Below are 227,847 nucleotides of genomic sequence, written 5' to 3' on the forward strand. Positions count from 1 at the left end.
TCCTTTTCATCCTCTCTCTCTTTCTTTTCATCACTTTTCTCTTCCTTTTAATCTTCTCTTTCTTCATTTTCATCACCTCTCTCTTTATTTTCATCATCTCTCTCTTCACTATTCATCAACTATATATATACTTCAACTCTCAAGTATCATTTTTCCACAACTAAATTTTCAAGTGTCATTTTTTACTCATTGTGTGCATGTAGCGCTATACCTTCACAATGGGTATAATAGAGTGTATTTCAAGTACTTGAAATGTTATTTTTTTGATAAATATAGCGCTACATGCACATAATGGGTGAAAAATGACACTTGAAAATTTAGTTGTGGAAAAATGATACTTGAGAGTTGGAGTATATATATAGTTGATGAATAGTGAAGAGAGAGATGATGAAAATAAAGAGAGAGGTGATGAAAAGGAAGAAATAGAATATTAAAAGGAAGAGAGATGTGATGAAAAGGAAGAGAGAGATGATAAAAAGGAAGAGAGAGAAAATAGAGAAAATGAATATAGAGTGTTGGAATTTATGGACCCACTCATCCAATTAAATTGTGCCATATAGGAGAGAGGAGAATAAAGAGAATGATTTTGAAGTGCTATATTATATTACTACTACTGTGGATGCTCTAACTCAATATCTTCTAAGTTAATATAGTTTCATTTAAAGCTTTTTGATGGAGGAAACCCCAATTTCAACTCGAAGTTACACAAATGCTGACCGTGAAACAATGTTATAAAATGAGCGGTCAAAGTGAAACATTTGGGACGTGGAGACCGAGTTGTAAGAGGGTCTATCTATGAGTGGTCAGAAAGTGCCTCTATTTCCTCAATTATATAGACTGCAATCATATGGACATGGGTTGTCAGAAAGTGCCATAATTGGGCACATTATAATGGCAAAACATTAAGGGCCTTAAGGCCCACAAACAATCCATTGCCGCAAGCCATATCCATGGGCCAGGCTAACTCATTGGCCCAAAATGCTAATCTAGAGTTCAAAAGTTAGGTTTAAACCACCACTCCAGTCCAGTCCAAGAGAAGTCTAGTTTTAAACCACCACTACCGTCAAACATTCAAACTCCTGGCATCTGCTAGATTTCACAATATTGTCCTATTATCTTCTTGAAAGGTGAGGGTCAATTTAGTCATTAAAAAAACCCAACTGGCTATCAAGAAACCCATTGCACCAATGGGAGGCCTTCCCTTCAAAGCAAGCAGGGGACCCAAGAAGAACAATCTACACTCCACACACTCAATTTACTTTAATGCCCTTCTCCCATGCAGCATTGATTCCATCATCAAATAAATCTCTTTAACATCGCAACTACCTCTTCATCTTCCATTGTTGATTGGTAGTCTGTCTCTCAAAAACCTTCGAAACCCCCAAAAAAATGGGTACTGGTAAGCTTATCATGATCTCATTCATGGTAATCTCACTCCTCTTCTCCTTCCTTTGCATTTTATTTTTCCCAGCAATACTTACCAAACCCATCTCCAGATTCAACCCAATCATCGAGTCCAATGCAGTTTTTCTCCCCAATGTTGATCAAAACCCATATCCAGTCACATTTGCATACCTGATTTCAGCATCTAAAGGTGATGTGGGGAAGCTGAAAAGGCTGCTTCTTGCTCTGTACCATCCTGGGAATTACTATCTGATACACTTGGACCAGGAGGCGCCCGCGGCGGAGCAGAGGGAGTTGGCTGCGTTTGTGGCGGAGGAAGATGTATTTGGGCTTGTGGGTAATGTTTGGATTGTTGGGAAACCCAATTTGGTTACCTATAGAGGCCCAACTATGCTTGCTACTACCCTCCATGGAATGGCTATCCTGTTGAGAAGCTTCAAGTATTGGGATTGGTTTATCAATCTCAGTGCCTCTGATTATCCTCTTATGACCCAAGATGGTATGGTGAGTTGCCAAATTTAGTTCTTTTTTTCATCAAAGGTTTGTTTCTTAGGATTTATACTCGATTGAATGATATTTATCATATTAAAAAAAAATGGCAGATCTGATTGATGGATTTTCTGGGTTGCCAAGAGGTCTCAATTTCATACAACATTCTAGTCACTTGGGTTGGAAACTGTAAGACCTGATTATTCTTCTAATTATTATTTTTCTTATTGTTATTTTGTTGTAATTAAAAATGGTGATTTTTGCAGGAATAACAGAGGGAAACCAATAATGATAGATCCAGCACTGTACAGTCTTAACAAATCAGAGATCTGGTGGGTTATCAAAAGGAGGAGTCTCCCCACTGCTTTCAAGCTCTATACAGGTTTCTTCAATCTCCAGTGTTGCTACATTATTGTTTAGGTTGGTTCAAATAATAGATGATTAGGACCCTACACCTCGTAAATCCTTTGGTTCCAACTACAAAAATCTGTTTTAAGTAATTATATTAAGAAACGAAAAATCGGAATGCTAATTAAAAGTTGGTGAATTGTATTGCATGATGGAAACAAGGTAGCATTGTCAATGTTGGTTTTCAGTTGTCTTGTTATTGTCATTCTATTCGATGGTTGCAAAGGTAGGTCATTGGGCAGTCCGGCTAAGATGAGGACGAGGGCCCTGCGTAGGAGTCTCACCGCGATTCAATCGCTGACATCTAGTTTATTTACCAAATTCATAAAACTATGTGGACAGCACATTGTTAAACAGACTAACATCTTTGATTAAAACTGGAATGACTTCTACTACCCCCTTAAGCCGCTAAGATGGGCATTGATGTCTTTATGTGCATTGAGACTACTATAGGTGGTGTTCATTGATCTAATAATTTTAAAATTTGAGAGAGAATATCTACAACATTCGAGGTTAAAAATACTTTATCATGTATAGTGTGTGTCGGTGGGAACATGCTCTCCTTCTTGTTCGGAGGGCCTTAATAGATTTGGCCTTAATGATTGCTGCACGTTAGATACCCTCTTCAACGATATACTGACCTTAATTAGTCAGCAATAGTTGGTCTTTTTCTGGCAAATCAGAATGGTTTTGTTAACTAGTTGATTTACTGATTTGATCATTACACTTGAAAACATTTTATTGACTGATGTCACGCTTGGTTAATTGGAATACGACTTTGTATTATCAGAAGGGTCCGCTAACTTCTTGATTAGTCGAGTCCAGTTCTCAGTTAAGTAATGATATCGGGCCTCTCATTTTGGTTAAAACGTCGTAATCAATTGAAGTTTACTGACAATCTTATCGTAATATTGATCTTGTGCCAATGAATCTTGACTTGATAAAGAGAGGAGATGGAGAGGGATCTTCCTTCAAAACTTACTGAACTCTGCATATTAAAGTGAGGGTAGCTGGGGTATATTAGTATTTTTTTTTTTGTGTACCTGATACAGCAGCTGTAGCTCGAGCATGGTAGTCTATCATAACGTACAGGAGTAGACTGTTTTCATGGTTGAGACCCGTAATGTTTTTGTTGTCTCTATTTTAATCCGACTTGAATCTTTTTGGTTGAATTTTGTTAGGGAAAGTTGCAGTTCTTTGATGGTTATTTAGAGCACAAAATTTAACTTCCTTGTGTATTTTGGTATTTAGCTACTCAACAAAACATTAAACTACTTTTACTGTCTTCCCCAAAAACAGGTTCAGCTTGGACAATACTGTCAAGATCTTTCGTCGAGTACTGCATACTCAGTTATGAGAACTTGCCAAGAAGTCTCCTTCTCTACTACACCAACTTTGTCTCCTCACCAGAAGGCTACTTCCAGACAGTCGTTTGCAACTCCGAGGACTACAAGAACACGACAGTCAACCACGACCTTCACTACTTATCTTGGGATAACCCTCCGAGACAGCATCCAAGATATCTAGGTCCCAAAGATTACCGAAGAATGATTCTAAGCAGCCGTCCATTTGCCAGGAAATTCAAGGAGAAAAACTCGGTTCTTGACTGGATTGATAAGCAGCTCCTTAAGAGACACTATGGAGGGTTCAATTATGGAGGCTGGTGTAGTGATTCTGAGAGTAGTATTGGGAAGAGCCAGAGAAGAGCATGCTCTGGCTTGAAAAGCGAGAATTACGGTGTTTTGAGGCCTGGACCCGGGTCGAGAAGATTGAAAAGTCTGCTGAAGAACACACTTTCTGCCAAGTTCAACAAACAACAGTGCAGATGAACAATTCTTTGTTTTCTTATATTCTTTTAAACATGAATGATGAGAAGCTACACATTGTACTATTTGGTTTTAAGAAATAATTGAAAATATAACACTTTTTAATTATTTAATAAAATAATACTTGAAGTTATCCGTATGACGTCAATGATACTTGAATTAATAATGACAATACTGGGAGTAACGTCATCTTTTCTTTTTTAAACGACCTAATGACACGACCTAATGACACTGTTAAGAGTAGCGTCATTAATTTGTTAGACTAATGTCGTTGTTACAAAGAGCGTCATTAGACTAACAAGTTAATGACGCTCTTTTGAAGAGCTTATACCAAATACTAAAATTGTCATAGATTTGATAATGTTGTATAGCTTTAAGTAGAACCTCCTGATTCCAATGTTTTAACTAGCTATATACAGAAATTCTCTAATACGAATTTAAAATGCAAACTAGAGTATATTTGTTGTTTTTGTAAATACGGGGGTACCACTTGTCATTTTATTTGTCAATACACTCAAAAAACTGTCTGTATTTTAAGTTCGCAAGAGAGAGATGGTATTGAAAACTAGTTCTAATTTTGTATGCTTTTGATGTTCAATTGACACTGAAATCTTAGACAACCCACTTTCTATTGTGGAGTAGACTCTCTTATCTCTTCCATTAGATTTGTCCTTTTAATTTTCTTCATTTTCATGGTTATTGGATATGTAATCACCCTCCCACCTTAACAGTGTCATCAAAAATCTGTCTGTCCAAAGCCCTACACATTTAACTAAATTAAAGATTGATGGACCATACCTTAGTTTAAATAACAATACCTTACATACATATAGATCTTATGGAACAAATTTATTGGATACGGTTATCATATAAAAAAAGGACTAGTAAATATATAGTCAAAATATTAATTATTACTTATTTATTTTGGAAGAAATTAAATAGGCTTCCCCTAATCATATAATAAATTCCAAAAGAAATTAATAGATGTGGAAGTGGACCTAAAAAAAATGATGACAAGTCTCCAACATAGGCTGTGATGTTGATAAAGATAAGTGGTAAAAGATATTTGATCTCTATTATTATATGTGTGAATGTGACTACAAGCCAAGTATACCAAAAAAATGGGGCATCTCCCTAGCCACACTTGACTAGCAAGAACCCTAAAATGCGATATATATATATATATATATATATATATATATATATATATATATTCTCATGTATGAGGTTTAAAATGAGGTCATGATTCTTAGGGCTTAAAATATTTGTTTAAACTTTAGAAAAAATAAATTTGTATTTTGATCGGTTTTATGAACTCAATGATATATTTTTTTGTTCGAAAAAAAATCAAATTCAAAATGAAAAGTGCATGATAATTTTAAATCGTTGGATATAAAATAAAAGATATTTCATATACATTTCAGATTGCATTTGATTTTAGTTTCGAACAAAAAAATATATTGTTAGGTTCATCAGACCGATCAAAATATAAATATATTTTTGTCAAATTTTCAAATAAATGTTTTGAATCCTAGAAGTTAGAACCTTATAAAAGAATTCTTATGTATAAATATACATATACATATACGTATATGTATATCTATATGTATATATAATGACAAATTGAAATGTCACACTCTTTGTGTTATGTCGACCGCCCAGACTGAAAGGTATTGTGCCACCATCTTTGGAAGGTCATACACTTCAATTATAGCTTCTCAAGATTCCATTTTTTGTCCTAATCAATTTTTATTTAACATAAGAACTTTGAAGAAATTCCTTATGACGTCATTAATAATTAATTAATTACACTTCTTAACAAAGAAGAGAAGTGAGTTGTTATATACATACATACATAATCATGTTGAGTTATTAATTACCTACCAATTATGGTGGCTGATATAGTCAATTTAATTGCACTTTGTAGACGGAAGTTTTAGGTAAGTTTGACAAAATTAGGGATATATAAAAAATTGACAATCACTTAGATGATATCCTCGTTGGTGAATCTCTCAAGGGTCAAACCGTATGGATTCGAGAGATTTTGAGTTCAATTCTCACTGGAAGCAATACTCATGTGATCACCCATTAGGCGTTGACCCATGTCATCAGGTGAAAAACTTCTGCGCGTGCTAGTCTGATGGCCTAAATTTAGACTCATATTCAATATCCAAAGGACAAATTTGTCGTTTTCGGTTATCCAAAAAAATATGTGAAAAATGAATTAATTATGACCTAAAATAATTTTGATGACATGCAATTTGGGGGTGAGCTAAAAAAGTGATATTATCATATCTTTGAAGATTAGTACGAGTGACCTTATCAATATCAAAAACTAGATTAAGCTCGTGAATGATTAAACAAATCTGCAACATTCCAAATGGCAGACAATAGTAACAATGACCTAATTCGAACCTATATACTGTGCTAGGGTGTATCTCGGGTGGAGTCCGGTGTTTTTTTGAGTGGTTCGGTGTTGTCCAGTCTTTATAAATTTTTACTTTTGTAACGTTAGATTAAACGTTTGTTATTATGGGATGAAATATTGGATTACTATTTTTTAAAAAAAAAATTATGCGAAGAACACAATATTCCACACTTTTGACATCATAGATACATGAATGTGATGAAAGTGGGTCCAATTGGTTTTATCATTGCAAAGAGGGTCTGCTTCATTCTGTCTTCCTTAGTTTATTAATAAATATAGTGATATATATTATTATATGTTTTTTTTAAAAAAATATTTTTAAATTGTATATATGAAAATGACCCAAGTGTTGGAAAATTACACCTCAGCATTTTTTTTTTAGAACTATCAACAAATCAAAGAGAAATTGAACCTGAGATAACACAATCAAACAAATATAATATTTATATGGAAAACTTCAAACTCGAGAAGAAAAAAAAGTACGGGTGTTATCAGAGACAACTAGATAAACTTTCACTATATAAAATTGTTACAATCATATTTTTAGTGACCTCTCTCTATCTACGAAAAGCCCAAGAACCCTAGAGATTTTTCACAAACCCCAATTCAGTTTATTCCCTCTAAGATTTTACATCTTGAACTTCCTACGGTCTTACACCCTTAAACTCATATTCGAACCCCCAAGAGATACATCAAGAGATAAACCATAAGGTTTTTCCCACCTTGCTCTCTCTCAGCCGCCTCTCTAAATTTAGAGAAACAAATAATAAGAATTAGGGTTAAGTAAACCTAAAAACAAGTTCATTATTTATATTAAAATAGATTATCTTTACTAGACAACCTTCTTCGATAAAAGATCTCCATTAAGCCTTCTCTGTCACTTCACGTATCCAATTATCCAGACGCCTAAACACCCGTCCAAACAATTACCTGAGAACAATGCTACATCGTAGCAGACTTCGACTCCACTGTTGATCCAGCTTGATACCAAATTTTTTATCAAACCTAACACCAAGCGGGTATAGAGTTGGGCAAAAAACAAAGAGAGTACAGCCGCCGACACAAAAAACATATATATATATATATATATTTATATGAAAATAGAAGTTGACTTTTTAGAAGGAAAAGTACCACTTTTTTGCAAAAAAAAATAAAAAAAAAAATTTAATTTCCATAGTTTCACAAGTCTCTCTCTATATAAAGCAACCACCTCAATAGCCCCATCATCCCCATCTTCACATATATTTCTTGTGTTTTGTTGGTGTGCTAACAAGATGAGAGCTCTTATTGGAGGAATACTATTTCACCTTCTCATCTCCCATGCCTTCACATCATCTGCTGCTGTGCCTACAACCAGTAAGTTTAATTAAATTTCTTTTTGGTTAATTTAATTTCGGTATTTATTATTAATCTTCTGGCCGGGTTAATTGTTTAATTTCACTTGTCTGAATCAAATTTTGTTTGGGGTTTTTAGGAAGTCTCAAGTCAATCAAGGAAAACCCATTTCCAATCCAAGATTTAGTGGCTCAGGTCCTCTCTCTCTCTCTCCCTCAATCTCTCTCACAAATTGTTATTATTATTAATTAATTGAATTGAATTAATTTATTTTAATTATTTCAATAATAACCCAATAATTATAATGTAATATAGAGTAATGGGTTTTTTCTTATATAATTAATTTGCAGGGTGCCATGGAATTGGGTGGTGATGATGAAGGAGTATTTGAGATTGGATCATCAGAAGAAGAGTTTATTGAAGGAAGGATGGATATGGAGACCACAGATTATCCAGGCACAGGAGCAAACAATCATCATGACCCGAATATCCCTGCAAGAGCTTAATAATTACGATGCCCAAACATCGTACTAGTCATACATAGAACTAGGTGTACACCCGCGCTACGCGCGCCTTATATGATAACCCAATGAATTATAAGATTTTACGCTCTAATATGTCCTTAAGGCAGCATTTTGTTCTACAAAGAAGCATACAACTTGATTCAAAAGATCCAATTCAACCATGGAAGTTATTAGAGATCTAAGTAACTCTATAGCAGCTTCAAACTGCCCCTTTAATCTCACAATTGATAAATTCACCCAATTTGTCAATACAACCATCTATAACACTACATCAGAGTCACTCAATCCAACGTATTTCCTTTAAGTTTCACTAAATCCAACACTGAACAAAAAATGCATTGCTTCCCTTATGCTTTATATGTCTTTTTATGCTTTTGGAAGACAAATAGATATTCTTGTTGAAAAAGAGAACTGTCGGTAGGCATTGCACATTATCACCCCCTAGTTCATACATATATATATTCATTCATACATATTAAAAAGAGAACTTTTTAATTCATACATATATATATTCATAACAGTATGTAAAAGCATGAGGAATAGGCAAACCATACATACATAGCATGAATTTCTCTAGCTAGCTTCTGGTATGTCGAGATTGAGAGATAGTTTTGTAGCACCAGTTGAAGATAGATACGTTTCACCTGCAATGGAAAAAAGAAACAAAAAAAACTTGTTTGCATTAGCATGATATATTTCATACCTTTTGCCAAGTGGACTACAACATGCCTGCCAATTGGCATGAGATGCATTGAGATGTTGAAGGAAAGTCGATCGTGGCATGCCTTTTTGCACTCACTTGATCAAGAATAGTAGAGTCTGCACATGTGATTCGAAGAAACACCCCAACTTTTATAGGATGCATGATGGATGAGACGTAAATCTTAATCCGTTTCACATTGCACATTAGTAAAGAGACCATGAACCAAAGCATCATTTATATTTTCAAATAATATTTTCCATGTGATAGGTAGACACAACATCTCTCTCCTACATGGCACAATAGAAATGTGGGAGAACTTTCTCTAAGCTTCAGCTCTATAATATTGTATGGATAGATGTTTGTCCATAAATGATGTGGCATGTTTATTAGGCAACATGACATGTGTAATTTTTTTTTTACATAAATACCTTTATTTATTCAAGTAAATGATCCGTTTTCGTCTCACATGACATTACATTTTTTTTTTCCTTTTATTAGATGAAACTTCAAAACATTTTATCTCCCAAAATACATATTAACTTTCAAAAGAAAATTATATATTCGGATTAACATGTAAAACTCTTTCCAACAAGAGTACAATACATATTGTCGATATGTTTTAATTGGTCGTTCTTAATTACAATGTTTTCATAAATAGTGTAATAATATCTGGAATAAATAAAACAATGTAATAAAAATCTAGAACACTAAAAACAATGTAATAACAACACATGTGTTTATTACGTTATTTCTGCCTCTTACTAAATTGTTTTAGCTTCTTATTACATTGTTTAAACATTTTGTTATCTTGTTTTAGCCCCTTATTACCTTTTTTATCAACACGAACCTTTGTTTTATTGTTTCAGTCTTTTATTACTTGACAATTGTGGGTTCACAGAACTTTTGCCATATTTTCTGTCTCATGCGAGTGAAAACAATAACCATGCAAGCAAGTATCCGATGAGAAAAATTGCCATCAAACATGTTTAATTCCTTAATCCATGCCAGAGTTTCCTTCGATACTAGACTTATCAAAACAGTAATTACTGGCTTATTGCTACCCCAACCACGATCTTGGTAACAGGTTTGAGCAACGAGTCATTGGGTTTTCCATCAATGTGAATCGCGGATTCATCTTTGTTGCCGATTATAGACATGCCATCCCTGAAGTGGAATATAATCGAGATGACGAACCGAGAGTGAAAGTGAATACAAACTTGAATACGTACTTTCGAGAATGCCTCGTACCTCTAGCTAGTCCTGATCACAACCTCATAATGTCGAGTTGAAGACGCCAATTGGACCACCGCCCTGTAGGTACAGGTGGATCTCCACATTTGGCTCTTTCGTCCTTGCGAACCTGGCGTGGAGTTCGGGTTTGATGGAGACCCTGGGAACACGGAGAGAGAATGGTCTTGCAAACAGGAAAAGAGAAAGAGAAAATGAAATTTTAAAAAAAAAAAAAAACTACAAGAGAGAGGGAGAGAGAATAATAGGGAGAGAAAAAGTAAAAGTGATTTAAAAATATATAATTTTTTTTAAAAAAGAATCTGCATGATGAGTTGTCATGTCACATGAATTATGTATACTTATGTAAAAAAATGTTATGTACGAATATCATTTTTATAACTCTATTTAGATTTAATTATCCTCACATATGTGTTAATGCTATATATTTATTACTATCAAAATGATATATGTGCATAATTTTCTCATTCATAAACTTACATAATCTAGGTGGCAAGCAAAAAAGGTATGCCACATAGATTAAAAAAAATAAACAAACTTTATTAAAAAAACCACATATGTATGTCATATGTTTATGGATATTTATTTTATGGATGTGTAATGCTTCCGTTATTACTGTAATAGTAATTACAACATTAGTTAAAATCCCAAAGAGAGCGGCAAGTTAAATCCCCCAATCAGTCAAGCGATTAATGCTATAAAAAGGTTATTTGTGTTGTGATTAGTAATGACAGCATTAGTTAATGCAAACCCAAGTATTCTAGTCCTTTTGTGGAATTTACCACAATGACAATGACTAAAATAACTTTGTGCCATAAAAAAAACTAAAAATAGTATTTTGTTGCTGGGTACTAATTAATTAATTATTATATACAAAAAGGGAATTATGAGATGGGATTTTTAAAGTGATATAAACTATGAAGTTGAGAGACTTGATTAATTAATAACATTTTGTTTGGTGGGTAAGAGTTGACACAAAGCAAAAGCACATAGTTTACATCTTTTTTTCAATTTAATTTTATTTAATTTTGCTAGTACTTGAACTATTCAATTGATTAGATCCACTTGCGATTAGCTTATGCCATAATAATTATGTCATTGAAATAAATTTTTTAAAATTAGAAAAGAATTCTCTAGGGTTGGAAGAAAAATACAAATTAATAAAAATGACTTAACACACTCTAGAAATAAATTATTGTTGCAACAGGAATATGAGACATAATAATACAAAGTGCGTAGTTTATTATTATTTATTTTTTGAATACAGAGGATTGGAATGTGAGAGACTCAAACTCGAGACATCTATGAGATGTCATACACATGGATGCAATTTGAGCTACTCTGATTGTCAGTGTATAGTTTAATTTTTACTTAAGGTAACACTACATTTATTACTTAATAGAAAAGTAAATAAAAAATTCAAATGCACATTGGCTTAAGTAGGGATGGCAATGGGGCGGGGCGGGGGCGGGTATGCCATCCCCATCCCCGCTCGTTTAATATTCGGGGATCCCCGTCCCCGACCCGAATCCGGACCCGACAACGATAATTCAAAAGAGTATGGAGATTATCAAAAGAGTATGTTTGAATATTTAATTTGTCATATATCATAGTATAAAGTATTTATATTATATAATGTATAGGGTTTAGTGGTTTACTTAGGGTTTATGACTCATAGGGTTTAGAATTTAGGGTTTACATATATGATTATAATGATCCAAATTATAAAAAAAAATATTTTGTTTTGTTATTTAGTTAGAGTTTAGGGTTTAGGAAGTAAGGAAGTAGGGTTTAGGGTTTATATATTAAAGTATTAAGGTTTAGGGTTTAGGGACCCCAAACCCTAAACCCTAAATATATTATATATATATATATATATGATATATGATATATGATATATGATATATCTATATAAATATATATTTATTTATTAAAGTATTAAGGTTTAGGGTATAGGGTTTAGGGACCTTAAACCCTAAATTTATCATATGATATATATGATATATCTATATAAACATATATATTTATTAAAGGGATATTTTCGGGTCGGGTTCGGGGCCGGGTATGGCATTACCATACCTTACCCGTCCCCACAACACCTCATTCGGGCGACACCCGAACCCGAAATTTCGGGTCCCCGACCCTAAATTTCGAGTCAGGTCCCCACGGGTCAAATTGCCATCCCTAGGCTTAAGTGGCATAATCGTGATTCTTATAAAATCTCGACAGATTTTCGTCTTCTTTGCATGTAAAATTCCCGGGTTTTTTTGAAAAATAACCCTCGCTTATAAACAATTTGTAAATCGAACCCTTCTTTTCAAAACACTTAAATATAACCCTTTTGACAAAGAAAAAGACATTCATATCCTTTCACATCTTTTCATGCACCACCTCTCTCTTAAACGCTAAAAATGGTTTTCCCTCCCAAAAACACTTCTCTCCCTCTGCGAAACCACTCTCTCTCTCCTTTAAACCCAGTAAAACCGCCCATGTATACCTCTTTCATTCAAAATTTGTCACAGATCTAGTGAAATCCATAAGCCAAAGTTCAAATCTTCAAGGTTGAAGTATCGGGACGTCTAAGCTCGGTAAGCTGCCATAGCGACGTCGTCGAAGACGCAAACGAGCCTAAAGTCGGCAGCGCAATCTCCGTATTCGTTCCCCTAGAACATATAAGTGCTCACCGTGGTCGCTACGTGTCCAACCCTTCGTCTCCTACTTCAGCGAGTCTGTATTTCACCATACAACATCTTGTGCTAAAACATCTTGTCATTTAAGTCGAGAAGGAAGATAGCACCAAACTAAGGTTAGTGTAGTGCATTTTATGAGTTAATATACTAGTACAAATATTTCGTTGATAAATGATTTTTCGTTGATGTGAGACAAATTTTTCGTTGGTTACTTCGTTAGTTTTCGTTTAACTCAGGCAATTTTTCGTTGATAAAACATTTATATGGTTGATAATATAACGATTTCAATAAAGTGGGTTTCTCACCCAACAACTTTAACCATGGCTAGATGTATAGTGCAGAAGATGTTCGACCAATCGTAAATGGCAGAAAGTTTACACTTACACTTCACCATTCTGTTAGTGTAATAAAAACTCCAGTAAATATATTTCGTTGCTAAACTTGTATATTTTCGTTGCTAAACGTGTATATTTTGGTTGCTAAACGTGTGTAATCTCGTTGCTAAATGACTGTATTCTCGTTGATGTCGACAGCTTTTTTAGTTGATAACTGTTTTACTTTTCTTATATCATACCAATTGCAGGTATTTCGTTGATAACTGTTTAACTTTTCGTTGATAACTGTTTAACTTTTCGTTGCTAAACGTGTATAATTTGTGCCTGTTTCATTGACAAATTGCATGTGTTTGGTTTTTAATAGTTCAGATGCAAGTTTTGGTTGATAACCCTGTTACTTTTCGTTGAATTTTTTGGTTGAATACTCACTTATTTTGTGATTCAGAAATGGAAGAGGTTAGCATATTGGTTCGTTATTGTGGGTTTTGGGAAAAGGTTGGTCTCAGTTATGCATATAAGGGTGGGAAGAGTAAGGGCATGATCATTCCAAATGACATTTCCTACAACCAATTATTGGATATGGTGTATGAATTGACCAATATCGATCGTCGGATACATAACAGCCAATTGAAGTATATTTTCAATGTCCATGGTCCAACTGAACCTGTTGAGATTGAAGGTGACAGGGATGTTCATTTTTTTATACGACGCAACAGCGATAAGAACATACCTGGGACATCTCTATGCATTTCAAACACTGATAGAGAGGTATATGATGATGATACTGAGGTAAATTTTGAGTTAAATGATGATCGATATGATATTGTAGATACATAATTGTTTGAAGAACCTGACATAGTTGGATTCAGCCGGAACATTGATGATTGTAACGAACCTCAGATAAATATATCAGAAGTTAACGCCAATGATCATACAACTGCCCAGGAAAATTTTTCTTCTGAGGGTAATGCTGGATTTGCCGGTTCTAATTCAATTGGTGCGTCACAAAGTTGTGGTAATATGATCTCACCTGTTGTACATGATGATTCATATGCTGTTTTGAAAGTCGGAGAAATATTTCCAGACAAAAAGAGCTTGTTTAAAAAGCTATGTATGCATGCGCTTCATTTGCACTTCGAATTCAAAGTGGCAAAATCGACAAAAAGTCTTTTTGTTGTTCGATGCAAAGTAAGTGAATGCAAGTGGTGGCTTCGAGTAACAAGAGTTGAGGACACTTGTTTTTTCGTCATAAAGGTATATCGTGACGAACATTTGTCTTCTTCTTGTTTTGAATTTCATGAAGCTCGTCAAGCAACAGGTTGGGTTGTGGGGGAATGCATTAAGTCTAAATATGAGGGGGTTAGTTGCATTTATAGACCAAATGACATTGTCAAGGATTTTCAGAGAGTGCATGGAGTTTCAATCACTTATGGGAAAACTTGGAGGGCTAGAGAAAGTGCCCTACATTCATTACATGGTACGCCAGAACAATCTTTTGCTGAACTTCCCTCTTTTTTTGCACAATTGGAATCAAACAATCCAGGAACGGTTACACATATTGAGTTGGATTCTATCAATCGATTCAAATACTGTTTCATGGCCATTGGACCATCATTAAGAGGTTTTCGTACTTGTATAAGACCTGTAATTTGTGTTGATGGAACTCATTTGAAAGGTAAGTATCTTGGAACATTATTTGTTGCCACATGTTTGGATGGAAACAACCAGGTTTATCCTTTGGCTTTTGGAGTAGGGGATTCAGAAAATGATGATGCGTGGACATGGTTCTTTGAAAAATTGAATGGAGCTATTGGAAGCATGGATTCACTTGTTTTTATATCGGACAGGAATGCAAGTATTGAAAAAAGTTTTCGGAGAGTTTTTCCAGAGGCCATACATGGTGTTTGCATGTATCACCTTGGTCAGAATTTGAAGTCCAAAAAGTTTAGTGATTCCGTCATCCCTGTATTCTACAAGGCAGCAAAGTCATACAATAAGGTAGAGTTTCACCATATCATGAATCAAATACTCAGATTCGATGCAGGTAATGTTTTCAAGTATTTAAGTGAAGCTGGTTTTGAGAAATGGTCTAGGGCTTATTTTCCTGGACAACGGTATAACATCATGACAACAAATATTGTTGAATGCTTAAATGGAATATTGAGGGATGCTCGAACCTTACCTATTACGAAGTTGATGGATCATCTGCAATCTTTATTACAACGATGGTTTCATGAGAGACGATCAATAACTCTTGAAATGAAAGGTGAACTTACTGACTATTACGATAAAGTTGCAGAAGAAAGAAGGAACAAGTATTTAAAGTAATTTAATTCTCGTTGATAACCTTGAGAAATTTCGTTGATGAATTGTTTATGTCGTTTAGAATTTAGTTATTTTGGTTGATAAAACTTTGAGAATTTTCGTTGATGATTTAAATATTTCGTTTAGAATTTTGTTGTTGTAGTGGATAAAATGTATCGTTGATAACTTTGATGATTTTGGTTGATGATTTATATATTTCGTTGAGAATTTTGTTATTTTCGTTGACTAAATGTTTCGTTGATAACTATTTTTTTCTCGTTGACTCCTACAATTTTATCGTTGATAATTAAAAATTTGAAATTTTTCAGGGCTAGGGTCATGACTGTGTAGCCTATTAGTATAAATATTTTTCTTGTTAAAGATGATGATGATGGAGGACAAGTGGATTTGGCCAGCAAGACTTGCTCCTGCAGAGTTTTTGATATTGACCATATACCTTGCTTCCACGCTTTTGCAGCATGTAGAGTTAGAAAATTACCAATAATTTCATTGTGTTCGCAATATTATCGTACTGACAGGCTGCTACTGGCATACGCAGAACCAATCAACCCTGTTTTGAACACAGACACTAATGTTCTGACCGAGGAAGTGAGGCTTGTCTTACCTCCAGAAACCAGGAGAAAAAGTGGACGGCCAAAGAAACGTCGAATTCCATCATCCGGTGAGCAAATACAAAAAAGAAAATGCAGTCGTTGCAAACAAGACGGTCACAACCGTCAAACTTGTAGTGAGCCCATTTGTGTACACCCTAGCACGTCAGCACAATGAGAGTTATGATTGAACTTGGTAATTGGTTTTTATTTGTTAGGCTATCTCATGTTTCGTTGATAACTATTATGCGTAACGTTGATAAGTCTTACTGTTTCCGTTGGTAGTTATGTTACGGTCCATAGTTTTTCGTTGATAACTATTATTCGTAACGTTGATAAGTCTTACTGTTTCCGTTGGTAGTTATGTTATGGTCCATAGTTTTTCGTTGATAACTATTACTTGTAACGTTGATTACTCAAACTGTCTTCGTTGGTAAATATAGAATATCATATATATAAATGAAATAATTACAGTTGTATATATTAAATAAACATAATATGTTAATGAAATAAAAATTACATTCTCATCATGCCCATTTTCCATGTCTCGACTGCAAATTTTTTCCTGATAAATCCCATGTCCTCAGGTTTCAAAATGGTCACGTCCTTATCGGCTGAGAGAATCTCTATGAATTTTATACAGAACATGCCGCAGTCCGAACTGAACGAAAAGCAAGCGAAATTAGGTCAATTATTTATTAGAAGAATATTTATTAAAGGAATATAAAACCTTACCCATTTTGTTGTTGAGGAACTTCAGGTTGACGCTCTATGGTCCATGGAGATTCATTGTCGATGACGTTGGCCCGCTTCAGCATCTTGGGGATCAATGTTGCAATGGATTTCATTTCATTAATAAATGTCTCCTGTCTGGTGTGCTTGATAAGTGAATCATAACAAATCATCCTTTTTTCTTGAAGGTCTATCATACCAGCAGCCCAATGATCAGCAGTTATATTAATTGGGAAATAAACCCTATCCAAATTGGACCAAGAGACCATATTTTCCTTAGATCCGTCAACAAAATACAGTAGAAGATCATCACGGTCCCAATGTGTAGGCTCATTGTTCTCTTCGTGCAATTTGTAACGGATGTTGAGATATGTCCGGAAAAAAAATTATATTGAATTGTCAACGAAAAAATATTTATGTTATCAACGAAAAAGTGTATCTTATAAACGAAAAGTGTAATATAAATGTCAACCTAAACATAGATAAAATCAACGAGAATTAAAATACTTACATGAAAAGGTATATCCATAATCGCACATTTTTGTCTGAAAATATCAGTATTCTCAAACATTCTTTTACGAATTAACTCGAATGCAACGTCAAGATGCTACAAAACATATTTATATCATTATAAGAAATAAAGTAAGTTTATCAACCATAAACACCAAAACAAATACAGTTATCAACCAAATCTATATGCATATATCAACCTATAATTCATTCACGAATAACGACAACCATTGGATATCAACCTAAATAGAAGCAGTAGTTAACGTAAAAGTAATTCAGTTATAAACATAATTTAAAAACTTTCATTAACATAATAACTAATGTATAAATTTCTATATCATTAACTGAAAACGTAATATACAAATTAAGAGTTATAAGTGCGTACCGTATCTAATAGCCACTTGCTTTGGTCGATGATTGTATCAAACCAATCCTTTTTTGCATCAATTATTTTTAGATCAATTGTCTTATCATGATTGATGAGATTCTTATAGAATTCATCCATTTCAACTTCCCATTCGTTAGGATACTCTAAAATAGGATTGAACTCTGGGAGGATCTTTCTCTTCTTCTTGGAAGGGTCAGTATATGGTGACACTTGGTACGGACCCCTCTTCTTCAATATTTTGCTCTGATACTGTTGATCTTCTGTTGCAAGCTTTGCCAACAAATGTAATTTATTCGCATCAGTATCATCCTCCTCATTAGCAATTGAACTACCCCCATCAACCATCTCTTCGACTGAGGCATCAACCAGTTCATCAGGTTGATCAACCTTAACTTCAGAGATACCAACCATAAATTCATTGGTATCAACCTTATCTGAAGTCGTTGCAACCGTGTTGTCAACCATAAACGTAAGGTTATCAACCTTAAGTTCACTGTTATCAACTTCAAACTGGTAATTATCAACTTTATCATCAACCTTGATATCAACACTGTGAGCCTTCTCAATTGCTACAGAAGGATTATCAAGATGACGATCATCATCATCAACAATCTCATCGACATGGGGGGCAACATAAAATCTATTTGCATCATCATCATCATCGGTTGTTTCAGTTGGCAACTGATCCACCTTTTCAATAATATCGTTAATAACTTTATCGAAAACTTCTTTGGATTCAGTTGCCAAGTGATCGTCCCCCTCGATGGATGTTATATCACCCTTCTCCAGGTGCCCAATTCCACCTGCTCAGCTCCAACTTCATCTTTATCAGCATTTAAAGAAGGCTTTTTCTTCATTGAAGCCTTCTTTCTCCTGAAAATCAGCTCTTCCAAACCCACTTTTTTCTTCTTCTCCAACTCTTGTAACTCTGATATTTCTTTGGCTGCCTTCAGCATTAAACGTGAGCTCCTTCTCAGAGTATTTTTCTTTACATGCTTCCCCTTTTTTATCGCCCTCATCTTCACAATCTTCCTCTTAATCCCCACCTTTTCTTCCTTTTCCTCAACTTTATCATGTGCAATTTTCTTTTCTTCTTCTTTTTTGCTCAACTTCTGAGCATATTTTAGGCCCACAATCTCGTGCTCAATAGAACTGAGTCTCACTGAGATATCATTTATCTTCCCATCCAGTTTATTTTCTAATGCAGCAAGAGTATCCTTGACCAATTCCCTGATCAACGAACTCACAAGCAATCTCATCTCAAATGTATCATCTGACTTTTTAACTGAACTGACATCAGAGTCAGCTCCAGGGTTCTGAATGGGTTGCTTGGCTTTCTTTGCATTCTTTAACAAGACACCTACATTTCCTTCACAATTAAATGTATAGTCTTGCTCACTTTCTGAGTGTGTGTTGACCATTTCAAAGACTGTAACCTGAAGATGAAACAATAATATAAATTAAAACATCTAAATTATATTATCAATGTAAATAAATAAAATACCAACGTAAATATATACAATACCAACGTAAATATATACAATACCAACGTAAAATTATACAATACCAACGTAAATAAACAAAATATCAACGTAAATAAATAAAATATCAACGTAAATATATACAATACCAACGTAAATATATACAATACCAACGTAAAATTATACAATACCAATGTAAATAAATAAAATATCAACGTAAATATATACAATACCAACGTAAAATTCTCAATAACAAATAAAACATCTAAATTGTAAATCATCAAACTAAACATTTTCATTATAAACCAGAAAAATATAATTACCTCATCCGCCTCCAATATATCGTTGACAGTCTTCGACTTTGGTGCCTTAATTGATTACCATTTCAACATTCTAGGCAACAAATTCAGATCAACACAGTCTGCAAAATTTACTGCAATACTGGGAATAACCTCATATACCCATAGTTGGAAAGCCCAAGGAAAGCCCAGTAGATTGTACCATTCATAATCATTCTGCTTGGCCTTAAATTTGTCAGACCTTCCAACAAAACAATTAGTCAGGGACTGTATTGTCTTCTTGTAGGACAAAGTCCCCCATGGGTACTTGTTGAACTCATCAACATAATCAACCAGATTCAAGAAATCAACATCAATCAACAGCTTCACGTCTCTACCTAAAAGTACATACTCAACAAAATATACAAGTGCCAACTTAAATACATCTTCTGGATCTTGGCACTGCATAAAAGTCCTTCGTAACTCTTGGCATGAAATATGATAGCTTCTATTGAAATACTTATTCTGCAAGCCCACTTATTCTGCAAGCTCACCCTAGATTCACCAGACTTCTCCATCTCTTTCAAATATAATGAGATGTTTGATAGGGAGTGACACCTCAGTCCAGTTATGAGGCTAAATTCCCTTATTGAAAAACTAGATTCTCTTCCACCAATCAAAAACACCAACTTCCTTTTCTTTTCATCCTCTTTTGATTGTACTTGCCGAAAGAGAAGTTGGTGTACAATCTGTGGAGCCCATTTAATGTTTTTCAGTTGTAAGAAAGTACCAAAATAGGTTCCCCTAAACAAAGTCAGCTGATCTTCGCTCAGCTTACTCTTGATATCGCTTATTGTTTCATATAACTTTGAAAAAGAAAGAACTTTGGCATCAAATCTCTCATTGATGAGAATCTTGTACGCCATTTTATATCAAATCTGCATGTATATGAAAGGTGTAAAATAAGTTTATCAAACATAAACACAAAACCAAAACAGTTATCAACTAAATATATATGTATTTATCAACGAAAAAGTAATACAGTTCTCAACGAAAAAGTAATACAGTTCCCAACGAAAAAGAAATAAAGTTATCAACCAAAAAGTAATACAGTTATCAACCAAAAAGTAATACAGTTATCAACCTAAAAGTACTAAAGTTATCAAGCTAAATAAAAGCAGTTATCAACGAAAAAGGTACAAACTTTCATGAATAGTACAACAACTTTTTACGTGTACTGCAAAACTGATAACAACCAACATGCACGCCTTTACCAACGAAACCCAACACCCTATAACATCTTCCAAAAATCTCATACATATGAACGAATATTCAAACACCGTAAATCCATGAAATGAAACTAACCTTAGAGTCGCGTTTTTTGTTGTTGTTGTTCGTTCGTAAAAAACTAGAAGAAATTCCAACAAATATTATTCTCGGAAGAACGAAGAAGTTGAAGGAAGAAGATACAGATGTGAGAGAATTTTTTATCTTGCTCGTGTGTGAATAAACGAAGAAGAAGATGAAAGGACGGATTTTACGCAATTCGAGACGGTTACTGTTGACTTTCAGCATTTTGAACCGTGCAATGGGGAATTTTGTATTTTCCTTTATCAAAAGGGTTCTATTTAAGTATTTTGAAAAGATGGGTTAGATTTAAAAAATGTTTATTACCAAGGGTTATTTTACAAAAAAAACCCAAAATTCCCTTATAAAAGGCCGGGACCTGAACACCGCCTTACCACAAATTACTGAGACTGGACAGAAATCCTAATTTCTTTCCTTGATTTCTACGAAACCCCACGAGGGATTCTTCTTGTTTGCGTTTCAATGGAGATTACAGAGTCTAGGGATTCAATGCCATTCTTGCTACCTGGTCTTCGCTTCCATCCAACTCGGCAGGAGCTCGCGCTCTATCTCGAACGTAAGATCGCCGGCCTTACCCTCCTCCCTCCGAATATGAACGGAATCTTCGACGATTGCAACGATGTTTACGGTGACGAGAACGGCAAAAACGAACCGTGGAATGTGTTCGGTGAAAGTACTGAGAGAGATTATTTCTTCGTCTTTACGTATTTGAAGAATGTCAGTCATAAGTCTAAGAGGATTAATAGGAAAGCCGGTATTGGGACTTGGCATGGCAGGACAGCACCTAGTAATGTGATTGATTGTGATGGGAAATTGATTGCGTTTAACAGGTATTTTACTTTTGATGTGAAGGGATCGGGAGGAGCCGCTGATGCCTCGGGAATCGAGCACGGTCACTGGACTATGCACGAGTTTTCTCTTCCTGATAGACAATCCCCGGGTGATTTGGTACTCTGCGTTATTGGGTGTAACAAGATGATATCGATCGCCGATGAACCTAATTCATCAATTAAGTTTGCCAAACACTTTTCTGTGGATGATCAATGCAATGCCAGTGCCAGTACTTCTTCTGGTCCATATTCCAACTTGGGTTTGTTGTCTAAGAAGAGGAGAATTCATGAACAAAATCAAGAAACTTCAAGAAAGCGAGCATGCAATTCCGGCTACAGCTCCTCTTCTATTCATTATACTGAGGGCGTTTATCAATATTCCACAACTGCAAACTGTTCCCAGAATCAGAATCTCTTACCGATGTCACACAATGGCGGTTTCATGGAGAGTTCACAGAGTGTTTTTGAACAACAACAACAACAACCAATGGTAATGCATCCATTCTTCTCTGGCTTTGAGGATGGTTATGGTGACTATTTTCTGGATCCGATTTTCCAGCAGATGTTACAAAGCAATGATGGTGTTCATGAGGGTTCACACGTACCGATAACGATGCAATCCCCTTCAGATTATTCACTACTCACAGAGCAAAACCCATTCTTCTCTGGCTTTGAGGATAATCCACAGGATTCTACTGAATTCTCCATCTCAGCAGAAGCAGCAGAAAAGGGAGAAGGGGAGGGGCATCAGCTACTGACTAAGGTGTTTGAATGATTTAATGGTTAAGAAATTTAAGTCTCAAACAAAATGTCGTATTTTTCTCACAATCTGAAGTTGGGATGAATTAGAGTATTTGTTGTTCTTTATTGGTTCTGCTCAACCTTACAGATCAAGGGTATTATATATCTCTAGGAATTTTTGAATTTTGATCATGATGTTAGGGATTTTATTTAATGAAGCAGATCAACAGTTTTGTCTTCCAGTCTCTTAATAATTACTTTAATGGATTTTTGTGCACATATGCTGTTTGTTTTTTCTGCAGTTGATCTATATGTTAAATTACAGTTACAGCTCTCAAGTATCCCCCAACATTCACTAGTATTATTATTATTATTATTTATAAATAAAATAAATTATTTAAATAAAACATGCCATTCAAGCCTTCAAAAATTAAAGGATTCAACCTTCAAAAATTGTTGTCTTGGATTGGTTTTAATAACACTCATAAGTAAGCAGAATTGGGCTTCGAAGAAAATTAAGCAGAATTGGGCTACATTCTCAGCTCAGGCCCATCTAATGGTGCTTGAGTTGGAATCACTATATCACAAAAGCTTGCTATATGCTATATAATCTTTGTCATGTATTCCTGGACTTGAGTGCAATCTTTAAAAGCAGCAGTTGACAAAGCTGAAAAAAAAATGCCAAATTTAAGTTATATGTCAGCCCGGCCCAAGACCCGATTCATCTTGGTCCAGGTCGAGCTTGGGTTGCTATTTTCGTGTCAAGTCCGACTTGAAATCCGAATAGTCATTCCGAATATGGGTCTTATATTTTCGGCCCGGCCAGATGGAGACCCCTATTCATTGACCCCATAAATCAAAAGGTGAAAAGGTGATTGCTTTCCATCTCAAAAGTTACAATAAAGAGAGAATGCTTCTCTTTTGGTGCCTTTACTTAGCGGCCTAGGCCATCTTAACAAACCAAAGTCACTATTTTGATTATTTTTCATAATAAGAAGATAACCACCAATCAATACAAACCAAAAAAATCTTATCACAACCCTCATTTTATCTTGGCCCAAAACACTAAATTGCATAGGGTTCTTGTTACAACTTTTGAAGAAAAATTAGCAATAAAAGTTAGAAAAAAAAAGGACCCTTTTTGGTGGGCCCAAACAAAACAAATTGTTTCTTTGCCTTTTGGTGTTTAGAGATGGGAGTTTTTTTAAACTAATAAAGAGGCCCCCTCCCCTCCTTTAGCCCAAAAAAGCAGACATAAAAAATTGAGAATGAGATTGCTCTCACAAATCTAAAACCAAGCTGTTGAGATCTTTCTCTTGCTTCCTCCAAGCTTTGTGGGTCCCCAATGACATCTACATAAGAAACATGTTGTTCTAAAACTTTAATGATGAACATTATTTGCACCTCGTTTTTTATTAAGTACATCCGATTTTAATGTGTTTTTAAATGGTTAATGGGATGTATTTAGTAAAAAACGAGATGCAAATAATGTTCATCAACTTTAATAACCCTATCCACACAATTATGTTGCAACCCATGTTTACTGGTTTTATATGGTTTTGCCTTTGCCTACCTACCTACACACTCTCTTATTTGTGCTTCACATTAAGGGAAAAAAAAAATAATTCTTATTTGTGCTTTTTTCACATGAGTATGGCCAATATTATGTTTCATTTTGGTTGTAAGGTCAAATTTCTTATAGAATTATTAGGGATTTGAACTTTAGGTTATTTTGGAGTTGATGTAATATATAAGTGTTATTTAATCAAAAATGTTAGGGATAATCTCAGTAATAAATCTTGTCCATTGATTGATGTAAGTGTAAGGGACCACAAAATATGATGATTTAACCAAAGAGTAACACATCCACTAATGGGACGATTGAGATGTCTATAACTTCTGTTATTTAATTCTCTTTGGCACAAACACTCTCACTTTCATTAATTTCTCATAATTTTTTTTCCTTCCCTCCCATAGGTAGCCTACCCCTCAAACCCTTTAATTGCTCATCACTTGTTGTTTCTAAATCTACAAAAAATTAAATGCGCAAGTCAACAAATAAATCAAGTTGTAATTAAAAAAAATATATATACATATACATATACAATATGGTCCCTTAGATCTACACAATTTATATAATGCAAGAACCTTATAAGTACGGGATGTTATTTAAATATTTTATTTATTAAGTATTTTTGAATTTATATGATAGTTTCGTTATTTAAATTTAAATGTTACAATAAGTTACTATTTTTTTTTATTCTACTAAACTTTCTTTTAGAGAAGAAAATTTAAATTAAACAGCAAAATATTACAAGGTCCTAAGTTTGTCCCTCCTAATCATGGAATCAATTTCCGACGGACAATTTGACAACCAAATAGACATATAATTACCATGTTTAGCCATTCTCGCAAATGAGATTGTATTTTGACATTAAAAATTACGGAAATTTGTAGGTCATATTTTGTTAATTAATTAATTTTTTTATTTGTTTTAAAAGTAATAGACAATAACATGGCTTCTTACCAAATTGAACATCAAGACATTTAGACATCAACTTGTTGATTGAAACATTGTTTTTTTATTTGGACAATATGTACACCTTGTCCAATCATACCACTTCACTTTTATAGATCTTCTTGTTAATTGCAATTAAATAAATACACGAATAATAATATATTTCAATATGGATTAGTCATATGTGTGACTAATATTCGATTTCAATCGGAAACATAATTCTCTACATGGTATTTCAAAATTTTGATTGAAGAGTAGTACTATTACTATATAATAAAAAATAAAAACAAATGGGCCTTTATTTCTGTTTGTTTGTAAAAAAAGGAGGTTTGGGTGGGCCCACTGAGGCCCAAAGAGAAAAACTGGCAAAGAACATTAAAGGCGGCGTAAAAAGCGAAGGGGGCACCCGCAGTTTATTGTTAATTTATTTTTGTCTATCTTTTTGGACAATTTTTGTGGGATTGGGACCCACAGTGGACCTTTTTGCTTTTTCCCCGCTGTATCCGTCTTTCTCACGTCAGCTTCATCCTTAGCCACTACATCTCTTGGTCATTAAATCACTTCTCTGCTGACTGGGATGCCAGCTGGCACCATACCTAAAAGGATTAAAAAAAAATACATTATTTGGAGATAAATAAAAAAATTTTGGATTAAAAATTAAGGATAAAACATATTAATGTCAAAAAAAAAAAAATCAAGAATCCTCCTCCGAAAACATTACAAGAAAATAAAATTGCTACACCAAGAATAAAAAAAAAAGACTCAATACAATAGTAACATCTGCAACAACTCACAAAGTAGATAGATGATTATTTCTTAGAATCAAGCAACGAGTTTGAAGCAACAAACTTTATACTGTGTTGAATTGTCGTGAAAACTCCCATAACAAGATTGGGAGAGTATATACATTGAAGTTTTGGGACATTTTTATTTACTTCTTGATCAAACATTTTTATCTGAATAAGGGATTGTTGAAAATAAATTTGATTTATTATTTATTTTAAGAGATTTTAGAAAAATGATAAAAATCTCTATAGTTGATATCCTTATCCAGTTGCTGAGTTCGATGGACAAATTCAATGATTTTGTGGACTTCACATGTCTCATATAATACACTTAAAATTAGTGCATACAACTCAATAGCTGGAATATTAAGTCCTCTAATCCCTATCAATTGAGAGACTTTTTGATTGGAGTTTCATGGAATAATATTTAAAAAGGAATAAAGCATGTGATTTAAATACGTTAAATAAATATATATTAAATGTGTAGTGTTATCTCATAGGACATGTCAACTTATTTTTTATATATATATATATATATTAAATTTTAAAAACAAAAGAAAAAGGAAAAAGGAAAAAGTGATTTGAATTTTTTAATAAATGACATAAAAAGGAGGACAAAAGGTTGTAAAAAAATCTGCTCTGTTTCTCTGGTCCTTCACGTTCTTTATGCTTTTAATCGGGATTTCCATGGTAGACTTGTTCGAGTGGTTCTTTTTTGTGGGTCTTTAGAAAGAGAGAGACTTTTATAAAGTCCTCGACTTGGGTCTTTCTCAAACGCTTCCTCTGTCGTTGTTTCATATATGGGTTTGTTCCTCTGTCAGTCTTCAACCTCTGCTACGAGTACTTTTTGATCGGTAGAATGAACGGTGGAAATATGTCTGAGTCCAAAGATACAGCTATTAAGCTCTTCGGAGCCAAGATTCAGGTCCCCGAAACCCAGATTCCGGTCATGTCCAAAGTCAAGGTACGCATACACACCTACTCTATTGACTCAAATCAGTATAGTTCATATCTTTTTCTTGTATTTTTGCTTATTTTTATGTTAAATGAAGTGGTGGTTCTTTTGCTACTATTTGGAATCCTATTTTGGATTTCTGGTTCATGGTTACTTTTCATTTTTGTGTTTAGACTTTAGAGTTGGCTTTCCTTTTTTTTTTAATGGACAAGATTGGTTTCAGGTGTATTTACGGTTGGACTTCAATGGAAATCTCTGAAATTAAGGGAATTTCTTTGTTTTCAATTCTTTATTTGGACTTTATTTGGTTAAAACTGACATAAATCGTGGAATAACGTTTTTCCATTAGTGTTCCGCTCCTGTAGACCCAAAGGGGGAACCTCTGTGAGTGAAGTTTCACTAACTTTTAGTTTCTACTATAGCTGGCAAAGGAAAAAACTTTCTATTAACACACTCTTGGTTTTGTAATGAATGAATGATAGGTGTGTAGTCTTCTTCAAATAATTTATTAGAGGTTCTTTGTTCTTCTTTTGTTTCTTCAGTATTTGATAATTTCTTTATTTTTTTTTTGTTTGATCATGGGCTGGTGTTGTATTTTTGTTCTACTTTGTTGATGTTTTCTTGCTTGAATAGGAATTGTAAGTGAATGCCATTGATGTCGGTTTTAATTTCAGGGCTTGAACAACGGCAGTGAAATAATAACTGTTGAATCTGCTGACACCAGAGAGCTAGATAAGTCTTCTGCTTTAGGGTGTGTGAAAGAAGAAAACAAAAGTCTGGTGCATGGAAACAAAACATTGCTTAATGGTAAGCCCGATGAAGATCAGGTAGAGACGAATAGTACAGATCAAGAGAAGGTTTTTAAGAAGCCAGACAAGATCTACCCATGTCCACGCTGTAATAGTTTAGAAACTAAGTTCTGTTACTTCAATAATTATAATGTCAATCAACCAAGGCATTTCTGCAAGAATTGCCAGAGATATTGGACAGCCGGTGGTACAATGAGAAATGTTCCTATTGGGGCCGGAAGGAGGAAGAATAAGCACTTGGCTACCCAATACCGTCAGGTACTAGTGTCTTCTGAAGGAGTACCAATTGCTAGAATAGATGGTGCAGACTCATCGAATTGCCAACTTTTGCTACCCAGTGAAACTGCTGCCACCTTCAGGCCTTCAACTGGAAATGGGATGGTTCTGAAATTTGGTCCTGATGCTCCTCTATGTGAATCCATGGAAACTGTGCTTAGTCTTAGAGACCAGAAGAGAGGTGTGGAGAGGGGTTCTGTTAGTTGTGGAGGAAGTGGGGAGGAGCCATCCTCATGTGGATCTTCCATGACATTTTCAAGTATCAGGGGAAATGGCATGCCGGAAAATGTCATACGTAAGGATCAAGTTGGTTTGCCAGAAGCTTGTAATAATGTCAGTACGCCAAATCTTCTACAATGTTACCATGCACCTCCATTGGTTTTCCCTTGGAGTCCAGATCTAAACAATGTGGCTCCCATGGCAGCACCACGATCCGCTGAACGTGCTGACTTACCAATAAGTAGCAATCGGAATCCAGTTCAGTGGTGCCCCACACCGATGCTGGCAGTTCCTGGCTTTTGTCCACCAGGCATTCCATTACAATTCATACCTGCTTCATATTGGGGTTGCACGCCTATGTGGCCTGCTGGAACAGGAAATGTGTCATTGGCTAGCTCCAATGGTTGCCTTTCTCCGTTGTCCTCTACTAGCACCAGTTGCTGTTCAGGCAATGGCTCACCAGCTTTGGGCAAGCATTCCAGAGATGCAATTATTTTCAACGAAGATAAAGCAGATAAATGTGTTTTGGTTCCGAAAACACTGAGAATTGATGACCCAGATGAAGCTTCAAGGAGTCCAATATGGGCTACATTGGGCATTAAGCCAAACCAAAAGGATTCCTCATCAAAAGCTGCTATCCCAAAAACATCTGAAAATGGATCAGGAGAGGAACATGCATCGGAAGCTACTCATATATTGGAAGCAAACCCAGCTGCTCTTTCTCGCTCTCACACGTTCCAAGAAAGCACCTAAGGGTTCTCTGCCAATAGTTTTGTTCAAAGTTTCAGGTGTACGATAGAAAACACTCATTTCCCATGGAGACAAGGGGCTAAAAATGCTGTTGCTGTGCCTTTGTGAATTCCCTTTGCTAATTGTTTGCCATCCCTACTCCAAATTATGAGTTGTGTGGAAAAATCTTCAGGAACCAGAAGCTGCCTTGCTTATCATAAGTATCCTCAACTCTTTCTCGACAGTCAAATGTTGTAAATAGTATAGATTAGTGATTTGATTGCTGTTTATGCTCTGCGGCCTAATTTAGGTTTCAGTTCATAGTTTTATATGCAACTATATTTGATTTGATTTAGAAAAATGAGAGAAAAAAGCTTTTCACTGTTGTATACATGAATTCAAACTTGTGTTCAATTTAAATGGTTCACAGAAGTGCTGCTCCCAAGCTCTTCATCTTCTTGATTACACAACTTGTTCTATAGCTTATGGCATAGTGTCAAGTAATAGTGTTACTGTTTTGTACTTGATAGTGTTACTGTTTTGTCTGTGGATAAGAACTTCTGCTATTGAGTAAATATTCAGGACCTCAAGTACTTTTTTGTTCCTTTTCTGTCAGCTGATGAAGATGCCAAGTTAACACTCAATGTTAAAGTTCTTAAAAAGCCTAACTTGAAGCCATGTTTAGTCCTCTCTCTCTCTCTGTGTCTCTCTCTCTCCCGTTCCTGGAAAAAGTGTCCCTTTTTTTTTCCTGAAGGCAGAAATGAGACTTTAGTACACTCCTAAAGGAATATATCCCGTCCTTTTTATGACTTTTCATCTTCAAAAGAACGGCTTCAAGAGACTCCAATAAAAACCCACTAAAGTACACCCCTTTTCCCATCATTAAAGAGAGAAAATTCTTGCTTTTAGGAAGTGATTAGGAAGCTTGTATGGTGACTTTTTTTAGATTACTCTATATGGAAATTGTTTTCAAAAGCTAAAGAAGGGGGGTCACTGGCCTTTTTATTATCCCAAATTATCACGACACAGACTTGAGCCTTCATTGAAGGGCTTTGGTTGTATTGTCTAAGAAACACTTTTCATCATTCACAAGAGTTCAAAGTCCAACTTCAGGGGGCATTATGGGTTCAATGGAGAAAAAGGAGGAGGAGAAGAAAAGAAAAGCTAGTGAGTTTTTTTTTTCTCTCGAAATAAGCGGAAAGGGGATGGGGAGAACTCGAGACTTCTATGAGATACCTTATATATAATACATGAGTGTTATCTGCGTTATTTGTGGTTTTTAAAAAGCTAGCAGATTGTTTAATCCAATTTTGAAACTCAAAATTGTGAGGGGCTGTAATAAACTAATAATTAGGTAGTTCTTATTTTGGGCTCTAGGCACATTGCCTCCTGCGGTCCAAAGCCTAAAAAAAAAGAGTCCAACCTTGGAAATGACACTTAGGCCTGGTCCAATGCAAGATGGGTTTGGGCAACATAAAAAAAAAAATTTATTATAGGGGAAGGGGATGAAGAAGCTCGATCTCGAAATTTTAATAAGATACTACACACATGAATGCTATATGAGCTATTCGTAGTTCTCTTGGGAAACATAAACTATACATGCTAAAAATGTGTGTGTATATATGTATGTATGTTTTCTTAAACGAATAACTCATCCAAGATACGGACATGATTTTTGGTTCATGGGGCGGTTTTAAAAAAATTCATTGGATATGCATAAATGTGTTTGTGTGTGTGCATATATGTATATAATTAATGACAAATAAAATCAGATTGCTTATACTCCCAAAGATTCATTTGAACAAATATGGCAAGTCCTCAGCCTACTATGTGCATGTGTTTCCTTCCATATGCACATCATAATAGGTATAGGTATTGAAGAAGACGAATAGGTAAATAAATAAACCCCGTGTGTATTGTATGGGCTAAAAACCGTTGACCCGAAATATTTAAACATATGTTGAAATGCCCAACGAAGGCCTTGGTTAGATTGGCCTAAATATACATCCGAAGGCTTATCTGGCCCAAGTCCTAGCGAAGCCCAAGGCCCACGTCTCGATTGGGTGCAAGAATAGGCACATGAAGGCTCAAGGCTTATGATGTTAAATAAGTCCCAAGTTGGGCTTCAGGCCCAACCATGGCCCAACGAAGAAGTCCATCGGTACGGTCAAACATGTGCTGATCATGTGACCTGAAACACTATAAATAGAGGATGATCCCTTCTCATTTACTCTCTCAACTACCTGATATATATATATCTCTCTCTAAAAGTCATTCACTTAAATATCTCCCACCGTTGACTGATTTGACAGTCAGAACTTATTCGGCCGACACCACACCGGTGTCCAAGCTTAACGGTCGACCTTCCTTTGATCTTACAGGGTTGTCATAGATCTCGATCGACGATAACAAATTGATTACATATTTTAGGATATATATATATATATATATATATATATTTCAACTCGTTAGGTTGTCTGATCTAATATATGCTACCTTTTTTTTCAGTAACAGAGAATCAATGGATGAAGTCACCATTTGAACAGTCCACAACTGAATATAGTCATTAATTTGATACAAAATTGGATATATATAGACATCTTTCTCCGTCAGTGGGTCAAAAACAATCATCGTGTTGACGTGTTGTTAGTTGTCTGTGTGTATATATACACACAGATAAGCCCTTGACCTTTGTAATTTGGGTAGTGCCTGGATGCGACCAGTATATATTACATGGGAAATGCTATAAGTGCCCTAAGAGAAATGGAGAAATGACATAAAACTATAAAAGTGTATTGGAGTTTGAATAAGTTTTATTAAAATCTGTATTTTAAGTTTTTAAAAAATAGGAGAGATGGTGTTCATCAAACATGATATGTTGTGAGGCGAATATTTAACCTCGTCCTTAGGGCACTCGTTAATTGATTGGGGTAGGTCCAATGTTGAAAAATACTGGACCCAATCGGTTGCACCAATTTTTTTAAAAAAATTTAGAAAAAATCATAAATGTGTAGTATTTCTCACGACGAATCCGATGGTATATTTTTTGTTCCAAACAAAATCAATTCCATCGCGATTGAATATTGAATGTTTTGAGTTTATATCAGACGATCTAGAATTTTCATGTCTTTTTATGTTGAATTTGATTTTTGTTTCAAACAAAAAAATATAACGTTAGATTGGCCATGCTAAAATACTACACATTTATGATTTTTTTTAGACATTTTAAAAAAATTTTGGTTCACCGGATGGGTCCCATTAACAAGACCCTTCATAAATATGTATAAACAAAAAAATAAATTAATAACATTAATTCAACCGGCCTCTAATTGGGTGCCCGGGACCTGCTGTAACAAAATTATAGCAGGTCCCGCTGTAATGCCCTTTATGGGTAGTAAAAAATTTTATTTTTATTTTTAAAAATCATAAATATATAGTATTTTTCATAACGAATCCAAAGGTATATTTTTTGTTTGAAACAAAAATCAAATTCATCGTGATCAAAACATCGAATATTTTGAGTTTATATCCGATGGTCTAGAATTGTTGTGTCTTTTTCATGTTGAATTTGATTTTTGTTTCCAACAAAAAATATATCATTGTGTTCGTTACGATGAACACTACATATTTATGATTTTTAAAAATAAAAATAAAAATTTTTAATGCCCAAAAAGGGCATTACGGTGGGGCCTGCTGTAATAAAATTACAGCAGGTCCCGGGCTTCCCCTCTAATTAAGCCAGTAGATTAATTAGCTTCTTCATTCCATTTGGCATTATGATGATATTGATGCATAACTTCTGGTGTATGTGTGTGTTTTTATATTTATATAAGCTCATGTATTAATTACAGCCAAACAATGAATATCTGAGGAACATACTTGCATAAACACAAGAGAATAAAACATAGGTGTATATATATATATCAAATTACTGTTCTTTAGCTCCTTGTAATTATTAGATCACAATTGCTGGCCCTTCCTTAAATAATTAATCAGACAAAAAATATTCTCTCCTTCCACCAACATTTGTCCAACAACAAAATTTCTTATGTTTGTTTGATTGAAGAACCAGTCTATCGATCACCGCCTCATAATTCTCCTTTGTTTTTTAGCCTCGTTTTATTCTACCATTACTTGCCTGCATGATCTATGCATTTGTCTGTATATATTTGTACAGTACACAAGAAGAAAAATACTTGCTTCCAAAAACCGCGTTTCTTTATATGCTTTGACTAATTTGTATATATAATATATATATCTATATATATATATATATACACACACTCCCCTATATATATGTAACCCAACATGTTCATTATTTGTATGTCCAAAATGGGAGTCATGAAGGTCTCGGTTTTGCTCTTCTTGTTTGTTCTTCTTCCTCATGTGTTTGCGGATTTAAGGTTTGGGTTTTACAGCTCTACTTGTCCGCGAGCGGAGTCAGTTGTCCGCGCGGTTGTGCAAAGGCGATTTGCCAGCGATAGATCGATCACCGCCGCCTTGCTTCGCATGCATTTTCATGATTGTTTCGTTAATGTAAGATCATCTTTTTCTCTGCTTTTCTATCTTGTTTTAATTATACAAGACTTTCTGAAACGTTTGCTTAACTTTTAGATTAACCGGTGTTCTACCAATGTGTGTATATATATAATGTTCTCCTAAGTTGTGATCGATGTATTGATACTTATAGCTGGTCATAACTCCAAAAAAGTCGAAGACAATTGTTTGTTTTATACACCTAATAGAAGTACCTAGACCAAACACAGTGAAAATATTGTGTCGGTTGTGGGCCACGGGCCTTTGTCATTGGTACTTAAGCCTAGAAAACACGTATTCAATATGAGAGGAGTTGGATTGTCCTTGTAAACAAACCACTCGGTTGGGTGATGTCATACCGACGTGAAATTCCAATTTTGACATATGTCAACTTAAACTTTTAAGATAAATGGTGTTTCACATACTGAATGTGTTATATGTTCTTCCAGGGTTGTGATGCGTCTATTCTAATAGATTCAACTCCAACAACACAATCAGAGAAAGAAGGAGGACCAAACCAAACTGTACGTGAGTATGAGCTCATCGACGAAATTAAGAAAGCCTTAGAGGCGGCATGTCCTTCAACTATCTCATGCGCTGATATAATCACCCTAGCCACCCGCGACGCGATATCTTTAGCCGGAGGACCCAATTACAAAGTACCAACCGGTAGACTCGACGGGCTAGTCTCAAACGCCGCGGATGTGAACTTGCCGGGACCAGGGTCTAGTGTCTCAGGCATAATACAAACATTTAGAGCTAAAGGACTAACCCTAAATGACATGGTCACACTCTTGGGTGCACACACAGTTGGTGTTGCTCATTGTAGGTTTTTCCAAGATAGGCTCAGTGGGCCGGATCCAACCATGGACCCCAATCTGGCTACCAAGCTCAATCAAATTTGTGGGTCACAGTCCAGTTCGGATTTCGGCCCATCAGCATTTTTGGACCAAAACACATCATTTGTGTTTGATAATGAGTATTACAACCAAATTCGTTTGAACAAAGGTATATTACAGATTGATCAAGCTCTTGCTTCGGATAGATCTACGGCTGGTATCGTTTCGAGTTTCGCATCCAATGGTGTGGCGTTCGGACAAAATTTTGCTAAGGCAATGGTGAAAATGGGAAATCTTGTCAATAATGTTGGAGAGATTAGAAAGAATTGCAGAGTTTTCAATCCTAAGCCGCAACAGCAGAAGGGGTCAAAGAAATTTTAATTATTTAATTAATTCCCTTTATAATACTATTAAAGGAAAAAAAAATCTATAAATGTCACATAATATATGTCTAGCACTATCATTATGTGATTTTATTTCTTGTTTTAAGATGTTATATATACGTTTTCTATTATTACCTTTTAGAAAAAGATTACCACTAGAGCTTTTTTATGGGTACATCCCGCCACGTATTTGGTCGTCCCTTATGTAAAGCGGTGTTCTCTAATCCAACTTAAGTTCATTTGTATTGGTTCTTAGCTCAATGAATTCTATCTAATTAGCATCTTTAAACCCGAAATGATGATCTCTTAGGAGAGTAAAAGGCTGCACTCCCTGCGAGATGCATTTCCAATTTGTTTTTGAATTTGAGTTAGATTTAAAACTCCAATTTATATTTGAGGAGTTTGTTTTAATTGTCTTGTTGCACCATTGTAATTTTACTTATAACAATGAAACTTATTACCTTAAAAGAAACCTACATAACACGACAGTATAAAGAACCTTTTCATTAATGTTTATTGTATATACTGAACCACAAAAGTGACCTCCATGAACTAGTTATTTGTCTATATTCGGACCTTGAATGTCGGATGGTTCATGGACTAACTCTCACAGGAATTTTATCAAACAGTTTCTGGGCAAACTGAATTGACCTTCCTATGACAACTACTTGTAAAATAGGTACCGCAGAGAGTGTTTAAAACACTAACGCACATCGTTGTGGCACCATTCGCCGCGTTCGGCAAAAAACAGTAGTAGCTCTGTGAGGTAAAACCGCGTTCACTTCAAACCGCGATACACACAGAAAAATAAAAAAACACAAAACGCGCGACTGGTAACCGAAAACGCGCTTCCAATTCAGGGGTTCACGCGACTGTAAGGTGAAAACAGAAGAAACAAATTAACCCTTTGTAATCTTCGAAGCTCGAAAGCAGTTTCCTGATCAGAAGCTGAAAACTGCGTGGAAATCCATGCTGCAACTTTACTGACAAGCACACAGACATTAACGCTTAGCCAATACGTAGTTTCTCAAACACGTTCTCTCTTCTATAAAAACCCAGTTTCAAGTGGTCTGTTTTATCACTGCTTCCTCTGCTCAGACCAAAACAAAGAGCCAAAAAACAAAACAGAGAAGAAGAAAACAAATGGCGATCATCAAGAAGTCTTTGAAGACAAATTCGGGTTCATCGACACTACGAAGAACTCTGGTACATTAATTCTTTACCTACATATAAACATATGTTTGTGTATGAAATTAATCATGGTTTAATTGTTTTTGTGATTGTATCAGAAGAATCGGAACATGAAGGCGAGGATTGCGAGATTGAAGAAGGAGACGAAGGAGATTGAAATGGAATAGAAAGACATAGCAAAGGGTCACAGAGAAATAGCTAAAAAGCTTGAGTTGATCAAAACCAGTCATGCCCAGATGAAGAAAGAAATTCAGGTATTAAACGAAGGGAGTGCACACTTGCGATGTAGAATCAATATCATGTTCAAAATCTTGAAAGCGAGAAAACTTGGCGATTCCATTGAAGAAGAGAAGCTTGTTCAGTCACTCCTCGCCATTACTCCTCGAAACTAAGGGGTTGGAGATGTTATTCACAAAAATAAGTGGAGTTAAGAGTGAATCAAATTAACATGTAAATACATCTATGCATGGAAGTTTTACTTATATGTAGTAGTAACCTTTGTTCAAAGTATACAGTGAATTTGATTTTTCTTAGTTTTCGGCTTCACAATGGCCGCAAAAGATGTTTAAGATCGCTGGGAAAAAAAATCGAACCAGAAATCACAGAAGATGTGAAATGTCCCGACCCAACAAGTTATAAAATATGGCCTCCGAAGCCAAAAAAAAATGGTTGCCACAAAAAAATGTAACCGCAAGTTTAATGATCAAGAACAAAATATTAAATCACTAATTGATTTCTTCAAAATAGTGAGAGATTTACAATACGTAGATTAATTAGCCGTATCAAAACCATAACAGATGGAGAGAATAAGAAAAGATACAACAACTGAAAAATTAGAAATTAATAAACTAATTTGGAGGCTAAACAAAAATGACTAATTATTAGTTTAATTAACCTAGTTAGAAGCTCAATTAGGAACCATATTAGCCATTGTTTTGCTGTATCAATGGCTGCAACTCCAACTCATGATCATGATCATCGACGAGACTCCGAACAAATTGGATTGGAACCAAGCACTTCTCCTCCAAGCACAACCTCTCTTGCATTGTTGGAGATGTTACAAGAATTTCAAGTTCCTTTGTGTCCATTGATTCCATTTCCTGGCATGACCCTATGAGCTCGAGGATTGAGACTTGAGCCCGCAAGAACTTGACGTAATTGAAAGCAGCTTGAAACATTTCTGCAATATTCATCTTGCTTCCTCCAGGAATCAACTTCCCAAGCTCTTGTGTCTTCTCTGTTATCTTCCTTCTCCTCTCCCTCGCAGCCATGCTTTGCACCGACAAGCTCCCACCATTCGCTTTCTTCTCACAATTGAAGGTCACTGGAGCTTGAATTTCAGGTAATATGAAATCCGGGACCGGATTAGGATACAAATTTGGTGTGAAATTGGAATCAAATTGGTTGATGTAGCTCTTTTGTCGTTTCGGGTAGTGACAATGCTCTGTTTCAAAGCAGGGGAGGTGACAGTACTCTGTTCCAAAGCAGGGGAGGATGTTTGTGTAGCTATTTGAGTAGAATAGCTCATCAGATTGTGAAATTGGATCCACCAAACAATCAGAAACTGAAAATTCATCAATGTCGAAACCGAAACCGAAGGTGTCTTCTGTTAGCTCTGTTGGTGCTAACTGTGAAGAATCCCAGTTGGAGCAAAAGCTCATAGCCATGGAGACCAAAAGCTGAACAAAAACATTAGAACCCATTTGGAGGAAGGGCAGTTAGTGAAGTCAAAGAAACACAGAAACTAAAAAGACAACATTAGTATTTGTAAAGAAGGCAAAGATTTTAAGTCAAAGTGGATAAAATGAAGAAAAGACATGAAGATCAAGAGAGATTACCTGAGAAGATTATCCCTAGACTTTAGTAACAAACCTTATCAACAAAACTAGCTTGAACAAGTAAAAAAAGGCTGCTGTTATAATAATGTACTTATATGTGTGAGAGAGGGAGAGATAGGGGAAGTTAGGGTTTTAAGGAGATGAAATAGGAGGTGATAGGGTTTAATTAGAAAGAGGGTAACCACCTCCTAATTATTGGGGAGTAATGGTGGTTAATACTATGGTTACCCTTGGCAGTTACAAAACCTTTCACTTGGCGGCTTTGCAATTACATTAATCTCTCTTTTTTTTTTTATTTATTTAAAAAAGCCCTGATTTTATTACTAAATAGATTTTTTGAAATATGGCACACGCGCAAAATAAATAAATTTATTTTCCCTTTGTTGCTAGATTGTAGACAAAATGTTCATGGTAAAGACAGGACAAATCTGCTGAGATGTTATTTCAAATCCTTGATATATATACTTCAATGGAAAAACAAAAAAGCAATTGGTGTGAGAATAATGCTAGAGAATCTAATGTGAAAGAGTTTATTTTTTTAATTATGAGAGAATGGGATGGGAAGGCGGGGAAGGTTCGAACTCGAGATTTCTATAAAATGTTACACATATAAGTGTCATCTGAATTACTCATGATTCTCGCATGTTAAGTAGATCTTATATATGTGTTTGTATTGAATGGTTATCTCACGTGCCATATAAATATAGAGATAAATGAGCAGTGGTAATGTAGTATTATGATAGAAGACAAAGGATGTATGAGGAGGGTGGGGTTGGACCAAAAAATGAAGAAGATAGGAATTATTTTTTTTTATAACAAAATATATTAATGTGTGTGATTTTATAATCTATAGTAGGAGAAAAGGGGAAACACAAGTAAGAAAAATCCTTATTCCCATAATTCCTCCACCACTAAAAACACTCTTTTTAGGGTTTTAGCACCACCACCGCCACCGTCGCATGCCCTACCACGACTAGAAAGGCCAATACAAATGGGTGGCGCCACCCGTATTCTTACACTCCTCTCACCCTCCCCTCTCCTCCTCCACCGCCATCGCTACCATTCCCTTATCCGGCTCCGCCGCCTTCACAACCACCAACGACTGCAGTCAATATCTTCTCTATCTCACTTGGCTCCACCACCGCTCTCGTCCTCACCCGACGCCTTAGTCAAAACCAAATCTTTTAAAGTCAGATGCTCCCAGCAGCACCAACTCCACACTCAGACAGTCTCGTCAGTCCATCCAGCTTCCTCTGCTCCTTCTTCAACTTCTCCTCCTTGGCCGGAGTGGTCGCAATTCCTTGACATCCTTTCTTACAACGGTTACTTCACCAGTCCCCGGGATTTTGATTTCACGATCGACCCCAATTTCCCAGAGGAGTTCTCGCGGGTGGCCTTGGCGTGCTTGGCATTCGCCCGGCATCGACCGAGTTTATTATGGTCTGTTTGAAGTTAAATTAGCAATTCAAAGTTGTGTTTTTTTGGTGCTTTAGTGCCTTGAAATGATGTTTTGTTTGACAGGATGCTTTCGAGAAAAGATATCCAGGTTGTAGTTGAAAACGTGATGCCACATTTGTTCAAAAATGGCGATGAATCTGTGAGGAGGATGAGGTTGTTCTTGGAGAGCAATGAAAACGATGTGAGTATTGTGAGGTTTTCCTTTTACTTCATGAAAAAATAACTTTTTCTATTGACATTTCATTGTATTAGTTTTGTAATGAACTCTTCAGTCGAATTCTGTACTCAATCTGTAGAACAGTTAATTGCTGTTTATTGGAGGATTTAATAGAATGATACTATTGTAGTGAAACTTGAAAATGAGTCAAATCCATCCAGCTTCATATTAGCTCAAGTAGAACATAACTGAAAATTGTTGATCGACTTATGACACATCCAACAAGGTTTTCCTAAATTGGGGAAATTGTACTACTCAGAAGCGGTAAAAGAAGGTGCTTCTTTAACTCGTGTGCCTTCGCATTTTGCTGAACCTAGAACTATGCTATTTGGTGATGAGTTATGACATGGGAAATGCATCTCTTTTATGTTTGAACATATGTTTTTTTGACTTCCACATTCCGAAATCTGTTTCATATGGCTCCGTTTTGAAGCGTGGTACAGTACCCTTTACTGTAAGACATATTGCTCATGTTACAGTTCTAGCTTAAACTTATTTTAGAGGATATATAGTTCTGTGTTATCCACTGCATAATTTAATTTTCGATTGATAATCTCCTGAAATTTCATTACTATTATTAGCACAATACCCCTATTTTTTTAAAGATTTCTTACTTTTGGACTCTGATTTTATAATTTATAGGGTTTGAGTGCTGATATAGCGCACACAGTTGATCTGATGAAGTTCTTATTGAGTTATGCAAGCAATTTTCTTGTTTCTTCTGAGAAGAACAATCTCCACGACAAGCAAGTTGAGTCATCTGTTAGGAATCTATTGGGTGAGTTTGCCAAATTGAGCTATTGTGCTCCACAGTCAAACCATTCAGGGCTGCAAAATCAGTTTCCAGAAAGATCTGAACCAACACCAAGGCGTTTCACACAAAATATTGAAATGAAAAGAGGTGATTGGATTTGCACAAGGTAGAGCATTGGATTTTCTGTTTTATATGTTAAACATCATTTTTTTCAGCCTAGCATGTTTAGCATACTTGTCATTTGTTCTCTTCTTTCGTCTTTCTTTCCTGTTTGTCAATTTTTAACTAAAGAAATGAGTTGTTCTTATGTTTTGTGCCACCTCTGTTAAGTCCATGTCGCCAGAACATGTATTGGACAGTGTGGTTATTTTGTCTCATCACCTCTCTTATACATCTGTGTTTTTTTCGCATTGGGCAGGTGTAGTTTCCTGAACTTTGCGAGAAATATGAAATGTTTGGAGTGTGAGGAGGCACGGCCAAAGGCAAAGTTGACTGGTGGAGAGTGGGAATGTCCTCAGTGAGTACCGTTTTTCTTATGTTTTCTTATCAACAATGCTTGATAGGCTTTCCCTTTTTTTTAATGATAAAATAAACTGGGTTGTAATTCTTTTTTCATTTTCAGGTGTGCTTTCTGTAATTTTGGAAGGAACATGGTATGTTTGAGGTGTGACTGCAAACGGCCTGGAGAGGTCTCATTTGGTAGTACCAATCCTAGGCCAACAGCAGGTCTTGGCAGTGAGAGCAATAATTATAACGTAGATCTCGATAGCAGGTTGGCTGTGAATGAAGAGAAGGCACAACGGTGGTTTAGCAAGGTGTCTCAGGTTGACAGCACTTCAGACATGAGCAGTGCCGTAACAGATGAAGATTTTCCTGAAATTATGCCATTGAGGAAAGGGGTGAACAGATTTGTTGTCAGCACTAGGAAAACGCCCTTGGAGCGGCGATTAGAAGATGCTCAATATCGAAGAAACTTGGGTAATGAGGGCATTCATGAAGGTGATGATCTCCAAACTGGGGGTACAAATAAGAACCTGGACCAAACATTTGGCCGAAGGTTGGATGATATTCTTGGTCGTGCATCTTCTGTTTCTGCATCTGATGATAAGCGCTTCAGTTCTAGACAAAATACTGGCCCAATCACTTCACGTAATTCAGATTCATCCAAGTATGGACAGTCAACAGGAAGCAATTCTGATTATGTTCCACCTGCGCCATCACCCGTGGATAGGTTTGTCGCGAGTCCTAAGAATTCTAAGATGGAGGAGGGATTAGAGGAAGAAACAAAACCTTCCAAATATGTGGCTTCACAGGTAGATGAGCAGACTGGTGCTGTTCCTTGGAGCACCGAGTATAATGAGTCTGAGAAGCCGATTAACCAGACTGAAAGCAATGACCAAGAAGCTGAAAAATCTGATAGATGGTTCAAGAAACTTGCAGAACTGCACAATGTTAAAGATATTCCCAGTGCCGTTTCAGATGAGGATTTTCCTGAGAAAATGCCGATGCGCAAAGGGGAAAACCGCTTTGTCCTAAGCAAGAACAAAGATCGTTCTTTGACTTCTCCAATGATCAAGAGACGCATGGCCATGGAGCAAGCAAACAACACCAATTATGTCCCTTTTGTCCCCTTCCCGCCTGGCTACTTTGATAAGAAGGATAATCAGCAGACCAACGGGCCTTCATCGGGTGAAACCACCGGGGCCTCTACAATTTCTGCAGCTCCAGAAATGCCCAAAGAGAGAGTTGATTATTCTAAACCACAGGTGCTTGATATAGATACTTCACGACAGACTGCAAGTCAACAGTCCAGCGCAGAAAGCTGGATTTCAAGACCTTCAGGTGGGAAGCCAAATGAGGTCAGGACAGGGGATCCTTATCAGAGAACTAGCTGGAATCCAACCCAGAATACTGTAAATCCTCAGAATACAGCAAGTGATAGTTCGAGTAGTGGATATCCTAGAAATGGGGATACCAGTAGGACAACTTTGACAGGGAATTCACCTCAATCATCGAATACTCAGAATGTCAGAGAGAGCTGGACTGGAAAGAGCTTGGAGGGCTCAGCAGTTAAAGAACCGGATCCCTTGGATATGTCAGAGGAGGCGAAGGCAGAGAGATGGTTCCGGCGTGTTGCCCAGATCAAGGACATTTCTGAGTTGAGCCAAATTCCTGATGAAGATTTCCCATCAATAATGCCAATGCGGAAAGGTGTTAATAGATTTGTTGTAAGCAAGAGGAAGACACCATTGGAGAGGCGATTGACCTCTACACAATACAGGAAAAATCTCCCAATCATTAGCTCTGATCCATTAAAGAAGGGAAGTGATGATAGCTCGTAGAATGCTTTATACTTGACCAAGCTTTTGTTCATCATCAACTACCAGACTTAAGAAGTTGGTATATGCTTTTTCTTATATTATTACATTGTGTATGGTGTCTATAAAGGATATTATATAATATTTTGTGTTCCTTTTTGAGATATTTGTTGTCACATTGTTATGACCTTGTAACCTTGATTCCTTAAGAATAACTAGACAATTTCTCAGGAGCCAAGAAGTTGGTCTTGATTGATGATTTTGTGGTTGCTCAATATATTGAATACATGATGCATGAAGATTGAAGCACGCACACCGGACGATTTGAGTTTAGGCTTATATCAGATTTCCAAGGACATGTTTCTATGGTGTTGTTACCACCAAACACTAAATAGCTGAACTTTTTTTTTTTCATGAATGAAAAACAGAGAGAAGACAGATGGTAAGGGACAAATAAAATAGACACAAAAATGAATTTCTTACACCCTGTTTCTGTCATAAGTTGTGGTGTATTTCTAAATACTAAAATACCTTCTCTTTTCTAAAGTATAAAAGGGAGATGTTATTCAAGTTAAGCTATACATACCCATCTCATCATCATATGTACAAAAAAAAAAAGAAGACGACATTATTAGCTATTTCATCAAGTTATGCAACATCATTTATGATACCAGAATAGTTTTTTATGGAAGAAAAACATCTATTTGTTTAATGTTAATAACAAAAGCATGGTCACTTATAAGAACTATCTGTGAAAACTCACTTGGGTTAACCCAATAAACATGATTTGTAAGAAAAAGTCTCGCTTGTTCTCCATCAACGAGGTCTTTTCCTTGAGCATAAATATCAAAGTGTGATGACCCATGAAGAACAAAGCAGTGCGGGTTAGATGTATCAACGGAAATCGATAAATCCAAAGTGGATAATATCGTTGATGTAGTGGGTTGAGATTTCTAACATGGTATCAGAGTAATGTCTCGGTCCAATTGGACGACATCTAACCTGTCCACTTGTTGGGTCTGACATAACCTAACCCACAAGAGCGAGGAAGTGTCAAGACTAAAATCCAACATTGGTATGGTATAACCCAACTGAGTAGTTTATAAGCAAAGCACAACTCTTCTCACATTGTATACACGTTTTCATAGGCTTCATCTATACAGGCCCGTGGTCCAGAGCTGACAATATTTTCAATGTGTTTGAGCTACGAATTTCAACATGGTGTTGAAACAGGACCCGACCTCGATGTCAGGTTCACTTACCTTCTTTATTTGGGCAACCCGTGAGTCTTTATGATGTCCTTATGGACGTACCACCCACAGATTAGAGTAGCTCAATCTTGTATGGATCACTGGTAAGGCTTTTTTGTTGTCCAATGGATTGACTCTCCACAAGTGAAAGCAGTGGCGTACTTGAGTTTACGGGGGGCCCTGGGCAATCTCTAAAAAGGGGGCCCCTTAACTTTGAATCCCATTATTATCATATAGTTCTTAAAAGTCTAATTCTAAAAAAATATTACTTAAATATGACTCTTCTAATATTTAGAGATGCAAAATCATGAATTACTTTAATATAATCAATTTTTTCAGTCAAATCACATTCAATAGACAACATTGCTAACTGATTTAACCTTTCTTGTGACATGGTGGACCGAATATATGATTTTATCAACTTTAACTTTGAAAAACTTCTCTCTACGGAAGCTATCGTTATTAGAATAGTTAACAATATTCTATATGCAATCTATGCATTTGGAAAACCATCATCCATTGTTTGCAAATGATTTAGTATTTTAATAGACTTTTTTATTTCTTTGGGTAAAATGTTACACAAAACTTTTAATTCTAAATCTAAATCTCTTCCATCAATATCATAAAAAGTGTCACACTTCAAAAAGTCTTTTGATTTTTGTAGAGGCTTTTGATTTTTTTTTTCTTAATTTCTTTATGGACGAGTCTAACTTCTAAGTGTCCAAAACCTAAAATGGTCTTTCTCACTTTGTAATTGGGTTGGGCCCCTCACTTTTATTAGTTTGTTTTAACTCTCAATTCCTTTTAGGCTTTATAAGTAATATTTATGACTTTAAAATGGGCTTGGGGTTGGTTTTAAAATAATCTATCCTATAACTAAAAAATTTCAAAATTGGGGGCCCTAGGCAAGGGCCCAGCTCGCCCAGGCCCAGGGCCGCCCCTGAGTGAAAGGACTCTAAACTATATTGCCCATTTATTGAGTTTCGCATAACCGAGTCCATAAATTCATGGGAGTGTTAAGATAAAAGTCCCACATGGGAAAATTGAGGGAAAACAAAGTACTTTAAAAGTTAAGGTTAAGATACAACACCTCTCAATTATAAATATTCCTTTTAAGAACAAAAATATGCGGATCTATGGCCCATAGTTAACAATATCTCAACAATTTGTTGGATTGAATTTTCTTACAATTAAATAATCAATTTTTATATTATTTATACACTATTTTGTCAATATTTTTGGGCATTGTTGAATCATGAATGTTGAGGGAATGAAATCTACCATATCAGGCGGAAAACCACGTGCGTGCGATGGAAAACCATGAGCTTTAGGTTGTTGGGTTGATAAACAAATTTATTTTAAAAATCAATTTGATTTGGAAAAACAATTGAATTGTTAGAAATTAATGGAGAATTCAATAATATTTATATATGGACATTTCCTCTTTGGAGGTAGGTTGGTGCAACAGATCCCTGGGCTCGTGCGCACTCCACCTCCAAAGCAGAGAGATAGTTCCTCTTCACCTACCAATCCCCGTCTCTTTATTCTTTCTTCAAACCCAAATCTCAATACAAAACAGGAGGGAGAATCAACCCCCATTGTTTTTTCCAACCCTTTTTGGATTCTGTTTCCTTTGTTGGTATTGGGGTTTCTAGAGCTGCTGTTTCTCTTTGATTTCTTCATTGAGTAATGGATTTGGAGTTCTTGCAAACAGTAGATACCCAGATTCTTGTGGGTGTAGCTGTGGCTATTGGGGCCATTGCTGTTGGTGCTGTCTTCCTGCTTTCGTCTAAGAAGTCCAAAGGTTTGACTATTGGATTCGTTATCTATTCAATCTTTGTTTCTGTTCTTTCCATTGTGGATGTTAAATACATCTTGTATTGAGTATACAACTCTAATAGCTCTCCCTTGGACATGTTTTGAAGTGGGTATTTGTCATTAAGTTTATATAATTGAAAAAGATGTGATCTTGATGAAATAATTCTCATTAGATGTTGCAGAAGAATATGAAGCTGCAGCTTGCAGTCAGGTTGACATTCTGCCACATCTCATGTGATGCCTTTTCTTCCTTGATTGAGTATTGAACAATTTTTCATTACGATATTTGTTGGAATTTCCTCTCTTGATACTGACTATTTGTAAACTTTCTAGTTGAGCGATTGATATCTAATTCAGATCATAACTTCTAGGTTTTTTTATTTTCCTTCTATTATGTTGTGAAATTGTGTACTTTCCATTCATTTATTCTTTTGACTGAATGGTGCATATCTGCAACATCTGAAGATAAATTTAGTTCCTGCAAATTGTAAGAACTTATTTGTATTCTACAAATACTCTAGGAGATGGTGGGTGGGAGAAATTTAGGTCTTTTTATCAAGCATTGCTATCTATAGATTTATCTATTTTTTCTTCTTTTGTAATTCTGTTTTTGATCAACTTGGCTTCTGCATAAAGTTTTTTTTTCACCATTTCCTTGTAATTATTTATTTCTAAAGATTGGCAAAAACCATCTGATGTTTCACAGGCTGCTTAGATCCTGAAAATTTCAAGGAGTTTAAACTTGTCAAGCGCACACAGCTGAGCCATAATGTGGCAAAATTCATGTTTGCACTTCCCACATCTACATCAGTTTTGGGCCTTCCCATTGGACAACACATAAGTTGCAGGTTCAGTTGACAATGTGTTTTTCCCCACTGTATGCTGTCTGAGCAAAACTATATAAGCTGCATCGTTCTTTTTTCGCAATCTGCTATTCTGAGTGGTGAATCCACCGAATGTTTAGGATGATTTTTTCATTAGAGTTTATATTGGCATTAAATTTACACATTTCTGGGTCATTGTTCAGTCTTTTAACTTGTTACTTATGCAACCAGGGGAAAGGACGGCCAGGGTGAAGAAGTTATTAAACCTTATACCCCAACTACCTTGGATTCTGATGTTGGACATTTTGAATTAGTTATTAAGGTAAAACTCTATGTCCAAGGGCTTGACTTAATCAGATTTTTTTTTTTTACTTTTATAATTATATTGTTATTGGTGGATAGATGTACCCTCAAGGAAGAATGTCACACCATTTCCGTGAGATGCGTGTTGGTGATTATCTTTCGGTGAAGGGACCCAAGGTACAGCTCTCTTTCACGAATGAATTCTCAAACTTCTTTTGGCCATGAGCTTGTTAATGTATGCCATTCCTAGTTTGTGATGCTGTTATCCACTCATTAAAAAAAGTTGGTGTTGTTTATTCATGGGATTCAGAAAAGTTTCTAATACACATCAGTTTGGATTCTTCTAATAGAGGAGCCCCCTTTACCATTCTGTACAAATGGGTTTTTTTTGGTGATGTGATCATTATGCTGTCCATAAATTGTTTCGGGCTTGACTTACTAGACCTGAATTTTAATCAATGGTTTGGTGTGGAGCCTCTTCTAATTGTCACTCCTTCTATGTCTTGTGGGTTTGGTTACTAATATACCTTCTTGTATCCATATACTTTTACTTCCTTATTTGATTGCGAATATAATAATGTATGCTCTGTGAAAGGATAAGGTTCTAATCTCTTTGTCGATTTGTGAAATGTTAATTGCACCAGGGTCGTTTCAGGTATCAGCCTGGGCAAGTTAGAGCATTCGGGATGCTTGCAGGAGGATCTGGGATTACTCCAATGTTCCAGGTATGTTTATTGAGAAGTTAATTTGTATTTTCTTGTCTTATAAAAAAAAAGAAGCATTCTATGTTACCTTGCACAAGTTCCCTGTGTTTCTTTGATTTGTTTGGCATGCCATGTTTTCTAGACTATTGCTTTTAGGAGGTTGAATGATCACATGTTATGTAGTGTCTTGCTTTTATGCTGTAGGTTGCCAGGGCCATATTGGAAAACCCAAAAGATAAGACAAATGTACACCTTATATATGCCAACGTTACCTACGAGGACATTCTTCTTAAGGCAAGTTGCAATTCTTATTCTCTGTTTTTGAACTATTTAGTGTCATGAAAATTAATAGGATTTGGCCTTTGTTTGCCAATGGAGGCCCCCAACTATATGGGTAGTTGCAGGCTGCTGGGAGAAAGGGAGGCTATATCAATTGCATCTTGCAAAACACATTTGTTTTAGTATACTAAAATAATAACCTGACAGTTTCGTGCCCTTTGCGGGAGCCTTGTGCACGGGAATTATTTACGTTTACTAGATTTTCTTGAGTGAATTTTGTTCCAATAAGATTATCTCAGTTCTAGTTTGTACATGGGGACTATCTATGCAACTAGATTAGGTAAACAACTCCCATTGCATGAGGCTTCCGCAATGGCGGGGTCGGGGAGACAAGATGTACACATCGTTCCTCCGCATAATTTATTCAGCTAGATTATATTAGAAATTAGAAATGAATTTTTTTATGAGTTTTCAGTTCAAGTGAGTAGTTAATTCATTGTACATACTTGCAGGAAGAATTGGATGGCCTTGCAGCCAAATACCCTGTTCGCTTTCGTGTGTACTATGTTCTGAATCAGGTTAAGTTCCCTTATGTATTTTTCCCCACATCTATTTTTTTTCTTTTTATTTTAAAATATCATGATGATTGGGTAAATATATTTAGAAAAATCTAAGTTGTTTTAATCACTTAATATCGCCCTCCTACTTCGTGTTGGAGTTTCATTGAGCTGAGTTGGGCTTAGTTTTGTTCCACTCCTGCTCAGTTTAAATCCTAAAGCATCAAGCTTGAGCTAAGCTTCTTGGATCTTCGAAAATTTTTGCTCTGACCTTTTTTCAACTTGATATGATCTTCATTTCCATGGTTTGTCAGCAAACCCAATCCTGCATCTTGCCTCTTATTTTGAGCTGCTTGAGAACTGTCAATGAATTTTTACTTTTGAATTTGTTACTAACAGGCTGGTGGTATGTATTTGTATATCAGTTCAGTCATGCATTATGCATTAGAAATTTAGAATGGCTGCCAAAATGCTTTTTCTTCCTTTCCATTTGCTTTATTCTGGATTTTTTTTCTTCGATTTGCACATATAAGTTTATGCTTACTGGGTTATGCACCTAGTTCTATGTTTTAACGTCTTACTGGCTGACGGATTTTCTTCTTAAAATTTTTTAACCTCATCAGCCTCCAGAAGTATGGGATGGTGGTGTTGGATTTGTGTCGAAAGAAATGATTCAAACACACTGCCCTGCACCGGCATCTGATATCCAGGTAGATTATTTACATTCATCTATTGTGTAATACCCTTGGATTCTTGCGTGCGCGTGTGTCTCTGTGTGTTCTTTGCTTCTCATATGTATGAATACATAGCGAAAAACTCAATCGAAGGGAGTGAATAAAAAGAACTGATCGCGGTCTTGAAATTCTGCAGATTTTGAGATGTGGCCCTCCTCCCATGAACAAGGCCATGGCTGCTCACCTAGAAGCTATTGGCTATGCAACTGAAATGCAGTTTCAGTTTTAACATTTCACCAACTCTGTCATCATCTGTATCGGCTATGAACTCTTGATTGCATGGTTGTAATAAGGAGATTTTGTTCTGTATTTTCGGATCAAAAGGATCTTAATAGGAAAGCTGAGCACTGGAACAAGTAAATTCTAATACTTTTTCTTTGCAAGTTATGGTAGTGTTTTGCTGCATGACAAGTAATCTACACAGCAATTTGTTTTTCTCAATATCTATTTGTACTCCTCACCCTTAAGACCATTATACAAATCAATTGATGGAAAGCGCAGGCCACCAATATGATATTGTAGGTCTTGGGTCATCGTAACCTAAGAATCACTTTAAAATGCTCCATGTTAATTAAGGAAGAACTCGTCTATATAAAACACTTAACAAAACCCGTATCAAACAATGTGGGACAAAAGGTTTGTTACATGAATTCACATCATCAATGGTGAGTGACGTTAAACAAATACCTAATGCCTTGAAATGTAGGGCTACTTCTTCTTTTTGCAAGTGAAGTGGGAGATCCAATAAGAGGACTAGGTTAAAACATGTAATGACTTCTACAAGTCTACAACTTCAAATCATATAATAAGCTTTCTTATGATTTTAAAATTGGAAGAAGAACTAGAGGGACTAGTGATTCTACCTCAAAATATAATATTTGAAATATGGGTGAATAGATATCTATTATGAATATTATGTGTATTCGAGGATTAAAATCATGAAATACTATCAAAATGCTACTCCAAACACAATATGTTACCAAAATGCTCCTTCAAAAATTGTGTTTTGTTAGCATATATACTACTTAGAATGTTCTAGCAAATGGAGCATTATTTCCATAAAAAAATAGTATCCAAAAATAATTAAATCCTCGATTAAATTTATTTTGGCTTGTATTGGTAATTAAATAAAGTCACAATAAAGAATTGTCCTTTTCAATTTAGTCTCATTTTTAAATTTTTTTTTATTATGGTTAACAGAACTAATAAAAAAAATTTAAAAAGGTTTATACTCTTTCACATTGTCTAGATTTGTAACACTCTTAAGAATTGAGTTTATCAAAATAGGAATTTTAGGAAATTTTTGGTTAGAAACAATATCTAATCATTTGTATTCATTTCTTATTTGTTTGATTGAAATAATATTATTCATATATGGAATAGAAGTCATATATATATGAATATATATAGAAAGTTCTTATTCATACATAGGATTATTGTTATTCAATATATATTTGAATTAAAACTAAAATAAATAATAATATTATAATTGAGACAAAAAATTAAGGCAGACAACCCGCAAAGAAGAAGTCTTGGTACACAGATTTCTACAGGCCTCCCCGCTTCAAAAGCTAGACCCGATTCCCACGCTGCCTCATCTTCTCGGCATTTGCTTTACACAAAAAGAAAGAGAGAGAAAGCTTAGAACTTGGAATGTAAAGAGGGAGAGAGAGGGGGAGTGACTTGCAACGACAACCCAACAAGAACTTCAAGGACAACAGCGACGGAAGCTACTGTCTTTGGTGTATATGTGGCTTTCCTTTACGGTACGAATTCAGAAACCCGCAATGATTTTGTCTTAAACAACAAAAAGGAAACTCATTTTCTTGTACTTTCATTGCTTTTCTTGCTGGGTTATTGAGCTTGGATTTTGATTTCATCTGGGTTTGTTGTTGGAATCTCTATTTCATTTGGGTGAGAGAAGTTGCTTTCGTTTATTGGGTAATGAAAATGTTAGCGCAATATTGGGGTTCTTAGTAAATGTTATTGGTAATGCCATCCTTGATTACCAATCTTGGGAAATTGGCCATGGCGACTACTACTAGTAGTTCTTCTATTGCTTATAAATGTGGAAATATCGTATTTGGATGATCTTATGTCTGTTAGAATTCATTGCTGAGTTTCTTGGATGGGCACTCCAATGGCAGAGAGGAATTCCTCTGCCTCCTCCCTAGTGGTCATTTCTCGGAAATCTTTCTTTTGTTTGTTTACTTTCACATCACTTCTGTTCATAATGTCTTGGTTTTTTGTTTTGAGATCTAGTGGTCGTCCTCAATTCATTGATCATAGGTTGTTACCCAGTTCCAAACAATTTTTTGTTACTGAAAATGACAACACCAAAACCCGGGTTCTTGACAATTCAGTAGGAAATCGATCAATTCTTAGAGACAATAAAGGAGAAGGAGGAGGAGAAGAAGAAGAGACGCCTGAGAAATTAGTGGATGTTAAGTGCAGTGCTGGCAATAAACAAGTCCTGAAGGTTTTCATGTATGATTTGCACCCTGAGTTTCATTTTGAACTCTTAGACTGGAAAGCCTTGGGAGAGAGTGTTTGGCCAGATATCCGAACCAAAATCCCGGATTACCCTGGTGGCTTGAACTTGCAACATAGTATAGAATATTGGCTTACACTGGATCTCCTTGCTTCAGAACTACCCGGTTCAACTAGTGCTCATAGTGCAATAAGAGTCAGCAATTCCAGTGACGCTGATGTTATATTTGTACCATTCTTTTCTTCATTGAGTTACAACCGGTTTTCCAAGGTGAATCCACATCAAAAGAAGAGCAGGAACAATTTGCTGCAAGAGAAGTTGGTGAAATTTTTGACAGCTCAACCAGAATGGAAGAGGTCAGGGGGACGTGACCATATAGTTTTGGCTCACCATCCAAATAGTATGTTAAAGGCGAGGATGAAGTTGTGGCCTGCAATGTTCATACTTTCAGACTTTGGAAGGTATCCTCCAAATATAGCAAACGTTGAGAAAGATGTCATAGCTCCTTACAAACATGTAATCAGAAGCTACCTTAACGACAAGTCTAATTTTGAGAGCAGACCTACTTTGCTTTACTTCCAAGGAGCCATATACAGAAAAGATGTAAGTGCTTTTCTTCTTTAATAGGTCTTGAGTTGTTTTCATTGCTTTGTTTTGGATCGAAATAATCTTTTGAGTATTCCTTATAATTTTGCTTTTGGATTATTCTGATCTGATTAAAGCTACAATGCATAGAGTAGCCATTATCTGTCATTCGTTCATTGCTTTCTAATTTCTATCATGTGCTTAAATATTTTCTTTTTCAGCTGTGTCAACATTTTTGAATACTCAAACAAGTTTTTCTGCTGATTAATATGGACCATCGATTCTCCGTACTGATTGATGCTTCCTACGAAAGGGCACAAAAGATTCTGAATAAAGTCCAGTTTTCCTATTCTCCAATTTTATTACTGGATTTTTACTGAATATATGCTTCCTGATATAGAATTGCACCCATTCTCTCATATAGTTTAAATATGGTGTCTGTTGTGTCCTGAGTGTAATGTATTTTCTCACAGCCATATACTCGACAATCACTTGTTATGGAAGGTTCTTCAAAACCACTCTGGCAGAAACTTCAGAAAGTTAATTTTTGTTTCAGTCACCATAAGAAGTGCTTTATGGTTTTTTCTTTTCCATCATCTACACCAAGCTGTTAGTGGTTGATATATTTTTGGTTAGTTTGTCCGTTCTTTGTCCTGTTCTTTTCTTCTTCTGTTCATTAATAATACTCCAAATGAATGGATCTTATTGGATGTTGGCAGGCCATCTGCCATGGAATTCACTAGCTTCTGTTGCCTCTCATATTCTCATGACTTTAGGTTGCTTTTTCACGTTGTCTACGCCTGATCTTTTGCTTTCTGGTTTTTATACTCAGGGTGGCTATGCTCGGCAAGAGTTGTTTTATCTTCTAAAAGATGAAAAAGATGTGCATTTTTCATTTGGGAGTGTTCAAAAAGGTGGAATCAACAGTGCTAGCCAGGGAATGCACTCTTCCAAGTTCTGCCTCAACATAGCAGGTGATACTCCATCTTCTAATCGCCTCTTCGATGCCATTGCTAGCCACTGTGTTCCTGTCATCATCAGCGACGATATCGAGCTCCCTTACGAGGACGTCCTTGATTACTCACAATTCTGCATATTTGTCCGCACATCAGACGCCATCAAGAAGAACTTCCTCATAAACCTCGTCAGGAGTATAGGGAAAGACGAATGGACCAGAATGTGGAAGAAGTTGCAAGAAGTCGAAAACTTGTTCGAGTTTCAATATCCATCCAAGGAAGGTGATGCTGTCCAAATGATATGGCAGGCGATAGCTCGTAAGGTTCCCTCCATTAAAATGAAGATCAACAAGTCTCGGCGATACTCTCCTTTTATTCCCCATAAAGATGGAGATAGAGGTTTAAGCTCAGTACCAACACCTAATAATTTTTGGTGAGTAGGAAAACTTTATACGTGATTCATTCCCAAGCACACGACGCATTTAGGTTCTGTTGCTTGAGCAGGTGAGTAGGTGACAGTTGCAGCATTGCAATTCTAACTGCAGATTTTGTGTCTTGAAAGGCATAATCTTCTCTAAGATGAGACAATGTTGATATTCAGTCATTCAGTTATCTCGCATTCTTTCATTTCGATATGATTCTTTGACTACTCCGCTCGACACGAGGGATTGCATAAAATTAGACATTTTCAAACTGATGTTTTCATTCTAAGCCTTCTTTACTGATTTCATTGTCCAATGTTATATTTCCGAGCTTTGGCGAGAGATACATTCGTACTGTTCTTTCCCCTTTTATGTATGAAGAGGTTCAAAATATGCAACAGAGATGGCCAGAAATGCTTAGATGATGAGCCTTAAGGGTAAAAAGTGGCCATCACATTGCATCGGCAGGTGACTGCTTCATTTAGTTTTGTTCAACAGGTTTATTTCCCAGGTTCAAAAGCTTTTTCTACCTTTTTTGTACGTACAATTTTGATATTATGACACCGAGCGTAATCCAAGTCACTGACTCATTGATATGATGAGGGGTGTTAAAAAATCGTATAAACTGAATCGATTGATTGGTCGGTTATTTTTAAATTTTATTTTATAAAGAACATATCGATAATTGAGCAAAATAACTGACAATAAATGATTGATTGTTAAATTAATTTCTTGTCAAAAAATAGAAAAAAAATCGACTGTAATCGACATATTACACCCCTTCATGAATTTTGTTGAGGGGATTTCAATTCTCGATTAGATGGACATGACTTGTTCTTTCATTTTTATCAAAGGGTGGCTTAGAATTCATTGGATTTGATGTGCTGATGATGCTCTCATTCATAGCTCAACCAATTCACAGCCCACCGGACTCTATCCCATTGGTAAATTCACGGGTCACATGCAATATCCGTAAACCATATAGGCCGGTTACGTCCAAGGTTGAAACTCAATGCGAAAATACTGTCAAATTGCACTAGAAATAGTATTAGAACTTGCGATTTTCTACGCACATGCGCTAAGAGATTCAAATAGCTAACTTAACCATATGAACCAATGATTTTTTTCGTTGCTCAACCAGTTCATGATCATGAAGAAAGAAAAGCATAATCAGGGTTCAAGCCTCTACAAGGAGTGTGGCATACCCAATTTTTTCCTTTATTATTTTACTTCTTGAGATGAATTTTTTTTTTTTGTACCATAATTGGAATGTTCCTTAGAATCACTGGTTCTGTATCTAGTGAAAGAACTCTCCATTACTTGTAAGATATTTAGGTAAGATAGTGATAGGACTAACGAAGTTAATGTTAAGACTCTGTCCTTTGCAAGAATTGTCATATTCACCATCACATTCTTATGTATATTGTTCCTTGTATACTGAAATGACTTATTTCAAACTCAACAAATATAGAAGTGAATTTGGACATAGAAAATGAAAGGCAAAGAGTATTGAGCCCTACTCCTTTGACTTAATGGGTATGTTCATTAATGGATGAATTAGTATGCCATAGGCCCATAGATCAAAAAACTTTTGGGGTTATGCAGGGGCGAAGTCAGGACTTTGTATGAGAGGGGTCGCATTGACGGACGAAAGATTTTATATTAGGGTAGATAAAGTTAAGCGGGGGTCGGGGATAGCACCCCCAGAACTTTTTTTGAATTATCTATTAATTATACATTCGAGAGTACAAAAATAACACTACAAATAAAAAATTTATAAAATATGATACATAATAATTGTCACATGTCTTCTTGTTTCAACCATGAGAATGATTTTTTATAACTGGGGGTCTAAATTAAAAATTCAGGGAGGTCTTTTATGTAAATTAGTATATAACTAGGGGTATTAAAAAAATTTAGGGGGATCGGTTGCCCCCCTTAGGTAAGGGTAGCTTCGCCCCTGGGGTTTTGTCCTTGCATAGCCAAAGGCTCATGTGAGGGTTTGTGTAGTTAACTCTCTTGTACAGATTTCGATCTAGCTCATTCTCCTCGCATGCACAAATTTAATTCATTCTGGTCTTGTCCGTCGTCAGTGTGGAACGGTCTGGATTGATGGTCTGAATTTAGTATTGATCCAACTATCCGGTGGACATATTGGGCTCTGGAATTCTTCGTAAAAGAAAAGAGAGTATACCATAGGAGTATAGGAAAGACATGGGAAAGATTCAAGATGCAATTTGCTATGGGCCTTCAAAAGGATTTCATTAGTAGGCCATTATGGGCCAACTAATTTGTTGGAGGTGGATGATCTTCTTTTTTTTTTTTTTTTTTTACTTTTTAATAAACCCCAAATATATTTTGCTCTCCATTAATTCAAAATTAATTGTATCTTTGTTTATGCTGCCAAGAAAAAATAAAACAAGGGTCAACACCACATATCAAGCACATGCTATGCATAATGCATTAAACCCTTGACCACTAAAATGATTAAAAAATAAATTATTTATCAAAAATTGCTGTCACATTTATTTCATATTTATCATAAATTTAATTCAATTAAATGCCACATTTTCCCACTTGATTATTCTGGCCACAGTGAATTACACTGGGAAATATTTCCCCCTTTATTTGGAAGTTAGAATTATTAATTGACAATGATATTAATTAGGGTTTTGTCAAATTCCTCATTGGTGGGCCCAAATATACTTAACCTAATTTGAAGGCCATAAAGAAGTACTAGTAAATGCATGTAGTGGAGTTGTAGTAGATGAACATTATTTGCACTCCATTTTTTATTAAATACGCCCCACTCTAATATATTTTTTAAGAGTTAATGGGGTGTATTTAGTAAAAAACGGGGTGTAAATAATGTTTATTGTTGTTAGTAAGCTAGTAAGCAAATTAAAGCAATCTATTAATTTCTCTTTCTCTCTCTCTACATTATATAGCTTGCATTAATGATGATGATTTTCACTATGTGAACAGAAATCTTCAAGGAAAAAAAAAATTAAAGAGAGTGCACTAATGATGTTTAAATATAGGGCAGAAACTTAAATTTTGCATTGAAAGCAGTGGGATCAGAGAGTAATTGGGCAATAACTGGGAGATATTATTGACTGACAGCATTTAAAAATCTTGCTTAAATTTTATATATTCACCAAATGAGGCCAAATGGGTGATTGAATAAGGGTTTTTTTTTTTGGGTGGCCTCTTGAATTAAAAATTGGGGGTATTGATGAGGATCATAAGTAACCATGGGAGTGGGAGGTGGCCTCTTATTTCACATGCCATGCCAACCATGCAATGTTAGGTGGAGATGATAGTAATGCTAGAAAGTGAGAGGAGGAGGAGGAGGATACATTAAAAAATTAAGGGTAGTTTTGTTTTGGTTTCTGTAATTAAAAAAATAGAAAATGTATATTTTTTTTTGGATTTTTTGTTTTCAAATGATTTTAGCTATTTACATAATATGTTTCTCGTATTTTTTTAAAATGGGTAATCAAATATATATGTTTTCTGAGTTGTGTTTTATGTTTTTTAAAAATGAAAATATAAAATATATAGAAAACAGGCATGCCAAACATATTTTAAAGTTCTTTGATTATATTATTTATAGGAAATTAAAATGTTGCATTCATGAATTAAAAGGGTATTAATTAATTCAGTCTTGCCTGCCAGAGTCCAGAGAGAACTGGCTCTCAAATTAATTAATTTACATCAAGATTAATTTAATGGGTAATCATCAAACTATATGTCAAAGAACTTTAATCACTTAATCATATATGTTTCAATGTTTGTGTTGTTTGTGTAGACATATATGGCAGACACATGTTATAACATATCATAACAAATACTAGACATGCATCATATATATATATATATATAAAATTACATGACCATATATCTCACATAGAAGGAGAAAATCAAAGGAGCCCAAAGTTTAATCTAATTAAAACTTGGACGGAAGCGCTACGTATCCCTAAGAAATTCAATCATAACATGTAATTAGATAACGTAATAACCAAATTCAATGTAACTAGATAACGTAATACTGTTATGACCGGTTATGGAACAAATTGCTAGGGATATATAGAGTTTTCGAAACCCGAATACCTAGAGAGCTTCAAGGTTTCTAAACATTAAAAATTGAAAGTACATCACACTCTATTAAATATGAAATACCACAATTTTTTCTCTAAGAACTATAACTGTGAGAAATCAAATTATTAGGAAATGTGAATCTCATGCCAAAATAAAAAAAAATTAAATTTATTGAATAAAATTAACTCCATCAAACGATCCAAAACTGCATTACAGGTCAAGGAAACCAGTGTATTATGCACCCGATTTAGCCTAATATAGTCGGGATTCCAGGCAATGCGCTGGAAAAGTCAATAAAAATACAAAATTTAAAAAATATTATATATATATATATATATATAAATATAAAATTTTTAATTTATGCGATATGTACATGTTATTGTAATAGCATATATTATAATCAAATTACTATTATCATATATATATGTCTAGAGTTGAAATATAATTACCATACAAATCACATAAAATTTTTGTTTTTAGTAAACAAATTTTTATTGGTTATCATCACCCCTTTTAAGTATTGTATATAGATACTCTTTTATTATATGTCTGCAAAAATAATTCTAATTGGCATTATTAATTTTTATTTTACCATCATTAATTTTTATTATATCCTTTTATTAAGTATCGTGTAGTATAATTATATATATATATAGTAAAATAACTCTAATGGAATTATAATTGATTTTTCTTTTTAAATATTCTTTGGTCCTAAGTGCTAAAGTATAGTTAAAGTAATAAAGTTAAAAAAATTATTTTTTTAAATTTTTCCTAGAATAATCTAGTTCCCAAGAATTACTATTGATGTTTCCTTCTTGTTATTATATTTAATATAATAGAATTGTAAACTGTATATGAAGGCACAAAGCTTTTGGTTTTTCGATTTACATGAAAGTAATTGTAAAATTGGGTACAAATTTTGGCAGAACCAGTGAACGCAATTATTTTTATCGAGAATGACACCATACAAATTTACATTTAGACATCCAGAATCAAAATCATGAGTTGTTTCATGGTGATTCATAAATTTAGGAGAGACATCATCAATTATTTTACAAAAATAAATGGTACCTTCAATGGCAATTAAATCAAGAGTCTATAGTAATAAGTGCTTGACCCTATCTAATGAATTGCATTTAGTTTCTAACTTACCAAGTTGCCTCACTATTGAAACTGAAAATATGTGATCACATATATCCCCACATAGTTTAATGTGAGACTATATATCACTGGAAATCTAACTAGATTTTTTGTTGATATATGCCACATTTCATTTTCATTTTTATTTTAAAAATCCATATCATTTTTATATTCCACACTGCAATTTAATTTGTATTTTATTTTATATTTCGATAAATTTGTGGTAGGTTAGCCATTTACGGCATGAAATTGATTGATTGGGCCGGAGTGACCCAATTACTGAAATTCATAACATTCAGTGATCAAATTTGAATTTTTTTTTTCTTCCAACGATCTGTTTGTCAATGACCCGATTTTTCAGTGACCTATTTGAACTTATGGGCCCATAATAGTAGTAATCATCAATTGTCATATTGTGAGCCTTAATTAATTCAGCAAAATATACAATGTTTTATTGGGATCTTACTTTAATAATTATCCACATATTTATTGAAAAACTGAAATTCTTAAAGTATAAGATCAATTATTTTATTTTGGTCACCTCTAAATGGTGCAAATAGATAGATATAATGACATTAGTACTGTTGCATTCATTTCAATCAGAAAACATAAAGCTATAGCTTGTCAGATTATCATGTGAAAGATCTTTCATACAAAGTTCAACAATTGACAACCCATCTAGGCTTTCTTTAGTTTTTTTTCTCTCTCAATGAAATAAATTCTTGAGTTTTGTTATTAATTAACTGTATGTTTCACTCTTTAGGTAAAAAAGTTTATGAGGGGACCATATATATATATATATATATATGTATATGTATGTATGTATATGTATATATATGTATGTACATGTGTAAGCAACACATATCATGAGAAGCTAAATAAAACAGGGATCCCAATCATCTCAGTGACTGACATGTCACCCCCCTGGTTCAATTATCAAGTTTTGTGGACCTCTACACTTACATCAATCAAATGAAAATATCAATTACTCGAATGACCGAGATCCAATTTATTGGGATTGCTAACATTTCTATAAATAAAAACCCATAATTAACTTCTCTCTATATCTTGTGAAAGATTATTTGCATGAAATCACCATAACTACTAGCTAATACTAGTTTTGCTTCTCCCACCGAAAGGAACCTTAAATTCACATGTTTTCTACCTAAAAAAGAGGGCACTAAGAAGCTACTCTTTCCCCCTCTTTTGGCATGCAAGACTTTCGTGACACCCATCACATTTTTTTTTTACTTATATGGTTATTATTCTTCTTGCAATGTATATTTGCTTCTTCTTTGTTTGCTAAAATAAGGCTCATATATATATATATACACACTTTAATTCCAAGTCATTACCAAACATTGCATACAAGAAAAGGATGTGTGTTTATATTAATTATACCACCAACATTATTATAACTTTAGTCAAAACTAGAATGCAAGTTAATGATTCATGTATCTTGTTTTTGACTTGATTAAAAATTCAATAAATGTAAATTAATGGTCCTCAATATGAAATGTCTCTACACATGAACATTACTTGTTAATGCTAATGCTTAATTCACCTATCTAAAAATAAATAAATAGAGTGCACAAAAGCATGCATTTTAAGTAATCCTAGGGCTTCAAGAATATTGCTTAACAACATATTTTTCAGCATTCATAATTTTCTTGGATTTTCGGCTTCATAGATTAGAACACGTAAAATTAGAGATGATGAATTACTAGCTAATTGGTTTATCGGATATCGAAAAAGCAAACTTGTACGATATTATTCTCGGTTACAAAAAGAAGAAGCTAATTGGCTTATCGTTCTAGCCGGGATAGTACTAAATATTCATACCATAACAAGAAGATGAAGAAAGAGATCACATATAGTGATAAGCGTAACAATATTAATGCATTGAAAGATAATGATGTTAATTAGTATTTGAAGAAGAGATCCCAACTTCTTAGAACCTCACAAATTAATAAAAAGATTAAAACCCTAGAGTGATACAATCAGCACTTCTTCTTCTTCTTCTTTTTTTCTTTCTCTTAGGTCTTTTATGCATCCATTTATAACTCAAACTTAACAGTAACATTAATTCTCAAAACATTGGTGATAGCTCCATCATATCTTCAACTTGAGCACCACTTTCATCCAAAAGCCACTTCTCAAGAAATGATAATGGAGGAGGAGGAGGAGGAGGAGGAAGAGGAGTGTTAATGCTTTGGCTTTCACTTTGCTGCATATCCATCACAATCTTATGATCCTTCACAAAATCATCATCTAGACACCCTTTTGTCTCACAATCACAGCTAGACTTCTCCCATCCTGAATTATTATTAGCAGTCAAGTTCCCAAACGATAACATCGATTCAAAATCGTCGCTCGATATCATATGATGATCATCTCCACATTCTTGCTCAGCTTTGGGTTTATAGCAATGAAGATGGGTGGCAGTAGAAGTACTAGTCATGGCTTGTGATGATAAGGTGGCATTGTTTTGATGCTCTATAGACTTATTTGGTGATGATCTCATCCAACCTTCAAGGAGTCTTGAGATGTTTTCAGTGCTTGAAGCATATGTGGAGAATTGGTTAGGCCTTGGAGGAGGAGGAGAGAGTGATGATGATGATCCATGGTTGCTAGTGAGATGATGATAATCAAAGCTTTCTCTTTCAAGAAAACTACTCTTTGATGCTAAGAATTGTGGTGTTGTTGTTGGCTCCAATGCTGATTGAAGCTTCTTTAGCTTCTTCTTCAAGTGGGTGTTCCAATAGTTCTTTATGTCATTGTCTGTTCTTTGTGGAAGATAAGAAGCTATTGCTGCCCATCTGTCATACCAAATTAAATGTTGAATCAATGAACATATCATTAGAGATCATCTCAATTAACAAAAACTAACCCAAAAGAGAAATCAAGATTGAAAGAAGAGATGTTTGGAGATTAGATTATTACTTGTTACCCAATAGAGCTTGCAAGTGAATTATCATTCCTTCTTCATGAGGAGTGAAATTCCCTCTCTTGATTCCTGGTCTTAAGTAATTTGTCCATCTAAGCCTGCAACTCTTGCTACACCTTAACAAACCTTTGTAATCATCAACAACAGGAGATTATTGATCTATTAATAATACTATATAACCCTAAACATAAACAATTCAAGAACAAATATTTACCACAAAAAATAGAAAATCATGACAAAATGATTGAAACCCATTAAAGAAAAGCAATGATTTAGGGATATGGTAAGCAAAAAATAGAAAATCATGACAAAATGATTGAAACCCATTAAAGAAAAAGCAATGATTTAGGGATATAGAGTTACCAGTGCTGGTGGGCACTGATCTCCAATTTCCAGGACCATGTTCTTGAATATAAGAGACTAAGATGATGTCCTCTTCAGGAGTCCATGGACCTTTCTTGATGCCAACTTTTTCACAGCAAGGAGGTCTCCCCATGACTCTCTCTCTCTCTCTCTCTCTCTCTCTCTCTCTCTAATCGTCTGTCTAGGCTTATATGGGCAAATAGTTCTAATGGTATAGGAGTGCTTATATATATGTGGGGTGAGTTAAGAGGAGAGAAGAAAAGAAACTCTTTTTTTTCCCTTAAAAAACCCCATAACCCATTTGACTTTGATACCTAGCTGAGTCATCGTAGCCTTTTTTTTTACTAGTTTTTGTATTAAATGTTGGTTAATCTAACTAAAAACCAAAGTCTTAAGAAGTTCAATATCCCGTGCCATGCCAGATCATCAGCCATAGTAGGTATGAGAAATACACACCCTCATATTGATATATCAACAATATTGACTGTTTTCAGCTTTGGGTTATTTGATTCCCACGAATATATTGAATCCGCACAGCTTTGTAGCTATTATAAATCGAAATTCAGCTCATTGAGCAAATCCAGCTACTTTTGATCAAACCCTAACTCACTAGCTAGGCTAGAAAAAAAGGTGAACTTTGTCTATATATATACCACTCGGTTGGGTAAGTCTCAATTGATGTAGGACTTTTTATGTTCATAATAGTAGGAAAGGTGTAGGAAACTTCATTGTCTTTTCTGCTCGGCTTATTTATTAAATAAGTTTATGATTATGGGAGATAAATCCTTCAAGTTAGGAGCAATGTTGAATTCATTATGCTAACACATTTGAGATTCAACCAAGATAGTTGGGTAGGATGAAGAAATTCATCAAATATCCAAGACTTCCGATTGAGAGCAATGCTCTAGATCTCCAATCTATGACTTACATTGTATCCCTATTCCATGTAGGGTTCCCTTAACATTCAACAATTTCAAGATAAATATAGGATTATAAATTGGGGTTCTCGAGTATTTTTCTTATTGAAGTGATTGTTCATAAACTAGGTTGCGTTTTATCAAATCCAATCAAGTGTGTTCATGAGCATGTATATTACTTGCATCAAAGCTTATTCACATATCCTTGTCAAAGTAGCGATTTCTTAAAATTCTTTTGATGAACAATTAATATATAAGCTTATCACATGCCTTAAATGGAGAAATGCTCCCATTTTTATACATGAAAAATGATACAAAACCAATATGCCACTCTAGAAATTAAAGAAATTTATATCGTAGAAGAATAGCCAAAAATCAATATAATGAAGAAAAATGAACATACTTGATGACATAAAAAGAAAGAAAGAAAAAACTACAAAATATCTAGTCATATTTATTTTTCCTAAAATGTACTCTCTTAGGCATCAAAAAGCAACCAAAAGAATTTGACAATATATATATATATATAGTGTATATATATACGGATATCTTGAGATCACAAAAGCCACACGTAGCACCATTAGGAATTTAGGATCTTGGCAGCACACACAATCTTTAAATTGGTGGGTAGAAACCCAAAAAGTCAAAGATTTATTGTGTAGTGAAGACACCTTAGACTAAAAAGGTAAAGCTTACTGTTAAGTTGTAAGGATAGATCCGTATCGAAAACAAGGATTCTATGGATCTAACTTGTATGTTGAGCAAATTTTTTTGGAGTTACCTCATGAGCCGAAAATTTGTAATTACTTGGTGTGTGTGGGACGAGAGTACACTCACATACTTGAAATTTATCATATAAGATTGAGTCCAACGTGACGGTGTCTAAGTAATGTATAAGAGACAAAACTCAAACACAAAACCTCATGATCACCATGTTTAAGGACTTTCTGGAGGGCGAAGGGAGTAGTTAGGAGGTCACCAACCCAACAACTAAAGCGTCCTAATACATACACACATACGTACATGAGTCCTTGTAGCTCACAAAATTAAGTGCTATCTACCAAGCCTCTCTTCATCTTTCAAAAATGCCATATTTGAACACGTTTTTGAAAGAGGGTTATTTAGGGTTAGGTTAAGATTTTAGAATGTCAATGATCGGATCTGAAGAATTATGTCAAGAATTAACATCTTGCCATCAGGTTTAAGTTTGTTTTTTCGGAGTATGATATTTTCGAAGTTGCCAGTTAGAGGCTACTCATCATTGAAATAATCATTTATATTTTAGTATTTAACACTGTACCGACGAATTCCTAAATAGGAGTATGAATCCGTATTAAGACAATCAAAAAGAATTTAAAGTCGAAACGATTGAGTATATATAAATGAATAAGTCAATTCCTTCTATTTAACCAGACAAGAAAAATTGATAGAAGAAACAAGCAAAGCAAGCAATGGTTTCTGGGTAAAAGGAATTGAATTTACCTGTGAAAAAGAAAAACCCTGAGGGAACACTACACAATTAGCTAGCTTGTTTAATTAGTGATATGTATTAATTGGTTCAAATAATTAGAAGAGTGAAGTGAAAGGTGTAAAGTGTAATGATCCAGCAGAGGTAGCTCATATCTGGTTGGAAAACCACTGTCAATTGTCAATATCCCAATCACATTTGCATAATAAGCCAATTGGACCACAGAGAACAGTTGAGTCACTCTCCATGATCACTCAAATAAATTGTATATGACAATTGAATTCATATACCTTACAGTACAAGGACATTACACACTACAAACCCTACAAACTGAGATCATATTGGAACCAGATTCCGCTCCACTTGAGGAAGGAAACCATAAATTGTGTTCTGAACACAAGTTGACACAAGCACAGCATATATATATATATATTCTTTCCGGTCCTGATGACCGAATTTGTCAGACCCGGATTAAATCAAGTTTGGACATAAGTTATATGTTTGAAATCCGGGTCTTAACACAAAATTTTCTTTCAGTTTAAAATCGAGTTCGAGTCCAAATACGTAAATATTGTTCGATTTTTACTTGGCTGGATCCCGATCCGGATTATGTTATTGTTCGATTTACTTGTCTAGATTTAAACCAAACCAAGTTTGATCAATTAAGTACGTTTGAAATCCAATTCGGATTAAAGTCCGTACATGTAAATATCTCATAAAATCATGTTGTTGTTCTACCCGAAACCGACCCGAAACCGATTTTGCCAGCCCTATATATATACATATATGTATGTATATGTAGAAGTATATATATATATATATATATATATATATGCATTGTTTGTTATCAAAATGGGCTTTTGTCTTTTGATATGGCCCATTTACAAGCAATTGAAAGATCTCATATGTAAGTTTATTTGCTAAACCATTCATGAAAATTACCTAAAGTCCCATAATGACCTGAAAATTTTCCTTTATTTTTATTTTGTGCTTCTGTAAAGAATAATCTTATTGTGCATTCAAAATTTCAAATATATACAGGACCTAAATTATCAACAGGCTTTCAAAGTACATTGAAAATTCGTCCTAGAGTCGCTCTGCTGGCTGGAACACTTGGAGTGTAATGTACATATATGCCCTGATAAAGAGTCGGAAACTGGGATAAAGAGTCGGAAACTGGGCCATCTTTTTCAAGCCCAACTTCTGTATGGGCCTCCAGCCTTCTTACTAACTGGACTCTTCTAAATGGGCTTGTCTTGATAGCGCCTGATATTGTTCGTCACCTGTCAAATGTTCTTGCGAGCAAGACCAAGACCAACACCAAGACCATGATTATGGCGTATTTGGCAGCATTTTCAGTTCCACTCCACATCCTTCTTTCGTAGCTTTTGGCTGTCAAATGTAAGCTTGGAGTCTGCGGGCGATGACATTAACAATCTTTGCATATTGGGTTCCAAATGTAGGTCAGCAATGTTTGTTACTCGCGGAGGTAAGCAGGGTTCAACCAGTGCTCTTTGATAATTTTCCCATTTCTCTGTTTCTTGGAAAATCAGTTCAATTTAATCTTTGTTTGATAGGTGTTGCTAATGGGCCCGATCGCAGGGCATAGTGGCATATGTTAGCATCGCCTCCTACTACCTATTTGGGATTCCAGCCGGAGTTGTTATTGGTTATGTGATGTAAATCCAAGCCGAAACCCAGCAACAAGCGACCCTAACTAGTGACTAGAAAACCGATTATCCAATGTTAGGTTTGGCTCACTTATATACTGAAACTTGTAACCATAGACCACCGAGTGTGTGGAAACTGAAACTTGGAACCATAGACCATCGGAGTTGTAAATCCAAGACCAACACCAAGACCATGATTATGGCGTATTTGGCAGCACTTTCAGTTCCACTCCACATCCTTCTTTCGTAGCTTTCGACTGTCAAATGTAAGCTTGGAGTCTGCGGGCGATGACATTAACAATCTTTGCATATTGGGTTCCAAATGTAGGTCAGCAATGTTTGTTACTTGCGGAGGTAAACAGGGTTCAACCGGTGCTCTCTGGTAATTTTCCCATTTCTCTGTTTCTTGGAAAATCAGTTCAATTTAATCTTTGTTTGATGGGTGTTGCTAATGGGCCCGATGGCAGGGCATAGTAGCATATGTTAGCATCGCCTCCTACTACCTATTTGGGATTCCTGCCGGAGTTGTTCTTGGTTATGTTATCGATCTATTTTCTTACACCATTTCAATTGCATTTGTGGTCAAATTAGGTGAAACTTTTACTATTTTTCCGATTATCAAATCGATCGAAAGCATATTTTAGAACATTAGCTTAGTTTATGTTTTTGGAAAAAAATGGAGTTTAAAGAACTTTCCTTTCCATATCAGATCCATAGAGGCAGCTGGTTTCTAACCCTCTAAATAGGAGAATTGGCTTTATAACTGTTCTCCCCTTTTATTTTGTAGGGTGTTTGGATTGGGATGTTAATTGGGTTCAAACTGTTGTCCTCATTGTGAATCACTTACTGAACTGACTGGGATAAACAGGTATCTTCTTTGTCTTTTAAACTCTCCTTACCCGAAAAAAGTGATTCTTTCTTCTACAAGAACAAAATATTCACTTACTTAGATTTGGTTATTTGCAGGTTATTATAGCTTGTATTTGTGTAAATAAATGACTTGTACCAGAGTCCGAAGAGCACAACAATAACCCACAAAGATGTTCGACTTCAGGTTTCATTTTTTTCCCCTTTGCATTCAGATTCCTTCTGATTCCTCATATGGATTCATATAGCTAGTCCCAAACTGTTTGGGACAAAGGCTTTGATAGTGATGATGCGTTTGAAAAAAAAAGAAGCATCCACTGTAAACCTTATTTTCTGTATAAAAAAGCAATAATTGCGGGGAACGAATAACCGTAAACCTTATTTTCTACATTGACTATGTAGAGGTTTGAATGCTTAAACTTATTCAACTGAATTTAGCTGCCATATATGCTACATAGAGAACCCAAATTATGCAAATATTGGTGTATTGCTTAACTTGATGTCTTTTCATGCCAAAAGTGGCAGTCAAGCAGCTTGTCAGTCTCATATGGATGGTTTTGGGAATACAACTAGTGTGATAATTCATAGTATCCTTTGTGCGTAGGAAACCAAATGCCCCAACTTCTATATCATCTTATTCTTGAAGATCCGATTCAAGCTACTCTAATTCTACAGAATCAATTCTTTGAATTTCTTCTTGACTTTGTTCAAGCTTCAGAAGTATGACTCTGACTGTTAATAGCTTCTTCTGAGGGTTTTAGTAGCCACCGGTTAAGACGCTCTGATGTGTTGGTCACCTGGGAGGAAAGCAATGTTTGTTGTCATTAAACAGCAAGTTTCACTCATCCTTCAATCATGTGGTTAGTTGACTCCTTTAGGTGCAGACCAATGTTTTTGAGGTAGTTTTGAAACTAGAAGTTTAAAGTTGTTACCTGTTCTTCCCAATCTGTTTTCCATGTCATGTAGAGAAGCACAAATGTTTGTGTTGCCACTCCAAATATCATTCCAACCCAAATTCCCTATTAAACCAAAGAATGAAAATTTAGTGTAATTTCTTATGCAAATTTTCATTCTCTTCCTTGTTCTGCTTATATGACATCAAATACCAGACCCAATATGTCAGACAAAACTCTCTCTAATCAATATCAACAGAGTTTGATTCTTACCATAACCTGCATATGAGCCACATAACCAAGCAAAGCTCCGACTGGAATTCCAATCACATAATAGCTACCGATATTGATAAATGCAACCACACTTTGCCATCCAGCACCAACTGCTACTCCTGCGGACAAAACAATATATACTAAATCAAGGAATATTTCCTCACGGTCTCTAGCTATGCAAGACAGGCACTTACAGAGTGATGTTTTTGCATTAAAACATTACTTACCTGAAAGGACAGGTTGAACTCCGTTAAGAAAGACAGAGATAGCAAGTAGGGTTCTTAGGCTTGACACTGATTTCGCGATTGCTTCACTCGTTGAGAATATGTATGAGATCTGAGAACTGAAGATAAAACATAGTACCGAAAAGAGTAGTCCGACGCATATTGATGTACTTAAGATGACCTTAACTGCAAATTTTGCAGCTTTAGTATTTCCTGCCCCAAGTTCATTCGAAACACGTACACTGAGTGCGTAAAACAGCAGAATGAGAAACGCTAATCAACAAAATATATGTTAATTATTAGAGGAGTGAATGTAGAATGAAGAATTGTGCTCAGAGTCTAAGACACACCTTGCTGTGACTAGGAAGCCGAGGCCGATCATCATTTCACACGTGATGACATTAAGGCTGAAGGTTCCTTTCAGTTAGGAGTTATTGGTTTGGGAAATGATGACAAATAAATGAATGTAAAATCTGTTTTAAGATTTTACCAGATAGAGAAAGTTGATATTGCTATCGTTGCATTTTTCATGTATCCTGCCAACAAGACAAGGACAGAGCTGTACCATAATTCCAAGCTATCAAAAGAAAAGCATGTGTTTGTAAGTACAAAACATCAACAATTGATGATTACAAGCCTGACTTACTGAAAGCTGAAATGTCCGAACTTACCAAATCATCAGACCAGAAGATACCGATAACTTTAAGACAGGAAAAATATCATAAAATGCAGCTTTAGTGAATCCCCTCCATGTCTCAGGACACCAACCTAATACATACACAAATTCCCCCAACACCAATACCAAATTGGACAAGCTCAATGCACCCATTGCACCCGAAACCCCGTAGTCAAACACATCAACAAAAAGCCATGACAGTAATATTTGAAGCAAAAATGCTGTAAGGGTTATAAAAATGAGAATGAAGTTCTTGAGCTGTGCTTGTAAGTACATTTGGATAGTTGTACTGAAAATGAGAGAGTAGAGCTGAGGAATGCACCACAAAGCAAGCGTGTTTGCTTGACTTGCAATGTCTTCATCCTCACCGAGTAATCGAAGAATCGGTGTCGCAAAGAAGAAGAGAGGTAATAAGATTGTTGTAATAACAATATTAATAATCCATGATCTTTGCAGGTAGATACCCATCATATGGTATTGCTTTGCACCAAATGCTTGTCCACATAGCGTTTCGGTCGCACTTGACATGCCTAGCTGTAAATTCATCCAAATAATTGGATTTTAGTTTAGGGTTTAGGGAAAGGTCAGACTGCTATTGATAACTTGATCTTACCGTTATGCCAATAGCGAATCGTTGTAGAACTGCTTGTACCATTGCATAGGCTGCAAACTGAACCTCACCAATATGTCCAATAAATGCTTGTGTGACCATCCAAGTTCCAAGTAGAGCCACTCTTGATAATATTGCAGGGACTGCAATTCTCCATATCTTCTTTGATTCTGTACAAATCCTCTCTCTCATGTTGCTGCTATCTTCTGCTTCTCCTCCAAGCAGTCTCTCTTGGGATCCAATATCCATTTTTCCTGTAAAATGCACACACAATCATCACTCCCAAGCTTCTAGTCTCGTCGCATTGATTTATGCATACCATGGTGCAAATCGTATAGTTAGCACTATCAGTACGAAACTTCTAGTCTCGTCGCATTGATTTATGCATACCATGGTGCAAATTGTATAGTTAGCACTATCAGTACGGGAAGTATGGTATGTGTTGCTTAGGCTACTGGATGAATAAACGCACAATAAGAAACGACAGAGACAGAGAAGAAAACCAACTTACCCCTAGCTTGACTTGTTCACAGAATCAATGGCTTGTTCACCAAATGTGAGTTTTTCAACTTCTGTGCATTTTATGAGAATATATCATTAACCTTAATTTTCCAAATTGTGTTTCAAACAAGTGACTAGTTGGTTTTTAAGAGAGACGTAAGGGAGGGCAAAATTCCACAAAATAATAGTATCTTAAGGAATTTTTTCAAAAAGTAAAGTGGGGCAATTATCCAACATGTACATCCGCCCCTGGTTACAATCAATCATTTTCTAGCATGAAGTTGTATGTACCAAAATATCAAAGCAAATAGATTCGATCGACCTACAACTAGTGCTGACATGAAAGTAGATAGATCAGTCTTTGGTCCTTGCATATCGTAAGAGTATATAGATTAGTCTTTGGTCCTTGCATATCGTAATTGTGGCAAAAAAAATTTCATCTAGAAGGATAGATGCAATTAGGTTTATGCGTTTCCGAGAAACTGTTTTCATAGTGTAAATTTGTGACTTCAAGGTCGTAATCAAGCTACTGGCATGACAACATTGAAAATTTGCTAGTAAAGTTAAGAATCATTGTGTTTTGGTTTGTTTCTTTCCTATATCTATATGTACATAGCTACCAGTCTGCTTCCATTGAAGGTTAGTTTAGCTTTCTTTGATAAGTAGGAAAAAGCTATGTCTTTGTCATCTCTAGTCTTGAAAAGATCAACTAAAACATACTCCAGCTCATGTTTGGATCCAATTTTTTTGTCTTCTTCAAGAGGAGGTAGTTCTGCATTTTTTATGTAAGGAAACTCTCTGTAATTAAATTCAACATTATTTTTAAAAAAAGGTACATGATAATTATCTCTAATTCTACTCATTTCTCTTGGTAAGTATGCATGAAAGTGATGTAAAAGTAGTAAGTGATACCAACTAAAAGCCACTTTAAAGGGAGAAAAAAAAAACATTTTCAGTCTCAAGTATGTTAAAGTGAAAAGTATTGTTTTGATATTTTCTTTCTTATTCTCTTTGATTTTTGGTAATGTACTTGTCTTACTAAATCTGCCATTACTCTGCTGATCAATAGCCTCTCATAAAGCTCTCGATATCCTCTGGTGTCATTGTTTGGTACTTACATGCTTCATTTTAACCATCTTTTACATATTTGCTGATCTATTGTATCCATTAGGTATATATTATTGTTATTGAAGCCGTTTTTGGATAATGTATTAGAGAGTTTGGAATTAGAAGCTAATTAATTCATTAATCTTTTTCTGCTGTGGCATGAACATCTATGTGTTAGTTTCTATGGTTTGGCTTGGCTTTTAAAAATAAATAAATAAAGAGGCTGACAAGGATTTACAAAGCTTCAGAAGCAGCCATGGAAGTGAGACAAATATTTCTTCCACCTTTTTCAATCACTTCAATGTGCGAATGGAGGATAAATCTTTTGCAACCAAAAGGAAAAATATTACAAGAAGCCAACAGAGACAAACCCAAAGAAAATTATTAAACTTCCCATTCAACTTCCATTATTTAAGTGTCCTAATGAGTCATGCTATTTTATTTCACTTGATTGATTTCATCATGACTAATTTTATGTTTAATATATTTTTATCTTTATTTTTTTGGAAGCCTATATGATTAACTGTTTGCTATCATACAAACACATAATGCCAGATCAAGAACTTCCTGGAGAGGAAGAGGCGTCCACAGATGATGTTGGATGCATCTTTCTATGGTTCATTCTAATTCTGTACTTTCTTGCTATCTCTGTGACCATCCAAAATATCTGCAATTTCAGCTCAAGAACTTGATTGTTGGGTGGCTCTCTGCTGCCTCATTTGTCATACATGTGTTTCTGTCATGGAATTTCTTGAGAAACTGGATCTGGGGATTCCCGGTGGGATGACTGCAATGACTATATTGAATCAACTTGGTTGGTTGTAATTCGAGAGTTTGTGTTTATATTTGGTGGCTGGTGCCCCAAGACTTGAGAGACTTGAGAGGTTCACTTTTGCTGCCTTCTCTGATGTAGCTCCCGATTTAAAACTCTCAATATCATCAGGTATCATGGTTTGGTAAGTCCCTATAATATTACTGTCTCATTCTTTCATGTATAAATCACAAAACTGTAACAATCACTTCAATTTACTTTGTTTTGACAGAATAGAAGCATGGGATGACGCTGTTCTTGTCCTGCTAGCGGGCAGGATACCTAAAAAATGCCACAACTGCCATTTCCGCTTTCTCTATTTGGTAACCTCATGTCAAAATCTCGATTACAAACGTAAATATTGGTTTGTATCTACCAGAACAAATAATTCTTGATGCAAAATGTCTTTGATTGGAGCCTTAATATCATAATCTGGGAATTCATGGTATGCATCAGTTTCTTGACTCCTTCAAGTATGAGAAATATGACTTGAGTTTCTACTATATCTGCATTTTCCATATCCATTCACGCTATCTGCATGCGGGTCTCGAATGAATTGGGGAAAGGAGATGCTAAAGCTACAAAGATTTTCCATTAAAGTAGCCCAGGAGAGTTTCTTGCATTAATCCAAGATGCAATGGTTCCTTGCATGGGTGGCTGCAGGTGCTGGGAAAAGTTTCAGTCTAATCCCAGTCAGTACTTGTCAGTGCAATCCTTGATACTTGTCAATCCACTCTTTGATAAAATAAGTAGTTTGTAGCATGTTACATAATACATGAGATTCATATAACCGAACCCAAACTTTTAAAATAAAAACTCATACGATAACGATAATGAACAAGGTCTATGGATGGGAATGATACTAGGAGTTAACTTGCAATTGCTTGAACTTGGTTAGGAAAGAGCAGGTAAAAGATACAAGGGAGAAATCTAAATCATGTTAATCAGACTGAAACCGCATCTGATTACAATACTAGCGTCTTCCCCCACCCCCCCCCCCCCCCCCCACCACGCGTTATCTTTTGACAGATTAATAAAGCATCAGAACGTCTCAATGGTTGAAACCGTCAGAGGAGTCTCATGAAAGTTCAGCTCAAGAAAGAGTAAACAAATGAACAATACCATTGTTTCCCTTTCCTGATTCAGTTCTCCAGTTTTCTGTGAGAGATTTCATTTGAATCGTCTCATGCTCCCCAAATGCATACAGTGACTTTGCTTAGAAGAACAAGCTCATACAGTGTCAGTGATGTAGTATGATAAACCTGTAGCATTCAACATAGGGATGTACAAATAATGGCAAGTAATAAAAAGGAAACAAGACGCAAAAACAACCGGTAGCAGCCAATAAGTATATGATGAGAATGAAGAACATATATTCATGCAGCTTGATTTATATATGCTATAATTTTTATTTTTACGATTTAATTTTGCATCATTTCATTTCTTGTACCTTCATATCGTCTAACAAAAAATGATGCAAAACCATAGCACCAGATTATCATCTCAAAAAATTGTATGCTGGTAAATCTGTCACATTGGAGACGTCTTCTAGTGCAAGTTCACGTTCTAGCTGCGTTCTTGTAGACTTCAAAACATCCTGGAAATTATGTAAATTAATCAAAGCCAAGAAGAGTGAAGAACTGAAGTCTCATAAATGAAATCAGGGGCACGGAGGAAAAACATACGTTGAATTCCATGTATGAGGCTCGCTTAGCAAGCCATTGCGCATCCATCATTTGAAAGGCCACGCAGAAAAGGTTGTCAAATGCCTTTTCATCCTCCTTGAGTAACTCTAAAAATCGAATTCCTGCTTCGGTAGATGGCTTTCCTGCAAAAGACAGCAAATTAGTATTTTCTTCCTGATGGAGCATAAAGATCAAGACCTCACTGAAAGTAAACTAGGTTTGGCTATTCTAATGCAGGACTGTGCCTGATGAAACATATTTTTTTTAAAATCAACGTGATAGTGGCTCATTTCATATGGTTCATCTTCTCCTGCAATATATACAAAAAGAAATCATGTTATTACCTGATTGAAGATCCAACATCTGTACCAACATGAAGGAAATGTTAATGCCAGCTACAGCAAAGGGATATTCCCACTCAGCTCTTGTGCCATTTCTTTTGTGCAACAATGCCTGGAATGGCACCTGTCCAATGAAATCCATATTATCATACTTCGTTTCCAGGCTATAGGAGTTAATCACCAAATATTTTCTTTACTACAGCATGCTACTACTTTTACAGAATGGATAGAGCAACTAGATTAAGATCACTTGGAAAGAATGGAAAAAGCCCTAAGCAAAGCCAAAGTCTACAAACTCAGACTAATTGGCATGTACGCTAAAAACTTCAATATAAAGCTGTGAAAATATATTGAAACATAAAAACAAGATAATTATAAACTACTTTATCAAAGGTTCACAGCAAAGACTAATTCGCCTACAGATCAACACAGAGTAAAGGAAAATCTCAACGACACTTTGTCTATAGCACTCCGTCTCCAATATGGCCATCCTTCAAGTAAAACCCCATTCGATAATCTCATGATCCTCATCACCTACCTATACATACTCCTCCATGTTTCTCCAAAGGAATTAGGTCCATGCACCAGAAACTATAAAAGGGCAAACAAGCACCTGAAGCAAGCTTTGAAAGCACTTTCCATTTATGCAATGGGATGCATGCATAAAAGCAAAACAAAACAAAGTGAACAAGTCAATGACCTTCAATTGCCAGTAAAAATCAGCAACATGAAGCAATAATTGACAATTTATTTCCCTAAATTCAACTTAAGTTACATAAAAAACCTAGATATAATAATTGGTGATCAAATATTCTTGCCAAACCAGGAAATGGCTTCCATAGTGACAATTACTCTAACTCTCATGCACCATAGATTGTTATTAAATGAGCTTACGGTGTCCTCTCCATAAGAAATAACTTGGAAGGAGGGATTTGGAATAATGGGGTTACAAGAAGAATAATTGAATCATTTATGTGCCTTAAATAATTATAAGTCAGAGCCGAGGATTTACTACAAGATTTGGGAATCAATATCTATGCAGACACACATATGAGTTGAATAAAAATAATATCATTGCTCTGGCTAGAATGACTGAGTGGGACCCACATTCCCAACAAGTTAACACACGTTACTCATAACTCCTCAACTACTCCAAATAGTTTAATAAATAACGGAATAGTTCACGTCACTTAAAAGCAAGGAACAAACCGGATATTGCTTGGCGAAAAAGATAAGATTCTCCAGCGATATAAATCCTCCACCCCTTCAAGTGTAAAAGAAATTAACGTCAATATACATTTATGGAGAAAATCTAGTAAAGAATCAATGTAGCACAACAAAAACCGGTTCTCCAGTAGAAATTTCAACATGCCTGAAATCTGTTGAAGGGTCTGCACCTTGCCAACCCATGTCCTTCCAAAGCTCTGATTTAAGGGAGGGGAGCTCCCTATCAGGATAAGCCAGCCTCCATAATTGCTTAAGTGCATCCTGCAGCATAAATTAAAATTTATCGCAACGAATAGAGAAAGGGGATGAGGGTAATAGTAGGAAATGTTGATTTTATGCAAATAAGGTTTTATTGTCAGCAAAAAGAATTATGACCTTAAGAAGTCAATGAACATAAAACAAGGACATTGCTGCAAATGCTAGCAACCTAAATGGCTGTAAAAATTGTGAAAATGGAAGATGACCTACTTGATGCTCCACGCGTGAACCATCAAAGGGAACTTCCACTCTTTGCCGTAGACTTCCTAGCCTTTCTTCCTAAAAAGGTACCAACTCACACCATCAAAGACGTACTGGAAACAAGTGATCGCAGAGTAATAACATAAGTTCAAAAACACTGTTTGAGAAGAAAAACCAATCAAAAAAAAAGTTTCATATTTAGAACCAAGGGACTAAAAAATGCCTGAAACTAGCCAATAAGAACATTTCTTCAAGCAATCACAATAGAGAAAAAAAAAATCAGATGTCATGCTTATACAGAAATTGAGTCAATAGACAAACCTGTAGAGGACTAAGAGGTGGTAGAAGAAGCTTCCTGCCTAATCCATATTGAGTTGCAAATGGAAAAGGCAAAAACCGACCAATAAGTGATCCAGATCCAATAACAATACTTGCTGCAAAAACAAAGATCAAAGTGTCTAATAAGAGCAGTAAAATTTACCACACATTCTATCTAATCCAGAAACGAAACAATGTAAGTTCTAAGATGCCATGCAGCATGACTCTGGAGAAATATCCAGAGAACAGAATAACCAGTTGAACAAGAAATGGCTAGAACGAATATATAAAAGCTCTTTAACAGACTTAAGATTCATAATACTAACAACAAACTGAACAAAGACCCGTTGCTTAAACAGCTCTTTCTTAATATATAAGGCTTTCAAAAGTATTCTAATAGACCATTACTAGTTAAGGAGATTCTGAGGATTAAAGTTCTTATCAAAGCAACAGAACTGCTTTTAATGGGAAAATTTCACTTGAATTATTCTAATCAATGCAAGAGGCCATAATAGGATGCCTCCCAGGGATAAGTACCTATTCTGCACCTTCGAACAGCAGGATCACTATAGAATAATCCAAACACACTTATAGGATAGAGAATCGCAATATTTCCATGCCTCATTATTGGTTCCAGTTATGACACAAGCAAGAAGTAAATGCAGCCAAATGATTTAACAATTTTATCCAATTGCATATGGACCACAAATGCATTGCCATTAACTCCAAATCTAAACCAACAACAAATAGCATACCTAACCATTGCGCCCACTGTGCTATCAACTGTGAGAAGAGAAAGGTCCAGCGGAGATGCTCCTTTCTCCTTTCCTCATCCCAAATATCTTCTAGTGTGCGTCCCTGTAAAATTTAGAAGAAATTAAAATCCAAAACTAGTTTCTGCATTCAAAGTGTTACACCGAAAAATATAAAAATTGGAAATCAAAGAAAAGTATAAAAGATAAAAAGATAAAATAAAGTTAAACCTCGGAGGGCATATCACTGTAGTCATCATCTCTAGCAAGTAGAGGTTCATTCAAACTATCAAACCCAGATTCATCTAAATGCTCGTTCTGCCTCCCATCAACATCCCCATGATGCAGCCTCCTTCTTAGTGTTCTCGACGTCATATTTTAAATCTTAGAAGTCTTTTAGAAAGACAAAAAGACCTATGAAATCAGCCAAAACCGTAAATTCTAAAATGATCACCAACAAAAGTTAAATACAAAATAAATGAAACAAATCAATTCACGCAGAACAAGAAAACATTAGCAGGGCAAATACCCGCTAGAAAAAAGTAGAAATTTTGTTAATTCACAAACTCTTCAGTAACAAATCATAGAATCAAGAACGACCGAGTAACAACAGAGTTGTAGTTTACGAAAAACAATTTCTTCCCGTGAATAATCAGAACCCATTACAATCCCAACAAAACAGCCCACACAAGATTTCATCTTTGAGGACCTCCAAGTACCGAACCATATTATAAATCCATGTTTGCACACTCACACATACATAATAAACATACCGATGTATCCTAGATTTGAAATTGGCAGCTCGATCTGAGAGATGAGGATCCGCGACGACCTTTCTGTATGTCAACAACGACACCTCCACACACCAATGTCAGGGAAGCTTGAAGAAACCTCCAAGCTAATGAAGCTGAAAGAAAGAAGAAAAAACGCGACTTTTTTATCATCAATAACTATAAATTTCGGTAGCTTAGGTGTTCTGATTCTTCTGAATGTGCAAATTTAAAGGAGGGGGTTTCGAATCTGGCGTCTGTCTCTCCGTGATTTCTCTCTCCATAAAGGGAGAGAAAGAAACACAGAGATTCCGAATTGGAAAAGAAAAAAGAAAAAGGGAAAAAACTGTTTTTTAATTAATAAAATTGTGAAAATTACATGCAAAAATTTATAGGGTTTGGTTTAGGGAAGATAAAAAAAACCCGATCCGAACACTATTCATAGGATACCCAATCCATTTAAAATCTGAAAATCGATTTTATAGGTTTTGGAAATGGTTTTGGTTTTGATTTTCAAATCCGTTAAGGTGTAGGATCGAGTTTGGTTTTTAATGTCGAGTTTAGGGTATCCGAACCATTTAATTAGAAAAGTAAATTATAGTAATAATATTATAAATGTATATTATTAGGATGTTAAATTTTAACATAATCAAGCATATTAAATAAAATAATATAATAGAATTATAGATTATAGATTATATATTCAAACTATAACAACATAATAAGTCATATTATTTATTAAAAAATTGAATTATAGATTTATAGAAAAATAAAAAAAATAAAAGTTAAATGGTTATCAGGTACCCGATGGTAAACGGTTATGTAACAATTTTAGTTTTGAAAATTTAAATGGTTTTTTAAATGGTTTTAGCATTGAGTAGAGTGTCTGACCTGTTGTCATCCCTAATTGGGTTGAGGGTGGGTTGCTATGAAAGGGCTCTTGTTATTGTGGATTTAGGGTTTCCTTTGATTTTATATTTGTTATTTTTGCACTAAAGAGAAGCAAAGTGAGAACCAAACGATGGCATTTGCAACAAAAGACCTCTACTTTGTACACAAATGGAAACGTCCAGGTAAGGGGGTGCGGCAAAAAGCATATCAAATAATGACATCATAAAACCCAAGTCATTAGTTCGAGTGTAAAGATAGTGTGTATCATCTTGATGACCAAGGTTCAAATCCTCCCCTCCCGTTTAAAAAAATAATAATAAAATCATGCGTTGAATTTTGACTCAACTTACATTATCATAACATGAGAAACTTTTATGTACGCGACCGGCTTGATGACCCAAGTTTAGACACGTATCAATATCCAAAGAACAAACTCGTATGATGTCAATGGCATCGTACAAAACATCATTGTTATCCTCCCTCCCACCCATAGATATTAGGAGACATGCTCACGTCAATCTTCCAGTACCATTTTCTAGCAATCAAGTTCCAAAGATTTGTTCCTCCAAACTTAAACCTACACACAAATGCTTGATCAGGGTAGACATATCCTAGAGTTCAGGTTGTTCAAACAAGAAGCCATCAAGCAAGAAGCTATTTAAACAGGCCCTCCTGAAAACGACCTACACAAAGGGTAAACGTCAGTAACCATCGTTGCAAGCCTCGCTGTTGTTCACAGCAGTCACGAGCATTCATAGGATTAGATATATAGCGCTATCAAATAAAATTCTCACAAGTGAGAACCTCTCATCCCATCAAATGAGCAGACTTCAAATGAAGTCTAAAGGATAACCTACTTAATTTCTATTACTTTACAGTTTACATAGTATAACACATGTTAACAGAGGAACCCTCCGGCCTAAGATATTCGAAGGGGTTTACTGCAGGAACTGGCTATGTTACAGAAAGTTGTCCATAGGTCACCAAATCACAGTTCATGGTCTCTTAGAAGCCCATTCGTCCAAACAGAGCAACTCACTGCCTAGGTACCGGTGGTGTTGTAGGTTGATGGCTTTGCCCGTAGAATCCAATACCTGGTGGTCGATAATATCCCCCACTCGCCGGGGACTGCTGTTCCTGGGACTGCTGTGGCTGAGGCTGCAGCTGCTGTGGAGGCTGTGGAGCAGGCCTTGCTAAACCCATTGTGATATGTGGAGGTAGTGGGGGTGGAGGTGGCAATGCATTAGCCCCGTATCCATAAGGCATCACCCCAACCATCATGCCAGCAGACTGGACGAATTGATTTGCCGACGGATTTGCTGGAGATAAAGGTGGGCGAGGTGGTAAAGGTGGAGGTGCAGCATATGAAGAGTGGACCTGACTGGGCTGGGAGATGGATTGCACGCTGGTAGGTGGTACATTATTCCCAGGTTGCTGCTGTAGAGGGGCAAAATAAGGCATGCCACCCGCATCAGAGTAGCTACCATCAGAAACAGCCATTGGTTTTTCTACTTTTTGCCGTTTTTCTGGAGAGAAAATGGACAAGCCTGATGTGAATCCAGAAGATTTTAGGTTACCATTCATGGAGGCAGCTTCTTCAGCAACAAGGGATGAAAGAACAGAGGTCAGCATCTGTGCAGAAGATGTTGAGGCAGCAAGCTTTGCTGCAACAGCAGCTGCCGCTGCTTTCTTGCTCTCTTCATCTGTTGCTCTCAGAGGTGCATAAGAAACAACAGGTTGTGTAAGAGGAGGTCGGGGTAGGGTGCTGATTGGCTCAACCGAAGGCACATTTTGTTCCACGACTTTCATAGCTTCTGTTGGAGGAATGATGTTGGGGGTTGAAGGCCCAGCAGGAATTGATGATGTCACCCTTTTTCTGATACTGCTTGCTTGCTCAAACTGACCTCGGGCAACCTGCATAGCCATAATCAGTCATTGTCTGCCTAGCAAAGTAATTTCTGTCTCAGATAAAAATGTGAAGTAAAAACCTAATACAGCATGGGTAAATAAGTAACACAGTTAAAGAACATGGATACTCCACAAGATTAACCATATTGCAAAGCATTAGAAGTGTACATCAGAAAAATATCTAGCTAAAAAGGAGAGGGAAGGCACATAGGTTTGTTTTATGGGTCAGAATGATATTACATCAAATCTTTATAAGCATACATCATCGTACTGAAAAGCAATCACATAGCCTTTTATCAAGGATCAGAATAACCTCACAAGCGCATGGACAACTAAGCTCAACAATTTCAGCATATAAGGAAAGGTGAAGACCGGACAATAGTAGAATTTGAGAGTAACTACCAACCAAAAAGCCCATCACCGACGAGCATTTGTTTGTGTTCCTTGAAACCGGGCACGTAAAAAGAATCAACACAGCACAAGATTGGCTCCTTTGTACAGTTAATATATCTGCTCTGGAGTATAGATATAGGCAAATTTTCATCCCAATAGGTCTACATCAAGAATTTACATTTAAGATAAAGTCCTTGGTGTGCAAGAACAAATCAAGCAGAAAGATTGGCAAGCGTGGAAGGAAAGGAATCGTAGAAACCTTTAATGTCCAAGAACCTTCTCTCAATAATTTCATGGTTTGTTGGCTTAGCTGTGTTAAGTTTTGGATGTCAGATACGTGTATTAATTTTCATGAGCGCATTAGCCCCTCAGTCCCTGTAATAGTTTCACTGTGGAATGTACCAACTTGGTGCTTCCTTTCAATAATATTTCTTTTGCATTCAGGGAAAAAAAGAGAGGATAAAGTCCTTGGTGCTGGCTGTTTACAGATGTCAAAGTCCTAGGTTGAAGTTTGAACTTTGAAACATGGAGAAAGGCACAAATCAAAAGGATATAAAATAACTATAACCAAATAGCATGAAGGGTAAGTTCAGACTAGGCATAACAAAAGATGATGAGCTGGCTAAAATAAAGAGGAAAGAAGTATGAAAAGATTATTTTTAAAATATCTTGGGTCAATAAGAATAACAGACAGATTAGGGACCACATATTTAATAAGTTTAAGCTGGGCAGTTCAAATGACAAAAAAAAAATTGTTTTATGGAAGTGAAGGATGCCCCTGAAGTTAAAGGATAAAATTCCACACCTAAACAATCAAAATAGCCTTACAGCCCCGTAGCTAATGATTCTAAAATCCATTTTAAATGATGATGCCATAGGTGCAAACCATGATACAGTGGTAATGACACTTTATCGTGGCTAAGGCATCACAGGTGCAAACAACCAAAATAGCCCCTGTAACTAATGCTACTATTACATTTACTTGCCATAGAAACTGTATACCGTGACAAATTAACAAAATTATATCATTATTATGTGTTCAATAAAAAAAATAAAAAATTACTCAATAATATTATACCAAGATGGAATATTTAAGTTTATGAATAAACTAATAAAACTAGGTGGCGGGGTAGACCTAAAAAGATATGACTTGAAGTAATAAAAAATTATATGAATTTAATAGGAGTGAATGAGTGTATGATCCATGATACAAATGAAAATACATGTGATGGATTCCCGGTGATGTTCCCATAGACTCATGTAGCCGACCCCGAACTTTTGGGAAAAAGGCTTGGTTGATGATGATGATGAAGAAGAATAAACTAATAAAACTAATAATAAAAGTAACATTATAGTAAACTGTAAAAGCAACATTATTCTCAAAAAAAAAAAAGAAGGTACAAATATAATTATACCAACAATAATAGTAAATAACACCCCTCCTCTTCTTTGATCTGTCTCCCCTTAGGAGGGCAGGGTTCAGTATATCAACCTTGTATCAGAATGTAATGACATTAGTGCCTTGGTCTTGGTTGTTCTGGCTTCTTCGGAGTAATCGTACTCAAATTTACCATCATAGGGTATATGGTAGTAAAGAAGAGAAATTGCAGTGCAATCACACTTATCAGAACCCTCCAATGGACAGGTTAGCACAATGAGGAAGTTCTACCGGCTGGAAATGATGACCTTAGCTTTTGGTACGGGTAGAGAAAAAAGTGAAATGTCATTATCCTTCAAGTACATAAATGGGTTACTGGGCCAACAATTTTCCCAGTAAATCACTTGCCACCGGCCTCCAGAAATGGAGAAATATTGGCCCAAAATGGAAGGATGTCAACTGGGATTAAACGCAAAATGGAACAAGGCAAAGACAGAACCAGCCATCAACAGCAGAAAAGCACAGCTCTAATGCAACAGCACCCATGTTTATCTTGAGAATATTGTGTTGGATATGTAGCAACTCAACGAATTATAGGATAAAAACAAGTGTATTAGGTCTATGGAAGGAGTAGCACCAATTGAAGATAAAATAAAACAAAATTGAATAAGATGATGTAGAGATGGTAGCCAGTAGTGATAAGAATTGAAAAGGTTAAAGCAGGAAACAATATCAAAGAGAAGAGGACAACAAGAAAGACGTGCTCTACATTGGAATGAATGGCAAAAGAGTTCTCTTATGGGTTCCTATAGCCAACTGTAAAGTCTTTGAGACAAAGGTTGGGTGAAGATGATGTTTGTTTGTTTACCTATTATATGTGAATGCAAATGATAGGAAGTGACCTGGCATGACATAGACACCCCCGACAACGTCGGGCTGACATTAGTCGTTCTTTCATCCTTTCTTATGTGGCACCTCATATGCAGATGAAATAACAACTAATTCTCATCCTCTTAGCATTTTTTTATGGGCAGGTATGGGGAGGGGATTAAAACCCCTTCTTGGGGGCCATCTCTACTGGGGCCTCAACCCCCACACCCTTAACATTTAAATCAAGGTATGTCACCCATTTTTCAACCATGTCAAAAATACCTACTCACACCTGACGTATTCCCAGTAATTGCTGTCATGTTTAGCCATAATTGAACACTTCAATAGTAAAAGTATAGCCTTGTATTAAGCTCCCCAAGCAACAAGAACTTTCAAGGTGGCTACAGAGAAAGGATAGTAATTCTTACCTGCAACTGAGAGCGAATAACCTCCAGCTTCGATTCCTGAAAATGTTCAAGACCATTGAGATCAACTGGCCAGAAAATGTCAAAAGGAAATTGCAAAAGCAAAAGGCAAAAATAGTTATAAAGAAATGTACGTGTTCTTGAAGTGCTTCTCTAAGCTGAGAAACCAATTCAGCCCTGGCTGTTTCAGCATTTTCAAGTTGCTCAACACATTGGTATAGGACATTTTCTTGCTCTCGTAGATCATCCACCAATGTAGAACTAAGTTGATTCCCTAACATCGCAGGATAGAAAAGCAGATAATAAAAGACCAACATCCAGTATATGTGTCTACAAGAAAGCTGAGATGGATTCAGAAACTCGCAAGTCCGTCGAAATTCACAAACAGCCTCTCCTTCAGACATGGAGTACGGAAAGTACAAGATGAAGTAATAGAACAGATTTGTCATATTCCATTTCTACCAATTTTAAACCATAGGATATGGAGGGTGGAGGTTCTTTTACATTGCTTCTGACATTAGCATAAAGGGAAAAATGACAAAACTACAAAAGCATGCATGTACCGCGTGTGTGTGCAAACACAAAGTGGCACCAAGTTCTTCATGGGATCTAGTCATTCCTTCAATGTCACAATGATTCAGTTTACCAAAAGACTGCAGCTATCGAAAGACATTCAATTTTCTTCTGTTTTCACCAAGCAAAATTAATTAACTTAAGCTGTAACAACATTGCAAGCCCCAAAAGGGTGATAAATAATATAGCACCCAAAAGTTAAACCAAAAATTTAGAATTCGAGAATCTGTCAGTCTAGTTACGTGACAAGTCTTTAAACCAACAATACACCTATACCTTGACTTGAAGCATTTTCAATGTCTTCAACAATTTTGCTCACATGAGATACAGCAGTGTGACACTTGCTTAAAGCAGATTCTTCGTTGACATTTTCATCAAGAACAGATTGAAAAGCAGTCAGTATTTTTTCTGGCAGACCACCAACAGCCAATTTCTGAAGTTAAGAAGAGCAAGAAGAGACAAAACAATAATCAAAACCAATAAATTACAACAAAAGTGCCAGATACTATCACATAAGAAACTAAATGCTTACAATTCTAACTGAATGAGCATCTCGTTTGACAATTTTGATAGGATTTGAGCTCTTTCCATTGCTCAGCAACGCGGAAGAAGGATTCTGACTCAGCATTACATCTTTAAGACTCTGACCCCGAGAACCAAACACTTTTCTTTCCTCCCATATGCCAACCTAAAAACAGCGCCAACGATGAAAATGATAAATAATGGACCCAAAAAATGCTAGCAAAAATTTTCTTCAAAAGATAGGACAGTGTCAGAAGTAAAAATACAGTCGAAAAGAAAGACGAAAAAGAAGTAACAGATTTCTCAAATGCAGTAGGCCATCAAATTTCATCAAATCTCTAGGGGATCAGCCGATCAGGCAGAAGCACTAAGATTGAACTATTGAAGTATCAGTCACTGCGATTCGCACAAAGGCGCAACTAGATCACCAACAAGCAGAAATGTAGGGTCAGGGTCAGGGTCAGGGTCAGGGTCCTCCATCATTATTATTACCTTTGAATGGAAAGAATACTATTATTAGTGACAGGGCACCAAAAAGGTGCCGGGAAACATATTAAAGTTTCTGAACTTCAAAATCATGCAGCATCCTCATTATGCAGATGTATCCCAAAACGTATTTATCTTTCAAGGACTCCCAAATCGCATCAAAAGATCAAAACTCAAATTCATTTAGCCCATTAGAGAAATTTAGTTACTCAAAATGGCATGGAATTCACACCATGTGAGATTCATCTTCATGGATATTACAAGGACTAAAGAATTAAAATCTCTAATTGGTTCAAGTTTTGTAAATGCAAGATATAGATGCAGGCGAGCATATGGGCCAAAAGCCAGTGGTAGAGTTGCAATGGTGCAATCTAGAGGTACAAATTCAATTCTGGAAATAGCTTCTCCACTATGTTAAGATCTACGTACATCCTACTTGTCCCCGACCCGCCCACGCTAGGAGCATTATGCACGAGAATTGTTTACCTTTTTTACCAAGATATTCACACCATGTGAGATTCATCTTCATGGATATTACAAGGACTAAAGAATTAAAATCTCTAATTGGTTCAAGTTTTGTAAATGCAAGATATAGATGCAGGCGAGCATATGGGCCAAAAGCCAGTGGTAGAGTTGCAATGGTGCAATCTAGAGGTACAAATTCAATTCTGGAAATAGCTTCTCCACTATGTTAAGATCTACGTACATCCTACTTGTCCCCGACCCGCCCACGCTAGGAGCATTATGCACGAGAATTGTTTACCTTTTTTACCAAGATATTGGCAAAAATCTTCTTATTACCATGGCAAACACCACCAGAGCTACTCAACTAAAAATAAGACTTTCTTGCACAAAATTGGGAAAAAAAAGTGGTTCATGACAATTCCTTTCACTTGTTTATTTGCTATCACAAGAAGACCATAATATTTCTTCTCTATCTGTTCAATGAACGAAACGAATCTACGGGAAAGTAGAAACTTACTGACCCAAAAAGATAAGCAACATTAGTCAAACCAATATGGTAACTAGGAGTGAAGCTAATCTTCCAAAGATGAACTCAAAAGCCTAAGAACAATCATTGATATTTAAGAATTCATAACCAATTTTAAGAAATTCAAACAGAAGAAGATAATCTGCTCAGAGCCTATCAACCAGGAAAGGTGGTGCAGCCTAACTGAGGAATCGAACACTATGAAACTAGTTTAATCTTGAAGCAAAAAGGCACTTATCACCATTTTATCTTTCAACTTATGTTTGCCTAGAACCGCAGCTAGTAATACCCTTTCTTTCAAAATTTTAAATTTAGAAGGCATATCTTCCTTTGAATTTCTTCTCTAACTGTCTCTTGAATGATACAAAGCAACGACCAAGTTGAAACTTGCCCACCCCAAAGATGAGCTCAAAAAAAAGAAAGGTGATGAAACTAAACTGCAAAAGATGAGCTCAAAATCCCTACAACAGTTTGTCGATGCCTAAAGAATTCAAAACAGTCCTTAATTTTACAAAACTCAACAAGAACACGATAATATACTCAAAGTATGTTGATCATGAAAGATATCAAAGCCCAATAGCGGAAATGATATCTATGAAATCAATAAGAAACTGGCCAAATACTCTTGAAAGAAAAAGGCATCTATCACCATAAATGCATCACAATTCTAAGTTTCTAACTTGGTGCATGCGTGCACCAGATAGAAAAAGATGATAATACAAAACACAAAAAAGGGAAAGAGTAAAACGTGTAACTGAATCAACTAAAGAAGTTTCACAAAATAAAATCTAGTCATTAAACAATGAAAGAGGAAAATAGACTAAGCCAAGCACTTCATATTACTTAGCTTAGCAACATGTCAACATAATTACATGGTATGATGTAGAACGAATTTGAAAAATCTGACCTAGAAGTGTTTTCGGTGAAATAGGGTTATAAAATTAGGGATTGATGTAAATTTCGGTTTCAGGAGTAGAAAATAGGGCTGGCAGCTGGTAAAATATGGTTTTTATCAGATTACAGTGTGACAAGGCTTCAAAACTGTATGAAGAAGAGAGGAAAGGCAGTTGTGCAATGAAAAGTACCTGAGAATACTGTACCAAGGGACAAAGAAGAGAGAGAGAGGAGGGGGAGAGAGGAATACCAAAGCTGCAGCCCTCAATGCAAACCAAATTCTGAATATTATCAAATTCATCTGTCTAAATTAAGAGAGTACACATAGATATTTACGAATGCTAAAATTTCCTAAACCTAAAATAAGACCATAACACTAGATTCTATTTTGGCCATGATTTCACAGAGGAAACATTAACAAGGACAAGACTCAACTAAAACCTAAATTGCTAAATTAAAGATTAAAGCTGCAAAATATGAAATTGCAGATCTGTCCCTGATATAAACAGTAGAGGCAAATCCCAAAACTACGAAGATCGAAGTTATGGTCAAATTCAAGCTGCTCAATTTGCATCATGGTAGCTGGGGGTAATCAATACGTATGTCATGAAGCATGCAACTCAATCACATAATAGAAGACAATCGGTAAAAGAAAGAGAAACTTACAAGTCTTGTTACTGCTTTCTTCCCAAGTTCATCCCCATTTTCATAAACAAGTCTCAGAGATGCAGGAAGAACCTTCCAGAATTCATTCACAAACTCACTACCCTTCCGCCGACTATTTTGCAAAATATCATTTGCCAAATATAAAAAACTAACACGCTGCTCTCTTTGAGAAGAGTTGAACAGTCTATCCCATGTTTCAACAATCTGTCTTGCTTTCTTCCGATGGGATATACACCAACGCGAGAGAGCTGAAGCAATATTAAAAAAAAGTATCAAGTCAAGCATACAAGTGCAAAACACAAACTCAAGACATAAATGATGCAACTGAAAGTGTTGATAAATACAACATTTTCAATCAAGTTTTAAGAAGAAAAGGAGCATATATTCAACATCTGCAAGAACAATTGTAAGAAAAGTATCTTGCAACTCTAGAACATATTCAGTCGTCGACAAAAATTTTGAGTCCAATCGTTTCGTAGACAGCAAATGTACCTACTTTTTGGCCAAAACAAAAACCGCAGGTGATCACCACATTGAGTGAACAAACAACAAAGCAGTGTCGTTACTGTCGTATAACCTTGTTTTTTGATAAGTCCATCATATAACCTTGTTTCATCAAAAGATTCAAAAGTGTTAACTGAAAGAGAGAGAAAATTATAATCAACACGGAATCTCTCTCTCTTTTAGTCTCACATCACCATTGCTTTTTGTAATCTCATATCAAATTGAACAAAGAGGAAAATACCCCAGCAATGTGAATAATGTTTAGAACCTTCCTAATTCTAGCAGAACAAGCATTTGTTGTTCAGAACTTCAGATTTTATGAAGCAAGTTCCTCTTAAACCTTTTGCTTTCACAATTATTCTATACCTCTTTGTAATGTTTTCACTTTATATTACTTTACAGTTTGTTTCAAAAAGTACAAAAGAAAACACATTGATGTCAGTCAACTAGATCTAGTGCATCTCCATGAACTCTTGATATCATTAACATATATGTAATAACATAAACTAAAAAGAATTAGCACAAAAGGGGGAAAAAAAGGATGCAAATATTCTTTAAAATGGTAATATGCTAATTAAGTTGCAATGGACCAAGCTTTCATACACATACAAGTTTACAACTTTAGATGCACACAGGAAAAGCATCACATGAGAGATTCAGAAAGTACAAGCAACAAGAATAAAAGTTGAAATGCCAGTTGTGTCATAGAAACACTATAAGTCCATAAAAAATAAAATTTATGGAAATTGGTTAATAAAAGTCGTTATAAGTGACAGTAATGAATCTTCATTAATTGGAGACATTATTCTGGCACATGCATGAAACATAGATTCTTTTTTCATAAATTCTACACCTTGGCATTGCGAATTATGGCTCCAATGAGGATGCACTTATATTACACAATTTAATTACAAGTTGCCAATTACTCGATAGTAACCAGTTTTCTCCAAAAGAAAATATTCTGGTACTTTTATCGAAAAAAGAAAAACATAATTAAACAAGATCTACAAAGACTGATTTATGGTCTATTTAGAAATTAAATAATACAACTTTAGCAAAGTCACACAAAAAATAATCCCGGCAGATATTTGTTAACTTTTACGAGTGTCATGAGTAGCAACACAGAACACCAAATAAAACCAAAGAAACAGCAAAATATTTCTGACAAAAAATACATTCCTAACACTATTACCATAACAGTACTTATGCCATCCACATGAACCAAGAAACATCCAAAATCATAGTTATCACCAAAAATGGTCAGTAAGTATAAAGCTCACGAAGTCGGAGCATACATTCAATGCTTTGTTGCGAGTTGTTGAGTTTTGACAACTTCTCAGCTAGTATCTGCCCGTCAAACGCGTCGTTGTTCATCCTGCTTTAACAACTGCTCACATATCCTGTGCCAATTACAATATTTAGATGAAACTTTCAAATGCGTAAAAATTAGACGAAGAAAAAGAAACAACAAAAACAAGAAGGGAACAAGAACAAGAAATAAGCTGAAGTCCCAGGTAATGATGGTTGCCTATATATTTTATATTTTAAAAACCAAATATGACCCTATCAAGATATGGAACACCAGAATTGGCACTTCTGTGCCACTAAACAGTAAACATACTTAATAATGTTTGATGGGGCTGTTGTCTTTGACAGAAAAACTATACTTTGACAGCAGCTAGGCCAAAATTTTGGATTTTAGTGAACTCCAATTGTTAATTGTGATGATCTTCCCAGTGTAAGTCTTTAATTTCCCAAAAGTCTCAAGTCGAGTTCAATATTTGTGCAAGGATAGATATCACACATAGCTACTAAACTGACATACAAGTAAAGAACTTGCTTTTAATAACAGTATATAAGCATGTCTACTGGTAATTCATGTAAAATTACAAGTGATGAAAGTTGGATAAAAGAGAGGAGAAACAAGAGAGACACGGAAAAATCAATGAAAAGAGAAAGCAACATACAGAGAAACACTATCTGTGCGTTCTATCAGTTCCAGGCAGAGCATAATCAACAAGGAAAAGACAAAAAGTAACAGAAAATCAAAGAAAAGAGAATCTTGCGAAGGAGAGTATTGTAGCCACAAAGAGGGAAAATGGAGGAAATAAACAGAAATTCACAGTGAAATATTGAAGAAAAGTTACTTGATTTTTCGTCGTCCTTCGTCCTCCTCTTCCCTTCTCGCGCGATGTAGGGTTTCTTTCTTTCTGTCCTGCGGTCGGCAGCCCGATTTCGTCGTGCGACGCCTATGGCTCCAGAAATCGATCTGATCTTTCTTTTCTTTTTTTGTCAATTTTTTTACTTAAATGGGCTGCATGGCCCAGCTCCACTTATACCTTATAAAGCCCAAAATCGCTCTCGTTTCGAGGCCCAACTAAAGGTAAAAAGGAAGGCCCACAAGAAATATACTAGGCCCACGAGACACTTGGGCTTACAATTGCCCGAGCCGTCTCCGCGTTCAGTCTCTCCTCAATCTCTCATTTAGTATTCTGTTAGAAAATTCTCAAACACCATGGATTAATATTGTTTCAAAAAACGCGGTGGTTTCATCTTGGGCCAAAGATCCGTACGACTTTATTTTTTTTGGGTCATCGTCATTTATTCTTAGTCTTATAAAACGAGTTAGTTGTGTAAAAGAGACTTAACAACATTTGCTTATATGTCACTCCGACTCAGTTGACTTATGTCAAATCCCATATGGGATATTCATCCTCACCCTCTCTCTCTGTTATTAGTTTTTCAGTTTCCCATATGGTACATTGTTTTGGAGATTGAAGTGCAGTTCTTGTATACGGAAACATTATACATCCATAATATAAATATTCATAAACTTACATAAACATATGGCATGTCACGTATACTTTCCAATATGACAATTTCAAATTTAAAAGAAAAAAAAATAGAAACCCTTTCAAACCCATTCTCTCTTTTTATTCCTCCTCTCATATCTCTCTCATCTCACGATTCTCTCTTTATTCCTCCTCTCATCTCACCATTCTCTCTCCACACCTTCACATGCAACTTCTCCTGCTCTTGCTACAGCGTCAAAGGATGCCAGCGTAGGTAGTGATTCTGGTTCTTCTTCATTCGTCGACGTCCTCTAATGTTTCGATCTCTGTTCTTCAACTTTGTTGATGGCACGCGACTCTGGTTCTTATGAAACATGTAGCAGTGACTTGTTAAACTTGATCGGTTCTTATTACACTGTCAAATAATTAGTTACACTGTCAATGTAATAAGTCACTAGTGAGTAAAACTTGATAGTGTTGGCTTATTTAGTGTTTTTTTTTTTTGAAAGGCACATAGGTCACACACATGCTAAGTCATGCCCGAGGAACACGAAGGCCACCCTAGCGGATGGAAACTACCCAAATCCCAACCCCTGGTGAGAATGGAACCCTGAACCTCAAGATTTTGGGCATGCAACCTGACCAACTAGGCTACCTCCCATTCTCGTTGGCTTATTTAGTTTGACAGAGGCTTATTACACTTTATATGTAAATATTACTCTGTCAATGTAATAAGACACTTGTGAGCATGGCAGGGCCTTATTACACTTTGAATGTAATTAATTATACTGTTACGTGTAATAAGCAAGTCTAAAAAAACATCGTGCTTCACGAGTTCACCCAAAAGATTTAGATATGATAGTCGTATAAGATCGCATTTGGTCATGATCCCCACAACACCTTGAAGATGTAGATATGATAAGTCCTTACGCTAATCATGTAGATTTGTTCATGATTCCCATGGCTTTACTCTCACTCGATTTATTCTTCTCACCATCAACCTCTCCTTCGAGAGTTTCTTGTCTGCTATGAGTTCTTTTTGAGGAAGCGCAACTCGACTATATGAATGAAGTTGATTTTGTTGTTGCAACGATGAAAACATTAGATTTTGTGTGGTTTCAAGTAGGAAGAAAGAGATGGAGTGAAGGAGAGGGAATGTCGGAGAGAGAAGAAAAGGAGAGATGAAGTTTCAGAGGAGAGAGAAATGGGAAGAATGAAAGATAGATGATGGAGAGAAGAAATATAGATGAAAAATACTATAGGAGAGAGAAATGTATTTGCTATGGGTTCTCTAATAAAGTTTTTTTTTATTAATCTATGTGACATTTATGTGACTTGTCACATAGATTATATAAATTTATAGATGTGAAAATTATGAGCATATATCATTTTGGTCTTGTATAATATATTTGTCAAAGTGTTTATTGAATAAAAAGTAATCACACTTCAAGAAAGCAAACCAAAACTCCTTGAAATCAGTCAATCAATCAAGAAGTAAGCTAAAAGCACATATCTAACCGCACGGTCCACACCAGTAAACCAGGAAAAAAGAAAAGAAAAAGAAAAACCCATTGCCATGGAAGAAACAGAGAGGGGAAAACACTCCTTTGATATTCATCTTCAATCAGAATCACTTGAGCTTAAACTAGAACTTGCCTTTTCAGGTTCATCCTTCTCATCTCTTATATCTGGTATACTCAAACTAGAGGTTCCACAAGTTCCATCAAGTTCATGTTTTGTTTCACTAGAAGCAAGCACATTAATTTCTTGAACATCAGATTCTATGCCTGTTGATTCAATCTGCTGGTAATGACCCAGCTCATTTCCTTCTTCTGCGGATCCCTCCTTTGAACTTAACAGTTTTGGCATTCCTTCTATATTACTTTCAGAGACATGCTTAATAGCGGCATCAATATCTTCCACAGATATAGCCTAAAAAAATGGTAAACCTGAATTCATTGTACATGATGTTCAGATCCGTCAACAACAACCTGATCGGCTGATCCTCAACCAAACTGGGAAGAATGACTTCTTTAACATATGTTCCTTCATGCAGTACCTTGAAAGCTAGGTCGATGTCCTCAGTTAATCTAAGTTCATGAACTGGAAGCTCTTGGCAGGCATATCTCGGGTCTGAGACTTCGGAAAACAAATCATATTCGTGACTGCCAAGACTACTTTCTTGGTATTTGCTCATCATGGATTGACTCACCAACTTCCTCAACTCTAAAGTCCCCGACTCTGTCCAATTCTGACAAAAATCCTTCATCAATGTCCCTCAAATCATCTGCTTCCCCAGCGATGTTTTGCTCCTTAGGATGCCCAAATTCTTTCATTGAATAATGAAGGTCTTCTGAGACATGACCACCATCCTCATATACAATGTTGTCCATGATCTTGTCTTCCAAATCCACTACACCAGCGGATGGTTGGTCACTGGAACTCCCAGATGGGACTGAGGTGGAATTTGAGATCATCGAAGTGGCATTTTTTGAAACTTCATCCACGGGATCATGAAGTTCCCGAACATTTTCATTGTTAATGGCATCTCCTTCCCTTGGAGAGTCCAGTGGGACTTTATATTGTTCCTACATAATGTGGGAGATGACGTGATGAGTCTCAGTAAATGGACTATTTTAACAGAGGTTTTATGACCGTCCAACATTAACATGGAAAATGCAACTCAAAGTTTTCAAATAAATCAACCCAGAAAAGCTATTTTACTGATGACAAACAATAGCAAGTCAAATGACAAAATAAAGTGTCAGTTCCAGTGTGTGAGCATTGTGCAGCTTCGACTTTTCCCAACCTTACAATAAAATCTAAAACCTTTCTGCTTCAAGTTCACAAAGTACTATAGAAATTATTCACACATTAACATGTTTAAAAGGACCACCACAAGATTGCGGGAAAATTTCTCATATCACAAAGAAGATTAAAGAGCTTAAAGTTACCTGGACTACTGGGAGTTGGTCATGAACATCAATCAATGGATCAACCACAGATTTATCTGACCAGGGCTGTTTCTCCAATTCACCCACAGGGTTTTCGCCAGGAAGCATATTTAGATGATTCGAGTATGACGGAAGTATCAGATCTGTATCTTCATCGAGACCAGAATGGATTTTTGCATCAGAGTTTGAGGAGGGAAGATGTTCTTGTACTGCAGACATCACATGCTCTGATTCCTCCGATGCAGACAAATTTAGCTTATCAGAAGGCATTTGCATGTAACTAGAAGCCAAGACATCCACTTTCTGCCCTGCATCTTGATGGCCCTCAACATGGATTTGAGAATCATAACTTGGTGACAGATATTTATCCAGATGAGGCTGAACATTTTCATCCTTATGCATCGTGGCTTCATCAATCACTTCATTATCCGATGAACATGATGAGCGGACTTGTTCCCCCTCACGATGAAGGGTTTCTTTCGCTTCCGCATGTTCTTCAGCAGCTGCTGCCTCACAAGATGGTACATTGAGATCCACCGAAACACGCTCAACCATCAGTGACGGCAGTTGCTCATGTGGTGAAAACATGGTTAAATCAACTGAAGTCAAATGATTACTAGAAGTCGTGGAATACAAATTTTCACCTACACCTGGGTTTACCCCAATGAGAATTCCCTCCTGAAGACTTGATGAGTTCACTTGATCCTGTTCATAAGAATAGTTATTCTCTTTGGCATTTATAAACTCATCTTCTGACCCATCAGAAGATGACCCTGAATCAACTATAACATGGTCAACCCCAGATTCAGGCACCATAGTTTCCTCCCCATTATCACAATTAGTATTGACTCCTGATGACTCATCCTTTTTGACATCGTGCTCATGAACCTCTGAAACTTCTGATGATCGTGATTCATTTGCTTCCATTAGATGCACTTGTGCGGAGGTTACGAGCACCTCTTCATGACCACTAGTACCTGTCTGAGTGCTCTCAACGTGCAATTTATTGTGTCCCTCAGCAGATTCAACCAAGACTGGAGGTGAACCCATTTCAGATATCTCTGCTTGCATATCAGAGGATATTGAGGAAAATGAGTGGAATTTATCGACTGCTGGTGGACTTGAATCATAAACAGGCTCCCTATAATGATTTTCATCCATTACGCCACTTATAAAGTGAAACTTCGGCTCCTCAAGTGAAAGTTGTCTTGAAATGCCAGATTCCCCAGTATGATTGCATGCTTGATTCAAACCTGTTGATCCTTCTTCTCTAACATCAGATATTCTTTCATCTACTTCTGACAACGATGATAGGCTCGATCTACTACGGCACTCCTCCTCAATTGGCTCTGTCTTCAAATGACTTTCACTAGTGTCAACATCCATAGGAATAGCTGGCGCTCCTGCTTCTGGTATACTCAAGTCAACTACATGGCGACTTAACAATTCTCCTATGGAAGTATCCAGCCTTTCTGCTTCAGACAAGATAGACCCCAGCTCATGATGACCTTCCACATCGCCCAATGTAATTTCCTCAACATCATGGAGAACATCTAATCCCTCAATTTGATCAATATCCACAGAATCAACTTCAGATGATTCACTTCCATGTTCAACCTGGACAGAAGCATGGTCTATGTTGGAGATTGCAACAATTTCTTGGGGAAAATAGTTTTCATTGTTCTTCTTTCCCTCATCCTCCATGGCTGACGACACTGATTCGGTATCAGGAACAGAACTTATCTTAGATTCACTAATTTCACTTAATTGCCGTTGGAATGAAGGATAGCCTACTCCATCTGTCGCAAATCGTTCTGGTACAAAATAAGGTCTCCATTTGAAATCTTGCCGCTCTTGTCTGGTATCGCATAAAACTGATGGCCCCACACTAAAACTTTCATGCCTTCTAAAAATTGCTTCCCGTGGTTGCATTGATGTGAACTCTTGTTGAAAACTGTCCTCCTTGAGATCAGGCTTTTCCTCGCCTGAGTCATAAGGAAGATCAAAAGGGTTTCGTCTTGGCAACAATATTGATGGAGCAGATCCAGGAACGTTGTCATAGGAGTCGTACGGGATATCAAAGGGGTTGCGCCTTGTTGTCGCAATGGGTGGAATACTAAGAGGAAGATCATCACTGTCCAAATCTATGAGATTCTTCTCAGCCATCACCCTCAAATTTTTACGAGCTCTTCTCCTAGCAATGAGTTTCTCCAAACGTTGGTTCCTTTCAAGCTCTGAAGTCCCCAAGTCCGTCAGGTTCTTTTGGTCATCCTCTGTCCATTTGATTGCATATTTGCTTCCATCCTCCTTACTTTCCTGTGCTGCTTCTTCCTCTTCTTCTTCACCGTCATCTTCTTCTGCCTGATTTTCCATATCTTCTGACTTTTCACCGCTTTCATCACTTTTATGAGATCTCTCTGAAGCAGCATCCGATCCATCATGAGACAAATGAGCACGAGCTGCAGCTTCCTCATCTAAGAGTGGATGGAGCTCATCAAGCAATGAAATGATGTCTGCCATTGAAGCATCTGGGGAGGAACTCTCTGCTCCATCAGACCCAGACTCATCATCATCATCATCCTCTTCATCGTCATAGTTGGTATCCTCTTCATTGTCATTTTTTGTCGGTTTCAGTGATGAATCCCACTGATATTCCATGCAAGCAGCGGAAGACTCTCCGATAAATCTATCATCATCAATACGAATATTCTCATCTTTGATGTTTGCAGTTAAAGAATAATGATGCTCAAGATCCTCCCTGTCAGTCAGCATGCTTACAACCATCTGTGCTTCAAGTTGAGTTCCCCTATTGTTCAGCAAATCACTGAATTCTCCCTCCACCTCTTTAGTTGCCGGCATCTCTAACTGAATTTCTCTTGAACCCTTGTTAATTAGCAGATTATAATCAACTGAACCATCCTCTTCCTCAACCTTATCAAGTCTATTATCCAATGGACTAGTTTCTTCATCAGATTTCTCTATTATATCACCTTGCTCCCCACTAAATCTCTCTACAACAAGACTCTCATCTCTACTAACAAGACTATCCTCTCCTATAACTCCGGCTTTTAAAGATGCAATATCATGGGAAACTTTCTCGTCGTCTTCTTCTTCTTCAATTTCAGGTATGTTTGATTGCCCAAAACTCAAAAGAGTCCCAAGCAAAACAGCAGTGCACACTACAACAGGGGTGGCAGAGACCAAAAGGGAAAACAAAAATGGAAATGATCTGTACAGGAATAACAAAAAACACACCACACCCGCGAGAAATGGATGATTGCAAACTGATTTATAACTTCTTCTCATTGAAATGACCAGAAACCTCCTCATCCGAACCCCAATTTCCATAAGAACACCCATTTCTCCTTATATCTCTTCAACAATCTCAATCTATTTCAAAAAAAATCAACGTAGACCAAGATAGCCAGATTAGATCCGCTAGACCAAATTCCAAAAGGGGAAAAAAAAATCCTAAACAAGAAAAAAGAAGAAGAAATGGAGCAATAATATGATAGGGTAAGCTGAAACCCACCTCAAAATTCGATCTAATGAAATACAGAACGGTCAGATTACGATCAATCCAATACCTGAAAGCAATAAAAAAATTATGGGTTTTGATCAGAATTCAAGGTTCTCCAATGAGAGCAAAAGATCAGAAAAAGTGAATTCAATTGAATGAGGAAAGAAAACCAATCATATGATGATCAACTATTTACCTGGAAGGCTGGAACTCAGAGGTGAAGCAAACTAAAATAAAGGTTCCGGTTAAATCATGCAATTTAAATACAAGAGAAAATGAGAGAAGAAAGACAGATAGAGAATTTTCCAGTATGAAACAGAGATCAAAGGGCAGACATTAAAGATATGAAGAAAAAGAAAAAGCGGTTTTAGTTGCTGATTCTTCTCTTTTCTTTTTTCTTTGTCAAGCTCAGCCACAGTTATGGAGTGCTGGGTCGTGTATTGCTGTATTTTTGACACAGAAGGCATGGAGTGTGCAAAAAGCACTGAAAAGTGAAGAGTGAGGATGGAGAAAGGAAGCTGCTTCTTCTTTTTTTCCTAATTTATTATTTTCGTTTATTCTCATTGTTTTAAAAAATAATAGTTTTTTTTAATTCTTTTTTCATATAAAACAAAATATGAAAAATCATTATTTTTTTCTCTAATGATTTACCCTTTTTTTTTTAAATCTCTAATGTATTTTTTTGAATATATTTAAATTTTGATAATCCTAATTTAAAATGAATACCTCACTTTTAACCACTAACAATGTTATAAACTTAGAAAAATTATCCTTCATTTTAATCGACAGTCCATGTAGTACGGTAAGATACATTGATAATGAACATGGATATAGAGTTCCTTAAACAACAAACACTTTAGATAAACGAGAAGATTTAAAATGAGGGTAAGAGAATGGAGGACGAAACATTTTTCTTTAATCACTTATTACATTCATGTTTCAAAAACTAAAAACATTATCTTCCCTTATTGACGACCATTTTATACAAAATTCCAATGGATTAGATGATTATGATTTCATGCAAAAGCTCCTTGATTTGCTATTAGTGAGATCATTAGGAAAATTGTGTCCTAAATGGTCATTTCAAATGATTACATAGATGGAAAGTGGCTTCAATGATGGCTATGAACAGATTAACATTTAATTAAGATGGTTAGAAATTTAATATTAGGGACTGGTCCATGTATGTGTGTGGGATTATCATTGTTTTCTTGGATAAAGTTGGGGTCTTGGTTTCTTTCCAAGTAGGCAGCTAGAATAGTGTGATGAAGGCCACAAATCTTTCTCATGTTGTATGCTATTATTTTGTTTAATAATTTTGGACATAATTAATCAAATTGATTTGGTAGTTTAGATTCACTTTTGCATTAACTATTTTTTTTGAATGGAGAGAGAGAGATTCGAACCCTGATCATTAACACTCTAACTAGTGACTCGAGTGTTTGCATTAACTGTTTAGGTATGGATTTGGTCTATTTTGGTTATTTAGTTCCATTTGAACCTTTCAACTAATCAAATCTGATAATTCTTGATTTTATTGCATGTAAAAATAAAGTTTTGATGCCCTTTTTCTATGAATGTAATTTGCTTCTCCTTTGTAGTAAAAGATTAGACAAAGACTTCCAAAGAAGAATTGTCATAAGAAATTAATTTGTAGTTTCAAGATAGATGAAGTAGTAGGGTATCCAAATTATTACTTCAAATGAAATAAACAAGCAAATGAATACAAGATTTGGTCATCAGTTATGTACTATTATGCTCAACATAAACCCTGACGATACCAAAATAACATCCACTAAGATCATGACACGCGATGATTACGAAAGATCAGAGTAACATAGCCTATCGATCATCCGCCTTGGTCGCCGACCAAGGCAGAACCATTTTAATTGAATTACATACATACATACAGGCATAAACTTTGTTCACACTTAATAGAGGGCTTTCAGAATGAGCATGCCTTTCACCAATTCAATGAAACATTTAGAAGTATAATACTAATAATAAGGATTCAATTAGAACAGCAGCTGACTGCATATACATTATCCGATCTATACAATTATCTTCCCCTCCTGATGCCACTTTCTATTTAATTGAACATTCACATCATTCCATACATCAGGCTCTACCACCAAACCAATCAAACCATCTTTTCCCCCCACCTCCCACTGTCAACACCTCCAGGAGAAACCAGATAAAGAAAAATGGGGAAGGACAAAAGAGTGGCAACAAAAATGAAAAATATAGCCTAGAACTAAAATGTCAAAATCATGTACACTTTGTACATTTGAGATCGGCTTGGAATCAGACATTCAGCTTCCCTAAGAAATTGTCTAGATTGTACTCTTCAGTGTACTGAGATTGGTCCCAAAGGTCCTCTAGTCCACCAAGGATGGCTTTTAACCCTTTTCCAGTACCCATTAATTTTGGATCTCCATCTAATTCTCTGTCGGAACGTTTTGAAACCGTGCCTCCCTGTGAAGCAAACATGTTTATAGAAACACCAATTACAGAGAACTTATAAAGCAAAAAAAGAGTTTCAATATTTTTAATACATTGAACAGAGGAAGGAATATGTCAACGAGAAAAGGTTTTAGACTTTTAATTATGTAGACCCGCTGGAGGAAATAAAAAATAGATTGTCAAAGAAGGGCGATTTGGCATGTGTCTATGTGAGTCCTCTAAAACTCTTCAACGAGACTAATTCGAGCATTGAAAAAATTGTAACAAGAAAAGCTTCATGGAACTTCTAAACATCCATTAAATCTGATAATCCAGAAAGAATGCAGACAAGGCATGTTAGGTAAGCCTCAACAAGAGCATCTAAACAATCATGAAAAACACATGCGCAAGTAACAGCACTTAAAAAAAGTGAACATACCATTCTCGAAGTTTCTGCTGATGCAAATAGATCAAGCAACTGGTCCGTATTCATAGTTTTCAAACTAGCATTCTCTGCATTAATGACAGCATTGGCAACAGACACTTTGAACTTTTGAAGGCCCATAACCTTCTCTTCTAAGGTGCCACGCATGATGAGACGATGAACATTCACAACTTTCCGTTGACCTAATCTATGTGCTCTGTCCATTGCCTGCAAGTGGAGCAATAAACAATAAAAAGTGATACAAGATGACAAAATTTAACCCTTGCCTGTTTGGAAGTAGTTTTTTAATACAGATTTTTTTTTAGAACAATAACAAGTATTTGTTACAGATGTCTTCAAATTTTTTGAATGAAAACAGAGACATCATTTTGTTCTTGAGAACAAAAACTCAGGAAACGCATTTAAGATGTTCTCATTATTTTTATTTCAAGTAACACCGAGGAAAAAGTAGCCAAAACAACTTTTGCCAAACATAATTTATTAATATCTTTTCCTCAAAACTATTCCTAAATACTAATCTTGAAAACTAATTCAATAAACTCAGCCAAACAGGCCCTAATGTCCATTTGATCAAAAATTTATTGAGACAAATTAGATGATAAATGAATAAAAATAGCTTGGATGTTAAGATCAGGCCCTTGCCAATTCCAATAAAATATATCCATATTGACTGTAACAAAGTGGCACTAACTTAGCAAAAGGAGGGCATTGGGTGTATGAATAGGCCTAAATTGGCAAATGGCACATGTTCATCCAACAACGGCCACAATCAAGCAACTCAAATCAGTAAAAGCCTACAGCCACTCATCATACTGTGCAAGGCTTTACAGTGAATACAATTCTTAGCCCCAAGCGACACGTCGATCAATGAAAAAAATATATCTACAGAAAACACAGAAAGACATACCTGAAGATCTCGCATAGGATTCCAGTCATGCTCCATGAAAACAAGGGTGTCAGCAGAGGTCAGATTCAGACCAAGGCCACCAACTGCAAGTAAAACCAAATTGAGCGAAGGTTGTAAACCAAATAGTTATTTATATACAAAAATAATCCTACCGTGTGTGGTAAGCAATAATGCATCAATTGTCGGGTCTGAATTAAAAGTCTTCACTATTTCAAATCGTTTCTCGGGTTCAACCGATCCATCCAGCCTCAAGTAGGTGATACTGCTTCAAAACAAAGATAAATTTCATAAAGCCCGAATGTATGTTGCTAGTGTTTTGAGAAAGAATAACAGATCATTACACAAGAATAGCGAGCACCATGTACAGAAAGAAAAGGAATTCAATCTCCATAAAGCACTGGTTAGCAGGTCACACTTCCTCCTTAGTTGCCTGACATGCATCCAATATAAGTTTGGCTCTTTGTGCACATGATTCCAAATAGTACTGTGTATCTAACCACTCCAAATCCCATAGGAAAAGGAAGGTAAGCAGCTGTTATGGCCATAACCCAATACAAATCTTTAGCCATGCAAGATTTCCAGTGCCCCAAAAGGTTAAACTAATTGCTCACCTCAATTTAAGTGACTAGCAACCCTAGCTCAACCCAATAATATAGTCCACTGAAGCTCCAAGTACGATGCTGAACACACAAGTGCTCTTATTCTTGGGAGTGTAAAGGGAGTCCATATATGTTATGAACACATATGCTAAACAGATTTCATCATCATAAAGATGTTTAGACTTTAGTTATATAGAGCCAATGATGTAGGACGAGTTTAGTAGTCTTATAAAAGATTATAAAACTACTAAACTTGTCCTACATCAGTCAAGCTGGAGCTTCTTCAAAATCTCAGAGCTTTTAAGTTGAACTCGTAATAAAAATTGAGTGAGCCAAGCTCAAACAGAACATTCCCCTCGCCTAAAATCCCCAACCCCCAATCCATTTGTGATGTAAACATCGAAGGTGAATCCCACATCGGTGGATTCAGGGCCTGAGTTGCAATACATAAGTTGGGCAAACCAAACATTAGTTAACCGGTTTTCTAGTGGCTAGTTAAGCCTGCTTGTTGCTGGGCTTGGGCCTTAATCTACATCAATTTGCATCTATTAGCAAGACAGCACAAGTAGCATATATGCTTTGTCCCCAAGAAAAAATTGAGGTCATATAAAATGCACAAAAATTCAGGTTAAGAAACTTTTCATTCTCAGGCTCTAGAAAGTAGAAACTCACAATCTATATTGGATATCACTGGAAGGTTGAGATACATAAGAAAGGCAGAATACTTGGGAGCAATGAGTAAAATTCACAAAATAAACAGTTATGCCAACATAAACCTCCTCACAGGCAGCCAAAGATGGGCGTCAACAACTTAGTTAACGAAGTTGATGTTGAAGTGCAAAGAACACTAATAAATAGGAACGGAGTCCGGGAGTGGCATATGATCACGACCCCAAGAAAATTCACAAACAACATATCATTTACAGAGTTGAGACACAAAAGAGGAAGCACTCCAATACCAAGAGAAAATTATCCTCCAGAAAGATAACAAACGGTTATGAAGTTATTTTCTTTGGAGTCAGATAACCAAAGAGCATGTTCTAACTTCTAAAAGAACAAACACAAATATAATATGATTGACTTGTATAAAACAATGAAAGTAGAATCACACAGCTGAAAGTAGGGTGACCATGACTCACTTTTTCATATGGCTGTGAAACAAGTCTCTTTCTATGATATCCAGGAAGGCCTACAAAAGAGGTACCATAATTAAGGCCCACAAATAAAGAGGGAAACAAGATATCACAAATACAAGTAGAACATAGATATTTTACTTTGTGTTGAGCAAATATCAAAACTCTGTGCTGCCCAACACTGACAGCACCTTCTGAACTCGAAGCATCAACACCTATTCCACACTCTTGCAGAATCTCTTGAAGGGCAACTAGTTTGGGAGAGTGGTGCAGTTTATGAAGTTCAGAAATGATGTCAGAAACTGAAGGGAAGAGTTCCGATATTTGGGATGCAAGTGACTCGCGTGTCTTCTCACCAAAAACAAGCAACGGATGACTACACAGTTTTAGTAAGTACTTGAGTGCCTGAAACACAGAAACACATATGATCATATTACTTACTGCAATACTTTATATCACAATGACAATACATATCTTGCAAATCTGATTAAACTGTGAATACACATTAAAAGCTAAGAAGATGACCTGGAAAACATGCGAAGATGCTTTGGGTGAAGAATTATTTCCTTCTGCCCCTGCTGATTCATCTACTTTCACCATACTTGAGATTTCTTGTCTCATGTGTGAACCAGAAAACTTCTCATAAAGTTCTAACTGGACTGGGCTCAGATCACAGTATCTATCCTGAATGATTTTCTCTGGCAGGTCAGACAATACTTCGTCTTTTGTTCGACGGAGGAGAAAAGGCATGACCTATCAATATTGCATACAAAAACTTCAACAAGATCCAGAACTACCTTTTTCCAGCACAATATCAAGAAGAGAAAAGGTGGGGAAAGCATACCTGCTTGTGCAATGCTTCCATAGCAAGGGCTCCGGCTTCAGCATCCTTAGCAGAACATTTAGGATCCCTAGCAGCGAGTAAAGGTTTCCCATATGTAGCATGGAACTGAAAAGATGATGAAACCAACAGTTACATCTGGGCTCATGAACCCGAAGAGACTAACATTTCACAGAATCCAACAGTTATAAATGGTCAGTCTAGATGTAGTTATATTATGTAATTTCTTCCTAGTTTTGTTCCATTTTCTGTCAACCCCTTTCTAGAATTATGCTTCTGGGCCATGTGATATGAAATTAACATAAACTATAAATATATTGATCATTATGCTTGGGGGAAAGGGCTGGACAGGAAGAGAATCAGAAGCTGCATGACATACTTGTCTCTCTGTTCCAAGAAACCCTGGCATTAGGAAGTCAAATAGAGACCATAAATCCATGACGTTGTTCTGTGGAGCAAAGTTGCCAATTAGTCAGACAAAACCAATACAAAAGGGGAAGAACCAGAATTTCAAGGCAACTTTTTTCTGATTGTACTTAACCTGGATTGGCGTCCCACTCAGTATTAGGCGGTTCACGGATTTCAACTGTTTTACTGCAACTGTAATTTTGGATTTCGCATTTTTTATAACATGTCCTTCATCTAAAATGCAATAATTCCAAAGGATTTTTCCAAGGTAATCAATATCTTTGCGGATCACGTCGTATGAAGTTATGATCACGTTGTATTTATCAAAATGCTCCCGCAGAGAGATACGCTCTAGAGCAGAACCAACATATTGGAGAGTGCTTACTAGCGAAGTATCAATATACTTCTCGATCTCAAACACCCAGTGTCCAACAAGTGTTGATGGGCAGACAATTAAAGATGATTGCATATCCTCACTATTATTCACGGCATGATGCTCCGCGATGTCTGAAGCCACAATTGCAGAAGCTTGAAGCGTCTTACCAAGTCCCATGTCATCACATAAAATTCCATGAAGCTTGAAGCGTTTTAAAAAGCCCAACCAATTTATACCCTCTTGTTGATACCTAAAAGCACCAAAGATATTAGTATAACTTGTAAGTAAACAAACAGTACAGAAGATGAAACCAAATACAAAAACACAAGCTCTCAAACTGATGACCCAAAAATTTCAAAATCATTTCCAAACCATTGACCAGCAGCAGCATGTATTCAGAGGCAAACACAGTACCACTTTGAAGTTTTGCCTACTTATAAATTAATTGACAACCTTATTTTGATTAAAAAGAAAAATGATCTATTGACCAGCATCATATATCCATAGTCTCTGCGGCACCATTTTAAAGTTGCTGCCAGCTTGGGCATGGATGAGAGACATCTCCTGATTATTAGAGAGATTAAAAATGAATATATTGAAGATATTTACTGCTCACTTCTCTAACCAAAGTTTCAATCTAACGAACCTTCTCCATTGCAAATGCCTAAATGCGGTCGGCTATTGAGATTCCCCTAACAGAAGTTCATCTATCCATGGTCACCTAATCTCCAGATTATAGAAAAGAACACAAAAAGCATACAAATAGATGACTCTATAATAAAGTTAAGTTCAATTAACCTTCTCCATTGGAATATGAGCATTTAGTATTAAAATGCTCAAAATTAGTCTAGCTAAAGTTCCAATCCAGTATACAGCATATCTCATCCATTGGTATGAGCATTCAGGCTTGAAATGCTTAGATGCGGTCAGTTGGATAAGTTTTCTTCAAATAACTACTACATATTTTTTTTAAAAGTCACCTAATCTCTTGGTTATTAGAAAGAAAACCCAAAATGAATACAACAAACATATGAACTGATGCTTTCTAAAATAAAGATTCAATCCTATAAACCATCCTCAACGGAATATGAGCATTCAAGCTTGAAATGCTTAAATGTAGTCAGCTAAATGCCGAAAAATTTTGAGAATCCCCTAACAGAACAACTTCACATTTCAAAAATTGTTGCCTAATCCCTTCTCACTAGCAGTGTAAGTGCCCAGAGCACGAAGAACATGGTTCCAGAAATTGTACTTACTACTTACAAATCCATTTACACATCTATATTAGGAACTCGTACACCAAAATATTCATCAATGAGTTAAAAGCAGCCATACGAACCTCCTCAAAGTCACTCTTAACTCAGTACAGAGCTTGTAATCATCAATGTGGGAATTATCAAGCAATTGTTCCAAAAATTTTGCATCTTCAGCATTTCGGGACAAATCTTCACTCAGTCCACTAGGAAGTGGAAGACCTCGTGCTAATGGAAGAAGAGGAACAAGAGCAGCAAAACTATGAGTCACACTCTGTCTGACAGAATGATCAGAATCACTCATACACTTCAAGAGTGGAACAACTAGTAAAGGAGCATAAGGGACCAGCTCCGCACCCAAGCCATGAACAAGCAAGCTAATGAGCATTCCAGCACCTTGTCTGACCTGAACAGAGGTCATGTCCCCTAACATAGGAATTGCATTTTCAATGACAGCACTCATCACGTTTGTTGTCATTGACTTTGCCATCGAAGTAGTACACCTGGAAGCAGCTAATCTAACGGCAACATGGTTATGGCGAACACATTTAAAGATGCACGGCAGCAATGTTAGCAGCTTCGGTTGCAGTGACTCATCCAGCAATGGAGCAATAGAGCGTACAACCTGCTAATCAGAAACCAGTAAAAATTAACAAATAATAAAAGAGAAGAACAAGACCATTGTTCTTAGAGTACTCAAATTCTTAGCTCCTAATCAAAAATTTGTACGCCGAGAAGCTTTAATTCTATCAAATCTCAAGAAGTCCACAACAATGAATCAGATAAGAGATGCAAACAGGCTTCGCACGGCTTCTACAAAGACAATATTAGTAAAAGGCTGATCTAGAAACAAAAGCAGCATCTACTTGCTATGTAACTACATGATATCCAGAAGGACAAGAGGAAGCAGAACAACCGCATATCAAGAAGCTATGGTGTAAACCAATGATTTCAATTCTGGACAGCATTACCAGGAAAGAACCTATGGTGTAAAGTAAACCATGAAAAAGCAGCAGACAACCATCTCTAGACCAAGATTTTTCACCCCCTACAAGCACACTCTTCGCATCCTAAAAATTTGGTATCTTTAACTAAATGGAGCTCCTAGTTGAAGTGATAGCTTTTAAATGTTGATATGATTTGCAGATCAGACTACATAAAGTGGCACCATTTTTTACCGGAACTCTTCAACACTACATTCCACCTATTCCAAATCATTGGTCTAACCATTAAGCTGCCGACAACAAAATATTCACTGTTTTCACTTCATATTTTATCATGTGGTAGAGTTGCAGGAATGCAACATAGAGGTCACAGGTAGGTTCAGTTCCTGTAAACAACATCTTCACATATTATGTGGGGGTAAGGTTTGCCTACATCCTACTTATCCCCGAACCCGCCCACTGTGGGATTCTTATGCACGGGAGTTCTATACCTTTTTATTTATGTTTTGCCTACAATTTTTGGCACACTTTATCTAAAGTGCCATACTTCAAAAGGAAAATATGAAAAATTTGGAGAAATTAAAGAACTTATTTTATGTATATGTATTATTCTGTATTTACTGAATAAGACACCTAATCAGAAAATTCTCAAATTATCAAAATGCTAAGCATACTATCGAATTTAAAAAACCAGTAGAAGTGTTGATGCAATTAAAAAACTGGAAAATAATAACCTGGATATTATTTATAAGAATTTGAGGATCCTTCACTGATTCAATAGCTAGCGTGATTTGTTTCTCGTCAGCAGGAATAGGCTTTAATATCTCAGTGAGGCAATCCCACAATTTGGGAAGCTTATCGAAAAGTAAAGGGCCAACATTCTTGCAGAGATGCTTCAATGCAAGTTCAGATCCCCGCCTGCTAATAAAACCCTCAAGTTTTGACCTGTCTTCACCACCAGCGAGCATATTAACCCTTGACTTCTGCTTTCCAGAACTACTTCCAAATGAGAGGAAATCCTGATCATCAATATTCTCCATGGAACTTATCACAGCGGCTAATGGCGTCTCACATGGATCAAGGCATGTTAAACTACAAATGTTCTTGATTAATTTATCATTCGGGCCAGGCTTACGAGTAGTACAATGAAAAATAAGCTCAGCAAGTGCCTCAGCAGCCTTCTGTTGTAAAACTTGCTCCTTCAAAAAGGGAAAGAATATAGGTTAAAAATATCTGAATATTTTTCCAGTTTGTGTTCAGAATTGTACCAAAACTGAAAAGCCTACCTGCTCTCTTTTTATTGAAGCCATCAAAGGTAATATTATAGGATTCAGTCGTGTAGGAAGCTCTGACATCCATACAACTGCAGCAGCAACCAATGCAGTCACAGTAACATGTAAATTGCTCTGCAGATTGTTCCAGAAAAAAAATTACAAAAGAGAATAGAAAAAGAAAATAAGGATTAACATAATCAAAATCTCACAGTTGGCAATAAAACAAAAGGAACCTGGAACTTTTCCGTACATTACACAAGTGCAAGGCAAAAGAAGATATGTGAGTTGTGTGGATCAGAAAGGAAAAAACAATTGCAATTACAGTCATACAAAATCTCCAGCCAGCAAAATTTAGATCATACCTAAACATAAAGCATGACATTAAAGTTAGAAAACTGCACATCATAGATGAAATATCACAGAGAGTATACCTGAACACATTTTAAATAGCCTGACGTTGCCAAAAGCCGTTGTTTCAAAGATTCTATTTCATCGGTAATGTGCATTTCCAATGATTCCTTCCCAATAGTATCACTACATATTGGCAGTAATTTTGACGCAAAATCGATAGCATCATCTGCAGTCCAGCTCTCCAAATCGGATTTAATAGTTGATAATATTTTCTCAAACAAACCAGAGGACTCAACAACATGCAACAACTGACTAGCCTCATTGCGCATTTTGGCATATGTTCTCGAGAGCTCAGCGTAAGGGAGGAGTGACTCTTTTGTCGGGAATGCAGGGTCTGAACATGCTAACAGATCCAACAGCACCACCTTGATGTGATTTGGAAAAGAATGCATTAAGTTATGCAGTCCCACAGTTTTAAACTCTTTGAACCATGAAATAAGTACCATGGCTGCCACCTGATAAAACAGAAATTAACCAGGGAAAGAGAAAGACTTGCAGCATGAAGAGTAAATGGCATCAGTAATTAATTTAAGGATTTAGAAAACTACCTGTCGCTGGACCCCAGATAAAGAGGTAAGAGCATTCTGAAGCGGCTCAATTACATATTGCATAGACTCTTCACGCAATTTAGAGGCGAAAATACCCAATGCAGATGCAGTGACAACTCGGGTATTAGTTACAGATATGTCAGCATCAGCGCCAACAATTATCTTAACAGAATTGGCAGAAGTATCCCCAAATCTCTCTGGGGGAATAGTAATTTTCACAGACTCTAAGCCAACATCTCTACCATCATTTTCAAGCATCACAGCCCTCATTTTAGCAGCTGCTCTAAAGTGACTCTTCCGAGGAGGAGCAACAGGCCAAAACATTTTTGAAGCATCCAGTGGTGAACCAAATGGAGTACTTGTAAGTTCTATCCAAGACGACAAATATGACCTCGCAGCAGCTTCCAAGTCCTCTACTTCACACTGATATTTGTCAAAAACCACCTCAGTGAGTTCCCCGCGCCAAAGGAAAAGATGAAAGAAGTTTGAAGGACAGAATATAGAGAAGTTCAATTTATTTATTTTTTAAAAAAAGAGCTTCAGTTAGAAATAGGCAATTGATCAAATACAACAAATTTCGAGTGTCCCACTCGACTTCAAAAAATATAGAAGACATCATAAATATGGAATCAATCAGCAACTTCAACAGAGAAGTCGCAAAGTTGACTGCACAAACCCTAAATACGGAAGATAATTGAACCACTCAAAAATACCATTCTGCAAAATCGGAGCATTTATTTGTACCAAAAGAACATGCTTCAATCGAGAAAAATTTGAAAATCTCAATTAGAAACCAATTTCTTGCTCAAGTGCATTCCAATTAAAAGCAAATTAAAAGGATATCATATACTTTATAATTACATCCAACTGCCAGTGCATCCATACACATATTGCATTTTTGTGCTGATACACTCCAGCGTGCATCATTCTCCCATTGGAAGGATTAAAACTACAGGCATTTTGCCAAAACCACATTTTCCAGGATCAAAAAATTGCCAAACAAATTGAAAAGATAGAACTAAACCACCAATAATGACGTAAGATTTGGGGGAAAGTTCTATAACAGGCAAAGAACTAGCAAATTGATGTGGAAGCTACAATAACAATCATAAGTGCATGCAGCTTATAACAAACTGCAAAATCTAAATATCAACAGGTGAGATGAAAATTCTATCATAATAGACAAGAAAAAAAAATTAAAAAAAAAACAATTTAAGGAAAATAATTTCAATGGTTGCAAACCTAGAATCAACCTCGATGCGTAGTTCCCAAACATAAACACACCAAAAGGAAAGAAATAATAAATATAAGGAGTGGTGACATCATCAGAGTGCTCTCTCTAAATTTGATATTCAATAATTCAATGGCAGCATTCAACAACACACCTCAATTTAAAGGAGGGCGAGAAGAAGGTCAGGGACTGATAAGAGCTCATTCACAGACACGATCAATAAAACTTTAAGACACTAAATGTGCTACTAGTAGTGACTTGATTTATGGAGTACATACTATCTTAATGTGTAATTTTGAACTCAATTTGAGGAAATTTTCACTTATAAAAACATAGTAAGATGAGCGACCACCAACAAAATGTCACTTTACTCATCCATCATTGTATTTGTATCACACTTTTGGATACCATGGAAATGATGCTGTGCTTTCTCTTCCAGACCACATTGAACTCTCTAAATATACACAGTAAATAAGGAAAAAAAGAAATGCCAAAAGGGGAAATGTTGAGTATTTCATGCATCCTCAATAAACAAACAACCTGAACAAGGAGCCGCCAAACTGTCTCTGAACAGTGCAAAATTTCCTCATTTGATTCCAGCAACAAATTCTGGAAAACAATCCGTAGGGTGTCACCCAAAATAAAAGAAGGCCAAAAAGAACTGCCCTGTATCTCAGAAATGTTCCTTTTGTGACCAGCTTCAAGCAGTCGCTCCTGTGAAATGAAACTTCAGTAAATTAGACCTAGAGCATAGTTGTTTTCATGACGTAGGAAGCACGGACACTTACACAAGGTAAATTCTATCCCAAAAAGAAAGAAAAACGCTTAAGGGAATACTCAGATAAAAACAATAGTAAAAATCCAAAAAAAAAAAAAACGAAAGAGCTTACCAAAGTTCTTATAGCTGAATAACGAACTGATGTGATACTATGCCTCATAAATGGCCATAATCGTGGTGCCAGCGTTGACAGCATGTAAGGATTTTCCTGTGAATCCCTTTCTTCTCCGACATCATCAACGTTAACTACCTCATTTAGATCAAACTCTTGTTTATCTCCTGAAGCTGATGCCTCTGACCTCTTTGGAATCATATCTTCTTGGGAATAGATTTCGGCCAATAGATTCATCACACTGCAAACAAGAAACAGGGTTTTAAGAAATAAGAGACAGTATTGGAACTTAACTTACAACATGGCATTAATGTGAATGGCCCAACTCATCATGATCCCCCTGCCTCATATTCTTTGTAATCTTTTGAAGATGAATGATGAATAAGACAATAATGCCTCTTTTTTAAAGTAATCTTGGTAAATATAGTCAGCTGGGCTTCAGTCAGGACTCAGAATTGATACTAGTTTTCAAATAACAATATGGAGTCATGTTAATTCAGAATTAAGGGTAAATTTCATAGCAAGACTCAAAAAAGCAGCACGAAAATAAGGACCTTCTCTAACCCTTAAAATTCCTATTCTTTGTGAATAATGCATTAATGAGATCTTTCATATCATATTAAACAGGGAAGTGCAGACTATCTACATTATTCCAAACATAACTTCAGAAAATTGCATGCCAAGTGTTGAAATTCTATGTAGATTATGGTTAACAAAAGCTTAAGATGCATTCTCGGATTCCAGGGCAAGCAGACAAATGAATAACAAAATCAAGTAAGCTACACAGTTTCTTCTTCTTTGACAAAAACAGTCCGTAAAACAGTTGAAATGCCTGCATGCACTCGTGCAACATACATCGGAGTTTATCAAAAGATTACATAAAATACAAGACAGTACACCTGTAGAATGATTTTAAAAATGACTGCAAAGCAGAAATACAAACAAACCTGCTTGTAGACGGACTTAGATCGTCCAAATCTAATAAAATGTCCCAGAGGAGCATAACAATTGAATGCAATGTTTGACCCCTTAGAGCAACAATAGCACCCGCAGTAGGAACCAAGGCGTCTGCAGCAACTGCCCGGACATCATCATCTGGGTCCTCCAAACCAGCTTTGCACGCAGGGAGAACGCAACCAAGCAAATCGGGCAGCATCTCCTAGAGTTAAATAAAAAAAAGAGCTTCAATGAAATAATTTTTTTCCAATAATACATAAACAATGTTGAGGAAAGGTAACATTACAAGGGTCATGGGGTCAATGATACAAAATATTGCTAGGGTGAAGCCTTGGGTTCAAATCCCAGAAACGGCCCCTCTGCATTACGGATTCTGCATACATCATGCCCTTCCCTAACCCCACCTCCATTTCAGGAGTGATGCAAGCCAGAGTTGCTTATCTTCTTTACCAAGGAAAGGTGCAAATAGCATGCCCTTACACAGAGGAGAACAATATATTCCACCAAATATGGTAATATGTTTTGAGCCATCACAATAGGCTGGTCCCACTAACAACTTTTTTTTTTTTTCATTCAGAAAAATTCTTTCATAACATAAATGCCCCACCACACCAAAAGAAAAGAGTTGATAACCACCTATTCCTAACAACCCATGAAGGTATTCTCCCTGACAACTCTTCCATCTCTCTCTCCAAATAGTCCGCCAAATCATTAAAAGGATATCATCTGCAATTCCTCTACGATTCTTTGAAGTGTTATTAAAATATAACCAAAAAAAGTGCTATTAAAATTCCACAAGTTAACATCCACATCAATCTGGCCATCACCCAATAAATTCCCATAATAATAGGCTAATAGCTGCCATTGTACAAATGCTTCTAGTCCCTCAAAACCAATAAGGAATATGATCAACTGGTTCTCCCCAATTTTGCAAAGAAGTCACCAACTTAATAAGTATGTGACCTCTTTGAAATGGTATGCTAACACGAACATATAATACAAATAGATATATAACACACGGAAGCTTGACAATTAAAGCAAAGGTCTATTAGCAATGTATGGCAAGAAAATTCATATAAGAGAGGATCTAAAAACATCATATTCATCATTAATTGTACAAGTTATCTATTTCTTGAAAGCCCAAATTTTGTAGTAAAGGTACATTTCAGGTGAAGGTGAATTTTATAATGAATAAGACCTACATTTATCTATTTCTCGAATAAGTAGGACATTTCAAGCTTGACAAATCATATGACGTGCATGAGCTATAATATTGTCTACCTCTGTAACTCTCATGGAATGAGTCTTACATCATTATCTATTTCGTAAAATGTTGACCTATGACCCGCACTAACAATATGATTGATAACTTCCATACAACATCTTCAATTATGCAGAAAGACTTAATTTTACTCTTTTTTTTCGAAGGTATAAAAAAATTTTACTAAGGAAGAATAGCTCTCTCTCTCTCTTACACACACACACACACACACACATATTAGGTATACATTAGTTGGGGGAACCAAGGAGGAGACATTTTCACACTACCCAGGGGGAAAAAAGGAGAAATGGGGATGGCGTCTAGAGGATAAAAGATACCTTTTACTTTCAGGAGTAATTTTCAATAATCAAGATGCATCTCAGGAAAATATCTCAAAGTTTTCTTAAAAAGGGTTTCAACCACAACCCAACCCAACCAATCTCATCTAACCCAGTTGCTCATCCCCGGCCCAAATAATATCTCAAACAATACAATGAGCCAACAATTCAGCAGCTTTATAGTAACCTATATAGAGAAATCTGTTGCAGGCCTAGTCTTACCTGTCTTACAGCAACCAAATACTTGATACCCAAAAGACTTCCATGACGGATTTCCCATTCTGGCCTACGCTGAACAAAGAAGAATGAGGGGGAAAATAAAAATTCCCAAATAAGAGCACTGTTACAAGAAGTCAGTTGTTTACATCATGATGGAGGAAAAAAGGCATATTTCTTGAGTAATTTTTACCTGCATTTTAAGCAAGATATTCAGTGTTTCATGGACTAAAGAAGGGTGCATATACTTAAAAACAGCACCTAATGCTTGTGCACAAGTTTCCCGAACTGGAGCAATCACTTGATCAGATACATAATCTCCAAAACTGGCCAAGAAAAATGAAAACATTACACATTCGAGAGAAAATTATATATGGAAATAAAATGAGAAAGATCCAAAACATCACACCTGGGAAATATGGAATAAATTTCAATACATGTGAAATTAAAAGCAGTAGCATCATAAATTATCCCAAAGGTTAAAAAGTTTGCTTCAACAATAACAATATATTGAAAACGGTACGCAGCATCCAATTCACAATCAAATCATAATGGATGGAGGGAACAAATGCTTACCGATCTAGACATAACACACATAAGAAACGAATAGCACAATCTTGAAGAAATTCACTATTTTTGGTCCAAGAATGTCTAGCTAGTTTAGCCAAGTTCATCAGCTCACAAGGAAGAGTTCTGAGTATCTCGGAATTTCCAGAGGAGCCCTTTGACTCCACGAAGTCTATAGCCTCTTTAGACTGACAAGACACACCATCAAGGTAAGCTTCAGGGTCCACTTTTACAGAACTAACATCAGGGTGACCATTAACATGTCCTGTAGAGAGAGTACATTCAATATCTTCAATCTTTACACAAACGTTGATGTTAGCAGAGTTACTGCTTGAGACCATCATATTCATCGGTGGACATGATAGATCTTGAAACTTTGGTCGCTTCAGATTTGGCTCAGACACATCCCCTGGAACTTGCATATTCAAATCAATTTCTCTGTTCCTTTTCGTTGTAGCTGAATAATCTTTATCCTTCGACTCAAAATATAGGGAAAACTCTGAGCTTAAATCAGGCATGAATACTCCAGCAGAAGCACCTTGATAGGTTAAGATTTCTCTCAAGGCCATGACACTGCCATGACGAACCTCCCATACTGCCAATGGATATTCATGGAAGCCATCATCTAACTAGAAAAACCATGAAAACACTTCTAAACAAGTGAGAAGAAGGTTGAGCTCACCGGGATCAAACATATCAAGGATGAGTTGTTCAACAAAGCTATGAAATGGCCACTGCCCATCTCCATCATGCGCATAGCTGTCTTCATCAAAATCTACCTGCACAAGAACACAGTATAAATTTACATATGACACAGAACATTATCAAGTAGAAACAAGAAAAGGCAGATAAGCTGTACAGCCAAGCAGCCAAAATCATGTATTGTAGAGCTTAACAATATCCCAAGTTTTCCACAGAAGGATTTGATTGATAAGCCGGTCAACATCATTTGGTCAAAATCATTTATTTTCTCTGGAATAAGGAAAAAGACAAATATAAGAAATTTACTTCTACTAGACAATTGGAAGAGATGAAGGAAGCATTACACAATTCAAACTTTCAGGTTCTCCGCCATGTATAGAACATTTATTCCAACACCTAACAAGCCTGGACAGTTCCGAGTTCCGACCCATTACACAGCCTAACAAGGTAGATGTCGTTATGGACTCTCTTTCGCTTTTATTAAACCTGCCTTTTGAGGATATCTTTGAACTTGCGTAGATGGGTTCGAAAAAGGTCGAAGAGCTATTACCTTTTTTCTTGGATCAATCCATGTCTTAACATGTATGGTATTTTATAAAAATTATTAAATTTATACATACTTCCGAGAAAACAACATTATTAATGGCTTGTCATGGGAACGGGATATACGAATGCTGTCAATCTGTACTTTGATAGCTTATCGTTTCACACTCGTTTTTCTGCTTCAGAGGGAAGAAAGTGAAACAGATTGTAATGTGAAATGATTTTGGTCTGGAGTTAACATTAATCTACTCCCTAGCACCTTCTTGGTACCTCTCAATAATACTATGCTTTCCAAGTCAAAAACTGTAAAAGATTAAAATGGAAATAGCAGAAAAATTCAAGTAAAAACTATAAAATATTAAGTCTAGGCTCCAAAGAAAACGAGAACCAACTTCTGAAAATTTTATATACGAACAGAAGAAAAACAAAGCAGCGACAGACCTAAAAGGGCCTATGAGTAAGCTCATTTTGTAGCCATAATAAAATAAATCAGAGGCACGCAATGTCATCAAAGGTTCATGCTAGTTGTACAAATTCTTGGAAAACATAACTACTAAGCATAGACTGAAATATAGTAGGGAAACTAAAGGAAGCATGGATTTTTTTAACACCGAAGAAAATTGGCAACAGTCCATGCTACAGCAACGGAAACTATTAACTCCTATGCATCTGCATCACTACATTTCCTCAACAAAAACTAATCCAATTGAGTTGGAAAAGTGTAAATCTGTCGAAAAGTACCACAAAACAAGGAAAAAAAACAAAAAACACAACCCACAGCCTCCTAACTTCTGAAGAATTACACCATATCATGTACATCCTCATATCGTTTCTAAAGATGGTCTACTAGGAACTTTTCATACTTTAGAAGAATCATCTATGGGATGACAAGAATGATCTCCATCAGTGCTTCCAACTTGAGGGAGAGAAAACACCAAACTTTGGTGTAAGGTAATATGAACCAATCCAAGATATAATGGTTCCGTCTAAATCAAAGGAAATGATTACAAATAAATCCCATGGTGATGATATTCAATAATCTTCAGGGAATCATAAAAAGAAGTATATGTATCTAGGAAGGCACATAACTTATGCATCAGATAGCAGACAACCAGTAGATAACAAAACCAGACAAATACCTTGATAGAGCTTAATGAATCTGGACCAGAACCCTTTGGAGTTGTCACGTTGTGTGCATTTGATACCTCTGTACCCCCATCCTCTGACCAACCTTTTGTTTGATCTTTAGAATTTATTTTAGCTTTTCGCTTTAAGAGATTTAATTCCCTTGCACTTGGTCTTCTCGATACGACACTAGGAACCATTCTGGCAACAAATTGATTAATATGATGAGCAGAAGGGGGCATGTAAAATCTATTCTCCATCCCGTTTCCTTCAGAGTGGAATTTCTGCAGAATAAGATCTTCATCTTTAATCATATCATTGACATCCATGAACTGCTCACATACATCCAAGCCTGTGCAGCAAATTCATACTTAGCATGAGAACTCCTTATTCCTTGCAACCAAAGAAACAACTAAAACAACTATACAATAGGTCACACGGTAAAAACACATGCAAGAGACAACTAAGGAACAGAAATCTCTTACATACAAATAAAGTTTATGGCGCCTTGGGTAAAAAGCAAAAGTTACACAGATGAGCAAAGACCTCAAAACCACAAATAAACAGAAACTTAATAACTAAAACATATGGATAACACATTTCAACTGTTCCAACTCATTATAGCACTAAGCTGCATAACTAATTTAATTACTCTCCTAGTTATAGAAGGATTAGGGGTTGCAAGCCTATATATAAAGGCACAGGTAGTCATGTCACACAGAAGTCTCCACATGATTATAAAAGCACAAGAAGCACTTTAAGGAATCAAGATCCCCATCCATGCTACACACTCACACAAACAGAGTGTGATGCGAGATCAACAAATTCAGAGAATAATAATATTACAAAACAGACAAGAAAACCAAGGCTGAGGTCCCTGACATTCATCATTCAATGTTCAAAGCAAAAGGAAAAAAAGAAGAAGAAGAAGAAGAAGATCTTACATAACATTAAAATTAATCTACTACAATTTTCTATAACATGAACTTGGAAAACCCAACCTCTCATTTCTCCCATGACATGCCGGGCAACATTATTTCTAGAGAGTACTTCTCTCCTGTTTCTTTGCTTTTTTTCCTCCTAGATTGTACAGCTGATTCAATTATTTTCACAAAAGAACCCTAATACTGGAGCTGGTGTGGCCCATGCTGTTGGATTTTATAAATGATCCAATTACAGTAACTGATTATTTTGGGAACTTAATTGAGCCCAGAATTGCCAGTTCATTTTCCAATGATTTGGTTAGCTAAAAATATATCGAAAACACCAAAAATGCAAGGGGTTAGTCCCTCAAGGCCTTGTACCTCACTCAAGGCACTGGCCAAGGAAGTATGACTCACCAAGAGGCTAACAAGCGCTGATTGCCTTTGACAAAACTTATAGTACTATTAATCAACATATTTGAGAACAAGACAACATGTCACACAGGCGACAATAGTGAGGTCTTGGGTTCGAAACTCTGTGGTGCATCAGCAGCTTGGGTTGAAATGATACTACTAAGTTTGCAGGCACCTGCTAGCATCCACAGTCCACGCAACAGGTGTAAGTCCAATGTGCCCCCACTTCAAGGAGATTCCGCATTTTAAGATAAGTTCATAATTGCAACAAAAAGTTAGTGATGGTGGTGGTTCCTTGAAACATATCATGATTGCCTCCCCATGCTAACCCAAATGAGGACACCAACTAACACAGTTCCCCAACAGACAGACTGTATTTGAAAAAAAAAATTCTCTTTCCAATCGGATACTTTCTTTTCATTTGTAAGTGCCTTGGGCATCTTAACGTCATTTGATTCTCTTTCTAGCTTCTCAAAACAAGAAAACAAAAGAAAAAGAAAAGAGCAGGGAAAAACTTTGTTATCAACCAACAGCACACATTATTTTTCAGAATTGGATTTTCTTGTCTTTTCTTTTTTGTAAAGGGGAAAAACATCCAATTGAACATGACCCACAGCACTGTCTGGTATGAACTATGAACCAATGAACATAAACAAGATATGATATCCAATAAATAAAATCATCAATCAGTAAATAGCTAAAGAAGCTCCCAAATACAAACCCAAACGGCGTCGGAGATTTTGTTTCTGGCGAGCCAATCGCTCCCTAGGGTTCTTGGAATTTTCAGTCACGATATCGTACTCCTGGATCAGAACTGTCATCAGAATTTTAATTTACAAATGAAATTATATAAAACTGAAATAAGTGTCTCAAAAACTTACACCATAAATTGTGAAATACATTGTAATAATGAAATACAGACTTAATAAAATAAATAAAACAACAATATAGCCATTTCAAAACAAATAACATGCCAAAGGTTGAAACACAAAAGGTATATGCATAAGTGCATATGCATAAGAAAATGAGATGAGTACAAATGTACAATAACATTGCACATGGGGCTTGACCTTGTTTTATAGCACTTAATTCCAAGAAGAAAACTACAGAAACAAGAGTCAATGATGCAATAATCCATCTCATGTAAGCCATAAACCTTAAAGCAGAATTTTACCTGTCCTCCAGAAGCCAACAAAGCACCAAATTCCAACACTTTGTTGACGTCAAAACTGTCACATTGAACAGTATTAAAAATAATCAGATAAAGCATATAGAATCTGAAAGTATAGCATTTTTCGGCTAAGACAATCATGTCACAGAATATAAAATTACTACATTTAGCAATTATGCATACAAACTCATTCTAAAGGAGAAAAATATTTAAAAGAGAGCACAGAAATAACAGACAACCTTCTAAATGTAAGGTTTGACACAGTTTTAGTATGAGAATCTGGCCAAGCCACCACATCTTCAACGGATCCAGATACCCCAACTTCAGAAATCTGAGATTCAATAGAGGCAAATATTTCACTCAGAGATGTGTGCTTAACGTTCTGAGCAACAGCCCCAATAGCATGAGCAGCAGCAACCCTTGTATCCCAGTTTTTACTACGAAGATATTGAGAAACCTAAATTTAGGATAAAATAAAATATGGTCAGGAGAACAATCGAATATAAACCTTCTGATGTAGATTAACTGACAATGCATCAATGAATTCAAGACTTTAACAACAATTCATACACAACACATTTCTGTGGAACCAGAACCCAAGAAACAAATACTGATTTGGTGAACTAGAAATGTGACAAACTAAAAATAGGCATCACGGCTTAAAGTGACAGCTGAAAGTTACCAGAGTCTAGGAAACACCAATGACATAACATAAGATAAATCTGTTGACATATTGCTGCCTGTGGCTCATCGGAGTAGCCAATAGTTAAGGCTCGAAGTAATGCATATAATCTTGGAGCAATTCAAAATTTAAAGCAATATAATAATAGCCCATATATGAAATACTACAAAGTCCACTCCACTAGAAATCAAGAATCAAACACCAAGTTTACAAAGTAACAAAGAAAAACTTATGGAATCAACTATGCATCACACCACAGCGATGTCGATAAGATCACTTAATAACAGTGAATCAATGATTGATATCCTCAATATGAATTTAATACATTCTAGTGTATACTAAAGAAAAAAAAAATTGATGAGTACAAGTCACATCACAAAAGAGTTCCAACTTACAATCTTCCTACTGTGTACAAACTTAGCATCTCACAAACCATTTATATAGCCAATTCAATTTGCCCCTTATGTACCACACTCGGTGCTCTCCTACCCAATATAGATTGAGCCATTTTCATTCCTAATTACTATTCATATTTGGAATTACTTTTTATAAACGTAAGACATGACATTGTAAATCTCAAAAGAACATATGACTATTGTGACAGTGACACCAACATTCAACTTTGAAAGCTCTAAATCCAGACACTCAACAGGAATCAGATTTGAGTTCCCGACAATACCTTCTTCAAAATTGAGTTCAAGTCTTGCGGGTGTGATTTTGCAATATCCCCAATCTGCCGCGCTGCAGTGAACCGCGTTGCTTGCGTTGAACCAGCTTAGAAAACATAGTTAAAGAAAAGAACGGACAAATGCAATGCAAATCCACCGAAGTAAAATTCAAATCAGATCCAAAAACCGCACAATTATCCAAAATACTTTTAAACAAACACAAAATTCAAAAGGATGCTGTCTAATAGAGTGAGCAAGCGATTAAGGCGCGACGATTGCTGCTGAGCCATGGCAAAAGGGACGAAGCTTTAGATTCACAAACAACACGGCATGCCGTACCATCCAACAGTTTCCTCGACTAAAAACAGTTATACCCTCCAACTCGCAATGAAGATGCTGTGATCACTACAAAAGAAAAAATCGCCTCTACTGAATTGGAACGCTTGCTTTCACGAAATCAAATCAAAACCGACCGCTGATGCTCCCAAATTTTGCAGAAACGCACTCTTATAATTTCGGTGAAGAAAAAAAAAAGAATAAATGGCGAGGAGATTAGGGTTTACCAGGCGGACCTAAAACGGCAATGACGGTTGCGGAGAAGGCAGAGGATGACGATAGCATACGATGAAAACACAAAATAACAATATTTATACAAGTAAAAAACACGGATTTTACTAGAAAAACCAAATTTTCCGGTTAATATTGTATTGTTATTATTTTTTAATGAAGAGTAACGTGGTCAAGTAAACGGATATTTGGATCTTTCCACACTCTTCAAACATAAAATTAATTTTTTTTTTTACAGGAAAGGAGATTCCAACCCGGATCATTACAGTGTTTGTTAAATAAGAAGAATTTATATTATTAAAAATTAGTGGACAAATAATTTGTCTATAAAAGTTTAACTCAGACAAAAAAAAATTCGGTTCATATTTCATAAACACCGGTTAAACAATTGAGAACAAACTTTGTAATACAACGAATAACATTATTAGAAATCGTAGGGAAATAACTAATAAGTCTTATATTCATCCTCAATTGGTTTATTGTTATTTTTTTCATGGGTATTTTTGTAGATAATAGTCTTTATTTTTTATTCATATGGAACTACACTATAATATTTATTTCTATAATATAGATATAATAAAAACTAATATTTTGAAAATTCTCATATTTATTAAATTATTGAGATGTTTACTTTAGATTCTTGAGTGGAATAAGTCATGGTCATCACGTTGGGCCTCACAAATGGGCCCCCGTCAAAGGCCTTTCTCGACCAAAACAGAGTAATGGTTGGTTAAAGAGCATCAGATTCAGATCAAAGGACCACGAGAGGATTGCTTCTATGGGTCGCCACTCGCCAGATGCTGATCCCTCGCCCGCCCGACCCGCCAGTCAAAATCCCCATGCTTCAATGCAAGATCTGCTGGCTATAGATATGCGCGCACACACATGTGATGGATACTTCTTCAACCACCATCATTAACAAGCTTTGCTGTTGGAAATCTACAATGTAGTTGATTGTTGGGGCGAAATACGGTCGACATGTGGATGCCACGACGATCAATGTATAGATCGGTGCCCAACGTTAAGCTGTTTGGGTACTCACTTCTCCACCCACACGAGGTTATGAGTTCTAATGGGAGAGGCGGGAACATTTCATGTAATAAATACACAATACCTTAACGTTGTGCACTAGTTTATATGGCATGATATGTGGGTGCCACGACGGTCAACGTATAGATCAGTGCCCAACGTTAAGCTGTTTGGATACTCACTTCTCCACCAACACGAGGTTACGAGTTCTAATGGGGGAGGCAGGAACATTTCATGTAATAAATACACAATACCTTAACGTTGTGCACTAGTTTATATGGCATGATATGTGGGTGCCACGACGGTCAACGTATAGATCAGTGCCCAATGTTAAGCTGTTTGGATACTCACTTCTCCACCAACACGAGGTTATGAGTTCTAATGGGGGAGGTGAGAACATTTCATATAATAAATACACAATACCTTAACGTTGTGCACTAGTTTATATGGCATAATATGTGGGGGTGCCACGACGGTCAACGTATAGATCGGTGCCTAACGTTAAGCTGTTTGGATACTCACTTCTCCACCAACACGAGGTTATGAGTTCTAATGGGGGAGACGGGAACATTTCATGTAATAAATACACAATACCTTAACATTGGGCACTGGTTTATATGGCATGATATGCTTGCCTAGCCGTAGCTGCATATCGGATGCGCTTAATATGCGGTAATTCTGCTAGATCAGATCTTTTGCTTTGACGGAAGCTTTTGGACCTAGCAAAAATGGAAGCTTTCGCACAAGCAAGCCCGCGAGAGAATGAAGCAATGTAGAAGCTTTACCAGAAGCAAAATGGGGAAGCAGAGCAGTCGTATAAGCGCGGTAGCTTCCCCCGACTGACCAAAAGGCGTCTTTTTTGTAGTTGAGCTTCAACATAGCCAACCACTGATCACTTGAATCACACTCTATTGCGTGCTCAACGATTAATACATCAAATATGCATCAGAGTGAACCAGTTTAAGCAATTTAACCAGTCTACTCCTGAGTCAACCATATGCATGCATGTAATAATCACTTCAACAACCTCCCCATTGCTAAACCATTGAAAACAAGCCTAGCATTTGAACCTCCCGGCCCCATGAACAGAGGAGGAATGAGAGCAACCCTACTCAAACCTCCTCTGCCATCACGGGTGCCTCCTCTGCTACTGTGTTGGATAAGCATGGCTGCTTTGGCTCTAAAACTACCAAAGTAGAGGAAGACGACACAAACAAATGTGTAACCGTAGTCAATCACATCCTCAATGTATGAAAAACTATTAACCAGTGGTTCAAGGACCTGCCAATTCTTCTAACACTAATATAGGCATACATAGAACCACACACATAAACCAATCCACTCCACCTCCCATACACAAAGACATATCTGTACATCCAAAGCCAAGACTGAGGTAAGACAGTTCCTATCATTAAGAGTTGCCATGAAACTCAAATTTGTTCTAATCTCTAAGGTCACACTTGATAAACATAACATTTATGGGCGTATTGAACACAAGCGCCTTCTTTTCTCTTAATTTTTATGTATTATATATCAAGCAAATGTGAGAATGCTAAACGAAATTACACAATGCTAATCCAGGCTAGTAATGTACAAAAGCCACATAGTCTGATCCTTAGAGCAGAATTGTCAGGCATAGGTAATCTCATGGTGCATAAAAAAACCTCAGCTTCGACGTATCATAAAAGGGCATACACTTTCATAATTTAACTGGCATAATAACTCTAGCGCAGAATGATAAAATTGCATTGATGCCCAAACCAAATGAACAGAAGCCAGATACATCCACTGCATAAACTAATAGCTTATATCTGGTAATAGGACTTCAGCAACAAAATTCATCAATGTTGCCACTTACTGCATAAGATGCTGAGAGGCAAGAATGAATCCAGAGCAAGTGATCATTTATCAGCTCCGAAATCAACGAATGGTTATGAAATCAACACCAAAGTAAGGAAAAGGGAATGGATGCATAAGAAAGAACTCAAAAACATCATGCATTAAAGGTGCCAACATTTCTGCTGGTTATGACAATGACAAGGAAACTGCCAGTGTAAGTATCAAAAGAGTCCCACATTATTGGCATAGTGGAAGAAAATACAGATATGCAGAAATCAACCTGCAGCATGATTCTTGGGAAAAACCCATAAACCCTATTGATTAAGAACAAGATATAAAAAGGCCCGCGCATTGTATGCATACTCAGATCTCAACTCAAAACTTCACCATTTGTATCCTCCACATTGTCATCAGCCACCTCTCCAGTCTCCTTACATTTCTTCTCGTGCACAATTTCCAGGAAAAAATCAGTCAAAACCGACTCAAAAGATGGCATCTTTGCATACCCCGGAAAATAGTTTATATCAATGACAAGGTACCTATCCTCCTCTCTAGAATCCCTGATCACATCAAAATTAAAAAGATTTAGCCCCAAAGCCTCCCTCATTGCCCTCGCTATCTCCACAACAAAACCCAGTGGAGGCATTTCTACCTTTTCAACATTGGCCTCATCACAACCAGCATTAGAAGTAGCTAAATTTGATATCTGCGAAAACGAAATAGAACCATTCAACGTTTTCAACTTCTCCTCGGATATATCAGGCAAGGACTTCCTCTTCACACAAGTCGCATTCTCTCCAACCACATAAACCTTGAATATAGACCCACCATGATTCACAAACTCTTGCAACACAACAGGTGTATCTACCTTCTCCAACCCTTCGTTGTCAAAGACTAGTAACATTTTGTGTGAGTCCGGACTCCCATTTGCCATCAAGTGCTTTGCCAACACCGGGAATTTCAATCCCCTAACCGAATCAACAAAACCCTCCTTATCAAAAACCACAACCTGCTTCGGTATCCCAATATCTTTGAATCCTTTAGAAATCTGCAACTTCGTCACAACCTCGAGCATCGAAATCCGGTTATGGAGCTGCTCGATTGAATCGGGGGAGTCGATGATTGGTACATTAGGGTTTTTGGCAGAGAAATTTCGCAACTGAATCTTCCAGTCCGGGTCATATAGCTTGTGAATCACACAATCGAACGGTCCCTGCTCGCTCAAGGGTTTCTCTGGATCGATACGGATCAAGTCGACGCCGCGTTCGCTCGCGTAGTCCAGGAGAGAGGGGCTGATGAAACTCTGCATCTTCTTTGGCTCCAGAGCGTAACCAATACGGTGTCGTTGACCTGCTTTTGGCATCTTCTCCGATCGGAAAACAAGAGAACGAACAAAAATTCAGTGGCAGAGCCTCGGACTTCACGGTTCATATGCTCTTTGCGTTTTTTTGCGATAATGGGTTCTCTGTTTGTGTAAAGCCCAACCAAAACATGTCTGCTTCTCGATATCCATTACGAAATTGGACCCGGCCCAAAACAAATTTTAAGGAATGGGCCGGGCGTGGCCCGCAAAATCCCTGGACTTCCCATTATTAATAATGGTTTTTCACTCTACAAATAACTTTTTCATTCCATCGCATGCATTTCTTTTGCCAATAAAATTTATTTCTTAGTGATGATGAATTGATCAGACTCAAAAAATTTATTTGAAGTCGGCTTTGTTGAGTAGAAAATATGACATCAAGTTTTTTTTTTTCCTCATTAGTGGTGTGTATTACACCAACAACATGTCGTTGGTTGAGATGGTGAACTTAATCACAGTAACTCTTAGTGCAGGCGGGAGATCGTTATTTCAAATTCCATGAGTGTTTTCTATTATCGCAATCTACAAGATAGACTCTTGCTTAACTCAGCATGTGTGAATGTTACCTTGACACCTTGCGTTATCTTCTTATACTGGGTCTCGTCCCAGGTCTCAACTAGTCCACGGGAGTTGCGGGATTTTTCATGTGGCCCAGAATTTATCAATTAGTTGTGTGATGAGCAACTAAGGGGGTTCCATGTTTACCAAAAAAAGAGTATGTATCACACATATTTGAGGTATCTCCAAAAAAATTAATTTAAATTTCCATAATTAAATTTACTTTAAAGACATAATGATTGTTTTCGTTGTTATTGTCCACTTGTCACATCTTTGCATCTTATTTTCTTGGTGTTACTAATTCTCCTATGATTTAGAATTCTATTTTGAAGATCATGTGAAAAGCCAAAACAACATAAACAAAGCATAAACGGAAAAACTATTCGTGCCAGCAACTATGATCTCAGTTGATGAGGTGTATGAACCAAATTTGGAGAACAAAGCATAAACGGAAAAACTATTCGTGTCAGCAACTATGATCTCAGTTGATGAGGTGTATGAACCAAATTTAGAGAGCATATGATGGCTCCACATTTGATCCCAATTACTGAGACGAGTAGCGTAATTGATCCATAAATAATGAATTGCATGTACTTGTAATGTGATTTATGACTATGGAAATATCAAATTGCTTGAAATTCATTATTAATTTAAAAAAAATTTAAAAATTTAAAAAGAAAAACGTTAACCAAATATAGTAATATACATAAATTTCCTAACCTACTAAATTAAGCTGCTTCAAAAGCCTCTTTTTTTTCTTGTACGGTGGCGCATGCCTGAATCAACCTCCTCCTCGGACACCTCCTCAGGTTGAGGCTCCAAGACAGACGAAGCAGAGGAAGAAGGATCGGTACGAATTCTCTTCTTTGAATTCCCAATATCAGAGTGTTTGATAACAATCTGGGTATTGCAAGCAACAACACAAACAACTAAATCATCAATGCAACGACCGTTCGAATCAACGAGACAGTATTCGTGCATAGTCCAGTGACCATGACCATTCCTTCTTTGCTTCTTGTTCTTGTTCTCCCCTGTTGAGAAAACATAGTACCGATCGACGCCAATGACGTTCCCTTCGCCGTCTTTCACATCGTTTACTGTCCGGCTAGACCAAACCCCAGAACCGGCGCTTCGAATTTTCCTCCCGTTCGGTTTCGGCCTGCCGTTTTTTGCAGAGAGTTTCTTTAAGTCGGTGAAGACGAAAAAGCAACACTCTCGTGACCCATCGGTGACTCCGAATAGAGTCCACGGGTCGTATTTTCCGTACAGGACAACGTCCCTTACGATACGGGATCCGCCAGGGACGGCCTCGTTGTTCCGGCGAGGGAGAAGGTATGACATTAGAAGCTCCTCTGCAGTTGGGTTAAAGCGATACCCAGGAGGCAAATTCATCGAAGCCATTAAAAGAAAATCTTGGGTTTGTCCGAAACAATTCAAAGATCAAGACGGATAGGTTGATTGATTGATCAAACAAGAGAAAGAAAAACCAGTCGGAATTGTAAATTGTGTGTCCCCAGCAAAGCTGAATTTATAAGACAGAGAGTCCTACTTCCTCGTTTTGTTGGTTGTCCTAATCCGACTTTAATTTGGAGAATTGTCCTAAAACAATTTGAATTATAAGGCAGTGTGTTCTAAACCTTATTAATTACTGTTTTTCTTCCATGTATTCCGCTATAGAGGTTGAGGCGGGATATTTTTCCGGAATAAATTCGTGAGAAGAGGGTAAGAAAGTCATAGAGGTACCCAAAAGGAACACCACATTGGATGCAAAGATCGCATCCAAAGTGTCTTAGAAAACAAAACCACTATAATCTTTACATTGAAAAAAAAGAAACTATGTCTGAAGCCATGATTTGCAGCAAATCGAGTTCTGAACTGGATATTTTTGCTTCTGTCGTCATATAGCTAGTAATTTTGGGTGTTTGAACAAACTCACAAAACATTATACAGAAACAGAAAGAGCAGAAATAGAAGAACTGATCCTAGTCCAAGTCCATCATCGTAACCCGAACCCGAACTAAAGCTTTGTTGAATTGAAGGACAGAAAGGCAGGGTTAGGGAAGGGAAAAAGGAAGACAGCAACTGGACAAGCAATAGAATGAGAAAAAGAACCAGTACCAGGATCAAGGGACTTCCTTCTTCACTTGCTTCAAACAAGGGCAGCACATATTCCATCAAAGTGAGCAAGGTAGGACCAAGTATAACCAATCCTAATGCACCCACCATTAGCGACGGCACTAAAGGCGACGGTCCTCTGCTCACCATTGCTCCTCTGCACTGTCTTTGTGGAAAGAGAGGAGTCCTAATAATAGGAGGTGGGTTTAACAGATAAGACTGAAACTCTCCTACTAATTCTTTTCTTTGGATTTGTATGGTTAGCTAAACCATGACATCTTCCTTGGATTGTTTAATCACACATAACCCCATTGTAGTTTTTTATGGTAGAGGGAAGTTCTAGGACCAAACACAACTAACTCCAACTACTAAAATTGAAAGAAGCGATTATATCAATCTCTATGGGTTATATTTCTATGCAGGATGCAAACTTCAACATCACCAACAAAATAAAAATAAAAAAATAAAATGAAAAGGGAATCTCTCATCTTCAATGAGCTCAAAATGTTGGTTATGTCATAGAATTAAAATACCAATGGAGATGGGTTCAAGGGTTGGAACATGTCTGATAGAGTCCCACATCGGTTAGGAGAGGGGAGGAAGTGTTCTATATAGGTGAGAGGTATTCCCTCTCCTTAGTAACCAAGCTTTTCCCATAGAAGGGCTTGGCCACAACCGCCTTGGGCCTTGGACTGCATGGTATGGGCCAGGCCCAATGGCCTGTGGATGGGTTGGGGCTTGGTTATTGAGTGATGGTCCTCTTATTCTATCATTGGTATCGGAGCCCTCGTTTCTGCCCTGTGGGGAGCTCTGGTATTCATGGGCCTTGTGCCCCTGGCCCTTGGGGCTGCATCCGCGGAGTGGCCGGCCTTGGTGTTCTGTTATATGGGGCCGAAAGGATAGGGATAGGGAAGGGTCCCGAGTCCTGAGTCTGAGTACCCTGCCATGGCAGGGCAAGGTGCTCGACCAACGTGGAAGTTATCCGTGGAGTGGCCAGTCTGAGTACCCTGCCATGGCAGGCCAAGGTGCTCGACCAACGTGGACGTTATCCGCGGAGTGGCCGGCCTTGGTGTTCTGTTATATGGGGCCGAAAGGATAGGGATAGGGAAGGGTCCCGAGTCCTGAGTCTGAGTACCCTGCCATGGCAGGCCAAGGTGCTCGACCAACGTGGACGTTGGTCTTGAAGGGGTGGGTATTGATAGAGTCTCACATCGGTTGGCCGGCCTTGGTGTTCTGTTATATGGGGCCGAAAGGATAGGGATAGGGAAGGGTCCCGAGTCCTGAGTCTGAGTACCCTGCCATGGCAGGCCAAGGTGCTCGACCAACGTGGACGTTATCCGCGGAGTGGCCAGTCTGAGTACCCTGCCATGGCAGGCCAAGGTGCTCGACCAACGTGGACGTTATCCGCGGAGTGGCCGGCCTTGGTGTTCTGTTATATGGGGCCGAAAGGATAGGGATAGGGAAGGGTCCCGAGTCCTGAGTCTGAGTACCCTGCCAGGGGCGGCATCCGCGGAGTGGCCGGCCTTGGTGTTCTGTTATATGGGGCCGAAAGGATAGGGATAGGGAAGGGTCCCGAGTCCTGAGTCTGAGTACCCTGCCATGGCAGGGCAAGGTGCTCGACCAACGTGGAAGTTATCCGTGGAGTGGCCAGTCTGAGTACCCTGCCATGGCAGGCCAAGGTGCTCGACCAACGTGGACGTTATCCGCGGAGTGGCCGGCCTTGGTGTTCTGTTATATGGGGCCGAAAGGATAGGGATAGGGAAGGGTTCCGAGTCCTGAGTCTGAGTACCCTGCCATGGCAGGCCAAGGTGCTCGACCAACGTGGACGTTGGTCTTGAAGGGGTGGGTATTGATAGAGTCTCACATCGGTTGGCCGGCCTTGGTGTTCTGTTATATGGGGCCGAAAGGATAGGGATAGGGAAGGGTCCCGAGTCCTGAGTCTGAGTACCCTGCCATGGCAGGCCAAGGTGCTCGACCAACGTGGACGTTATCCGCGGAGTGGCCAGTCTGAGTACCCTGCCATGGCAGGCCAAGGTGCTCGACCAACGTGGACGTTATCCGCGGAGTGGCCGGCCTTGGTGTTCTATTATATGGGGCCGAAAGGATAGGGATAGGGAAGGGTCCCGAGTCCTGAGTCTGAGTACCCTACCATGGCAGGCCAAGGTGCTCGACCAACGTGGACGTTGGTCTTGAAGGGGTGGGTATTGATAGAGTCTCACATCGGTTAGGAGAGGGGAGGAAGTGCTGTATATAGGTGAGAGGTATTCCCTCTCCTTAGTAACCAAGCTTAGGAGAGGGGAGGAAGTGCTGTATATAGGTGAGAGGTATTCCCTCTCCTTAGTAACCAAGCTTTTCCCATAGAAGGGCTTGGCCACAACCCCCCTTGGGCCTTGGACTGCATGGTATGGGCCAGGCCCAATGGCCTGTGGATGGGTTGGGGCTTGGTTATTGAGTGATGGTCCTCTTGTTCTATCATTGGTATCGGAACCCTTGTTCCTGCCCTGTGGGGAGCTCTGGTATCCATGGGCCTTGTGCCCCTGGCCCTTGGGGCCACGTCCCCGGAGTGGCCGGCCTTGGTGTTCTGTTATATGGGGCCGAAAGGATAGGGATAGGGAAGGGTCCCGAGTCTTGAGTCTGAGTACCCTGCCATGGCAGGTCAAGGTGCTCGACCAACGTGGACGTTGGTCTTGAAGGGGTGGGTATTGATAGAGTCCCACATCAGTTAGGAGAGGGGAGGAAGTGTTGTATATAGGTGAGAGGTATTCCCTCTCCTTAGTAACCAAGCTTTTCCCATAGAAGGGCTTGGCCACAACCCCCCTTGAGCCTTGGACTGCATGGTATGGGCCAGGCCCAATGGCCTGTGGATGGGTTGGGGCTTGGTTATTGAGTGATGGTCCTCTTGTTCTATCAATGTCCAACATATCAACATCAAGAAATACAAAATTCACAGAATTCTCCAGAATTATTGAAGGGTATCCCTAGTTTTGGAATCTAAGGGTTCCACAGCAAAATTCATTACAACACTGGCCTCGATGTTGAAGTCGCTGCGTGTGTGTGCATAAGAGAGAGAGAGATCATAATGCAGACAGAGATAACAGAGAGAGTGAAGATGGAGAGTTCAAACTAAAATTTTTTTGCTTTGAAAGTCTAGTCATCTCTGTGTAGTAATCAATTCCATTGTACAAAAAGCTAAGATGGCGGGGATTGTACGACAAACTATATCAAAAGGTTTCACATGTGTGAACTAAGGTGCTAAGGCGCTCATTATCCTGCTCTAACTCTCTTAGAACTACAAAATGACAGCTCTGTGTACATAAAAAAACGCGAGACAGTGCAGATGCAGCTAGACTGAAAAGGTTCCTCCACCAAGTCATGATGCAGGATTGTACCTGAGATGCTGCTCGTAGAAGTTGATCAACTGACATGAAAGGAGAAAAGAAATTAGTAAAGTAATAAGAATCAAAGAAAGAGAGAAAATGACTATGCAATAAGATTAATTAAATTACCAGAAGTGGATTGCTAGCCTTGAGAAATTGGTTATCTACCATTACTTCTTTCCCGTCAGACCTATTGAGCAGGCACAACAGAAATATCGAATGATTTGAAAATGTAAGAGATTCAAGAGAGAATAAAATCAAGAATTACAAGATCCCAGTCCATGTTTGTTGAAGATAGAATTCACATAGAGCACATTAAGCTTATTTTTTTAAGCAAAAATTGATTCTTGGTAATGGCTACGTAAGATGCATGAATATACATTAGACTGCAACACTCTACCCAGCTTCCTAGTCTTGAATAACTGGTTTTCATTTCATCAACTATTACAAGAAAGCTATAGATCCGATTGTTCTTGTGGAATTCACTTAGACCTAACGTCTCACATGGTTAGGTTCCTATTCCAACTCCATAATCGCTCAGTTTGGCTAGACATTATAACTGGCTTGGCTCAAGTAACGGAAAGGTTTTCTATTTGCAATTACAAGAAAAGGTCAAGTGGCCCAGACTTCCCTTAGGGAAGCAAATATAACCCAGATTAAAGCCAATGAGTAAAGGGTGCTTATGCGGAACCTCTTTTTTATCATTAGCTGATCTTTGTCTTCTTCTAGTGAACCACACATTACAAGTATATGAAATTCTAATAAGCGTGGAGTCATAGTCAGAAGAACAAAAGGGGTATATAAGAAGCAGATTTCCAATCAGTAAGATGTTCAATAGCTTAGGAAAACCTGTGAAGCAAGGAAAAGCAGAGAAAAACAAATTGCAGCAAAGAATGGTTTCCTAAAAGATCGAAGAAAACTCATGTAAAATTGCAACAATTAGAACTTGACTCCTGGAGCGCAATTTGCCCGTGGATTTATAAGTACATCCACTAGAATCACTAAAGCATTCATTTGCAAGAACCAAAGCATGTATCAAAAAGATACTTTAATAGAATTTTCCCTTGTTTGGAAAGGCTGCTAGCAAATCGTTTAAGGTCCTGAAGTATGACAGATGTGGGAGGCTGTGTTAATATTAGTTTCTTTGTCATTCAACCCAATAAGCAAACTACTTGGGTCAGGGTGTTTCACATCATTTATACATATTCTAACACTCCCCTCACGCGTGGGTTGGACAATCTGACAGTACAACACGTGCACAATAAACGAGACCCATCACTAGGATTACTTTCACACAAGGCCCTCACTTGGGGCAACAACAAACACACACAAAGACCCACACTTAGCAGCAACAACAAATGAGAGTTTCAATTGCAGAATTAAAGTTTGAACATAAGACCTCCTGCTTCGATACCATATTAATATTAGTTACTTTTCCACTCAACCCAATAAGTTAACTTATTGGGTTGGGGCATTTCACATTATTTATACATATTCTAACCATTTTTATATGGTTCCTAAAGACAATGTGAATACATGAAAAGTACATGCTATCTTAATATGCATTTTATTCTCATTGTACTCGGTAAAAAATCTGGTTAAGTTGACCCTATAGCTTTAGTTCAATAGATAAAAGCAATATACTCAGTACCACAAAGTGCTAGAAGTAGGAGCTCAATGACAAACCTCAATGCCAAAAAGGTTACCAATACGTCCTGAACATTGTCCGACACAGAAGTTGAATAGCCTATGGGCTTAATGATCTTGGTAATGGACGATGCAACAAAAGAACCATCAAACATGGGCATTAGACCTGAAGTATCTCCAATCAAGTCAGGATTTTCAATCCCTACCGGGGGAAGTAGGCCATTACAACCATTTGATGCAGAATACTGGCCAAAAGCAGGTTCAAAACAGGCAGAATCTGGCCTAAATCTCTTGACAGAACCAGATTTCCTCTTCCTAGCTCCAGTCCGGTGATTGCTCTGAACAGCTTCCATGTGATTAATCTTTGGAAGATCATTTGCTGGACCATCATTTTCAGGGGCCTTGCCTTCATGGAAATGTACTGCAAGCTTATCAGTGCTGACCTCATTAGTAGATAATGTACCTTTAAGCTCACTAAGCTTCGGATCATGTTCATTATCGTCTTTCCTTCCATGGATTCTAGCAAACCAATTCTCATCACCTTGCATAAGTGTTCTGACATTGTGGGTATTCCCATTATTCTCTACTTCAAGACCTGAACCTGTAAAATCTGTCAGAGCAGGAGAATTAGTAAGGTCTGAGTGGTTGGGAGTAGAAAAGTTTCAAGGCTTATCAATACCGACAATTTCAGCACCTGCTACATTGTACACAGCAACCAAGGAGTGTGGCTGTTTCTTCTTGGGCTGACTATGAGAACCCCCATAATTGCGCTTTCGTTTTCGAGAAGATTTACCAGATTGCAGGCTTCAATACCAGGGAGAAGAAAAAATAAATTAGTATTTATCTGTATTTTACATGACAAATATACAGCAGGAAAACACAGGATAATTTAAGTTTGAAATCCAACATCTATTTTTCCTTATGCTTATGTGAGTATCCGACATCACGTCGTCAAATATAGTTACAAATAAAGAGACAAGATGATCAGTTATACCAAAATCAAATGAATACACAAATGACCGGGGCTTTTGGGGGGGGGGGGGTGTGTGAATCTTACCTCTCTTCGAAAGCATCAACAACATCAGGAATTGACTGCAAATTCTCTAATGGCTCCCAGGTGTTGGCAGTTTCCGGCCAGCCCCGCCTTGAAACAAACACAAATGTAATAGTTAAAGATCAACCCATACTCCACAACTTGACCAAATTTGAACAGAAAATCAGTATAGTTAACAATATCATCCTCCTGTATAAGTTCTTAAAGGACGTAAAGTAACAGTTTACTCACCATTTGATCAGATACTGGAGTTCACCCTGTTATTGCATATCATCATTCATCACCATCATTAAACAGTCGGAAAAATTCAGGGAAAAAACAATTAACAAGCAAGAAAATCCATCAGTTCAATCAGACAAAAAATAACATATTAATCTGGGCAAGCACTATAAAACATTCGAAATTCTTCCTTTCTCTCTAAATACTGATTGTTAAGTTTCGGAAAACCGATAAATAGAACAATGTATTAGACATAGACAGAAAGGTGTGACCTTTCGAACCCGCCTGCGACGAATAGCTTCGATTTCGTAAAACCCATCAGCGAGCTTTGGACGTTCTTCCTCCTCCTCCTCTCCTTCTCTCTCTTCCCCATCAACACCTCCTTCCCCTTCTTCTCCTTCTTCCTCTTCTTCTTCTGCTTCTCCTCCTTCACGTTGCTGTTCTGGCAGCTTCAACTGCGTATCGAATTCGCCAGTGTTACTGGCTTCAGCCTCAACAATGAAGCCGATGTAGTTTGGATTCGGAGTAGCCTTCTTCTTCCCCTTCATTGTGTATATTACTCCTCCTAAATGCGCCTAAACTTGGATTTTGTGGTTTTATGGACTATTAGTACTCGCTTTCGTCCCTCTTTTAGGTAGTGAGTGGAGTGGGTGTTTGCCTCTGACAGGAAGGAAAATTGGGATTTTCCTTGATTTTCTCTTCTCGTCTTTACTTCTCCGTCGAGAGGGAAAAGTAAAGACGACAAGATTGTTGACGATCTCAGTTACTGCTGGCTTAAAACCATTTTTTCAAAGAAAACATTGCTATAAATAATTTATGATTTGTGAAAAATATGAAAATAAAAAAATAAAAATAAATGAAAGATGATTTTAATTGCATATAATGAATCAATATAATTACTTTTAACCGATGAGGATTGACAATTGATTGAAATTAGGCATATGTGTGTCAAACTCTTTAAAGTCCAATGAGAAATATATTTCTGAATGATATTTAAAAAGTGTCATCTCTTTAATATTTATAGGGAGAAAATGGAGGAAAAATGAAGAAAAATATTTCTAAAATGCTTTGTATGTTCTTTTCTTAGCTGGTGTTAAAATTGAAAATAAATGAAAAATTTCCTTTGTTTTCTGTTCTTTTCAAGGTAAAGATTTGTCAAATTTACAGGTCTTTGATGCAACACAACATAAGAGATGTTGTACAAATACTACAAACATGAAACAAAATGGAAAAGGAATAAATGTATTAGAGTTTTCTTGCCCAAAATGTATTAGAGTTTTATTGGTTTTGATTTTCATTAAATTACCTACGTGTCACAGTATATTTTTTTAAAAATATATAATAAATATCTAAAATACCAACTTGTGAGGCCACTTAGGAAGGGCACAAAACCAAAACAAGAGAGAGCTGGGGTAAAAGATGGCACGGTTTTAGCTTTCTCGTTTTGATCTAGTGGCAGTTGCGGGATACTAATAACTAGCATGTGATTCTTCTTTCTTCTTCTCTAACGGTTGTTGGTCTGCGTGGTATTGAATAGTGGTTCTTCGGTTGCCTTCAATTGTATTTAAAAAAAAAAATTGTCAGGACACATTATAGATTAGTTGAATTTTGACTTTTGTCAGTAAGCATCACCAATTTAATTGTTTGAAATGTCAAAAGTATGCCCGTATGAGTACTTTTGAATAATTTTAATTTTTGGATACCTAAGTTAGAGGTTTGGAAATTTCGCTTTCATCAAAATTATATTTTCTACAAAAATTAATATATTCATAACGATTTATCCTACATTTGCTTATAAAAAAAGTAAAAAAATTGAAGTTACCGTTAAAAGGGGGGCAAAAACTAGTGGAAGAGCAAAAAGAGGTATATATTTTAAATAACCAAAACTAAGGTGGCAAAAGTAGCAAAATAGCATGGTATTTACATTAATTACATGATACTCGCCGTCACATTAGGGTCAGGGTTTCCCTACTATGCCTTTTACTCGCCCAGATTTTCTTGGAGACAAACAGAGAGAGACAGAGAGAGAGAGAGAGAGAGAGAGAGGCGGGAAGAGCGAGAGAGGGAGAAAATGTCTTTTGCGACTTCTAGGGTTTTCAAAGCATGCAGGGCATTATTGGCTCCGGCGAGATCGTCGGCGGCGGCAGCCACTGCTTCGAAAGCGTCATCCACGGCTTCGAAAGCTTCATCCACTGTTACTGGGAAAATAAAGGCGAAGCCGAAGCCGAAGTTGACAACACCGACCTCGTCTAAGCCCACCGGCATCCTGAAGGTGACACCAGTCTCGCCAGCTCTCGGTGATTTCCTGGGGTCCCCGGAGTCCTCCCGTACCGAAGCCGTCAAGAAGATCTGGGCGCACATCAAGCTTCACAATCTCCAGGTCTTCGTTTACTCTCGCTGTCTTGCTGTGTCTTCATGTTTGTTAAACGCTAGTGTTGATCTGCTGCTTTGTATGTGTAGCCTATTCCTAATAATTTGTTTTGATGTGATTTCGCCATTATTGCAATGTTCGTTTAAGGTTCTTGATCTTCGTAGACTATGGATTTTGTTCTTGAGACCTTACTTTCGTGTTTCTTGTTATGGTTTTTTTTTTTTTTTTGGGTTTTTGTTCTTATTTCTCTCCCTTATGATATGCGTGTTAAACCCTAGATTTTTTTAGGGTTTAGTGTTCTTATATATTGTTTAGAAAAGGCAGACCTAGTGCCAAGATTACTTCATGCAATGTAGAGCTCATGAGTACAATTCCTAAAACTATCAGTGCTAAGCCAGACCACATCATACCCATTCCCTATCCCTCTGCACTGTGTGCCCCGGAGTTGTTTACCTTTCCTTATATGTGGTTTTTTAATATTTGAAATGTTTGCTTATACATGGTTTATATAAGGTTTGTTCATGGTTCATTTTAATTTTCTAAAAGTTGATGTTGTGATTATTATTGATGCTTTAGTATTGGCTTGTTGGGTTCTCTGTGTTTGTGTTTGGCTTAAATGCTTTGGTAAATGGATTTGAATTTCACCATGGTTTTTCCTCTGTTCCCTTGTAATTTGGTTTCCTAATGGACCAAAATTGCAACTTCCTGTCATCTTTTTGGTTGCTTACAAAGCAGAGAGAAATGATAGGAGAGCACTAGAGCAGAGAAGTTAAGTTTCTTGAATTATTTGTTGTGGTTATGTCTATTAAACTATGTAAAAGGATCTCTTCCACTTTTTGATGTGTAGGTAGCAGGCTAAAGTTAGGTCAGCTCTTTATCTTCTTAGGTCTAAAATTCAAAATTTGAAAATGTAATATTGTAGCCTAAAGGCATAATATGCTGTTGTGATGGAAAATTATTCATGTATATAATTCCTTGAAATCGATTTTTGTTCTCGAAAGGCAATGCCTTGGTAATGGGTGCTAAATTTTCTTCTGATTGATGCATAAAAAAGTGCTTAAGATTGTATAGATAACCATTTAGAGAAAAGGAAAGATAAAACATTTATATCACTGTTGCATAATGTAAAACATTTTGTTTTACTTTCCGAACTTACTCTTATTGGCGGGACGTGGTTTATGTCAGTTTAAGAATGATTGAGTCAAAGACTGAATTATCATATTTAAGCTTCTTTCACTATGATTTGACTAGAACAATCTGATGCAGCACTGAATAATTTGAAATGCATACCTTCAAAGTTGCTGCTGATCAATCTTTACCCATTTTAAGCTCGTCTTCTTTTTTAGGAAGAGATGATTGACAATTATATAGAGGACACAAGATGGCTACAGAGTCTTTTGTAAGACTGCACGTAATGTCCATTTTGTCTTAATTTAATGTGCAAATAATGTATGGGTGGGCTGAATTTTTTTTTTGAATTGTAGAATGTACCCTATATAGAAGGGTACCAAGAGGAGTGCCTGAAGATGGTTGTGTTGATTTTAGTGTATCTTGATTTCATGTTCAAACATTAATCGCTATACCCTAGTTTGTCCTCTCTTTAGGTCTTGATTAGTACCATTCTTTTTTTGAATATATGTGATGCTTACTGTTCTTTGAAACCAAAAGGATTGAGGAACTTTATGGTCTATCAAAGTATCATTGGTTAACAGATGTGGATTATTTTGGCTGCAGAACCCAGCAAATAAGAGGGAAATATTTTGTGATCAGAAGCTGAAGAACCTATTTGATGGGAAAGACAAAGTTGGATTCTTGGAGATTGGAAAATTGCTGTCCCGCCATTTTGTGAAGACTGATTAACTTCTGATTAGGATATGTATTCGGTGTTTTAGCTTTGTAGTGGCTTCCCCAACCCTCGGAAGAGCGAGCTCTTATGAACTAAATTTGCGTCCTTTTGCTTGTTATGTCACTTTCAGGGCTGGGTTTATGTATTATAACCAGTTTTCAGTGGGACGTATTGTGAAATTAATTTGGCAAGTGGTATACATTGTTTTTAACTCCACTTCTTGTTTTTCTTTTCCTTATTGCTGCCCTTTTCATTGCTTATGAATTTAATCATATATTGCCTGCCCTAATGGTAGGTATACCAGTAGCTGATATTCTAGTTATCTCAGCTTTTTGTTGGCCGTTGTGGAGTTGCATGATTTTGATTTCACTTCGTCCAACGGGATAACTGGGATACCATATCTCAGCTTTTTGTTGGCCGTTGTGGAGTTGCATGATTTTGATTTCACTTCGTCTAACGGGATAACTGGGATACCAAAGTGATGCGATGAGATCTTATCATTTTTGATTTCTTTTCGTTATATATTTCCACTTTTTTAAATCCCAATATTAATCTAAATTTATTTATTTGTTTTATGCTGAGGGGCCTGAGGCCCAAAGAAAAATAGAACATGAAGAACAACAGTTAAAAGGCCCAAACTATGCAAAACAAGCCCAAGGCGGAAAACATGATTGCGCAAACTGCCGGGTGCCAACTGATTCACGGGTTCCAGCACACTCCTCCTCTGATCCTCTCTCTCTCTCTACACATTTCTTTGATGCCAATACTCTCGTCCTCTACAAACCCAATCAAAAATCTCTGCATCTTCTCATCCAATCTTTGGTCGCAAGCCAGCTTGTGCAGTTCGTTACGATCCAAACCTGTCGATTCATTCCTTCACTGTCTCTCTCTGACTCGGAGATCGTCTGACATTCCAATGGCGATCCCTCCTAAGCCGACGTCCATGGCTGCAACTACTTCCGGAGGTAGTGTGGATGGCGAGGAGGGCATCGCGAGGAGGTTCTGGATCAAATTCCGCCGCGAGTCGATCTTTGCCATGTACACTCCATTCGTGCTCTGCCTTGCCGCGGGCAATCTCAAGATTGAGAGCTTCAGGCATTACATCGCTCAGGATGTTCACTTCCTCAAGGCATTTGCTCATGCGTAAGTTGATTTCTTTGTGATTTTGAATTTTTTTTTTCTGTTCTTTTATTTGCTTGGTTGCTTTCAAAGGGCTCATAGAATAAAGTAGAGCTGTTAGAATATGATATTTTCTTGTTATTTGCGCAAATATGTTTTGTTTAGGTGGCCGAGAAAGTGTGATGCTCAAATGGAACATTGTTTGAACTTGGAAGGGGTTCTTATCTGCGGATATTGATTATTTTGGAAATATCTTATGGATTGCTAATTCAATTTTATTTGATATGGAGAGGATAGGAAAACATTATTGTTTTAAACAGCTATTATTTAGTTTCTTGATGAATCATTGTTTGTTTTGTCATCAGTCATCAAATTGCCGGTCGTTTGCCATCATTTCACCTGCCTATGTCCCTTTTTTGGTCATTTCTCAACCGTTTTGCTGTGCTAATGAGGTTTTTGGTTACATAAAGTTCATGGAAACAAATTATATGCCAACTCATAATTAATCTAGGGTTAATTATAAATTTTGAGCGGTGTTCCTGAGAATGCGCAATGATTTTTTTTATATTGTTAAAAATGGTTTAATCTAGGTCACCAAGTGGGTGCTGACCCATAGCAGCATTAGAACTTAGAAATTAGAATCAAGCTTGGGTAATGGTTGATTTTGGATTTTAAGTTGTTGGAATTAGCCATTCTCTATGTTAAGGTTGGGAAGGGAAGAAGAATATTATGTTTTGTGTTTATTTGTGTTTGGGACCTGACAAAGTTGTAGGCGTAGCTTCCAGTTATGAGTTTCATTCAATTGACTGGTATTTTGCTATGTTTTATTTTATATATTTGGGAATTCAAAGGGAACTTGAGTCATGTACTCAGGTTGTTGGAGGATGATCAGATTGTTGTTATATGCATATAGCCTTTGCAGACATCACAGGATCAAAAAATGTTTTGGTTATCTGTTAACTAGAAATAATGCTCTTTGTTTATGGGCATGCAATGGTCGTTCTGCCCCCAAAAAATTTATTGCTCTTTGTTGGATGTACAGGTATGAGTTGGCTGAAGAGTGTGCTGATGATGACGATGCAAAAGTAGCAATCTCTGAGTTGAGGAAAGGTGTTTTAGACGAACTAAATTTGCATGATTCATTTGTACGGGTACGACAAGAGCTTTTCTCTGCTCATTAGCTTTGTTTAACTGTTGAGAACTTTATAGAAAAGAATAATGAAGCTAAAATTATTGTTACATTCCTGAAAAGGTTTTTGATTTGACATTTTGTACTTCACATAGTGCTTGCTTTAGATCATAGGACCTAAAAATATACTTGGCATGCTATAGAATTCAAGCCTTGGTGGAACTTGTTCATGGACACAAGCCCAGAACACCATTCTCATGTTGAACGAGGAGCTGGTGTTATATTTAAGGACGTGAAATACTGGTTGTGTAGCGTAGGTGATCACTTTAAATATCAAACATTGCCAAGAAAGAAGCTAGTTGATTTATTAAACATATGTTAAATATCTTATCTTGAAGAGAAGCAGTTGCGGACCTAATCTTCCACTACTTAGCTTAAGTCATGGTTATGAATGAATTCTCATTTAAGTTCCTCTAATGCTTACCCTAGGATTCTTGGTTTTTGCGTCCAAATCTAATCTTATAAGCAAAAAGAGAAACAATATAGCCCCTAAATACTCTTAGCCAGTAAGTTACACATCAATTTTACTTGGCATATGCACTCCTTTTCTTGCTCTGCGAGGTGTTTCTACTTTTTAATATTTTGACTTCTTGAATTATGAAGGAATGGGGTTCAGACCTTGCTAAAGAGGTAACCGTAAACTCTGCAACAGTTAAATACACAGACTTTCTTGTGGCAACAGCCTCTGGGAAAGTTGATGGAGTAAAAGGCGCTGGTAAAATTGCAACTCCTTTTGAAAGAACAAAATTTGCAGCCTACACACTTGGAGCCATGACACCTTGCATGAGGCTATATGCCTTCATGGGAAAGAAGTTCCAGACTCACGTAGATCCTGCCGAAGGCAATCATCCTTCCAGGAAGTGGATTGAGAATTATTCATCAGAAAGTTTTCAGGTATATCATATTGTACAGCAGGTGATTTTTTAAGTTTATTTAAATGATCTATCTAATTGTACTTTGCTGACTACAGTCTTGGAGGAAAATACTTTACATAAATGACCTTTTTTGCTCAACTATTATATCATTTGATTTAGGCATCAGCTCTGCAAACCGAAGACTTACTGGATAAACTTAGCGTCTCATTTACAGGAGAAGAGCTTGACATCCTTGAGAAGCTGTATTACCAGGCCATGAAGCTGGAAATAGAATTTTTCTGCGCGCAGCCGCTACATCAGCCTACTGTGATCCCTCTAGTAAAAGAACATAATCCTGCAGAAGATCGTCTTCTGATATTTTCTGATTTTGATTTAACTTGCACTGTTGTTGATTCATCTGCTATTTTGGCGGAGATAGCAATAGTAACTGCACCAAAATCCGATCAGGCTCGACCTGAAAGTCAACTTACTCGGATGTCATCCACTGAGCTGAGGAACACATGGGGTCTTCTTTCAGGACAATACACAGAAGAGTATGAACAATGCATAGAAAGCATTATGCCCTCGGAGAAAGGTCTAACAAATTATTCAACCTTTTGTATGATACTGCAAGATAACCATTGTTTGGAAGCAAGGGTTGGAGTTAAAACATTTAAATAAGATTACTAGGTCCAGTAAATTTTTCCTTATGGTTTTCCTTTTCTTTGGGTTTGTAGTTGAGTTCAACTATGAGTCCCTACGTGGAGCATTGGAGCAACTCTCAGAATTTGAGAAAAGGGCTAATTCTAGGGTGATTGAGTCAGGGGTATTGAAGGGTCTGAATCTTGAAGATATAAAACGCGCTGGTGAACGGCTGGTTCTTCAAGATGGTTGCACTGGTTTTTTCCGGAAAATTGTCAATAGTGAAAGTCTGAATGCAAATGTGCACATTCTTTCTTATTGTTGGTGTGGGGATCTCATTAGGTCAGCTTTTTCTGCAGGTATGTTTTCCAGATTTGCATGCTGCAGGCTCATTATTAATTGTTTTCTGTAAAGGGGTCAGTAGTCACAAGTTCCACATGCTAGCATAACCTTTCTCACTCTGTGTATAAGATCTCTTTATCTTTATGGGCTTTACGTTGTATTATTCCTTTGATACTGATTTTTACGAAAAAACTTGACTTATTCTGAGAGTTTTATTTTGACGAGTTTGGATGTTGAGTAAGCATATAATGTCTTTTGTTTGATGCTGTTGCCAGCTTCTATCATAATTCTTCTTCATAAAGTAATTGCTTGTTTTCGGATGAGTCTTCGCTTTAGATTTTAGTTCTCAGAAGCAGAGATTACTTTAAAACCTCGCTAAATCCATTAGGTTGATCAATTATATTTTTTTGAAATTGAATTTTGTTGAATTATATTACCATAGTCTCAGCTTTCCCTGATTTCAAAGTTTAACAAATATGATTTGAGATGGAGGAATTTGGAAATATTTAAGGGAGGCTAATGTTAAATATCGTTGTACTGCAGAAATTTTCACCAAGAATGAGAGAACAATAGAAGTGATAGGGTTTTAGCTGGTGCGTTTGGTGTATTTAATGTGTAAGTAACGTTCTGGGAGATATATTCTTTGGGATGCACCATAATTAATATCTTTGGCAATCAAAATAAATGTTCGAAGAGATGTATGACCTATGGGCACTGAGCAGATATGAGATTTAAGTTAATCAAGTCATTGTTTCAAAGAGAAAAAGGAATATAATGATCAATAACATGATAATCAGGTGGACTTAGAAATGTGAGCTTTTGGTTTAAAAGAAATAAATATTCATCTTAAAGTCCTTAGAAGTTAAGGATTGGATTCTTTGGGCCTGTGATGTTTAGATGAATAAACAAACTGAGACAGGTCTGATAATTGCTAGATTCATGCATTGACTTGGGTAGTTTAGTTAGTTGTTAATTGCAAGTGCAACTTTGCTCTCATCACGCTCCATCTAATATGATTGGTATAGCTGGGTGGGGTCACATGATTATGAAGGCATTCAAACTTTGCCTCCTGCGTGCGTGCGTTCATGAAGAAAGGTGACTTGTAGGCTTCTCTTGTTGGTGGGATGACAACATTCTACAACATGGTTGATCTCGATGCTTATCCACATGCATGCTCTCATTGCCCAAGTTACTCAGATGACCTCATTATTTTTAGAGCAGCTTCATAAATTTTTTAACCTCAATAGTGTTATTGTCCTGGTCATGTTCTAACTTTTAACCTAATTTTGATGTGTTTGTTCATCATACTTCTTGCTATTCCTTTGTTCAAAAGGATGAATGTTTACATTCCCTTATAAAATCAGAATCAGCAGTTATTTACTTGTATATCCTTTTTGGACAGGGAGCGTAAATGCTTTAAATGTACATGCGAATGAGTTCACTTTCGCAGAATCCATCTCCACAGGTGAAATTACTACGAAGGTGGAATCTCCCATCGACAAACTGCAAGCTTTTGATACTATCCTGAAGGACTATGGTGAGGACAGGAAGAACTTGATGGTTTATATAGGAGATTCAGTTGGTGACTTGCTTTGTTTGCTCAAGGCAGACATTGGCATTGTTATTGGGTCTAGCTCAAGCCTAAGAAGAGTGGGGAGTCAGTTTGGTGTATCATTTATTCCATTATTTGATGGTTTGGTTAAGAAACAGAAGGAATATGTTGAAGGAAGCTCTTCTAATTGGAAGGGACTGTCTGGCAATCTTTACACGGTCTCTAGTTGGGCAGAAATACATGCCTTTATTTTGGGGTGGTAGAGTCATATCTTTTGCTCTCACTCATCAGCGTTAGCTAGGACAGAATGAAGGAATCAAGTTCATGTACAATTGAACACAAGGATCCAAGTTGGTGGCTAATTTTATTAGGGGCCACTTATATGCCGCTGTATTTCCCTTTTGTTCCCCCAATAGGGTCATCCATTCAGAGATGTAATATCACACCATCGGCGGGATAATTATGTGATCAGGTATACAAAATTCTCTCTCTCTCTCTCTCTCTCTCTCCCCCACCTTTTTTGTCTTCTCCTCCTTGCCTTAATAGTTTTTATTACTATTATTAATTCTAGTCACTTGACTTTGTTCTGTTGTCTTTCTCCAGGCTTGAAGTGATTCAGCAGCATGATCATTATTGGAAAGGAGTTGGTGTTAGACATACCATTTTCTTTTGGTGATATAATTATACTTTGAAATCTAAGTGCTGCTAGATGATTTTTCATATATTGTTGCTGTTCAATATTTTGGCAGGGATGGCAATTTGGAGAAGAAATATATATATGTATGTATGTATATTTTCAGTTACGTTGGTACTTAAACATGCTTAGCAACTGTTGCGATTCTCGTCGACCACAAAGTGAATGCGTTGGTTCAATCTGTATTCATTCTTGTTTTCTGTGTTTTACTTCATTTCTCTGATTGGTTATAATTTGTTTATATATCTTCTAGTCTTAGCGTCAGGCTGCTGTATGGAAGTATAATTGTATGGAAGTTTAGCATTTTCGATAATTTTAACTCTAGGCAAGTCTGTTTCTTGGCTTTCACTCTCCCATATTAGTCTTCAATTTATGTTTGGTTGCTGAGAAAATGAAAGAAAATTCTGTTGAAACTAGTGGTGAATTTCAAGGTGAAGAACAGAGAGTATCAACATCAAAAATTCCTGAAAGAACGTTACATCAAAACCTATTGAAAGGCAGGAAAAAAAAAAAAAACATTCTATTCTTGCGAAAATGATGCACAATATTTTACAGTTACAAATCTATTGTAAGCTCATTATATGTTAACAAACCTTACAAATTAAACACAAAAATGCACGAGTCTGGTCTTCATCACTTTCCGACACCTATCAGCACAAGAAACACATGCTTCTGGGTCGTGTTGTGTCTCGATCTTCAAGGCCTCTTGAGAATGATCGCAGTGCAAGGTGCTCTGCAGCATATGTCATGAACGATGCCAAAACTAGACCTCCGGCGACCATAAACCCTAACCTGTTTGACAAAAAAGCGTCTATGTTTATAAATCCAATTGTACTTTTCTGCGGATGCTATACAGCAAACCATGAACAAAATATGAAAGAGATTAACAAGAATCTCCACCCCAACAAGTCATATATATACTCTGGTAAAAAGAATAATTACCTAGGAAACAGAGCAGTTATCCCAAAAAGAAAAGGTAAAGATGGGGCAGCAACAGCCAAAAATGCCATCCCCAACCCATAGTACCATGTCGCAATATCACAAGACGACGCTTGCCGCTGATGACCTGCAACACATCAAAGCATCGTCCGGTGATTTAAATCTAAGACTAAATAATGCAAGGCAGATTACTGTAGATAAGATGAAAATAGAAATAGTAAGCAAACCTTTTCCAGAATCATAATCCAAGGATTCAGGATCAGAGGAATACAACCCTACTGGAACAGCCACTGTCTTTCCCCATCTGTAGGTGAAGTGTAGAAAAGCTCCAAATAAAGCAAAGAAAATTGTGAACGTCCACTCGTACATTAAGAGCAAACCAGTCCATGGCATCACTTGCCGAGGCACAATTGCAAGAGCAAATCCAATGGACACTGCAGCAGCTATGAAACACACAACTACAGAAATCCCTCCCAAATAGACAGGCACCTTTGACTGCATAGCAGTGGAGAACTGTTGACATCACAACACCGAATTGTAACTTGCATACATGATTGTATTTATAATTAATCATAAAGACCATAAAAGGTATCCGGTACTGGTGAATTGAACATTCCAATAGGACAGCACAATACTTCATTCAAGAACTGGATCATAAAAACAATACAAGGAAATGTTCTCATCAAATCTAGGAGAAGCGTAAAGGAACAAACCTGATGGTTGGAATTAATTGAAGATGATGAAGAAACCCCATTATAAGCAAGTGTTCCATTGGATCTAACTGTATAGCTAAGGTGTCTAATATGGTCGCAAAATGAGCTTCTACAAAATGAACCAAAGTGATCCCGGATCTGCATTGAATATAGTTTTTCTTTGAGATCCAAATAACAATAATCTGCTAGTCTAAAATTCTTAGAAATTAAAATTATTTAGAAAATGCTAACCTGAAGAGACGAGCGATAACAACAGAAAAGTACAGTGAAAAGTGGCATAAAGAAAAGGAATTTCACAACAAGCTCATCATTTGGATTTCTGCCGCCTCTAGTACCAGGAAGGGTATCCGCAAGCTGTTCCCTAACATTCTGTAGCACAAGAAATGAAACATATTACATGTCATATAGCTGGAAGTTCACATATCAAACCCCTTTAACCAGGTAGCCAGCAGAAAATAATTCCATAATGAATCTCTAGAACATTACATGAAAGTAGCACAAACTTTCCTCCTCCCCTACCCACACCACAGAAAAGTGCACAATATCACACCGAAAAAGAAAGATGGAATAAAGAATGAAAGAAAGGAAAACAACCCAGCATCAGGGGCAGAAGCTAAGAGATCAGAAAAACCAATTAATAATCAGGCAAAGAAATAGAAGCAAGTACCTGCCAAACATCAACAGGTTTAAGAAGCCATGATGTCCACCAGTCCCAAGGTTTAAGGGGGCCAAGTGTATAATGAATGACACAGAGTTCATTCTCATCTACCATCCACTGCATGGAGAACATACAACAAATAAGACAACAACTTATCAAGACAAAGGCAAAGAATGGAAAGAAGAATAATATACCAAAGAATGGAAAGAAAGTTACTAGAGGATGGGTAAGCCATCCTCCACTAAGTGAATTCAGCTCAAATTAAAAGTAAACATATTGCATGTAGGATAAGAAGCAGCATACCAACATAACTAATAAGTTTGTAGAACTAACTCATCATAATATGGTGTACACAGGTAATATTTATACCTTGTTAGCAAGCATGTACAGACCAACATCCGCATTATACAGAGTGGAAAGTCGCTGCATTTCTGGGACGGGCTTAGATTTTACCACCTCCAGGGGTATATTTGGCTCGAAAACATGTGCATTAGGAAAGTCAGAGTAATACGAGTTCAGAAAACCCTGATCTCCTGTGATTATAGCAGAGAATCAGAATAAAATTGAAACAAAGGCAAAAACCAATAAGACTGTAGTCCTCCAGCCAAATGTATGAAAACGCAACTAAAAAAACAAATATGTTATAATGTACACACACCAGAAAGACCAAAGTTCCAAAGTAGTCACGGTAAACCATGACATCAGAACGCCATGTACAGTACTTATGTAATTTAAAGATGAGAAAATTGGTTTTTAGGGCAAAATAAGTAAATACTACGATTTGCAAAATACAGAAAAGTAATCTTGTTCAGACATAAGTAGAGGCACTGATGCTGATAACAAGTACATAGCTGCTTGAACCTTCCATAAGAGGAATTCCTTACCATTACTTCTACTAGCCTTAGAAACCATAACAAGAACAAGCAGGTTTTTTCTTCTAGAAAATCTCATCAAATTACATTACGGAGAGTATCAAACTCATATAAAAGATATGAACACATGATGGCAGCCATAAATAACACAAACAAATGCTTACCTCCGGTATAAGAAGGCAAAGTGGTCACTTTGCTCATCATGTCATTGAAAACTTTTTCAGATGGTTCAACCACCATGACTCCTGAATTCAGCCTCTCTGAATGCTTCAAGTTAGCACAGAATTTCCCACATTTAAATAAATCCTCTACACTTTTTACCACAATTGTATCCGCATCAAGATACACGACTGCAAAAACAAATATCAAGGAATGTGATCACACAATACAATCTCCTGAACAACATTACATATACCATAAAGGAAATACACATTAAAACCTCATATTGATAGAGGTGAGTAATTCCAAGTTTATTTGAAAGAAAAGGATGTAATATCCAAGCATCAAAACCCAGAGTATACATAATATGCATGTACAAAATAAGAAAAGTGACTTCCAGATGAGTTCAGTGTAACTCATAGATGCTCCAGAAAAAAGATTGTTTTATATTTTGGGAAACCACAACATAACACACAACATCTCACTAGCCTCCAATGATAAGAAGAATGAAAAGATTTGATATTTTTAGTCTCCAGATGGAATAGTATCCTAATGCAATCTGAAGACATAAAATTTAAGCCATTACAAGTGATAAGAGAAGCTGGAATTGTACCTTTCTTGTAGTTGGTCATGTTGAAAATTTTTAGTTTGGTGTAAACACCCCAAAACCTCTTCGGACGCACTTGATTGGGGTTCACCAACAGACTAATCTTCTCCACTAACCACCCATCAGCCTGGAGGACCATTGTACAAATTAGAAACCAAGACAACATCAATGGAGATTCAAAAAAATAAAAAATACAAAGTGGTGTTAATCGAACTAGAGTACTCACTCCACTCAATCAAATTTGATCAAAATGGATTGGTTACAGTATTATAAAACTTTATATAAAGTTTCTTCAGCAATCCGAGATGGGTGGTGTGAAGGGACAATTTCAACTAAATTTCCTAATTTGGAAATTCTGCATTAATTGATCTTATAGAAACCTAAAATAACAAAATAACAAACGAATGATTGTTTCCGCACCTTGAGAAGCTTCTTGGCGTAATCAGAGACGCCATCGGAGACAAGAACCACCATGTCCTTCTTCGATCCGGTGTCGCGTATTGATCTCCCCAGAACCCTGACTCCCAACAGGAACTCATCTCCGTAGAGAAGCGTCACATACGCCTCGTCCGTCGACTTCGACAATCCAAGCGAAGCTGCGGTAGAAATTCCAATCGAGACCAGCAAAATTACCAGTAGCAAGAACCAAGACTTCCATATTTTCATAATTATCCAAACGGATATGCTGGTTTTCCGATGCCGATTTCCTCGAGAAAATATGTGTGATTTTCTCGAGAAAATGAGGAATTCCGGATCTTTTACGCGCTAGTCGTTTTTAAGATTCGTCGTCTCTAACTTTTCACTTTGCTGGTCGTTCCAGGTTTGAAATGTCAGCGATGATCCGCTGCAACGAAGTGTGCATATTACCCATATATATATTTGGGAAAAATAAATTAATTACTGGTTATATATATAAAATAAATTAACTTATATTAATTACAAATTTACAATAAATGAATAAAGATGGTATAAGTTTCAATTTAATTGGGTATGGGATGGAGCTTATAAGCTAGTATAAGTTAGTTTATAAATTGAGCATTACGAGTAGTTCACATGACACTAATGTGTATGCTATCGAGTTCGAGCTCTTCCCCTATATTCAAAATAGTTGAAGTCTCTCGATAGTTTCCAATTTAAGATACAAGAAAATAAATAAATCCGAAGAAAAAGAGAAATTAAACAAAAATTCAAACAGGAAAGCGGATTCGAACCCTGATTACCAAGGTGATCCACACAATAGAAAATTTGAAAAATTAGTCAAATAATTCTTCTAAATACACACAAATGTTTTAGGGTGTTTGATGTTCTCATACTACTAATTCAAAGAAAACCCTTCTGTTTACAGCATCCAATAGCTCCATCAAGCATTTCATATGGACCATACTTGAATTTAAATCCACTATCCAATAGCTTCTTTGATGAGAGGCTAGGCTTATTCTTATCTTCAATCTCCTTAATCAGACTGCAATTAAAACAAAACAAAATAACTATGAGTAATAATAAAGAATCAATTAGTCAATTGAAACACCAACAAGAGGTGGCTTAGTTGAGAATCGGCTGGGTTAGACATATGTATGCCCAAAGTTCGATTTCAACTGCAAGCATATTGAAGCTGGATTAATATACAAAATATTCAAGGAAGGAAAAACTCACTCAATTGGCAGTTCAAATTCTGGGTAATTTGTAGAGATATAGTCATACATTTTATGCACTGTTAATTCTGCTGATGAACATATATACCTCCCTTTTGCATTGCTCGACTCAAATAGGAAGATTTGTGCATTTGCTACATCATCAATGTGCACCATGTGATAAAGATAGAAACAAAGATGCTTGTATTCATCCATTTTCCCTGCACATACATTAAAATTCAAATTCAAAAAAAATATTGCGAATCACGGATATTCTCCTAAAAACTGGAACTTAACGCCCTTTGTGGGTCGGGTTTCGAACCAAAGAGAGGCCATCAGGCACGCACGTATAGAAGTTTCCCACTTGATAATATGATAAGTTGGGTCAAAGCCCAGCGCGTGGCCACAAAGGTATTACTCGTAGTGTGAATCGTACTCATCACCTCCCGAGTCCATATAGTTTAACCCCATAAAGATTCACCAATTAGACTATCGCCCAACTAGTTATTTGTGTATGTTTATCCTAAAAAGTAAAAAGAAATCAAGAAGAAGAAGAAGGAATTGAGACTTACCAAGAATCATAGCAAGCGTGACATAAACAGAACTAGGCAGCTTAGGACAGATGAAAGGTCCAACAACCAAAGGAAGAACAACAGACACAACATCCAAACCATTTTTCTCTCCAAAATCCAGTGCTGCCTTCTCTGTTAGAGTCTTGGAAACTGTGTAAGAAGAGCTTGTGTACTTGAATCTCCTACAAAACTCAATATCACTCCATGTCTCCTCATCCATTATATCAAGACCTCCATCATTGATCATGACTGCAGCTGCACTTGCAGTGTAAACAAACTTCTTCACAGTCTTGGAATCCATTGATGCTTTCAAGATTGCTTGCAATGCTTCCAATGAACGTTTGGTCACTGTTCCTTCTGGTTCTTTGCCTTCAATGTCCATTGGGTGTGCAAGATGGAAGACACCAATTGATCCTTCAATGGCTTCTCTGAAACTCTCTGGTTTGTCCATGTCTGCTTTGAAGATTTTGAGCCTTTCTGATGCTCCTGGAAGGCTTGTGAGGAAGCTCAGTGTGTTTTTGTTCTTGGGTTCTGATTAAATTAAACCAAGTAGCTAAGTAATAATGGCACAATGTTGCGAATTGAGTCAATTTCAATTTTAATTTGTCTGCGACCTGTTTTATAGCTTTAATTTGAGCCGCGGATCCTACTCTCGAGACGGAAATAAGGGCTCAAATTTTCAAAACTTTGTAAATTAATCAAGAGGAACAAATAATTTAGTTAAGAATATAAGTATCTATATATATATATATATATATATATATATATATAACACATTACCTAGGTTTGATGATGATGATGATCTAACAGTGGCTCTAACAGAGTAGCCATGTTGAAGAAGCCTCATAATCAACCATGAAGCTACATGTCCAGTTCCTCCTGTTACACAAACTGAACCTTTGTCTTCCTCCATTGACATCTTTCTCTCTTGTGTCTCTGTGTATTCAGTTGAGAAACTTGACTTTTGAGTTCTTAAAAACAAACCATACAGTGATATATACATATAGTTGTATATAATTGATATGTGTGACACCAAATTCATCAGTTTTCTAATATTCCTTCACAATCATCTTATATAATAAAGAATTTATTTAACTAATAGTGGTTAATGGAACCATTAATCTATGCACATATCTTTTTCTAGCTGTTAGCATATCACTCTCTAATGGAGGTTCTTATGTTAGGGTTTCACTAACTGCTAAATATACGACATATTGTTTATGAAGCTCTCTTTTTCTCATATTGGGTTGGATATGTATATGTATATATATATATAGAAGAATTCTCCTATGTGGACCAAAAAGTGTGGACCAAGTTTGTGGACCAAAATCCAATGGTTGTAATCAATCACAACATAAGTGGGGGCCACACATTTATTATGGGACCCACCACATCTATGGTTGAAAAACAAGTCCACAAACTTGGTCCGCACTTTTGGTCCACATAGGAGAATTTCTATATATATATATATATATATATATATATATATATATATGTAAATATTTAATATATGAGTAGAGGACCACAATAGAATGCTTTAGTTAATGTGAATCTATGTCATGATGTAATATTGATGATAAAATAAGTAATAAAGAAATTTAATGTTTAGGAATAATTAGTCGTATGTATACCTGCGTTCAACGCGTCTTTTATTTTATAGTTAGTTTGAACAACTCTGAAATTCGAAGTCTGAAATGTGGTTGCTTCTTTGAGTTTTGCTTTGCAATGTCAATATGATTTTAATGAACAGAAGCATGCATCAATGTGCTCCGTAGGATAACAAAAATTAAGAACATATAAACATTTATATGATGATTATTGTAGATTCTAAAATAAAATTAATAGATACGAAATTTAGACATATATCTACATAGTTTTTGAATAATCAAGCTCTCGTTGGTTATTCTCCGTTATTCTAACGATTTGTTGTATTATGATAGGCTAATAATGAGTGACATGTTAGATGTTGTATATATAGTTTTTTTTTTTTTGTGTGTGCAATAAATAAATGAAGATACATTTTAACAATGCAAGTACATGACTACATTTTTCTATATATTATGCATCTACATGTATAATGCATATATAGAAAGAATATATTTATTTTTCAAAACAAAATCCATTAATTGTAATAATTATGCATAGAAAAAACAAAATTTATGCATTATGCATGTGTATATGTATAATGTATATAAAGAATATATTCATTTTCAAATGCATATTTCATTAATTGTATTAAGATATTCATTTTCATTAAAAAATATCATATATGATGCATGTGTTTTAAGACAAATGTATGCAATAAATATGCATCTATTTAAAGGGAAATATCCACTACAAAAATGCTATTAACCACGACAATCGTGGCTGACACTTTTTAAAAAGCGCCGACGCTCGATAATCATAACGGCGCTTTTAACAAAACCGTCATAAAATTGACAATTTACCGGTGCTTTTCCAAAATGGACAGCAACGTTGTCCTTATCGGTGGAAACTTGAATTGATTCGACAACAAATCCAACCTAAGTCTAAACTCGTTGGATCTCCTCTGGATTCCTTTATAATTAACAAAAATGAAATCACGAATCTCATATCTACGTAATGTCCAACACAAACGAAAAGGCATATGAAAATAGGGATGATAATAATTAAAAAGAAAATTATGGTAATCACCACATGAAGAGACCTTGTCGAGAGGGAGAGAATGATCAATTTGTAATAATATTGATTTATAAAGAAGTTTTTATTGTCAATATAGAAGTGGAAAGACATGTTCAAATGTTGTTGCCATATATTCATTTGGAAATAATCAATTTGACTAGAGGCTTTAAAAGGTAATTAATTACCACATTAAATTCACAAAAATTAAATACAATTAAACCTCCTTTAGAAGGTAAATAAACCATCACATTGTAAACACAACTAAAGAGTCTTTAAAAAAATAAAATTAAAAATATTTCAACTTCACCAAATTAAAATGTGTACACGCGTAATATGCTGATGTGGCGCCATAGAATTCCACTAAATTTTCTCCGCGCTTCAGTATTACATTTATGTAATGTAATGGAATTTTCATCCCCCAACACATACAGACCTTGATGAAACAACAATGCTAATTGCTAACAATACAATTGACAATGTAAATCAGGAGAATGCTTCTGGGAATACACAAGCCATCATATGATAAGTAGCTTCAAGCCTTCAATCCATGGAGATTTTTCATTTTTCCTTGACCAGGCAGCTCTAGTTTCCGAAGCTAAGACTCATTCATGTTGGGGGGGGGGGGTGTTCATTTCACTCTCCATCTTTACTGATTATGAATGTGTAATCTCTTGAAGGAAATCAACTAATCTGCAGAAGAATCCGAATCTCCTTGCATAAGCTGATGAACCCAAGAAGAATTTGTCACATAACAACCATAGAAGAAAAGAGCAATGGTTTCCTATGACTGCTGACAAAGCAGAAACTGCAGAAACCATAGGTAGATATGCAAGGAAGCATGGAAGATTGGAGTTTTATCCAGGGAAAAGTCAACAAATCTCATCTCCCAACCAATTGTCCTTCTCCTTTGGTCCGGTAGGCCCTTCTTCGCCATAAAGCGCGGTGGGAAACAGGTCAAAGAGAATCTCAACTGAAAAACGGGCGAAAAATGGAAGAAGATGAATGATCTTTTCTATTTCTGAACGTGAATCATACACTATGGTTGGTCCCCATTCTCTCATATATTGCAGCCAGCATGGTTCTGCAACAACTCCATCTCCAAGATACTCTGCTGCTATTATCTGATACTTGGTGCTTGAATCTACAAAGAAATTGCTTCGAGCACAATCATTTCTCGCTCCAATTCCAAGCTTTGAAGACCCTTGAAGGTGGATTCCAGGGTGGGGAAAACTAGCATGACCGTGTTTTGATGAATAAACTATTGGCTTGTTTCCTTGAATGAAATCCAAGTTCGAAGCATCCACCCATTCACCTCCACTATGCTGTGAGAAGAAAACTTGCCATAGCTCTCCCGTGAAGTTACTCACACGGAGTGTGAAGTGCTCCCAATCACCTACATGTTGTCCTAGTCTGTTCATTGCTATACTCATTAGCTTGATTTTGATGGTAGATGGTCCATTGAAAGGACAAAAAACCCACATCACAATATCAGTAAATGTCCCTCCTAGAGCTGGTTTGACATGAACATAGAGCTCAGAACTTTCCAAGTTTCCGCTTTTGACATCATTTCTTGCATCATCATCAGTTGGCAGATCAATCCAGTACGCCCCATCATTTTCTCCTCCCGGGGGCAAGTTCGACCCCCTGTAATCAATTGGTTGACCCTTATTTTTTCCATCTTCATAAACAACTGCCCCATTTTTGAAAAACCATGGCACCGATGAGGGCAAACAATCCTCATCAGGATGGAAAAATACTGTAGGGCCATAGTTCTTGATGAGTTCGTGAATCTGGTTCACATTAGGCATCGCAAGTAGGGAAGAATCAAGATTTTTCAAGCATGCAACATCTAGCAGATTGTCTTCAGAGCTCAAGTCGGTGCCACAAATGAATGTCCCTACAGAAACCCCTCTACCCAACACCCCCCTCATACAAGGTCTTGTGTTCCACACCTGAAATGGGTAGTTATTAGATTGTGAATCTGTTGAAAGCATAAGATCAAATGTCTCACAGGTCTCTGTAAGATCCTTGCGGACACATCTGACTTCTTCGGGTTTAGGCTCTTCTGGGTTGTCAGTGACCACAACTCCCATGGCTTTATAACCCTCCGGAGGATTTGGCAACCAAAAATAACCCGACCCATAATTCTGGAATTTTTCACTCCAAATCAGTGAGTAACTGAGTGGTTTTCTCAGAGCTGGAGACTCTAATATTGAGTCACAGTCACAACCGACTTCTGGTTTGGAAGCTTTGATGTCACGAGCCACAAGAACATAACCTCTCAGGGGCTGGTCATTGCGCTGACAATAGTAGCCGAGGCAGTAAAAGCCATCTGGAATACCCACAGGCTTGTAGAATGTAGCACCTTTGGATTTGCCACGCAATAGATTGGACCTCCAAACACTTTCAAACTTGGTGATTTTGATAACTTCTATTTCCCCAAGGTTTATGCTTCCAGTACCGAAGCCTTGGCCTGAAAAGATGATAACATAATACGTCTAAGACCAGCTGATACAGCAATGATATTTGAAAATGAGCATAGTAGGGATATAAATAAGATAAAACAACCACTCTTAAAGTACTTTAGGGTCAACAATTCAAAAACTTTAACTAAAACAACTAATGAGTCCACCAAGTAGATACTAGATAGGCTAAATAAGCCCAAGTGAGTTAGAAGAATCAGACAAGAAGCAAAAGCCTAACCACCTCCTCCTTTAAAGCAAAAAAGAATGCTTATATTCCAAACACATGAGGCTCATATACCGTAGCAGAAAACTTTTGACCTAAGTCCATATTTTGCAAAGGAGTACCCAACATTGACCTAGTAATCTTGCACAAGCCCCAATCTTTGACCAAGTCCAAGACACAAAAGCTTCATGCTGTGCATCCATTTTTTAAATATAAGGACAAAACTAAAGCAGTTTTTTGCTTTTCTTTCTTTCTGAAACACAAAATCCTCCCTGCTTCACAATCTAAAGGATTTTGGATATAAAAATAATGGTGCATACATAAAGATCAACCCAAGATTTTCTTAATGAAAATGTTCTATCCAACAAGCAAATCTGGATGGGAAAGATTGAGTTCAAGTAAATGAATTAAAGCATAATTAATCAACAATTCCATATTTCTTTTCTGACTGGGATCAACAAGATCCATCAGCCATAATCTAAAAGGACCACCAAAGAACAATAAAAAGAGATTATCGTTAGCATATGCTAAGAATCTTTCTCTTTGAATATAAAGGCAGTTTGGCAAACAAATTGATTGAACTCCAACATAATCCACAAATTAGTTTCAAGAGGGGGGGGGGGGGGAGAGAGAGTTGGTCTGGTACAAATTTTTGTGCAAAATCATACCTTGAGGCCATTCCGGTAGAGGTGAAGGCAAAGAGAAAGGCTTGGGCTCTGAGTACTGTGGCTCTGGCCAACATAAGTCAGAGACTTGGTTCCAATAGAAACACCCACATCCAAACATCCTTAGCTCAGCCGATTCTCACAGAATCAAAGACCCACCAAAACCCACGAATTATATGCAATCATACACGATCATCAACCTCCCTAATCTCCACACAGAGAGAGAGAGAGAGAGACTGTGCAAAGAAGGCACCTTTACCTCAATAAATCTTCACCAAAAACTTCTATCTAACAAAAAAGACACAGTAGAGAAGTTATGATGTGGAGATGAAAGGCTGATGATGAGAAAATTGGTTGCTTTTGCTTTGGTTTTGGCTTACTTCCCACTTTGGATTTGGAGTTTCAGTTGAATTGAACCTTTCTCTAAAGTCAGGAAGGAGCCATTTGAGCTGTTCTTTCCTGCCTCCTACCTTGCTTTAGTAATGATTTTTTCCTTTGCAATTCAATAAAAAGCTATTGTACTACTCCCACTCTCTCATCTACTCTCCTCACCCAAAAATCAAAAAATAAAATAAAAGATAATATAAAAACATTATGTAGTTGTGGTAATTATATTCCAATATTCTGATACCCGAGTCATAGTTAAAATGATAAGAATGATGTGTATCATCTTGATGATCAGAGTTCGAATTTTCCTCCCCTTTTCAAAAATAAAAAAATATTATATTCCAATATTGTGGATACTGCATGCAATTTCGACATTTAATTGGAATTACATTTTAAGAGAAATATGGGTATGTGTATTTCACGCGCACGCCTGAGGCGTGGATATATCCGACGTCCTTTAAAAATGTGCCGTTTAGAAACGATCCTCTGCTGCATATTTACAGTAATCATGCTCCAACCCTTTTTTTTTTTTTTCAATTTCATTTTAGTGGATGGCATTGGTCCCTATCTAATCGTCCACCAATAATTCTTTAATCACGTTGACGATTATTCGATATTGAAAGGTTGGTATGTGATTATGTCATAAGGTCCACCAATGAAGAAGAAAATCAATTGGTCAATTGTCATATCAAAAGCAAAACCCTAGATATAATTTTTTTTTTTAAGATTTAATTGTATTCATTCATCCAATAACTTATGCAAGAGTATTTGACGCTCGTGAGCACTCAAAGCAACCATAAAAAATGATTACATATGAGAATTTCAAACAGAAACCCGACTACATTGATAAAACATTGGATTACCAACGACAACGGGATATACGTTATTGAAATTCATAACATGCTAATAGATCTCTGATCATATACGTTCTTGAAATCAAACTCTCTCTCAAACATAAATCCATGGGATCGAGAATTCCTTCATATGTCCATATCATGAAACAAATAATAATAAAAAACATTAAAAACTTTATTGGGGAGAGGAGGAGTTTAGTGGAAGAGAGCATTGACTCCTCTCCAAACTTGAAAAAGGATGCGACGGGTGGTTTTAGATAGAAGACGGAGAGAAAAATTGATCCTTTTTTTTTTAATAGAGAGAAAATAGTGGTTCTTCAATGAAACATTGTGAATATACCCTAGACGTAATACTAAAGAAATGTTAATGATGTAATGATTAAAAAGGATTTAGCTAATGAAATAAGCGTATTAGTGTGCGTCTTATTACTGGTTTCATTGTTAACACTTTAATGTGATTATTGATTAAATTAGTGAAATGATTAGGTTCCTCACCCAATTGTATTAAAAGATTTGTCTAATTTATTTATTTATTTTTGTGAAAGATCAAAGATGTTGATTTTTCTTGGATAATATTCAGAAAGAAAAATAAAAAAATATATATAGTAAAGCTCATTTGGGTGGTTGTAATCAAACAATCAATAATCTCTCCAATTCTCTGCTAACTAAGATGCTCATAAAAAATAGCATATTCTTGCAACTTGCAAATCTATTAAATAAATTATCTATTAAATAATTTTTTTTTCCATATAAAAATTCATCTAAAAACTTGAATTACTTATTCAGGATGACCGAGTTATTTGGGGATGAATTATTCTCTAATTTTAATACTTAAGTTTGATGTGTTATATTCATATCATATTCCCGTGATTTAATAAATAAACATACATGCAAGCTTGTCTTTATATACAATGATCAACAGTTTTATAGATCCCAATATTCGTTTCCATGTTAGAGCACTCACATTAGTATTTCTTAAGCGATTCTCTATATTACCTCCTCAAACACCATTTTTTGATAATTTACCGCTTCTCTATTTAACAATCACTGTATCAGTATCTCTATTATAATCTCTACTTCATTAAAATCTTATTTTTTTTCTTTCTTTATTGATTTTATATTATTTAAGAGAGGGGTGGGATGCAGGAGAGAGGAGAGAAGATATAAAAATAATATTATTTTAATAGTTCAAAATGCTTGTCCCCGACTGAGGTCATGAGTTCTAGTCTCACCTCCTCCGAATATTTACAAGGAGATGTGTGGGCTTGATTTGTGCCTCCTGCGTGGGGCCTGTTGACACATGTACTTTCATAGGCTTGATCTGGTGGTGTGTCGTATATTGTCTTTGTACTTGTACTAAAAAAAAAAAAAATGCAGTAGTGATTATTTACTTGTAGATAATCAATACTGAAGTTATCTATTATACATAACTCTAACACATTCTGATACAATTGGTTTTTTGCCCAAATCTGAATTTTCTATTATCTAAAATTCCTACTTGCATCAATTTAGAGCTCTTATATAAATGTAATAGATCTGAAGGACTTTTGTGGATCTTAGGATTGGTCTTGCAAGTGAACCGATGTTTCAACTTTGAAGGCCAAATAAGAGTTTTGGGCTTAAAGTTGCATAAAAATTATTGAACAGTGAGGCCCACTCTCATGGGCCTAATTAGGGTCATGCTTTAGTTGCAAGCCCAACTATCTTGTGTTTTCCAAATTTTCTTTTCTTTTTTTATTTTTTATCTCAAATTCTTTTATTACATTGTAAATTCTTAACTTCTTACAATGTGAACAAGAAAGAAATACAATCCCTCTACAATGCTAAGCAAAAGCAAATAAAAAGAGAATTATATATACCCAACCTGCTTGGCCATGTATATGCTCAAAATTACACATTCATGGCAACCAAAAACAAATTGTAATATCAATCATTTTTCATGATACAATCTTTCAAGGAAATTAACCTAAAAAAAATCTAAACAAGAAATTTTTCATCCTCAAATGAAGGATTGACTGTAATTTTCATCCACAGAACTAAGGTGACAAACTTTGCCATCCTCATTGACCCTCCTCTTACTATTCCCTCCACAAGTGATCGATATTTCACACCCAAAAACGTTACCAAAACACGAAAACAACCCTGAATCTGATCTCCGCTCTCGCCTCTGCCTGCTCTTTGACAACATCCTCTGAGTGTCGTGGTCGTATACAGGAGGCAGCTCTGTCCTCCACCGCTCCAGCTTCATTTTAAGACCCTCTTCACTCTCTTGCTCTGTCCAATTCTTCAATATTGTGTTCTCCTTGCCATGCTGCGACTGAGGAGTCCTGTACAACCCTTTCGCTATTGCTGCAGCCACCACTGAAGCTGACGGCCCCACGTCAGAGTTACAAAGTGAGCCGTTGACCATGCTTCCATCTTTTTCTTTCTGCTTGCGGATGGTAATAATCTCTGATATGCTCATAGCAGAACTGTTGCAAATGGAACCATTTCCTCCATAACAGATTGAGCCACCATTACCACGTTTTTTTGGATGTTCATCCGTTGTGCGATCTGTGACATCGCTTTGTACACGGCGTAGACTAATAACCTGATTGTAATGATCATGATAGTTAAACCAACAAGCTTGAACAAAATGTTGAGGATACTCAATGATGAAAATTATTTATGCAGATTTATCTAGAATTAATAGATAAGCTAAGTCGCAAAATATTAAAGAGGCTGGGATAGGAATGACATATTATGAGATTCCAATAAGGTCTTTGAAATTCAACAATTCTGAGTCATATGTGCTTTGGAGGAGAAAAAAAAAACAATCTGAATTCTTTACTGACATATGACAATACTTAATTCACAAGATACAGATTTGAATTTCTTGAGAACCAATGGCGCAGTTACAAGAAATCTTTATCCGTTAGGATGAAGTGATGAACCTCCCTCAGCAACCAAAAAAAATGTATTATCATTATCATAATCATCATCTTCTAAGCATTGACATCAAAAAATCCAGACGAGTAAAGAAATAAGTTTTAGTGCACTAATTGAAATCCTTTCTTGGTTGTTGTTTTACCTCTAATTATACTAGCAAGCAAGAGCAATATACCTGCTTGTGATTGTCCTGATCGTTGACATTGTGAGTTTTCGCATCCATCGAGTCATTGAATCCCACAGCAGAGGAGCTTAGCTCGTTGAATAAAGGCATGCTACGCATGGTGCTGTTGAGGAGGGCAACACCCATGTTGATGATCCCTTGGGGTCTCCCAGAGGGACGTCTAACCTGGAGGGCAGTAAAACGCATGTTGGAACCAAGGTCAGAATCAAAGAGGTTACTAATAAGGACGCGGACGGAGCCAATCAGAACATCACGGAGCCATGCCACAGCATAGATCTCAACCATGATAGAGGATTCCTTGTCATCAAGGAAGACATTGTCGACTCTGAACACAAACTTTTCATTCCATGTGGGATTGAAGTAGCCGCTCTGGTCGACCCTGGTTGTGAGCTTCCGCTCCGGATGCACCCACACCACTGCATACGTTCGCATGGACTTGGAAACCGGTGCCAGGTCCTGGGCAGAGATGAGGTTAATTTCTAAGAGTTGGAATGGACGATGAGACATGGTAATTGACTAATTAAGGCAGGATATTATCAATAATGTGGTGGTGGAGGGGAGTTGTGGGAAGACCAACGTGCTGGTTGCTCCCCACCCGTGCGGCCGTTGCCCACAAAGGGTTTGAAGCTGCCTTTGTGAAACCCTTTGTGGGATGCAATTACATAGGAATGGAGGGAAAGAAGAGGGAAATGATTATTAGGAGGTGAGGCTTATGGAGCGAAATGCAAGCAGATGCGTGCAGTCTATATTTGTAACTTTGTATTATTAGGAGTGGCAAATTTGGGGCATGTAATGACTGAATGGTGATTATCTTTAGCGTCTTTGACTCCCCTCCAACAGATTCAGATGGGACAACATGGGCTTACACCATTGGAAGACTTTCAGAAGAATAAATTATAGGTAGGCTGCGATAAGCTTGGAACTTTTCTTTTTAAACCCACCACAGTTGGATATAGGTAGGCTGGAAAATAAACCCCAAATATCTCAACTTACTCAACCACCATATCCAAAAGGACCAAAACGCTTTTACTCTATGCTTTTTCATCAGCACTTAACAAAAACCTAAGAAGTTGAATATAAAGATTAAGAAACTAGAGTACCAAAACTTACCAGTTAAAAGGAAACAGCTTTGATCGGCTTCAACTTCCACATGGATTCAATCTTGAAACAACTTACCCTCCAATCTGAGACACTCTTTCTCATATTATGCTATACACTCTTTGTTTCAACTGTAATTAAAACCCATTTGGATTTTAACACATTAGTGTACAGAAACTGCACAACCCATATGCTCACGGGCATATCAACAAACACTAAACCTTCACAGACACTGTCTTCTCTTTTCCAATATCTCCTTTCTCAATCGTCCCACTCCAAGTTTACAAAACCACCGTCACCGGCATCACAGGTCTCTTCCATAGCTGCGTCAACACCCTCCCTGACATTATGTCGAACACTTTGTGTGCCTCCGCTAGGGTCCAACTCAAAGGACGCTACTTCCTCTACGCGCCGGAAGACGCCAGCCATAACGACCAAGACCAAAATGCTTTGTTTCACAAAGCTTGTAGCAAAGAAAAGGCGGCGACTGATGAGTTTCTGGGGGCAAAAGATTCGGCTTTTGCAGAAACGGAAAGTGGAGTGGTGGATAGCGGAAATGGGTTTCTCACAGCCAGGTACGAATCGGTGGAGTTGATTGTTTGCGCAGTATGAAGGGGACTTGGGTCCTTGTTGCAGTTCAGATTGCAACAGGAGAGCGCGGAACCTCCCTTTCAGGCGGCCATGGAGTCTTGGACAAATGTCATTTATTTACTATCATTAATCCCCAGTGAGTGGAGTAGTGGACCACCCGAATCTTGGCGGGCCCACATAATTATCGTTATATATAGGTCCCACATATCGTTTAGTCAATCGGTCAATCCACAGTCAGAAATATTATATATGTTAATCTGTATTTTGACCAAAATATTCTCCTTATTATTTTTTGCTTTTTCTTCAATATTTTATTTCATACTTAAAGAGTATTCCCGACCGTCTCCCTATTTCTATCCCTATTCCGCGGTGCTACAGGATCATTCTTCTCGATCATGATCTTTTGAATATAAGGATAAGAAATATAATAAGGAGACGTTGAAAATGCTCTTAAAGCATGTCCAATCCTGTACTCCATTTTACATACATAATTTCTCTTATTTTAATTTTTAAGTAACAAGCTATTTTTAAGTCATGCGTTGGACATGCTTATGTCATTTTAAGTATATATATTTTCGAAACAATAATTTTTATTTTCAAATAATCGCTTCTGTTTAGCAAAAAAAATAAAATAGAAAGTCTTTAAATATTATTTTTGAAAGGAAAATTTTTAATTAATTAAAAAAATAGAATGTTCTTTAATTATTTGCTAAAAAGAAATAATCAGGTTTAGTTTAATTAATTTTTAATTTAGTTTAGCAGTCACGTAGCCGTCTTGTTTTCATAGAAATATGTGAATGTCCTTTAATTAATTTTTTTTCTTTAATCCTCGAACCCAGACAATAAATACACTCTCAACTCTCAAGCCAGACGACGTTACAAGCAAGAAACTTTGACTGATAGAGAGAGACTTTTCTTCTTCTCTTTGTCGCTGTCGACTCCTCATTGTCTCAAAGTGATTTTGAGGGCTTTTTGCTGCATCAGGATTTCGATTTCAAGCGTGTTTGAACAGTGTATGTACATATCTGTATTCTCTGTTTGTTAAGTTTTGGTTTTTTTTTAAATATAATTGTTAATTCGCAAGCTTTTAGGGAGAGGATGAATTGAAACCATGACTTCACGGTGATGGGGGGAGTGGGTGTTCTATTACTAGACCAAGTGGTGAAACCCAAATTTTGGGGTTTGTTTTGGTTTTGGGTTTTCTGCATTTTGTTTTCTAGGTTTTCTTTTGTCAGTTGCTTGGTGACTAAGTAATGTACGTTCGAGAAGAGGTGGAGAGGAGTTTTTGCTGGCTGTGGTTTTGGGATTATGCGTCTGTGATGAATTCTTGGTGTGTTTTAAGGTTGTCACTGTTTGTAGTTGTGATATTTGGGCTGTATAAATTGAATCTGCTGTTGTTATGAGATTTAAGTTTTAGCTTCTCAAGTGAAATCGTAATTTGGTGTTATCAGTGCAATTGCTTGTCCCTGATCTTCCAATAAAACCCAGTTTTTTTTTTTTTTCCTTATAAGTTATCTCTCTCTAAAACAAACAGCTAGCTCATATTTATACCACTTGTCTCTGAGATTGCAATCTGGGATCTTTTTTTCTCTTCTTTTCTTTTTTGGGGTTATTTCTGTTAAATGTCACCTAGAAAATTTTATGAATAGTGGGCAAAGAGATGGATAGTTTTATAGTAATGACTTCATAACATAACTTACAACTTCTGTTTTCTCCCCCCATCCCTCCTTTTCTCATGCATTTTCTGTGGACATAATCAATATGCTATATTCTGCTGTAGTTTTTGTTTTTATAGTCATATTAAAGCCTTTTGTCTAGATCACTGTTATTGTGATTCAACTTCGAGTATTTGTTTCTCATTATGTTTCCAAGTTTTGTCCAAATTTTTGTTGCTTTCATTTTGTTTGTTTGATGATAAATTCTGAAAGGATATACAAGACACATGAAAGACAACTCCCGTGCACAAGGCTACCGAAGTGGGTAGGGTCAGGGACAAGCATGATGTACGCAGATGTTACCTTCATATAATATTAATATGTGAATAGACTGTTTCTAGAAATTGAACTTGTGACCTCTAGGTTGCACTTCTGCAACTCTACCATTAGGCTGATACCATGAAATTCGAGTATTTGAACTGTGTCCCTTTTTTGTTTTCACTAAGTGCGGCTAGTTTTCTAAACTTTTCCTTTTGATTTCATTTAAAGCTAATTATACATGGAATTATGGATGTGTTTGGAAAGCGACAAACCATATTTAAAGGATTTTTTTACATCTTTCTTGATATACCATGTTGCTTTGAATTAGGCACTCAACCGTTTTTTTAACGAGTTTTGGGAAAGAATCCTCTCCAACATGGAAATGATCTCCATAGTCCATACCTATGTAAGGGAAGTACAATCTTACTTTACTCAACCATTTACTTGATATGCCATCTAATACAGGTCAGCTTTCAACGTATAGAAGCAACTAAATAGAAGGGTGCATGTTTCTCTCGTAGTTACTTTAAATAGACAGCAGCAGTTATGGATATCAACGAGAGGGTTAGTAATGCCTTATGTGCAACTCGGGCTCTGGATATTCCTGATGAAGAAGTCAAACCAATACTAAAACAGCTACTGAAACTTTATGAAAAGAACTGGGAACTTATGGAAGCAGAAGGCTATCGCGCTCTTATAGATGCATATTTTGAACTCAAAGCGAAAAAGGTAATGATGAATTCTAATGTATCTATGGATCTTACTAAGCATTTTTTTTCTTCTTCATGCATTGGCATTTGCTAGTTCTTTAAGGTGGTTGAAAGATGGATTCTGCATTAAACTAGGTGCGTAAGAGCCTGTAATTTCAGGGCTGGCGGGGACCTTAGGCACCTAAGGCAATTGCCTGAGGCTGCACAAAGTTAGGAAGGTTCCCTCATTTTTTTTTCTTTTATATATATATATATACTACATAATTATTTTGTTGTTATTTTTTACGTTAATAAAATACAAATTCCTAGAACATAGTTCCCTTTTTCTATAACCCTCTCTCAGCGCATGTCCTTTCCTCTTCGCCCTCACAATGTCATATCACTCTTTCACTCTCTCTCTATTCCATCTAAAATGCTCTCTAAAAGCACATTTACTTGAAGCTTAGCTTAATCACACACAAGATGTCATCACATATTCACTTTGAATGAATGACAAGTGCTTTCTTGGTACAAGCATTGACTACTAGGTTTTTTAGTATTCTAACTCATGCTTTTTAGTAAGTGTTACTATTGATATTTACTTTTATATATTGATTGATTTTGATATACTAAACTAGAGGGGTTTTTTCTCTCTCTTTTTTGTGTATAGTTAAAAGCATGTCTAATCGAAAATATGAATATGGATACGAACAATCAAAATGAAAATGAAGAATTTGCAAATCTAACTCAATATCAACATGGAGCTCTTGATAAATTTTTCATTAATAATAAAAAAATTCCATCAAGTTCAATAGAAACATGAATAATAGAACAATCATTAGTTGAGGAATATTCATCTTAGTTAGGCATTGTACAAAATTCTTGTTTTAGACCCTGATTCACATGATCAGGTCCTGTGTAATTTGTGGGTAGAGTTCTGTTTAAAATTGTCAAATACGTTCCCTTCTCCTGCACTCCCCTTCTTTTTCACTTCGATTAATGTGATCCTGTCACCTTTCTTGATTAGGGGGTGAAAGATGTGGAAAAAGCCATTTTGGAGCATGATGCCTCTGAAAAACCATCCATGAAATTACATTCTGGTGTGCAGGAAGATCAGGTCTCACCAACAATGGATAAGTCAAGAAAATTTTTAGCTCCCAAAGAGGGCAAAAGATTGAAAAGTATGAGCGGACAAGGAGCTATGGATTCATCTCAACCAGACTTGCAGGAAGAAAGAAACGAATCTGGTATCCTACTTCCTCATGCTCAGTTTATGGGCAGGTGGAAGGAAGTAATCCCATCTTGCGGGACCAAAATAGATCGAAATTTGGCTTCAAAGGGGACATCATGCTCATCATATCCTGAAAAAAGCATTGAAGAACGTGAACCATCTCATATCTTGAGGAAAAATGTGTATCGTAAACATCTCAGTAAACAGTTCATGCCGTCTAAAAGTGAGCAGATTATCAATGACCAAAAACAAATTTACAAACCTATTTCTGTTGTTGATCAAGGTATTAGCTTTAACATTTTTGGTAACTTCATCATTAAAACAATACCTCTTTCAGTGTTCATAATTTTATTATTTGAGGTTTTAATCCTACCTCATCCTAATAATGACTAAAACAATAAAACATATTATTCGTCAAAAAATTTTATTATTTAATCATTGATTTGATTATGGGGAAATTTTGTTTGCTTTTCATTAAATGTGTCGTCATCGTCGTTTCATGGGGCTGACAATTTTGTCACCCTTTTCAATTTGCATTTCAGAGCTTTTTACACTAGCTTTCTGGTTAATTTATGATTTCTTACCTTCATTCATTTACTTCTTACAGGCGTCCTGGAAACTCCTTCAAGTGGTAAAAGTATTGTGAAATCAGCATCAGAGAAGAAGTTGATGCGCAGTGAAGAGAGTGCTTCGGGATGCAATGACAACACAAACCATATGGAGTCGAACGTGAAGGATATGAGCAAACATAGGTCTTCAGGATCTTCTAATTTGGCAAATGCTCATTCTCAGTCAGCTAATAATGATGAGAGGAGGTGCTTCTCTTACATCAGTGACATTACAAAGGGTGCAGAAAATGCAAAAATTTCCTTAATTAATGAAATTGCTAATGAGGATCTACCCAAATTTTCTTACATACCACACAATATAATCTATCAGAGTGCTTATGTACATATCTCACTGGCTCGGATTGCTGATGACGATTGCTGTTCAGGCTGTTCTGGAGACTGCCTTTCATCATCAATTCCATGTGCTTGTGCACGTGAAACTGGTGGGGAGTTTGCTTATACTCAACACGGGCTACTTAAAGAAGAATTTCTAAGTGCTTGTATTTCTATGAATCTGAACCCTGAAAAACACCCTTCAGTTTTTTGTCAAGACTGCCCGTTAGCAAGGTCTAAGGATGACTGCTCACCAGAGCCATGCAAGGGTCATTTGGTCAGAAAGTTTATAAAAGAATGCTGGAGGAAATGTGGATGTGACATGTGTTGTGGAAATCGTGTAGTGCAGCGAGGTATTACGTGCAAATTGCAGGTAAGATTACCTTTTTTATGAACAAATATTGATTTTAATTATTAGCTATTTTTTAGCATGTGGTAGGATTCGAACCTTCAATCTGTTCGAAATCCTAAGAAGTGGCTACAACTAGGCCAAGATGTCCTTGTTTTTGCAGGTAAGATTACCTTGGGAATATGTAGAGTGTGCCTTCTATGAACTAGCATTCCCTTTTACTGATTTATATTTCCATTTAGTTGCTGTAATTTTGCCAACAATTACATTTGGGTGCAAGAATGGGTTTGAACTTTGAAGCAACTGATACTGGGTGATCCTCATCTACCTTCGTTTCGTTTGCTTCCTGCATGCATATTATACTTAATCTTTGAGAAAGTCATTTTAGCAGAGGTGTTCTTTATGGTATATATTCTTATGCTTCAGGTGTTCTGGACTCGTCAAGGTAAAGGCTGGGGCGTTAGAACACTGGAAAAATTGTCTAAAGGAACTTTTGTCTGTGAATATGTTGGAGAGATATTAACCAACACGGAGTTGTATGATCGGAATATGAAATGCACTGGCAATGAGAGACATACATATCCAGTTACACTTGACGCAGACTGGGGTTCGGAAAAAGTTTTAAGAGATGAAGAGGCACTCTGTTTAGATGCAACATTTACAGGGAACGTTGCAAGGTTTATTAATCATAGGTAAAGTTTTCTTTTTGACTTGTATGTATGCTAATTTTTTGGCTCTGTTATTGGTACTTTTATCCATTGGCATCAAGACAAATTTGTTAATTATTTTCTTGTACAAACCTTGGAATGGATACATATTTTTTATTTATATATTGGCCAGGAAAAGAAGATGGGGAAGTTGAAGGTGCTTGTTCTGGGGTTGAGGGGTTCTGTGTCACACAATTTAACAAATATGATTTAGGTGTACAAATCTACAGTTTTTGTCTCTTGACTTTGAAAATTTTAAGCATAATTTTGGTATTAATGTTTTTTATTTTGAAATTTGTGTGATCTTTCTGATATAGTTTATAAAAAAAGAAATAAGCTCTATTGATGCCAGTCGTTTTCTCTCACAGACAAATTAATATAATGGTTTGCGTTTTGCACTGCATTTGAGGAATGGATTATCAGGCTTGATGGGCCACTAATTTCGCGTAGTTTATCTTCTTTTATTTGCAGATGTTTTGATGGAAACTTGATTGACATTCCAGTTGAGGTGGAGACTCCAGATCGCCACTATTATCATGTATGGATTTTACTAGCTTCATTTGCTTATGTTTCTTTCTGCATAACTTGCAGTTTGTTTCGAATGGAGGTAGAGAGGGATTGTTGGTCATAACCCTTGTCAAAAAAACTACTTTGAAACTCTTGTTTTTCTCCTTTTATGCAGCTTGCCTTTTTCACCAAAAGAGAAGTGAGTGCTTTGGAAGAGCTAACATGGGTAAGTTGGCTTAATCTTTTCCATAATCAAACTCATTTGGAATCTTGTTTTTATATTCTTTAATTGTAGTCCTCAGCAAAGCATGAAACACTGCTTTATTTTAGTATCAATTTCCTGAAGTGAATATGCCATTAGAAAGTGTACCTACTTTTACTAGGGTAAATCGTTTGTCGTACCGTATTGATATCTGAGGTCTACAAAACAAGGAAGAATAAATTTATCCATGGGCTGGCAGGATGACTTCCAATACACAAAATTACAGGGAAGCCCTCATAAATGTGAGCTACAATCACATTAATAGGAATCTGATACTTCGTACGAATACGCTTGTGGTTCTTTTTCGATGGTCCAAAAACTGGATTGCTTGTTAGGACTAGTTTTCTCCATCCCCATCTGCCCTCCTTGGTGATTTCAATTAGGAAATTAAAGAGTTTGCCTAATCTCTCATTGAGCATCATTCAGAACGAAGTTTTGAGAATTTTTTAACAGTTAATCATTGATCATTAGTCTTTACAGGAAGTTGATATAGCATTACCTCACGGTATATCGTTTTTTGCTTATGGTGATAAACATTGAAGTCGATTTTTTTTCTTTCACTAATTATTGCAATGACGCTTCCATGCCTGATCAAAACTGTTTTTGAAGGGGAAATATGAGATATCTGAGCTTGCTGATTGTTAACTTGATGAAAATGTAATGAATTGCAGGACTATGGGATGGACTTTAGTGATCATGAGCATCCCATAAAAGCATTTAACTGTTGTTGTGGCAGTCAACATTGCCGAGATGTAAAACCAATTGGTTAGTCCTTTTTATCTGTGTAGTATATTGATAGATGTACAATTAACATTTTAGTTTATCTATTCTTCTTTGGTACAATTACCAATTGCTTTAAGGCGATTACAGTAGGGTAGATTTTATAATGGGGCCACTTTGTGGGACAATTAGATTTTTCTAAACCTGCTTTGAATCCCACAAAAGCTTCAGATTGCATGATCCCAGAATATATGTTGTTGATCCTACTGCTCAGGCAAGTGATTACACTTTCATTTCAATGTGTCATGATGATGCAAATGGTGCTTCCCTACTTTTCTCCTCTTTTTAGCAAGACTAGGGCAAAAATGTATACTGCAACACGAAAAATATATGATAAGAAAAGAAAAGATAATTGATTGAAGGTAGAGCCATTACAATTGAAGATTAAATGAGAGAACCATTTAAGATTGCATAGGTATATAATTATGTATTACTTTAGAGATGTTAGTGTTTCAGAGCGGATTGTTTCCATGATTCAAGTAGAATGATTCTGATTATGGTTTCCTTCCGAAAAAGATGAACTCTTATGTTTACTTTGTATCTACATTGATCCCAATTGGACTCTTCGAACAATGCATTTCTTTTTCCATTGATAGTTCCTTGATCTGTGCACATGTTTTTCCTATAGCTACTATCCTTAACTAATGTATATATTTTCTTTTTCCTTGCCGCAAGATAAGAGGAACAGAAAACAAACACAACAAAAGGAAGACGCAAAATGCAAAAGACTCAAGATAGCAACTAAAAGGACCGGGGCAGCCATCCTTTGACAGGGATATAGGTCAGAGAGCATTCCGTGGAGGCACATCCTCATCATTTGCTTGAACTGTAACCCAATTAGCTGCTTCATTTCTTACTTTCCAGAAACCTGTGATATCAAACCCTTAACAGGAGCATCATTCAAGGAATGCACTCCCATTAGTTAAAACTTTTTTAACATGTTGGAGCCTCTCTGGATATCTGCTTCACGTATTGGTCTTTTCAATTCCTATTGTGATATAGCTTTACTGTCTGTTTTACAGAAACTGCATCCACATCCACTACTTATGCTGCATTGTTTCAAATATTGCAGCTTGGTTTGTGTACAGTTGTGTTTTGTTTGATGTGTCTCCATTTAGCTTGCTTTACCAGGAATGCGACCTCTCTCGTGTCTGCAAAAGATTTTGTCCAAGTTTCAGTTTTGATGGATTTATTTAGTCATAGAAAACTAGATTTTTCTGTTTTGATAAGAGTCAATGACTTGGAACAGCAAGATTATCCCTTGAACTTCCACTTGGGAAATGATATGGTTGTGGCTGGATTAATTGCGCTAGGCATGCTCTGGTTTGAACCCACTAATGGAGAGCCATATATTTAGGTAACAACATCAAAGGGAACAAGATCCACCTTCACCTTTACTACTTTATCAGAGAACTCAGAAGCACAGGGACAAGCAAAAAAAACTGACTTGCATAAAGTTTTGATCAGTTGCACAGATGCAAATTCAAGCTGCTTCTCAAGTCTAAGGGTGGTTGTGCAGTTTCAGTGGTCCTTCGGACTATGAAATCCCCTCTTGACCCATGAAGCTCCTGGGCATGCTTGGTTCCTCAATCAATACGGTCGCTATAAAATGGAATCATTTCTCCTCTTATATAATGAGCAACAAGCGACAAACAGTTATATGGAAACAAACCCCTGCAGCAAACCAAAAGACCTGCAATTACCTTCAGCAGTACATTGGCTACGATCATGGAAGGACCTGGATTCAATGACACTAAATCATTGGGCTGAACACCCCATTGTAGCACCAAGATTGATGCCAAAAGAAGAAGAAAAAGAGCTTACTCCGTAACTGTGCTTGGTTGCGTTCAAAGGAGATAACTGTCCACACAACATAGAAGCACCTTCAGTACCCCATGAATTAACTAGATCCATATCCTGATGTCAAAATGAACTACAGAATCATCAATTGATTAAAAGGAGCAACATTAGATCCAATTTCTATCGAAAGGAGCAACATTAGATCCAATTTCTATCATTTTTCCATATTGGAACATCATAGAGTTAAAAATGCCAGTCAAGAAGTCCACAAGCACATTGTAAACCTCAAGCCTTTGAAACCAATAGATACTATATTTTCTCACGTATTATTCTTATGCCTAATATACGCATTAAATAATCCACAAAAACTCTCTCTTGAGATGTAGCAACTAGCAAGTAGCTCTCCGCCATACATGAGGGCTGAAATTAAATAGGTTAGCGAAACAAGCTAAGAGAGGATCATCCCACCTCGTGTCTTTTCCTATAGCGGAAGTATAATAGTCGAAGTTGAACCACTCACCCTAAAGATATTGACCCACAATGATCTAAGATCCAAATCTCACTTAACTTGCAAGTTCACATGGCAGCCTTAGGTGTGTAATAAGGTGCAAAATTATGTACACCTGGGACAAAAAACATGTACACCTGGGACAAAAAACAAAGAAAAAGTATAACTAGAAAAAGGTTACGAGGCTCAAGTTTCATGGCATGTTGATTCCATACCTAACCTACTACAAACACACACACAGAGAGCGGCAGCTGATTCAAAGGAGTCGTCAACATAATATTAACTAGTTGTCTAGTTAGTATTTTAACCTAACCCACTAGGAGAACATTGGCTAGTTCAGACTCACAACCACTAAGAGATACTGGAATTTTACAGTAAACAACAAGGTACTCTAAAAGGCAGATGCATCATGAAAACAGAAGGAAGATTAGTTAATTTAGAGAAATTCAGCTACAAGTATGTATTGGCTGTTTCATACTAAAATTCAGCTACAAGAATATTCACTAGTTAAAGAAATTCAGCTACAAGAATATTCACTAGTTAAAAAACAAATTTAGCTTCAATTTTGGAGAGACTGAAACAGGCAAACAGCACGCACAAGGCTCTTGCAATGGCCGGGGTCAGGTATAGGTAATATGAACACATACCTTGCACACATAATATGTAGCGAGACTATTCCAGGAATTGAATTTGTGACATCTAAGTTGCACCCCATGAGACTTTGAAACAGAAAAACAAAAATTGAATAAATAAATACTACAAGGTACATCAAACCTTGAACAATTTCCATAATATCCATCAGACCAAAATCCACGAAGACGAAACTTGCACTTTAAAGTATCAAATAAAATTCAACGGAAACCAAAAGATTGGCATCAATAGTGTATAAAGATATATAGCATAACACAGATAACCAAGAAATGAATATTAATACCTATCCATTACAAGACAGGGCAAGCAATCATCAGTAACCATCACCATGGTGTCCACAAGGAAATCAATAACCAAGAAGACTTGGATCCCCAATATACTCTGCAATTTGTTCGAGGTGCACATTTAGCAAATCATGGGTATCTGCATCGCGAACCACACCAGTTTCCTGGTCCAAATCCCTCTCCACCAAACTTCCATAAACACCCTTGTGCTTCCCAGATAAAACAAGGACATGACCTCCGCGCCTTGGCAGGGCAGTCTCAAGAAACTCCTGGTCCACACCTTGAACCAACTCCTTGCTCTCATCCATGGTTATATCACACATATATGGCCCAACTACATCTACCACCTCACCTTTCTTCAAATACAATCTTCCCCCATTCAAGTCCTTGCTTATAATCCTAACTCTAATGTGGCTGGTAAGCCATGAACCTCCTCGCTCTCTACGCTCAATTTTCACTTCTTCTCCTCCTCTCTTTTGGTTTCCATGTTCCCTGCTACGTTTACTGGCTCGTTTCTCACTTCCTCTATGTTTTGATGATTCTCTATTGCTGTTTTCAATCTTCTCTTCCTTCAATTTCCTCAAGCATCTCTCTTCCTCCTTAGAACCCAAATCAGCTATGTCATTAACACGAACTCTTACTTCCTCTTCACTCCTCGAAAGCCTCAGAACCACCAAATCAGCACTCAATTTCTCCAAAATCCTTCCCTTAGAGCCCACATCTCTACCTGCAATCACCCTCACATCCTTACCCACATTAAACCCACCTTTATCTTTGTCTTTCTTCTTCGTATCTCTCTCTGTCTCCTTCTCTTTGTCATGCGAAGGTGCAACAAAGCCAACCCCTTCCTTACTAGTTCGTTTACTGATCTGCTTCACCTTGACGTCTTCTTTGGTGTTCTTGCCAATCCCTCTCCCTTCACGCCAGCCATATCCAGCAAGCAACGCGGCACCGAAACCCTCCACCGGCATGTCTGTAAACTCCTCTAACCCTAGATGTTCTGGCAACCTCTCCAAGTCATCCTTCAATTTATCCAGCAAAATATTATCCACCGTCCGTGGCCGTCCGCCATCATTACCACCAGATTCGTGCGTTTTGCTAGCTTCATCCGCCGACGCATCGGTTTTCGTTGATTGCCGGAGATTCAAACCATATGATACCTTGCCATCGCCGAGATCCACGGAGAGCGATTCAGTCTCGAATTGGAGCTCCCTAGAACCGTCGGATTGGATGACGGGTAAATTGCGGAGATTCTTCATGCGCTTGAAAGGTTTCCATTCGTTCTCCTTGGGAGGAATGACATGGTGTGGCTTAGAATCAATTAGGGATTTAGACGGGTCGAATTCTGTGACGAATTGTTTGGTAGAATTGTCTTCTTGTCGGTCTTCATCGTTGAAGGTCTGCGAAGGTTTCGGGGTAGATTTCGAGGAGGGCTTAGAGGGCAGAGAGAAGGAGAGTTTCATGTCGTCGATGCAGAGAAAGACGAGGAAACCTCGATTTCAGTAGGCTTTTGCAGGTAAAAGTGTAAAACCAGGTAGTAATGGGCTTGGGCCTCAAAAGAATCACACCTGGGCCTTTTTGACCCATCGAAATGTTGGATGGATCTGGGTCCTCAAACTCAAGAGAAAGGTCTAAATTACTCTAAGAACATTTTGGGCTTCTTAAATCTCTCAATCATGGGCCGAACAGGAAAAGACCATGTTTGCCTTTTATTTTTGTTTTAAAGTGCTTCTATCTACTTAAATAGGCATTGAAATGTGTGTGTCTTCAAAGTGTTGTTTTTCATTGAAAAACGAAAACAAAAAATACATGAAAAACAAAGCTAAACAAGCCTAACAATTAACAAACCCTTAGAATTACCAAGGAGAGTTGACTTGGTTGACAACCCTCGAGTTAAGCATATGTGTGTCTAATGTTAGATTCCAATGCGAAACACATTTCCCAAAGGTAAATAGTGTAAGTAAAAGAGCAGTGCAAAAAAAACTATCATAGAGATACTGTTCACATATTCCAAACCAAAGCTTCAAGTGACCAAAAGGAAGGGAGTTTCAACATATGCTACATCTGTTCTCAAAGTACTTAATACCACATTATGATAGTACCATCATAAGAGATAATCCCAAGCACAGCACAGTTGTAAATGGAGAATGAAGGCCCAGACAGAAAACATATAACACATAACCAGACCTATAAAGTCTAGCCAAACCAAACACACTGCCGAGAAGTCATGACAATTGGGGGGGTCATTTAGCTTTCAGAGCTGTATGAGGACTCGCCTGAGGATAAATTCTCTCGGTGAAGACGCTTCATTTCGTCATATGCCCATTCAAGACCAGGACAGTAATGGAGTGGTGGATTAAATCTGGTGTCATTGATGTCATCTGGCAAAAATGCCCCATTCTCTACCAGAAATTTCACTGCTTCCTTCTTTCTTTCTTTGGCTGCAGTATGAAGAGGTGTCCCTGATTCGAAAAAAAATACAAGCCATAACCATGTGCATGGCAAAATAAGTGTACTGATAACAGCAAAAAGGAATAATTCTTCGACTGTTTTTAGAAAAACTGAATGAAGGGCTGAAAAACAGTTTCTTTTATGAGGTAAAGTTACTCACATCCACAAGCACCCCACGTTCTAGCATCGATGTTCGCACCACGCTCAAGTAATACATCCATAACCTCAAGGTGACCACCCTCAGCAGCAAGGTGGAGAGGGGTTAACCCATTTGATTTAGGGCCCCATGCAGCCACATTCACATCCATTCCTTTGTCAAGAAGTCGCTTCACCTGTTCAAGACCACTTTTTATCAGCCAACTCTAGAATAGAGTAATTGATAGCACACCGTTACCAGAGAGAGACACGATAGAAAAGGGGAAAACCAAAGCACAAACTTAAAACTTTATCGCACTAGAGCAAGAGCCTTATGAATTTTGTCTGTAGAAAAACAAAACAGTCCTTAGTACCTTCTTTCTATTAAAGAAAACATATTGAAATGGCCACCCTTACCAGAGCTCAATTCCACTGCAACAACATTCCTTTATTTTCATTTATAAGGCTCAATAATATTCGTTTAAATTTGTCAATTCACAAGCAATTAAATCATACTAGTTATAGTCACTAACCTATTTCACGCATTAATACAACCAAGAAGTTCTACTGACATTCAGTTCTTAGTTGAACCAATTCCTTCATCCTACACATGTGATACAATCAATCTTGCAATGAAATTAATTTACTCCATGTAGCAACTAAACCCACAAATCTCATCAATTCAGAAATTGATTTTCTTTTAAAAAAGGCTATAGAACAAGATAGAAAGCTAACCTTTTTGATATCACCTTTTCGAGCGCCAATATGAAGCATAGTCCAGCCTCGATCATCCTTCTCAGCGCCACACCTCCAGGAACGACGCCTTGACAAGCTCCTCCTCAACAGAACCGAACCTGACTGGTCTTGGAGCATCCTTTCCTTATTTGACCCGATTACCACAAAACCCAATTCAAACAGACAAACAAATATCCGGATTTTCACTGAAACCACAATCACTGACCCTCAAATTCGAATTTTGTTGTATGATCGAACAAGAAAAATAAAACGTACTAAACTTTTACATGCTTTTTGATGGGAAATCCTGCAGAAACCTGATTCAATCTTTTGTTGTTTGATCAAGAACGATAAAGGGGCAAATTTTACATGCTATTGAAGGGAAAGTAAGCAATAAACTTAGCGAGAAGCAACGGAGTGATTAGCAATGCAATAGGGGCTGAAAGGATTCAAACCGGGACCGAAAACGCGAAGATTTTCATCAATAATGATTGAGACAACAAACGGTGCGGAAGAGATTATAAACATAATTGGAATCGAAGAAACCCCAAATCTTATACAAAAAAGGACTGAAAAAAATTGCAAGATCTGATAGAAATTGAAGGAATTTAAAGGAATCCTGAAGTTATTCGGAGAGAATACGGAGGAAACATGAAATTGTAGGCTGCAGTAACCAAACCCTAGACACAGAGAAGAGGACGATGAGAGTTTCGTGAAGGCTTGAAATTTAGAAACTCGTCGGCTTGTGCTGTGTGCCGCTTTTATTACTCCATTCTTATGAAAAACAGTTGGTTTTTTTAATCATGCCACCAAAAATATATTTTTTTGCCGTAAAAAATAAAAAAAATATTTTTTTTTGTCACAGAAAAATATAAAAATCTTTTTTGTCATAAAAATAAAAAATCTTTTTCTGTCACAAAAATAAAAATCTGTCATATGTGATGCTTATTGAATTTTTATTTATAAAAAAACAATAATACGCAACTACTAAGAAATTTGCGAGTGAGAAAAAAAAATCTTAACCACCCCTCTATCTCTCAATCAAAGTTTCTCTCGTAGTATAAATCTAAAGAAGAAACCCCCATCTCCTTTTAGTTTTGCTGATTTGTTTATGTTCTATGGAGATGAAATTTGGTACTTCTCATCCAACCGTCGTGGATTGTTCACAACATTGGTTTGTGTTTCAATACATTAATTAACCAGAAAATCTAAGTCCAAAACTCTGAGCCCAAGAAGGACTTCTTCAAGATCCAAATAGCATTGGCCTTTCAACAGAAGTTAAACCCAACGGGATTATTGGACTTCTTTCAAGAAACTCAAAAATGGAAAGCAAGTCCTCTGATGGACAGAGGATTTCCAAATCAAAGAAACATAACATCGGAATCCGAATAATAGCTATAGCTTTGATTAGCTTCTGCAGAGGAAGAGATTTCTGGAGCAGCAATGTCAAAGGAACTGGTTTGTAGTTAAGCAGTATCCATTACTGGTTCTTTCACTTGGTATTGCAGAGAGGGTGGATTAGCATTAGTGTCAGAGGAGCTGTCAGGTAACTTCTCATCATCCTTGGCTAGTTCTTCAAGAAAGTCGCCAATCGAAAGCGAGTCCTCCCATGTTGGATTTGTTCCTTGTTCAACATTCCCTTCTGTTACTGGCACCGATGAAGCAGCATTGTCAGAGGAGCTGTGTTAGGTAATTAATCAAAATCCATGGTGGCTCGTTCGTCAATGAGTTCTTTAAACTCAAGCATTTCCTACTCATTACAGAAGAAGGAAAAAAAAGCTAAGAACCATAAAAATGGCAAAAACTAGTGACTAAACAGAATACACAAAGACAAATACAAGGCAATGAATCTTCTCTTCTAGATCAGGAAGAATACACACTTGTATACTAATCTCAATGGTGATGAAAAGAAGAGGCAAGAAATTGACATCTACTAAACACCTAAAAAAAAAGATAGAGAACCTTTCTGCATCTGAATGCTTTCGTGAAATTGTTGGAAAAAACAAGGAGGGGTGAAGTCAAACCGAAAACTGATGCACCTCCAACAAAAGTCAGGATTCATCAATAATGGAGTGCAACTGCTTTCGAAATGTAGGAACTGTTTCTGCCTCAACAGCCATGACTAATCCCATTGACTGATAATTCCTTAGCTGCACAATTAATACAAACATATGATCTCAAAATTCTGTTATAAAGGCCATCAACTGCATGAATGCAAAGTACGATATAGAAAATATAATGCAACTATCAACTTCACTAGGGCTAACTCTTTAGAACACAAATGAGAGGCCATCCATTGGAATCATTTGACTTTTCTCCACAAAATGGGTGCCTACTCGAGAAAAATGTCCAAGTGAACTGATTGCTAAAGAAACATCTATAGGCATAACTGATTGCTAAAGAAACATCTATAGGCATCATAAACTCATTTCCAATACGCTATAGGAATATACGAGGAAGGAAAAATAACGTAACAATCAGATAAAAAAATCCATTATCCAAGTTGATTTTAACCCCAAACCTCAACACCCGGCAAAAAAAATGGAAAAAGGGATATTTTGTCACATGAAAACCTAGAAGGATTAAAAAGTTTTTGAAAACAGGAAAAAATTGAGAGAAAAAATAAGCCCGGAAGAAAGCTATCTAGGAAACAGAAATACAACATCCCAAGCAACTGCCAAATAGTAACTTCAGTAAATTGATAATAGACATGTCATAACAATGGCATCATCAATAAAAGATATCTAGGCAAACAGAAAATTCACTTGCCTCTGGTGCTGCAACTTGCTGAGTCCGCAGAGGAAACATGAAGGACCACGAGCAGAGCTGAAATATTTCGTTAAAGCAATCATTAAGTAGAGGGGACACTAGAGTCATGAATATGAAAAATGAGAAGCAAATGCATACAACAAATTATATAAAAACAATTAGTACCTTGTGGAAAATTTCATCTTCTGGCTTAGTGTATATTATTGCCTCATCACTGTGGCTGTTTTGCCACTTTTTCTGGTCTGCATTCTTGTGCTGTAGCACATTGAGATGAAGACAAAGCAAGCGAGAGAGAGAGAGAGAGAGAGAGGAAATTAGTCATAAATCACAAACAGAAACTTATAGAACAAGGGTAGGTGGAGGTATACCTTGTAAATTTTACTGGCAATTAGGTAGCTCTTAAAGCAGAAGGAGTCCCTGAGCTCTTCTGTTGGCTTCAAAATGTAAAACAAGAAATTGTAAGTTATTTGGCGAAGGTCATCACCAGCAGAAAAAAAGATAAATTTATTAAGCTCACCCATCATGATATTCTCATCTAACCTCATCCTCTGTCGCCCATGTTATTTCATCAAAGAGGGACATCATAAAGTGGTGGCAAAAGCTGGGGAGGAAGATTCACCACTCGCTGAGATACCAAGAAGCCCACATTCTGTGCTTGCAGTTCCAAAAGTGAACTTAAGCTTTGTATTGCATCTTTCTGCTTACATGATTTGAGGAGGAACTCCTTGAGCTCTTTAATGCATTTATGATACTGATAAGATCAAAGCCGATCTTTTGTTAGCCGCAGGACATCTCAGAACAACAATTATTAAGATTGGGAGCATCAATAAATGACTGGCCAGGATCGGCCATTGGCAAATACCCACATTCCCAATGCCAAAAATTATTTGAAAAGCCACTGACTTCTATCTTTACAATATTTTGCAACACGCTGCAACCCCCCGCATGCAGTGCAATGTCATTGATGGCAGGCTTTCCACAGGAACCATAGTAATATTGATATGAAATACATGAAATAAAGATCGCAATAAGTTTAAGTTGCATGCCTTGTATCTTCCCAGGTTCAGAGCAGTGATAATAGAGAAAAGTCCGTTATCTTCATTATCCTCAATTTTTACAACAGTTCCTACAGTTGTCTGTTCCAAAATCAAGTCTACAAAACCACTTAAATCCCATTGCTTATCATCCAGGTATGTCTGCAATAAAATCTTCACTCCATGAAAATCATTAGGTTTTGGGTCAAAGAAGGCAAAATCTGCTTGGACAATCCCCTTCATGAAGACACAGACTAGAGTGAATAACATGAAACAAGTAGCAAAAGATATTTGTCATATTTATTTATAGTTAATACCACTACCATAAAAGTGCTTACCTCAAAATCCAGTTCCTTAGAAGACTCAGATACTTCATTCTTCTCTTTCATACCATGCTCAGCCAATCTATTACCTGAATGGGTTTAAAAGCATTCATGCAAAATAGATAACCAATATAACTCAGATATGAGAACAGAAGAGACAAGTTTGAATCCCGAGCTTTTACCTTTAGGATCAGGACTAGATGTATGGAAACGTTTGGACACATGAATTTGGTCCTTAACCGAACAAATAGAAGCAATGTGAGCAACTGAGCGAGAAAATCGGGAGAAAGTAAAAGGCTGGGTTCCCATCAACTGGCAGTGCTTTCTAGGCCTTCGGGTCATTTTGTTTATATGCATGGCTAAAACCTAAAACCTTAAGCAAATTGTTACAATAATGGAGATTCAAAAGACGGCTTCATGTGCAAAAAAAGAAGTTTGCAACTTGCATTCCTGAGAAAGCATGGCACATATGCAATGGCATTTTTGAATCACTCTTCAATGTACAAATCTTAACACAAAACAGACAGACAGAGATGTTTAAGCTTTTAGGGATAGTAAGTAACAAAGAGAAAGGCTTTAACTTTTAATAAGGGTTTGAGTGTAACTGTTTGGTATAAACGACAGTAATCAATCACAACTGCCAAACAACTTTTCAAAGTCCCAACTGGGACATTGGAGTTCCCTAAAACCCTCTCCCTATTTGATATAAATAGCAGTGATCACTTTCAGATAAGAGCAAATCGTACTGACCGGTACTACGAATCGACAATCATGGTTTAACGAACACAAAAATAAAAATACATAAGGAATTTAGAATTTCAACTTACTTGGTGTCAGAGTCCCACATCGGTTAAGTGGGGGAGGTTGTGCACTATATAAGATTGGGCAAACCTATCACTAATAAGCCGGTTTTCTAGTGCATAGTTAGGCCCATGACAAATGGTATCGGAGCCAAACCCCACTTACACCGGCCCTTTGGGCCAGGCCCAGGGACCCTGGAAAGGCCATGGAAAGGGCTACCTGTGGATCTGGTACGGGTGAGGCCCTAGCCCAGTGAAAGCCCCCACAGAGTGCAGCATAGTTAGGCCCATGACACTTGGTATCAGTTACCGAGCCTCCCTGGTACAAGCTTCTAGGGTTGCAGCAGACAATACTGGTTATTAAATCTCTGTTTTTTCTTTTTTTTCCATGGGCACATAACAAGACGAGAAAAGGAAGGCTAAGGCCAAGATTTCAGCCCAGTGGGCCGAAGCCCAAACACAAGATACTCATATATATGATATTTCATAGAAGGGTAGCTTTAGTCATACCTCGATTTTTTCTCTAAGTTGACCATTCCTTATAAAAATCAGTTGACAGAGTGTCTTTGAAAAAAACCGGAGTGTGACTAGAGCTATTCCTCATAGAAATATAAGTTCAAGCCTCTCAAGTCCCATCCCTTTTCAAGCTTCCCCATCCTTTTCCCTTAAATGTGAGTTCGATGCATAGAAAGCATTACAAGTGTTCATAATGAATTGAGGGTTAAAATGGAAAACAAGATTGCCACTTAGAAAATAGGGAGATTTGCCAAACCTTGTGCCAGTTGCTAATCAAAACACCCTCTATCCAATTCTCTTCAACTCATAAGTATCAAACATAACTTTCTAACATTTTTTGAGACTCAGAGATCTGAATGTTGCAACTCTACATGCCATCAAACGTAAAATGGTAACGAAAGATGGGAGTGCAGAACATGAGACCGAGCTAAAGCAAATCAATCTCAAATAGAGCTCAATTCCATCAAAACCACAATTTACCACAGGTTCAACACCCACGTATCTCAAAACTATTACCAACATTTTAAAGCTGGCATAAAGGATAAAGTTCAATTAAGTAAACAAAAGCAGAACCCAATTGCAAACAGCGAGCCCTTTTGCTCTTCTACTTGTTCTTATCCTCCTTCTCAGCTTCAGCAGCCTTCTTCAACCGAGCACCAAAATGCCGTACGTTCGTGCGCTCCACTCGAAGTTTGTTGTATGCCTTGAAGGACTTCATCTCCTCAGTGACCTTCACAAGCTCCACAGATGGCTTTTCACGTACAATGGGCATATAAGGGCCTTGTACTTGTGTAGCCGTTGCCAGTTCCTCCGGAGCAGAATCACCAGCCTAGGTAAGAGTTAAACAAACGTTTTTTTATCAAATAATGGATAACAATGTAGGACAAAAGGAACATGAAACGTGAATTGTTTTGAATATACCTTGGACTTCCTAGCACGTCTTGGGAAGACCACCAACTTGGCCTTGTATGTTTTCAGCCTTTGAACATTGGCTTGAAGACCCTCAAGGGATCGGTTCTTACGGCGATGATCAACTGATATTCCTACAGTTGGGGCAAGCTTCTTTGGAATTCCAGCAGCCTAAAGGGGACAAGGAGAAAAGGGTTTAAAACTTCCAATGCAACAATCAGTAGACAACAACAGACAAAACAAATTGAAAATGGTAAAACCGATATATAGAGTGAAAACATTCTCCAACATCAAATTACTATGACCAGACATGAGTGAACACAATTATAAATGAGAAATATGACCTTTCACCTCACTGGTGAAAATGAAAAACTGTCCAATAAGGGATTTGTACATGGTTCTTTCAAAGTCATAGCAAGAAACAAGAAGAAATTCATTCAAAGAACACTCAGGCAATCAAAGCATGTTAAAGAAAACAATGACAATTAGCATATCCATTGCTTTATGATCCTTGACATGAGAAAACCAGTGTACCTTGAGCTCCTCGAGAGAAAAACCTTTTCCAGCCCTCAGTTTCATATTATATTTCAATGTCTGACCATGAACTATGGGTCGAAGAGGTCCAGCTGTAGGCCTTGGAAAAATTTTCACAGCCTTCTTCTGCCGAGCTGCAATAATATCACAAGGAAAATAAATCAGGAGAAATAAGTATTAAAAGTTTCTACTCCAGAATGTGGAAGTCCATGCCTATGAAGCTTTGAAGCGTCGTTATTCACATATAGGGCACAAAAATCGAACAACATGGCTGGAGTCGAAAGCAAAGCATGCACAAAACAAAACGTTAAGAGATGGAAGACATCTCACCAGCGCGTCTTCTGGTTTTCCGAGCAGGTTGGTTGAACCATGTCTTCACATAGTTTTGCCAGTGCTTCTTGAAATGCCCATTAGGCACAACATTGTTATGCTTAACCATGACTCACCTGTAGCACTACAACAACAATGAAACATTCAATTATCTCAGTGCTTTTTAAGGTGCAAGATGATTTGTACTTCACAACTTTAACGGAGCACATAAAAAGATAACTGTATGTACACAGTCCATTATGGATCGCAATCCCATATTATTTTTTCAAGTGGCATTTACTACACAAAACATTGTATCATGTGGAAAAGACATTAAAAGAAGAGTTGAAAGACACTCCATCCACATTCACAATCAGGTTAACAAAGAACATAGATGGAAATCAACATTCAGCTAGAAGATGAATCCTATGTGGATCCCAATAGTCAGACTTTCTATAGCCCATAAAGAAAAGTTGACCCCAGCATACCATCAATACTAATCGATTCAATCTTTGGTTATCACAGCATTTGGAGTGGGGAACAAAAATCACAGTAAAAAAAATTACTAAAGCCTGAATCTTCATAAATAAATAGGAGAGAATATAAAGATAAGGTAATAGCTGGAGATTAAAGCAATGGTATACAACACTGTACACATCTCCTATACCAATCAACACAGTCTGGATTTATGTACACGTATTAAGCACAATTTTTCTTCTTCACCTGCTTTATACAAAATTTCTCATCAACCAAACAAAGCACATCCAACAGAGAGGCAGCAGTCAAACATGTATAAGCAACATTTCAATATTACAATGCAGGAAGACAGAGAAAATAAAGACAATCCCATTAATTTCTTCTCATCTCCTTCATTTTCACAGCAACCAAACTCAGAGAAGAAAGAAAGTAACAAAAGCTTACAGAGTCTGTCTCCCTCTCCCTAGCTCGCTCTGTCGCGGCTGTGCAGATAAACGAGGAAGGAGGCAAAAGTAAGCATGAAACCCTAGATTTATTTAACTCATCAGAATGGCACGGGCCGCACGGCTGACCAAATTAATTGAACGCGTGCAGCCCTTCGTCCGGCCCATTTAGTTGCTGGATAATTGGGCCCATGGAGTGATTTTGTTAAAGTTATGGGGTAGAGTCCGTAGACAAATGGTTTTATTTCTTACATGCAAGCAATGATCCGGATTTTAAAAAAATAATCATAGTCTGTATAGTATGTATGTGTGAATATCAATGTACATATACAGAAATTCTCCCATGTGGACTAAAAGTGTGGATCAACTTTGTGAATTTGTTTTTCAACCATAGATGTGGTGGGTCATATAGTAAATGTGTGACCCCCACTTATGTTGTGCTTTATTACAACCATTAAATTTTGATCCACAAAGTTGGTCCACACCTTTTGATCTACATAAGATGAATTCTTCTCTCTCTATATATCTACACTTTTTTTTCACTGTTATTCTAATAACATTGTGCGTTAACCATATACAATTTTTGTTCGCCTCATCATAATTAAACTCCTATTGTTAATTAATTAATCTCGAGTTTATCTTGTATGTTCAATTAGCATAACAAAAATGTAATTCATGGTAGCAAGTGTCCTTTCATATTTGAGCCAAAAACACTTTTTTTTGATAATCCAATTCCAGAACGATAACATACAATTTTCCACTTTGGACATCCGATGACCGAAATGATTTTAAACTCAAGTCGTTAGCCCCACTCAGACTTCAATGGCAGGATGAAGTTTCTCTTGGCTGCTGCATTAGATATCCGGGTTGCTAATAGAATGCCTTAAATTTGCCCACTTGGTGAACAGTTTTTCAATGTTTGTTTCTTTTCCGCTTACATGAAGCATCAGAGCCTTTCCGGTAATTTTAACTTTGATGTTGCTATTGTAGGTAAGCATGCAGATTCAGCAGACTTGTTTCTGCTAATGTGGTTGGTTTTGCCTTTTTCATTTGTTGTGGAATGGCATCATAAATTGTGTGTAGGAAAAGGCGACATCCAGAAGATGGACGACCATGCCCCTTTTTTGAAGAGTTGCATGCAGTTTTCACACACACAGAAAAAAATTGAAGGGAATGAGTAGAGATAGAATCTGGCTTGAATTTTCAGAAGACGCAGATGAGGATGAAGATGGCAGTGAAGAAACATATCTCATAAGTCTACAAAAGCAACCGGTAAATCAAAGGTAAGCAAGAATACCAATGGAAGTGTTGAAGGAATTTCTACTTCAGCAACAGAAGATGGAAGCATGGAGGGAGATGATGGAGAGGCGTGCCTTTGAGCGACGGTTATTTGAGCAAGAATGGCAATAGTCAATGGAGAATGAGAGGCTAATGGCTGAGCAGGCTTGGAAAGAGAGGGAAGAACAGAGGAGGATAAGAGAATAAGGCCGAGCAAAGCGGAGGTAGGCCCTCTTGACTACCCTCTTGAACAAACTACTCCATGAAAATAATCTATGCCAAGGGGGTCTGCTACCAGATATGAGAACACACAATCCTTCAAGGTAAGAGAAAAGACAACACTAAGGACGATCAAACATGCCACATAAGAAAAAGGAATATAAAACACAGACAAGCCAATTTCCTCGGCTCAGATAATACGAGAGTCAATGTACATCACAGTCAACATAAAGAGTTTCCAAAACACAGATGGACAGCTTTTCTTCTGAACTTCTTATTTTCGTATTTTACAGCTGGCAAAATAATTTAACCTGATTCAGATTCAGACGGAGCCTTCTCTTTTGGATGTTTAGAGGAATAGTGATCAACGAGTTGATTCTGATTTGCTAGTTGCGCCTGCAAGAACAAGTGAACTCCAAGTAATTCTAATTTAAAACATGAAGCAAGAGCTTATAGCAAATTTCCTAAGTATATTAACCAGGTAAAGGACCATCGGAACAATAATTGACACTATAGCCAGCAGCTCTAAGCAACAGCATAAGATTCAAGAATAGATAAATCTTTTTTTTTTTGATAAGCAAGAATAGATAAATCATAAAAGATTACTATAGCTAATATATCAATATTACTATGAATTGCAACTTTAACTTTAACAAAAGAGTTATCTAGTGGTAGTCTACTCCTTAAGGATTTGAACCAGGGTAACGTCTCACATTGGAATCCCCTCTCACGCGGTTAATAATAAAAATAAAAAAAAGAATATAACTTATAAAAAATAAGGTGTTGCAGCTTCTCAAGCGAAAAGAGGGGGGGGGGAATTGACTTCTATAAGCACAGGCTGAACATGATGGCAGGCAACTCGAGAGCTTATCATCCTCCTCTATTCAGAGAATTTAGTGTGTGTGTGGGCCCGGTGGGTTGGGAGAGGGCAGCTGCTCTAAATAAGGCTTTGAATTAAGAAACTGATCTCATCTAGTCTGCTGCCAATGAAAAAACATGAAGAAAAAGTTTTGAAGATCATGTTCTGCCTGCATTTTGAACACGAGTCATGTGATAACAATTACAAACCCTATGTTACCACCCCCCACCCCACCAAAAAATCACCAATACTTTAAGTTACTGCCAACACTGACACCATCAGAACCATCAATTCTATAAACATTCAATCGCCATTTTCATGCCAATCATTAACACCAACATCAAGGTATCAGCATCACAATGACATCAGAGAGCCATCGATGCAACTACAATGATACTAACACAGCAAGATCCGAATTAGTAGCATGCCAATAGCCTTGGATGCCACCCTACCATATCATCACATCCACTGATTAACAATTTACCATCGTCCAGAAGTAAACTAATATGGATAGAATGGAAATCCCTCTGCAGAGAACCAAAACTATCCATTCATTAAAAATGGATCAGAAACACTATTCTGCGATGACCTAGCACTCGCCAATTAAAACCCTTCACAAAAGATTCAAAATTTAGCAGCATAACCACACTGAAAGCAAAATCCTACCAAACCCATTAGGTATAAATCATATAATAACTCAAATACGAATTCAATGCATGCCATGATAATCTAACGTATGCTCTTCATTAATTGACAGATAACATTCAAACACATAAATTTCCCATAACAATAATAAAAACCCAATAATAATTAAAAGAGTATTCATGATTCAAGCCAGATCTGCAAGCAGATAGAGAATTACCTTGCAGATGGGACAGATGACTTTGAGACCAACGGCTCTTGCTTCGAGCTGAGAGCCCTTCCCCTTCTGATTCTTCTCTGCGTTCCGCTTCTGCGCTTCTATCTTCTGCTTTCCTCGTGTCATCTCTCTCTCAATCGATCGCTCGACGGGGTCTTTTTTCTTGGGTAAGCAATCGCTCGACGGGTTTGTGGAGTTGAAGGCTAGACTCGCAATGTCAATGTGGGACCTTACTTGTAATTTCGTTTTTCAGTTTTCTTATATTTATTTTAAAATAGCTTATTATGATGGGCATCAAAAATAAATTAATAAACCTATGGGCAATTTTTTTTGCCATAAATTAAATAAATAACTTCATGAATTTCGAGTGTTCTAAATTTGGGTTAAACCCTAAATAGTCATCCAATTTATACTTTTATTTATATGAGAAATTTCTCAATCATTATCTATTTAAAAAAATTTATTGAATATATGATAAATTTCTTAATCATTATTTATTAAATTTTAAGATATCATGTATTAAGCTTTCATATTTGTACATGGAACTCGTTTACAATGCAAAAATAGAGAGACAATCCCAGATTATCTAGATGAAAATAAACCATCATTACCACTCTAACTAGTAGCTTAAGTCTCTAATAAAATATTAACATAGGAATTAGTGGTAACCTAATTGTATTTTTTTTAAGGGAAATGGTAGGCAAGGGCGACCAATATAACAACTCCCTAACCTTTAGCGTAACTGTGAGAGTACATATCACTACAGAATGTTCGGCTTGAGCCATAACTACTGTCTTTAGGGCGAATCCGTCAACGTAGTCCCAACAAAACATACCGTTGGAGAAGACACTTAATAGAGCGATATCTAATTTAAGGAGTTGAGCTATTCCCTGGTAAGCAGTCTAACGGTAGGTTACTCTAACCAAAGATCATGTTAGAATGGTTGAATGTCTATTACACAAAAGAAAATCTCTATTAACTATAAAATAGTACAATTATTATCAAAACTAAAAAATGACACCATTTCTAAAACAACTATGAAGCAAAGAGTAGATTTTTGGCTCCTAGGAAATGCCATTATCATGCCATAGTTTTTTCTTTTTTTTCTGAAACGGGAGAGGGGGATTCAAACCCTGATTATCAAGATGATAGACAATATTTTTACCACTCCAACTAGTGGCTCATGTGTCATGCCATAGTCTTGTTTATTTGTTGTATTTGACTCAAGTATTGCATATTATAACCACCTTTCTAATTGTAACAATCTCAACCTGAACTGAACTAAAGGCAATTAATTTAGTCAAGAAAACGTCTTAAGAATCCTTAATTGCCATTAACGCACACCTTAATGAAGCAGCATTCACAACCATAAAGCCATTCAGTTCCTGCTCTTTAATTTCAACCTCGAATCTTCTTCCTTGTGTGCTTTCATGGAGTTATGGTTCTCACTGGTTGCCTTTCTTTTACTATGTTCTTCTCTTCATGCACTCATTAAACTCTTCAGAACCACCAAAAAGCTTCCACCAGGCCCTCCTACTATACCAGTTATCGGCAACTTCCTATGGCTTCTCAAAACCTCCAAGAGCTTCTCCAATGTCGAGCCTGTTCTTCGACAACTACGTGCCAAATACGGCCCTATTGTCACTCTCTATCTCGGCTCTCAACCCTCCATTTTCATCACCAACCGTGACACCGCCCATCGAGCATTAGTTCAAGGTGGATCCGCCTTTGCTAGCCGCCCCTTGGCAGTCCAAGCCACACAGGTTATTTTTCTTACTGATCTTCTTTGCCTGTAGAAGTAGACATTGTTGATTTTGTCTGTTTCATTCATTTCTCTGTTTATTAGCAAGACTAATCTTAACTATCCACAGGTCATCTTCAGCAACCACCGCACCATTGCAATGATTCCTTACGGAAACCAATGGCGAATTCTTCGTCAGAATCTCATGTCCTCCATCCATCCTACAAGATTGAACTCCTATTCTCCATGTCGAAGATGGGCATTGGAGGTTTTGAAGAATAGACTCGCAAGGGAAGCTAAATTGGGGAGACCTGTTCGCGTTGTGGATCACATCCAACATGCTATGTTTTGCTTACTGATTTACATGTTGTTCGGTGAGAAATTTGAAGAGAAAACCATCAGAGAGATTTCAGAAGCAACAAAGGCTGCTTTGTCGAACTTCACTAGATTCAATGTTTTGAATTTCATGCCAATTGGAATTGGGAAGATTGTGTTTAGGAAGCTCTGGAAGGAGCTGTTACAGATCCGCCATAACCAGCTTGAAGTCTTTCTTCCTCTTATTAGAGCAAGGCGCGAGAAAAGGAAGAATGAGGAGAAAATGGGTAACACCCATGAAAGCTTTCTCGGTTACCTTGACACCCTTTTGGAGTTGAAGCTTCCTGAGGGAGCAAAAAAAGAGTTTTCTGATGAGGATTTAGTGAGCTTGTGTTCAGAGTTCTTGAATGGCGGAACTGATACCACCACCACCGCACTTCAATGGGCAATGGCGAATCTGGTGAAGCACCAAGACATACAAGAAAAGCTGCTCAGTGACATCAACAGGGTTGTAAAAGCAGGGGATGAGATCAAAGATGATGACTTGAAGAGAATGCCGTACTTGAATGCGGTGGTGTTAGAGACTCTCCGGCGACACCCACCTGGACATTTCATAATTCCCCGAGCAGTCGTGGAAGACACCAAATTCGACGGCTACGACATACCCAGAAACGCAATGGTGAATTTTACAGTCGCAGATATGGGTTGGGATCCGAAAGTGTGGGAGGAACCAATGGAGTTCAAACCAGAGAGGTTTCTGAGTGATGGAGAAAATGCACACCAGGTGTTCGATATAAAGGGTGTGAGAGAGATCAAGATGATGCCTTTTGGTGCAGGGAGAAGAATATGTCCTGCCATTTCTTTGGCAATTCTGCATCAACAATACTTTGTAGCCAATTTAATTAGAGATTTCAAATGGACGGCTGAGAATGGATGTGATGTCGATTTGTCAGAGAAACAAGACTTCACTATTGTCATGAAAAGCCCACTTATGGCATTCATATCTCCTAGAATAAATTGATGTGTATTTTCGTGATTCAAAACTCAATTTCGTTCGGATGATGAAATTTTTCTAATCCACATTAAATCAAGTTTAGACATATATTATATGCGTCAGTTCAAACACAAATTTTTTTGTATGGTTTAAAACCAAGTCCGGATCCAAACACATACATTGATTTACTTGTCGGGACTCTAATCCAAATTAAATTATTATTTGATTTATTTTTTCAGATTTAAATTTATTCGGGATTGATTGGTTAAGTATGTCTGAAAATCCAATATAAATTTGAAATCTTGATATGTAAATATTTCGTAAACATATCACCCTAACATGTACTGTTGATGACAGTCTTTTGCACATGCTCTTACGATAGATTCGCGGTTCTAGAAGTACTGAAGTAGAACGGCAGGGACAGAGTCGGTTGGCACGTGTGGGAGCTCTCTCTCCTACGTGCGAGGCTATTGTTCTCATTGGCTTGGTTGATGCCCCTTCTATAATTCTACGACTCCAATTCCACTCACACTCTCAGTCTCTCTTTAACAATCACCCAAAAAATCCCACAAATTCTTTTCTTACATTCTGCTTCATTATTTCATTATTTTTGTTGTTTTTTGATTATCAGCTTTACAGCGCAGTATCTGCATTTCTGCTTCACAGATCGAATCTGAAGAGGGTATGCCGATTTCCCTTCGATTTTGTTTTCCCGTAACTTCTTGCAAAATCTGGTGTCTTGGGGGTTTTGATGCTTTGATTTGGGATAGTTGGAGCTCCCATTGCTTAGTTTTGCTTTGAAGTTTGTGAATTTTTTCATTGCTGTTTGAGCTTTCTGTAGTAGCTAGTGATTTGAGCTGCGCATAGATGTAAATAGTAACAATCGAGAGGGCAATTGGGTTATCTCCAACTTTTGGTACTGTAATTGGATTGGTATAGGAAATTATATTTGACGTTTTTCCTTGTAATGGATTCACTATTATGATTTTAAGCATGCATTATGTTCTTTTCCTTTTGGGTGTATTTTGGCACTCTAGTAGCTAAGCTGAGTGGGTAAGTGAGCGTTTCTTTTGTGTTCTTGTACACGACTTCGTTAATTGGAATTTGGAGGGCTGGATTGGTTTGTTCAGCTTATGAGAATAAGATTTTGGCTTGCCAGAAAATTTTAATTTTTGCATTAGTTTTGAGCGTCTAGTGCATATTGATGTAGCTTTTAGACTTGTAATCTGTAATTCTTTTTTTCGAGTTGTAAATTTAATTGATTGGTCTTTCAAGGTTATTTTGTTGGATTCTGCTTGGAGACTTTCAAATCGACAATAAAAGGCAGTGCAATTCAGTGTTCAAGGTGTTAGTTACTGCCTGATTGTGTATTGTGGCTTTGTTGCTATTGAAATTTTTGAGAATGGAAAATGCCAATATGTATGCATTTGCATCTATAAGGAGACTCATGCCTTACTTTTAGGGTTGAAGTTTATCGGGCAATGTATTAATGGTCCGTTCTACGATGTTATTTCATATGAAGCTGTTAAAGGATAGCAAAAGATGAAGTCTAGCAACTTTGGTCTGGCCTTTTCAACTTTTAGTTGCAGATGGTTTGTTTCTTTGTGGGAGGAACAGATGAAGTCTAGCAACTTTATTCTGCCCTTTCAGTTTTGAAGTTTGTAACTGATATCATGAGACATCAGTCCTTTTCTTGTATGTGTTCTTTGGAGCAAACCTTGTGGGTTTGCTTTCCGATGGATTTTGTTTCATTCGTTGATATCTAGTACCCTGTGCTCCGAGATCTAAAGTGTTAAGTTATGCATTTTCTATGTTCGGAAAAACAGTAATTGCTATTTATATTGTTACGTTTTGAAGCTTATGAAGCTCATGTCACTCGTAGGTAGCAACATGAAATAATTTGAATTTTTCTCCATTTGTCACCTTAAACCTTTTTTTTAAAAAAAAATGGGATCACAAGGATTTTTTAGTTGTTTTACATTAGGTATTCCCTGGCTATAATTTGATGATGTGAATTTGTTTTCCATTGTATGTAATAATGTAATACATGCTCTCATAAAAACCAAATGTGGTGCATACATTGTTGGTAGTTTTAAACAGGCATGTGTAGGAAAGTTGGGGACTGGGTCTTGGAAAATGTGGTCATTGATTCTATTGATAAATGTGGTTGCTTTGATTATGATATTGGTGAACTTCATTTATTTGTTTATCTTCGGAGTAATGTTGAATAACTACATGTATGATGCAATTATTAGGATGGAGAAGCTCAATTTAATTGAATATTTTGTTATGGCACATCATGCTTGCAAAATGTAATTGGCAGCGAAACGTAATTTTGCAATTGAACAAGCTCTTTAATTTTGTTTTAATTTAGGGTTTGATGATGATGATGATTTTCTTTACTCAACAATAGCTAATAACTCTTATCTTTCCTTCCAGGAAATCATTTTCTTTGTTGGTTTGGAGGCCATAATGGTGTCACCAACCTGATAGCCATATGGTGCAAGGGAACATTTTGGAGCTTGTTCTATCAAATGATTGGTAGAAAGTATATTATGAATGACCAGTGCCACTATGGGCATCTGTCTGTTGAAATGTGAAGGGCCTTGGCTTCTCTACATTTTATTGAATTTTCTCCTAATAAACAAGGGCACAGCTCTCAGTGCTGATGGTATGGTGATAACTCTGGTTAATTGTTGTTGTTTTTCACTTAGGTTTCATTTGTTTTCTCCTTTTTCTAATGAAAAAAGAGATAAGGAAAGAAAAGCAAAGCGCACTGCGTAAGGTCTTTGTACATGTTGGTTGTCCCCTACTCTGCCCATTGCGGGAGCCTTGTGCACGAGTATTTTTTATCAACAAAAGAAAGACTTGGACTAAAGAACACGAAGACCATGCCTCCCAAATACAGCCCTAAGGAAATTGTTTAATATGAAACTGAAAGGATGTCTATTGAATTCTATTTGTTCGTGAAACTTATCCAATGTTTATTGTCTATTAATGTGAGGTAATCCATTGGTGGTTGTTTGCTTGCTAAATTCATGTCTTTGCCAAATGTATTAAGTTTCTTTTGTCACATTACCCCCATGTTTTGTGCAAGAAGTATTGGCTTTCTCATAATCTGTACATTGCTTGGCTATGAAATCCCTTTTCTACTTTGTAGGTGAGGCACTTGTAAGCTTCAGGACTTCTATTCTCAGTTCAGATGGCATTCTGCCTTTATGGAGACCTGAGGATCTTGACCCATGTAAATGGAAGGGGGTGACATGCGATCAAAAGACAAAGAGAGTTATACAATTGTGAGTTCTTCGAATGATGTCTACGTGGAAGGGTTTGTTTTTTAAGCAGACTTGCTGTTTGCTTGCTATAATTTCTTTGAAGTTGTCTTGGTTATATATTATAAGGATGTCAATTTAAGATATGTCTAAAAATAGTTCAGTGGGATATCATTATCCCCTGTCAAACTAAACCAAATTAAAAGCGCATCAAGAAGAATATAAATTGGAAAGCTAGACTTTCTATAGTTTTCCTCATGATGATTGGGCAACTGTTTCCATAACAGGAAAAAAAATGATGAGCGGGAAAAAGTTCCGTTTTGATTTAACATTAAAAATCTTTTAGCATGTCTTGTTGGAAATCACCAGATTCGAAGGCACATCTTATATGCTTGATCTTGAGTAGCATCTTCAGAATGATGAACTTTCCTAGATGTATGTTTATGATTGTCACATATCCTACATCTCTCAATTGGTTCAAGCATTAGAGCGCTAGCCTGTATTCATGCATAAACCTTAACGAAGTTTACCTTTCATAGACATCAAACCTTATTTTCAAACAATTTGGGGTAGGTTATGTTACATGTATTGGTAAGAAAAATTAGTTGAAATTCACCACATGCTTCCCTCAGATGTAATATTTTTGTGAATATAAGGTGAGGATTCATCGAGGTGCTTTCAACTAGCAGAAAGATTTCTTACCCCTTTTATATTCTTCGTATGTTGTGCCTGAACCCTGTATCTCTTAAATAGTCAGTCGGAAGCCAAATAGAGGAGAAATGCTTTAAATTTACTTCCAGCATAAACTTTCATCTTATGAGCGTTAATGCCAAGAAACAAAATTTGTACAAAATTAATGAATCTGTGACATTGTTTAATGAAACAAGAAAAGCATAGGATAACTGGATAAGAAATCAATATGTTTTTGTTAGTACAGATTATGCTAAATGTGGATAAGGTAAGCAAAGTTCACTTAAAATGGTTGCAAAATATAATTTTGTAATCAGTACTTAGGTTGTATGGTTTAATAACCGTGAGATGCATGAAGAGGGAAAAGTGAGATACAAAAATTGTTTTGGATTGAAATAATTAAGAACAATTTGATCTTGAAGGATCTGTTTTGATAGTGGTGAACTGTAGTTGACCTTTTCTATTGTTTTAACACGAAGCTCTCTTTTGCTATCTCTAACACTGGAAGCACATCCTGTTATACATGATGCTTATATGATATATTGCACTTAGAAAGTGAGCATATGATGGCACAATGGACAATTATGTTTTTTTCTTTCCCCTCTTACTTTTCATTCCTTAATTATGTTATTTTCTTTTGAATTACTGCTTTTTCAGGAACCTGAGAAATCATAAATTGAGTGGATACTTATCACCTGACCTTGGAAAGCTTGAGCACTTGAAAATTTTGTAAGTGTTTCAGAAGATTCACTTTAAAATTTCACTGTATTTGATTTATTTTTCTCTTTGATGATGTTTAATGTCATGTTTTCTAGAGCACTTCATGACAACAATTTCTATGGGACAATTCCTTCAGAATTGGGAAATTGCACGCAGCTGGAGGGCATGTGAGTATATCAATCATCAAATTGTTTGTCATTTTGAAATTGAAACGATAGTGATTGTTTCTGTTGATTGTTCTTGAACTTTTACTATGAAGTGATTTAACAAATCCCCCTTTTTTAGTTTTAATTTATTTTGAGAAAAATTATCGCTGTCAGTCCCGTATGTTTCCCCCTTTTTAGTTTTCCTTTATTTTTTGGGAAAAACTAATAAATGTGAATATTACTATTGAAGACTATGAGGTATTAAGATCTTCCTCGGCAAGTCTCAGCTGACTTGGTAGTAAATTGTAAAACCATGTTGAATATTGTGGCCCCAAAAATTGTTTGTTTAGTTGATAGTTGGTATATCACTTTTAAATTCAGCTATGGCCTATGGGGCCTTTCCAAGATGAAGGGTGGCTGGTGAAAGAATGAACGAAACGTCTGCTGTTAAATGATTCTTAGTGATGCAGTGTTTTTATTTTCTTGATTTATGCATTTTGAGTTGACTTTCTGGAAACAATGTCTCCACATATAATGTGATGGTAAGGTCCCTTACCTCGCCCACTGCGGGAGCCTTTGCACGGGTGTTGATGTTTTTAACTTCGAATTGACTTTCTGCCTTGTCTGTTTAGCCTTTTCCAGATAATACCCAGCTTATGAGTGGTTGGGGCAGAGAGAGAGAGAGAAAGCCTAAGCTAGCTACCCAAGTGCCGAAGAAGAATGACCTTCTCTTCATCCCTTATCGGATGGGGAGGCAGAGATCTAGGCATTTATAGTAGAACACCCATCTTCAAACATGCGAGGGCCCTTTTCGGGCAAAACCGTGCAGTGTTAGGCCCAAAGTGGACAATACCTCATGGGTTTGGGTTGGGGCGTGACAGATAGATTCTTAAAAATCTGATCCTTCAAATATAAGCTGTCAAATTTGACATTTGAGTGAATAACTCTCCATAGATTATTTATTGTTGCAAACACGGCTCGATGTAATTTTTGCTGCTGCTGCTGCATTTAGATTATGGTGTTCCTCATTATCTATTGCATTCATGCCTAGCCACTCCCAACCATTGCATACATAAAAGGCCAGTGCCAATTTCTTGTACTTTCTAAATTTGGGAAAGGGTAAAACATGGTTTGATTTAGTTGTTTACACAAGTAATTGAGGCCTACCAATAGAATTTCCTAGTTAATCCTTGCCAGCTTGCACATAATTCGTTGTTTTCACCAGTCCATTTTGAAGGACTTTTGGAGCTGTCATTAACCTATGCATGGTGACTTTGTTTGAACTACTGCCTTTAATTTATCTCAACGATGGTGCCGAAGAGCTCATCCTCAGTAGGTGTCTCACCATTTTGTTTGCATGTTTTCCTTGTGATGAACTGAAGGCAATCTTTAATATTTATTTTCCTCAGATACTTGCAGGGCAACTACTTAAGTGGATTAATTCCAAGTGAACTCGGGAACCTATCTGAGCTTCAATTTCTGTGAGTTAGATTTCTTGTGCGGTTCATCATTGTTCATTGTCGTCTTAATCAAACTTGAAAAACACCCATTATTGGAAGATTATGGAGATTCGACTTCTTGCTTTGAACATGCAAAAGGCATGCCGATATTATGCATATCTGTCCCTCTGAATTGTGGTATAAACAAAGAGCTTTAAAGAAGTTGTTTGTTTTCATATAATGTTTACAGATGTAAAAGTTGGCCTTCATTTGCCATGTTCTGCCTTGCAATCCCAAATGCACAGGTGGCTATAAATGATTATTTGAAATAAGTGATATGTTCCATCAAAATAATGCTCGGAAAATATCCAAGACTGTATTTTTCTTGTGATCTTCTTTCTTTTTTACTTTATCTTTTTGGTGGTTTTTTTTTTTTTTTTTGCTAATATGGCTTCCTTCTTTGTTCATCATTGAATTTGAAGTGCCTGTTTTGAGCATCATAATTTCTATGTATAATGTGATCCATATTGATGGTGGTGTCATTGCACTCAAAACACATAGCATCATTTCTTTGTGCTTAGGTGCTGAAAAATCCATTTTGATTCTACCCTTAAGTTGAGTTACAGATGAACATGTTACAGGGGGTGCAACGTAGAGGTCACAAGTTCAATTCTTGGAAACAGCCTCTGCACATATTATGTGGGGATAAGGTCCTTGAACATCTTACATATCCCCGACCCCGCCCACTGCGGGCGGGAGCTTTGTGCATGAGTGTTACCTTTTCTACCTTCAATCTGAGCTACATCAGTTAGAGCTGTCACATTATTCTTCATTGGCATGTCTTGAATGTTTGAGGCCACATTAGCCCTTTGTGACTTTGAATAGATTACGCTATTGCATTACTTTGATGGTTCATTGTCTGTTTATGGTGGGATAAGACATACTCTTTAAAACAATTTTCTTTTTGTTTGACGGAAATATGACTGGTATTCTACATCTATCTTTTTACTTTATTAGAAATGCTATATTTTTAGTTCATTTTGTTCGTAAGCATTTGAAAACTCCATGGACTTGTCTGTCATGATGCTATAGGGACATCTCAGGCAACTCTCTCAGTGGTTATATCCCTGCATCACTTGGGAAGTTAGATAAACTCATTGCTTTGTAAGTACCTTTTTCCTTAAATTCAATGATGGCTGATTTATTAAATGAAATTCACAATATTAAGTTGAATCTAAAGTTAAATTTGTTGTTCAATGTTCAATTTTGAAGTAATGTGTCGAACAATTTTCTTCTCGGGCCGATACCATCTGAGGGTGTTCTCACCAACTTTGCTGAAAGCTCGTAAGTATAACATGTACTATTTCATTTTGTTGAACCATTTTTGAGAGTTTTAGATTTCTTGTGGTAGCTCAATATGTATAAGTGGCACCCTCTTTGTGTACTTTTAATAAATTTCTTCTTTTGCTTCCCTGAAAAAGCGAAGTCTACTCCTATGGTAATATTGACTGCAAAGCCAAAGGAAATATCTGTGTCTATTTAAAAATTAATCATTATTTTTCAGCTTCTCTGGGAATCGTGATTTGTGCGGGAAGCAGATCCGTAAGGCATGCAAAGCTGATGGTGAAGGAAGTGATCCAAGCTCAAACTCTTCATCAGGTTAGCTAAACTCATGAGGAATTAACTGTCTTATTTCTTTGTTTATACTTATTTTGCACTGGCCTCTGGCTTTCTAGTCCTCTGTTGTTATGGGATATTGAATCATATAGTTCTCATGGTTATCACTTTTGAGTTGAAGTTTGATTTTTTTTATTACAGTTTAGATGCTGCTCTTATGCTTTATGTCACCGACTTTTTAATTAGCATTTTCTCTACTAGACCAAACCCAAGGAGGAAAAAAGAAATACTCCGGCCGTTTGCTTATTAGTGCTTCAGCAACTGTGGGAGTGCTTCTTTTGGTGGCACTAATGTGTTTCTGGGGATGCTTTCTTTATAAGAAATTTGGCAAAAATGATGGCAACAGTCTTGCAATGGATGTCAGTGGAGGTACTGTTTATTTTCTAGACAATCTTGTGGAAAATCTTTTGAACTACCGTCGACTTTTGTCAATTGTTTGATTGGCTCTTAGAATCAGACATCTAAATAGGTGTAGTTATGTTGTTTCAGGTGCTTCAATTGTGATGTTTCATGGAGACTTACCTTATTCTTCAAAAGACATTATCAAAAAATTGGAGACTTTGAATGAGGAACACATAATTGGCTGTGGGGGTTTTGGAACAGTATACAAGCTTGCAATGGATGATGGCAATATATTTGCCCTGAAAAGAATTATGAAGCTGAATGAGGGCTTTGATCGATTTTTTGAGAGGGAGCTTGAAATTCTTGGAAGCATCAAACATCGGTACTTGGTGAACTTGAGAGGATATTGCAATTCTCCTTCTTCAAAATTATTAATTTATGATTTTCTATCTGGTGGTAGCCTTGACGAGGCTCTTCATGGTAAGATTTTTCTCTCTTTTAAGTTATCATCTAATTTCACATGTCAAATTACTGTGACCTAAATCGATAGCCGGTGACTATGATGAAGTTTTCGGCATGCTATAGTATTGTAAATTGATGTTCCATTAATCTGATTTCTTTCTGATGTCGCACCTCACACGGTTAATTTTGAATTCACTCATTCCATGACTTCTTCATTTATGAACATTTTCACATGTCAAATTACTGTGACCTAAATTGATAGCCGGTGACTATGATGAAGTTTTCGGCATGCTATAGTATTGTAAATTGATGTTCCATTAATCTGAGTTCTTTCTGAAGTCACACAGTTGATTTTGAATTCACTCATTCCATGACTGCTTCATTTATGAACATTTAGTGATAATGATAATGTATTCTGTTGCTTGCACAGAAAGATCAGAGCCATTGGACTGGGATGCTCGCCTAAATATTATTATGGGAGCAGCAAAAGGGCTGGCTTACTTGCACCATGATTGTTCCCCTAGAATCATACACCGTGACATAAAATCAAGCAATATTTTGCTTGATGGCAATTTGGAGGCTCGAGTTTCAGACTTTGGACTAGCAAAACTGTTAGAAGATGAAGAATCTCACATCACAACCATTGTTGTTGGGACATTCGGTTATCTGGCTCCAGGTAAGCTAGATTTATTTTCGACTCTGTTAAATTTGGCAGCCACTTTCATATATGGCTTTGATGGTTGCATTACACATCAAGACTTTAGAGGGTTTCTTTTCGAAAAGGATAGAATAGTGAACAAACCATCACTACTCTGCTCCTTAACCTGTAATCACAGCTTGTGGCTCTCATGTGGTTGTTAATTAATTCTTTTTATCTTCAGTCATGATACGAATAATGTCTTAGATCTTAGGGAAGGAAGAATAAAACATAGATTGGAGCGGCTGTGCAAGAGATAAAAATTTAAGTTGAAGACACTAATTTTACTGTCTTTTCCCCCCATTCTTCTAATGGACTTCCTTAATGTATGGGGTTGTGTTGAGTTTCTTCATATCCCTGTACCTTAATTCTTATATTCTTACACCCATATTCATATTTAGCTTATGTAGGTACCAATGTGTTTTCAATTCACTGTTCTATCTTTATTTGTGCTAAGTCTGAGTCTGTCGACAGAGTACATGCAAAGTGGTCGAGCAACTGAAAAGACTGATGTTTATAGTTTTGGGGTACTGGTGCTTGAAGTTTTGAGTGGAAAGCGACCTACTGATGCATCATTTATTGAGAAGGGCCTCAACATTGTTGGCTGGGTATGTCTCTTCTATAGGCATATTTTGAAATTTTTTTGTTGTGCTTGTGACCTGGTAATGCCTTCTAGTTCCATTTGTGACCTTTGTTCTCTTAATTCTTCTTCTCCATAAACGTAGTCTCGGTTTGAGTCGTTCCTTGTCTTTCGTTGAATAGTACTCATATTCTACAATATGATTTTTCTATCTTGCAGTTAAATTTTCTAATTACAGAGAATAGGCAGCGGGAGATCGTTGATCCAAACTGTGAAGGTGTGCAGGTCGAAAGCCTTGATGCGCTGCTCTCTGTTGCTATTCAATGTGTTTCTTCAAGCCCAGATGATCGACCTACAATGCACAGGGTGGTCCAGTTACTTGAATCTGAGGTCATGACTCCCTGCCCAAGCGACTTCTACGATTCTAACTCAGATTGAGCGCGGAAAGATGGAAACGGAGGACTTGTTTGTGCTAACATTTATATATCACTGCAGCACAAAGCAGAAAAAGTAATGGAAGCAGTGAGAAGAGGTTAAAATCTGCAGCAGTTTGACGTCCTCATTCCATTCGTTCTGCAGATTCAATGAAAATAAGATTATGCAACATTTCATCACTTAGCATCTGACCTCAATATGAGCAGTCGAGTTATCGGTCACATCACGGTTCTGGGTTGCATTTCTTTACCAGTTTTGAGCTTCTTTTTTATTTTGAATAGGGTGTTGGGCCAAATTGCATGGGTGTCACGGACTCTCATTCACACGAAGGAATTTCAAATTATGTGTACATGAATTTGTGTAAGTTGAGAATACTTTGTCCATGCAAGTATTCTTGTTTTGTGCCCTTTTTGTAAAATATGATTCAATTGCACAATAATGGAGAAGTTTATCATTTGTAGAAAGTATTTCACTGTTTCTGTTGCTGATCAATGTTGGATTTGATTCCTTGAATAATGCATATCATGTAGAGTTCACAAAATCCCTTTTCTAAAACACAACTGGTTCTCATGATTTTGTTTGTTTTGGCCATGAACAAGTCTTGTATTCATGAGTGATTTACTCACAATTGACTGTTCAAAAAGAAAATGCTGGTTTATTGCACAAACTGATTGTGTATATAAAGCAAAATTGAAATTTACAGGTGATGAAGGCATAGCAATTGGTATGCAGCGAGGAACTACATATACAGTAGGCAATATGATTTTTGTACAACTATCCATTAGGTCATCAAGCGGGATTTTCTGTTGACACGGTTGAGCTTTCATCCACGAGCTTGCTCGCTGGCGCTATATCCTGCCTCACTACATAAGCAGAGGGAAACCATCCAGCTTTGCCCTTAAGTTCTCCTTCAGACCATCCAGTAGGAGCCACCTTATGATATTTAGCAACAGAAGTTTAGAACTAGAGTAGAAGGAGAGCAAGAGACGAGCACCAATCCGATAAGAAAATAATCCCCCAAATAGAATACCAGAGACATCAATATGCATCACATGGATTTAGAATTCACAAGCAGCAGCAGAAGGGTAGAAGGTCCAAAACGAGGTATATGCATGGTCTCCAAGCAGAAACATGACGGCCAAAGTACACAACATTTTAACATGTACAACCACCGCGCTACAATCTTATCTGTAAATTTTGAACGAAAGCATAGATGTTCATAAAAGGACAGGTTTATTATCAGGAGACGGTCATTATTTAGGTAATGCATATGCATTAGTAGTAGAAGAATCACCTGTCGAACCACAACATAATCATCCACTGATAGACTTAACTCCCCTTCTGTCTGAGCATCGAATGCGTGTACAACCTGCAAGGCCAAGAGTTACAGCCACAATAAGCACAACTTCTATGCAGTTTTTGGTGACAATTAAAAATATGTCAATCATGCCCACAAATGTTTCACTGGTAAGCAAATTCCATTATTCCAACGATCGCAATCAATGGTTACCAATATCCAATGATAAGTAAGACCAGCTTATGTGCAGCAAAAGATCTTAAAATAATGAACTTACTTTCGCAATAAAATAAGCATTAGTTTGATTAATATGAGTTGGATCATCAGGTCCATTTGAATTTGCATCCTGATGTGCCGTTGGGATATTCACATCTTTTCGTGTAGACGCTAACATTGATGAGGACTGCATTCTTTGCTCTTCCAGGCTCATCTAGCCCCAGCAATATACATAAATACATAAATAAATATGCAAATTAACATAAAAACTTTTCCCGCAAATATGGACCTACTATGCACATTACATACCTCATCATATAGCTTATCTAATAAAGCCAGAACATGTTGATGATAAGATCTCTCGGCATCTACCTGCAAAGTGGTCTCGTTAGGTGCATGTGCCAAAAAAGACCCACCTAAGCTCAACAAGAAGCATAGGTTTACAGATCACAAACAACACAGAGTAAAATGGTACCCAAACTCATGAAATTCATCTTCATAATTTTTGGTAATACGATGAAATCTCCATTTCACCCTCTACCCATCCAAGTGTTTAAAAATTTGAGGTCCTACTGTCCTATAGATCTACCATCAATGGAAAAAGTCACTTTATCATAAAGGTACATCAAAATTAGTGCAAAGTCCAAATTTCTGGTGCTTAAAAAAAAAAAAAAACCTAATGACATGCATACATGCAAGTATAGATAGATCACAATACCATAGAAAAAAGGTGCTGAAAAGTTGCCTGCTGCTGCTGATCTTCAACAGACAACATGGCATCAGTTGCTTCTCTTCCAAGTGCTTTCATAGTAGATATAAGCTCATTCAAACTTTCCTCTGCACTTCGAAGCTTCAGGCAACTCTCTGGAGTTACATCTGATTCTTTGGTCTTTGACCGACGCCTCAACACTTCAGCTGCCTGATGAGAAAATGCACACTAAGAATCCATTCTGTTTCTAAAAATACCATGAAAACCTAGGTAAACATCAGAGATTACCTGTGCTTCAACCTCTTGCTGGAGTCTATCATAACGACGGACTAAGTGCCGAGCATCCTCAAGAGGAGCTCCTGTTATTAACGTGCGTAGTGGCTCAGAAACCTAAATGTCAAAAACCTGTGATGTCATTAGACTTACAAAAGGGCAAAAAGACAAACCTTTCAAATATAGTACGAAAAAAAAAGGCTCAAAATACCAATTGTTGTTTCTTGATGATATATATATATTCTCTCTTACTAAATGAAGGGTGAAAGAAAATCATGCATGGGATCAACTGAATCTCATTAACAATTTCTTCTACTTTTGTTCACTCAACTTTACTCATTCTACAGACAAAAGAGACAACGCGCGCACACAAAAATATAAACATTAACAAACGTGACCCATAAAGCATGCTATAACCAATCTCACAAATGAATCTCAGAGAGAAATCTACCTGATCTCTTAGGATTCCAAGTAAAGTTTTCCTCTCTGTTTCGATCAAATCATATGACGTACCAAAGTCAAGTGTAGTTCTTGCAATGCGGTTATCATTATTTTGGTTCTCAGCTCCATATTTGCAACAATCTTCAGCCAACTTCCTTGCTATAATTGTTTAGGAGAAATCCCATGTATCAGCCTTTAAATAATCTTTTGGAAAACAATCCAAGATGGCCAGATCACATAAAAACAAGTTAGGTTAAGGACCCTTGACCTGAGGCTACTTTCCATTTATTTTTTGATCAGACCGCTTTCCATTTATTTAGAACGGGTTTGAGCGGCCCTTACAGGACAACTGTATCATTGTTTGATTGGACAGCTTCAGATTAAGCTGGTTTTCAATTGGTTGGAAAGAGATGCAACCATAGCCATTTACTGTGGGCGGGTTGCGAGGTACTATTGGATCTTTCCAAATCTAAAACAAATTCATCTTAGGAGAGAGACACACCTATCTCCATTTGCTTTGCACTTATAGAAATATAGCCTTCAATACCACGAACAATATTCCTCTGAAAATGCTGCGCAACATACACACTTCAAGATTTTGCCCAACTTAAAGCACAATCAAAGTATTAGTTGACATCACATAAATTTAAATTTGTCGTATTAAATGTGCCACTATAGTATGCAAGGAAATTAGTTGACAATGGCTTGATTGATGTACCTTAGCTGCTCTTGTGGAATGGTATAGATTTCGAAGTTTTTGGTGGCACTGAAGTTCAGCTTCTTCAACTGCAGAGGCGTCACTACTAAAATGTCCAATATGTTTCAGTAGTGCCTGTAAAACGTTTGATAGGATTAGTCATTCAATATGAAAAAAATGTCTTGCCCCCTCCGGTTCTTGAGAGAGGCTATCAGCTGTTTGGTTTTGCTGATTTCAGCTCTCAAGTGTTGAGTCATTCACATTCAAGATGGTGCAAAAGGGGAGAATCTCTTCTGTGAAAACGAAACCCCACATTGTTTGGGTGCTAGCTGCTGGGCTAATATATTAGATGAGGAGTCCGGTGTCCCCCTCCCTTGTAAGTGAGTTTGCAAGGGAAACATTGGGGCCCACATTTCTTTACATGGTATCGGAGTGGCCCAAGATCTTGATGGGGAACACTAGCCTCTACCCTATCCACGTGTTAGGCCTGGCATAGCCCAACCCGCACGTGCGGGGAGTGTTAAAAGTTAAAACGATATCCCACATTGCTTGGGTACTAGCTGTTGAGTTACTATATTAGAGTATTAAAGCGAAATCCCACAACGCTTGGGGTACTAGCTGTTGGGCTAGTATATTAGATGGGGTGTCTCCCTCCCTAGTAAGCCACTAAGGCCCCTTTGCAAGGGAAACATTGGGGCCCATATTTCTTTACATCTCCGGTGTATGTTTCTATTTCTGATCTTGTATATCATGTTGTAGGATTACTTTGTACTAGACCAAAACCAGTGGTTTGATATTCTTGCCAATCTGTCTCAAACAGAGCTCCAATTATTTGGAACCCTAAAGTAAACTCACCAATTTACCCGCTAAACCCCTGAAATTGAATTCAGAAGCTTCCTTGAGCCCCTCGGCCCAAAATATCCATACACAGAATCATCCAACCGTCTAATCATTACCACACCCCAGATATTGGCAACCACCAAGCTTCCTTGAGCCCCTCAGCCCAAAATATCCATACACAGAATCATCCAACCGTCTAATCATTACCACACCCCAGATATTGGCAACTACCAATGTCTGAAAATTAATTTCATAGAACTTCAAAAACCTCAATAAGAACCTAAAACATCAAACCCACGAAACAGAGAAAAAAAAACAACATAAAATACTTAACAGCTTACTTGCTGTTGCTTGGCAACCTGTTCTCTAAACCTGCTTGCTTGCTTCCTTATAGCCTCCATATATAGTCAAGTGCAGTACCCCGTTAAATCCCTGCTTTTTCTCTACAGCTTCCGTCTTTAGTACACTCGAAATCAGTGACCAACGGATGAAGGGGACGCGTATTACGCCTGCAAAACCCAAAAAAGCTAGATCTTTGGAGAAAGAGAATCTTTTGGTTACAGGTAGAGACACCCAAATAGGAGTTTGTGTGTGGGTCTTGGGAGAGAAAGTAACTGTAGAGGTAAAGGGAAAACCTCTGTATGTTACAGAACGAAAGGAACATTTTCGAAGAAGAAAAAGCCGTTTTCGCTAGTTGGATTTGACACGCACATGAACCTTCCCGTTGACGGTCCCACCTATATTTCCTAGTCAAATATTACAGCTGTGACGCCGCCTCGTTATATTTTCATGGAAAAGTAAAGAACTTAAGAGCATCCACAATGGTGTTATATTTAACATTGTTAGCAATACTTTTTGGATAAATATAGTGTTATACTCTCACAATGGATATAATGGAGTGTATTTCAAGTACTTGAAATGTTACTTTTTTGATAAATATAGCGCTACATGCACACAATGGGTGAAAAATGACACTTGAAAATTTAGTTGTGGAAAAATGATACTTGAGAGTTGGAGTATATATATAGTTGATGAATAGTGAAGAGAGAGATGATGAAAATGAGGAGAAATGTGATAAAAAGAAGAGAGAGGTGATGAAAAGAAAGAGAGAGAAGATGAAAAGAAAGAGAGAGAAGATGAAAAGGAAGAGAGAGATGATGAAAAGGAAGAGAGAGAAAATAGAGAAAATGAATATAGAGTGTTGGAATTTATGGAGTGTTGATGAATAGTATTATTATGGGACCCACTCATCCAATTAAATTGTGCCACATAGGAAAGAGGAGAAGAGAGAGAATAATTTTGAAGTGCTGTATTATATTATACTACTGTGGATGCTCTAATTGCAGCAATGTAGCCTCAGGAACTTGTGCAGGAATCGCACAAAGGAAAGGAACTCCAGCATTTGAAGGGTGAAGGATTCATAATTTTTTTTAAATGTTGTTAAAAAATATATTTTTCATCATAATAGATTATTGGTACACATATAAATAACCCAATTAATTGTCGATCGAACCACCCTGTTGACAACATTTATGTATTTTCTCAGTCAGCAAAACAATTGGAGGAAACAACTATGATCCTTCATAGCAGGTATTCTACCAGAATTTATATAAGCAAAAACCTTTATGTAAACTAGAATTGTGAAGAAACATTTACTGTATATTGTGATGGTAACACTACACTCTCCTTGTGATCTCATCATCACTTAGCTCATCTTCAATGTCATGGAAACTCATCCTTGCTGATGCCTGCTTTGCCCATTTGACGATTTTCTCTGATTCACGGCTGATCTTCTGCTGTTCCTTCATTGCCATCTTGAGAATCTTTTGCTGCTCCTTCACTGAAAATGTAGTCAGATCGGATAGCAAGTCATCATTTTTCCCCCAGTCAAGATCCATGTCCAATGCCTTACTTTCTCTGCTCTTTTGCCTGGAAACTTTCTTCGGAGAACACCAGAAACAGCCGGTTTTCCGAGGTGGAGATGGTGAATCCCTCCACGAATTTGGAGAGCCCGCAGGAGAAGACAAAGAACCAGACTTTAATTTCGGTTTAGTTTTCTTTTTCTCATGCGGGGTTTGCTTGGATGGCGAGAAAATCGCATTTTCAGTTAAATCATTTGAAGATGAATCCGAAGAAGACGAAATGGACCGGGGTTTGGATAATTTCTTCTGCAAACCCTTCTTCCCATTTGGGTTTTTCTTCTCACCCGACAATTTCTCATCCCCTATTTCAGAATTCGAAGGGGATGATCCTCTCTCCGAACCCAAATTCCAATCTGGTTTTTTCTTGGAACCCGAGAAACGCCCACTTTGCTCACCAAACACAGCACCATCGCCATCTGCTTCACCTTTCACTTCGCTCTTACTCAAATCGCTCTTCGAGCCATACAGAGCCTTGTCGCAACGACTGTTCCCAGTAGATCCGTAGCCGGATTTGGTGAGAGGGAACGATTTGAGTTTACGAAATCGATTCTCCAACTCACTGGGAAGGTCGGAATCATTGAAACCAGAGCAGTTAATTGCAGATACTTGCTCCAGAACACATAGCTCTTGTGCCTGAGAGATAAGTTCCTCCACTGCCGACTCGTCTATATCAGAAAGAAACCCAGAATCGGCCATTACTTCTGCTTCTGGAAGTGGGACAGAGGCGGTCAGGCAGAGCGATCCTAGGTACCCAATATTGGTGATGGCGTTATTCACGGCTACTTCTCAAGCAAATGAACAAACACCTTGTGGGTGTATCTACACCTTAGAAAAGCGTGAAGCTTTTTTCACACCTTGGACATCGTTGTCTTTCTCCGGTGATTTTCAAATGCTGTGGCCCCAAATTACACTCTCTCACTAGGATTACTTGATTCTCCTACTCTGTTTTCCAAATTCACTAGTCATGACATTCACTACCCACTACCCAGTATCACATTCTAATAATCTATGATTTAGAGAGGGAAAGCTCCATAGTTACATCAACATTAGTGTGTCAATGATGGATGGAGCATACAAAGATCAACTCTTTATTAATCTAATTGATGATTATATAGCACCAGACTCGCGTGTCTATCGTTTCAACTTTCAACATCAAAGTGTCTTTTTTTTTTCCTAAAATTTATCATATTCTAAGATTATGAACTTTAAAATACTTAAAAAAATATATTTTAATTCATAATTTTAACAATAAATTGGAGTCACTATCCCAATTGGGTGTCATAAACAAACTCTGGTGCTGGAGTCTTGATCCGGTGCGCAATCTCGCATGACAATAATGTGGACCTTCGTTATAATCCAGGCCTGATTTTGTAAAGGTCCAATTTTGTGTCTTTTTTTCACTGCTGGGTAGTAGAGAAGGGGAAACCTAAACCCACCAGAGTCTCAGAGACATCGGAATAGTTGAACAGCACTGGCGCACTCTCTCCTAATGTTAAAGGCTTCTCCTTTGCTCTCGTGGGTTCCTATTCCCTCCTTCAGGTACCCCTCTCTCTCTCTGTCAAGGATAACTACTTATATGCTTACTGAATGGTGCTTTGTTTGATGTGTTTTTGTATTTGTGAAAGCAAAATTACAAGAGTCTTCAACTGAATTTGCAGTTTTGTTTCAAAAGATGGAATCTTTTGAATAATTTTGTGATTTTTTGGGACAAGATATGGGAGCTTTAGAAACAAATTTCAAAAATTCCAGTATCAGATATTGTTTGGGCAAAGCAAGGTTGCTTATTCTTTTATTGGTTCTTTGAACAGTATTAATATGCAATACAGAAGGTGATATTAGCGACCAAGAAGAAAATGAGAGAGAGAGAGAGAGAGAGAGAGAGAGAGAGAGTAGATAGATTGTCAATGACTAGGCACTTTTGTTTCAAATTGATATGGGCGAGCGGTATAAGCTAGATTATCCAGATTATGTTCAAAATTTATTGGCATAACATTGCTTCTTTTTTTTTTTTGCTTGGCTTTCGATTTTGATCCTAGGCTTAATTAGATATATGCGACATTCTTTAACTTACGAACATCCTACGGCCTCTCCCCGACCCCGCCCACTGCGGGAGCATTGTGCATAGGAGTTGTTTACCTTTTTTATGAACTTTGAGATACAATCTTAATGTCTATGATGACCTCAAATTGTGTAATAAGTATAAGACACTAAATGATTGTTAGGCCTACTATACCCCCAGTATTTGTAACTCGTTTGCTCATTCATAAATATAAATAAATCAAGACCCTCTTCTTCTTTTTCTTCGTCATCCTCTTCCTTACACAAATATAACATGTTAGGAAACATATTTTTACTGTTGATTAAGACTTGAATGAACATTATGAACTTGATTATCTTCAAATGGTAAAAGAGCTTTACCATATCGGAAGAGATTTTCTAATCCTTTGGATGTTAACAGTGCCATGAAAGTCAGCTTTTGCAAGCTAAGTAACCGAGTTATGGGAAATTTAATGACAAAATTAGTGGCCGATCAATTTGAAATGCTAGCATCTTGGAAGCTGATTTCACTAAATGGAAAATTACTTCGAGAGATACACCTCTGAGTGAGCATAAAATCATTCCCCAGATTGGGCTTTAAGGCTGTATGTGATAGGCCTAGTCAATAACACTTCATGGCCGATCACAGCTATATCCTTTTAACCATTCGCATGAGGTGGTAATATGGGATAAGGCCTACTACATTCTTCCTCACCAAAAAGGGAATCATTCAAGAAGATGACACGTCATATGGACGGGGGCTATAAATCTGAAAACATGCGAGACACAGACAGAAAACCCTAGCCTCTAATTATTATTGATTTCTTGAAGCCTTGAGGGATCAGTCGAGAGGGAAACCACTGACTTTCAGTTCTTCCAAGTGTGTCCGGTACAGTTCTTACCCTTAATGCAAATCTGTAGAAATAGAAGTTGATTTTGTCAAAGATAATGGCTATTCATAATTATGAGGATTGAGGATTCGTAGGGTTAAGGTATATGAAAATACCCACAAATTTTTTTAAATGTTGAAGATAGAAGTTTAACAATGCAAATGGAGTATCAAGTATATGATAGATATACCCCAACTATAGTTTTGGCCTGTGACCTTTTAGTTTACCTTTATTGTTTGTTTCTAGTTCCTTTACGTTTGTTGCGTTTCTTGTTTGCTTGGGTTGTGACATGCTCATCCTGTTCTTTGCCAATGCCTGGATGGTGTTTAGTTTGTTACCTGTTTCCTTCAATGAAATATTATTTAGAAAAAAAAAGAGGGAAGGATTTAAAGAATCTAATGAAAAACAACAATACAATTATGTGCCTTTTTTTTATAAAAAAATAGTATAATTATGTGGTTGGTACTGTTTTATATGTGCTCAGTTACTCGTACCGAAAATGAATTGTGTAGAAAGTCAACTACTTCCCAAACCTAATAGCATAACCTCCTTTTCAGCCCCTCACATCCTTATTATTTCAAACTGTATGTAAACACTAGTGTCTGAGCACAACCTCCTTTCATCTCCACAGAGTCTTACAAACACACACCTTCTGTTCACGCATAAAACTCCTTTCACAGTCCACTTGTCACTTACATTTTATCTCATAATGTTAAAGGCTCTTCCTTTGCTACCCCGGCTTCCTATTCCCTCCTTCATCAGGTACCATTCTTCCTCTATGAATGTTAAAAGGGGTTTACTTGAAGGCTAAATACAGAAATGCTTTATGAATGATGCGTTGTTGGATGCATATTTGCACCTGAATTTTGCATTTATGTTTTAGAAAATGGAATATTTTCAGTAATTTTATATTTTCTGGGATGATAGGGCGATCATAAGATTTAATTTTGCCTCATATTGCCAAGATTGGCTAAAGATGTATCTGATGTATAAGCATACTCCGAAAATCCACTATCAGATATTGTTTGGGATAAACGAGATTTTTTTATTCTCTTATTGCTCTCTGAACAGCAATAATCTACAATGCTGGGCTGATATTCTACTGCCACTGGTCGTTTATTTAAGTTTCTAATTGTTGCAGTGTCTGTATGAGAAAAATGTCAACAGCCCCATCACCAATTTGCCCAAAATTCGTTTCTGTTGAAGGTGGCGATATCTACTCGAGAAATAAATCTGATGGTATGTTTATGATCTTCAGCTTTGTTGGTTTTATTGGTACATAACTACATATATATATATGTATATGTATATGCAATTAACTTGGATGTGTACCTTCACTCCATGATTTATTAGAAATTTCTTCATTTAATTTTCTTCTACAGCTTCATAGTTTAAAAGATATTGTATATTGTTAAACATAAATTTTAGACTTATGCAGTAGAAAAGCATGGGTCACCCAAGTTTTTTCCCAAAAGCTTTTCCTTTCTGATTAGGGAAACCTGGATGGATCGATTACTCTAATTTTTGGAAAGCTTCAAAACATGAAGAACAAGCTTAAGGCTAGCATTTCATCTTATGTGAACCTTGTTACTACGTAATTGACTTGTCCGATCGGCACTGGGTTTCATGCCAAGTTGTTTTTAAACATCCTTACCCATTTTTGCCTAAGCAAGGTGTTTGGTTGCTTGCTTAACATGACGACCTAGTTGTGTGGTGCTCTTTCTCCAACAATACCCAAGTGGCTGGCGTTGCCTTTTATGTGGTAGTGAATTGTATCTCACAATTCATCCTTGACATTTCAAATGTAATTTGCAGGCATAAGATTCCGTTTTGTGTCTTACAACATTTTGGCTCAGGTACGGAAATTTCGTCTCCAAAATTAGTGATTGGGGATGATGAACTAGTTTTGCTTTATTTCTGCCATGCATATATTTAATGTTTGAATTCAAATATATTTGCTACAAGGATGTTTATTGCTTTGAATCCTGATGATCAATAAAAGTTTTCATCTCATACTTTAATTTTTTATTCCGTTTTATATAGTTATTTTCTAACATTTGAATTTCTCTTTCAAATTTAGGCTTACGTGAAGAGTTCATTTTTTCCACATTCTCCATCACCTTGCCTCAAGTAAAGTCCTTACATTCTATTGATCTTTCTGCAAACATAAGTTGCTTTTATATTTCTTCTTCTATTGATATGAAAGATTTCAAGGCCGCTTGGATTAGAATAGTTCAGATAGTGTCATGTAATCTATATTTTCTTGGCCTTGAAAAAAAAAAAGGCTGGAAGCCTAGCATTGGAATCTATCAAGGCTAAGGGGGAAAAAAGAATAAGATTCTTTTTTATGTCAACATTGTGGTGCCTTATGTCCGTATTGTCAAGTATGCTTTTGTTCCTGAAATTTGCTTTGTTAATGTTTATTTAGAATTCATCTGCTGGCCAGTACGATGAGAAGAGAATTAAGTGGCTAAAATGATTTTTTTATCTTATGTTTCATTTAGAAGCTGATGTCTGATATACTGACTATCAACGCATGAGTAGGGATTCGATTAAGGTTGACATTTAATTGCAGATGGAAGGCTCGTTCGCGAACAATTTTATCTATTCTTAGAGACTTGAAGGCTGATTTCCTTTGTCTGCAGGTTTACTATCTCATTTTCGACGTGTTTTTGTTTTCTTTCATGGATTTCTACAATTCATATTCTTCAAATCTGAATGTTTCCCCTATGCTTGTTGTCTTGATTTTAGTCCCTATTATTTGAATATAAACAAGGCGAACTCATGGCCCAGTGGTTAGGTTCTCTCACAACAACATATAGGCATGGGTTTAAATCCTGGTAACAACCTCTCCTCATCAATGTGGGGATAAGGCTGTGTACATTGTACCCTTCCTCGATCGTGCATCCATTGTGGGAGCCTTGTGCATGGGATGGTTGACCTCGTGCCCTTGAGTTTGACTGCAGACATGAATACAAACTCGCTTCTTATTCATTTTGTATCTGCTGATATTTCCAGGAAGTAGATGAGTATGATGCCTTTTACAAAGGAAATATGGAAGCACATGGGTACTCTAGTATATATATCAAGAGAAGTGGGTCAAAGCGTGATGGTTGTGGAATCTTTTATAAGCAGAACTGGTACAGTAATATCCTTTTGTTTTTCTTAAGATAGCTGATCAGCTCTAGCTTTACAAGGAAGCAGATGCTGAACTGAGATCATCTGAAGTCATTTATTGAAGTAGGTCCAGTAATTTTGACCAGAATGGCTGTAGGTATAAAAGTCTAGTTGTAACCAAATTCAATGAGATGAGCAAGGCTCAAAGCCTAAAAAACTTGGTCATTTTAAATAATTTGAATTCCTTATGCACCGCAGCTATTTTGAGGCATGTTGTCAATTGAATTGATGGAATCATACATCTCATTTCTGCTTTTGCATACTTTTTTTGGCCTCTCTCTCCCTTTCTCTCTCTCTGTCTCTCTTTGTGTCGTCAACTTCAACCATTATTTATGTATAAGATGCCTAGTGACACTTTACCAGTACATTAAAGCCATTTCTCAGAGTTGAATGTCCTTGCCTGTTGTTTCTAGGGATGAGAATGAAAAAGTGTCCTTGAAACTAGGAAGGCATACCAACTTATGTTTCATCGGGATTTAAGACCAACGTGTAATTGCTTGACATTCCTATGAGAGTAATTCTGCATCTACATTTGCCTTGGGGTTGGAATAGATGCAATTTCAATTTTATGTAAATTTTATTAAAATAGTTACGAAGGTCATGAATTCATCAATTCAGAATGAATCATCAATCATATGCTATTCAATTAACAAATGTATATTAAACTGATGTTAGATTAGTTATTTGGCTAATTAAATCTGTCCTGCTGTATATCCAGTGCAGAGCTGCTGGTGGAGGAGATCATAGAGTACAATGACCTGGCCGATTCTATTGAAAATGAAGTCACTGTAGATGGCGATAAAAACAGTGATAAAGTGGCTACTGGAAATAGAGGGGCTGAATTGAAGAAAGGTAACTTTTCCTGCTATCACCTGGTTATCTTTGCTACATACTGGTGATCAATGCTCTTGCATACCCCAATGGCCATACGTACCCTATGTGTACTCTCCATCATCTCCGTGTATACTACTGTCATAGATCACATTGTCTTACTTTAGGAACAATTGCATCCCTGGTTGCTGTTTGCTTACCTTATAGTTTCTGTTTTCAGATTCAGCCAATAAAAGTACTCCAAAGGATTGTGGGGATATAAACGATCCTTGTGTAAGATTAACACGCGATTGTGTTGGAATTATGGCTGCATTCAAATTGAACAATCCTTTCCCCCACATCGTGGTTGTGGCAAATACTCATCTATACTGGTAGAGTGGTTCAATTTTCGTTCACGTGTTGGCTGCTGTTTAATTCACTGGGTTCAAGGAGCTTGCTTTCTTTTATGAGTTTTAGCGGTTGAATTTCTTGTGGATTAAAAATTTGCTTCAGGGATCCTGAATTAGCTGATGTTAAGCTAGCTCAAGCTAAATATCTCCTGTCACGCTTATCTCAGTTTAAAACAACGATATCTGACAGATACGAATGCATGCCTTCAGTAATTGTAGCTGGTGATTTCAATTCAGTACCAAGGGATAAGGTTTGTGAGTACCATTTGATTTCTTTCATTTTTCTAGGTTCCTTTTGTCATGTCTTTGTTGTGCTCTTATCGTCATTGGTTTATATATTACTTATGAATTTCATTATTGTCCTTAAAAACAGAGCCAAGAATAAATTTTAAAAAAAAAACATCAAAATGGGAGAACGTTGTTTTTAAACTTGTCCGTACTTTGGCGCTAAAGCCTTGGTCTTAAAGTTTCAAGTTTTAACCTGCGAATAAACCTGAGTCCTGTGGTATGTTTTTGTTCATAACACCGGTATAGGCACAGATACATGGTTTCCAGGTATAATAAGAGCTGCATTTTTATGAAGAATTGAAGATGGTAGCGGTCTAACTATTAGACTATCCTCCTTCATCACCTTGGGCTACTTACGTAGTCATTTATTGTTCGAGAGTAAGACCAGTTCATTGAGCCTACCTATGAAACAAATTTGTGGTTACTTTTGATAAGCATAGTCAATGGTCTGAAGTGAACATGGTAGTGACCAAGCTCAAGTTTTTTACAAGTACTACTTTGTACACAATCCTTTCGTTTTCCTTAGTTACTGAGCTTTGAGTAATGCTTTGATATCGTATGGCTTTTTAGTCCTCAGGAAGATCTGAAGTTTCTGTTATTGATCTGAATTTTCTGTTACTGCAGGTTTACCAGTACCTTACTTCAGGCGGCAACCCTTCAGCACCACCGGTGGAATGCCTAGGAGAAGTTCCGATTCCTTTATGCAGTGTTTATGCACATACCAGAGGAGAACCTGCATTTACAAACTGCACTCCAGACTTCACGGATACGCTTGATTATATTTTCTTCTCACCTTCTGACAACATAAAGCCTGTTGGTATTCTTGAACTTCCGGATTCGGAGTCACCAGGTATCGTCGGTGGACTTCCCAATAATTTCTACCCCAGCGATCACCTGCCGGTTGGAGCTGAATTTGAGATCACCAGAGAATAATGTGTATGTATGGTGTTTCATTGATTACAATTTACAAAGTTCGGTTACTTGCAGTTCAAATCATTCAAAAAATTTAAAGGTAATAAAATTTGGCTGAGAAATTTTGGAAGACTGTTCTTAGCCAACTTGATAAGATGTTACAGTAACTCTCAAAATTCTTTATGTTAAATTTCTTTCTTGTCGCATTACCGGCGGATTTTGTGAACAATCCCTTGTAATCTGTTTTTACATAGAATGTTTCTAAAAATGTTGGAACAGATTTCTCTGAGCAGAATGTTTTGAATACCTTGGGAATGTCGAAAGTTTTAGGGTTTTGATCTTTTTGATTTCATGAGTTTCCTGGTTTTTGTGAAAAATAATTTGATGAATTGAAGCAACAAATGAAGGCCTCTTACACATCAATAATATTGTCCGCTTTGAGTTGTTTGATTCTCGAAAGATACATCGAGTCTGCATTGCTTTGTCTTTTTCAGGAAGTCATCCATTCCAATAGTGTTATAGCATAAGCACGCTTAATCGAAGAGAGTTACTATGAGATATTGACAAATGAAAAGATTATTGGGAGCGTCGTGGAAAATGATTAAGATGATGAAACTGCAGATGATCAGACTTGACATGGATTTCAAGAAGAAACAAAGAAGATGACACCATCAATCAAATGACATATAAGAGCCTTATTCATACATAATAGATGACAGCTAGCTAGCAATGAATAATGAATACTCAGTATAGAGTCCACAAAATAAGTGAGCCAATAATGGAGACAGTGAAAGATTTGTGAACCACCTCATCTCATCTAGGTGGAACTTCACTTAGTTATGGACCTTGTTTATATTATGAACATGTTTAACTTTCGTTTTGACACAATTTCATTAAGAACATTACAGAGATAGAAGTTTAGAACCGCCTTCTTCTAGAGGGTAATTAGCCATTCAATTATCTCTACCATTATCATGCACAAAAATTAATTGTTGGAATAGATTTAAAAGATTAATTAAATCTGCACGCACTGACTAAACATTATCTTTACAAAACCATATATATACACACACGTAGGATCCAGAAAGAGGTCCAGTGTTGAAAAACACTAGACTCGACCGACGCACCCTTTTGGTTTTGGAAAAAATTATAAATGTATAGTATTTAAGATGTCGAATTCAACAAAATATTATAATTTGTGAACCTTCCTCGAAAGACAAAGATGATAGAATTACGGAAATATTCTTTTGCATGGTTAATTCATAGACAAATGCAGGAAGGCTCAATTACAAGAAAACTTGTCAAACGCGGAAAATTGGTTTCTAGTGTTTGAATGCATGTACTAAAAAAAGAAAACAATGCCAAATGAGAGGAGAATAAAAAATAAATAAATAATGAGAAGAGATAATGATATCTCTTTTTGGTCAAATTGATCGATCGTATAAATTTGGAATGTTGGTTATGAATTTAATTCCCACTAGAAGTGATACATTTGTGGTAATTCGTTGGGATTTAGCCTAACTTATTATGTCATTAAATGAAAATTTTTTATATACACAGTTTTGATAGTCGAGTTTAAATCCATGTCGAATGTTCAAATATCATATTTGTATGGTATTCGTCTCGGTAGCAAGAAAAAGAGAGAATATAATCAACTCAATCAATACACATGGGTGGGGCTCTGAGGTTGGAAGTGTTGTGCCACCACACCAACTTTCCCTTTCATCTATTAAAATATTTGTTATTTAATTAGTTCATCATTTTTGAATTTTTTTTTTATAGAACATCATGTTTGAACTTTGAATGTGATGTTGTGAATTTATAATTCAACAAATAAAATAAAAAAAGTATTGTTTTAGAGTGGCTCATGTCAACACAAAGTTACCTTTACAAGGATGGTTTAAGGCTTAGGTTTATATTTGTATGGAATGGGATGGTGTTTTATTTTTTTTAATTAAAATTGATTATAATTCTCCTTAAAATCATGTTAAATCATAGTTTAAAATGTGTTATTGAGTATTTTGCGTGCTCATAATTTTAGAATATAGTAGATTTTGAAGGAAAACCCTAAGGTTACGCTTTGTTGCCATATGAAATATGAATGGTAACTAGAATGAGAATTGTAATTGGAATAATGATAGTAATTATGGATGATATGTTTGGTTGTATCACGAATAATGATAGTAATTATGGATTACAACGTTTGTTTTGTAAAATATTTGTTGGATTGAAATGAGAATTAAGGATCCGTTTGGTGAGCAATTTTGAAAGTAACATATGTGCTGTCTGAAACACTGGAACTGTTTGGTTCAATTTATGCTTGTAGGATATGTATTGTTTAAAATGTTGTGGCAAATTACGTATATGAAAATTATGCATTTTATAGCAATTAAAATATTTAATTGTTTCACAATTCAAGTAATTCTTGTCTAGTCTAAATTATTGCATATTTACTTTATTAAATTCTTACATATTTGAAATAAAATGAACATTTTTTATTTAGTTTTTTTTTTTACACCGGTCAAATTTATTTATTTATTTAATGATTTATTACTCCTATTAAATTACTGATTATTTAAAGTGAAAACCAAGATATTTCCGGGAATTCAAGGAAAAGGTAAGGATAGTTTAGTAACAAAAAGTGACATAGTCCCAAAATTGTTAAAATAGGTAGCATTTTTGATGCAGCGAGGGCAACGACTACAGGCTCAGCCCAAGCCCAGCAATAAGTTGCCCTAACTACCCACTTGAAAATCGGTTACCTAATGTTAGGTTTGACCCACTTATATACTGCGACTCCCAGTCAGTCACCACCGATGTGGGACTTCTACCCACACCATGGACTATTCGTCCTGCATCATTCCCCCTGCCAACAGGGGCACGTCCCAGTGCCCTAACAGCCCAACCTGGCTCCAATACCAACTGATGCAGCGAGGGCAACGACTACATGCCCAACCCAAGCCCAGCAATAAGTTGCCCTAACTACCCACTGGAAAACCGGTTACCCAATATTAGGTTTGGCCCACTTATATAGTGCGACTCCCAGCCAGTCACCACCGATGTGGGACTTCTACCCACACCATGGACTATTCGCATCAATTTTAGTACCCATTTTGAAAAGGTAAGGATAGTTTAGTAACCTATTCTAATTAAAAGAATCCTAGCCCTCATCTCAGACAACACTCATTCATGTGTGTGGTATTTTATAGAAATCTTGAGTTCGAGCCTCCCTCATTTCCTTTTTCCCTGTATTAAAAAAAAACTTTCTTGAAAAAGCGACAGATTATTTAAATCTAAAGATTCCATGGTTTATAAAGAACAAGATTAATACCTTTGAAGGGGAAAAAAAAAGTAATACAAAGTTAATTTGCATTATGGGGCCAAGGTTTGCTCTTTTACCACTCAAAAAATATATATATTCCTACTTTTAAAAAAGAAAATTGAAAAAGCCAAGAACAACTTTTTCTTTTGTGTTTGGAAGCAAAGAACAACTTGCCATTTGCCAACTTGGTACTTGGACATGTGTGTCGGTGCCCGCCAGTAACGCATAGGATACATATCATGAGAGGACATCCTGCGGACACTGGTAATAAAAATACTGGACCTCGTGCAGCTGGTAATAAAAAGGACAGCCTGCAAAGCCATCACCTTTAATGAGCATTAGTCAAGAGTATAGATTACCGTTAAACTTAGTTAATGACGAAAAGGGATGTATACATACAATACATGTTCTGAGAATATAACTATGAAATGATAATTTGGTATTTACTTTTCCACCTTACGAGATTATGAATTAGAGTCGGAGAAGTGGGATAATTCTCTAAAGTAAAATCGTGCGAGGAAGGTGGAATACCCTGTATTGTAGGGGTTTTGGGAGCTGACAATACCGTTGAATGCGCATCCACATTTAGTTATGGGGTTTTGATAATAATGGAAATACAAACCATTATCCAGCTAAACCACAACATGTGATTGTAAGGCCACTTTACATCCATTCCCATTACCCTCTAATGACAGTCCACGTACTTCGATTGTCAATTTGTCAGTCTAATCACTGTGACGTGTATGTATACACGTATATATAGTCTTCTACTTGTTAGATCTTCTCTCTATCTATAAAAGCATCAACTAGCTGCTATTATTGGTGTATGTATTGCTGTAGTGAGGAGAAATGGGAGGTTCAAGATTAATAACCCTTCTTCTTCTGGTTTCCTTTCTGGTGTTACTGCTAAAAGGAGCTCAAAGTATACCAATCACATTAGTTCAAAGTGCAGTAGCTAAAGGAGCTGGTGAGTATTTACTAGTCCACTACTTCCATAGTTTTCTGATCTGGGTTTCTTTAATATTGTTGTTTTATGAACTAATTTTTGTATTTTTTTCCCCTCAATTTGTAGTTTGCTTGGATGGAAGCCCCCCAGCTTACCACTTTGACAAGGGTTTTGGAGCAGGAATCAACAACTGGCTGGTTCACATTGAGGTACCCTGCTCTGTTTTATACATGGCATCTGTGTCAATTGATTATTGCATATGAAATGCTCAACCAGCAAGCTTTGTAAAATGATTTTGTGGGTTTGGGTTTTCAGGGAGGAGCATGGTGCAAAGATGCAGCCACATGCCTTTCTCGCAAGAACACCGAGCGAGGCTCATCCAAGAAAATGAAAACTGATATGGGTTTCTCCGGTATACTCAGTGGCAAGCAAAAATCTAATCCGGGTATGACTTGAAAATTCTTTGTTTTCGGTTACGAAAATGATAAAGATCTCAGCAGCTGCTGATGCTCCACATGAAATTCCGTGTGTATAACTCAGTAACTGAGATAATTGAGATACGAGTTGTCGGGATCCCTACCATTAGTGTGTCTGTAATTTTGAACAAATGTTGGAACTGAGTCACAAAGCTTTATTTGGATCTGCAGATTTTTACAACTGGAACAGAATTAAGATTAGGTACTGTGATGGTTCCTCGTTTACTGGCGATGTCGCGGCTGTCGGTCCAGTAAGTGATTTGAATGATTTCTGTCAACATTTGGAATTTCTTCTTAGATGGGTGTATCTGATATATGATTTTGAGTCACTTGATGATTAAATTCGATTTAGTCTGGACTTTACTTGAGAGGAGCAAGAGTATGGCGTGCTATCATCGATGATTTACTCGCGAAAGGAATGAATAGAGCTCATATGGTATGACATGGTTTGATAATTTTCTCCATGAGAACACACATATTGCTTTGCCATTGTTGTTTCTTGATGATTTAAGGGGATGACAGGGTATTCTTTCGGGTTGTTCTGCCGGTGGATTAAGTGCCATTCTGCATTGCGACAACTTCCGCGATCTCCTACCTGCAACTGCTAAAGTGAAATGTGTTTCGGATGCTGGTTTCTTCCTCAATGCGTAAGCTTATTGTTCATTTGAAGGACCAGATCGCTTCCAAACATAATCTAAGTTTCATGGTTTCTGACTATATGATCTGCGATTTTTTCCAGGAAGGATATTTCCGGGGGGCTAACCATTCAGAACTTCTTTACTCAAGTAGCTGCAACTCATGTACTCTTCCTCCCTTCTTTGATACTACCTAGATAACCTGTTAAATTTACGGAAAACAATGAAAGCCGGAAAGTTTTGAGTCCTGAATCCTGATTGGTTCAATTTAAAATCTGTGTAGGGATCGACTAAGAACTTGCCTGCATCTTGCACCGCAAGAATGAGACCAGCAGAGTTGGTAAGTAGAACTAAAAAGTGATGTTCGCTTGGCTACTTTCTGGTAGGCCTTACTAATGTTTGTGTGATATTGCAGTGTTTCTTCCCACAATATGTGGCTCAAACGATGAGGACTCCACTTTTTATTATCAATGCTGCTTACGATTCCTGGCAGGTTAGTATACTTGGCTTCCAGTAGCTAGCATGAATTCAAATGGTTTGCAGCTGGTTATCGGCTTTGGCCAAAGGCGTATGCCTGTGGAGTTTTCGTAGTTCGATTTCTAGCGGGATCTATCCCCGTTCGGTTTCACGCTGAGCCTTGGCCGAACTTATCTGTCGGCTGTCGTTCTCGGTTTCTAAAACAAAATGTATCTCATGTCTAATTCGCTTACACATGTTCAGTTAAAGAACATTTTGGCACCAACTTCTGCTGATCACGGCAAGAAATGGAGTGATTGCAAGCTTGATCTTAAGAAATGCTCTGCTCCTCAACTCCAAACCGTGCAAGGTGACTAGTCATCCAAAGCCTATCATATATACTCGGGTTACTTCAATGCTTGAAGTTAATTTCTTTCTTGATATTATGGCGTTTCCTCAGTGTGTTTCATGAAACCATAGACTAAAACTCTTGGTTGTAATCTTGTTATTTGATTCAGGTTTCAGGAACCAGTTCCTAAATGCACTGTCTGCACTCGGAAAGTCTACGTCGAAAGGAATGTTCATACTGTCATGCTACGCCCACTGCCACGCCGGAAGGCAAGAGACGTGGTTAGCGTCTGATTCTCCGATGGTTGCTAACACGGTGAGATTGAAACCGGCTTCTATCTTCCATTGCATACCCTTTTTTTTGAATTCTGGCATCAATATTCTCTTAAGTTTTGATTCGCAATATGAACTGAAAATTTCTGCAGACAATTGCCAAGGCGTTTGGAAACTGGTACTATGACAGAGGTGCATTTGACAAGATTGACTGCCCATACCCTTGCAACCCTACTTGCAAAGCTGTTCCTGATGATTCTTGAAGTATAGTTTTAGCACATCTGGTATTGAATAATGGTAATAATATATAGGAGAACCTGAGCATTTCATTATGATATGATATTCTAGGGTTTGCCTGATGCCCTTGAATGTGTATGTGATTAAATATTATAATTATTATCAATAAAGTTTAACTTATTTTTATTGTCATTGATGAGTTCATTAATCATGTATGATTTATCGAAAATGATAAATATATCAGCAGTAGGTATCTCAATTATCCAATTGTTGAGTTAAAAAAATGGTGACAAAGGCATGTCATAGCCCACGAAACTTAAAACGGCTCCAAGGCATGCCATGGCGTTGGAACATGAGAACTTTGAAGTTTGAAAAAAATGACATCAAGACATGCCATAGCCGTTGGAACGTGAGAACTTTGAAAATTTTGAAGGTTTTGAAAAAAATTGTGTCAAGGCATCCCAAGGTCGTTGGGATGCACAAGACCCAAACGAATTCACGGGTTACACATGTTTCACATGATGCAGATAAAATCTTATGAATATAATTCAACAGTTGAAATAATTAGAATACCACGAATCTCAATTATAATTAATGATTTATTTTGTTAACAACATTATTTGGGATGGAGTGACTGGTTTGAAGATTGAATATAAGGTGTTAAAAGTTTAAAGTCCAAATACATCAACAAATATTGTTCGTTTTAGGACACGGGCTCATAAGTCGTCTCTGTAATACTTAGGCACAGAAAACATGTTTGTTGCGTGAAAAGTGCTTCAATGTCAATGCCATAATAAATCTTGACACAAAGAGGGCCTACATGGAACATGCAAGTGATGGCAAGCTGGGAGACATGATAAGTGGATTCCTCCACCTATTGATGTGTGATTAAAGTTAACTTTGATGCTGCAATTCGTTAAGGATTTTGTTGGTGCTAGAGATGCTTCAGATAAAGTGCAAGTATCTTTTGTCTATCGTCCTTACAAAGGCTCATCAAGTCTCTCTCCACTCATCTCCATTTCTTCAAATGGATCATTTCATCAGAGATAATAATTCCCTCTTCATAGATTTGATTCACAGCATCATTATGTTAGATTTGCATGCCTCTATTTGTAATGATTTTGGAGGTGTGTCATATCACCTCATAATTTTGTGTTTTCTCCGCTAAACTTATTCTCCATTAAAATTGTAAACTATGGGGAATTTAAGACTTCTCTTGTCGCTTTTCAACACCAACAAGGGTGTAAAGGGTCTTTTTCTTACAATAATTTAACGGATCGATCTATTGGTTATTGACGGTTTTGATTATTCGATCGTTTTTTGATCGATTCTCACGAAATATTTTTTGAAATTATCGACCATTCAGTTGATTAATCATTCAGTTCGATTTTTCGGATAATATTAATTTTCTTACAACCCTAACCAACGGAACATATGACCTTTCATTTTGTTTCTAGTTAAACCGTTTTGAGTCTTTGACTTATCCGGCTGAATCCTACTCCCTCTGTCCCATTTTAATTGTCCCCTATTTCTTTTTGGGATGTCCCAAAATGCATGCCCATTTCAATTAATTAAAACTAATTTCATCCATTTTTCCCATCTTACCCTTATTTACCTTTAAATTGAAAAGTTAATATAGTGAATTCCCAATGAGTCATTGACATCTTAATTGTCCTTTATAAATGTCAAATTGAAGGGAAGTAATGCAATTTCTTAAACTGTGTGTAAAATTGAAGTGAACAATTAAAATGGGACGGAGGGAGTATATACTTTGGTTATACATTCCTTCTGAAAATCAGATCAGTTGTGGGCTGGCCCATGAATATGTGGGCCTTGGCTTGTATTTTGACCTTTGCTTCAACCTAGACAAGCCCATGTATTTTATAGAAGAACCAGCACCTATTCAAACGGGTCAGTTGTAACGTTTCCTATGGCCCATGGACCCATGTGAAGCCCTTTACAAATCCGATAAATATATCTTCTTCAAATTCAGCAGCGAAATCTATATTCACCGCCACTGTCGACGACGCCTCTACCTCCGCCGGTCTTCATCGATAGCCGATACGGTGGCTCTGTCGCCTTACATCTCTTTTCTGGTCGCTGCTGACAACTCTCTCGCGTTCAATTGAATGGGGAAGAATGAATTCTTTACCCCGACAGCGATTGCGAACGGGATCAAGGCGAAAGGGCTCCAAAAGCTTCGATGGTACTGCCAGATGTGCCAGAAGCAATGCCGAGACGAGAACGGGTTCAACTGCCACTGCATAAGCGAGAGTCACCAGCGCCAGATGCAGATGTTCGGGCAGAATCCGAACCGGATCATGGATTGATACTCTGAGGAGTTCGAGCATTCCTTTCTTGACCTAATGCGCTGCTCCCATCGTTTTAGCCGTCTGGTCGCAACTGTCGTCTACAACGAGTACATCCACGATCGCCACCATGTCTACACGAACTCCACCCAGTGGGCACCCTAACCGAGTTCGTCAAGAACCTTGGCCGCACCGGCAAGTGCAAGGTCGAGGAGACCCCCAGAGATGGACATAACAATTAACAATTATCTCTTGATCTCTAGCTCGACCACTGATACATTGGTAAATCGAGCAGTTGGACACCTGAGCAATCGTCATGCCTTATTCTCTATTGAGCTGACTTGAGGATCCTTCCGAGATATATCTAATGAACTTCAAAACTCACATTTTCTCATGCACATGGCATAACAATTAACAATTACCTGTTGATCTCTAGCTCGACCATTGATACATTGGTAAATCGAGCTGCCAAACAATTGAGAAGTCGAGAAATCGATATGATTTTGGACTTCATGATATAGGCCAACTTGAAAAACCTATTATTGATGTATTTTTCTTATATTGCTTGAACATAAAATTAATGAAATCTAGCTGTTCCAATCTAACATTCTTCAAAATAAATTTTCCTTCTGGCGGTGAAATAGCGGAATAGGAAGCTCCAATTCCTAACTCCATTTTTTGCTCCAATTATTCTCAAAATATGTTAAATTGTGAATTAAAATGTTTAGTTGAATATTTTTGTGTTTATAATATTATAATATTGTAGATTTTGAAAAAAAATTTAAAAACTAAAATCTAAATTATAAACTCCTAAATCCTAAACACTAAAAATTAAAGCCTAAATTATAATTAGCTCTCATCCCCTCTCTCTCCTAAACTCTCTCATCTCAATCTCCTACCGAATACAGAGGCTTTTTGAGGAGGAGGAGGCCCCCCACCCATCTCCACGGTTCCACTCCCACACCCACCCCGACCTCCACCTCCATATCCGTCCTACACCCACCTCCATCTCCACTTTTTCATTTTTAGTTTGTTTTTCTTTTTGTTTGCGTGTTTTCTTCCAAATCTAAAGGTTTCACCCTCATCTATGATGTTTTCCCCCACCCATTGGGTAGTTTGGCCACTCTCTCGTTCGGATCTAGTTGTTTGGTTGTTTTGGGAGATGGCGAGGTTTTATTTGCCGGTAACGACGAAGTCCATCTTTTGGCCACTCTAATCAAGGTTGTAAAAGATATGTCTAAAGGAGAGGTTTTAAGGCAATTCCTCATCGTGTTTTTGCTACTCCGAGCAGGGACGGAGCCAATGTAGGCCCAGAGCCCACCCTCAATTTTTGAAAAAAAAACTATTAAATATACCCAAATTTCAATATAAATCTATTTCTTTCAATATCAAATAAGCCTTAATAAACCCAACTCTCCACAAGTCTTAATAAGCCCAATTTCTTTCCCCTAAACTTCATACGAGATATCATACCAAGTCAAGAAAACTTGCCCCGCCGTCTCCATATGATTTTCTTTAAATTCATCAACCAATTCTCAAATACATCATTCTATTGGCCTTCTTCAAAACAGAAGGTAAGAGGTCTCTCCTTATCTCTGTGTATCTTTGAATTTTGAATGGTTACTATAATATTTCTAGTCGACTTGTAACCTTTTGAAAGGCTTATTCATACCTTCTCTGAACTAGTTTTAGACTAGACAAAATAGGATGAGTATGCAACTGAAGAGAGAGAGCACTAAGAGTTGGGCTCTTGGAGTTGAAAATTAAATTGTAAGACTTATCATCATATTAATATATGGATATATTTGGACTACTTTTGTTGGATATTTGTAGATAGCTTTAAAAAAAATTTTGGGGCAGCACCCCCATCAACCTTTTCACTCTCTCCTATAGACCAAACCCTCTCTCATAACATTTCCTAGATCCACCCCTGGCTCCGAGGCCCCTATTTACCTCTTTA

At 36.9% G+C, this 227,847-nt stretch overlaps 33 protein-coding genes, 3 long non-coding RNA genes and 1 pseudogene across 60 annotated transcripts; 16 read left to right on the plus strand and 21 right to left on the minus strand.

The window, feature by feature from the left end:
* The first annotated feature begins 1,141 nt into the window (after window positions 1-1,141).
* On the plus strand, window positions 1,142-4,284 carry LOC119993472 (beta-glucuronosyltransferase GlcAT14A-like). Of its 2 annotated transcripts, XM_038840626.1 has the most exons (4): window positions 1,162-1,903; window positions 2,007-2,082; window positions 2,160-2,275; window positions 3,601-4,284. In XM_038840626.1, the coding sequence occupies exons 1-4, from the start codon at window positions 1,390-1,392 to the stop codon at window positions 4,128-4,130; spliced, it is 1,236 nt and encodes a 411-aa protein (XP_038696554.1). In that variant the 5' UTR covers window positions 1,162-1,389; the 3' UTR covers window positions 4,131-4,284. The 2 variants fall into 2 exon arrangements, with proteins under 2 accessions (XP_038696555.1, XP_038696554.1); XM_038840627.1 differs by lacking the exon at window positions 2,160-2,275 and having other exon boundaries at window positions 1,142-1,903; window positions 3,601-3,806.
* A 17,240-nt stretch (window positions 4,285-21,524) lies between these two features.
* Window positions 21,525-22,992, plus strand: LOC119992674 (transcription factor JUNGBRUNNEN 1-like). Its single transcript, XM_038839470.1, has 2 exons — window positions 21,525-22,655; window positions 22,936-22,992. The coding sequence occupies exons 1-2, from the start codon at window positions 21,525-21,527 to the stop codon at window positions 22,990-22,992; spliced, it is 1,188 nt and encodes a 395-aa protein (XP_038695398.1).
* Window positions 22,993-26,570: 3,578 nt separating this feature from the next.
* LOC119993839 (cyclic dof factor 1-like) lies at window positions 26,571-29,317 on the plus strand. The gene is made up of 2 exons (XM_038841122.1): window positions 26,571-26,900; window positions 27,566-29,317. Exons 1-2 carry the CDS (start codon window positions 26,796-26,798, stop codon window positions 28,946-28,948), a joined length of 1,488 nt encoding a protein of 495 aa, XP_038697050.1. The 5' UTR covers window positions 26,571-26,795; the 3' UTR covers window positions 28,949-29,317.
* Window positions 29,318-33,240: 3,923 nt separating this feature from the next.
* Window positions 33,241-34,929, plus strand: LOC119993840 (peroxidase 44-like). The gene is made up of 2 exons (XM_038841124.1): window positions 33,241-33,460; window positions 33,910-34,929. The coding sequence occupies exons 1-2, from the start codon at window positions 33,248-33,250 to the stop codon at window positions 34,678-34,680; spliced, it is 984 nt and encodes a 327-aa protein (XP_038697052.1). The 5' UTR covers window positions 33,241-33,247; the 3' UTR covers window positions 34,681-34,929.
* Window positions 34,930-35,732: 803 nt separating this feature from the next.
* On the plus strand, window positions 35,733-36,408 carry LOC119993678. The gene is made up of 2 exons (XR_005466558.1): window positions 35,733-35,888; window positions 35,972-36,408. It is a non-coding gene; the product is annotated as an uncharacterized LOC119993678 (long non-coding RNA).
* Window positions 36,409-36,796: 388 nt separating this feature from the next.
* On the minus strand, window positions 36,797-37,576 carry LOC119992675 (transcription factor bHLH53-like). Its single transcript, XM_038839471.1, has one exon. The coding sequence runs from the start codon at window positions 37,574-37,576 to the stop codon at window positions 36,797-36,799; it is 780 nt and encodes a 259-aa protein (XP_038695399.1).
* Window positions 37,577-38,559: 983 nt separating this feature from the next.
* Window positions 38,560-42,771, plus strand: LOC119993383 (zinc finger protein VAR3, chloroplastic). The gene is made up of 5 exons (XM_038840518.1): window positions 38,560-39,151; window positions 39,233-39,350; window positions 40,029-40,306; window positions 40,559-40,657; window positions 40,763-42,771. The coding sequence occupies exons 1-5, from the start codon at window positions 38,703-38,705 to the stop codon at window positions 42,480-42,482; spliced, it is 2,664 nt and encodes an 887-aa protein (XP_038696446.1). The 5' UTR covers window positions 38,560-38,702; the 3' UTR covers window positions 42,483-42,771.
* Window positions 42,772-45,154: 2,383 nt separating this feature from the next.
* LOC119993603 (NADH--cytochrome b5 reductase 1) lies at window positions 45,155-49,332 on the plus strand. Its single transcript, XM_038840798.1, has 9 exons — window positions 45,155-45,512; window positions 46,233-46,374; window positions 46,582-46,672; window positions 46,753-46,830; window positions 47,298-47,378; window positions 47,562-47,651; window positions 48,149-48,214; window positions 48,817-48,903; window positions 49,064-49,332. Exons 1-9 carry the CDS (start codon window positions 45,398-45,400, stop codon window positions 49,154-49,156), a joined length of 843 nt encoding a protein of 280 aa, XP_038696726.1. The 5' UTR covers window positions 45,155-45,397; the 3' UTR covers window positions 49,157-49,332.
* Window positions 49,333-50,453: 1,121 nt separating this feature from the next.
* LOC119992525 (probable arabinosyltransferase ARAD1) lies at window positions 50,454-53,723 on the plus strand. The gene is made up of 2 exons (XM_038839261.1): window positions 50,454-52,021; window positions 52,836-53,723. The coding sequence occupies exons 1-2, from the start codon at window positions 51,056-51,058 to the stop codon at window positions 53,394-53,396; spliced, it is 1,527 nt and encodes a 508-aa protein (XP_038695189.1). The 5' UTR covers window positions 50,454-51,055; the 3' UTR covers window positions 53,397-53,723.
* Window positions 53,724-60,547: 6,824 nt separating this feature from the next.
* On the minus strand, window positions 60,548-62,083 carry LOC119993761 (transcription factor MYB60-like). The gene is made up of 3 exons (XM_038840984.1): window positions 61,933-62,083; window positions 61,566-61,695; window positions 60,548-61,441 (listed from the first exon to the last, which is right to left on the minus strand). The coding sequence occupies exons 1-3, from the start codon at window positions 62,063-62,065 to the stop codon at window positions 60,712-60,714; spliced, it is 993 nt and encodes a 330-aa protein (XP_038696912.1). The 5' UTR covers window positions 62,066-62,083; the 3' UTR covers window positions 60,548-60,711.
* Window positions 62,084-65,626: 3,543 nt separating this feature from the next.
* Window positions 65,627-72,920, plus strand: LOC119993188. Of its 3 annotated transcripts, XR_005466517.1 has the most exons (7): window positions 65,627-65,806; window positions 65,895-66,369; window positions 66,775-66,855; window positions 66,954-67,041; window positions 71,694-72,094; window positions 72,182-72,272; window positions 72,367-72,920. It is a non-coding gene; the product is annotated as an uncharacterized LOC119993188 (long non-coding RNA). The 3 variants fall into 3 exon arrangements; XR_005466516.1 differs by having other exon boundaries at window positions 72,182-72,397; XR_005466518.1 differs by having other exon boundaries at window positions 71,818-72,094; window positions 72,182-72,397.
* Window positions 67,221-71,409, minus strand: LOC119993186 (protein DETOXIFICATION 24-like). Its single transcript, XM_038840187.1, has 9 exons — window positions 70,042-71,409; window positions 69,534-69,784; window positions 68,916-69,454; window positions 68,735-68,821; window positions 68,595-68,651; window positions 68,248-68,486; window positions 68,021-68,139; window positions 67,787-67,873; window positions 67,221-67,651 (listed from the first exon to the last, which is right to left on the minus strand). Exons 2-9 carry the CDS (start codon window positions 69,777-69,779, stop codon window positions 67,562-67,564), a joined length of 1,464 nt encoding a protein of 487 aa, XP_038696115.1. The 5' UTR covers window positions 69,780-69,784; window positions 70,042-71,409; the 3' UTR covers window positions 67,221-67,561.
* Window positions 72,921-72,955: 35 nt separating the features above from the next.
* On the minus strand, window positions 72,956-77,827 carry LOC119993187 (ELMO domain-containing protein B-like). 2 transcript variants are annotated; one of them, XM_038840189.1, is made up of 11 exons: window positions 77,505-77,827; window positions 76,963-77,145; window positions 76,735-76,837; window positions 75,983-76,095; window positions 75,671-75,739; window positions 75,348-75,463; window positions 75,185-75,239; window positions 73,979-74,099; window positions 73,635-73,777; window positions 73,400-73,546; window positions 72,956-73,211 (listed from the first exon to the last, which is right to left on the minus strand). In XM_038840189.1, the coding sequence occupies exons 2-10, from the start codon at window positions 77,104-77,106 to the stop codon at window positions 73,448-73,450; spliced, it is 963 nt and encodes a 320-aa protein (XP_038696117.1). In that variant the 5' UTR covers window positions 77,107-77,145; window positions 77,505-77,827; the 3' UTR covers window positions 72,956-73,211; window positions 73,400-73,447. The 2 variants fall into 2 exon arrangements, with proteins under 2 accessions (XP_038696117.1, XP_038696116.1); XM_038840188.1 differs by lacking the exon at window positions 72,956-73,211 and having other exon boundaries at window positions 73,272-73,546.
* Window positions 77,828-79,145: 1,318 nt separating this feature from the next.
* Window positions 79,146-90,297, minus strand: LOC119993322 (regulation of nuclear pre-mRNA domain-containing protein 2-like). The gene is made up of 8 exons (XM_038840398.1): window positions 90,150-90,297; window positions 89,298-89,402; window positions 87,499-87,746; window positions 84,472-84,627; window positions 84,216-84,372; window positions 83,501-83,640; window positions 83,370-83,405; window positions 79,146-80,306 (listed from the first exon to the last, which is right to left on the minus strand). Exons 2-8 carry the CDS (start codon window positions 89,374-89,376, stop codon window positions 79,428-79,430), a joined length of 1,695 nt encoding a protein of 564 aa, XP_038696326.1. The 5' UTR covers window positions 89,377-89,402; window positions 90,150-90,297; the 3' UTR covers window positions 79,146-79,427.
* Window positions 90,298-92,200: 1,903 nt separating this feature from the next.
* LOC119993298 (probable serine/threonine-protein kinase kinX) lies at window positions 92,201-97,775 on the minus strand. The gene is made up of 4 exons (XM_038840355.1): window positions 97,465-97,775; window positions 97,281-97,335; window positions 93,749-97,138; window positions 92,201-93,382 (listed from the first exon to the last, which is right to left on the minus strand). The coding sequence occupies exons 3-4, from the start codon at window positions 97,106-97,108 to the stop codon at window positions 92,969-92,971; spliced, it is 3,774 nt and encodes a 1,257-aa protein (XP_038696283.1). The 5' UTR covers window positions 97,109-97,138; window positions 97,281-97,335; window positions 97,465-97,775; the 3' UTR covers window positions 92,201-92,968.
* A 1,475-nt stretch (window positions 97,776-99,250) lies between these two features.
* On the minus strand, window positions 99,251-121,233 carry LOC119992628 (TATA-binding protein-associated factor BTAF1). Of its 2 annotated transcripts, none has more exons than XM_038839418.1 (29): window positions 121,101-121,233; window positions 120,776-120,942; window positions 120,549-120,643; window positions 119,427-119,644; window positions 119,191-119,245; window positions 118,738-118,819; window positions 116,694-117,031; window positions 114,992-115,088; window positions 114,319-114,904; window positions 113,936-114,068; window positions 113,749-113,817; window positions 111,918-112,129; window positions 110,971-111,211; window positions 110,621-110,794; window positions 108,850-109,272; window positions 108,322-108,756; window positions 107,903-108,022; window positions 107,351-107,815; window positions 105,759-106,297; window positions 104,177-104,669; window positions 104,015-104,083; window positions 103,639-103,743; window positions 103,320-103,547; window positions 102,936-103,199; window positions 102,801-102,850; window positions 101,215-101,324; window positions 101,063-101,145; window positions 100,150-100,362; window positions 99,251-99,743 (listed from the first exon to the last, which is right to left on the minus strand). In XM_038839418.1, exons 2-29 carry the CDS (start codon window positions 120,825-120,827, stop codon window positions 99,573-99,575), a joined length of 6,120 nt encoding a protein of 2,039 aa, XP_038695346.1. In that variant the 5' UTR covers window positions 120,828-120,942; window positions 121,101-121,233; the 3' UTR covers window positions 99,251-99,572. The 2 variants fall into 2 exon arrangements, with proteins under 2 accessions (XP_038695346.1, XP_038695347.1); XM_038839419.1 differs by having other exon boundaries at window positions 121,110-121,170.
* A 2,851-nt stretch (window positions 121,234-124,084) lies between these two features.
* Window positions 124,085-125,407, minus strand: LOC119992430 (inositol-tetrakisphosphate 1-kinase 1-like). Its single transcript, XM_038839111.1, has one exon. The coding sequence runs from the start codon at window positions 125,333-125,335 to the stop codon at window positions 124,343-124,345; it is 993 nt and encodes a 330-aa protein (XP_038695039.1). The 5' UTR covers window positions 125,336-125,407; the 3' UTR covers window positions 124,085-124,342.
* A 1,224-nt stretch (window positions 125,408-126,631) lies between these two features.
* Window positions 126,632-127,285, minus strand: LOC119992676 (NAC transcription factor 32-like). The gene has a single exon (XM_038839472.1). It carries the CDS (start codon window positions 127,283-127,285, stop codon window positions 126,632-126,634), a length of 654 nt encoding a protein of 217 aa, XP_038695400.1.
* A 479-nt stretch (window positions 127,286-127,764) lies between these two features.
* LOC119992432 lies at window positions 127,765-128,280 on the minus strand. Its single transcript, XR_005466397.1, has 2 exons — window positions 128,012-128,280; window positions 127,765-127,916 (listed from the first exon to the last, which is right to left on the minus strand). It is a non-coding gene; the product is annotated as an uncharacterized LOC119992432 (long non-coding RNA).
* A 2,829-nt stretch (window positions 128,281-131,109) lies between these two features.
* Window positions 131,110-135,062, minus strand: LOC119992620 (chromo domain-containing protein LHP1-like). Its single transcript, XM_038839409.1, has 7 exons — window positions 134,578-135,062; window positions 134,318-134,343; window positions 134,090-134,176; window positions 133,727-133,836; window positions 133,072-133,642; window positions 131,515-131,575; window positions 131,110-131,426 (listed from the first exon to the last, which is right to left on the minus strand). Exons 1-7 carry the CDS (start codon window positions 134,851-134,853, stop codon window positions 131,379-131,381), a joined length of 1,179 nt encoding a protein of 392 aa, XP_038695337.1. The 5' UTR covers window positions 134,854-135,062; the 3' UTR covers window positions 131,110-131,378.
* Window positions 135,063-136,307: 1,245 nt separating this feature from the next.
* On the plus strand, window positions 136,308-138,738 carry LOC119992646 (upstream activation factor subunit UAF30-like). Its single transcript, XM_038839445.1, has 2 exons — window positions 136,308-136,685; window positions 138,411-138,738. The coding sequence occupies exons 1-2, from the start codon at window positions 136,377-136,379 to the stop codon at window positions 138,534-138,536; spliced, it is 435 nt and encodes a 144-aa protein (XP_038695373.1). The 5' UTR covers window positions 136,308-136,376; the 3' UTR covers window positions 138,537-138,738.
* A 467-nt stretch (window positions 138,739-139,205) lies between these two features.
* Window positions 139,206-145,099, plus strand: LOC119992433 (bifunctional TH2 protein, mitochondrial-like). 2 transcript variants are annotated; one of them, XM_038839112.1, is made up of 7 exons: window positions 139,211-139,665; window positions 140,684-140,792; window positions 141,434-141,724; window positions 141,865-142,279; window positions 142,422-142,685; window positions 144,071-144,692; window positions 144,824-145,099. In XM_038839112.1, the coding sequence occupies exons 1-6, from the start codon at window positions 139,280-139,282 to the stop codon at window positions 144,481-144,483; spliced, it is 1,878 nt and encodes a 625-aa protein (XP_038695040.1). In that variant the 5' UTR covers window positions 139,211-139,279; the 3' UTR covers window positions 144,484-144,692; window positions 144,824-145,099. The 2 variants fall into 2 exon arrangements, with proteins under 2 accessions (XP_038695041.1, XP_038695040.1); XM_038839113.1 differs by lacking the exon at window positions 144,824-145,099 and having other exon boundaries at window positions 139,206-139,665; window positions 142,422-142,792; window positions 144,071-144,204.
* Window positions 145,100-145,316: 217 nt separating this feature from the next.
* On the minus strand, window positions 145,317-149,713 carry LOC119992478 (inositol phosphorylceramide glucuronosyltransferase 1-like). 2 transcript variants are annotated; one of them, XM_038839186.1, is made up of 10 exons: window positions 149,283-149,713; window positions 148,869-148,989; window positions 148,261-148,446; window positions 147,594-147,757; window positions 147,234-147,341; window positions 146,798-146,935; window positions 146,567-146,704; window positions 146,081-146,348; window positions 145,857-145,980; window positions 145,317-145,706 (listed from the first exon to the last, which is right to left on the minus strand). In XM_038839186.1, exons 1-10 carry the CDS (start codon window positions 149,526-149,528, stop codon window positions 145,565-145,567), a joined length of 1,635 nt encoding a protein of 544 aa, XP_038695114.1. In that variant the 5' UTR covers window positions 149,529-149,713; the 3' UTR covers window positions 145,317-145,564. The 2 variants fall into 2 exon arrangements, with proteins under 2 accessions (XP_038695114.1, XP_038695113.1); XM_038839185.1 differs by having other exon boundaries at window positions 146,081-146,366.
* Window positions 149,714-150,182: 469 nt separating this feature from the next.
* Window positions 150,183-151,984, minus strand: LOC119992455 (protein BRI1-5 ENHANCED 1-like). Its single transcript, XM_038839146.1, has 4 exons — window positions 151,846-151,984; window positions 151,066-151,596; window positions 150,516-150,714; window positions 150,183-150,324 (listed from the first exon to the last, which is right to left on the minus strand). The coding sequence occupies exons 1-4, from the start codon at window positions 151,982-151,984 to the stop codon at window positions 150,183-150,185; spliced, it is 1,011 nt and encodes a 336-aa protein (XP_038695074.1).
* Window positions 151,985-153,997: 2,013 nt separating this feature from the next.
* Window positions 153,998-157,578, minus strand: LOC119993395. Of its 2 annotated transcripts, XM_038840533.1 has the most exons (3): window positions 157,460-157,578; window positions 157,083-157,367; window positions 153,998-156,199 (listed from the first exon to the last, which is right to left on the minus strand). In XM_038840533.1, exons 2-3 carry the CDS (start codon window positions 157,198-157,200, stop codon window positions 154,596-154,598), a joined length of 1,722 nt encoding a protein of 573 aa, XP_038696461.1. In that variant the 5' UTR covers window positions 157,201-157,367; window positions 157,460-157,578; the 3' UTR covers window positions 153,998-154,595. The 2 variants fall into 2 exon arrangements, with proteins under 2 accessions (XP_038696461.1, XP_038696460.1); XM_038840532.1 differs by having other exon boundaries at window positions 157,083-157,552.
* A 2,568-nt stretch (window positions 157,579-160,146) lies between these two features.
* Window positions 160,147-162,680, minus strand: LOC119992969. 2 transcript variants are annotated; one of them, XM_038839822.1, is made up of 3 exons: window positions 162,543-162,680; window positions 161,424-161,888; window positions 160,148-160,910 (listed from the first exon to the last, which is right to left on the minus strand). In XM_038839822.1, the coding sequence occupies exons 2-3, from the start codon at window positions 161,862-161,864 to the stop codon at window positions 160,320-160,322; spliced, it is 1,032 nt and encodes a 343-aa protein (XP_038695750.1). In that variant the 5' UTR covers window positions 161,865-161,888; window positions 162,543-162,680; the 3' UTR covers window positions 160,148-160,319. The 2 variants fall into 2 exon arrangements, with proteins under 2 accessions (XP_038695749.1, XP_038695750.1); XM_038839821.1 differs by lacking the exon at window positions 162,543-162,680 and having other exon boundaries at window positions 160,147-160,910; window positions 161,424-162,523.
* A 1,291-nt stretch (window positions 162,681-163,971) lies between these two features.
* On the plus strand, window positions 163,972-171,776 carry LOC119992562 (histone-lysine N-methyltransferase SUVR4-like). 2 transcript variants are annotated; one of them, XM_038839320.1, is made up of 9 exons: window positions 163,972-164,134; window positions 165,563-165,826; window positions 166,814-167,300; window positions 167,625-168,331; window positions 168,734-168,999; window positions 169,486-169,552; window positions 169,697-169,747; window positions 170,455-170,548; window positions 171,244-171,776. In XM_038839320.1, the coding sequence occupies exons 2-9, from the start codon at window positions 165,644-165,646 to the stop codon at window positions 171,306-171,308; spliced, it is 1,920 nt and encodes a 639-aa protein (XP_038695248.1). In that variant the 5' UTR covers window positions 163,972-164,134; window positions 165,563-165,643; the 3' UTR covers window positions 171,309-171,776. The 2 variants fall into 2 exon arrangements, with proteins under 2 accessions (XP_038695248.1, XP_038695247.1); XM_038839319.1 differs by having other exon boundaries at window positions 171,239-171,775.
* Window positions 171,777-171,995: 219 nt separating this feature from the next.
* On the minus strand, window positions 171,996-175,302 carry LOC119992563 (protein MOS2-like). Of its 12 annotated transcripts, none has more exons than XM_038839330.1 (4): window positions 173,806-175,302; window positions 173,519-173,590; window positions 172,388-172,480; window positions 171,996-172,237 (listed from the first exon to the last, which is right to left on the minus strand). In XM_038839330.1, the coding sequence occupies exon 1, from the start codon at window positions 175,267-175,269 to the stop codon at window positions 173,869-173,871; it is 1,401 nt and encodes a 466-aa protein (XP_038695258.1). In that variant the 5' UTR covers window positions 175,270-175,302; the 3' UTR covers window positions 171,996-172,237; window positions 172,388-172,480; window positions 173,519-173,590; window positions 173,806-173,868. The 12 variants fall into 12 exon arrangements, with proteins under 12 accessions (XP_038695258.1, XP_038695256.1, XP_038695261.1 ...); XM_038839328.1 differs by having other exon boundaries at window positions 171,996-172,301; XM_038839333.1 differs by lacking the exon at window positions 173,519-173,590 and having other exon boundaries at window positions 172,388-172,423.
* A 471-nt stretch (window positions 175,303-175,773) lies between these two features.
* On the minus strand, window positions 175,774-177,867 carry LOC119992565 (phytochrome-interacting ankyrin-repeat protein 2-like). Its single transcript, XM_038839334.1, has 3 exons — window positions 177,128-177,867; window positions 176,418-176,589; window positions 175,774-176,268 (listed from the first exon to the last, which is right to left on the minus strand). Exons 1-3 carry the CDS (start codon window positions 177,263-177,265, stop codon window positions 176,054-176,056), a joined length of 525 nt encoding a protein of 174 aa, XP_038695262.1. The 5' UTR covers window positions 177,266-177,867; the 3' UTR covers window positions 175,774-176,053.
* Window positions 177,868-178,364: 497 nt separating this feature from the next.
* LOC119992926 lies at window positions 178,365-182,484 on the minus strand (annotated as a pseudogene).
* Window positions 182,485-182,897: 413 nt separating this feature from the next.
* LOC119992610 (60S ribosomal protein L13-1-like) lies at window positions 182,898-185,356 on the minus strand. The gene is made up of 5 exons (XM_038839387.1): window positions 185,243-185,356; window positions 184,343-184,466; window positions 184,013-184,146; window positions 183,491-183,649; window positions 182,898-183,398 (listed from the first exon to the last, which is right to left on the minus strand). The coding sequence occupies exons 2-5, from the start codon at window positions 184,449-184,451 to the stop codon at window positions 183,174-183,176; spliced, it is 627 nt and encodes a 208-aa protein (XP_038695315.1). The 5' UTR covers window positions 184,452-184,466; window positions 185,243-185,356; the 3' UTR covers window positions 182,898-183,173.
* Window positions 185,357-189,655: 4,299 nt separating this feature from the next.
* On the plus strand, window positions 189,656-191,533 carry LOC119993777 (cytochrome P450 89A2-like). The gene is made up of 2 exons (XM_038841001.1): window positions 189,656-190,219; window positions 190,328-191,533. Exons 1-2 carry the CDS (start codon window positions 189,887-189,889, stop codon window positions 191,531-191,533), a joined length of 1,539 nt encoding a protein of 512 aa, XP_038696929.1. The 5' UTR covers window positions 189,656-189,886.
* Window positions 191,534-191,995: 462 nt separating this feature from the next.
* LOC119993586 (LRR receptor-like serine/threonine-protein kinase FEI 2) lies at window positions 191,996-202,431 on the plus strand. Its single transcript, XM_038840773.1, has 14 exons — window positions 191,996-192,188; window positions 193,946-194,177; window positions 194,667-194,802; window positions 196,126-196,197; window positions 196,284-196,355; window positions 197,744-197,815; window positions 198,866-198,937; window positions 199,046-199,117; window positions 199,338-199,432; window positions 199,652-199,819; window positions 199,940-200,272; window positions 200,685-200,930; window positions 201,426-201,559; window positions 201,751-202,431. The coding sequence occupies exons 2-14, from the start codon at window positions 194,066-194,068 to the stop codon at window positions 201,967-201,969; spliced, it is 1,803 nt and encodes a 600-aa protein (XP_038696701.1). The 5' UTR covers window positions 191,996-192,188; window positions 193,946-194,065; the 3' UTR covers window positions 201,970-202,431.
* A 141-nt stretch (window positions 202,432-202,572) lies between these two features.
* On the minus strand, window positions 202,573-207,126 carry LOC119992456 (SH3 domain-containing protein 1-like). 4 transcript variants are annotated; one of them, XR_005466401.1, is made up of 11 exons: window positions 206,781-207,126; window positions 205,621-205,734; window positions 205,405-205,474; window positions 204,913-205,061; window positions 204,477-204,578; window positions 204,198-204,398; window positions 203,789-203,851; window positions 203,541-203,693; window positions 203,261-203,335; window positions 202,997-203,154; window positions 202,758-202,899 (listed from the first exon to the last, which is right to left on the minus strand). XR_005466401.1 is itself a non-coding variant. In XM_038839147.1 (10 exons), exons 1-10 carry the CDS (start codon window positions 206,838-206,840, stop codon window positions 202,756-202,758), a joined length of 1,131 nt encoding a protein of 376 aa, XP_038695075.1. In that variant the 5' UTR covers window positions 206,841-207,115; the 3' UTR covers window positions 202,573-202,755. The 4 variants fall into 4 exon arrangements, 3 of the variants coding, with proteins under 3 accessions (XP_038695075.1, XP_038695078.1, XP_038695076.1); XM_038839147.1 differs by lacking the exon at window positions 202,997-203,154 and having other exon boundaries at window positions 202,573-202,899; window positions 206,781-207,115; XM_038839148.1 differs by lacking the exon at window positions 202,758-202,899 and having other exon boundaries at window positions 202,906-203,154.
* Window positions 207,127-207,981: 855 nt separating this feature from the next.
* Window positions 207,982-209,057, minus strand: LOC119992677. The gene is made up of 2 exons (XM_038839473.1): window positions 208,120-209,057; window positions 207,982-208,018 (listed from the first exon to the last, which is right to left on the minus strand). Exons 1-2 carry the CDS (start codon window positions 209,055-209,057, stop codon window positions 207,982-207,984), a joined length of 975 nt encoding a protein of 324 aa, XP_038695401.1.
* Window positions 209,058-209,644: 587 nt separating this feature from the next.
* On the plus strand, window positions 209,645-217,225 carry LOC119992649 (carbon catabolite repressor protein 4 homolog 4). Its single transcript, XM_038839447.1, has 10 exons — window positions 209,645-209,900; window positions 212,430-212,527; window positions 213,104-213,144; window positions 213,369-213,418; window positions 213,864-213,933; window positions 214,307-214,428; window positions 215,184-215,317; window positions 215,517-215,667; window positions 215,789-215,936; window positions 216,598-217,225. The coding sequence occupies exons 1-10, from the start codon at window positions 209,851-209,853 to the stop codon at window positions 216,904-216,906; spliced, it is 1,173 nt and encodes a 390-aa protein (XP_038695375.1). The 5' UTR covers window positions 209,645-209,850; the 3' UTR covers window positions 216,907-217,225.
* Window positions 217,226-220,930: 3,705 nt separating this feature from the next.
* Window positions 220,931-223,764, plus strand: LOC119992648 (pectin acetylesterase 7-like). Its single transcript, XM_038839446.1, has 12 exons — window positions 220,931-221,174; window positions 221,280-221,362; window positions 221,469-221,598; window positions 221,801-221,880; window positions 221,982-222,065; window positions 222,152-222,276; window positions 222,369-222,429; window positions 222,548-222,604; window positions 222,680-222,757; window positions 222,985-223,090; window positions 223,239-223,384; window positions 223,494-223,764. The coding sequence occupies exons 1-12, from the start codon at window positions 221,057-221,059 to the stop codon at window positions 223,602-223,604; spliced, it is 1,179 nt and encodes a 392-aa protein (XP_038695374.1). The 5' UTR covers window positions 220,931-221,056; the 3' UTR covers window positions 223,605-223,764.
* Window positions 223,765-227,847: the final 4,083 nt, after the last annotated feature.

This window comes from Tripterygium wilfordii, chromosome 23, assembly GCF_013401445.1.
Source record: "Tripterygium wilfordii isolate XIE 37 chromosome 23, ASM1340144v1, whole genome shotgun sequence".
Classification (NCBI taxonomy): Eukaryota; Viridiplantae; Streptophyta; class Magnoliopsida; order Celastrales; family Celastraceae; genus Tripterygium; species Tripterygium wilfordii.

Coding starts and splice junctions, on each gene's coding strand:
- LOC119992620 (XM_038839409.1), bottom strand. CDS start 134,853: ATGAAGGGGAAGAAGAAGGCTACTCCGAATCCAAACTACATCGGCTTC. Junction 134,344..134,577: donor GTCGCAGGCGGGTTCGAAAG/GTCACACCTTTC, acceptor ATGCAATAACAG/GGTGAACTCCAGTATCTGAT. Junction 131,576..133,071: donor GTAACCTTTTTGGCATTGAG/GTTTGTCATTGA, acceptor CCTGCTCAATAG/GTCTGACGGGAAAGAAGTAA.
- LOC119992676 (XM_038839472.1), bottom strand. CDS start 127,285: ATGAATTTGCCTCCTGGGTATCGCTTTAACCCAACTGCAGAGGAGCTT.
- LOC119992456 (XM_038839147.1), bottom strand. CDS start 206,840: ATGGAGGCTATAAGGAAGCAAGCAAGCAGGTTTAGAGAACAGGTTGCC. Junction 204,579..204,912: donor TTGGAATCCTAAGAGATCAG/GTAGATTTCTCT, acceptor TTTGACATTTAG/GTTTCTGAGCCACTACGCAC. Junction 203,336..203,540: donor ATGCTTATTTTATTGCGAAA/GTAAGTTCATTA, acceptor TTGGCCTTGCAG/GTTGTACACGCATTCGATGC.
- LOC119992649 (XM_038839447.1), top strand. CDS start 209,851: ATGTTAAAGGCTTCTCCTTTGCTCTCGTGGGTTCCTATTCCCTCCTTC. Junction 215,668..215,788: donor GCAAATACTCATCTATACTG/GTAGAGTGGTTC, acceptor AATTTGCTTCAG/GGATCCTGAATTAGCTGATG. Junction 215,937..216,597: donor ATTCAGTACCAAGGGATAAG/GTTTGTGAGTAC, acceptor CTGTTACTGCAG/GTTTACCAGTACCTTACTTC.
- LOC119992677 (XM_038839473.1), bottom strand. CDS start 209,057: ATGGCCGATTCTGGGTTTCTTTCTGATATAGACGAGTCGGCAGTGGAG. Junction 208,019..208,119: donor GATGAGATCACAAGGAGAGT/GTAGTGTTACCA, acceptor CCTGCTATGAAG/GATCATAGTTGTTTCCTCCA.
- LOC119993777 (XM_038841001.1), top strand. CDS start 189,887: ATGGAGTTATGGTTCTCACTGGTTGCCTTTCTTTTACTATGTTCTTCT. Junction 190,220..190,327: donor TGGCAGTCCAAGCCACACAG/GTTATTTTTCTT, acceptor AACTATCCACAG/GTCATCTTCAGCAACCACCG.
- LOC119993761 (XM_038840984.1), bottom strand. CDS start 62,065: ATGGGGAGACCTCCTTGCTGTGAAAAAGTTGGCATCAAGAAAGGTCCA. Junction 61,696..61,932: donor ATCAGTGCCCACCAGCACTG/GTAACTCTATAT, acceptor ATGATTACAAAG/GTTTGTTAAGGTGTAGCAAG. Junction 61,442..61,565: donor CAAGCTCTATTGGGTAACAA/GTAATAATCTAA, acceptor TTGGTATGACAG/ATGGGCAGCAATAGCTTCTT.
- LOC119993383 (XM_038840518.1), top strand. CDS start 38,703: ATGGGTGGCGCCACCCGTATTCTTACACTCCTCTCACCCTCCCCTCTC. Junction 39,152..39,232: donor CATCGACCGAGTTTATTATG/GTCTGTTTGAAG, acceptor TTTGTTTGACAG/GATGCTTTCGAGAAAAGATA. Junction 40,307..40,558: donor GGTGATTGGATTTGCACAAG/GTAGAGCATTGG, acceptor CGCATTGGGCAG/GTGTAGTTTCCTGAACTTTG.
- LOC119992478 (XM_038839185.1), bottom strand. CDS start 149,528: ATGAAAATATGGAAGTCTTGGTTCTTGCTACTGGTAATTTTGCTGGTC. Junction 147,342..147,593: donor TGTACATGCTTGCTAACAAG/GTATAAATATTA, acceptor TTCTCCATGCAG/TGGATGGTAGATGAGAATGA. Junction 146,367..146,566: donor CAATTAATTCCAACCATCAG/GTTTGTTCCTTT, acceptor TGATGTCAACAG/TTCTCCACTGCTATGCAGTC.
- LOC119993840 (XM_038841124.1), top strand. CDS start 33,248: ATGTCCAAAATGGGAGTCATGAAGGTCTCGGTTTTGCTCTTCTTGTTT. Junction 33,461..33,909: donor TTCATGATTGTTTCGTTAAT/GTAAGATCATCT, acceptor ATGTTCTTCCAG/GGTTGTGATGCGTCTATTCT.
- LOC119992969 (XM_038839821.1), bottom strand. CDS start 161,939: ATGTCTCATCGTCCATTCCAACTCTTAGAAATTAACCTCATCTCTGCC. Junction 160,911..161,423: donor ATCAGGACAATCACAAGCAG/GTATATTGCTCT, acceptor CATTACAATCAG/GTTATTAGTCTACGCCGTGT.
- LOC119992646 (XM_038839445.1), top strand. CDS start 136,377: ATGTCTTTTGCGACTTCTAGGGTTTTCAAAGCATGCAGGGCATTATTG. Junction 136,686..138,410: donor TCAAGCTTCACAATCTCCAG/GTCTTCGTTTAC, acceptor TTTTGGCTGCAG/AACCCAGCAAATAAGAGGGA.
- LOC119992433 (XM_038839112.1), top strand. CDS start 139,280: ATGCCAATACTCTCGTCCTCTACAAACCCAATCAAAAATCTCTGCATC. Junction 139,666..140,683: donor CTCAAGGCATTTGCTCATGC/GTAAGTTGATTT, acceptor TTGGATGTACAG/GTATGAGTTGGCTGAAGAGT. Junction 140,793..141,433: donor TGCATGATTCATTTGTACGG/GTACGACAAGAG, acceptor TGAATTATGAAG/GAATGGGGTTCAGACCTTGC.
- LOC119992430 (XM_038839111.1), bottom strand. CDS start 125,335: ATGCCAAAAGCAGGTCAACGACACCGTATTGGTTACGCTCTGGAGCCA.
- LOC119992562 (XM_038839319.1), top strand. CDS start 165,644: ATGGATATCAACGAGAGGGTTAGTAATGCCTTATGTGCAACTCGGGCT. Junction 169,553..169,696: donor CAGATCGCCACTATTATCAT/GTATGGATTTTA, acceptor CCTTTTATGCAG/CTTGCCTTTTTCACCAAAAG. Junction 170,549..171,238: donor CCGAGATGTAAAACCAATTG/GTTAGTCCTTTT, acceptor CCTTGCCGCAAG/ATAAGAGGAACAGAAAACAA.
- LOC119992674 (XM_038839470.1), top strand. CDS start 21,525: ATGGAGATTACAGAGTCTAGGGATTCAATGCCATTCTTGCTACCTGGT. Junction 22,656..22,935: donor GGCATCAGCTACTGACTAAG/GTGTTTGAATGA, acceptor TTTTTTCTGCAG/TTGATCTATATGTTAAATTA.
- LOC119992565 (XM_038839334.1), bottom strand. CDS start 177,265: ATGCTCCAAGACCAGTCAGGTTCGGTTCTGTTGAGGAGGAGCTTGTCA. Junction 176,590..177,127: donor GAAAAGGTGATATCAAAAAG/GTTAGCTTTCTA, acceptor GGTCTTGAACAG/GTGAAGCGACTTCTTGACAA. Junction 176,269..176,417: donor AACGTGGGGTGCTTGTGGAT/GTGAGTAACTTT, acceptor TTTTCGAATCAG/GGACACCTCTTCATACTGCA.
- LOC119992628 (XM_038839418.1), bottom strand. CDS start 120,827: ATGGCTCAGCAGCAATCGTCGCGCCTTAATCGCTTGCTCACTCTATTA. Junction 117,032..118,737: donor AAATCTCCGACGCCGTTTGG/GTTTGTATTTGG, acceptor TTTGCTGCACAG/GCTTGGATGTATGTGAGCAG. Junction 106,298..107,350: donor TTCTTATAAATAATATCCAG/GTTATTATTTTC, acceptor TCTGATTAGCAG/GTTGTACGCTCTATTGCTCC.
- LOC119993586 (XM_038840773.1), top strand. CDS start 194,066: ATGACCAGTGCCACTATGGGCATCTGTCTGTTGAAATGTGAAGGGCCT. Junction 194,803..196,125: donor ACAAAGAGAGTTATACAATT/GTGAGTTCTTCG, acceptor CTGCTTTTTCAG/GAACCTGAGAAATCATAAAT. Junction 198,938..199,045: donor TTAGATAAACTCATTGCTTT/GTAAGTACCTTT, acceptor TCAATTTTGAAG/TAATGTGTCGAACAATTTTC.
- LOC119993187 (XM_038840189.1), bottom strand. CDS start 77,106: ATGACGTCGAGAACACTAAGAAGGAGGCTGCATCATGGGGATGTTGAT. Junction 76,838..76,962: donor ACAGTGATATGCCCTCCGAG/GTTTAACTTTAT, acceptor TAAATTTTACAG/GGACGCACACTAGAAGATAT. Junction 76,096..76,734: donor ACAGTGGGCGCAATGGTTAG/GTATGCTATTTG, acceptor TTGTTTTTGCAG/CAAGTATTGTTATTGGATCT.
- LOC119993839 (XM_038841122.1), top strand. CDS start 26,796: ATGAACGGTGGAAATATGTCTGAGTCCAAAGATACAGCTATTAAGCTC. Junction 26,901..27,565: donor CGGTCATGTCCAAAGTCAAG/GTACGCATACAC, acceptor TTTTAATTTCAG/GGCTTGAACAACGGCAGTGA.
- LOC119993472 (XM_038840626.1), top strand. CDS start 1,390: ATGGGTACTGGTAAGCTTATCATGATCTCATTCATGGTAATCTCACTC. Junction 2,083..2,159: donor AGTCACTTGGGTTGGAAACT/GTAAGACCTGAT, acceptor TGATTTTTGCAG/GAATAACAGAGGGAAACCAA. Junction 2,276..3,600: donor TGCTTTCAAGCTCTATACAG/GTTTCTTCAATC, acceptor CCCCAAAAACAG/GTTCAGCTTGGACAATACTG.
- LOC119993298 (XM_038840355.1), bottom strand. CDS start 97,108: ATGGGTGTTCTTATGGAAATTGGGGTTCGGATGAGGAGGTTTCTGGTC. Junction 93,383..93,748: donor ACCAACTCCCAGTAGTCCAG/GTAACTTTAAGC, acceptor CACATTATGTAG/GAACAATATAAAGTCCCACT.
- LOC119992675 (XM_038839471.1), bottom strand. CDS start 37,576: ATGGGTTCTAATGTTTTTGTTCAGCTTTTGGTCTCCATGGCTATGAGC.
- LOC119992648 (XM_038839446.1), top strand. CDS start 221,057: ATGGGAGGTTCAAGATTAATAACCCTTCTTCTTCTGGTTTCCTTTCTG. Junction 221,599..221,800: donor CAAGCAAAAATCTAATCCGG/GTATGACTTGAA, acceptor TTGGATCTGCAG/ATTTTTACAACTGGAACAGA. Junction 223,091..223,238: donor TCAACTCCAAACCGTGCAAG/GTGACTAGTCAT, acceptor TATTTGATTCAG/GTTTCAGGAACCAGTTCCTA.
- LOC119993322 (XM_038840398.1), bottom strand. CDS start 89,376: ATGAACAACGACGCGTTTGACGGGCAGATACTAGCTGAGAAGTTGTCA. Junction 83,641..84,215: donor TGAAAATGCTTCAAGTCAAG/GTATAGGTGTAT, acceptor CTGCGATGTTAG/GGAATCAACTTAGTTCTACA. Junction 83,406..83,500: donor GAGAAGCACTTCAAGAACAC/GTACATTTCTTT, acceptor GAACATTTTCAG/GAATCGAAGCTGGAGGTTAT.
- LOC119992563 (XM_038839333.1), bottom strand. CDS start 175,269: ATGAAACTCTCCTTCTCTCTGCCCTCTAAGCCCTCCTCGAAATCTACC.
- LOC119992455 (XM_038839146.1), bottom strand. CDS start 151,984: ATGTCAATGGAGGAAGACAAAGGTTCAGTTTGTGTAACAGGAGGAACT. Junction 151,597..151,845: donor ATCATCATCATCAAACCTAG/GTAATGTGTTAT, acceptor TAATTTAATCAG/AACCCAAGAACAAAAACACA. Junction 150,715..151,065: donor CACGCTTGCTATGATTCTTG/GTAAGTCTCAAT, acceptor ATGTATGTGCAG/GGAAAATGGATGAATACAAG.
- LOC119993603 (XM_038840798.1), top strand. CDS start 45,398: ATGGATTTGGAGTTCTTGCAAACAGTAGATACCCAGATTCTTGTGGGT. Junction 46,831..47,297: donor TTTCGGTGAAGGGACCCAAG/GTACAGCTCTCT, acceptor TAATTGCACCAG/GGTCGTTTCAGGTATCAGCC. Junction 47,652..48,148: donor ACGAGGACATTCTTCTTAAG/GCAAGTTGCAAT, acceptor ACATACTTGCAG/GAAGAATTGGATGGCCTTGC.
- LOC119992525 (XM_038839261.1), top strand. CDS start 51,056: ATGGGCACTCCAATGGCAGAGAGGAATTCCTCTGCCTCCTCCCTAGTG. Junction 52,022..52,835: donor GAGCCATATACAGAAAAGAT/GTAAGTGCTTTT, acceptor TTTTATACTCAG/GGTGGCTATGCTCGGCAAGA.
- LOC119992610 (XM_038839387.1), bottom strand. CDS start 184,451: ATGGTTAAGCATAACAATGTTGTGCCTAATGGGCATTTCAAGAAGCAC. Junction 184,147..184,342: donor GAAAACCAGAAGACGCGCTG/GTGAGATGTCTT, acceptor ATATTATTGCAG/CTCGGCAGAAGAAGGCTGTG. Junction 183,650..184,012: donor TTTCTCTCGAGGAGCTCAAG/GTACACTGGTTT, acceptor TGTCCCCTTTAG/GCTGCTGGAATTCCAAAGAA.
- LOC119993395 (XM_038840533.1), bottom strand. CDS start 157,200: ATGTTTGGATGTGGGTGTTTCTATTGGAACCAAGTCTCTGACTTATGT. Junction 156,200..157,082: donor TCTACCGGAATGGCCTCAAG/GTATGATTTTGC, acceptor TCATCTTTTCAG/GCCAAGGCTTCGGTACTGGA.
- LOC119993186 (XM_038840187.1), bottom strand. CDS start 69,779: ATGGATATTGGATCCCAAGAGAGACTGCTTGGAGGAGAAGCAGAAGAT. Junction 69,455..69,533: donor GATTCGCTATTGGCATAACG/GTAAGATCAAGT, acceptor ATGAATTTACAG/CTAGGCATGTCAAGTGCGAC. Junction 68,822..68,915: donor TCTTCTGGTCTGATGATTTG/GTAAGTTCGGAC, acceptor TTCTTTTGATAG/CTTGGAATTATGGTACAGCT.